General features: G+C 37.9%; 7 protein-coding genes across 25 annotated transcripts; 3 read left to right on the top strand and 4 right to left on the bottom strand.

Annotated features, from left to right (window-relative positions):
• The first annotated feature begins 11,889 nt into the window (after nt 1-11,889).
• Nucleotides 11,890-49,870, top strand: SPATA9 (spermatogenesis associated 9). Its single transcript, XM_007197463.2, is given in 5 exon segments — nt 11,890-11,950; nt 12,104-12,192; nt 32,195-32,422; nt 43,486-43,581; nt 49,238-49,870. Coding segments are annotated over 5 exon segments (771 nt in total). The 3' UTR covers nt 49,535-49,870.
• On the top strand, nt 22,925-23,580 carry LOC103009605 (ubiquinol-cytochrome-c reductase complex assembly factor 3-like). Its single transcript, XM_007197462.2, has 2 exons — nt 22,925-23,097; nt 23,188-23,580. The coding sequence occupies exons 1-2, from the start codon at nt 22,978-22,980 to the stop codon at nt 23,335-23,337; spliced, it is 270 nt and encodes an 89-aa protein (XP_007197524.1). The 5' UTR covers nt 22,925-22,977; the 3' UTR covers nt 23,338-23,580.
• On the bottom strand, nt 31,486-59,857 carry RFESD (Rieske Fe-S domain containing). Of its 11 annotated transcripts, XR_009007109.1 has the most exons (7): nt 59,721-59,857; nt 57,561-57,983; nt 53,959-54,068; nt 53,811-53,876; nt 51,036-51,110; nt 34,149-34,239; nt 31,486-33,265 (listed from the first exon to the last, which is right to left on the bottom strand). XR_009007109.1 is itself a non-coding variant. In XM_057540185.1 (6 exons), the coding sequence occupies exons 3-6, from the start codon at nt 56,471-56,473 to the stop codon at nt 51,808-51,810; spliced, it is 426 nt and encodes a 141-aa protein (XP_057396168.1). In that variant the 5' UTR covers nt 56,474-56,501; nt 57,561-57,983; nt 59,721-59,838; the 3' UTR covers nt 51,119-51,807. The 11 variants fall into 11 exon arrangements, 6 of the variants coding, with proteins under 6 accessions (XP_057396168.1, XP_057396165.1, XP_057396167.1 ...); XR_009007108.1 differs by having other exon boundaries at nt 31,486-34,239; XM_057540185.1 differs by lacking the exons at nt 31,486-33,265; nt 34,149-34,239; nt 51,036-51,110 and adding exons at nt 51,119-52,071; nt 56,457-56,501 and having other exon boundaries at nt 53,811-53,845; nt 59,721-59,838.
• Nucleotides 59,858-80,357: 20,500 nt separating this feature from the next.
• On the top strand, nt 80,358-225,209 carry SKIC3 (SKI3 subunit of superkiller complex). Of its 7 annotated transcripts, none has more exons than XM_007197454.2 (42): nt 80,358-80,471; nt 144,147-144,215; nt 148,637-148,727; nt 152,707-152,850; nt 153,936-154,027; nt 154,439-154,514; nt 155,040-155,180; nt 158,678-158,776; nt 158,884-158,992; nt 165,660-165,800; nt 166,625-166,726; nt 167,572-167,711; nt 169,860-169,946; nt 170,028-170,131; nt 170,568-170,694; nt 171,327-171,506; nt 172,164-172,288; nt 173,218-173,471; nt 174,653-174,755; nt 176,947-177,123; nt 177,212-177,356; nt 177,524-177,602; nt 177,692-177,753; nt 177,867-177,923; nt 179,335-179,403; nt 181,809-181,883; nt 183,121-183,262; nt 185,385-185,478; nt 188,085-188,162; nt 190,293-190,417; nt 191,238-191,361; nt 201,025-201,246; nt 202,311-202,383; nt 203,252-203,305; nt 203,542-203,653; nt 206,494-206,622; nt 209,924-210,039; nt 211,865-212,023; nt 215,583-215,735; nt 220,649-220,779; nt 222,558-222,681; nt 224,404-225,209. In XM_007197454.2, the coding sequence occupies exons 3-42, from the start codon at nt 148,638-148,640 to the stop codon at nt 224,476-224,478; spliced, it is 4,689 nt and encodes a 1,562-aa protein (XP_007197516.2). In that variant the 5' UTR covers nt 80,358-80,471; nt 144,147-144,215; nt 148,637; the 3' UTR covers nt 224,479-225,209. The 7 variants fall into 7 exon arrangements, with proteins under 7 accessions (XP_007197516.2, XP_007197519.2, XP_007197515.2 ...); XM_007197457.2 differs by lacking the exon at nt 80,358-80,471 and adding an exon at nt 136,464-136,485; XM_007197453.2 differs by lacking the exon at nt 80,358-80,471 and adding an exon at nt 139,265-139,334.
• Nucleotides 81,855-83,153, bottom strand: GPR150 (G protein-coupled receptor 150). Its single transcript, XM_057540181.1, has one exon. The coding sequence runs from the start codon at nt 83,151-83,153 to the stop codon at nt 81,855-81,857; it is 1,299 nt and encodes a 432-aa protein (XP_057396164.1).
• ARSK (arylsulfatase family member K) lies at nt 92,115-139,129 on the bottom strand. Of its 3 annotated transcripts, none has more exons than XM_057540179.1 (8): nt 138,873-139,129; nt 130,668-130,797; nt 124,327-124,486; nt 110,381-110,471; nt 106,570-106,741; nt 104,406-104,630; nt 95,800-96,021; nt 92,115-93,364 (listed from the first exon to the last, which is right to left on the bottom strand). In XM_057540179.1, exons 1-8 carry the CDS (start codon nt 139,008-139,010, stop codon nt 93,075-93,077), a joined length of 1,428 nt encoding a protein of 475 aa, XP_057396162.1. In that variant the 5' UTR covers nt 139,011-139,129; the 3' UTR covers nt 92,115-93,074. The 3 variants fall into 3 exon arrangements, with proteins under 3 accessions (XP_057396162.1, XP_007197514.2, XP_057396163.1); XM_007197452.2 differs by having other exon boundaries at nt 92,262-93,364; nt 110,189-110,471; XM_057540180.1 differs by lacking the exons at nt 92,115-93,364; nt 95,800-96,021 and adding an exon at nt 98,958-98,983 and having other exon boundaries at nt 110,189-110,471.
• A 12,953-nt stretch (nt 225,210-238,162) lies between the features above and the next one.
• Nucleotides 238,163-287,862, bottom strand: FAM81B (family with sequence similarity 81 member B). The gene is made up of 10 exons (XM_007197451.2): nt 287,832-287,862; nt 287,290-287,396; nt 284,309-284,373; nt 271,498-271,741; nt 265,393-265,511; nt 255,300-255,429; nt 249,574-249,680; nt 241,808-241,943; nt 240,002-240,197; nt 238,163-238,296 (listed from the first exon to the last, which is right to left on the bottom strand). The coding sequence occupies exons 1-10, from the start codon at nt 287,839-287,841 to the stop codon at nt 238,163-238,165; spliced, it is 1,248 nt and encodes a 415-aa protein (XP_007197513.2). The 5' UTR covers nt 287,842-287,862.
• Between the last annotated feature and the right edge of the window lie 496 nt (nt 287,863-288,358).

Below are 288,358 nucleotides of genomic sequence, written 5' to 3'. Positions count from 1 at the left end.
GTCATTTTCACAATATTGATCCAATCCAAGAACATGGAATATCTCTCCATCTGTTGGTATCATCTTTAATTTCTTTCATCAGTGTCTTACAGCTTTCTGCATACAGGTCTTCTGTCTCCCTAGGTAGGTTTATTCCTAGGTATTTTATTCTTTTTGTTGCAGTGGTAAATGGGAGTGTTTCCTTAATTTCTCTTTCAGATTTTTCATCATTATAGGAATGCAAGAGATTTCTGTGCATTAATTTTGTATCCTGCAGCTTTACCAAATTCATTGATTAGCTCTAGTAGTGTTCTGGTGGCTTCTTTAGGATTCTCTATGTATAGTATCATGTCATCTGCAAACAGTGACAGTTTTACTTCTTCTTTTCCAATTTGTATTCCTTTTATTTCTTTTTCTTCTCTGATTGCCATGGCTAGGACTTCCAAAACTATGTTGAATACTAGTGGCGGAAGTGGACATCCTTGTCTTGTTCCTGATCTTAGAGGAAATGCTTTCAGTTTTTCACCATTGAAAATGATGTTTGCTATGGGTTTGTTGTATATGGCCTTTATTATGTCGAGGTAGGTTCCCTCTATGCCCATTTCTGGAGAGCTTTTGTCATAAATCAGTGTTGAATTTTCAAAAGCTTTTTCTGCATCTATTGAGATGATCATATGGTTTTTATTCTTCAGTTTGTTAATATGGTGTATCACATCGATTGATTTGCATATATTGAAGATTCCTTGCATCGCTGGGATAAATCCCACTTGATCATGGCGTGTGATCCTTTTAATATGTTGTTGGATTCTGTTTGCTAGTAGTTTGCTGAGGATTTTTGCATCTATATTCACCAGTGATATTGATCTGTAATTTTCTTTTTTTTGTAGTATCTTTGTCGGGTTTTAGTATCAGGGTGATGGTGGCCTCATACAATGAGTTTGGAAGTGTTGCTTCCTCTGCAATTTTTTGGAAGAGTTTGAGAAGAATAGGTGTTAGCTCTTCTGTAAATGTTTGATAGAATTCATCTGTGAAGCCATCTGGTCCTGGACTTTTGTTTGTTGAGAGATTTTTTAATCAGTTTCAATTTCATTACTTGTGATTGGTCTGTTCATATTTTCTGCTTCTTCCTGGTTCAGTATTGGAAGGTTATACCTTTCTAAGAATTTGTCCATTTTTTCCAGGTTGTCCATTTTATTGGCATACAGTTGCTTGTAGTAGTCTCTTAGGATGCTTTTATTTCTGCGGTGTCTGTTGTAACTTCTCCTTTTTCATTTCTAATTTTATTGATTTGAGTCCTCTCCCTCTTTTTCTTGATGAGTCTAGCTAACGGTTTATCAATTTTGTTTATCTTCTCAAAGAACCAGGTTTTAGTTTTATTGATCTTTGCTATTGTTTTCTTTGTTTCTATTTCATTTATTTCTGCTCTGATCTTTATGATTTCTTTCCTTCTGCTAACTTTGGGTTTTGTTTGTTCTTCTTTCTCTAGTTCTTTTAGGTGTGAGCTTAGATTGTTTATTTGAGATGTTTCTTGTTTCTTTAGGTAGGCTTCTGTAGCTATAAACTTCCCTCTTAGAACTGCTTTTGCTGCATCCCATAGGTTGTGGATCGTCATGTTTTCATTGTCATTTGTCTCTAGGTATTTTTTGATTTCCTCTTTGATTTCTTCAGTGATCCCTTGGTTATTTAGTAACGTATTGTTTAGCCTCCATGTGTTTGTGTTTTTTACGTTATTTTCCCTGTAATTGATTTCTAATCTCATAGCGTTGTGGTCAGAAAAGATGCTTGATATGATTTCAATTTTCTTAAATTTACTGAGGCTTGATTTGTGACCCAAGATGTGATCAATCCTGGAGAATGTTCTGTGTGCATTTGAGAAGAAAGTGTAATCTGCTGTTTTTGGATGGAATGTCCTATAAATATCAATTAAATCTATCTGGTCTATTGTGTCATTTAAAGCTTGTGTTTCGTTATTAATTTTCTGTTTGGATGATCTGTCCATTGGTGTAAGTGAGGTGTTAAAGTCCCCCACTATTATTGTGTTACTGTCGATTTCCTCTTTTATAGCTCTTAGCAGTTGCCTTATGTATTGAGGTGCTCCTTTGTTTGGTGCATATATGTTTATAATTGTTATATCTTCTTCTCGAATTGACCTCTTGATCATTATGTAGTGTCCTTCCTTGTCTCTTGTAACATTCTTTATTTTAAAGTCTATTTTATCTGATACGAGTATTGCTACTCCGGCTTTCTTTTGATTTCCATTTGCATGGAATATCTTTTTGCATCCCCTCACTTCAGTCTATATGTGTCCCTAGGTCTGAAGTGGGTCTCTTGTAGAAAGCATATATATGGGTCTTGTTTTTGTATCCATTCAACAAGGCTGTGTCTTTTGGTTGGAGCATTTAATCCATTCACGTTTAAGGTAATTATCGATATGTATGTTCCTATGACCATTTTAATTGTTTTGGGTTTGTTTTGGTAGGTCCTTTTCTTCTCTTGTGTTTCCCACGTAGAGAAGTTCCTTTAGCATTTGTTGTAGAGCTGGTTTGGTGGTGCTGAATTCTCTTAGCTTTTGCTTGTCTGTAAAGCTTTTGATTTCTCCATCGAGTCTGAATGAGATCCTTGCCGGGTGGAGTAATCTTGGTTTTAGGTTCTTCCCTTTCATCACTTTAAGTATATCATGCCACTCCTTTTGGCTTGTAGCATTTCTGCTGAGAAATCAGCTGTTAACCTTAAGGGAGTTCCCTTGTATGTTATTTGTCGTTTTTTCCTTGCTGCTTTCAATAATTTTTCTTTGTCTTTAATTTTTGCCAGCTTGATTACTATGTGTCTCGGCGTGTTTCTCCTTGGGTTTATCCTGTATGGGACTCTCTGCACTTCCTGGACTTGGGTGGTTATTTCCTTTCCCGTTTTAGGTAAGTTTTTGACTATAATCTCCTCAAATATTTTCTTGGGTCCTTTCAATCTCTCTTCTCCTTCTGGGACCCCTATAATGCGAATGTTGTTGCATTTAATGTTGTCCCAGAGGTCTCTTAGGCTGTCTTCATTTCTTTTCGTTCTTTTTTCTTTATTCTGTTCCACAGCAGTGAATTCCACCATTCTGTCTTCCAGGTCACTTATCCGTTCTTCTGCCTCAGTTATTCTGCTATTGATTCCTTCTAGTGTAGTTTTTATTTCAGTTATTGTATTGTTCATCTCTGTTTGTTTGTTCTTTAATTCCTCTAGGTCTTTGTTAAACATTTCTTTCATCTTCTCGATCTTTGCCTCCATTCTTTTTCCGAGGTCCTGGATCATCTTCACTATCATTATTCTGAATTCTTTTTCTAGAAGGTTGCCTATCTCCACTTCATTTAGTTGTTTTTCTGGGGTTTTATCTTGTTCCTTCATCTGGTACATAGCCCTGTGTCTTTTCATCTTGTCTGTCTTTCTGTGAATGTGGTTTTTGTTCCACATGCTTCAGGATTGTAGTTCTTCTTGCTCCTGCTGTCTGCCCTCTGGTGGATGAGGCTATCTAAGCGGCTTGTGCAAGTTTCCTGATGGGAGGGACTGGTGGTGGGTAGAGCTGGCTGTTGCTCTGGTGGGCAGAGCTCAGTAAAACTCTAATCCACTTGACTGCTGATGGGTGTGACTGGGTTCCCTCCCTGTTGGTTGTTTGGCCTGAGGCAACCCAACAATGGAGCCTACCTGAGCTCTTTGATGGGGCTAATGGCAGACTCTGGGAGGGCTCACACCAAGGAGTACTTCCCAGAACTTCTGCTGCCAGTGTCCTTGTCCTCACAGTGAGACAGAGCCATTCTCCCACCTCTGCAGTAGATCCTCCTACAATAGCAGTTAGTTCTGGTTCAGTTTCCTATGGGGTCACTGCTCCTTCCCCTGGGTCCCGATGTGCACACTGCTCTGTGTGTGCCCTCCAAGAGTGGAGTCTCTGTTTCCCCCAGTCCTGTCAAAGTCCTGCAATCAAATCCCACTAGCCTTCAAGGTCTGATTCTGTAGGAATTCCTCCTCCCGTTGCCGGATTCCCAGGTTTGGAAGCCTGACATGGGGCTCAGAACCTTCGCTCCAGTAGGTGGACTTCTGTGGTATAAGTGTTCTCCAGTTTGTGAGTCACCTGCCCAGCAGTTATGGGATTTGATTTTATTGTGATTGCACCCCTCTTCCCGTCTCATAGTGGCTTCTCCTTTGTTGTTGGATGTGTGGTATCTTTTTTGGTGAGTTCCAGTGTCTTCCTGTCGATGATTGTTCAGCAGTTAGTTGTGATTCTGGTGTTCTCGCAAGAGGGAGTGAGAGCACGTCCTTCTACCAAAACCGTATGGGCAGGCAGATTCTTAACCACTGCGCCACAAGGGAAGTCCCAGTGCTGATTTTTTAAAAACTTAATGATTTTGCCCCAGAAGTTAAGTGATAACGATTGGAAGCGGCATACAACCCTGACTTCTCAGGTGTTTCTCATTGTCTCAAGTGTTCTTCCTTGACATTCCAACTGAAAGTGGTGGCCCAGTTGTCTCTATATGTTGCTCAGTTTAATTTCCATTATGGCATTTATTACTACATGGGATGACCTCATTTATTTGCTGTCTGTTCTCCTACTGTAATGCAAGCTGCATGAGAGCGGCAATACCATCTGTTTTATTTATCACTCTCCCCAGTTTCTTGCACAGTGTCTGACGTGTTTCTCAAATAAAATCTTTTCAGACTTTGGCCACCCAAAGTTGGCGCCCTTTCTCTTGCTTGTATAGAGCACTTTGTGTTACTGCTTTTATAATAGTTTATTGTAATTTTCTTTGAAAGTGTTTGTTTTATATTGCCTGGTCCTTTATTTAGATCAAGGACTTTTTCTGTTCATTTTTGTGTCCCAGGTCCCTGGTATACAGTGGACACTCAGATTTTGATTGAGAAGGTGAAAGCCTTCCATAATAGAATTTTTGATCATCTGAACCTTTTTCTAAATTTCTTAGACCATTTTAGAATATTTCGCCTATTGTTATTCTCTCATTTTTCTTTCTGCTCTTGAAAGTCACTCGCTCCATCTAAGAGAGGCCATATGCTGGTGAGGAGAATTCAAAATTTTGAAAGGGAATCTAGACAAGAGTCCTTGCTCTGCCACTTCCTGGTTTGGGGATACTTTCTAAATTCCTCAGAGCCTGGTTCGTCATTTGTAGAGAGATAGTAATACTTATGACCAGTCCACAAAACCATCCTGTTTTCTTAACGTAAGTAGAATCAGAAAAAATAATCTGGCTTTACTACACCCTTTAAAAGAAAAACAAAGCTTGATTTCCCAGTCTTCTAATTGCCTAGATAATGCATATTAGACATGTTTAGTTTTGGGCTTTATCGACTTGTTCATGTGAAAATTGAATAATAACTACAAATTAGGCAGATGCAATGTGAATCATTGGTCAAGAGGACTTCATTTGAACATAAAGGGCATTGTTATTATAATTGTATAATTTATCACACTTTTAACTTGTAAGAATATTTTTGTACAAATACCTCAGAAATACTTAAGAAGATTGGTTGGTACTGGCTGAACATAAATGTAGTCTCACGGTAAGTTTACATAAATATGCATATGGTGAATTATTTCTTGTCTGGGCTCAGCTTTAAAGACGTGTCATTAGCTTGCTGTCAAAGAAAGAGTGGACTGCATCCTTCAGTGTTTTTCATTTTTAGCTCCTTTGAGTGAACATAACAATTTTGTATTTTATAATTATATAGAATTATATGGAATTCACCGGTTTTCTTTTTCATTATGTTTGAATATTATTGGTTTGACCAGGGAGAGCTGCTTAAGTATCTAGGCAATTAAGCTATACATTCTATGTCTATAAGGGAAGGGACCAAAATACAAAATCCATATTTTTAGTCATGCCTGGCAGAGGTTACAGCCTAAAGCAGATAAGTCTGAGACTGTAACCAAAGGCCATAAAAATATGTGGACTATGGATACTTAAATGTGTTTAATATTGCTTTGCTTGAAAGGCTTCAATTTTAGATTGCCTGTTTCCAAAGTGGAGATGTCTATTAGAAGATACGTAGCTGCTCAAAAACTCTTATTTCTGGTTATGACTACAGATTTGAAGAGGGAGATGTAAGAAAAGAAAGATTTTCATCTAAAACATAGATTTGTAACATAAACTTTTCTAAGGCTAAAATAAGATCTTTTCAATCAGAAGAATATTTTATATCATATGTAGTTAGTTTTTTCACACGTTATATAGAATATAGTTGTGAAACATTCACCTCAAAATCTGAGCAAGTTACTAATGAAAGAAATGGCTTTTCTAGGTCCATAGAAAATAGCACATAGTTTGATTCTGTTCCACTGGATGTAAGTTCCAGTAGAGCAAGGGTTTTTGTCTTTTTTTTTTTTTTTTTAATTTATTTTTGGCTGTGTTGGGTCTTCGTTTCTGTGCATGGGCTTTCTCTAGTTGCGGCGAGCGGGGGCCACTCGTCATCGCGGTGCGCAGGCCTCTCACTGTCGCGGCCTCCCTTGTTGTGGAGCACAAGCTCCAGACGCGCAGGCTCAGTAGTTGTGGCTCATGGGCCTAGTTGCTCCGCGGCATGTGGGATCTTCCCAGACCAGGGCTCGAACCCGTGTCCCCTGCACTGGCAGGCAGATTCTCAACCACTGCGCCACCAGGGAAGCCCGGTTTTTGTCTATTTTATTCACTACCCTATTCCCAGTGCTGAACAGTGATGACACATAGTAGGTGCTCAGTAAATATCGAATGAATGAAAAAAGTCCCTTTACCATTATTACTGGAATAACTTTTAATAACTGTTTTTTACCAAAGTTGTTACAGCAATTTGTTCAACAGGTTATTTCCTTTCATTGTTTTTATTAAATATTGAGAAGATATATTTATATATCGTTGTAAGGGATAAAGATTATAGTCCTTCGATACCCGTACACATGATTAAGTTTTAGAAAAATTACACTACCATTACCTTCAAAATCCTTATGTGTCCTTGTCCAACCCCATCTCTTCATTCTTCTCTCAGAAGTAGTAACCACTATCCTGAATTTTATGTTTATGGTTCCCTTGGTTTTTTTCTCTATTTTGCCACATATATGTGTACTCCTAATATATTGCTTAGTTTTGAGTGTTTTTGAACTTCATATAAATGAAATCATGCTCTGCTTTTTTTTCTGTATCTTGCTTTTTCTCATTCAAAATTATTATATTACTGAGATTTATTCACGATGTTGCATGTAGCTGTAATTCGTTCATGTTTACTGCTGTAGAGTAACCATTATGGGTATATTATAATTGATTTATTAATTCTGTAGTTGAAGAATGGATGTTTGGGTTGCTTACAATTTCTTGATATTACAATTAGTGCAGCAGTGAACATTCACATGGCCTGAGTCTTCCATTGTAAAGGAGGCCTTTGTAGCTCCTTCCAGCTGCCTTCTGTGTCCTCCTAATAGGACCCCATTAATCTTCAAAAAGCTTTCTTCCTTTCTGGCCTGAGATCTCCTTTCTTCATCTTGTACTTCTGCTGCTGCAGACTGATGTCAGCTATTTCTTCAAGGAGTCCTGGCTCATGGTAGGGGGGAATTATATTAAAGCCCAAAGGGACTTCCCTGGTGGTGCAGTGGTTAAGAATCCACATGCCAATGCAGGGGACATGGGTTCGAGCCCTGGTCCAGGAAGATCCCACATGCCGTGGAGCAACTAAGCCCGTGTGCCACAACTACTGAGCCTGCGCTCTAGAGCCCACAACTACTGAAGCCCATGTGCCTAGAGCCCATGCTCCACAACAAGAGAAGCCACCGCAATGAGAAGCCTGCACACCACAACGAAGAGTAGCCCCTGCTCACCGCAACTAGAGAAAGCCTGCATGCAGCAACGAAGACCCAACACAGCCAAAAATAAATAAATAGATTGATTAATTAATTAATTAATTAATTTAAAAAAAGAGGCCCAGAATCTGGGTGCTAGGGGTGCTCTTTTCTACTGTGTTGGCAATGTTTCTAGTTATTTCATTCTGTGTAGCTAGAAAAAATGTATTTTTAAAAATCATGAGTTTATGATGATATAGTCAATTCTGCTTAACATTACAGTGTTTTACTTTGTTCTTTGATTTTATAATTAGGTTTTTTTTTCTCTTATCCTGAAATTCTTGATTCCTAACATTATTAACCCCAAAATGTGTTTATACTGCATTATGAGGAAAATAATTTCAAATAACAAAACCAGTATCAATACTTCCAAGGAAATGACTGAATGAAATCTAAAATGGCTTTTCTAGTTCTTTTTGTCCTTGGAATGTTCTGAACTGTGTTCTAAAGTCACTCAAAAAACTTCTAATTCGATAAGATACATGCACCCCAGTGTTCATAGCAGTACTATTTACAGTAGCCAAGACATGGAAACAACCTAAATGCCCATCGACAGATGACTAGATTAGGAAGATGTGGTATATACATACAATAGAATATTACTCAGCCATATGAACGAATGAGTATTGAGTAGAGTTCCCTGTGCCATACAGTAGGTCCTTATGAGTTATCTATTTTATATATAGTAGTGTGTATTACAGGTATATTCTTTTGATCTCTACTGCATCATATATTTTCATTTACTCATATATTTTTTTAAATATTTATTTATTTATTTATGGCTGTGTTGGGTCTTTGTTTCTGTGCGAGGGCTTTCTCTAGTTGTGGCAAGCGGGGGCCACTCTTCATCGCGGTGCGCGGGCCTCTCACTATCGCGGCCTCTCTTGTTGCGGAGCACAGGCTCCAGATGCGCAGGCTCAGTAATTGTGGCTCACGGGCCTAGTTGCTCCGCGGCATGTGGGATCCTCCCAGACCAGGGCTCGAACCCGTGTCCCCTGCATTGGCAGGCGGACTCTCAACCACTGCGCCACCCGGGAAGACCTACTCATATTTTTATCAGTACTAAATCCAAGAACTTGCTACACTTTTATTTTCTATCCTCAAATATATAGAATAATAGGCTGCAATTAATCTACTCTGTATTATCTAGCTAAAAAAGTGTAAAGAAAAATCAAAGACATATGTTCCCAGTGTATCTATTTTCTAGTTCTTACTGCGCTCATCTTGAATTAATTCAGTTAATTATTTAGGTTATGTCACTGTCATGGGTAAAATAAATTAAAATGTGCTTTGTGTGTGGGGAAAAAAAGTTTTCTTCCCATAGTGTTTGATAAACATTATGTGTGTGTATGTATATGTAATGTGTCTTGTTTTGCATTTACATATCAGTTAATTGACTCCATGATGAATTTGTTAATGATAAAAATTTTCATCCTGCCTAAGACGTAAGTAACAAATATGATTATATTCTTCCAGGAAATATTTTTGTAAAATTGTAAAAGCATTATCTACATATTGGGAATATAGCCTTGAGCCAACCAAAGACCCTGAGCTCATGAAGTTTATATTGTGATGCAGGAAACAGACAACAACAAATCTGCTTCCCAGCTTCCTACCATCTAATGAACCTCAGCAGTTCCCAAAGTTGGGTAGCAATGCCAATGTTGCTAATTCTGTTCCCTGTGTGGCCTGTCATTTTACTGTAACTATTTGAGGACTTCCATCGGTCTTTCCATCCATTAATATGGTTGGGTACCATACTAATGGTACCCAACTGGAATTGTAGAATATAGTTATTAAATAATTTTTAAGGAGAAACAAAATGTTATATCTATTTTGAAACATCTTTGAAAATCTGTATTTACAAGATACATAGCAGGTATTTATTTTTTGTGGGAAAAAGATGGTTATTTACCTTATAAAAGAATTTATCTAGGGTTAGTTACTTTTAAAGAATAAGTTCCCTTAGTACATTTCAAATGATTCAATTTTCAAACATCCTACATACAAACTGCCTCAGATTCTTATTAGAATTTATTTTATAAGTATGGAGCACTCAATTATGAGTTGTAAAGAATAACAACTAAAGATAACCATTGACATTATTTCAAATAACTTTATCTGTAATAATGTAAGATGTGTAAGGATATAGGTATAAGATATGATTAAATAAAAACCAAAACATTTTCAGATATGGTCACAAATGTTAAGTGTGGCAAGGTGGAATTTTTTTACTTATCACCCCCTGCCTTTTTCTACCACTCCCCATCCTGAGAGAGGGTCATTAAGAAAGAAAAGACAAAAAGAATTTTGTTAGAATAATTAACAAAGAGTCAGTTAAGCTTGAAGTGTGGGAAATATTAACATGATATGTTTTTCTTGTAGATTTGTTAGTTTTATAGGCTGCCTAGGAGGGTGAGAATGGATGAAAAGAAAACTGAGTGAAACAACTGGGAGCTAGGACATTGAGGGTGGGCAGATGGAAAAAAGAATTAGGGAGTTGATGGGAGTGGAGAACATAGAAGTAGACCAGAGAGAGCAGGTCCTAACAGATGTTACTCTGGTAGACTCTGATAGCCAAGTTATCTTAATAGGACAAATAAAGTTTTCATTTTCTTATAGACTCCCAGTTTGTGTGTTCATCATTGTCTAATAATTCTTTCTGGCAATAGATTTCACTTTCCAAATGTTAAGGGTATAATTTTCTTAAGCATTAGATTTATGATGGAGGAAAGCAGGTTCTGTTAAGGTTCAGAGAGGTGGTTGTGCTGTGATGGAGAGTATTCTCAGGCAGACAAGGACTAAGGACAAAGTGAAAGCTGGGGATCTGGCAGGCTTCACAATCTAGAGGAATCCTTTGATGAACATTTCTCTTTCCTGGACAGTTCCGCTAAATAGACCTCTAGCAGCCAGTTTTATGCTTGCTGAAGAAATCCATCTAGCTGCAGTTAAATATAAAGGCTTCAAATTAAAATGGGATTTTTGGGTGGCGCAGTGGTTAAGAATCTGCCTACCAATGCAGGGGACACGGGTTCGAGCCCTGGCCCGGGAAGATCCCACATGCCGCGGAGCAACTAAGCCCATGTGCCACAACTACTGAGCCTGCACTCTAGAGCCCGCGAGCCACAACTACTGAGCCCGTGTGCCACAACTACTGTAGCCCACGTGCCTAGAGCCTGTGCTCCCCAACAATAGAAGCCACCGCAACGAGAAGCCCGCGCACCACACCAAAGAATAGCCCCTGCTTGCCGCAACTAGAGAAAGCCACACACAGCAACGAAGACCCAACGCAGCCAAAAATAAATAAAATAAATAAATTTATTTTAAAAAAATAATAAAAAAATAAATAAAATGGGATTTGAGTTAACCAACTCAGCTCATCCACACTAAAATATAACCAGGTAGTCAATCAAGTCTGCATAATATGCAGTTCTTCCCATGTTTGATAAGGGGAAAATAATGATCATCTGAAATGGGAGAGTACTAGAAGAGACAAAGATGAAGAAGAAAAAAAGGTTGAGATTTTAAAGAAGGCAAACCAAAGACTTCACGATTTTGCCTGGGTCTGATCTAGTGATCCTCATTTGGGTGAAGGAAAAACAACCTGTTCAGAAGTCTTTCTGAGTTAACTGCTGGTGTTTCTCTTCCACGTGGCATCAAATGTGAAGCATTTCTTTTAAAGCGTATGCCAACTTTTTTCAAAGGGAGCTTTGTTCTCAGGTGATCCAGTAATTGAAGTATCACTGCAGAAATTGGGACAAAATTCAATTCATATTGCAGAACTCCTTAGTGTGCTTCATTTTTCAATCCCATTTCTCCTCCCCTTGTGCTTCCAAACACACTCTCCCTCCTCACTGCCAGAGTGATTTCAGAGGATTCTGTAACAAGTTCTCAGAGGCCCATTGTGAAGTAACAGAGAATCCCTGCAGTGAGCAGCAGGTTCTGTCCTTGCCTGCGTTCCTGAGTGGAGGGCTGCCATCATCCCTCACTAATGGTAGAGTAGGACAAGCAGTGCCCAGGCCTGTAAGCTTGCCACGAACTAGGAACCCACGCAAGAACTCAACATGCCAGTCAAACCTGTTGGGTGGATATGTGGGCAGGTGTTGAAGAACTTTTCTGGAAGAAGTATGCACAATCTTCTTGTAAAGGGGATATGGGTGTGGAAACTGGGAATGAAATCCCCAAGGTGGACCCAGTGTTCCATGATCTTTTAAATTATGTTTAGGGGATTTTTAGTTAAGCTTTTTTTTTTAACCCCCTAACTTCTTTTTGTCTTAGTCGAGGGAATCCAGAAAGTAATCATGGGCCTTATAGATGAGTTTAAAGATGAATTCCCTACCATCCTAAGATTATCACAGTCTAATCAGGTAATGTGATTTTATAACTTTGAAAGGATTATAAAAAGTATATTGTATTTTTAGTACCAATTATTTAATTTGTGATTTTGAGATCAGTATTTGAAGCTTAGGAAAACATTACTTTCACCTCAGAAAAACACCATTTCAACTCTTACTCATTGCGAGGGGTCTACGGAAAGCAGAAAGACCGTGGACAAGGAAGTGAGGTAGAAAGATAAATAAAGTTTAAGGACAGTCACACTACCATTAGATTGGAAATCCAGAACTTTCTCATAGATACAATTGCAATGTAGTTGACTTAAGATTTGCTTAATATAAAATCAGAAAAATACCTAGATGTACTTTAAAATCTGTGGCAATTAAGTCAGTGAAAAAACATAACTGATACAAGTTATAACAATGGAAAGATAAATATGGCATGGGTGTGTGTTTTAATGTGGAAAGAAAATAGTGGTATCAAATTAAACAAAGTATATATGCATATGTTTTAAACGTCTGTTGCAAAAAGGTTTTAGATATAATATTGGGAGTGGAAGGAGATAGGTAGAGAATCGTAAAGACATTTAGTTAGGAAAAAGTAACATCTTGTTTAGGGGACACATGTAACCTGATTTACTCAAAAGTACACAACTCGTTTTTAAAAAATACTTATTTATTTATTTGGCTGCACCGGGTCTTAGTTGGGGCATGTGGGATCTTCATTGTGGCATGCAGGATCTTTGTTGTGGCATGTGAGATCTTTGTTGTGGCACGCGGGATCTTTAGTTGCAGCATGTGAACTCTTAGTTGTGGCATGTGGGGTCTGGTTTCCTGACCAGGGATCGAACCTGGGCCCCCTTGCCTCCTTGTGCTCTGGAAGCACAGAGTCTTAGCCACTGGACCACAATGGAAGTCCCAAAAGTACACAACTCTTAATGGAAAAGTGTTGTTTTAGTCATTTTGGCCACAGTTGGAATAGAATATGTTGTAAAGTTATATGGTACAGTAACAACCTACTTATCCAGAAATCAGACTTTTGGCAATGTCAACATGAGGAACATAGCTAAAACCTGGAAGTAAACAAAAAAGCGCTGTGAGTAACATAGTAATCACAAAGTCTGTATATTTCATTCCAAAGGAGAGGTATTAGAGCTACCTTTAACCATTCATCCAGATAACCAGGCATTAGACACTTAATAAATACTTTGCCTGGAACTGGGAAGAAGGAATACAGAGATTAAACAAGGCAGGGTTCCTTCAGTCAGTGAGCTTAATCTCATGGAGACAGAGTTATAAACAATTGCAATGGAATATGGTAAGAGGCATATACAATTTAGAGGAAGGAATGACTCTACATAGGGTAGTCAGAGAAGACTTCATGGAGGAAAGATGCTTAGACTGGGTCTCAGAGGATGAATTGGAATTCTCAAGGTGAAGAAAGGGATCAGGTAAGTGGGTAGGAACAGGGAAAAATATTCCAAAGGAAGCAGTGTCATGCCAAAAATGTATGAAACATCATAGCATGTTTCCAGAATGTTAAGTAAATTTGAATAAATGGCGTCAGTCTTGGGTCTAGACTTTAGGAAGGGGTGATACTGAAATGTCAGAATCTGGATGCACAGTGGTAAGATGGCATCTAGGTGGTGGCTGGCTAAGTAGCAGAGGATAAGCCTTAAAAGCTCTAGAGGGCAAAATGGATTTTGTAATTCCATATCTTAATCTTGGTGTCTAGTTGCTTCCTCTTTTTGTATTCCCCTAGTCTTGGTATAAATTCTTTTGAAACATGAGAGACTTTTCTTGGCTATGCTCTGGAGTATTAAGGAAAGAGATGCTTGGTCTAGGATGTAAAATGGTTAAGGCCAGCACAGTAGTGTCAGTAATTATTGAGAAAACCTCAAGGTAAAGCCAAGGAAGCCTAGGCCTGGAAAGCCCTGTTGTCCTTCCAAGTTGTGATTCTCCCACCATTGCCAACATTAGAGAAACTGGGTTTTATTTAATCAAAGTTGCAACTTTCTTTACAATTCCCTTCCTCTCTTCCTACCCTCTGCATAGCCTCATTATCACTAGAGCCATAAGTATGCTTTATGTGAAATAGATTGATATTCTGATCCCCAAAGAACTCTAAGTTCCTATTTCCAAATCCCTGAAGTCGTTCACCTATAAGAGCTATACCCAACCCAAGAGAAGAATATAAACATAAAGTTACTTTATTTCTCATTTTCAAAACACTTACATTGTTCTTTTTCCACCATTTACTTTGAAGAAAGTGTTGCTGAGAGTGGCAGGAAACCTGAGTAGTTAGGGGATATTGTAACACATTGAAATTATTTGCTCTTCAAAAATAAATTATCCAGAAAACAATGCTAATACTCTGTTCTTAACTAGATTATTTTTAAAGGTCAGATTATATAAATGTTGCAGATTTTATTATTTCTAGTGTGGTCCATAGTTCCCAAACATACCGAAAAGAATGGTTTTAAGACTACTTAGAGGGCTTTATTAATTGGGTTGTATTTTAAATCTCTAAGTTTTGTGATTGGTATTTTTATTTATTTAGGAAAAAGCCATGTTGCTGGCCTGGAGTAAAAAAAAAAGATTTAGAGATTTGGTGGGGAGAGATGGTGGTGGAATTTTTATAGAGGAATACACAGAGAATAATGGCTATTAAATAGTTCTTCATGGCTAAAGATTTTGAAGGACATTTTTTTTCTGGGGCTGGGAAAAGTTAATGTTAGAATTTTGACTTGAGGTCCTGGCTTCTAAGTTCTTTTACTCTCCACTCCCTCCCTTCCAACCAGCCCAGACCCCAATACGCTCAGTATCCACATCTTTTAGTAAAAGTAACTTTTTAAGGTTTACACTTGCAAATTGCAAATGATTTCCATATGAGGACTTTAAAATACTAAACTTTTAAATTTGAACGAATGAAAAAATGCATGCTACAATTAGGGAATTAGAAATTTTTAATTCAGATAATCTTCACTTGAATGAGAGAAATCTTTTATGGGAAACAGGGTCAATTTTGTGGGTTTTAATTATGAAAGGTAGTTATGTATTTTCTGTAATTATCTTGCACTTAACTGTATACTACAAAATTGAGGATTGTAGACAGAGCATAATAGAATCCGTGCAAAATTTTGGCTTTTACATCTGTAGATACATTTTTCTGAATTCTCTATGCTTTCTTTTTTTTTTTTTTAAACATGTGGGACAAAAACTGCTGGTGTTACCAAACCAGGTTTCTTTGCCCGATATGCAGAAAGCCTAATGCTGAGACGCTGAGGTTTGCAGCAGAGAAAGGGTTTATTCAAGAGGCAGCCAAGTGAGGAAACAGGAGAGCAAATCTCTGATCCACCTCCCCAAAGGCAAGGGGCTTGGATTATTTGTGCATGACGAGTATAGGGTAGTCAGAGATGCTGGTGAAGGTGTTTGGAGGCAGGAAAAAGGTGAGGTAATGTCTGCTCTCTGCAGGCATATCTGAGTTACATGCTTCTTCACAGGATGTATGTTCAGAAAATGTGGGTGTTAGCATGATCTGAGGGTGGAACTTTCGGCCCTCAGATGTCAAAAGGTCACCCATTGCACACTTGAGCAGGCTCAGTTGAATGGTCAAGTGGTCTTGACCAGTTTGAACTGGGCAAGATTAGCTCCATGTTTCTGAAGCAGCTATTACTGTAATGACCCATATGTCAGAGGTGTTATCTGTATGGGGTGGTTAAAGGAGTCTGGTGATATACAGTATTTGTCTAAGCTACGTGAAGCTTGGAAGGTACACAATTTGCAGGAACAGTTAAGGCAAGCTTGATCAGTGAAGGCAGATTACAAGCATAGGGGTTTTTAACAAGACTCTCCCTTATCTGCTGTTCTGTAAGACAAGCTAAAGAATTGCTGTCAGTCACCAGTTTCTGTTAACCCTATGGGGCACAGTTTCAGAATGAGCTTTTTAACCTTGTGGGGCATGGTTTCACTGGGGATGCACCAGTGATGTCTGGAAATTACTTGTATTGGTATTGGGGTTTCTAAATATAATGAGAGTAGAATTGTAACTAGAGTGTTCGATAATTCAGTTGTATTTTTGTCTTTGGTGAGTTGTTTCTTGTGGGACACTATCATTATTGTGAAAATTTGCAGAGCACATTGTGCACTGAAATCTTTCTGGGTAGTTTCTAATTTAATATTTGTTATATTTTTCCAAAATTTTTCAATACTAACTTGTTATATTTTTCTGATATTTTTCATTCGTTCATTTAAATGAATATATTTGTAGAGCACCTACTATGTGCCAGACACTATTCTAGGCACTGGGGAAAGATCAGTGAGCCAGATGGATATAGAACACTGCTGCCGTAAAACTTATGTCCTAAAAAAACCCCGAAACTTATAACCTAGTCAAGTAGAAAACCAGTAAACAAGGAAAATAAACTACATATTATATTAACGGTAGGTCTTAAGGGAAAGAAAGCACATAGCAGAGAAAGGATATGAAGTAGGGGTAGGGATGGGGAGAACAATTGATGGGAAAGGTAGGGTGACCAAGAGGGTCTTAGTGAGAAAGTGATTCTTGAATTAAGACTTAAAGGAAGTATCTACCTCCTAGAGTAATGAAAATAAAAACAAAAATAAACAAATGGGATCTAATTAACAAATTATTGACCCAGGGGATTTTTGCAGAAACTAACGCCTGTGGCTGTAATACGTCTCCTGTCAAAAATGTGTTAAACTTGACGTTCACAGAAAGATAGACAAGATGAAAAGGCAGAGAGCTATGTACCAGATGAAGGAACAAGGTAAAACCCCAGAAAAACAACTAAATGAAGTGGAGATAGGCAACCTTCCAGAAAAAGACTTCAGAATAATCATAGTGAAGATGATCCAGGACCTCGGAAAAAGAATGGAGGCAAAGATCGAGACGATGCAAGAAATGTTTAACAAAGACCTAGAAGAATTAAAAAACAAACAAACCGAGATGAACAATACAATAACTGAGATGAAAAATACACTAGAAGGAATCAATAGCAGAATAACTGAGGCAGAAGAATGGATAAGTGACCTGGAAGACAGAATGGTGGAATTCACTGCTGTGGAACAGAATAAAGAAAAAAGAATGAAAAGAAATGAAGACAGCCTAAGAGACTTCTGGGACAAAATTAAACACAACAACATTCGCATTATAGGGGTCCCAGAAGGAGAAGAGAGAGAGAAAGGACCAGAGAAAATATTTGAAGAGATTATAGTCGAACACTTCCCTAACATGGGACAGGAAATAGCCACCCAAGTCCAGGAAGCGCAGCGAGTTCCATACAGGATAAACCCAAGGAGAAACACGCCGAGACACATTGTAATCAAAGTGGCAAAAATTAAAGACAAAGAAAAATTATTGAAAGCAGCAAGGGAAAAACGACAAATAACATACAAGGGAACTCCCATAAGGTTAACAGCTGATTTCTCAGCAGAAACTCTACAAGCCAGAAGGGAGTGGCATGATATACTTAAAGTGATGAAAGAGAAGAACCTACAACCAAGATTACTCTACCCAGCACGGATCTCATTCAGATTCCATGGAGAAATGAAGAGCTTTACAGATAAGCAAAAGCTAAGTGAATTCAGCACCACCAAACCAGCTCTACAACAAATGCTAAAGGAACTTCTCTACGTGGGAAACACAAGAGAAGAAAAGGACCTACAAAAACAAACCCAAAACAATTAAGAAAATGGTCATAGGAACATACATATCAATAATTACCTTAAGCGTGAATGGATTAAATGCTCCAACCAAAAGACACAGCCTTGTTGAATGGATACAAAAACAAGACCCATATATATGCTGTCTATAAGAGACCCACTTCAGACATAGGGACACATACAGAGTGCAAGTGAGGGGATGCAAAAAGATATTGCATGCAAATGGAAATCAAAAGAAAGCTGGAGTAGCAATACTCATATCAGATAAAATAGACTTTAAAATAAAGAATGTTACAAGAGACAAGGAAGGACACTACATAACGATCAAGGGATCAATCCAAGAAGAAGATATAACAATTATAAACATATATGCACCCAACATAGGAGCACCTCAATACATAAGGCAACTGCTAAGAGCTATAAAAGAGGAAATCGACAGTAACACAATAATAGTGGGGGACTTTAACACCTCACTTACACCAATGGACAGATCATCCAAACAGAAAATTAATAATGAAACACAAGCTTTAAATGACACAATAGACCAGATAGATTTAATTGATATTTATAGGACATTCCATCCAAAAACAGCAGATTACACTTTCTTCTCAAGTGCGCACAGAACATTCTCCAGGATTGATCACATCTTGGGTCACAAATCAAGCCTCAGTAAATTTAAGAAAACTGAAATCATATCAAACATCTTTTCTGACCACAATGCTATGAGATTAGAAATGAATTATGGAAAAAAACGTAAAAAACACAAATACATGGAAGCTAAACAATACGTTACTAATTAACCAAGAGATCACTGAAGAAATCAAAGAGGAATCAAAAAATACCTAGAAACAAATGACAATGAAAACACGATGATCCAAAACCTATGGGCTGTAGCAAAAGCAGTTCTAAGAGAGAGGTTTATAGCTATACAAGCCTAACTCAAGAAACAAGAAAAATCTCAAATAAACAATCTATCCTTACACCTAAAAGAACTTACACCTAAGAGAAAGAAGAACAAACAAAACCCAAAGTTAGCAGAAGAAAAGAAATCATAAAGATCAGATCAGAAATAAATGAAATAGAAACATAGAAAACAATAGCAAAGATCAATAAAACTAAAAGCTGGTTCTTTGAGAAGATAAACAAAATTGATAAACCATTAGCCAGACTCATTAAGAAAAAGAGGGAGGGGCTTCCCTGGTGGCGCAGTGGTTGAGAATCTGCCTGCTAATGCAGGGGACACGGGTTCGAGCCCTGGTCTGGGAAGATCCCACATGCCACGGAGCAGCTGGGCCCGTGAGCCACAATTGCTGAGCCTGCGCGTCTGGAGCCTGTGCCCCGCGACGGGAGGGGCCGCGATAGAGAAAGGCCCGCGCACCGCGATGAAGAGCGGTCCCCGCACCGCGATGAAGAGTGGCCCCCGCTTGCCGCAACTGGAGAAAAAAGCCCTCGCACGAACCGAAGACCCAACACAGCCAAAAATAAATAAATAAATAAATAAATAAATAAGAAAATCCTTTAAAAAAAAAAAAAAAAGAAAAAGAGGGAGAGGACTCAAATCAATAAAATTAGAAATGAAAAAGGAGAAGTTACAACAGACACCGCAGAAATACAAAGCATCCTAAGAGACTACTACAAGCAGCTCTATGCCAATAAAATAGACAACCTGGAAGAAATGGACAAATTCTTAGAAAGGTATAACCTTCCAAGACTGAACCAGGAAGAAATAGAAAATATGAACAGACCAATCACAAGTAATGAAATCGAAACTGTGATTAAAAAATCTCTCAACAAACAAAAGTCCAGGACTAGATGGCTTCACAGGTGAATTCTATCAAACATTTAGAGGAGAGCTAACACCCATCCTTCTCAAACTCTTCCAAAAAATTGCAGAGGAAGGAACACTCCCAAACTCATTCTATGAGGTGACCGTCACCCTGATACCAAAACCAGACAAAGCTCCTACAAAACAAGAAAATTACAGACCAATATCACTGATGAACATAGATACAAAAATCCTCAACAAAATACTAGCAAACAGAATCCAACAACACATTAAAAAGATCATACACCAAGGAGCTGTTACAGTGGAGGATTACTGGGCTGAATTTCAATATTATGACATAGTATGAGTGTGTTTCATGTTTGGTAATTGCAATCATTGTTGCTTTTGTTGTGGTCATCCATTTACAATGCTTGGTGTCAGTTTATTTATCTCTTGTAAAAATAAAATACAGTGTGTGTGTGTGAAAAAGAAAACTGTCAGAAAAAAAAAAGGATCATACACCAATATCAAGTGGGATTTATTCCAGGGATGCAAGGATTCTTCAATATATGCAAATGAATCAATGTGATACACCATACTAACAAATTGAATAATAAAAACCATATGATCATCTCAATAGATGCAGAAAAAGCTTTTCACAAAATTCAACACCCATTTATGATAAAAACTCTCCAGAAAGTGGGCATAGAGGGAACCTACCTCAACATAATAAAGGCCATATACGACAAACCCACAGGAAACATTATTCTCAATGGTGAAAATATGAAAGCATTTCCTCTAAGATCAGGAACAAGACAAGGATGTCCACTCTCATCACTATTATTCAACATAGTTTTGGAAGTCCTAGCCATGGCAATCAGAGAAGAAAAATAAATAAAAGGAATACAAATTGGAAAAGAAGAAATAAAACTCACTGTTTGTGGATGACATGATACCATACATAGAGAATCCTATAAATGCCACCAGAAAACTACTAGAGCTAATCAATGAATTTGGTAAAGTTGCAGGATACAAAATTAATGCACAGAAATCTCTTGCATTCCTATACACTAATGATGAAAAATCTGAAAGAGAAATTAAGGAAACACTCCCATTTACCATTGCAACAAAAAGAATAAAATACCTAGGAATAAACCTACCTAAAGAGACAAAAGACCTGTATGCAAAAAACTATAAGACAGTGATGAAAGAAATAAAAGATGATACCAACAGATGGAGAGATTATACCATGTTCTTGGATTGGATCAATATTGTGAAAATGACTATACTACCCAAAGCAATCTACAGATTCAATGCAATCCCTATCAAATTACCAATGGCATTTTTTATGCAACTAGAACAAAAAATCTTAAAATTTGGATGGAGATACAAAAGACCCCGAATAGCCAAAGCAGTCTTGAGGGAAAAAAACAGAGCTGGAGGAATCAGACTCCCTGACTTCAGACTATACTACAAAGCTACAGTAATCAAGACAATACGGTACTGGCACAGAAACAGAAACATAGATCAATGGAACAAGATAGAAAGTCCAGAGATAAACCCACGCACCTATGGTCAACTAATCTATGACAAAGGAGGCAAGGATATACAATGGAAAAAAGACAGTCTCTTCAATAAGTGGTGCTGGGAAAACTGGACAGCTACATGTAAAAGAATAAAGTTAGAACACTCCCTAACACCAAACACAAAAATAAACTCAAAATGGATTAGAGACCTTAATGTAAGACCAGTCACTATAAAACTCTTAGAGAAAAACATAGGAAGAACACTCTTTGACCTAAATCACAGCGAAATCTTTTTTGATCCACCTCCTAGAGTAATGGAAATAAAAACAAAAGTAAACAAATGGGACCTAATGAAACTTCAAAGCTTTTGCACACTAAAGGAAACCATAAACAAGACGAAAAGACAACCCTCAGAATGGGAGAAAATATTTGCAAGCGAATCAATGGACAAAGGATTAATCTCCAAAATATATAAACAGCTCATGCAGTTCAATATTAAAGAAACAAACAACCCAATCCGAAAATGGGAAGAAGACCTAAATAGACGTCTCTCCAAAGAAGACATACAGATGGCCAAGAAGCACATGAAAAGCTGCTCAGTGTCACTAATTATTAGAGAAATGCAAATCAAAACTACTGTGAGGTACCACCTCACACCAGTTAGAATGGGCATCATCAGAAAATCTACAAACAACAAATGCTGGAGAGGGTGTGGAGAAAGGGGAACCCTCTTGCACTGTTGGTGGGAATGTAAATTGATACAGCCACTATGGAGAACAGTATGGAGGTTCCTTAAAAAACTAAAAATAGAATTACCATATGATCCAGCAATCCCACTACTGGACATATACCCAGAGAAAACCGTAATTCAGAAAGACACATGCACCCCAATGTTCATTGCAGCACTATTTACAGTAGCCAGGTCATGGAAGCAACCTAAATGCCCATCGACAGACGGATGAATAAAGAAGTTGTGGTACATATATACAATGGAATATTAATCAGCCGTAAAAAGGAACGAAATTGGGTCATTTGTTAAGACGTGGATAGATCTAGAGACTGTCATACAGAGGGAAGTAAGTCAGAAAGAGAAAAACAAATATCGTATATTAACACATGTATGTGGAACCTAGAAAAATGGTACAGATGAACTGGTTTGCAGGGCAGAAGTTGAGACACAGATGTAGAGAACAAATGTATGGACACCAAGGGGGGAAAGCCACGGTGGGGTGGGGATGGTGGTGTGGGCCTTTGGGGGCATGATCTAGATAAGAACATATGGCATAATTTATTATTTCGTCAACTCTAGTTATGTGGTAAAGCATTGTTTAACTGTCAATGAGAAAATCTTAGATTGCTCTCCTTGGAAAAGTGATTCTTTGGATAATGTTCAATTAAATTTAATAAAGGAACATTTTATTTTCTTTAAAAAGATTGTGTTAAACCTAAAAGCTTTTGCACAGCAAAGGAAACCATTAACAAAACAAAACCCTTAGACTGGGAGAAAATATTTGCAAATGAAGCAACCGACAAGGTTAATCTCCAAAATATACAAATAGCTCATGCAGCTCAATATCAAAAAAACAAATAACCCTATCAAAAATGGGGGGAAGATCTAAATAGACATTTCTCCAAAGATGACATACAGATGGCCAAGAAGCACATGGAAAGATGTTCAACATTGCTAATTATTAGAGAAACGCAAGTCAAAACTGCAATGAGGTATCACCTCACACCAGTCAAAAAAATCTACAAACAATAAATGCGAGATCCAGACGTCGCGGCGGCCTTGCTAGGCTACCAGAGACTCCGGAAAGCGCCTCGCTGGTCGCGCGGTCGGCCATGGAGACCCTGCGCAAAGCGCTGATCGCGGGCGCAGTGCTGGGCACGGGGGCTGGCGTGGGCACCGCGCTCTTTGTCCTCGTGGCCCCGGGAGAACAGCAGAAGCAGGCGATGCTGAAGGTGTGAGCAGTTGGGAGGCCGAGGTGGGGTGAGCGGGCGGAGAACCGCAGGCTGGTAGCCCGGACTACCAACCTCCCTTCCTGCCCGCAGGAGATGCCGGAGCAGGACCCGCAGCGCAGGGACGAGGCGGCCAGGACCAAAGAGCTACTTCTGGCCTCTCTGCAGGAGGCAGCCGCCACGCAAGAGAACGTCGCCTGGAGAAAGAACTGGATGAGTGGCGGCGGCGGGAAGTCAGCCTGAGGTCAAACCTGCCCCCGTGCGCGCCGGGACCTCCGCTGCAGCGCAGGAACCCGAGCCGGCCTTACTCCTCTGTGGGCCGGCGGGGAGTCCAGACACGCGCAGACCTCTTCGGGACCTGGGGAGCTGCCGCCGGGTGAGCACGTTCCCCCCCAAACCCTGCATTGACTGCGTTTTAACGTCCACGTCTTGTGCCAGGTCATCGGATGTGGCTAACTGAAGGAACCAATAAATCATGTTCCTCCATCCAGAGAGTGAGCGCTGCGGCTGGACGCGCATAAGTGCCTAGAGTGTTATGGGGGTCAGTGCTGCGGGCGGGCTTGAGTGCAGCTCCTGCCTGCCCCACCCCTCATGTGACGCTGAAGCCCTATAGGCAGAGCGACCACGTTTTCAAAACACACGTCAGGTCACGTGGTTTGCGTGAGTGTACTTTCAGGGATAACCGACTGATGTTCTTGAAATCGTTAACTATCCTGGAAACTCTTGTGCAGTAAATACCCATAGAGGACACTCTGGGTGCCTGTCCTTCGAATGAGGTTGGAGAGGGGCTTCTAGCAATTAACATGTGCCATAATGCCTTCTGTGACCTTAATTTAACCTTCGGAGGCCACCGTGGCAGGAGCGGTAAAAGGAGTGTGCTTTGAGTCAGATCTTGTTTCAACTCCTGCATGTTAAAAAACCTATGAGCCTTAGTCCTGTTCCATAAAAGGTGATAATTGGGAATTTCCTGGTGGTCCAGTGGCTAAGACTCCGTGCTCCCAATGCAGGGGGCCCTGGTTCGATCCCTGGTCAGGGAACTAGATCCCAGGTGCTGCAACAAGAGTTCGCATGCCGCAACTAAGAGATCCCGCATGCTGCAATGAAGATCCCGAGTGCTGCAACTAAGACCTGGTGCAGATAAATAAATAAATAAATAAATAAATGGTGACGATTATCTTGAGAGTTGTAAAAAGGTGAACTTAGGAATGTAAAGTGCAGTGCCAGGCACAGGGCAGCCTCTCACTAAATGCACTGGGGTTTTCCTCCCACAAGGTTTTCACTGTAGTGGTTTTCAATTTCTGAATCCGTCGTAGGATCTATTGGCGATGCCACTGATGGGATGAGGTAAAGCTATCAGTGGGGCGGCCGCCCTACAGCGAAGTCAACCAATTCACTCCCCTTGTGTCTACTTTATGTCCTGTGGTTCCAAACAAGATTGCAATTGATGGGGGACGGGGGCGGGGCTGCTTGTATTAAATAAAGCCGGAACACACTAAATAAAGCTTGGTAACACTGAGGTGTAAACCGAAAAAAAAAAAAAAAAACAATAAATGCTGGAGAGGGTGTGGAGAAAAGGGAACCCTCCTGCAGTGTTGGTGGGAATGTAAATTGGTGCAGCCACTATGGAGAACAGTATGGAGGTTCCTTTAAAAACGTAAAATAGAACTACCATATGACCCAGCAATCCCACTCCTGGGCATATACCCGGAGAAAACCATAATACAAAAAGATACATGCACCCCAGTGTTCATTGCAGCACTATCTACAATAGCCAGGACATGAAAGCAACCTATGTCCATCAACAGAGGAATGGATAAAGAAGATGTGATACATACATACCACATGGAATATTACTTAGCAATAAAAAACGAACAAAATAATGCCATCTGCGGCAACATGGATGGACCTAGAGATTGTCATACTGAGTGAAGTAAGTCAGACGCAGAAAGACAAATATATAATATTGCTTATACGTGGAATCTAAAATAAAGGGGGGGGTACAAATGAACTTACTTACAAAAATAGAAGTAGAGTCACAGATGTAGAAAACAAACTTGCAGTTACCAGGGGATAAGGGGGGGAGGAGGGATAAATTGTGAGATTGAGACTGACATATACACACTACTAAATATAAAATAGATAACTAACAAGAACCTACTGTATAGCACAGGGAACTCTACTCAATACTCTGTAATGACCTATATGGAAAAAGAATCTAAAAAAAAAAAAGAGTGGATATGTGTATATGTATAACTGATTCACTTTGTACACCTGAAACTAATACATTATAAATCAACTATATTCCAATAAAAATTAAAAAAAGAAAAAACTTGAAGGAAGTGAGGGAGCAAACCTTGGTGTCCTTGAGAATCAAATGGCATAGTTAGTTCAAAGTCCCTGAGATGGGAGTATACCTAACAAGTTCAATAAATAATGAAGGAGGAAAAGGGAGAGAAAAAGACTGTGAGGCCAACGAGGTAAAGAAGAGGCAGTCTTTGTAGGACCTTGTAGACCATTGTATGTACTTTGGCTTTTACACTGAGTGCAACAGGAGGCCACTGAAGTGGTTGAGCAGAAAAGCAAGATCTGATGTGATCTAAGTTTTAATTGTGTCTCTTTGGCTGATGTGCTGAGGAACAGAATGAAAGGGAAGGGTGGAAGCAGGGAGGCCATTGAGGAGGCTAATTTTCAAGTCTGGAGACGAGATGACAGTGGTATATAAATAAAATGGACTGAGTGTTGGTACTGGGGCTAGTGAGGAGTGGTCAAATTCTGGGACTATTCAGACAAAGAACTGAATAAGATGTGCTGACAGACTGGTTTTATAGATGTAGGGTAGTAAAAAGCTGATGTTACTAGAAATTGGAGTTCAGCATTAAAACTGCTGATGATAGAAGAATGGGCATGGCTCTGGAAAAAAGAAAAGTAATGGGGAAAGCAGGATATATATTCAAAGAATGGAGCTCAAATAGAGAAATATGGAGCAGGATTCTTGAATCAATCTGATTAAATGATGCTAAGTTTCTTTTGGTAAATGGTCTTTAAGTATCTTTGTTTATCTCTGAGGTGTTGGTGGTGGTTGGGAGTTGGACTTTCTTTTCTGACATTTGCTGATATGCTCAGATGATGAGCGTATGACAAAAAATATCATCTGAATTTGCACACTTTGCCACTGATTCCAGGATGCTTAGGCCAAGGGTCAAAAAATTAAAAAGGGAAAAGAAGGAAATGAGGACTTCTTAATTTCAGTTCAACATTTAGATTTACACATATGGTTTGGTAGGAAAATACATAGCATAGATAGTAGACAAAAAGGAAAAGCTGGTACCTCAGAGGGGAAAACCTTTTATTTAAAAATTTTCTGTTAGAGCTAATTTAAAAAATAACTCACTGAAAGTAAGAGTGAATTGGAACCATCATCATAAACTGGTGACTGTTTTTTTTAAAAAGAAGAACGTCTCCTTCTGCATCTTAAGGAATGTAAGTAGCTCTTCCGTGCTGTCACCTTTGTATTCCCAGAGCCACGAAGAACCATTGACCATGCACCCCCGTGCCCAGATTTGGTTTCTAATATACTGTTCTTCTTAAAAGCAATAATGGTCTTCTTGGGAACAAATTGATTTCATGTTTTGGGGCAGGGAAAATAAAAGGGGTCAGAAACATACTTTGTTGTTAGAAATAATTCTTTCAGTTATGTAGGAAAGTATCAAAAAAGGAAGGCATTTTAAAAGGGAAGTGCAGTCATATTGTAACCATTTAAGCATTAAAGGGAAACAAAGATGATATTAATTAGGAACAAGTTGAGTCTGTTGGAAAAAGCCATAAACTCAGGAGGAGACTAAAATGAGAAAGATAACACAAAATGCACTAAAGCATTATTATAATGCACTCGAATTTTTAAAAATATTGTCTATAATAAATGCTGTATTTTGGTGAACACAGATTATATGAACCTTACAGGAGAGTTTTGATTAATAGATTATTTATTACAAATAAGCTTATTTTTCTACAGAGATAAAAATTTAGAATTTGTAAAAGAGAGGAGAGTTGAATGGATCAATCTAGTATAATGTTTGGGGGAATGCATCAAGACTGGTTAATAGAAATACATGTGTAAAGTCAGTGAATCCAGGCCAACACGTACAGATCACTAAGATTTTGTAAAGGAACTCACAAAATAAGGAGAGGGAAACTACAGAATGTTGTTTTGCAACTGAAGAAATGAAGGGTCCCTAAAACACTGAATGAATGACCATATAGACAAGGTTTCACTAAAGGTGGAACTGCACATATCCAACTCCTGTTTGCCCTGGCAATATGGTCCTCACCTTCTGGTTACAAATTATAATGAGAGAAAACACAGTACTGTCGGCCCTTGGTATCCAGGGATTCAAGCAACCTCTGATTGAAAATATTCGGAGGAAAAAAAAATTCCAGAAAGTTCCAAACAGCAAAACTTAAGTTTGTTGATTTACATAGCACTTACATTGTATGAGGGTTTATAAGTAATCTAGAGATGATTTAAAGTATAAAGGAGGATGTGCATAGGCTATACGCAAATACTATGCCATTTTATGTAAAGAACTTAAGCATCCACGATTTTGGTATCCTCAGGGGTTCTGGAACTAACTAATCCACATGGGATGCCTAGGGACAACTGTAAATTGTAATCAGAGGTAAAACCAAACTTATTCCAGCTGCTCCACCTTGAGGAGGAGTTGGGAGGAAGAGTCAGTGCAGCAAAGCATAACGTCACAAGAGAAATTGAATCTGTATGTGCAGGAACTTTGGTTACTGCAGACAATGTGGTTTCTCTTCAAGGTGTGCATGCAGCCAGCTTAGATAATATCAAGTGATTGCACCTGTGTGTTCTTTTCACTTGTTCTACCTACCATATAACTGCTTGTAAGAATTGCTGTGCTCTAAAGTGGCTTGGAATTATAGCAACTGTAGCAGCCCACAACTTAGCCCATCCTCTACTGTTCTACTGACGAGGAGGGTTGAGACCACAGGTGGGCTAATGGGACTTTTTTGCTAAAGTTAATAGATTAAGCCACAGTAGGACACCAGGTGTTGCAGAAATACATCTTCATTGACAGGCTAGAACAGCTTTTGGTTATCTCCAATGACAAATGCTGAAGAGTAAGAGAAGTACTGAATTTTGATGACAAAAACAGCACTAATAAAATTATGACTTCAGGATAGAAGTTGAGGCATTTAAAATAAATATACAGTATGTTAGCTCTTAAACAAATATATGATGCTTATTGTAGACCAAAAAATCCAAAAGATGTTTTGCACTTATATATTTGTACTCAATAATTAAATGAGATTCAAAGTTGCTTCTTTGTGTTATTAACCAACTCTTTCCCCCAAGTTATATACTGAAAAGCCAGAATAGCTCATAAAATTACTTAAATGAATAATGGAAATTATACTTGTCTGTTGCCTGGAATGCAGTCTAACCTGTGCTAGAACAGAGAAAGAACTACATGTCCTGTGTTTTAGAAATGCCAGAAATATTTTCTGTCAGAATGCTCATAGAAGATTTGAAGTTTTCAGAACTAAAAGTTTTGTAAGCTTGTGGATTAGTATATAAGGTTTTTGTTTCATTTTTCTTTAAACTGTACAATGCATTGTGTATGTATGCTATATTTTAACATTAAAAAATTTAAAGTAAATTGTACATTATGATTATGTATATATGCTATATTTTATATACAAGGATGTCCACTCTCACCACTTTTATTCAAAAGTAGTTTTCAAAAGTAGTTTTGGAAGTCCTAGCCACAGCTACCAGAGAAGGAAAAAAAAAATCAAAGGAATCCAAATTGGAAAGGAAGAACTAAAACTGTCACTGTTTGCAGATGACATGATACTATACATAGAAAATCCTAAAGACACCACCAGAAAACTACTAGAGCTCATCAATAAATTTGGTAAAGTTTCAGGATACAAAAGTAATATTTAAAAATCTGTTGCATTTCTGTACACTAACAACAGACTATCAGAAAGAGAAGTTAAGGAAATAATCCCATTTATCATTGCATCAAAAAGAATAAAAAAAAAAAAAAAAGAATAAAATACCTAGGAATAAACCTACCTGTGGAGGTAAAAGACCTGTACTTGGAAAAGTATAAGACACTAATGAAAGAAATTGAAGACACAAAAACAGATGGAGAGATATACCATATTCTTGGATTGGAAGAATTAATATTGTTAAAATGACCATACCACCCAAGGCAATCTACAGATTCAGTGAAATCCATATCAAAATATCAATGGCATTTTTCACAGAACTAGAACAAATAATTTTAAAATTTATATGGAAACACAGAAGACCCCAAATAGCCAAAGCAATCTTGAGAAAGAAGAACAGACTGGAGAAATCAGGCTCCTGGACTTCAGATTATACTACAAAGCTATACTAATCAAAACAGTATGGTACTGGCACAAAAACAGACACATCAATCAATGGAATGGAATAGAGAGCCCAGACATAAACCCACACACTTATGGTTAATTAATCTATGACAAAGGAGGCAAGAATATACAATGGAGAAAAGACAGTCTCTTCAATAAGCTGTGCTGGGAAAACTGGACAGCTACTTGTAAAAGAATTAAATTAGAATGTTCTCTAGCATCACGTACAAAAATAAACTCAGAATGGATTAAAGACCTAAATGTAAGACTGGATACTATAAAACTCCTGGAGGAAAACATAGGAAAAACACTCTTTGACATAAATAGCAGCAATATTTTTTTTTTGATCCATCTCCTAAAGCAAAGGAAACAAAAGCAAAAATAAACAAATGGGACCTAATTAAACTTAAAATCTTTTGCACAGCAAAGGAAACCATTGACTAAACAAAAAGACAACCTACTGAATGGGAGAAGATATTTGCAAATGATATGACTGGTAAGGGGTAATGTCCAACATATATAAACAGCTCATACAACTCAACATTTAAAAATCTAACAACCTGATTAAAAAATTGGCAGAAGAACTGAAAAGACATTTTTTCTAAAGAGGAAATGCAGATTGCCAACAGGCACATGAAAAGATGCTCAACGTTGCTAATCATCAGGGAAATGCAAATCAAAACCACAATGAGATATCTCCTCACACCTGTCAGAATGGCTGTCATCAAAAAGAACACAAATAAATGTTGGTGAGGATGTGGAGAAAAAGGAACCCTCCTACACTGTTGCTGGGAATGTAAATTGGTGTAGCCACTATGGAAAACAGTATGGAGATTTCTCAAAAAACTAAAAATAGAACTGTCATATGACCCAGCAATTAGACTCCTGGGTATATATCCAAAAAATCAAAAACACTAATTCGAAAAGATACATGCACCCCAATGTTCATAGCAACATTATTTACAATTGCCAAGGTATGGAAGCAACCTAAGTGTCCATCAACAGATGAATGGATAAAGAAGATGTGGTGTATGTATAGAATGGAATATTAGCCATAAAAAAGAATGAAATTTTGCAGTTTGCAGCAAAATGGATGGACTTGGAGGGCATTAAAGTGAAATACGTCAGACAGAGAAAGACAAATACTGTATGTTATCACTTATATGTGGAATCTAAAAAATACAACAAACTAGTGAATAAAACAAAAAAGAAGCAGACTCACAGATATAGAGAACGAACTAGTGGTTACCAGTGGGGAGAGGGAAGGGGGGGAACAACATAAGGTTAGGAGATTGGAAAAAAGGGTTATTATGGGATTATATGAAATCATGTATGTTAAACTTTTGAAAATTGTAAAGCACTGTAGGATTTAAAGAACTTTTCATTCAATTAAAAAAACCCAGATATCTCAAGTTGATGAATTTAGCACTTTTCTGTATATGGAAAGATGCAAGAGTCTGGGATCATTAAAATCATTCCTTTGATATGCACCTTAACTAATAAAAAAATTTTAAAGTAAATTGTACATTATGTATTATATATATATGCTATATTTTATCATTTAAAAATTTTAAAGTAAGCTGGGAAAATATTTGTAACAGTTTTGAATAAGAATTATTATTTGAACAATTCAAACACTGAATGATATTTGAATACGAATTGTTTACTTTTGGGACTTCCCTGGTGGTGCAGTGGTTAAGACTCTGCGCTCCCAATGCAGGGGCCCGGGGTTTGATCCCTGGTCAGGGAACTAGATCCCACATTCATGCTGCAACTAAGAGTTCACATGCCACAACTAAGGAGCCCATGTGCCGCAACTAAGGAGCTGGAGAGCTGCAACTAAGGAGCCTGTGAGCCACAACTAAGGAGCCTGCCTGCACAACTAAGATACAGTGCAACCAAATAAATAAATACATATTAAAAAAAAATTGTTTACTTTTTTTTTAAAACATCTTTATTGGAGTATAATTGCTTTACAATGGTGTGTTAGTTTCTGCTTTATAACAAAGTGAATCAGTTATACATATACATATGTTCCCAAGATTGTTTACTTTTGAAAGAGCTCTTTTTTAAAAAATCAATGCAAAAAACAGATAAATCCAGAGAGAAAAATGAAAAATTTATATTTTTAGGCTACTAACTTAATTCTGGATATTTATCCTAAGGAAAAAATCATATATTCATATAAAGATTTAAATACCTGGGGTGGGACCAATGAGTTGTAAGGAGGGTGGGAGATAATTATTGGACACTTAGTATCAGGCACAGTGTACAGTTATGTGGTACTTGTCTCTGCCTGAAGTAGATTTTAATAATGCACTGGAAACAAATGGGTGGTTGCTGGTAGGGTGAGGGGGGATGGAGGGAGGGAGCAGTGTGAGCGAAACAGGTGAAGGGGATTAAGAGGTACAAATCTCCAGTTCTATAATAAGTAATGGGAATACAATATACAGCATAAGGAAGATGATCAATAATATTGTAATAACTTTGTATGGGGACAGATGGTTACTAGACTTGTGGTATTCATTTCATACTGTTTGCAAATGTCAAATTATATAGTATACCTGAGACTAACAATATTGTACATCAACTATATTTTAAATTAAAAAATTTTTAGTAAATAAATACTGCACTGGAGAATCACACATCAGTCACTTTTCAAAGGCTTATTTTCCAGAAAAGAGAACCCGTGCAAAAAACATCCAAAATCAGAATGGCTGTCGCTTTAGCCAAGATCAACCGAGGAACATTAATTTGAGGATTGAACAGCATATCCAGATCCTCCAAATCAGTTGCCAAACTTCTGCAGCCTCAGCTTGCTTGCAGACTTTTAGAGTTAAGGGACATATCTCATCGTCTGCTCAAGGAAGTTAATACACAAAAGCAACCCCTATATAACCTGCAGGTAAATAAATACTGCATTTGCACAGGCTATGGATCTTTTTTTAGGAAGTATTTTGAAATTGTAAGATTTGGAAAATGAAAATGTAGCACATTTGGTTGTCCTAGATGTAAAACAAGAATAGTTGGATAAGAGAAATAAATAGATGGGCCTTTTTTCAGTATAGTATATTCTCTCGTTTAAATAAATGTGAAAAAGGAAGTAATGCAGACTTTTTTCTCCCTTGTTATTTGATTGAACTAAATGAAACTATCAATTTCAAATGGTTCAACCTAAATATAAGCATGCAAATTACCACTTATGTCAAATCTGAAAGAAATTCTACAACAAGCCTTAAAAATGATGTGCTTTGTGTCCTTTTCCCCATAACCTTGTTATGTTTCCAAGATAATCTTTGACATAACATATTGAGTATATTTAGCTATAAACTCATTTCGATAGACCTGTCAGTGTCCAGGTCTGTTTCAAATACGTGTTCTATGTTGTTTTATTGAGGCCCTATTATATTTTGTCAAAGTTTTTCAGGACCAGTTTCTTTTTTTCTGAACTTTATGGCACAGAACTCTGGGTTTTTCAATCTGGGCATTACTCAAAGCATCCCTTTGTTGAAGGGAGAGTTAAGCCAGAAAGGAGATGTATTAGTTCTTGTACTCAATCCAGAGTTGAGAAGGTTTCAGGCATAGCTGGATATAGGTACTCAAATGATACCTTCAGGATCCTGTTTCTCTCTTTTACTGATCTCCTGGCTCTGCTTTCTCTGTGTTGACTCCATTCGTAGACTGACTTTCCCCTCGTGGTCACAAGATGATTTGCAGTTGTTCCCAGGCTACATCCTTCCAGGTTCAACTACAGCAGAAAAGAATGAGTCCTTGACCCAGCATTCCTGGCCAAGTCCTGAGGTCCACTCTTAGAGAATGGCTTACCTCTTAACCAGGGAAATGGGGGTGCATTGATTGGCCTAGGACTTGATTACCTGCTTCATTTCTAGAGTAGGGGTTGGAGCCCCATCGAGACAACATGACTTAAGAATGGGGAAAGGATGAATCCTCAAACAAAAATCTGTGTTGTTTTAAGAAGATGAGAAAATAGATGATGGGTGGCTAAAATAAACAAAATATTCAATATATAGGAATCTCTTTTTAATAAAAGATTTTGACATTTCCAGAAATCATCAGATATTTCAATTATGAATTGCCTGAGACAACATTTATAAAAGGCTCCTTTATAATACCTGATGTTTGAGAAAGTAAAAAATGGTTTCTGTTTGTTAACCATTGGATTTCTGAGCACTATAAGGCTTATTCCTGTATCTTTAGATCATCAAAAAGAAACATAGCTGAACTGTATTATTTTAAATTCCCAGTGAAATGTCTTTCTGAATCTAATGTTTTGCCTTGCTGTTTCTTTCCTTGCATTGTTAGACCCATAGTTTTTATAGAGAGTTGATATAAGAAGTGTCCTTTGAAGAATATTTCTGTATTTATTATGAAATTATGTTTAAAGACACTGTCCATTATTGTTATTTACAGTCTTTCTTTTTTCTCCTCTTTGCTAAGTTAAAACTGTGAAGGAGCTGAGATTTTACACTATTTATGAGCTAACAAGTTAGCCTGCCAGTTATAGAAATACATAGGCACACACACTGCCAGAAGAGACAAGCAAAAGCAGCAGCCAGAGCAGTATCTTGTGTCAGTTCCCGCAGGGCAATGTGGTGACAGCCAGATGTTACCTATGCATGTAGTAAGTTACATTGCAGGAGAGGAACCTTGAAATCAGGAGACTCATCTTTTTATAGGGATCCTGGCACGTCTGCCCAGCATCTGAGAGAGAAAGGGGTGGGGGAGGGAGAGGGGGAGAGAGAGAGAGAGAGAGAGAGAGAAACAAATGTTTCTGGAGGGTAAGGAGAAGGTTTTATCTTTAGTGCCCTGTGACATATCTTGGGAAGTACATCTCTAGATCCCTCCAAAGGAATATACTTCCTCTAGCTTACAAAGCTGTTTGCTATTCAACCATATCCTTTGCTCAGAAGGCCCAATCTGCACGGCTGGGGGTCCCCAACCCAGTTAGGAACTGGGCTGCACAGCAGGAGGTGAGCGGAGGGTGAGCAAGCGAAGCCTCATCTGTATTTACAGCCACTCCCCATCGCTCGCATTACCGCCTGAGCTCTGCCTCCTGTCAGATCAGTGACGGCATTAGATTCTCATAGGAGCGTGAACCCTACTGTGAACGGCGCATGCGAGGGATTTAAGTTGCATGCTCCTTATGAGAATCCAATGCCTGATGATCTGAGGTGGAGCTGAGGTGGTGATGCTAGCGCTGGGGAGTGGCTGCAAATAACAGGTTATCATTAGCAGAGAGGTTTGACTGTGCAGAGACCATAATCAATTGCTTGTAGACTCATATCAAACCCTATCAGTGGGGCTTCCCTGGTGGCGCAGTGGTTAAGAATCTGCCTGCCAATGCAGGGGCACAGGTTCGACCCCTGGTCCGGGAAGATCCCACATGCCGCAGAGCAACTAAGCCCGCGAGCCACAACTACGGAAGCCTGCGCACCTAGAGCCTGTGCTCCGCAACAAGAGAAGCCACCACAATGAGAAGCCTGCACACTGCAATGAAGAGTAGCCCCCGCTCACCACAACTAGAGAAAGCCCGAGCACAACAATGAAGACCCAACACAGCCAAAAATAAAATAAATTAATTAAACAAACAAACAAAACCCTATCAGTGAGTGGCAAGTGAAAACAAGCTCAGGGCTCCCACTGATTCTGCATTGTGGTGAGTTGTATAATTATTTCATTATATATTACAATGTAATAATAATAGAAATAAAGTGCACAATAAATGTAATGTGCTTGAGTCATCCCGAAACCATCGGCCCCCACCCCTGGTCCATGGGAAAATTGTCTTCCATGAAACCAGTACCTGGCGCCAAAAAGGTTGGGGACTGCTGCTGTATGAGAGCAGGAATGAGAGAGATCTATGGAGAATTGTCTCACAATACTCATGACAATTCAGTGGCAGGAAAATAATCTCCCTTTCCAGTGGAATCTGTTTCCTTCTATCCAGTAATGAGAACTAAAAACAATGTGCTTGCCTTTTTTTTTTTTTTTTAAATTTTATAGCTACTTTATTTATTTATTTATTTATTTCTGGCTGTGTTGGGTCCTCAGTTCGTGCGAGGGCTTTCTCTAGTTGCGGCAAGCGGGGGCCACTCTTCATCGCAGTGCGCGGGCCTTTCACTATCGCGGCCCCTCCCGTTGCGGGGCACAGGCTCCAGACGTGCAAGCTTCAGTAGTTGTGGCTCACGGGCCCAGCTGCTCCGTGGCATGTGGGATCTTCCCAGACCAGGGCTCGAACCCGTGTTCCCTGCATTAGCAGGCAGATTCTCAACCACTGCGCCACCAGGGAAGCCCTGTGCTTGCCTTTTGCCTTGACTGACAGTGAGTTTCCACAGGTGAATTTAGAGCTCATTTGTGATAACTTATTCCAGGAAATGAGATGAAGGAACCAGGTTGAGGGACTAAGTGATTTGTCCAGGGTCCATATACTGTCTCTTTTGACATCAATACAGAATCAACACCTATGAAATATCTTCTCCTTTGCTCTTATTCTAATTGTCTTAGGAGCTAGCTTTAATTTTTAAAATTCTTATCAATAAAATATTTCAAAATATATAAAATATAGTTTATCAGAAGTCCCACCCAAATTTAAACTGGTAGTAATATTTTGCCATATTGCCTTTAGATGTCTGTTTTATAAAAAGAAATATAATTAACCATGCTCCGATCCCTTCCTTTTTTTTTCTACCAAAGGTAATCATTATCCTGAAGTTGATGTAAGCATTTCCATGCATATTTTATATTTTAACTACATTTGTATGCATCTGTCATCCTATGCATATTTAAAATTTATATAAATGATATGATACTATACTTACCCTTCTGAAACTTCCCTTTTCACTCAACATTTTTGATATATATAGCTATGGTTCTATGATTTATTACTTTAACTTCTTTGTGGTATTCCATTATCAGAAAAAATAATCCACAGTTTATCTGTTACTGAACAGATGGACAATTTAGTTTCCAAAATTTTTGTATTACAGACAGTGCTTCACTGAACACTCTTGTAAATGACTCCTTGTCCATATGTATGAGACATTTCTCCAGGTATATATCTACAAGGGGGATTGCTGGGTCATGAGGGATACACATCTTCAATTTTATTAGCTGTTGTCAAAATGCTTTTTAGAATGGGTACATATTCTTGGGAGCCTTTGTGATTTTTGAATTTGAGGATAATTTCAGTTCTGGAAAACTCTTAGCCATTATTTCTTCAAGTATTGCCTCTTTCTCATTTTATTTAATCTCATCTTCTGGAATGCCTACTAAACATACTTTGGACCTTCTCATTTTATTCTTTATGTCCACTTACCTTCTTCATATTTTCCTTTTCTTTATCTCTTTTTGATACATCCTGAATAACTTCCTCTGATCTGTCTTCCACTTAACCAGCTCTCTCCAGCTGTATCTAATATGCTCTTTTACTTATTAAATATATTTTAAATTTCAAACATTATATTATCTCTAGAAATTCTATTTGGTGTTTTCCCCCAAATTTCCACTTCTTTCAAAGTGTCCTTTTATAGGTTTCTTTCTTTTTTTTTTTTTTTTTTTAATAGGGAGCATTTTCTTTTTTCAAATTTTATTTATTTATTTTATTTATGGCTGTGTTGGGTCTTCGTTTCTGTGCGAGGGCTTTCTCTAGTTGTGGCAAGTGGGGGCCACTCTTCATCGCGATGCGCGGGCCTCTCACTATCGCGGCCTCTCTTGCTGCGGAGCACAGGCTTCAGACGCGCAGGCTCAGTAATTGTGGCTCACGGGACCAGTTGCTCCGCGGCATGTGGGATCTTCCCAGACCAGGACTCGAACCCGTGTGCCCTGCATTGGCAGGCAGATTCTCAACCACTGCGCCACCAGGGAAGCCCGGTTTATTTCTTTTTAAAAATCTATTTTTAAAATACTTATTTATGGTCTTTTAAAATATTATTCTTTGAGATTTTGGGGGGATGCTAATCTTTCTGATCATTGTGATCTATATTGTGTCTCCTCATTATTTCTTTGTTTTGTTTTGTTTTGTTTTAATTTAAAGTTTTTCTCCAATAAGGATTTTAAAAAAATAGAAATCCCTTCTGGCCTTGGTGGTAGAACTGTTCCTCTAGAGGATTTTGCTTGTGCTCTGGAGGTATCAGTCCCTGGTGGAGACCAGCTTCCTCACCTTCTTTTTGGACTGGTGGGTGCAGTTTTTCTAGTCCCCCTTTCACTGAGACTGCAGCTCTGCAAAGGCCTGATCCTCACCTCATACGCATCGAAGTCTCATCTCCAGGATTTTTATTAAAACTCAAGCCCCCAGCCATTATTTCAGGATCCAGTAGCAACCCCAGAGTTCCTGGGACATAATCTCACACACTTACTGCTTGGCTTTTAGTTCCCTCTTCTTTCCTGGCATAGGAGGACTTCTTCCTTCCTTCCTCTCCCCTCCCTCCCTCCCTTCCTTCTTTCTTTCCTTCCTTCCTTCCTTCTACTTTTTGTAAACTCAGTCTTGTATTAAATTTTTGGAGTTTGATTTTATATAGAATTTCTAGATTTTTTTGTGTGAGAGGTTCCCCACTAGCTAGTCTGCCACGTTACTGGAACTAGATGTCCTTCAGCTTTACTTCTTAATATCTTTTACAAGTTATAAGATGGTTAAATTTCTTTTTGGAAGTAAATGAGGTGTAATTCTACTTTTTCATTCACTTGGTAAACATTATTTTTATTGAAAACCTGACATATAAAATCAAGAGTTTAGGTACTAGGGATTCATAGATGTCCCATGGACTATAAGGATGATAGGCAAGTAAGCAATGTCAGTAGAGTGTACTGAGTGCATGATTAAACTGTGCAAAGTGTACTATGGAAGCATCAACAAGGAGCGTATAATTCCTAAGAGTGTAATCAGTGTAGGCTTTCTAGAAGATGATACTGGATCTGAGACTTGAAGGAAGGGAAATTAGCCCAGTGAAGAAGTAGGAGAATCATTCAAGGAAGCGAACAGTGTATGTTAAGAAGCTGAGGCAAGAGAGAGCATGACTTATGTAGGAAATGTAAGTAGTTCCATATGGCTGAAGTGCGATAAGTGGGAACAGTCCCAAGTCAGGGCTTCTGGGGTCCTTGAGGCTTAGGAGTGCGGAAGAAGCTTTTCTTGGGTAATATGTATTAGCTAAGGTGGAGATTCAGGATTGCCACCGAAAGGAACCTAAGTTGTAGCAAGGAAGAAAACAACATAGCTCAAATGTGAAAGTCTCAGTGAGGAAAGAAATAGAAGTATGAATAGTGAAGATAATGGCCTGGAGAATTAAAAGAACAACAGAGTAATATATGAGGTGTGGTGGAGGTCAGTGAATTGGTCTGTGAATGGAATGTATCCATGGTGCCAGAGTGTGCTGAGAGGTAAGTGGCATAGCACAGAGTTCAGCTGACCTGGAGTAGATTCCAGCATGAATTACTTCAAGAATTGTCAGGTTGGGGCTTCCCTGGTGGCGCAGTGGTTGGGAATCTGCCTGCCAATGCAGGGGACATGGGTTCATTCCCTGGTCCTGGAAGATCCCACATGCCGCGGAGCAACTAAGCCCCTGTGCCACAACTACTGAGCCTGCATGCCACAACTACTGAAGCTGTGCACCTAGAGTCCGTGCTCTGCAACAATAGAAGCCACCGTGATGAGAAGCCTGCGCACCGCAACGAAGAGTAGCCCCCACTCACTGTAACTAGAGAAAGCCTGCGCACAGCAACAAAGACCCAGCATAGCCAAAAATAAATAAATAAAATTTAAAAATTAAAAAAAAAAAGAATTGTCAGGCTGCCTGTGTCAAGATGGAACTTTGTGGTGTGTAGAAATATAAGAAGTGAAATATGGAATTACTATGCCAGGGGATATGCTTTGTGGATGCATGGAGGGCATCACTTTAGAAAGGTAAGCGGCCTAGTTAACCTATCAGAAGGTTAAGTGTCAAAGATCCTCTTCATGTGCTCTGTCTCATCACTGATCTGAGGATGATGAATGATGGAAAGATGCATTTCTACCTTAAATGGTTCTACCAAAACTCTGCTGGCTATCATGTAGCTTGGAATGCCAGTCAGGCAGATTACTTCCCTCAAGAACTCGAAATAGAGGAGCATTGTCATTAGGACACTGCCTGTAACTAGGTAGTGTTTCAGCTTTTTGGTGTGGTCTGAGATGAAGCATATAGTGATGGTCTTGTCAAGATAATTAAGAGTATAGACGCTGTCACAGGAGCTCTCTTGACAATCTATCCAGGCCTTTTTGGTTGCATGCTCAGCTGTAGAGTGTGTACTGTGTATCTTAGCGTATTTAATGATACTGTGCCAAATATGAACTACCCAAAGACCCAGCCAATATAAGTGGCCTGAAGAGATTCCAGTGGCCTGTGACATGAGCACAGAGAGTTGGGGTCAGGGCTGTCCAACTGGCCATCTTGTTGAAAGAGACTTCCTTTGCACCTGGCTCTATGGGTGCTGAGTCAGGTTGCTCCTCAAACCTTTCCCCATTCTGCAGGGCTGAGATTATAGTGGTATACCTGCTCCTTCTACAAGGGGCCTTAGAAACAGAAAACTGAGAAGTTCCTGGTGATTCTTAATATCCCCAGCAGCAGTACTTACAGAATGCTGCATCTGCTTAGCCTTGTAAGCTGCCTGGCTGAGTGAAGCTTGCAGCTTAGGCTTCAGTGACCTAGATAATTGGTTTGAATGCTGACTTCAGCCAAGACACGTCAGCTCCCAGACATAGTTGTTGACTTTGGCAGCCCAACGCAGGGCCACAGGACCAGGAGCTCTTTCTGTGATAGAATCTTCCTTATAGTGGCATTAGAGATGTCTATTTCTACTTTGTACAGACTCTGTGGAGTGGCATAGGCAAGAGATGGGCAAAGTAAAGAAAACTCTTAGCCTCAAAAGTGCGTGTGTCATAAGTGGATCCCAGTGAACTTGTGCTGCCTTTTTCAGGATGAAGGTCAGAGGCTTATTATCTAAGTAAAGTTTCTTCCTCACCCCCACCCTCCAAGGTAGACTCCAGTTTGGGGTTTAAACTGTAAACCTCACAAATATCAGGAACTTCTGTAGCTCCTTGATGGGCTTGCCATGAGGCTATCTTGGGTGGTATAGTTTAAGACCTGGGAAAAAAGGACAATTTCTAGAAAGTGTAAGTCTTGGAATCTTGAAGACATACTTTTGCAGGTTGCCCAAGAGGTTGGGACATCTGAGCTTTTATAGGACCACCTGATTAAGAGCTCATTCAAGAACAATGCTCCACAGGATGTTAATACTGGGATAAATAAAGTCAGATAGCTTTCTTTTCTGTGGACTGCTAGGAGTCTTTCCTGTCTTTACAAGTATTGTGGGTTGCTAAGCAAAGACATGATCATGTAGCTTTCCTAAACCTATAGGAAACACTATTTTCTGAACCTATAAAAGCAGTCAGTGCTTCTTCCAACACTTATTTGTGAATCACTGTTAGAGTTTTTTCCCCTATAACTCCCTTGATATCTCTCATCAAGATGGTTTTGGACAACATAAATTAAGTTGGACCTGGTAATTCTCCAACCTGCAGGTTATCTGTAAGTGGGTCTCTATTTTCTAAACAGCTTATAGTTTGCTTTTTTGTGATTTATCTCATTGTTAGTGAAAATAAGATGAATATAGATATTTCTTTTATGAGACAAGGCAGTCAGAATTATGTGGGAGAAGTGGAACATGAAATAATGTGGGAGAAACTTAGTTAAAGATTGAAATATCCATGTATCTTATATGTTAATATTACCAAATTCAAAAAAGAAATATATGGGTATAGTATTGATATCAAGATACTTTTAACTTAAAATGCAAATAAAATTCATGTAACAATGAGGTTAAGATAAAAATTTTTGAAATAGGCCAAGACAATCTAGACAAAGTCTTCCATTTTCCAAATTTCTCCTGTTTATCTCAGTTTTTACCATACACTATTCCTGCTCATAGCAAACCAAAATGAAACAGTGTGGTTTATAATATGAAAAACATGTATTGCAAGTGAGTCATAAAATGGAAAAATGGCTACTTAGCCAGTAGCCACATAAATTTTGGAGGAAATGTATTTTCTACAGGGCTGATTTATTACAGGAATAGCAAGTATTTATTAAAAGCATTAAAATGGTGAAACAGTGACCCTTAGGCAATATACAGATTCATCGTTGAGAAGCATAACATATATAAAATACATATTTATTTTGAAACTGATCAATTTTAATTACTTTTAGGTGAAGGACAAAAATCTGAAAAAGAAAGATGCAGTGAAACAGAAACAGAGAGTAATTTTCCCTGCATGCAGACACCACTTTTATTTTTATTGTATGTGGCCTACCAATTATTGACTATGGACCTTCCACTTAAACATTCATATATTCACAAACTCATGAACCTTTTACTCTACTAGGAGGCATTCTGTTGGAGTATATCTGATTTCCTTCCTAACCTCTGCGCCCTACTTATATGTTTGTCTCCTCATAGCCCAATAGTGGGATTCAATGTCATGCTATCGTTTTGATTCTTTCAGCAAGAGGGAAAGAGCAGCAGCTGCTTCATTTCATGGAAACTCTTTCCAGAAGCCAGGAACTCTGGGAAATTTTCCAGACTGACTTATGGAGAGAGTGGGCTAAAACTGCCCCCACCTATGCCTATGTGTAGGAGTTGGTATGGCCTGAAAGGTAGGGAATAAAAAGGGAAACTCCCCTTCCCCCTCCCTCCTTACCCCACCATCTCTTAGCTACTAGGCTAGATAGTATTCTTGGCTTCGGCATTCCATAAATCACTTGAGAGAAGAAGGGAAATTGTGATGGGCAGTTTTGTTCTTCATCAGTAGTGACAGCAGTAAGCAAAAACTGAGTATAGTACAACAACAAGCACTTAGAACAGGACCTGGTACACAGTGCCATGTAAATGTCTGTTCAATAAAATATTATCACATGTTCTTCAGAAGCACCTTTTAAAAGGCTGCAATATACCGTTGGGTGGATATAGCATAATTTACCGAGCCATTCTGCTATCATTGTTTCAGTTTTTCAATGTTATAAATAACTTTTTAATGAACACATACATACTCTTCTTTCTAATTGGTGTGCATTTTTACTGTGCATTTACATGATTTTAGGATACAGCCTGTACCTTTTGGGAGTTACTGAAGCCTCTGAGTGGCTTGGCTTTTACTTCAGAGGAGCATAGCTAACTGCCACTTCACTGCTGAATGGGAAGGGAATGTTTTTCCTAATGTCATCATTTCATATCCTTATAGCTCAAGGCAACAGAGGTAGCCTGTAAGAGAGTATGGGTCCCTTAATCTGAATATATTATACTGGTCCCTTAAACTGAATATATTATACTGTTATGTTGAGGCAGGGACACCTTCTAGAAGGTAGAAACATCTGAGAGACAAATTCTTTATTGGTGTAAACATCTACATTTCAAAAAGCATGCTGAATATGAGCACAGAGTATTTCCTGAAGCTTAATGATCATCTAAGGTTAATGCCTGGCCTTCAGCAGTCTCATGATTAAAATTTCCAAGCAGGTCATTAATCTCCAGGAAATGCTTGGTATTTTGATTGCTGTTTGCTTAATTGAAGAGGTGAAGAATTTAGTAAAGGATGACTACATTAATTTGGACAAAGACTGCTTTTCTAACAGGCACAGCGGCACCCCCTAGTGAGCACACTTGGTAAATGTAAGAAAGTTAAAGTAATTCAGATTTTGGAAATGCAAGAATTTTTATAGATTTGTCATAGATTTAAATTAGCAAAAGAAAGTATCGTTTTGTAAAGGAGAAAAACAATATATTTTCAGGATGTGAGAAAACTCAGATCTAAAGTAGATGACTTTATAAATATTTGAATTCTCATTTTACAATAACATTGTAAAATTTAACATTGTAACATTGAAAATCTTTTGTTTTAATAAGAAAACTCTTTCGTTTTTTCAGGTCAGAAAGGGATCTTTCTTTGAAATCATTTCTTTCCCAGCAAAGACTGCTTTAACTAGCATAATGTATGCTTCGTATGCAGCACTCATTTATTTGGTAAGTTAAAAAAATTATTAGAATCTAGAAATAAATATACTTATTTTATGTAAAGATGTACTTGTATAGTCCATTCATAAACCAAGGTATTTAAATTCTCTTGTTACACAGAATAATTTTACATTAAAAAATTACATTTCTAAGGAGCCAAGTCAATCCACCAAAAACTAAGTTGCTTAAATAACTAAAATTATTTTATTTTTATAAAACTTATTACTATTTGCTCAAAACATTTTGGTTTTGCTTTCATTTAGCTACAGTTGTTTTGTTTCAGCCACTGTGCCATGGTTGGTTAAAGTTCAGTATTCTGGGGGCTTCCCTGGTGGCGCAGTGGTTGAGAATCTGCCTGCCAATGCAGGGGACACGGGTTCGAGCCCTGGTCTGGGAGGATCCCACATGCCGCCGAGCAACTGGGCCCGTGAGCCACAATTACTGAGCCTGCGCGTCTGGAGCCTGTGCTCCGCAACAAGAGAGGCCGCGATAGTGAGAGGCCTGCGCACCGTGATGAAGAGTGGCCCCCACTTGCCACAACTAGAAGAAGGCCCTCGCACAGAAACGAAGACCCAACACAGCCATAAAAAAAAAAAAAAGAAAAAAAAAGTTCAGTATTCTGTCTTTTGAATTCCAGAAGTGTTCATTAAAAAGCATGACAAAAATATAAAGAATTTTATAAATTATAAGGGTTATTTTCTTTTAATCCACTGCCATTTATACTTATCTTTAATTTTTTAAAAAATGTACAACATACAAAGAGAAAAGTACACACCTTGATGAATTATCAGAAAATTTATTAATCTATGTATCACACAGGTCAAGAAACAAAACATTATACCATCATGTTAGAAGACTCTTTCTTGCCCCTCACAATCACTAACCTCTTTTTTTTTTTTAATTAATTAATTTTATTTATTTATTTTTGGCTGTGTTGGGTCTTTGTTGCTGCGTGCAGGCTTTCTCTAGTTGCGGTGAGCAGGGGCTACTCTTCGTTGTGGTGTGCAGGCTTCTCATTGTGGTGGCTTCTCTTGTTGTGAAGCACGGGCTCTAGGCACGCGGGCTTCAGTAGTTGCAGCACGCAGGCTCAGTAGTTGTGGCGCACGGGCTTAGTTGCTCCATGGCATGTGGGATCTTCCCGGACCAGGGCTCAAACCAGTGTCCCCTGCACTGGCAGGCGGATTTTCAACCACTGCACCACCAGGGAAGTCCCACTAGCCTCTTCTGTAAAGGCAACCATTATTTTGACTTCTAATACCATAGTCAGTTTTGTTTGAGTTGTATATAAATGAAATCGTATACTATATGTTCTTTTGTATTTGTCTTGTTTTGCTTAACATTATCATTGTGAGATTTGTTGCCTATAACAGTAGTTTGTTGATTGTCATTGCTGTGTAGTATTCCATTGATTGCATATATAGCTATTTATCCATTCTATTTTTGAATATTTAGGTTATTTACAACTTTGGCTATTGTGAATAAGGTTGCTATGAATATTCTTGTACATGTGTTTTGGTGAAATTGCTGGATTGTAGAATTTGCATATGTTCATCTCTAGTAGATATTGCCAAAGTTTTCCAAAATGGTTTTAACAATTCATCCTGGCAGATTATTAATCCTAGTTGCTCTGTATCATCACTGACACTTGGTATTGTCAATCTTTTCCAGTATAGCTGTACTTGGGGGTATGTAGTACTATCACCTTGTGGTTTTAATTTGCATTTTCTTGATTATTAATGAGATTGAATACTTTTATACATTAATTGGACATTTGGATATCCTCTTTTGTTAATTTCTGTTAGTCTCTTCTCATTTTCCTATTTGGAGTTGTCCATTGTTTTATTATCAAATTGTACTTTTAACTATATTACTAGAACAAGCCCTTTTTTGGTTGAATATGGGCAGATTTCTTTTATTTTATGACTAGCCTTTCACTTTCAGCAGTGTCTTTTAAAACAGAAGTTCTTAATTTTAATGTAGTCCAATTTATTAATCTTTACATTAAGTGCTTTTTATGTCTTAATTAGGGAATCTTGACATACATCCCAGGTCCTGAAACTACTCCCTCTGATATATCCTAGGAGCTTTGTTATTTTGCCTTTCACTTTTAGATTACATCTGGAATTGGTATGAGGTAAGGGTAAAATTTTTCCTCCATTGGTATCCAGTTGATCCAACTCAATTTATTGGGTAAGAAAAAACCCTTTTCCTATTGCCCCAGAACACCTCTTTTTTAATAAATCAAATGTTATTAGATATGTAGGTCTGTTTATATTCTCTCTGTTCTAGTCAGCTGATCTGTTTGTCTTCTTGCACCAATTCAACACTGTATTATTTACAGGAGCTTTACAATAAGTCTTGATAACTGGTAGAATTTCTCTTTCCAATCTATGAACATGGTATATTCCTCTGTTTATTTAGATCTTCTTTAATTTCTCTTAATAATTTTTATGGCTTTTTTTGTTAGAGGTCTTTTACATATTTGTTAATATTTTTGATCATATTGAAACACACAATAATAAAGGTTAAATTTTCCCCATAATCCATAGATTCAGTGCAGTCCCAATTAAAATCTGAGCAGGTGTATATGTGTACATTGACTAGTTTATTCTAAAATTTATAGGGAAATGCAAATGGTAAAGAATAGCCAAGACATCCTTGAAAAAAAACAAAGTAAAAGAACTTTTTAAACATATTTAGTTTCAAAAACTCTGAATTTATCAAATAAAAAATGTTTCAAGTCTTTTAAATGTTTGAGAAATGCTCAGTATCTTAAATGTGAATCTCTTACAGAATTGATGCAAATACACTACAGAAAATGGGTGGGATGAAACAGCTATGGTGAAACTAAAACAAACTAGATTAAAAACCAAAATTTCTCTAATTTTTCAAAGGCTTTTGAGATCATCCTACATGATTTTTCATGCTATAACCTTTCTAAGTAGGTAATAGAAACCGTTTTTTGGTGACCTCTGATAATTGGTCATATATGCATCCAAGACATAGGAAAGGTCAGGGCTAGAATTACGGTTTTGAAGGCAAAAAACATATATGTTGGAAGTTAATGCCCCATGAGTGGAACCATGCCAAGTGAAAAGAGTAGAAAGTCGACAGAAATGTGAAGAACAGCTTACATTTAAGGTGAGCTAAGAAGAAATCCATGAAGGAGACAAAGGACCAATAATTAGAAAAGTAGGAAGTGAATCAGGAGAAACACTGGCAAGGAAATAGAGACTCAGGAAGTTGTGAGTGGTTAAGTGTCATGTACAAGCAGAAAAAGTCAAGTAAAATGAAGATCTGAAAAGTGTCCATTAGATCTAGTAGTAAAGATGTTGGAATTAACCATCTTGAGAACTATTTCAGTGGTGTGATGGGATAAGGAAGACAGAAATAAGCAGGAAGAGTGAAGAGGAGATGATAAAATGGAAATCATGAATGTAGGCCCCGGTTTGATGAAGAAAAGAGTGTGTGTAGCAGTCAAGAGGGACACAGAGCCAGAATGATTTTTAATTTTTAAATTTTAAGATAGAAGATATTTCAGCATGTTACAGGTTGCAGGGGAGGAGCTAGTCAAGAATGAGAGGTTGAAGAAGCAGGGAATAATTGATAGACAAAATGGTAGAGTATAGGTTAAAAGCAAAGAGAGAGATGCTGACCTTGATCAAGACCCTTCATTTTCTGAGACTTGGACAGAATTGGTTAGAATGGGCACAGATAAAATGTTGTAAGTGAGGGAAGAAGAAATGTATCAAATAGGATAGGGCTTCCCAACCTTTTTTCACAGCATGGCATACATAGAAAATGATCATATTTGTGATAAATGGCTAAAGCTGTTTGCATCTGGAAGTGATGGACCTCAAGGTTTATAGCTCTAGATTTGGGTATACTCAGATACAAGTAACAAAAAATACCTGAGAATACCTTAATCAATACAGACATTTAAATCTCTCTCTTAATTAGAAGTCTGGAGTTAGGCAGTTCCCGGGTTTGTAGAGTGGATCTACAATGTCATCATGAACCCAGGGCCCTTCCATCTTTCTCTTTGGCTCTCCTGTTTGTTGTTTTTGGTCCTTAGGTTTGTTGCCTCATGCTCAGGCCTTACATCCATATCAGTGTCCAAAGCAAGAGAGAGGAGATAGTAGAGGCAAAAGACAGAGTCTTTTTTACATGAAAGGAGGAAAAACTCTTCCAAAAATCCTTCCTATCTTCCTCCACAGCAGACATTTTTTTTAGTTGGCCAGAACAGGGTCAGATTGCCATACAGTAACACAGGGAAGTGAAGGAAAGCATCTGGTGTCTGCCCATTCTATAGTGGGAGACAGGCAAGAAAAGAGGAGGCAGGAGGTCAGGAGAAAAGAGGCTGTTCAAGCCAAGGCCCTGAATTCTTTCTCTGTTACCCTCTTCAGAAAAACCTTCTAAGCATTTATAGCCTATTATGTCACCTGGGAGGCATCTCTTTGGTAAAATATTTTAGCTAGTTTAGGTGTTTTCATATTTTATAGATTTTATTATTCTTGTTGCTTGCCTTAAATACTTGGCATCATCATCTTCATCAGTAAACTTATAGGTTTAACAGACAGCTCTTAGTGACTCTCAATTTTTGAAGTTATTTTTCTCTATGTGCTTTGTTTTGACACACTAAGTACTGAATGGCATTTTTTGAGGGAAAGTGGATCACAAGTTTGCTTATAAATCACTGATCCATTAACTCACTAAATTCTTACCAAAATGTTTATGCCCTTCCAATTGCACACAATTGGTATAAGCAAAGTCTAGGGGAAAAAAAGTAAAAACAAAAACCTACTTTGAGGGCTTCCCTGGTGGCACAGTGGTTGATAATCTGCCTGCCAATGCAGGGGACACAGGTTCGAGCCCTGGTCTGGGAAGATCCCACATGCCGCGGAGCAACTGGGCCCGTGAGCCACAATTACTGAGCCTGTGCGTCTGGAGCCTGTGCTCCGCAACAAGAGAGGCCGCGATAGTGAGAGGCCCGCGCACCGCGATGAAGAGTGGCCCCCGCTCGCCGCAACTAGAGAAAGCCCTCACACAGAAACGAAGACCCAACACAGCCATGAATAAATAAATAAAATTTAAAAAAAAAAAACAAAAACCTACTTTGAGATATTAACATGTTTGAGGACAAATTCCATCTCTCAGAAAATGTTTCAGAAATGTTTCATTTAATTAAATCAGAGAATAAAGATGTAAAACATCTAATGAATTGGGGAAAATATAAAGCATGTCTTTATTAAAGCATACTATGTTTTAATTTTCTTTCTAGATTATGGTATATTTATAATAAGGAATCAATCTCCTCATGTTTATCATGTGCCAGTGGTACCTGGAAGAAAGTGCTTAGTTTTTTTTTTTTAATTTTTATTTATTTGGGTGTGCCAGGTTTTAGTTGCAGCATTCAGGATCTTCGTTGCATGTGGGATCTTTAGTTGCAGCATGCGGGATCTACTTCCTTGACTAGGAATGGAACCTGGGCCCCCTGCATTGGGAGCACAGAGTCTTAACCTCTGGACCACCAGGGAAGTCCCAAACGTGCTTCTTCCTTAGAATATACAGATTAATGACTTTATGTTAAATGTTTTATTGGATTTTTATCTGTAAGTTTAGTAGCTTAAAAAGAAACCTTACTTAACATTTTTTTTATTATTAGACAGTCTGTGTTAATGCTGTGCTGGAGAAGGTAATGAAAATTTTCCAAGAAGAAGAATCCATAAGGCAAAACAGAGAGGAGAGTGAAAATCTTAGAAAAGCCTTAAAAGCCTTTTCTGAGCCTGTGCTTTCTGAGCCTCTGTTTCCTGAAGGTGACGTCAAAGCAAAACCTTACAGGTCATTACAGGAGAAGCTGGAGAATATTTCAGATCGCCCCAAACTTCCTGCTAATAAGTTGAGTAATAAGATCCAGGTTTTACATTCTGTGTTTGACCAGTCAACTGAAATGAATGAATGAGCAAATCTGAACTTAAATATCACTGAACAGAGCTTAAGAGTTATCTAATGACATTTCATCTGACAAAATTAGGAAACTAGTTTTCATATTCTGACTGCTCTGCTTTGAAAAAAAAAGTCAGGGGACTACTGCTAAAATGTCATTCTCAAGTATTTATGTGGTAGAGAAAATAAAATGAATCGATGTAGTATATATGACTATGGATATTTTTTGATGAACCAGAAAATGTACCATTTGGTGTGTTAGACTCTATGCTATGGTTTATAATATGGGCACGTTTATAATACATTTATGTTTTTATTAAAGACTCATTTAGAGTATCTCTCCAATTACTTATCTGGGAGGGGAAAAAACCCTCCCTGTTAAAATGTTACATATCTTTTTCAGAGATAATAAAAGGATATATATATTTTCTATCTACAGGCTGTATAGTTGCAGTCTGCCTATTATCAGTTATTTTAAAACTCATCTGTAAAGTTATAAAGAACTTGTAATTCATAGATGTAAATTTATAAAACAAAATATTGTTTACAAATCTGATGAGGTCTGTATATGAGAGCAAGACATGACATGACATTTTTAATTTCCACAGCTAGAGGAACAAATTAAGAACCAGAAGCCAAGTCCATATTACTCATTGTTGCCACTGGATCCTGAGAAAAAATGGTTCTGTGATTGGCCCTGCAAACCAGGGTCATGGTTTTGCCTGCAGGAGGTACCTTGGTTTCCTCCATGCATTTTAAATTCTGGACACATGTAAGTCACTGGAGGATTAGCACCTGATATAATAGGCTGGGATGTACCCATCCCAGAGATGGTACATTTCCTGTACCTGATGAGTAGCTGCTGCCAAAAATAGTATTTATAAAAAGCCCAGCCCTGGCTCATTAGTAGTCTAATGAATAGCAAGTGTTGGAATATGGGTAGCATGTAGCAATACATCAGAAAAAAAATGTAATAATATGTAGCAAAGGGCTCTGTAAGCACAGCCTTAATGATACATACTTTATTCACTTATTTTAACAATAACCAAAGGAAGGGATCCAGGTGGGCCCCTTAGAATATTAAGCCTTAATTCAGTCCTGTGTCACTAAGAAGATTACTGTGGTTTGAAACTAAGCTCCAATTTTGACAAACAGCTTTTCGCACTCTGAATTAATAATCTGTTCATCCTAGTTCTTTCTGGTCCCACCTACTCTTATATTCTACTATGTGATGCTGAGTTTTAGATGATCAGTACCCAGGGTTTTATAGTACAGTGTGGGCACGACGCAACCAGAACAGCGTTGGCCATAAATAACTGGCATAGAAAAAGCAGGGTGAACCAACTTAGTATCAACCCTGCCTATAAACTCAGAAGACTCTGAGAAACAACACCCTATATCTCTTCTCTCTATAACATTTACATGAAACACTTAGTTGTACATACATGCACAAAATTCTATAAAAATAAAATTTAAAAAAACTTTATTTGAAAATTTCATATAGGCATTCAAAGTACCTTGGCTCGCAGAAACTTTCACATCTCGTATGGCTGGGGAGCAGCTGTATCTTCCTTACTTTGAAACTGCCTTGACTGGAGAGAAACGGAGCCAAAGTTTACTTGGTCTTGATGTCAGGCAAATTAAGTTTCTTGTTTTTAAATTCAGCATGTAAACTGATCCCATTTTGGGAGGTATTTTTTAAGTGTAAATGGTCTGCTATATATTTGGAAAAACTGAACAGTTAAGATTTAAGCATTTCAGTGTGTTTAAATTTTACCTAAAAAAAATTATAACGATCAGTAGGGGAGGTGATGAATACATGCATCAATGAAACAAGAATGGAAGAATGCTGGTAATTGTTGAAGGTGGGTGGTGGAGGTTTATTATTCTGTTTACTTTGTATACATTAAAATTTTTCCATGATAAAGTCTGCTATATCAAGTCGGGATTTTCCCCCTAAATTTTTCTTAGTAGATCTAATTTTTTTAACCTTTCTTCACTTTGGTTATTCTAAATTATTTTCATCCTTCTTAAAATGCATATTCTAAACCTATAACCTTCAGGTTTCAATCAATCCAGAGGATTGGCTGAAATGTATTCTGTAGATCCTGATGATGATCCTGACATCACACTAAGTACATGTGCTTTTGAACCTTTCATTTATATGATTGTTAAAGATAATAAATGTGCCTCTTTTGGAAAAAGTTAATCATCTTTGGTATTGAAGCAAGGTTATTCTAAAAATAGTTTCAAAACATACACAACATTTTTCATTGCCATAAAATTTTATCAGGAAGAACTCTGAATTACTTTGAAGACTCCAGTGGCATAAAAATCAGAGTCACACTTAAAAGGCTCATTAGAAAGAGTCACATAAATATTCCCATTGTCCACTGTCACTGTGTGAATCCTTTGCTTTATTCCTTTGGAGCACCACTTGGGTTTTGCTGATGGATCTTTAGGGTTTATAGACTGATACAGTCCTTCTCCTGTGGCCAAAGTAATTTTGTATTTATGCCAGGGGCAAACTATACATGGTCGTCCATCAAATTCCTGGGGAAAGAAATAATTGATTTTATAATATGACATTTCCAATGTTGACAATAAACCTCAGGCTCAGAACAGAATCTATTGCAGAAGAACCAGGTTAAAAAACAGGCTTCTCTTTTTTCCTGCCATTTACCAATTATTCAGCATAAGGCAGAATCTAATCTTAGCAGTCATCAAGTTCCTTTTGCAGTTGATAAGAAACCCAGTTTCTTAGAGCTCTATCAGAAGATAACTAGCTCAGGCAACTACACCATGTGACTGCAGTGTGTTGTTATCTGTTAGACATTAATGTCACTTTCTTGACAGAAATGGGGCAAGGGCTTCAAGTGCTTCTAAATGAATTTTCACTAGCTGGTGGAAGAATGGTAAGCTTCAGATATAATTTCAAGAGAGGTTACTAAAGGCGTAAGTGCATATGTTAACTGAAGAGCAATTTATGACCCAAAGTAGTTAATTCCCAACTTTTAACTGTCTTAAAGCAGTGCTTCTAAAATTTTAAAAAGCATGGGAATCACCTGGATCTTGTTTAAAGGCAGCTCTTGTTTAAGTTCCGTAGTCCAAGAGCAGGGCACAACATTCTGCATTTTTAAGACACTCCCAGGTGTCACCAGTGTTGCTGGTCTATGGACCACACTCTGAGTAGCAAGGTCTTACAGCTGTCATTATGGTCAGAAACTGAGGGAAATTCTTCCACACTATCATCCAGATGCTTACATTTTATCTCTACACCAGAAGTGCAGAAATGCTGTTTTGTACCACCTTCCCCTGCCAGAACCATCAGCAAACAACAGTTTCATAATTCATAAATTCATTCATAATTTAAACACACGTTTTAACATGAGGACAGGTGTGGAACTGGGTAGATATGAAGTGTAGAGAGAGTGGAACACTAAATTTAAGCATGTACTTTGTACCAGTCAGAGAGGTAGGGATAGTGAGGGGAGAGGGAGAAGGAGAGAGAGAGAAGTTTCATGAAGTAGAAAACAAGAAATTAGGCAGCTGGTTTGAGAATGCAAGGAAGTAAGTGTCCCCATTCCTTCCTCAGTTAAGCCTTCACAGTGTTACTTCTTTCTTAAAATATATATTTTTATATCTTTATTAAATTATAAAAGTAATATATACACATTGGAAAAATTCAAACTATGTAGAAGTGTATAAAGTAAAAAGTGAATGTTATTTTTTATTTTTAAAAAATGGGATCTCATTAGACCTATTATTCTACGACTTGCTTTTTTCACTCAAAAATATAGTTGACAATCCATGCCTCATTAATTTAATGGTTGTATGCTATTCCATAGCATGGCTATTCATAATTTAAACTGTTTCCTATTGTTAAGACATTTAGATTTCCTTCAACTTTTCGCTACACTGAACCTCTCCTATATATGTGTGTGTGTGTGTATATATATATATACTTTAGTGTATATATATATATATATACTTTAGTATATATATAGGTAAGTGTATATATACTTAAACATTTGTGCAATAATATGCAGGGTAGATCTCTTAGAGTATATTTGCTAGGTCAGAAGACAGGCATATTTTTCATATTTACCTGTAAAATGGTTTTCTTTACATTGTAGTGTTGTGAATTCCTAGAATATTGGTAATTGTACTCAAAGCATTAAAATATAGTTCAAACCCAAATATAAATTATTTTTGAATAGAGACTGTAAATATAGTAAGAATATAAATAGGAAACATGTGAGTTTGTTGAGAATAGATATAATTTTACATACCTCTATTTCTCCTAAATGTAAAGGTCCTCCTGAGTCTGCAAAGGAATTGAATATTACATCTAGTCACTAAAAAAAAAAAAAATGAAATTTTGAAGTTTCGTGGATAGTAAACAAATACAAGGTTTACAAATGAAAACTAAAATCTTACGGTAACAGCGAATATCCATAGCATGATACTCTCCTCTGTGGTAGAAGATGACCACTTCTCTATCATGGACAACAGCTGTCATTCGTTCAGATTTTTTAATATCTTCTTCTCTGCCAACACAGACAGAAGAATATTTCTTCGTTTCAGGATCTTGCTCAGAGCCATCAGGATCCATGCTAGTTGAACAACAACAAACCACAAACAAAAAAAGAAAGAAAAAAAATGACAGGTGGTCTTCACTAGTTCCACTACACTTAACTCACAGAGATAATCATATCATAAGAGAAGACTTATGGAGGTACTTTTTTGTAGCTATATAAAATAAAAAAAAAAATACTGGATAATAGTCAGTCATGATTGTCAGCTAGAGCTCTTAAAACTTGCCAAAATTAGGGAGGACTGCCTACTTTGAGGCTGGACTAGTACTTGATTCACTTCATTGCATTAGACAGATATTTCAGAACTCCTAAGATACAGACACTAAAGTATCACTATCCTTTTATTCCCTCTCAAATTCAGTGGTAAACAACATCTGCCTATTATCCATGTTGTTTTCAGCTTCTGTTGAAGGTAGGGTTTTTCAATAGTCTGAATAGTCTTGGACCCCTTGGTTGACGTGGCTCACTTGGTTTTGCCTGGAGTGGGCAAGCCAGCTCTTATAGATCAACCAGATAACTGTATTCTAGTGGGAGGGGATAAGTGTGAATGGATGTCTTCCATTTTCTTAACTCACACAAAATGTCATTACTTTCTTCTGTCTTCTTTGGGCATTCAAAAATATGACTTTCTCCTCAATTAATTTATAGAAGTATATAAATTTTAGAGAATTTGTAGGTATTCTAAATATATTTTTTTCTTAGCACAGAGATCCAGCCTATTTCTTTGAAAGCAACCGTTCAAAGAGACTTCTGTGTACTTTAAGAATACAGCCATAGTCTGTTAATTCCATAAGAAAGAAACATCAAGATATATCATTGTCAGGCATTTAAGGCCCCATGTAGAGGATTTTCCCAAGGGCCTCCCGTATGAGGGTATTTAAGGTTTTTTCCTATGATAGTTTCTAAATAAAACTATATATCATGTTTTGCCAAGAATTTCTATATTTGTTCTTTCTCCACTTCTAATTCTAAATCTGGCCTATTATTCCTATCCTCTTTTCATTAGGGTTGCTATCCCAAAGTTTCTGGAAACATTCCTGCTTTTTCTCCCTATCTCAGGAGAGAGATTGTAGTGGTCCATAACTTTCAAAAAGTGTAAAGAACCATGTAGCTTAGGATTGACAAAGAACTTTCTCCCCTAGGCAAGAGTATATTTTGAATCTTTGCATGTAATGCAATAAAAATCACAAAAATTGAGGCCACTCAAAGGGTTGTGCTTTTTCCTTTATCTCCGAATAACTGGAGCAAGGGTTAACAATGCAAACTTCAGTGTACAAATTTGACATCTCTGTTATTTCCTAAACCTGATTTGTGTAATGCTTTCCTTTATACATTGAATTCAAAGCTCCTTCCCCTCCCCAGTAAGAAAATTGAGTGAGGCACAAGAGGCTGGGCTCATGAACTAGAGTGAAGGAGCAACAGAAAAGAAATAAAGGGTAGCTCCCAGGTTTTAGGTTTGTGCAACTACATGGTCTGTGACTGTGAATGGGAAGACTGAGAAAGGAATGATATTTTGCAGGAATGGAAAAATCAGGAACTAGTTACATACTGCACATAGTGAGTTTGAGGTACTTAAAAGACATCCAGGGAGATATCAAGTCCAAAGTCAGATATATGAGACTAGCATTGAGAATCACTAAAGATATAAATTTGGGAGTTTTCAAATTACAGAATTCAACAGAATAACTTGGAGTGGGAGTGTCAATAGGGAATAAGATCTAATACAATTCTTGAAGTACATCCAACATTTCGATTTTCTGGGTTAGCCATGGCTGACCAGAGGCTGTATTACAACATCTCTAAATGGTTACCTGGTTTTACTTGATTTTGGCAGGTACCCAAAGTACACAAATTACTCAGGTGGTAACATTTACTCCACACTGTTGGATGTGCAGCCTTTATCACATTTTGTGACAGAACAGACAGGGGGCAACAATGATAAGAAAAATGGGAACAGAGAGATGAAAAGAGGAGAGGGGGAAATTGGCTAAAGAAAAAGAAAAATATGGAATATGAAACACATATAACTGACCAAGGACTAAGATTCAGAATATATGAAGAACTCCTATAAACAAGAAAATAACAAATAGCCATTACAAAAATAGGCAAAAGACAAGAAAAAATATTTCACAGATGAGGAAATTTGAATGGCTAGTAATCACATGTAAAGATGCTCAACCTCATTTGTAGGAAAATGCAAAAGAAATGTAAAGCAAAGTCAAAATTGGATACTATTTTCTATCCAACAGACTGGCAAAAAAATATAACAAGTATTGGTGAGGATATGGAGCAACTGATATAGTGATGACATAAATTAGAGTTAAGACAGTCTGGCGTTACCTAGTAAAGCTGAACATATTCACGACCCAGTATATTCACGACCCACTTCAGGTATATTCCAGAGAAGTGTGCACAGGTACACCAGGAGACATGAACAAGAATGGTTATAACAGCAAAAGACAGGAAACAACTCAAAATTCATCAACAGTAGAATGGATAATTTTTATACTCATTCAATGCAATGCTGTTTAGCAGTGAAAAATGTATGGCTACATCAAGTTGGATTAATTTCAAAAATGTAACTTTAAATGAAAAAAATTTTAAGAATTCAGAGTATGCTTCCATTTTTATCAAACGGAAAAAGGGGCAAAACTAAATATATTATTCATGGATAAATGTATATAGGGAAAATTTACAAAGAAAAGCAAGGGGATAATAAACACAAATTTTCTTAAATGTCTGTCAATATATTACATTTAGTCTTATATTTAAAATTACTTTTTTTCAATATTTAAGTTGTATCCTACTTTATATTTATGTAGCAAATGGTCCAAAATCCAAGAAAAGGGATAAAATGGTACTTTCTATCCTCAGAGAATGTGCCTGTACATAGATCATGAATGGACTATTTGAAAGTTTTGTACAGCTTATTTCAAGACTTGCCACTACAGGAGGAAATAAATGAATAGTTCTCTTACTTTTTTTTTTCCAGGCAAAAACTAGAAAAGAAATACTAGTATCAAGCAAGCAACAAAACACATGAGATGTGGAGTAGCCTCAGAAGTTAAGTTCTACCCAACTCCCAAATACATGAGAACCAAACATTATCCTTCTTCGTTTAAGTCTCTTAGAACATAAAGTCTTTGCAGGGTTTTCCCCCAACCGAGGAAAACTGTAGGCAACTTTGCAGGGGCTGATAAGAAATGAGCAGAGAAAGCTGGGGCTAAACGATAAAGATTTCAGAGAAATATGATTAGTTTTGCATTTGCATTTTGCTTAGGAAAGTATTATCTCATCCTTCAAATAATTGTTCCCTCTAAGCATCATAAGTGGTTCTATTTATTTATGATATCTGGTGACTATAATTAACACCCATATTATTCTTAATTAAATATTGTGAATATCACAGTCCATTCATACAACAACACAAGTCAGTGTGTTCACCTTAATTACTGTTAGTCTGATGCACTATTCATATGCTCCCACACATTTCCTCTGTTTTGAGTCAACTTTAAGAGAGTAGAATCTTTTTTTTATTTTTATTTTTTATAAATTTATTTATTTATTTATGGCTGTGTTGGGTCTTTGTTGCTGCGCACAGGCTTTCTCTAGTTGCGGCGAGCGGGGGCTACTCTTTGTTGTGGTGCACGGGCTTCTCATTGCGGTGGCTTCTCTTGTGTAGCACAGGCTCTAGGCGCGCGGGCTTCACTAGCTGTGGTGCGCGGGCTCAGTAGTTGTGGCACATGGGCTTAGTTGCTCCACGGCATGTGGGATGTTCCTGGACCAGGGCTCCAACCCGTGTCCCCTGCATTGGCAGGCGGATTCTTAACCACTGTGCTACCAGGGAAGTCCCCAAGATAGTAGAATCTTAACAGAATAAAAAGAAAGTGAAAAATTAAACGGCTTACCCAGTATGGGAGCCAGAGGAAGAAAACTGCCTTCTGAAATGTTGAGCCATTTTATTCCACAGTTCTCTTCAAGAAATATTTTTTGGCCTGTGCCTAAAATTAGGTTTCTAAAGGTGCTAACACCACATAAAATTACAAATTAGCTAAATGGATCCTCTGTCTCTATTAGATACCTTTCCAGCATAGGGAATCTATTCAGGTTGAATTTTTAAAAAGCATAACTTAAGTTTCTAGAAGGCAGTGGGACAAAAGAAACATGAAATTAAAGGAATTTGTTATTCTTCTTGAGCACAAAAGCACAAAGTTGCTTTTACTGAGTCTGGGGACTTGGCCTACACATTATCAGAATGCATAGCTCCAGGGTGACACCCTTGCTTTTAGGTTCAGAGAAGAGAAATGCCTTAGTTTTATATTGCTTTGGATGGCAGAATAATAACAGATAAAACTAGCTATCCTTCAGTGAGTGCCAAGTGCTTGGACTCTTTGCATATACGAATTCATTAATTCTCAGAAAAATGCCTATCTTCCAGATGAGGAAACTAAGGGTAAAGGTCCTTCTTTAACAAAAGCTTGCCCAAACTCACAAAACAGCAGTGAAGATTCAAACCGAGATATTATGAGTCTAAACTTTGTGCACACTGATATATAAATCTTAACATTTTATCTAAGTAGCATCCACAGACTTATAAAAATAGGTGGCCTGCGGGTAAACTATCTTGAAGGTACAAAACCTTTTAGTAAAGATATGTGTGTGTATACACCATATATATATCCGAAGACGATGGTCCTGAATTTTTTTAAATTTAGGAACGCCAATGTGCAAGAGTCGTGTCAACAAATGTTTAAAACAGAATATTTCCCTAATAATTTAATCAAGTTGAGCAGCCGCCCTGGAGCTACCGTCGTCTGTGATATTAGAGATCTTTGAGCACCAGGTGCGCTCACCTGGGTTTAAATCCCAGCTCTGCGTGACTTGGGAGAAGTCGCCTAATTTCGCTGCGCTGCAGGTGCGCGGCTGTAAGAAAGCCCTGCACATAGGGCGGTGGTGAGGGATAAATGCCTCTCCATAGTCGTGTCTAGAGTACGGCCGGAGCGTGGGAAACGCTGCGATCACGGTAGCGGCCATCTCTAAGGCCTGCCCTCTCTGACAGCTTATGAGCGAGGACTTCAAGCTGTGTTTAACGTTTGAGTAAAGACGGCCTGCAGTTTTCAGACCGACCGGCGCTCAAAAACCGCAGAGACAGCCCGAGCGTGGCTGTCCAGATGTGGCTGATCGCTCCGCCTGCAGACCTCAGGAGACGGATAACTAGGACGGCTGGCTGCAGAAACCCTGGAGCGGTTTTTAGGCGTGAGAGCGCACAAATGCCAGGAAAGCTTGTTGAAAAACGCCCACTGAGGCGGCAGGTCCGGGGTGCGGCCCAGACTCGACGGTGAACAAGCTCGGTGACCCTGCAGTGCCCGGGCGGAAGCCTGCGCTGGGGGTTAACGGTTAAGGAACGCGGCATCGAGGCCGGCAGAGCTGCAGCGCTCAGAAGGGCCGGGAGCAAGAGCCACACAACACCCGCCCTCGCCTGCTCCAACTCGCCACCGCCGCCGGAAGCCCGAGCCCTGGCCCGCTGTCCGGCCGGAAGCAGCGAGCCTCGTGAGCCCCGCCCGGCGCCCGGCCGCCCAACCCCGCGGCAAGAACAGAACTTACCTGCCTCAAGTCCCCTGCTCGACCTCCGCGAGACCTGGCTGCAGCGCCCCCGCGTGAGGCTACTGAGCCAGCCAGGGCTCCGGCCACCGCGTGGAGCTCCGCGGGGCGGGGCGGGGCGAAGCTGCCCACGTGACCCGAGCGCACCTGACCCCGCCCCCGGGACGGCATCTGGGGCTCAGCTGGCTGACGACCCCACCTGACAGCGACCGACAACCACCCGCGGTCCGCCGGGACCTCCGAACTGACAGTCTTAATCGTGTTTGACAAACGTAGGTGCCATCAGTTTATTTTTAAATGTTTGTTGAGCTCACCACGTTTATCCAGATTTTAAACTCACTCAGGGGTCTTATGGGAATTTAGCTCTATAAAAATATTTACCAAAGTTCGTCACGATGTATATAATCTATGTATAAAGATGTTTACTGCAAGGAAAGAGTGACAGTAGCTCAAATGGGCATCAACAGGGAAGTGGTTAAATAAAATACAGTGTAGACATGTGAATTACTTTGTAGCCACATACTCAAGAGCACATTGGAATGTGCTTTCTTTGGTATAAATAAAAATTATTTCTCGAGATACAAATATGTAGATATATACATATGCTTTTTAAAAAATTAAGAGTGATTACTTGGGGGAAATGGGTTTCACTTTCATTTTTTGAACTTTGCAACTTTTTTTCTGTTTATACTTCCCTGAGAAAAAAACAAAAACAAAACAAAACAAAACCCACACACCTCATACTTGTGTTCAAAGTTGGAAGCTAGATGAGTCTCGTAGGTTTTTTAAGTTTCCTTGGCTATCTCCTAATGCAGTGGTTTTTAACTTTGGTCACAGTTTAGTCACCTGGGACTCGTGATGCCCAAACCAATGAAATAAATCTCCACGGGTCATGGGAAGAGGGGGAATCGACATATTTTTTCTAACCTCCCAAGTGATTCCAGTGTGACCTTAAGGTTGAAACCCACAATCTATATTTAATATGCTGACATACTGATCTCAGGTCCTTGAGAGGCCCAATGGGCCAGGGGCAGCTGAAGCCCCAGAGCCTTATTCATTTACCCCAGTATGCCATATAAATGCCATTTTTTTTCTATGAGCCAAAACTTATAAAAGATTGAGAAGCTCAGAATAATGGATTTGTCTCCAGTGCTATTTCTCTTCCTTTCAGTATAGTTTCAGGGTGACAGTAATATTTTATGGGATAATTTCCTTTTTTGACCATTTGTTTCAATGAGCCAAGTACAAATTAACCATCTAGTTTTGTTGAATCGCTTTACCAAAGTGATAATAAAATATGTTTGGATTTATTATAATTTACATTATCTGTTAGCTGTCCCAAATTATTTTATTGGCACATGGAGCATGTTAGCAATCCTCGGCTTGTGTCATTGAAGGACTAAATAAGTTTGCCATTTTTAATGAAAAGTACTTCTTTTTTTCTTTGGCATAATTCGGGCATTAAAATAGGACACCTCTTAGATCCACTGACCTCTAAATATGATTTTGAATCAATTGGAGACCTCAGTAGATAAGCACTCTTAGGTACACAAGAAGAATGAGAGAGAAATGCAAAACTTTCTTTTATCTCTACCTAAAGTATTAACGTGGTTGGCCACATGAAAATATGAAATGCTTAGAAAGCTGTAGTGGGAGGCAGAATAAACTACTTCTCTCCACTTCTGAGACTCACATACACAAAGGTATGTGCCCAGCCTAGCTGGCACAGGCATGTGAGTTAACAGCGGGAACCCATAAAGTCCATTTGAAAGTCATTACAGTTCAGAATAAAATTTATGATTCCTACTGTCATTTTCCTTTTCTTTCCTTTCCTCCCTCCCTCCTTTCCTTCCTTCCTTCCTTTCTCCCTCTCTCCCTCCCTCTCCCCTTCCCTCCCCCCCACCCCTGTCTTTCTTTTCTTGGCAGTAGAACAGTTCCAGCCAGTGTGAGCAACACTTCCACAAAGTTCTACCTGAGGACATTTGGGGGCAGTTTCTACTTCTCTCCTTGGAACCAATTTTTGTGTCAGTTCCTTCCATTAGTTCTTTCAGGCTTCCCTTTCCTACTAGTGACACCTAGTGGTAGCCCTGGCAGGAGTTCTGTTCCCAGTCACCAAAAACAGCTTTCCCTCTATGATGTTGCCCCTCAATATCTTTGTCTATAAATAGTTTCAGATGTCCCTTCCCACCTTTGTGGGCCCCCTGCTCTGCTCTTAGCAGCAAGCTGTTTCTAGGCGAGCTTTTCTGAGACCAAACGTTTCCTTCAGAGAGGTTCAAAAACTGCCTTCAGTCCTAAGCCAAAGTCCGTCTTGTGAGCTAGTGAAAACCTTTGTATGTTGCTAGTTTCACTACAGGGAGTCTTGAAGAGTATCAGTTAATCTGGATTTCCTACTCCTTCAAACCAGAAAAGGGTGATAACATTGCCTGTATTCGGCCATTGGGATTACGATCATGAGAAAGTGATGGTGGCTTTATATACCACCTATCTGCTTACAACTCCAAAATGAAAGTCTGAACAACATTGATTTGTGTGGATGCCTGCATAATATTCCCACCTGGATATTACAACAGAAACAGTGGTGTTCATCAAATATCCCATCTACTAGCCCACATTTCCCAGCCCCACCTATAGTCAGTTGAGGCTGTCACTCCCAGACTGAAGCATAGAAGGACAGATATAAGACCTCATCAGCTGTGTCTTTTTCTGTCACAGTTGACTTTCTAGATGGTGGAGCCTCCATCAGCACCCCCAACTCACCAACCTCTGTCAAGCCATAAAAGACACGTAACTAATGTGAGAAATAAACTTTTGTGGTGTTAAGCCACTGAAATTTTAAGGTTGTTTACAATTGCAACAGCATAGTTTAACCTGATGTCTCATACACAGGTGTCTCCAATTTTATATGTTCAAAATTGAAATGCTAAATTTCTCCCATAAACCTGTTCTTCCTTTGTCTTCTCCATCTCCATAAGTGACAACACTGTCTATTCACATGGTTAAGGTAGAAACCTAAATGCCATACTTGAGATCTCCCTTTTCTTCACTCGTCCTATGCAGAACAGTTAACACATCTGACCTGAGACTACTGTCCTTAAAAAGCTCTGCTGGCAAGGTTGGCCCTTAGCTGGCATCTGGGAACTCGGTTGGTAAACGTTTCCTACACTGATATAAAAATTTCCCTGAGCAATAAGGGTGACTCACTGTGCCTAAACTGTACAAACAGTATGGTTTATGCTAACCACAACCTGCTTTCCTTCTGGGAGGTTGGAACTTTGGTATATGCTGGGCAGAGGTGCCTATGTGACCAGCCCCCAGTAAGAACCTTGGGTGCTGAGTCTCTAATGGGCTTCCCTGGGCAGAAACATTGCATACATGTTTCTGCATTTTCATTGCTGGAGGAAGGGGGAGCTAGCTGTGTGTGACCCCTCATGAGAGGGAGCACGTATAAGGAAGCCTGCACGTGGATCCTTCCATATTCCACCTGTGTTCTTTTTCCTTTGATCCAGCAGTGTATCCTTACAACATCATCGTAATTGTAATAATCTTAGCGTGAGAAGAACTATATCATGAGTCCCATGAGTCCTTTTAGTGAATCCCTGAACATGAGGTGGTTTTAGGGACACCCGTAAAACCACCTGTATCTAATCCAGCACTGAGTTCTGTCAGTTCTATTTCCTAAAATGTATTTCAAATGACTCTGCTTCTTTTATCTGCTGTCATCACTCTGGAAGGTGATTTTATTTGTGTTGGACTTTGAGAGGACCCAATAAATAGCACCTTTCTTTCCTGCCTGAGTTTGGAACCAACTGAGATACAGAAAGTGATCAAAGTGTAAGCTGTATTTATAATGGAAATCTAGATTGGAGTGGGTTAAATGTGCAAGCAAATGGACTTGCTAACAGTCTCCTGAATTAAACTGCTGCTTTCTGCCTTAGAGCTGTCCTCTTGAGAAGACAGGTGAGGTTGTACTCTGCAGGCACACAGATCTGTAGAAATGAGAAGGAAGGGGCTGAGCTGAGCATACCAAAAAGGGAGTGAAGGTTGGAGATTTTAAGAAAAAATTATAAGGCTTCTTGCTCACTCCTGATTTCTGTCTTCCAGGTGGAACTCCAAGTCCTGGGCATGAAGCAAATGAAACACAAGCTGGCCATAAGTGGGGGGTGGAGAAAGGAGTGTAGTCAGTGAACACCAGGGTAGTCTGCCCTGAGCCTCAAGCAAAACACGGGCCATTAGTACCAAGCCAGGCTTAGCAAATATGCACAGAGCTACGTGGGCCCAGCAAAGGCACAGCCCAGAGAGTCTTAGGTGATGTGGGCCTTAGGGTGCAGACTGCTGCTCCTTGACCTTGAACCATGTTCAGAACATATTTATTCTACCACACTGGGACTCAGCAGAGGTAGGGAGGCCACAAAGACCTCTGAAATCAGGCATAACTAAGGCAAGGACTATATTATAGGAAAAATGTCTTTTGCTACATTGGCCTTTCAGACAATACTGGGTAGAATAATATTTGCTACAGTTAGAGGCAGTGAAGTTATGCCTCAGGTCCCCTCGCTTTTGTAGGCCCTTTCCAAGGTCATAAGGGACCCTAATAATGTGTTCACATGGTCGTCCTTTATATCCTTTTAATGTAATTTGGAAACATACAAAATTACAGAAAAGTAATACAGGGAACTCTATCCCCCAAACAGCCATTTGAGAATATGTTGTCCATCTGATGCCCCATCAGCCCCTAATGCTTTAGTGTGTGTTTCCTCCAACAAAAAAAGGGTATTCTTCTATAGAACCACAATACAACCCTCAAAATCAGGAATTTAACACTGACATATTTCCACTATCTAATCCTCACATCTAGTTCAGAATCAAGTTGGCTTTAGTTGTCATATCTCTTTAGCTTCCTTGGCTGGGGCAGTTCCTCAGTCTCTCCTTAACATTCATGACACTGACATTTATTTTGTGGAATATCTGTCAATTGAGGTTCGTCTGACATTTCCTCATGATTAGATTCAGGTCATGCGTTTTTGGCAGGAACATCACAGAGACTGGACTCTGCGCCCCTGTAGGGTTGCCACTCCACTCCCTTCTCGCTCAGCACAAGCTAGACTTACTCCACCACCATGTTGACATCTACCCCACTCGTGCTTTCACCCCACTCTGAGCCACTGTGCGTCACCCCACTCCCCCAGCCAGCCAGCATGGGTCTCTACTCTGTCCCACCTGCTGGCTTTAGGACTGAATTGTTCAGGAAGGAAAGAGAAGAGGGAAAAGAATAGTGGTCATATATTTCTGTAAAATGTACAGAAGTGAGATGATTTAAATGGATTAAGGCCTTTGTCTCTTTTCCTTCTGTCACTCAGGCATTTTAGGAATTTGGCTAAGAGGTAGTTGAGTTGGCAATACACAGGTTTAATGGGATCATTTATATGATTTGCATCCAATTCTGTGTATAGTTATGTTTTTGCTGGCTGTCCTAGTGTAGAAATGGCTTCCAAAGATACTCCCACTGTCCACTGTAATGACTCTCCTCATTTGCTGACATGGAGGTGAGGGCTAGGGTTCTATTAACATGTGAGTATGTGCTGTGATGTCTGGCTCAGGAAGTATGGGAGTGCTGGAGGAAAAACAGAGTTTGAAATGGTAAAGCCAGAAACTGCTCTATGGAAAATTCTGTCATCAGATTTTTTGTAAAATTGTAAGCATAAGATTCTGTTCTCATAGACATAGTACACATGGGATATGCTCAATAATACAGCATTTAAACTATAAATCCACCATACACCTTTCTTGATGGGAATCATATGAAACAGAATTTATCAGGATTCCTATGAGCACACAAACCTGTACTAGGACTACAAGCTGTTTTATGCTTCTTGTCAATTAAAAATGTTTAATGCAAATCAAACCCACAATGAGATGTCACCTCATACCTGTCAGAATGGTTATCATCAAAAAGTCTACAAATAGGGGCTTCCCTGGTGGTGCAGTGGTTGAGAATCTGCCTGCCAATGCAGGAGACACGGGTTCGAGCCCTGGTCTGGGAAGATCCCACATGCCGCGGAGCAACTAGGCCCGTGAGCCACAACTACTGAGCCTGCGCGTCTGGAGCCTGTGCTCCGCAACAAGAGAGGCCACGATAGTGAGAGGCCCGCGCACCGCGATGAAGAGTGGCCCCCGCTTGTCACAACTAGAGAAAGCCCTCGCACAGAAACGAAGACCCAACACAGCCAAAAATAAATAAATAAATTAATTAAATTAAAAAAAAAAAAAAAGAAAAGTCTACAAATAGCAAATGTTGGAGAGGGTGTGGAGAAAAGGGAACCCTCTTGCACTGTTGGTGGGAATGTAAATTGGTGCAGCCACTACGGAGAACAGTATGGAGGTTCCTAAGGAAGGTAAAAATAGAATTACCATATGATCTAGCAATTCTACTCCTGGGTATATGTCTGAAGGAAACGAAAACACTATAATTTGAAAAGATACATGCATCCCAATGTTCATAGCAGTGTTATTTACAATAGGCAAAATATGGAAGCAACCTAAGTGTCCATCGACAGATGAATGGATAAAGAAGATGTGATACATATATGCAATGGAATATTACTCAGCCATAAAAAAGAATGAATGTCTGCCATTTGCAACAACATGGATGGACCTAGAGGGTATTATGCTTAGTGAAATGAAACAGAGGAAGACAAATACTGTTATCACTTATATGTGGAATCTAAAAAAATAAAACGAATGAATATAACAAAACAGAAACAGACTCACAAATGTAGAGAAAAAACTAGTGGTTACTAGTGGGGAGATGGAAGGGGAGAGAGCCAAGTTAGGGGTAGGGGATTAAAAAGCACAAACTACTATGTATAAAATAAATAAGCTACAAGAATATATTGTACACCACAGGGAATACAGCCAATATTTTGTAATAACTTTAAATGGAATATAATCTATAAAAATTTTGAATCATTATGTTGTACACCTGAAACTTATATAATATTGTAAATCAAGTATACTTCAACTAAAAAAATTTTTTTAAAGATTATGCTGTAAGAAAGATTGAGTTATCTTTTTTTTTTAAATAGAAAATATTATCATAAAACATGAAGCAGGACTTCCCTGGTGGCACAGTGGTTAAGAATCCACCTGCCAATGCAGGGGACATGGGTTCGAGCCCTGGTCCGGGAAGATCCCACATGCCGTGGAGCAACTAAACCCGTGCACCACAACTACTGAGCCTGTGCTCTAGAGCCCGCGAGCCACAACTACTGAAGCCTGTGCGCCTAGAGCCTGTGCTCTGCAACAAGAGAAGCCACCACAGTGAGAAGCCCACGCACCGCAACAAAGAGCAGGCCCCGCTGGCCGCAACTAGGGAAAGCCCCTGTGCAACGAAGACCCAACGCAGCCAAAAATAATAAATAAATAAATTTATTTTAAAAAACACAAAAAAACCGTGAAACAATGGCTCAAGCGTAGGAAGACAAAAATTGTAGGAAAAAAGTATTATAGCGGTGTGTCTGGCAATTGATTAACAAATGTTTGCTATTTTCATTTTTTAATTTTATATTTTTGTGATTATTTGCCCATTCTAAATAAATATTCACTTTCATACCTAATTTTTAATTTATTATTTTGTATTCTTTTTCTGAATGAGATCCTGCCCCACCTCCCAACCCCACCCAATTGTGACCTGGATTTACCCTCAGCTGCATTTAATCTACAAGGCAGCTGGCCCTGTGCCTGCTGCAGAGCACCAATGAGTTTCTAACAGGAAATTGTTCATGACAGGCATGAGTAAGGTGCGCTGCTTGGGCCGCTCCAAATTCCATTTTGCATTCTGGTCCAGAGAGGGAAGCATAGAGGGATTCCTTGGATTCCTGTAGGATGTCACATGTTCAGTCACTCTGCACCATGCAGAGTCAAGATGGCTCTGGAGAAAGTATACCTAGAGGCAGATTGCTTAGCCAAAGTCACTGAAAACAGCCACTGAGGCACAGGACTGAAAACATATGCTCCAAGAGAGCTCCATGATGTGATAGAGGCCCTGCTCGATCCAGTAGGAGGGCTCAGAGTGGAAAAGAGATTTTTAATTGGTAAGAGAAAGACTGAGGCCTCCACTTTTGTAAATTTGTAAACTTGCAAGAAGGCAGGAATGATTCAGTTGTCTCTGTCTCAGATAAATGCACAGATGGATCTTCCCCCACCCCAGATTTTTAAACATGATGCCAAATTAATCCCTTATGAAAAGATTTTTCCCAATTGAGTTTACCTTCACGGTTGGACCACCTGCATTGACCAACTGACAGCCAGCCTGGGAAGCTGAGACCAAGCTCTTTCCTTCTTTCAGATCCTAAGTCTATGCTAGAATCTTTGATGACACCAAGTGCAATACTTGGTTCTGGGAATACCGCTTTGTTTGGCTATTGTTCTCCGGGTGGGGAGTGGTTTGTTTCCTAACTTTGATAGGTAGGTTTAGGGCCATGCTGCAGTAATATTCTGCTTCCTATTAACACTTCAAACTCTTTAAAAGAGTGTGACTCTTCATTTGTTCAAATGGGATTTGAATGAATAGAACCAAAGAGGTCCTAAAGAACTGACTTATTCCAGGGCGAGGGAGGCTGCAGCTGCCTCTGCTGAAGGACCCACAACTCACGGGGCCTCAAGAACACCCCCAGCAGAGACTACACAGAATTGCCAGTCGAGGAGGTCTTTATTTTTTTTCAAACAAGGGCAGGAAATTTTGATATTTGAACTTTAATTCTTTCGATTTTGTTACCTTTGGGCTTTACCTTGCAAGAGGGTTTAATCTCTGAACCTTGATTTCTCCCAAGATATTGGTTTAGAGCACAGATATGGAAAAGGTCTGTTTGTTTGTTTGTTGTTTGTTTTGTTTTTAATTGGGCCCCTCTAACCCCAACAGGGGAGAGAGTCCAAGAGTGTTAGTCTAACTGAAATCCCTTCACATGAGACCCACAGGGTAGGGGCCTGGGGTTCCTGGCATGGATGGGGTCTGTATAGTGTCAAGGTCTCCACATCACTTGTGAGCAGCATTTTAAGTCTTGAACACAGTGGCTTTCACCCCCTCTTGTTAGGGAATGGATTGGGTTCAAGCCACTTGCTTACAGGATTGATGCCCCAGTATTCCTCACCGTCACTCCACCTGGGGTATCACCTGTGCACATTTCTATTTTCTTTTCTCTTCTTTTTGGCCACACCACACGCCATGTGGGATCTTAGTTCCCTGACCAGGGATTGAACCTGTACCCCCTGCAGTGGAAGTACAGAGTCTTAGCCACTGGACAGCCAGGGAGGTCCCTCACTTGTGCACATTTCTGACTCTGCTGTCGATGTTTCTGCATCTGGTTTCTTCAGGTTGTAGGGAGCAAGAATACTCCTGCCACATGTTTTTCAAGACACTGCCATTCCTCAGGTCTGGAATGTCCCAGGCTTTGCATAGTGGAACATACCTTCAGTGCTTCAGTCCCCTCTGCTGTGCTGTGTTCCTTCTGGGAACGCTTGGCTGAGCTTCTGACAGATTAACTTGCTTCTTATGTTGATCTCTTTCTTTCTCTGCCACATGCAGTGTGCCAAGCTGAGTGCCTTCCTTGCTTCCTTTTACTTTCTCCTGTTTTCTAGCCTAGACTATTTTTTTTTTTTGCTGGGTCTGCACAAATAATGCTTTGTGCAAAACCAAACTGTCCTTTAGTTGGCTGATCCCAACAGGAAATAACTTTCCATCAGATCAACATCTAAGCCAGACCTGTACTTGCTCTACTGTTGTCCAGCCTAGCTTTACTTTTGTTTGTGTTGTCTTGGCTGTGTCTTCTCTAGGGCTCTAACTCAACACATTTCTCTTACCTGTTCCCTTAAGGTGTGGGCATTACCAATATCTATAGCTACAATAACTGTGTCACTGTCAAACTCACCCTTAATGCACTGAATATTTTATCCTAATTTTCCTAGTCTTCCCCTCCTTAAATCTGTCCAAATTTCTGTAACCAGTTGTCATATCTGCCTGAGTCTTCATGGCGATGGTTCTACTGGACTGGCCCTGAAGATGGGGTTACAAAGTCCATATATGACTGCTAGAGGCATGAGAGAGAGAGAGAGAGAGAGAGTGTGTGTGTTGGAGGTGCGGACAGTTCCCAGAGAAAGGGATATTATGAAGAGGGCAGAGGCTTAGAAAAGGTGTCCACTAAGGGAGTCGTTTTGCACATTTACATGTTGAAGACTCAGAGACGTACTGCTGTAAAGACACCTGGTTGGGAAGAGAAGAATAAGTTAGAAGATATTATGAGGACATACTCAGAAAAATTCAGATGTGGGATATCTTGCAAAGCAACTGGCTTGGTCTCCTCAGAAACACAGTATCTTTTAAGGTCGGTGAAGATGTTTTAGAATAAAAGAGATGAAAGAGACATAACATCAAATGTAATTAGATTTTGGTTCAAAAGAAAAGAATCTAGGACTCCCCTGGTGGTGCAGTGGTTAAGAATTCACCTGCCAATGCAGGGGACACAGGTTCGAGCCCTGGTCTGGGAAGATCCTACATGCCGCGGAGCAACTAAGCCCATGCGCCACAACTACTGAGCCTGCACTCTAGAGCCCGTGAGCCACAACTACTGAGCCCACGTGCCACAACTACTGAAGCCCACGCACCTAGAGCCTGCACTCTGCAACAAGAGAAGCCACCGCAATGAGAAGGCCGTGCACCACAACAAAGAGTAGCCCCCACTCGCCGCAACTAGAGAAAGCCTGTGCGCAGCAACGAAGACCCAATGCAGCCAAAAATAAAATAAATAAAAATTTAAAATATATATATAGTTATAAAAAAATCTATTCAAGTATATTGAGGACAAGAGGGAATTTTTGAATCTGGACTGGATATTAGTTGATATTAGGGAATTATTGTTAATTTTTTGATAATGCTTTTGTGGTTATGCAAGAATGTCTTAGGAGATGCACGTTCAAGTATTCAGAGGTGAGGTGTAATGATATCATGATGTCTGCAACTAATTTTCAAGTTATTCAGAATCAACAACAAAAAATATGGATGAAAGCAAAGATGGCAAAATGTTAACAACTGTTGAATCTCAGTGGTGAATATGTGGGTGTTCTTTTGTATTATTCTTCAAGTTTTCTGTATATTTTATAATAAAAAGTAAAAAAAAAAAAAAAAAAAAGAGGGAAACCTATTTAACCTAGTATTCCAAACATGTAACTATGAAACTCTTTTTTTCTTTAGAATATGTTAATATGGAAGCATCTGCTGCTTCACAAAGTATGCTTGGACATGCTGGCCTAGGGCAGACTCTCAGTGGCTACCTTTTAAAAATATACTGTAATGATAAATGCTCAGTGAAGAGTAAAAATCTTAAAGAAAAATTCAAAATATACTTAAAAAATTTTATCCAGCTGGCTGAGGAAATGTTCTCCATATCATTTACAATGGGACCATTCTAATGCTCTTAACAGTGGTGTGACTTTATTGGCCAGAGGAATGAAGGTCACAGCTTGCATTGTGATTCTTGAATGTCCAGTATGTGTTACCCAAATCCTTTCTCTTAGTATAACCTCATGGATGATGGTACAGGCTGAATTTTCAATCATCTATATCCTTCTGTGCTTAAAGAATTAGATGAAGTGATAGACCATTTAGAGCACTGTAAGGAAGAGAAACATTTGCAAGCATAATTGACGATTCTTACTAGGGACGAAGTTATGAGACCTCATAGTTTTTTTTTGTGTGTGTGTGTGTGTGGGATCTTCCCGGAACAGGGCTCGAACCCGTGTCCCCTGCATTGGCAGGCGGATTCTTAACCACTGAGCCACCAGGGAAGCCCCTATTATTTATTTATTTATTTTTGGCTGCGTTGGGTCTTCGTTGCTGCGTGCAGGTTTTCTCTAGTTGCGGCGAGCGGGGGCTACTCTTTGTTGCGGTGAGCGGGCTTCTCATTGCAGTGGCTTCTCTTGCAGAGCACAGGCTCTAGACATGTGGGCTTCGGTAGTTGTGGCATGTGGACTCAGTAGTTGTGGCTCACAGGCTTAGTTGCTCCGCGGCATGTGGGATCTTCTTGGACCAGAGATTGAACCCATGTCCCCTGCACTGGCAGATGGATTCTTAACCACTGTGCCATGATGGAAGTCCCCTCATAGTTTCTTGTGATGGCTGATTTTATGTCAACTTGACTGGGCCATGGACTGCCCAGATGTCTGGTTAAACATTATTCCTGCCTGTGCCTGTGTGGGTGTTTCTGGATGAGATTAGCATTTGAATTTGTAAATTGAGTAAAGCAGATTGTCTTCCCTAATGTGGGTGGGCATCATGCAATCCACTGAGGGCCTGAATAGAACAAAACAGTGGAGGAAGGGAGAATTCGGAGAATTCACTCTGTCTGCCTGAGTGCTCAGCTGGGACATCCGTCTTCTACTCTTGATCTTGAACTACACCACCAACTCTCCTGGGTCTCCAACCTGCAGACAGAAGATTGTAGGACTTCTCAGCTTCTGTAATCACTTGGGCCAGCCAGTTACTTATAATGAATCAATCTCCCTCTCTCTCTCTTTCTCTTTCTCTCTCTCTCTGTCTCTCTGTCTCTCTCTGTCTCTCTCTCTCTCTCTGTATATATTACTGTTTCTCTGGAGAACCCGGAAGAATGCATTCCTTATATCCATTTGGATGCCTTTAGAGAAAACAGCAATTCAAACTGATTAAACAAAAAGGAAATTTATTATTTCACATAACAAGATCTGAGATCTCAAACTTTGGTTAAATCAGGCGCTCAGCTACATAATCAAAGACTTGGGTTTTTTACCTTTCCACTATTCTAGGATTAAGGTGTTGGCCTTCTCTTAGGGTTATCTTCCCTTTCTGGTTGCAAGATGGCTGTTCGAGCTTTAGGTCAAATCCATAAACTATAATATCCAGAGAAAGAGGAGGAATTGCCTCTACTGGTATCTACTATTTAAGGTTACAAAACCTTTTCCAGTAGCCTCCAGAAGGTCTTACCTCTAGTTTCATTGCCCCAAACCAGTCAACTAGCAGGAGGAGTGGTATTACCATGGCTGTCTTAGATATATATCCCAGAGCAGGGGATAGGGTTATCTTCCTTGGTGGATGGTGTGGCAGTTTTAAAATATGACTGCAAATTCTTTGACACCTCTTCCCTTAGAGGGTAGGGTTTATGTTCTCTGCCTTTGAATCTGGACAGGTTTGGAACTGCTTCCACCAGTAGAAACAGAGGATATGCTTCTGTGAGACTTTTGAGGCAAGGCCATACAGAGCCATGTGGCTTGTTCACTAGAACACTTGCTCTTGGAAGCTTGAGCTGCCTTAGGAGAAGTTTGACTACTCTATGGCCGTCATGCAGTGAGAAAGCCAAAGCCACATGGAGGGCGATATGTAGGCACTTTGGTTGATGTTCCTGTTGAGTCCAGCTTTGAATATCCCAGCCAAGGCATCAGACATATGAGTAAAGAAGAAGCTCCCAGGTGATTTCTAGCCCTCTGAACACAATCAGGATTCTTCTAGCAAGGCAAGAAAACAAGAAATGTTAATGTGGACAACCAGAGTGCCTGCCACAATTTGGATGCCTGCTTCTGTATTGATGTCCATGGACATGAGGTTTCTCTAACGCACTCAACTTTTAGATTAAAATTTTTTAAAAAAGTATTTCCTGAGGTTAAGGACTTCCTTTGGGGACAATAAAAGATGTGTCTCACAGGTATGATTTGGCTCAGACATCTTGGACCTCTGAGCAGTTTCATATTCTAGACTTGGCTCCACCTAAATTCACACCAAGCTCCCCTGGAAACACAGAGGGCCTCTGGAACTGATGAGCTCTTAGACCATCTCCTAGTCTAATTTAGTACAACCTCAAAATATTAGTCGAGGTAAAGACTAATCTACTGTAATAAACAGACTCCCGAAGTTCACGGCTTAAAGAAGACAGAAATTTATTTCTCTCACATAATCTTCTGAACAGTTTAGGCTGTCTGTGCTCCCACAAGATCCTGAAGGAACCTCTAGGATGTTGTCCTCATCTGCATGGCTGAACCTGATCATTGTCACATAATGTGACTGTCACATCGTGTCTTCCAGCCAATAGGAAGGGGAAAGAGAGCTTGGAGGAGCCCAAGCCCTATGTCTTAAGGCCCAAGTCTGGAAGCCACACATGTCACGTTTGCTCACATTCCATCGCTGAGAACAGGTCACATAGCTGTAACTAGCTGCAAGAGACACTGGGGAATACAGTCTGTGGCAGGGCAGCCGCATAAGAAGGGGAGAATGAATTCTGGTGAACTGTCTCCTCCATTCCCAGCAAGTGAGTTCTTTATTTGGATCGTTTGGAGGCTGAAATGATGAAACTCTCTGACATAATTAGGTACTGTTTTTCTAAAATGCATTTCACCCTTCTGGTAAACATTTTTATCCAACATCCCCCCTCTCCCACCCCTGTCCCCCACTTGTGTATGTCTAGGCTGTGTCTCTAACAGACACGTAAGTCTGTAAAGCAAGACCTGTATCTGAGGCTCAGCTAAACTTCTTGGCTATTACCTGTTCAGATGATGAAAAAAAAACCCAAAACGAACAAACAAAAAACCCCACAGCTCTGTCACTTACGAGCTGTTTGATCCTGGGCAAGTTATCCGTAGACCCAATTTCCTTATCTATAAACTGAAGGTGGTTATGATATATTCCTTTTAGTCGTTATGAGGATTAAATGAATTAATGCTTGTAAAGTGCCAAACTTCATAGAAATTATTTAATAAATTTTAGCTGTTATTATTGTTGTGGTTCCCATTATTTTTCTCATGGGTATTTTGTAAGGCAGACAATAGTACCTTGCTTAATAAAACGATACCCAGAACGATACCCAGGGTTTGGCCATAGAAGGAGATTTCACCTTGTGGAAATGGGATTAGAGTTGGGGCTCTAACTCTATCCCCTGAGCTTGGGGTTCTCTCATTTCAAGTTAGCATGAGGCCTCATCACATTACATGGTAAGCAGTTAAATCTCCCAATTTGACATGTGGTTGGAGACTAGAACCCAGGTTTCTGATATCTGGGTCTTTTGACTCCCATTTTTAATGCATCCAACGCCACTTCACTACTCCACCCATGATTTAGTTATCTGTTGCTGCGAAACAAACCACCCTAACACTTAATGGCTATGGTTGTTATTCCTCACAAGTCTGTGGGTTAGCATGGTAGTTCTTCCTTTGGTTTCCCCTGGGCTCACTCATGTGGGTACATTTAGTTGGAGGGTCATCTGGGAACTGCGCCCAGATAGAATGGCTGAGTAGCTGGGCCTCTGCTTGGCTTTTTCATGGCATGGTCATCTCAGGGCAGCTTTTCTGAGAGAGCAGTTCCTATGCATAAATGCTTATCAAGACCCTGCTTGTGAGGGACTTCCCTGGTGGCACAGTGGTTAAGAATCCACCTGCCAATGCAGGGAAAATGGGTTCGATCCCTGGTCCAGGAAGATCCCACATGCTGCAGAGCAACTAAGCCCGTGTGCCACAACTACTGAGCCTGCGCTCTGGAGCCCACGAGCCACAAACTACTGATACTGATGCCCGAGCGCTCTAGGGCCCGTGCTCTGCAACAAGAGAAGCCACTGCAATGAGAAGCCCGCATACCGCAACGGAGAGTAGCCCCTGCTCGCCACAACTAGAGAAAGCCCGCGCGCAGCAACGAAGACCCAGCGCAGCCAAAAAAAAACCCCCAAAAACAAAAAACCCTGCTTGTGAAAGATCTGCTGATGTCCATTGCCAAAGCAAGTCACATGGCCAAACCCAGACTCTGTGGGAAAAGATTACACAAGGGATGGATATCAAGAAGAGTGATTCACTGGGGGCCATCATATAGTAGTCTATCCCAGCACATTTTAGGGTTGTTACTTCCAGATCTGGCCATAGAAAATACAGTAATGGTTGGCCTAAGTTCCCACCCCAAAACCTAAACTTTAAATGTAATATATGTCTATGATAAGTGCCATTGTACTTTGCACATGATAGATCTTTAATAAATAAATATTGAAATAAATGAATTAATAAGTCAATAATATTACCAATGGTAAGAATTTGCAAATAATGTCAAATAACAGTAATAATTACAGGTTGAAATTTCTCAACAAAGTCTTTACCACAAAAATTATAGTTCTTCATAGAGTATAAATTTTTAAAAATGAATAGTTACATCTTTGATTTTCTTCCATCTGCCCCACTAAGCCCAATACAGTCCCTCAATACCTACTGGCTGATGGACTAAATAAAATTACACTTGGATTGTTCCTATTTTTTTGATAAAGAACATGCAGTAAGCTAAAATGAGACACTTTTTCTTGCCAAACTTCTTCAATTAGAGGTTGTTTGCTGCTATAAATAACAGAAAATCCAGTTTAACTGCCTTAAGCAGTGAGAAAATATATCAGCTTATTTAACAGGACATCCAGTAGGTCGGCCTCAGTGGTGTTTAATGTTACAGCTCAGTGAGGTCATTAAGGATCTTAGTTCTTTTCATCTCTCCAGTGTGCTGTATCCAGTGTTGGCTTCATCTTGTGGCTGGTGCCCCTCATGGTGAGAGGTGGGCTGCCAGCAGCCAGCAGCACTACATGCTCCCTCATTTACCTTTGGTGGGAGAGAGATGGAGAGAGCATGCTGGCTCCCGTGGCTCTCTCAGAAGAGTTAAGGACTTCCTTCCTAGATGCCCCAATAACCCTACCCCCAATCTCATTGGTTTTAACTGGATCACATGACCATTTCTGAGTGGGACATGGTGGTAAGGGGGGTGGAATGACTTTGATGTGCTTAGACTAATTAAGGCCCAGTCTTAGAGTGGGAGAGGGGTCAGCTTCCCTCTAAGCATTTGACTGTTCATAAGAGACATAGATAACCTAATAATGAAACCATATACAAGCCCCTGTGTCCTTGTCTTTTGGAGTAAAATGCTGACTCAAGAGTTAATGATTGTCGCCTGCCCATGCAGGGGACACAGGTTCGAGCCCTGGTCCAGGGAGATCCCACATGCCGTGGTACAGCTAAGCCCGTGTGCCACAACTACTGAGCCTACACTCTAGAGCCCGGGAATCACAACTACTGAGCCCAAGTGCCACAACTACTGAAGCCCATGCGCCTAGAGCCCATGCTCTGCAACAAGAGAAGCCACTGCAATGAGAAGCCCACACACTGCAACGAAGAGTAACCCCCACTCGCCACAACTAGAGAAAGCCCGCACGCAGCAACGAAGACCCAATGCAACCAAAATAAGTAAATAAATATATATATTTTTTTAATTTAAAAAAAAGAGTAAATGATTGGGAAATGTGAAGATGTGGAAACAAAGAATAGCTGGTTGGGGAACTAGTAACAATTTAGACTATGATTCTGTCACATTGCAGAATCACCAAACTCCCAATTCCCTGAAAGATATAGATACAGGCCTGACACACATTCCTAAGTTGTTGTTACAGGCAGGAGATCCCCTCCAGATGAAAAGCGCTGACCACAAGAACATGGACCCTAGACTGGTTGAAACCAGAAGGTTGATCATGCTTAAAATTTCACCTTGATGCCAACCAATCCGAGAATTGTCCATGAGCTGATCATGCCCTGCTCCTTGAACACTGTAAAACACCTCACTACCCTCTCCAGGGTGGGCACGGTCCTTGAGGTGCTAGCCTGCTGTGTTCCCTCTTTGCCTGGCAAAGAAATAAAGCTACTCCTTCTCTTTCCTCCAAACTCCATCTCCATATTTCTATTCGACATCGGTGCACAGAGAGCCAAGATTTTGGCAGCAATAAGAACCTGAGAACTGCTAGAAAAGAGAAAGTGGATTCAAGGAGGGTAGTTGACAATTATTGTGAGCATTCTACCTTCAGTAAGGCCTAACTTCCCTATTACTATGTAGCACCATTGAGTACATTAATCTTTCATAGATTCTCCAATATCCCTTCCTTTGTTTCATGTGATATTACTCAGCTGGATTTTATTCCTCATAGCCCAGTGTTAGAGAATAACAATAGCCATCATATATTGAATACTAGGGTGAACCTGAAGAGACAAGCTGACAGGACCCCCCTCCCCAGCAATCAAGTATTTTACATACATGAATCCTATGAAGCAAGGTAATAGAAACCTCATTTTATTGATGAGAAAACCAAGACTCAAAAAGATTCAGCAAACAGCGTAAAGTCACACAGCCACTAAGTTGTAGAGATGAAACAAGTCCAAGACTTTAGGCTCCATAGACTCTGCTCTTTTCATTATATTACACTGCCTCTCAACTCAGCAAAACATGTTTAATTTAATTAGACTATTCATTTGTATTAGTATTTTATTAATGTTTTCCCTTTGATCGAGTCAGAACATTTCAGGAATGGGAGAGAAACTGCTCAAATTTTCTACTTCCTTTCGTGTTTCCTAGGAAGTGGCTTAGCAAAAAATATTTTAAATCTATCTCCTCTTCCACAAATGAGCTAGACTATTCTATTTTTAGTAAATGATTTATAGCTAGTTGTGGTTTAATTACACTCCTGGCTGTTTTCTACGTACCTTCTCCTTCAAATTATGTAATAGGTCATGTTTACTTATTTTAGCTGTATGTTACTGTGTGGCTAGTTCTTTATAAAAAATACAGAATTATTTGAATTTAGTCTTTTAAGTTCTGGTGGTGACATTTGCATTGTTGTCTATGTGAATAGTGCTCTCTGGAGTCCTGAAGTCCAGACCTGTTTGCAGCAGCTTAGTTAAAATCTAACTCCAAGGGGAATGTACAGTGGGTGAGGGGATGTTATTTGCTTCCTCCCAAACTCCAAGTATGTGGTCTTGATGGTCTTCTAGTCATTTCCTGTTTGGGTGATACCTAGAAAAGAGATCAAGTTCAGGGTCACCCGCTCATTTCCCTTTGCTGTGCAGTTTGAGTGGTATGTCCTACTCTAGGAAGAGTCTAAATTTAGAATAACCTTTGGGGGCTTCCTTGATTGGGACAGAGCTGAAATTCTGAGTTGTCTATAGCAATATAGATTCCTAGGATCAGTGGTCATGATTCTGAGGTGGTGCTTTAAGTTTCTTAACTTAGAAATGCCACCAGGGATGGGAACGAAGTCACCTAGATCTATCTTCAAGTTTCAAATATAGTTAAAATTAGAGAAAGTTTCTTAGTTATAGAAGAGAAGCGTTTTAGTATGAAGTGGGCTTAACCAAGTCTTCCACAAAATCTAGGGAAATGTAGTTTAATTGTATTTTAAATTAACTACTTGAATTGGAATTCTGTATTTTTGACCCAGGTGGAAATTTCTCATAATTTCTAGATGGCAATCAGCTGAAAATCTTTAATAGATTTAAAAAATCAATCTTTTTAACAATCTTGCAATTGTGTAAAAGTTTAGTCTGGCCTCCCAATAAGCATTTCCCCTTCTTTCTTTCCTAAAAGAAAGAATGAGATTTTTCACCCCTTCTCTATGCAACTCATATCTTCAGTTCCAGGTCCAAGTCAGTCATGGTGGCCCCGTTTCCCTTGCAATGATATGTCTAGATATGGACTGGCCAATGAACCGTGTGGGAAAGTCTATCCAGGACATCCAAGAAATGTTTCTTCATTCTTATAAAGAGTGAAAAGAAGAGAGAGTCTCCTTCTGCACATTGTCATGTTTGAATGTGATGCCTGGAACTGCAGCAGCCATTTTGTGACCTCAAGGGAAACTGACTTTAATGTCAAGCCAACCAGCTCAGGATGGCAGAATAGAAAGACGAAAAGGATTTAGGTCCTTGGTTATAAAGTTATGAAGCTACTCAATTAACCAATTCTGGAGCAGGCCTACCACTGGACTTCTTGTTATGTGAGATAATAAATTTAAGCCAGCTGTATCTGTTTTTCTGTTAGTGTGTTCTCAACTGCAGAAAACAGAAAATCTGACTCAATTGGCTTCAGTTACCTTGTTGAGAGCATTCTAAGTGATAAAACATTATAGATCATATTTTAAGGTTCTGAGCTTCTTCCTTGATCCCTGCCTCTAGGTATTCCCCCCTTCCAATTAGTTGATCCTTCACACCATCATTGGAATGACTTTGCAGAATTCAAATCTGATCATATTGCAACTCTGGTTAAATCTTTCAAAGGCTATTTTTGGCTTTCTTGGTGTGGCAAACAGACTTTTCTTCACTGGGTCTGGGCTGGATCTCTGTGGCCGCATATCCCATCAGGTCAGACCCCACAGGCACCCTAATGCTAGATATTTCAACTATTGCCATTCCTTGACCATGCTATGTTCTCTCTCACTTATGCTTTACAAATGCTAGTCCCAACTGCATAGAATACCTTCTCCTATCTGATGGGTCACCCCCACCATCCCCCAGGCTCCCAAGGTTATTAGATGTTCTTCTTCAGTGTCCTGACACCCCGACTGGAACCCCTGTTAAAGCGCATCTGACTGTTTTTGTTCCTTATTTGTCAGATTGTCTCCTGCATATGATTATAAGGTCTTTGAGGGAAAATGTGTCTTATTCATTTTAGCATCTCCAGTGCCTAGCACATTGCTTGGCACAAAATAAACGAGTAATAAATGTTTATTAATGAATAAAAATAATGCTATAACCCAGATTTATGTTCATTAAGACAATTGTGTTCTTTTCTCTTTAGGTGGCTTATTCTTGGTATATTGCATGCTATACCTTCCTCAGCAGGGTAGGGAGGATGAAAGAGAGGAAGGAAAACCTCTAACTATATAACATTTTTGGACAAGATTTTGGAGGAAGGTAAGCCAAGTTTAATGAAGATTTCTTTTTTGTAAATCTTTTATCCATTCTATCTATGCCTGATTCATATGATGAATTAATCAACAAATGTGTGTTGTATGCCTACTATGTATCAAACATTGTTTAAGAGTTTGGGATTCATCAATGAACAAAACAAGGAAGTCCTCAGAGAGCATTGGCTTCACAAGTGAACTTTACCAGTCATTTCCCCTTTCTGGATCTTAGTCCTGCGTTTGTGCATGAACAGGAAACACTGTAATGGAAAGCTTGCAGATTCTCAGATGAAACATTGGTAAACACATGGATATTTGTTCATAAGCGCCGCCACTTCTCTCTAGAACTAAGGACAGTTAGGAGGAGGAGGTCACTGACTAAATCTGCTCCTTGACCTTGTTCTCAGCAATCCACACCAATAGGCATTGCCCTTGTTTGTAAAAAGAGAGTTTTATATATCCATGCAGCGTTGGGAGGTTGCAGCTTTCTTCCTAGCTGCGAATATCCCTAAGGCTCCACTTGGGACAGTGAGCCTCACCCCTATGCACCACCCAGGTGCTTCCCTTCTCTAGTCTGCTGGCGATTCTGTGCTTAGAGGCTCCACCTGTGCACAGCATCGCAGCTGTAGAGGCTGCTCTGGGCACAGGAACAATTTCCTACAGAAACTGGGCATATTTGAAAGGTTGGAAGGGAAGCTTTTATGTCTCCCTCCTACAATTCCAGCTTCTCCTTAAGTGGAAGCTAGACCAGAAATAAAGGCCACACTGATTTTCTTCTGAGAAAACACATTACCAAGTTAAAAAAAAAAAAAAGTCCTAATTGCTCTGGGGGAAATGTTTTTATTTTACAAATACTCTGTGGCTCTGAAGTGACAGCAAGATTACATTTCTGACAGTATCACTGGTACAATTTCCAGGCTCCTCAGGCAGAGCAATGTGAGGATATTCCTCCCGGAAAGAGAGGCACATTCTCTGGTCCCCAAGCTACAGTTAAACAACGACCCTAAATAAGTAAAAACAGATGATAACACAGCAAATAATGAAAGCTTGGCAATTTAACTAAAGCAAATGGTCTTAGCCAGAACGCTATGGGAGTGAAAAAGAACTACAAAAATAACTCTGTAACTTTGCTTTTACAAACAAATGGCTCACTCTCTGTCTCCAGATGGGGAAATGTGAGAACTGGAAAGGAGAAAAGAACCTGGAAGAGTGTAGAAAAATGTAAACATTAGAAAGAAATGTAATAGGGGAGTGGAGGACGGGGACAGCTTCAGTGTAGCGCTCTGGGAGACCGTCCTGACGGTTGTGATCTAGATAGAGCCCGGCCGGCCTCGTGTTCCGTGGAGGCGGTGCCGCAGCGACAGATGACCTGTCTCTGGCCATCGAACACCTAGAAGACGCTTTCGCAGGAGCAGGGCAGCGACCGGGGACGCGGCGGGGGTGGGCGCAAGTAACCCTCCTCCGGCTGCTCCCGCCGAGCGTGGTGATAATGTGGGTGGGGCCAGCGGTGGCGGTGGAGCGCCTGGTGGCCCCGGGCGCCCTCGTCGTCCTCCGCGACTCCCTCCCGCGGGCAGCACACTGCACCCAGGCACCTCCGCCAGCGCCGCCGGAGTTGACAGTCGCCCGCCTGGAAGAACAGGTAGACGAAGGGATTGAGAGCGCTGTTGGCCACCCCCAGGAGGCGCAGCGCCACCGCTAGGTCCTCGGCCTCCCAGTCTCCCACCGGCCCAGACGACCACGTGGCCGCCAGCCGGGCAGCGAAGTAGGGCAGCTCGCACCCCACGAACAGCAGCGCCAGCACCAGGCTCATCTTCAGGCTCTGGACCTTGGCGCGGGGCAGCGCGTTGGGCGCGGGGGCTTGGCCGGGACTGGCCGACCTGGGCGCCGCGGCCGATGGGGCCTGGGGCGGGCGCTGCCGCCAGGCGCAGAGCAGGCGGCTGCCAGCGATGCCCATGACCGCGACCGGCGCCACGAAGCCCGCGACGGCCTCATAGAGCGCGTAGACCATCAGGTGCCAGCGCGGTAGCGGCGCGAAGATGTCGCGGCAGCGACGCTCCCCGGGCCAGGCGCGGGCGGCCGGAGGCGCGGCGGGCGGCTGCGAGGGGGCGCCCCCGCGCACCACGAAGGCCGGGGGCAGCGCCAGCAGCAGCGCCAGCAGCCAGCCCAGGGCGGCGAGGGCGCGCGCGGGCAGCGGCGGGCCCTGTGGACGGCGCACGGCGCGCTGGCGTTCGAGGGCAATGAGCGCCACGAGGTGGGCCGACGCGCTGTGGCCGGATGCCCGTAGCAGATGCACGAAGCGGCACGCCAGGTCGCTCGCGGCCCGGCGCGGCTCGCCCAGCAGCTCCCAGGCCAGCTGCGACAGCGCGGTGCCCCCGCACGCATACAGGTCGGCCAAGGCCAGCTGCACCAGCAGGAAGTCCATCTTGCGACGCTTGGGACCGGCCCAGGGCCCGCCGCCCCCGCACAGGCGGCACAGTACCGTAGCGTTGCCGGCCACCATCACCACCAGGATGACCCCCAGGAAGACCAGGCGGACGCGGCGGCTGGGAGGCCCGGACGGCGGCGTTGGCGGCGGCCCCGGGACTGGGGCTCCCTGTCCGGAAGTCAGGTTGAGACCCCAGTCCAGCGAGATGGGTACGGAGAGGTTGGGCGCCGGCGCCGGAGTTGAGGGGCTGAAGGGGTCCTCCATCCTTAGCCTGGAGGAAGAGGAGGTACCGAACAGGGCAGGCAGGGCGCGGGAAACCAAGGTGGAGGCGAGACTCCGCTGGGCGCGATGCCGGGTCTTACGAGTTCCCAAAGTTAGTTGAAAACGCACACGCACGGAGAGGGAGATGGATGCAGGTAGCTTTGCGCTTAGTTGTTTTTATAGGTTGGCCTCGTCATTTGTCACTCAAATGGGGGGTGTACGCTCGAGGAACACACATGATTCCTCTTCTCCACCTTCCTCTCCGCGTCTCCCCTCCCAATCCGGGTAGATCCCCTTCCAGTCTCTGCCGCAGCCCCCATGCTGCCCTCGCGGGAGCCGCGAACCGCTGGGCTCTAGAAACCTCTCCCGTTGGGTGTTTACATACAGCACAGCCAGACAGAAGGTCGCTTTGCCTGGCCATCGTTAACCCGGGACCAGCACACTGGAGAGGAAAGTCCTGACTGAGACTATACCCCTCAAAATGGTTTCAGATTGCCAGTACGAAAAAAAAAAAAAAGAAAGAAAAGGCACTAGTTTTGATTAAAAAACAAAAGAGAAAGATTTGAAATGCCATGGTTCTGCACTAGCTTGAGAAAAACAGGAACCCAAGAAACCTAACAGCGTTTTGAGCAAAGAGGAGCCCAACAGATAAATCTTCCTCTGGCCAACGGGAGTATTTTACTTGGAGAGAACTAAAGTCAAAGGTGTTGCGTGGCAATTAGGAGCAGCAGTGGTTTGCAGATTGTTTCAAATACTCCTCATTACTAGAAACAGCAGATCACAGCTGCTCTCCGTCATGTAAAATTCATTTCATTAGTCTGAAGAGGGCATTAACAGGTTTTATGCAAATGGGTAGTACATTTATTGCTTTTCTCCTAATATTTTCACTCAGTGACAGATGTATCATCACGGCTCTTCATTCTCTTGATTCTGTTTTCTAGCAGATGGGAGGTTGCTAGGAGGGACTACGCCTCCAATAAGCCTGGAGAAAAGGTGACTAAGAAGATGATAAGGCGGCCAAGTTTTAAAAAAGAAATCCAACTCACAGGAAATGGTTTCGATTAAATGCTATCTCTTTTATTTTAGCCCTATCTCCTCACAAACAAATTTTAGTTTTCCTGTTGGAAGCATCAATTTGGTTTTTTATGCACCCACCACATTAATTATGGTGAAAGTAGAGTTCCTTTACTTCCTGGTCTGGGCGTCTGCTGGGGTTCCCAGGCTGAGGAAATATTTAGCACTTTAAGATGTGCGTGATAGGAGGGTTTGGTGGGTGCAGCGGACAGTCCTGCCAGGTGGAGTGGGAATCTCATTTCCCAAGCTGTTGCCCTTTGGCCAGAGAACTGTGTCATTTTTATTATATCCCCAGTGCCTATCACTGGACCTGACACATGGTAGGTATCAGTAAATATGTTTTGAGTTGATGAATTAATGGATATGTGATGCATTTCAGATAATTTTGAGCAAATGTTTCTACCTTGATTATAAATCCATCAACCTAAGAGAAAAATGCCTGTTATACCTGTGCCAGTATCATCCAGAAGAGCTAAAGGAAGCTCTGGGGAGATGTAGGAATAGCCATTCTTGGTGGAACATTTAAGAGGTAGAGTGATAGCCTTGGGAAATCAAACTCCTGGTTTAATTTTTTTTTTAACTTTTTTAAAAATTAATTTTATTTATTATTCTTGGCTGCGTTGGGTCTTCATTGCTGCACGTGGGCTTTCTCTAGTTGCGGCGAGCGGGGGCTACTCTTCGTCGCAGGCTTCTCGCTGCAGTGGCTTCTCTTGTTGCGGAGCACCGGCTCTAGGCGCGTGGGCTTCAGTAGTTGTGGCACGTGGGCTCAGTAGTTGTGGCCCGCGGGCTCTAGAGCTCAGGCTCAGCAGTTGTGACACAGGGGCTTAGTTGCTCCGCAGCATGTGGGATCTTCCCGGATCAGGGCTTGAACCCATGTCCCCTGCATTGGCAGGCGGATTCTTAACCACTGCGCCACCTGGGAAGTCCCTATGTGCGTTTTTCTTTGTATTCTGCTTGGGCTTCTCTAAACGTTTAGGTTGGTGATTTGTTGTCTTTCATTAATTTTGGAAAATTCTCAGCAATTGCCTTTTCAGATATTTCTTCTGACATTTTGCCTCTATTCTTCTATTATTTCAGTTGCATATATATTATATCTTTTCATATTGTCCCACAGTTCTTGGATGCTCTGCTCTTTTTTTCTCTACCTTTCACTTTTTCTTTTTTTCCTTCTTTTTTTCCCTATCCCATCTCTCCTCAGAGGAAGTTGTTACCCTTTGAAATTCAGGATTTTATCTTGAAAAATTTCGCTTGGCCTATATTCAAGTTCACTAATTCTTTTTCTCTCAAGTTCACTAATTTTTTGTGTGTGTCTAGTCTGCTGATAAGCCATTTGAAGGACTTCTTCATCCACGATAGCATGTTGTTTCTAGTGAATCAATTTTATTCCTTTTTAAAAAAATAGTTTCCATCTCTCTGCTGAAATCCCAATTTGTTCATGCATGTTAACCACATTTCCCCCTAGATCCTTCCATAGATTAATCATAGTATTTTCAAGTCACTTTCTCATGGTTTCAACTTCTGGGCCATCTCTCAGTCTGGTTCTGTTTACTGCCTTCTTTCTTCAAAGTGGGTCTTTCTTGCTTCTTTGCCATGTAAGTTTGACCAAATGCCAGACATTATATGTAAGTGAAAAACAGTGACTGATGTAAATAGTATTTACTCCTGAAAATGGGCATGCTTCTTCATCTGTCAGGCTAGTAGGGTGGAGGGGTTGACCTAATGTAGGCAGTAGTTGAGCTAAGTTTGGGTTTTGATGTTGGTATAGTTATCATTATTCTACTACAGACTTCAGACTCCTGCATACTGCTGCTGTCTTGCTTTCGTGAGAGGCTTGGAACACTGGAGGGTTTTTCTCAGTGTTCCTGCTCCACCCCTACCTTTCGGCACACCTGGCCATGGGGAGTGTGGTGGGAGGTTTCTTTCTCCATGCTTCTTACCTTTCTCCCAGAAGTAGTGTGCTGTTGTTCATGGTGGGGGCAGGCTAATTTTTTTTTTTTTTTTAAAGAAACTCACTCCAGCTTCAGTCTTATGTAGGCCCTGGGGGCCTGAGCCTTAAGGGTGGCACTTTATCAACATTTGTCACTTTCCCCTATGGCAGCTGAACTTGACCTTATAACTTGCAGAAGAGCAAGTTTCTTGTCTGTACCGCTGTTGCAAGAGATCTTTGCTTTCTCTCAGTGCAGGATTGTGAGCATGGCTGGGGTTCTGCCTCTCCTCAGCAGCAGAGAGCTTTTGCTATAATCTACCCCTTCCCAGTGATAGCTGACCTTCTGCTGAGGACTGGGGGTGAGAGGGTTTTCTGCTCCTGCCCCAGTGGCAGATGAGTTTCGCTTTGTATGAGAGAAGGTTCTGGGTTTTATGCTTCTCCTCCAGAGGCAGCCCCTCCCCATCTGTTCGTCTGTCCCACTGTAGAGGCTCTGTCAGGTCCCCTGCCCTGCTCCCCATCTTTCTCATGAATGCTGGTTGAGGTCCATGAGAAAAAGCTCATTGCTGGAAGTGGTCTCCCGTGTGTGTGTGGCTCCTAGTTTCTGCTGCTTTTTTCACACACATTTGGCTTTTATGAATTTGTCAAAATATCAGTTGTTTTCTTACCTCCTCTTTTGGCTTCTAGTCTTTCTTCCCATGTACTGCCAAAGGTGGGACAGTTTGGGTGTCTCAGCTGTCCTCAGAAGGGGTTGCCACCCTTTTCAATTCAGTTCACCTGTCCTATGAGAGGCTCAAAAAAGTTTTAATTTTGCAGATTATCTAGCTTTTTTCCTTTTCCTTTTGATTTCTTTTACTGTGGGAGCAATATTCCCTATCCTATGTGGAAGCAGAGCTCTCAAGACATTAAGGATACCAATCCTTTACCATCAGTGTTACAACATTTATGATTATTTTGTTTTCTAACTTCTTGAACAGTTTATTTTTCATTCCCCTTAATAATAAAAAGCTTAAGGCTGAGTATAGCTTTGGTTGTGTCATATGTTCTTCTAAGTTTTCTCATTTTCATTATTTAAAAAATAGCCTATCCGTTTAATTTTTTGACCCAAGAATTTAAGATTCTGCTTTGTAACTTTAAGAGAAGAAAGGGAGCTAAAAATCTTATCTGAGAGTTTAGTATACATAATTGTAAACATCACATACACATACCCAGAATATCTGACCAGTGTAGAAGGGATCTAGATCTTTTCTGTTTTCCACATTGAGCTTCTTTCACCTAGTTGGTGTTGAGACCTCTCTTTTTTGCTCATGGCCCCTCATCACCAAGTTCTAGTTTGATTCAGTGATTTACAGTATGCTTTAATAGCCAGTAAGAATTGTCCCACCTCAATATTCATTTTCCATAATTTTTATTAGTTATTTCAGACATTCAGTTTTTTTTGAAAACTTTCAGTTCATTTAGTCCAATTAAAAAAAAAATACCCTTACTGGGACTAAGATCAGGGTTGCATGAAATGTGTGCATTAATTCTGGAGAAGTGGCATTTTAATATTAGAGCCTCCTATCCCAGAACATGCTGTCATTCCATGTTCATATCTTGTTTGTAAACTTAATAGAATTTTATAATTTTTTTCATCTAGGTTTGTGCTTCTTGTTAAACTTTCAACTATTTTTATAGAATGTCATACTGTGAGTGGAATATTTTCCCTAATTTCTATTTTTAATTAGTGATTATTCTTACAAATAGGTATTGATTTATGTATATGCAGCCATTTAACAAATTTCATCAATTATAATAGTTCTTACTAGGATCTCCTGGGTTTTATGAAATGGAAAACCACAAACAGTAGAAAGAATACAGAATCCACTTTCTTTTTCTTTCTACAAAGACAAATAAAAACATATAAAGCTTCCAGATGATGTGGATGCTTCTGGTTCAAGGACCATAGTTTGAATAACAAGGTTCCAGACCCATGGTTCCCACATTTTGCTGCACATTAGAATCACCTGGGGAGTTTTAAAAAATCTTAATGCTTGGAGGTGGGAGCTAGGCATAATAGTTTTTAAACATCCTCAGGTGATTCCAGTTTGCAGCAAGTTTTGAACCATTGTTCTAGGCTAGCAGTTAGCAGTCTATGGCCCCCCCGGTCAAATCCTGTGTTTTTGTAAACAAAGCTTCATTGGAACATAGCCACTCTCATTTGTTCACATAGTGCCTGTTGCTGCTTTCTTGCTACTACGGCAGGATTGAGCAGTTGTGAAAGAGACCATATGGCTCACAAAGCCTAAAATATTTAGTATCTGGCTTTTTCATAGAAAAAGAAAAAACAGAGGGATAGAGTCCCTTTATCAATTCTCCTGTGCAGGATTTTCTAGAATTCACTGTTTCTAGAAGGCTCTGTTTTATGAGAAGGCTACTCCTTTTCACCCCCTGCCCTGCCATGGACAAATGTGTTGGTTTTCCAATACCATGTGATATCTGAGAAACTCGAATTCCTCGCATATTAATTCAACAAATATTTACTGAGCTTCTACTATGTGTCAGGCCCTTGGGATACTTTAGGAAACAAAAAGGACAAAAGGCCATTCCTGTATGGAGCTTCCATCCTACTGGGTAGGAGGGGTGGGAGACAGTATCAGCAAATTAAGTATGTAAAACATACACTAAGTTGGACGGTAATGATTTATATGCAGAAAAATAAAGCAGGGAAGCCCTTGTGATTAGGTAACATTTGAGCAATGACCGGAAGGAGATAACAAAGAGAGCCATGTGGAAATCTGAGGGAAGAACCGCATTCCAGGACAAGAGTTGATAAGCACAAAGGTCTTGAGGTGGTGCTTGCCTAGTGTGCCTGGAAAAGGATAGGGAGGCCGATGTGGCTGGAGCAGAGTGAACCAAGTAGAGTTCAGGAGATGTACAATATGCCGCCGGATCATTTAGAGCCCTGAAGGCCACTGTAATGATTTGGGCTTGTGACCAAGAATGTCACAATAAACAAAGGATCAAGCCATCAGTCACTGCAGCCACCCCCAACTGTGCACTCTGAAGGGATTCAGGATGTAGAAAATAGGATACTGGCCCTAGATAGTTCAGGTGCACATCAAAGGAATGTTTTCATTGAGCCCAGACTCTTGCATCTTCCCATACATAGAAAAGCGCTCAATTCATTAACTTGAGATGTCTGGTTTTCCTTAATTAACAGTAATCTTTTGATATTCCGACTACCTGGTTTTTGTTGCAAAAGCTATATATCCTGGATCCTCCCTTACCTCTTCAGAGCCGCCTCTCCCTCAGAGTTATCTGAGAGGCTGCCTGCTGGGCTCAAGTCCTCAGCAAGTTTGCGGAATAAAACACAATTCTCAACTTTTAGGTGGTGCTTTTTTTTTTTTTTTTCATTTGACAGGCTTTCACAGAGTAAGGTGAGAAACCAGTGGAGGGTTTGAGTATCCAGTGATGTGATCTGATCACTCTGGCGGCTGTGTTGAGAAGAGACTGAGGAAAGCCAAGGGCAGACTCAGGGAGACCTCCTAGGAGGCTATTGCAAAATTCCAAACAACAGATTATGGTAGTTTGGGACAGGGTGGTAATGGTGGAGATTGGGAAAGATGAAGCCCAAAGACTGTCCTCAATCCAGTTTATAATTAGTGTCAGTTCCTCTCCTATTCTGGCATTAGATAATTTGTCTTGTTTTCCAAGTTTTTCTTCTTTTTCTGTTTTCATGGTTGTTAGATACCATTTTGAATTAGATATTCTCCTAAAAACCTCAATTTTACCTAATTATGATCCTATATTGAATATGCTTAAAACATTGCAGATGCTTGGTAAATTCTAACAATGAATGCATCTTAAAGAGTTTGAATAGAATGATGTGGATTATATTTATCTTCACATGCTTATGTTTTCAAAATCACATTTCTATTATTATTGCTTTATTTTTCTCTATGTTTAGCATATACATCACACATTAGCTATTTTTTATTCCTTAGGTTTAATTAGGAGATGAGAGGTAGATTTGTATATTTTAATTTTAAACTCAATAGTTTAAATATTGAGATCTTTCTCTTAAGGGTTTTACTTCAGAATATATCTGAAGTGAAAATTATTTCTCAGAAATTCATACATAACTACAAAGATAAGCTCATACCAATTCACTGAAGAATAAAGAAAGTAAAGGTGATGAGGTGTCTAATGAAGAAAACTTCCAAGACAGTTTGAAAAAGGAGGTTAGGTTAAAAGGAAATTGAGTAAAATTATTATTTGCAGGTAAACTTTTTACCAGAGAAATACAAGATACCAGCTGGAAAACTATTAGTACCAAAAAAATTGTATTATTGGTACAAAGTAAATATATAGAAATAAAATTTGTGTATACAAATAACCAATTAGAAGATATAATGGAAGAAACATCCACTTAAAATAGCACAACACCAACAAATGATAGAACACCTAGGAATAAACTCACCTCTGGCTGCACATTGGGATCATCCACTGGAGGGCTTAACAAACAAAACAGCAATAAGAACAAAACTGCCCAGGTGCCATCCCTAGAATTCTAATTCCACTGGTGTGGGATGGGCCCTAGGTGGTATTTTTTAAAGGTCCCTACTTTCCAAAAATCTCTAAGAAGAAACTGATCTATATGAAGAAAACTTAGAATGCTACTGAGCAATATAAAGAAGACTTGAAGAAAGGGAAAAGTGTACTATATTCTTTAGAATAACCGAATATCAGAAAGAATTCAATTTGCCCTAAATTAGGCTATAAATTTAATATATCATAAAAAGACTAACAAGATTTTTCATTTTTGGAACTACACAAACTTATTCTAAATTTGTATGGGAAAAATAAGTTAGCAAGAATAGCCAAGGACAATTCCGACAAAGAAAACTGTTGCAAAGAAAATAGTATCACCAGATATTGCTTACCCTATTAATAAACAAAATAGAATGGTCCACTGCAAAGTAAAAAAAGTTTTGAAAGGACCCAAATGTCAATATGACTTGTATATAATAAAAACGGCATTTCAGATCAATAGAGGAAAAGATAATTTGTTCAATAAAAGATGTTATAAAGTGGCATTTTCTAACTAATGGGACAAATATTAGCTTACTCAATAAAAGGTCAATTGGGGTGGCCATCTTAAAAAAACAAACGAAAGTTAGATCTCTAGTATGTAATACATTCCCATGGGTCAAAGATCTAAGGGTAAAAAATAAAACTCTGAAAGAAGATAAGTGGGGAAGGCCATTCTAAATATGACACAAAATCCCCAAGCCACAAAAGCAAAGATTCATAAATTTGATTGCATGAAAATACCAATTTCTACATGTCAACAAAGACCAGGGCAAAGTCAAAAGACAAATTATGAAAAGGAAAAAAATATTTGTAACTTCTCTAACAGAGAGCTAATATCTAAAGTATGCCTGTAATAAAAAAGACAAACAACCAACAGAAAAATAGGCAAAGAACAGAAATAAGAAAGGTCATGTAAAGGAAATTCCAGTGGCTATTAAATATATGAAAATATGATCTACCTTACTCAGTAACAAAAAGAAGAAAAACAATAATAAAGTATTTTTTATCTACCCAGTTGGCAACAAATGTGAGGCCATGCATTGCTGGTAAGAGTATAAATTGGTATAACTTTTTTAGGGGTAATTTGGTGGTATCTAGAGTAATTTTGCTAGATATAGTCTTGCCCCAGTAATTTCACTTCTAGGTGTCTTTTTTTTTTCATTTTTAAAGTTATTTATTTGTTTATTTATTTGGCTGTGCTGCACGGCATGTGGGGATCTTAGTTCCTGGACCAGGGATCCGTGCCTGCCACAGTGGAAGTGCGGAGTCTTAACCACTGGGTCACCAGGGAAGTCCTAGGTGTCTTTGTTAAATGGAAAAAAAGAGAGCAAGCTGTAGAACATTTTTTATAGTATGCTACCATTTGTGTGTGTGTGTCAGGGGTGGGTGCTGGGGAAGAATATAAAGTTTGTAGAAGCCTATCTGTCTCTCAAAGGATACATAGGTGGTTACAGTAGTTGCCACGAGGAAGGGGTACTGGGTGGCTGGGGGACTGGGAAAGGAGGAGACTTCATGCTCACTGTTAACCGTTTAGTACCTTTTTTTAAAAAAAATAAATTTATTTATTTATTTTTTTATGGCTGTGTTGGGTCTTCGTTTCTGCGCGAGGGCTTTCTCCAGTTGCGGCGAGCGGGGGCCACTCTTCATCGCGGTGCGCGGGCCTCTCACTATCGCAGCTTCTCTTGTTGCGGAGCACAGGCCCCAGACGCGCAGGCTCAGTAATTGTGGCTCACGGGCCTAGTTGCTCCGCGGCATGTGGGATCCTCCCAGACCATGGCTCGAACCCATGTCCCCTGCATTGGCAGGCAGATTCTTAACCACTGCGCCACCATGGAAGCCCCATTTAGTACCTTTTTGAAGCTTGTACCTTGTGCATGTATTACCTATTTTAAAAAAGAATAATTTCTGCCATATCCATGGTCTGTGTACCATTAAATACTCCAAATACTCCCATCAAATACATCCAAATGATCTGTATCCCATCAAATAAAAATAACTCATCAGACACCATCAAATACTCAAAAATAACTATTTTATGGGTCATAAGTAATAAAAATTGTTAAACTATTTTATATTCCATAATATTCAGAGGAACACAACTTTACATTATAGTATTTGATTCTACCCTTTTAATATTTCGGTTAAGTTGTCAGAAGTTTATAAGAATAAGGTCTTAAGAGTAATGAGTTTGAAAATATGTAATGCTATAATGATTGATATTTTATTTTAGAAGAGTACATTCTTTAACTGAAAATCAGTAATTATTAAAACTACTGTTTAAAATGCATAATTAATCATGATCTTTTAACATATTTCTATATAGCTCTAGAACATTATTTTCTTATTTTTGTTCAAATATTTTCTGGATCAGAGTGGATTTTAAGCCACTGATCAATGGCATTTTCATACTTCCTTGGTTCTTTCAGCCAGTCCTGATGCCACCTAAGATTTGCTATGACATCTGAATAGTTTTGCCCTATACTTTGTTTCCACTTGATAAACTGCTCTTTATTGTACTGGTGGACAGAAGCAGAAACCTGAGGGTAGTTTATAATGGAACGAAGCTTCTGATCCAAAGAAGAAGTAACTTCTGGAAATTTTGTAGCAATATTTGTTAGTTCATCTGGATCTGAGGAAAGATCTGAAAGAAAAAAAAAAAATGGAATACCTCTCAAAATAGTTATGTAACCGAGCAGGACCCTGTGGGTACCTCTGTCAAGTTTATGATTAACCTCCTTATCTGAACCTTTAGTCCTTTTCTTGTTCAAAACTTGTTCTCCTCAAGATTGAGGAGTATCAAAGAAAAGGGGGGGAGTTGTAACCGAGCAGGACCCTATGGGGCCTTCCTGGGACGCAAGTTCGTGTGCCTGATGCACAGTGGGACCAAACACACTGAAACGTCGCAGTTCGGAGCAGAGAAAGGTTTATTGGGTGGCTCGTGCCCTAAAAACCCCCTGAGCTCCCCGAAGAGTTTCCGCAAAGCATTTTTAAAAGCCAGGTTGAGGGAGGGGGCTCGCAGGGTACGTGATCGGATCATGCACAATTTTCTGATTGGCTGATGAGGGAACAGGATGGTGTCACAGGGGTTAACTTTATCAGTCCTTAGGCTCCAGGAGGCCTGGGGCTATGTGCTCGTGGTCATCAAGTAGTTACAACATTTTCCATTTGGTGGGGTGTTTTCACATCTGTAAAACAACTCAGGAAATGTGCATCAAATACTGTTATTTAAGTACTTCAGAGAGGAGCTAAAGCAGAGGATATGGGGGAAGGCCTGTCCCAGGAAGGACCCATAGGGTCCTGCTCTGTTACAATTATCTGCTTAAAAACCATTTCTTAGAATGTCATTACTCTGTGACGAATAATGTATTAGAATTTATTTTTATTCTCAGTTCTTCTTAGTATAGTAAGCTAAAGGACAGTATAAGTGGAAAAATAATATACCGAACGTTAAACACCTCTCTAAATGTATGCCCAAGTTATCTTCCTTCTTACCATCATCCTGCTATCCCTTTTTTTTTTCTTATCTATTCTTAGATGGCTTAGCCACAATTCTTCCTATTTGTGATGCCTTGCTTACTTTGACATGCAAAAAAAATATGTATTTTTATATATATATATATATATATATATATATATATATATATATAGTAGTGCTTATATTGTCCCATTTCAACAGCCCCAGATGTTCCAGCTGTCAGAATTTTTTATATAGTGGAGTCAAGTTCTTGCAACTTCACTTACTCCTAGTTTTTTTTGTTTTTGTTTTTGATTTAAACATACGTTAGCATCCTACGCTTGAATTTTTGAAAATTACATTCATTGATTGTGTCTATTTGAGCAAATAGCCATGGCAATAAAAACTCTCAATCACTATCATCAAGAAAATGATAAATATTTCAGATAACATAAACACCCCTTTTACCTACAATGTAGGAAGACAGAGGATATAACTAGGATGCCAGTCTAATTGGAAAAATGGCAAATCAAAGATCTTATGACAAGTTACTTAAGACAGTAAATGAACAATGCGCAGTGAGGGAGAAACCCCTACAGGCCTATTTGAGTGCATTAGCCAGAAGATCCTGAAGACGTTTATGGTTTTGCTAGGTGATTTCAGATGGCACCTCTGTGGGAAAGGGAAGTCAGTGAATAAACCCCAGAGAATACAGGAAAGGCAGGCTCCCCCACTGATTCTTTGACAGTCACACCTCCGTTTTGCAGAACGTAACCAATGAATGAACAAGAGATGCCCATTACTCAACAGAATGAAAACTTAAGGACTTTTTTTGAAGCCAAGAATCTCCTCCTTTTAGAGTTAAAGGGGGCGGTCAATCAGTTTGCCCTCTAAAGAATTATTTTGAGTTAATAATTTTGACATTTGTAACTCGGAAAAAAACTTAGGGAGAAAGGAATATTAAAAATAGCTTTAGCACATATTTTATGTGCAAAAGGAGGGCAAAGGATGAGTAAAACCATATATCTAATAATGCTGCTTAAAAACAAATTCAGAGTAGTGAATCTAGCAGGCTTTTGTAGGGTGGAAGGAGCATGGATTTTGGAGTCAAACCTGGGTTGAAATCCCAGTTCTGCCACTTCTGAGCTGTGAGACCTTGCGCAGGTGTCTGAACGCTAGTCTCTGAACTCTAGTCTTCTCTATAAAATAAAGATGATAGTACCATCTTGTAGGGATGGGGTGAAAATTAAATAATAAATGTAGGATGTCAGGCTCCATAAGAGAGCAGTTAATTTTCCAGAACAACTGAATCCAAGGTACAAAAAGAGGGTGTTGACTACTGATTGGGAAAGACAACCACGAGTATTAGAAGACACCTTGATCAGAGAAAACAATGGTGGCAATCTTGAGACCCAGATGAAAAGCCTTAGGGCACTTGCTTTGGAATTCAGATGCTGATTTGCAAAGAAGCTGCTCCTCACAAGGGCAACCTTTTGTAAACTGGCCTAGTATGAGAAACTGCAGATATTTATTTAGATGATTACTGGCTCCCTTGAGCAAATGCTGTGTAGGTCAACTCATTACACATAATCTATACTTAAAAAATATATCAACAAATTTACCAAAGAGTTGAGGCAATACTGAAGCACCATCAGAGTAGGCTATATACTTCCATTGGTTAGTTCGAAGCATGTAGGTGGAAGCGTTTACATTGCATCCATGGAATTCACTCAGAATCCAGGGCGGATGTAGGTTTTTGAATTTTTGTTTATTCTTAAACATTGATGATAATGGCAGCAGAGAGTATCCACTCAGGTTCTGAGGCAGAGGAATTCCAGCAATATCTAAATAACACAGTATTTTAAAATAACTCATTCTTTCATTAGTTGAACATTCATAAATGACATCATTAAAGGTCGCAGAGACTAGAGGCTGTATGTGGGTTTTTGTAAACAGACTGCCTAGATCCAAATGCTTATTACTCCACTAGCCTTGTGACCTTGGGCATGTTATTAACCATTCTGAACCTCAGTTTCGTCATCTGTAAAAGGGGAATAATAATAATGCCTGTATTTCATAGGTTTATTTTAGGTTTAAATATGAAAATTTATGTAAAATTCTGAGAACAGTGTCTGACACATAGGAAACCCTCAACAAATATTAGTTAATATCATAAGTACTTTATTTCCAAATGATGGAATGATCACAGGTGTTTTTCAAATTGGTCCCACAGGATATTAACAAGACCTATATGAGAAAGGAGTCTAGTAGTTACATATGTTTGCAAACAGTGGTTAAAATTAAATAAATTTATTGCTGATGTGTATCATAAACCTTCAAGGGTGGTATGTAGTACGCCATCTGTCCCAAAGTTATTTGATGACAGAACATCTTTTTACCCCGAAGTAGCATCTTGAGGAACTAGTATTTTGCAGAACATATGTTGGGAAATCCTGGATTATACTGATTTAGAGAAAAATAATCTATTTTTTCCTTATCAAATATAGACATAGAAAACAATAGCATGAGAAATGTTTAACTTCAAAAGTTGTATTTTAAAAAATTGCTTTTAAGGTATTTGTTTGGAACTCAAACTATCTTTTTCCTATAGAAAAATTATCATTGGGAATTCCCTAGTGGTCCAGTGGTTAGGACTCTGTGCTTTCACTGCCAAGGGCCCAGTTCAATCCCTGGTCAGGGAACTAAGATCCCGCAAGCTGCGAAAAAAAATTACCATTAATTATGGCTGGGTCCTTGCGATAGTTCCAAAAGGAATCTGTAGTTGCCTCCCCTGCAGCTTTTCTAGTTTCAATGTTCCATGTTTTTAGAAACATTAATTTAGAAATAATTAAATATTTCCAATGAAAAATAGAATGTAATATATCTGCAATGCTAGAAATTAAAATTGAATAAGAAAATTAATTTAACTTGACTGTACATATTTGAGGAAAAACAAGTGAATTAAAAGAGAATAAGGAAGTAGACAAAGACCTCTATAAATCTTCTGAAGGTACTTGTTTTACATATAACTTAATTAAAAAATTTGTATCTTCCATTTCCTTGGAAGGGGCATATTACAAGTACTAATCTTCTGCCAACCAATCATCATCAGGGACTTTTTTGAGAAAGAGTGAAAGAACAAGTGAAGGAAGGAAAGAAAGAAAGAAATATTTCAGAGATAACTGGTTAAAAACAAAAGAAGAAGAAGAAGGAGCAAAGATGTTAAAGAGGATGTGCACGAGAGAAAAAGATGGCCCAAGACGAAACTAATTGAGCTACAAGACAGTAGGCTACTTACTGTAAGGAGAGAAAGTAGCCAGGGAATAGGCTGGGTCGGGCTGGTCTGTGTGTCAGCCGTCAGGGGGCACCACTGCGAGGCAGAGGAAGGGAGAGAAGAGGGCTTTGAAGATGGCTGGGAAGCAGGGACCAACTGGCAGATACCCATGACTGGGAAGTTCCTGTATTCAGCAGTTTAATCACCTTTAATACTTAGAAATACTTTATTTCAGATCTGTTCTTAGCCTAATTTTCCTAAAGAAGCTTGTTAGACTAAGAAAATTTAAATAATTCTGCTGTGTTTGTTTATATGAGAAGTCAGTATTAAACTAGGATGAGTCCATCTAAGTATTAATTTTTTTTTACTCAAAAAAAAAACCAAAAACCCAGCATCTAACAAACTAGGTGCTGTTCCAGATGTAGGGCAACAACAGTGAACGAAGCAGATAAGCTCTCTCAGACTCTTGGAGCTTACCTTCTAATGTGGGGAGACAGACAAATATGTCAGATGGTGATAAGTGCAGTGAAGAAAAATAAAGCAGGATCAGGGGAATAGAGAACGATGGCAGGTATGTGTTTATGTGCTGTGTTATATAGTGTGGTCAAGGAAGGCCTCTCTGATGAGGTGACATAAACAGAGACCTGAGAAAGGGCTAGATGAGCTCAATAGATATCTGGACATGGGGAGGAAGGGCATTCTCCCAGGAATAGCAAATGTAAACACCCTGAGGCAGGAAGCTGCTTCATTCCATTCCCCAAACACAAAGGAGTCCAGCATGGCTGGAGCAGAGTAAGTGAGGGGTAAAATTCTACAAGATGTGTTGGATAAGGGAGGAGATCATGTTGGACTCCCAGGCCCAATTAGAGAGTCTCAATTTTACTCTAAGTGATTTTGAGCAGAATTGTGACATGGTTTGACAGTAACTACTGTATGGTGAATTGACTAAAAGTGAGTACGGGCAGAAGGAAAGAATTAGGAAGCTATTGCAGGAGTTCAGGCAAGTGATAATGTGACTTGTTTCCTGTCTAGGATCAGTAGAATAATGTACCTTTGTAAATTGATGTTGAAGAATAAAATCCTTGTCCAATATCCACAGTATTTAATAAATATGTATATAATATTTATTAAATTTTCTGCGCTTTGGGAAACTGTGTATTCATTTTTCATATGTTTATCAATTATTTCCTTAAAAGCACTTCAGCTTAAACTGCTTTTCAGAAAGCTCTTTGATCTTTGTTTAAAACCATTTTTCATGTTTTTTTCTTCTGGAAAATCTATCGTTCGAATTCCATGTTAAGCAAGTTTCATCATTCTTGGCAGTAGAAGCAAATATTAGTAGTAACTGCATGATTCTTAATAAAGTGACTTAAATTTAAAACAGTAATCAAATGGGTAAAAATGCAGACCTGGATATTTGTGATGGTCTCCTGAAGAAAGATAAGCTTATATTTCTTCCCGAGTGTATGGGTAGATAAGGGATTAGCCTGGTATGGCAATGATGCAAGCTATGTACATTTTTTAGGGCATACCTAAGAAGAATAAAAAATATTAATGATAATAATATCTAACATTTAATTGTTTACCATGTTCCAGTCATTGTTCTAAGTTATGGAATAGCCACTATTATTTCTATTTTATTGATAAAAAAACTGAAGACCAGAGATGTTAAGTTACTGGCCCAAGGGTATACAGTTGGTAAATACTGAAGGAGGGATTTGAATTTAGGCAGTCTTGACTCCAGGATATCTGTACTCTTCAATACTGCTCCACAAGTCTTGCTTTACTGTAGTTATTCAACTTCACAATATTTTTCAGCCAATAAAAACAAAATAGTCTATGTAGAATGACCCTCGCAACCCTCCACTAAGATCCTGTGATAAGGAGGGTTTTGCAATTTAAATCACTAGCAATGAAGCATTCTTTTAAACACAACTGCATTTTTATACAATTACATTTTCACAATTCAAAAAAATTCTGGATTCATCCTTTATGTGAAAAGAAGTTAGGTGTTTTACAAAAAAGGCCAACTATTAAATGAAAACAATTCACCTGAAAATAAGAAGTTTAAAAGAGAAAGTCCAAACAATTTTAATTTAAAAATGAGATTACCTTTATTTCTAACTGAGCTAAAGGATGTTGATACTAGATTATTAGAGAAGAAAATATTTTGGGGAGTAATTTTTTTTAAATTTATTTTATTGAAGTATAGTTGATTTATAGTGTTGTGCTAATTTCTGCTGTACGGCAAAGTGATTCATATATATATATAATATATATATACACACACACATTCTTTTTTCATATTCTTTCCCATTATGGTTTATCACAGGTTGGGGAGCAATTTTTAAAGAATAATCTATGCAATAATGATATCAACTTTAATAGTATAAAGAATTCCTATTCATAAAATGGCACTCTTCTGCCAGTACTAGAAAATGATAATGTGATAGGACCTACAAAGATACATAGACTAAGAATACTCTTCCTACTTTATCATAAAATATCATTTTATAGAAAATAATCACTCTTCTAAAATACCTTTAAAAACTATTTGTAAATTCAGACCATCTTAAATTTCAACAAGCTCTTTATAGTAAGGTAGGTTTATTAAAACAGGAATCCCAGTTGGTTTTTCCTATTTAATATCTTTCTATTTAAGGTTTTTTGAATCACCATGTTTTATACATTTATAAGGTCCACAGAATGGAAGGGAAGAGGAAGTCTGGCTTGAGGCTTTGATCTGAGAAATTTAATCCCATACTCTTGTGTATATATTGGATTCATACAAAACCATACAGCTGTGGCTAAGGTAATAAAGAAAGGACCTTTGGAATTCTAAGAATAGATTATATTTTATATCTATTTTAAGCTCCTAGTTGGTTAGAAGAATCACAAAATAAGAAGTCCTTCATAGATACTTTATCAAAATCTGTTTATTAAGCTTAGGAAAAATAGAATACACTGCCACACAGGTCAAATTTTAGAGTTATTAATCACTACTAAAAGTATTGATAGCTTTAAACCCTTCTAGCACTAAGTAATTTCATTTTACAAGGTTGAATTAAACATCAGATTTAGCATAGACCATCAGAATTATCTTTGCCTTATTGACTGGTAAGGCTGTTCAACAAGGCAACAAACTCAGTTTATGCTAATCCTGGTATAATTGTTTTTTTTTTTTTAAAAGAAATATCTGGGAGTTTTTTGTTTGTTTACGTTTATTTATTTATTTATTTTTGGCCGTGTTGGGTCTTTGTTGCTACGCGCGGGCTACTCTTTGTTGCAGTGCGCATGCTTCTCATTGTGGTGGCTTCTCTTGCTGCGGAGCACGGGCTCTAGACGCACGGGCTTCAGTAGTTGTGGCACGCGGGCTCAGTAGTTGTGGTTCGAGGGCTTAGTTGCTCCACGGCATGTGGGATCTTCCCAGACCAGGGCTCGAACCCGTGTCCCCTGCATTGGCAGGTGGATTCTTAACCCCTGAGCCACCAGGGAAGTCCTTGGTGTAATTGTTAATAGTATCCTTTTACTCTAAAAAATGTGCTGATCTGGACAATAAATTAGATAGATACCCTATCTCAATAAACAACAAACCAAACCAAAACAAAAAAATTTTATACGGTTTTAGAGCCTACATTTTCTTTTCAATAATACATGGGAGCCATTTCCATGTATCATTTGACGTTTTAAAACAAAATTGACTTTTACCCAGTTCACTACTAGATATTCATACTGTTTCTAATTCTTTAATATAACATAATAATACAATAATATCCATGGAGATAAATCTTTTTGTATATCTATAGGTTAATTTCTAAAATTGGAATTTTCTAGGTCAAAATGTATGCATATTTCTAAGTAATTTGGACTGTAATGCCACATTTGCCTCCAGGAAATCTGTGCCAGTTTATACTCCCAGCAACAGAATATGAGAAGGCCTATTTCCAATATAAGCTTTTCTGCTGTTTAAAAATCTTTGCAAACTCTATGTGTGAAAGAAAAATGGTATCTTCTTATTTTAATATTTTTCTGACTACTGAGTTTGAAGCTCTGAAAATATCTTGGCCATTTGTGTGTCTTCTGTTGTGAATTGCTTATTTATATATTTTGGTCAATTTGTTAATAGGGTATGTCTCTTTCTCTTATAGATTTGTGAGAGTTCTATTAATATTAACCCTTTATCACTTGTAAAAGGTTAATTTTAGATAAATAATGTTACAGTGCTGTTTCCTGGCTCCAGCATAAGGTTCTTGTTGAATCCCCCTTGCATCATTCTCTTTCTACCTTATCTCTGGTTAACATCTGGTTAATAGGATGTTTCAGTGTTTTATATAAAGATCCATGCATAGATATTCTCTTTACTCTCCTCCGCCAATCATATAAATGTAACTTTTCCCTTTTCATAATAAAAATGTTCGTTATGAAACACATTACGCCTTGAAATGTTAATTTCCAGTTTAGAACTGGAGAGACAATGATTTTTGGCTTTACTTACTTTAGTTGGGCAGGTCTAATCAACACATGATCAAAATGCTGTTAATAAAACATGTTCTGCTGGGAAATGTGACTCAGAAGGACTCTACTACCAAACAGTCAAAGATAAAAACAAAACAAAAAAATCTATGTAGAACTATGAGTTTTTAAAAATTGTAATAATTGACAAATTATAGGAAAAAAACTACAATTTCAGAGAACCTACATAATTTCCAGAAGAGTGGGGAAGGAATGCAAAGGGGTTTCTGGGAATGCTTTGTTTGGCTAAAGAAGTGCTAATTGTCAAGTAACATAAACTAGGCAGGGACAGGCAGGTGTCCCTCTATGTGGATAAATGAAAATTCCCTCATTCCAAACAACTTTATTTAGTATTTTCTTATATAATCTGTTAAGATATATACATTGTGAAATCTTCCAGTTTGCAGATGACTTTTAACTTTTATGATGTGTGAAATGGCAAGTAATGATAATGGTGTATCAAGACTGTAGAGAAGAAAATTTGCATTATAGGCAAATATAAAACAATATTCAAAGAAAAATGATTTAAACAGTGCATATTAATCAACTAACATATAAAGTGACAGAATGACTAGGAATAGACTAGAACTCACTGCAGACAGATACTGGACTATTTAGCTGCTAGAGTCAAAAAGACAAAGAAAATGCCAAATATCACTATGAAATATATTGAGGGAAAACTGAGATCATCCCAACCTTTAATAATCTTTTGCAGTTCTGATCAGTGTACCTCAAGAACGCAGAACAAGGATAAAAAGTTATGCAAATTTGGAAATGGGGTAGGGGAAGTGCTATATGAGGAAAAACTAAGGGAGGAAACTGTAGAGAAATGCCACTGTAAAAGAAGCATATACTGATAAAGCTACAAAGATGATAATAAGAGAGACACTTAAAGTATACATAATTGCACATACATTTCTTATAAAAACAGAAATGAGGGGAGGGATAGTTAGGGAGTTTGGGATCAAAACGTATACACTGCTATATTTAAAATGGATAACCAACAAGGACTTACTGTATAGCACAGGGAACTCTGCTCAATATTTATTCTATAATAACCTAAATGGGAAAAGAATTTGAAAAAGAATAGATACATGTATATGTATAACTGAATCACTTTGTTGTACACCGGAAACTAACACAACATTATTAATCAACTATACTCCAATGTAAAATAAAAAGTTTAAAAAAAAAGAAAAAAAAAACCAGAAATGAGGAAAAGTAATAGGGATTGCCTGGAAATTGATAGACCCAGAAAGTGGCAGAGACATGGCTGTGTGATAATTGCTTTGGGACAAAGGGTAACCAGCAAATGATGAGTAAGAAACTGAAGAGATTAAAAATATACATCAGGCAAAAGAACAACAAAGAAGTGTGCTCAAATATACAAGAGATGTGAAATAAAGACAAATGGAGGGCACTGATTTTTTTTTTTTTGGCCGCGCAGCTTGTGGGATCTTAGTTCCCCAACCAGGGATTGAACCTAGGTCCTCGGCAGTGAGAGCTCGGAGTCCTAACCACTGGACTGCCGGGGAATTCCAGGCACTGATTTAAATTAACTGTAAAGAAATTTAAGACCCTGTAATAGTCTTTAGTTAAATGAAAGGAAAGACTTTGTAGCAGAAAAAAGGAGATAAAAGGACTTTCTTATTTCTTTAATTTCCAGATACATATTTGTTTCGCATTTTGATATATACATATTAAACACATATGACTTATGCTGTGTTAGCTTTTTCTTTCACCAAAATCTATTTATAAATTGATGGTACTTTTTGCAATTTATGGTGCCTTAAAACAGAGTATTTAGATGTTATTGAATTTAAATGTTACTGAACTTAAAGTACTCTGCTAAATTAGATAGAAACAGTTCTATATAACTTCTGAATTTACGATGGCTTTATTCTTGTATCTTTAACAAAAACTGCTAACTACCCATTTCCAAATATTGCTGTTCTAGACCTATGGTTATGCTAATAGACATTAGAAGCTAGTAAAATAAATAGTATAGAACAATCTAAATATTCTGGGGAGAAATATGTTCATAGCATCAACATTAAGGGACATTTGTAACATTGTAAAAAAATTAGTAGTTTCAGAGTGGATGAAATAATCCAGAAGGGAAATGCTTATATTTTAGGTAGGTGGTGGTAGAGAATCAAATGATACAGAAATCATATCTATAAAGTTATAGACCTGAATATCATATGTGGCTTACTTTATTGTCATATCCTGGTTGTGAATCTTTTGAAGGAAAAATGACTAGAGTAAGTGAAGGCCAAAGGAACCTGAGAAATATTATCCTCATTTTTCAGATATGGATTTGACTCACAGTTAAATGAGCTGGTCAAGGTTTATGAACAAGTCAGCAGGGCCTCTGACTATTTTGCTTATTCATTTTCCAGCATTATTACAAATAAATATTTACAGAGTTGCATTACTTACCAAGCATAGTAGGGTAAATATCCACAAGAGAAACCACATTTGATACTTGTAGGTTGGTCTTAATTCCCGGTCCCATGATCAAGAGTGGGACATGGGCGCTAGCTTCGTACATACTCATTTTATAAAACTGACGATGTTCCATGGCCAGCTCACCGTGGTCTGAGGTGTATATGACAATAGTTTTCTGAAGAAGATCTAACTGGTGAAGAGCCAAAATAATTTCACCTGTAATATAAATTAAGGTAAATCTTAATTAGCTTTTAGCTCATGTTTTATTCTATCACAATAAGTTCATAACAACTCTACCCTCTAAGAGTTTGTCAGGATGCTTCTTAACATCTGAATGTTATCTACTGTTCTTTTTTTTTTTTTTAATAAATTTATGTATTTATTTAGGCTGCGTTGGGTCTTCGTTGCTGTGCGTGGGCTTTCTCAAGTTGCGGCGACTGGGGGCTACTCTTTGTTGCGGTGCGCGGGCTTCTTATTGTGGAGGCTTATCTTCTTGCAGAGCACTGGCTGTAGGTACGCAGGCTCAGTAGCTGTGGCTCGGGGCTCTAGAGCGCAGGCTCAGTAGGTGTGGTGCCCGAGCTTAGTTGCCCCATGGCATGTGGGATCTTCCTGGATCAGGGCTCGAACTGTGTCCCCTGCATTGCCAGGCGGATTCTTAACCACCGAGCCACCAGGGAAGCCCTATCTACTGTTCTTGAGTAACTTATGCCAGAATTCATGTGCCTGCTTCTCAGTGGATGGACTAGAGAGAGGAAGGAGAAAATACAATACCCATAGGATAAGTTTCTTTATTTGGAGATCTCGCTGGCTGGCTTTCTATGTTTCTATCAGACAATGAGGGAAAATGTTACCCCCAGTGACTCAAATGAGAAAGGAAAGACAAGCCTGGATGTCAGCACTGTGCATGTCTCATGAAAGGACTGCTATCACCATCGACCCACAATTCCTGCCCAGCGGGAGGTGATAAAAGGGGTCAGAACTACTCCTCCTGCTACCCTTTCTCTCAAATTCCCAGTCACCAGATCATGCCCATGAAGTTGGCTGAGTGTTACGGAAATCCTACCTTTGAAAAAGAGCTGGAAGCAGTACAGATGGTATATGAATGTGATTTGGCATATTCTTGAGCAGTAAAATTTCTCTGACCACTTCCTCTCTCTAAGTGACCTGGAACTTCCTCCTCATTGCAATTAAGAGAACACAGTAAGGCACAGTCCAGAGAGAAGCATCATCTCTACTTTGGCAGTTTCTGAATCTGGCCTACAAGAGTCTGTATTATTAAAAAACAAAAAAACAAAAAACCCACAAAACCCACAGGTGATTCTGAGGTCCAGTCAGATTTGAGACCCACAGCTCAGGAGTTATTTACGGAGTTCAGACCATCAGGGCATCAGGGTCTTTCAGCTGGACAACTGCAATTGCTTCCTAATTAGTTTTCTTGCCTCCACTCCTCTTTCCCCTTCATAATATCCCTTGTACCACTCTGGTGGCTATCTTTCTAAAATATCTGATCATGTCACACCCCAGCTTAAAACTTTCCCACAGCTTCCCATTGTCTAATCCTTGAGGAAGTTCAGCACCTTCAGCTACCCCCTAGACCTTTACCTTTCACAATCCTAACTCCCTAGTTCAATATAATTCTGGATCAATGTACACGGGGAAACTGATTTCAGCTTTAGTTAAGCCTTGCTCTAAATGGCCTACGGAGAATGGATTTGTTTTACACTTATTACATGTCTGGGAGAAGTCACAAGGTTCTACATCTCATCTGTTTCATCTCCTAGAACCCAAGTTGCCTTATAATTAACTGTGTTTGGCTGAATACTGATTCCTGATTAAATCCAGCAAAACGTTTTGTTTCCAACAGATGATAGTTTTCTATGACCTTTTTTTTATATATATATGAACAAATCTAAGTATCTGTTAATTTATGAGTAATTAAGATAGAAAAGACTTTTATTCTACTATTAATAATGCAAATTATCCAATTTTTGTATGTGTCAGAAATCTTATAATTTTAAGTCTGAAGTATCTCAGCAACTGTTGCAAGAAATTTTCTGAGGATGTTTATACAAGTCACCAACCAGCATAATCACAGTTTGTTGGAAAAATATTATACTTTTTCCTCATGTGATTGCTTTTTAATTATACCACTTACCAAGCATAGCATCTGTCTCAGCACACATAGCGTAATAAAATGCTCTAATATCCTTAATTTCTTTTTCTGTAAACTTCCCAGTGCAGTTTTTGGTATAAGAAGAGTAATAATCTATAGGGTGCATTTCTGACAGAGGTGACCACTTTGGGATTTTGATGGCATCATAGGACACCTAAAAAGGAGAAAAACAAAGTTGTAATATTCCTCCCTTCCAACAAGAATATATGGTAAACTAGACAAAGTTTAATTACTTAGGCTAGTAGAAAAGCATGGTTGTGAATTATGTAAAGAAAATAGTAAATCAAATACATAAATTAGGAACAGATTGTTAGTATTCCCAGTAACAACAAAAGGTATATATCAATATCTGTATATATAGTAAGACAGTTGTGAAATTATTTTAAAGATTATATATGTCAATGAAAAGCATGAGCTATATTAGACAGTATTCTAATCCATAAGTGTCTAAGCACTTTAATATAGTTGTGTGATCAATTCAAAACTTCAGAATCAATAACCTAAGAATCTAGACTCCTTTTTCCCAGTAGTTCACTAGTAAAAATGCCAATATCTAGTGAGATAGCCAAATGTTTGTTAAGAACAAATACAACTTTTTAATACATATAAATGCTTACAGTTTTGGTGAAAACCATTAAGACTAGACTTAAGTCATACATATCTTCTAGTCATGTAGCTTTAATAAACTCAAATATCTACTTAAATTATTCGACTCATTTCGTTAGGCTAGTACTGACTCCTGACAAGTTTTTTAAGATAGAGTCAGTTGGAACTTTTAATTTAGTTTATTTATATTTTAAAATTTTTATTGGAGTATAGTTGATTTACAATGTTGTTAGTTTCTGCTGTACAGCAAAGTGAATCAGTTATACATATACATATATACACTCTTTTTTTAGATTCTTTTTCCATATAGGCCATCACAGAGTATTGAGTAGAGTTCCCTATGCTATACAGTAGGTCCTTATTAGTTATCTATTTTATATACAGTAGTGTGTATATGTCAATCCCAATCTCCCAATTTATCCCTCCCCCACTTACCCCCTGGTAACCATAAGTTTGTTTTCTATATCTGCGACTCTACTTCTGTTTTGTAAATAAGGAACTTTTTAAGAAGACATGAAGTATCTAAAACTTTGACATTGTTTCCTTTAAAATAGGGTACACTACACAGTGTTTCTGGATAGAGGTTTTAAAGTAACTTAAATTTGATTTAAGGTGACACATTTCAAAACACAGGCAGTCCTCGCTTTGCATGGTTCAGGTATGCACAGATATCAGTTACCACAGCTTATTTAAATAGCACCAGTTCCCCAACAGCAGGGTTCAAATTTTAATTACTGTTAACCAAAATTTCAGAAATGGAGACCTGATTGAAATAAAAATGTGTTTATATGGGGTTTGTTAGGACCGAAGCCCAAGAGACATGGATTCAAGAAGCACTTTGCAGTGTTCCATAGGACTACACAATGGGAGAGGCTTATAAAGGCAAAAAGCTGCAAGGCCACAGTTAGTTACATGAGTTGTTTATCAAGAATTATAATTGGGAGTTGATGAGAAGTAAGGATGCTTAGGTTGTTTGGGGTCTGAAATGTTTGCATAGTTACAAGGGGAGACCTTGAGACCGTAAGGCTGCAGCTGGCAGGTGTTGTTCTGAATACAGCTGGTGGTGTCCCTGGGCCTGGTACAGTTCAACGAAAGTTCGGGTTTTCAGTGGTGCAGACGCGTGTCTGAGACCAGATCCTCAATGGCTGCTCGACTCCAGTTTGTATGCCTGACTCTGACTGCTCTATTATCATATAAATTTGTCATCATTACCCAGGTATATTAACTGTGAGTTATTGCATAAAGTACAAACTTTCACATTCATATGCTTCTAGTTCTTTAGTCTATACATCACGATGTAGATTACATATGTGTATCACAGTGATTAATTATGTCATTTCTTTCAAAGTTTGTCTGTGTTTGATCACTGCACATCTTTTATTTAGTACATAAACAGACTGCAAAGTGTGTAGGTATGCTGCCTCCTTGTCTCCCAGTGATAAATCCGTGTGATATAAAAATGGATACTCAAAAGAGGAAATTGATCAACAAAGATGAACATACAGTTAAGAAATAAAAAGCGATAACACTGGAAGTAAAATTTGAATCAAAAAATTTTTTAAGGATTTTTTTGATATGGACCATTTTAAAAGTCTTTATTGAATTTGTTATTATATTGCTTCTGTTTTATGTTTTGGTTTCTTGGCCGCAAGGCATGTGGGATCTTAGCTCCCTGACAGCCAGGGATCAAACCCTCACACCCTGCATTGGAATGCAAAGTCTTGACCACTGGACCACCAGGGAAGTCCCTGAATCAAATGTTAACTGGAGTTATAGAAGAAATAGCTGACCTGGGAATGCTGACACTGCCACCATTTGATACACTCAAGATATACAGCCAGAGGAACTTAGTGAAAACATTGATATAAGTGAGGAAGGTCGTTATGAAGAAAAGGATGAACATGTCCTAGAGAAAGTGACACTAGCAAAAATCTTCACACTATAGGAACTCTCAGAAATATTATGACATTGAAAGTGCAAAGGGTAAAATGTTGGAAGGTGATCCAAACTTAGAAAGGAATATGACAATTTCTTGAGACATAGAGAAGATGCTTGCTCTGTATCTTAAGTTACACAATGAGAAGGCAAGCACTGTTCAAACTATTCTTGATTCTTTTTTTTTTAGAAAAAAATCAAAACACTTTAATTCTTAATGTTTCTAGTGTTTTCAATTACAGTGCATTAAATAAACATTAGTTTTACTATTTTGTCATTTCCCTATACATTTATAACCCAAAAGAAGAGTTTTTAATGTTTTGACAAATGTTTTTAGAGTTCTAGAAAAACGGTCATTTTCCCAATTGATGATTAAGATCTCTTTATACAGTTTCAGCTTGCACAGTCATTTTTATGCTCCTGAAGCATGCAAAGTGAGGACTGCCTGGACTCCTAAGAGAGTATCTTTTAGTTTAGTTTTTTTTTTTTTTTTTTTTTTAATTAATTAATTAATTTATTTATTTATTTATTTTTGGCTGTGTTGGGTCTTCATTTCTGTGTGAAGGCTTTCTCCAGTTGCGGCAAGCGGGGGCCACTCTTCATCGCGGTGCGCGGGCCTCTCACTGTCGCGGCCTCTCTTGTCGTACAGCACAGGCTCCAGACGCGCAGGCTCAGTAATTGTGGCTCACGGGCCTAGTTGCTCCGCGGCATGTGGGACCTTCCCAGACCAGGGCTCGAACCCGCGTCTCCTGCATTGGCAGGCGGATTCTCAACCACTGCGCCACCAGGGAAGCCCCTAGTTTTTTTTTTTTTAATAGACATATTATATGCAAATGTATTCAACTTAGAAGTAGGTTCTGAGTTTTAACACATTATATTTTTGTAAAATTGTCCCTTTAGTTTCTGTCATCAACCAGTTATTGGTCAAGTTTGATTTAATGTGACTATGCAATTTTCAAATTTTTCTTTAAAAATGATAATAAAAGAAACAGTGAGCAACCACCAATAATATACAGATAAAATGTTAGCTTTTACTTCTGAGCCCACACAGTATACCTACTTTTTTAAGCCAATAAAGAGATGTGTGAAATGTTGAAGATCCAAAATTTTCTCCTGAAGATGGTGAAGGATATGGGTGTGGCAAATTTAATCCCAAGTACAGAAAAAATGGTTGAGTGTAATTAACTGCTTCCTTTCTTAACCAATTTACTGCTCTATCTGTATTCTTCCAGTCCCCTTCCATCACTCTTACTTTAGTCTTTTTAGGGACAAGGTTAACCATAGGCCGGCCTTCTTGTCTGAGTAAGAAAGCAACGTCTCTTGTCCAGGCTTCCACACGATTGCTGAGGGGGCAAAAAGACAGGTATACTGTAAGGTATTTAAAAAGTTTTAAAAACTGACTAAGCATAAATATAAGAGAGCAATATGGAAAACAATTTTTAGACCCGGTCATGTAAATGTTCAGACTGACTATACTAGATTTCATTAAGGTACTGAGCATTGCAAATTCAAAAACCAAGAAAAAAAATAACAATCAAATATTCACCTGTGTTCTTTAAAACTAAGACAGATTATTTACAAAGGTTACTTTTTTCTCATAATAAAATATTTAGTAAAATAAATATTTCAAATTCCTAGTATTTCTTTTGAATTTTTTTTAGCATTTTGTCTTTTTTTCTGTCAGAATAAGAGAGACAGTATTTCTAACCAAAGCTACAATTACTTCCTCCTATCACTGTCCTTATATTTAGAAAAATCTTACCTCCTGTGTGTACCTTACGTGTTTCTGAAGTCTCAGGTTTTACATTGTTTCCAGCTATATCTTTTCTCATTATAAGAACAATTTTGACTATGATTTAAGCTAAGCTAATGGTGATGCAAATTTCTAGATATATTTTCTTAGCTGGTAATTTAAAAGCTAAATGATTTGATCAATTAAATTTCTCTAAATATTTTATCTAACTGCTTCATAAGTATGTAGTAGTACTACTAGTTTTTCTCAATGAATGTATGTATTTTTTTTAACATCTTTATTGGAGTATAATTGCTTTACAATGTTGTGTTAGTTTCTGATGTATAACAAAGTGAATCAGCTATACATATACATATATCCCCATATTATGTAAGTATTTTCAGTTGGCATAATTGTTTAGGAAGAACCCTTGGACATTTCTAAGAAGCCTGTTTTTGTGTTTTGGTTGAGGCAAACACCTCTGAAGTGCCCTATCAATTAAGAAAAGAGCTTTAAAAGTTCAGATACCGGGCTTCCCTGGTGGCGCAGTGGTTGAGAGTCTGCCTGCCGATGCAGGGGACACGGGTTCGAGCCCTGGTCTGGGAAGATCCCACATGCCGTGGAGCAACTAGGCCCGTGAGCCACAACTACTGAGCCTGCGCATCTGGAGCCTGTGCTCCACAACAAGAGAGGCCGCGATAGTGAGAGGCCCGCGCACCGCGATGAAGAGTGGCCCCCGCTTGCCGCAACTGGAGAAAGCCCTCGCACAGAAACGAAGACCCAACACAGCCAAAAATAAATAAATAAATAAATAAATTTATTTAAAAAAAAAAAAAAAAAAAAAAAAGTTCAGATACCCACGTGAAAATAAAGACTATTTTATATTAAAACATAATACTCCATATAAGGGAAGTTTCAAACCACACAAAATGACTAATGGCTTATAGATGAACTAAGTAGAACTTTTATCTGCCTTTTGAAAACAGGTAAATAAATTTAAGCAACCATAATAAAAATATAATTTTTCATAGTAGATATTCAATATATTTTGATAAAAACAATGAAAACTAGAATCTCAGCAGAATTGCATCTAACAGATTTTAATTAATTCTATCTAGCAAATAGAAAATCCTAAAATCGTAAGTTTTGTAAAATTTATCATACTACCAAACAATGTAAATTTTGCTTAAGTCACTGCTGAATGAGAGAACTACATGTGGCTATTATCGGAGCTACTGCAGAGGAGTGAGATGCTAGGGGTTTATCACACCAGCAGTACTTGCGGTAGAGCTCTAGGATTTTGTGATAAGCAGAAATAGAGATTCACACAGGATGTTTAGGAACCAAAATGCTTTCTTTTCAACAAAGAAGTGTTACGTGGGAAAATATGGCTGAGAAATTATTGCAGGAAGCAAGAAAATTACAAGAAAGCTTGTAATACAACCTAACTAGTTGTCCGGTGTGATATTCTGATTTATAATAAAAAATATACATTTGGTCTTCTTCCCTGATTCTGGTCCAGAGTTCCTAATATCCTCAGATTTTCTAAGTGAAAGACACAAAGGTGTCTTTTGTTATGTTAATGAGGTTACTTTTGGGCTAGTTGCCAGAACCAAAGGGGAGATTAGAGGGCTGAAACTTTTAGTCCCACCCCACTGGTCTCCGGGGAGGGAGGAGGCTGGAGAGGGAATGGAAATTGAGTTCAATCACCAGTGGTCAATGATTTAATCAATTATGCCTGCGTTGAAGCCTCTATAAAACCCAGAAAAGGAGCTGACTGGGGAGGGGTGGGAGAGTGGTACCACCTTAGGTGAGGGTATGGAAGCATCATGCCCTTTCCCCATGCATCTCTTCCATTTGGCTGTTCCTGAGTTATAGCCTTTTATAATAAACTGGTAGTCTAGTAAGTGAAATGTTTCACTGAGTTCCGTGAGCCACTCTAGCAAATTAATTGAACCCAAGGAAGAGGTCATGGGACCCTCTGATTTTATAGCTGGTCGGTCAGAATCATTAGGTGACAACCTAGACTTGTGATTTGCGTCTGAAGTGGGGGAGTGAGGGCAGTCTTGTAGGACTGAGCCCTTAACCTGTGGAGTTGAGTTGAATTGTAGGACATCCGGTTGGTGTCCAGAGAGTTGGTAGTGTGTGGAAACCACCCCACACAATGGAATTGGGTGCAGAAACCCTAATTGGTGATCAGAGCCTTTACCAGGCTTTGGATTAACTCAGGTATAGACTATTGTTCTGACTGTGCTAACCAAACTACTCAGTTGACCTTACAGTGTAGTCATGAGTGAGTCTAGAACATCTCAAGGAAAGATCTTGCCTTGAAAGATGGCTCTATTGAACCCAGATTACCATCTTTTGCCACAGCAATGAGTAAGTGTGATTGCATTTAATCTTTCCGGCAAGGTTATGCCCCTTTCCTTTTTTTTTTTTTTTTTTTAATTCTTTGTTTCGGAGATTCTTTTAGCCCAGGTTGGTTCCCTTAAGGATAAAAAGGCTCAAATCAACTTAATTTTGGCCTGGTCTTACCATTATGGCTAATTTCAAACTTAGTTTCACTTTTGCCGTCTTACTAAATAACATGTGATTTACCCTTCTTTCTTAGTGGCATCTTCTTTTGTCTATTCCTGAGTGTGTGGGCTTTTGGCATGATTCCTATAACTGCTGGTAGTAAAGTAGAGTATAACAAATGCTTTCAGCATTACTAGGGCAGCAGAGACAGGATTATGGTTGAAGGTAAAGGTCCCTCTCATAATTTTCCCTTTTAACTCTTTCTGGCTATCCCAAGAATCTTGAGTTAGCTAGCTGATCAAGAGGGTAATACTTTGGTTAGCTGACCCATGTTCAAGCATTGTGCCTAAGTGTAAAATAACAATTTACTTCTTTATAACTTAAAAACATTTAGCACTTTTTAGATATTCAATACATATTAATAGTTATAATCAATGATGATTCTCTGTTCTACTCTCACTACGCCCTGGGCCAACCCAATCCTCCTGGGCTATCGTTAAGTGTATGCAGTATAAGCAGTAAGTGCTCCAGGAGCTGCAATTCTCGGCTCAAAGTCCCTTTTCCCAGCCCAAATTTCTCCTGGCCAGTAACACTAATGAGGAAAATAGGGAAAGAGAATGTGAATATGCAACCTCATAGTCAATGACAATTACTGTGACAGAAAGATAACTTAAAATTATAATTCTCTCTACTAAACAACCAATGTCTCCATCCCTTTTTAACCGGCACCAGGAAACATTATCTTTTGACCATGTGCTTAGACCTACTATGTATTACTATTCAGTGTTGTCTCCCCCTATCCCCTACCCACCATTACTTGCTATATAAACTCCTCCAAATATAAACTTTCTAATTAGTTGGTCACAGGAGTATTTTGAATAAATTTCTTTCCATTCCATTTCTACGTACTTTGCCTGAAATATTAAGAGTACGGTTTCAATCAGGACAATAAACAAGGGCTTGTATTAATGGGGAGGAACCAAAACTACCTGTGGTTTAGATACTTTGATTCATTGGCTCCTCTCATTATAAATTTACCCTGTTACTTGCAAATAGACACAAACATACACTGTATAGTTTCCTATATGCCAGCATTTCTCAAAGTGTGGCTCAGGGATCTCTGGGAGGTCCCCAAGAGGCTTTCAGGAGGTCCATAAGGTCAAAACTATTGTCATAAAGATAGTAAGACATCATTTTTTGCCTTTTTCACTCTCATGCTCTCATGAGTGTACAGTGGCGGAGACCACTGTAACGAAGCCTCAGGTGGGAGCTTGGATGTGGAGTACACCTATCTCAAAGGAAATTGTTCTCTATAAACTTAGGCTTCAATGTGTCATTTTGTGCATATATACTAAGTGCCCCTCCTAAGTGGTCCAAGGTTTACTTTACCTCTTTGTAGAAACGTAAGAGAGGCTTCTCTTCTCAAAGGGACACAGAAGTAACCACATGTTTCTGATAAAGGCATTCACAATTGGCTATACCTTGTCTTACCTCCCTCTGAGGTCCAGTTCCTTATATCTTTGCTATTTCAAGCAGCATCAGCATCACCTGAGAGCTTGTTAAATATGCAGAATCTAGAGACCCATCCCAGACCCACTGAATTGGAAAGGGCATTTAATAAGACGCCCAGGTGATCTGCATGCATATTACATTTTGAGATGCACCGCTCCACATAACAGTGTAAGAATTTTTATGCAAAAAAGCCTCAGTTTTTAGAGATCATTAAAATAGCTTCCACAGTAGCCCATGAAGAGGAGAATTATTCTACCTTGGATCGATTCCAGAAAACAAGGTGATGGCTAAATGCACTATCCAGCAATCAGCAATTTTATTCTTTTTAAAAGCAAAATCTCCTCCTAATATGAATGGCATATAAAACTAACATATTAGCAACTAATTATTGCATAAATTTGTATCTATGCCATTGCTGTGTGGGTTTTCGGTGCCAATGTGCCAAACTCCACTGCTGCAGTATTGGAGACAGTCAGCTTACAGGTAGCACCAGGTGAATTTACATAGGGACAATAACATTTGAAAAAGTATCACACATTAAAATTGATGAGAACATAACAGTTTTCTTTCAAAATGAATTAGGAGCCTCAACTTAAACCTTCAGCTTCCTAACATTACTAAATAATTCAACTATCTCAGACTTTAAGAGTTATGTGCAGATGGATCCCTTTCTCTCACACAAAGAATCATTGTTCTCAATGGGACTTTAACAGCTAATGTGTCTCAGATGAGTCTCTTGCATGGAAAAATTACAGTTCTGAATCATGCCCTTGCAAATTTCACTATCAGCCTGATAAATTCAGTAAGAGAAAATGGAATCCATATTCATTCCCATTAAATGTTCTTCTCTCAAAGCTGAGAAACACACTGTGTTTTAAGGGACTCACAAGGCTGTCATCTATCTTTACATATATGATCACTCACAAAAAGTCTGTTTTAATTGAATGAATAACAATAGTTATTCATTCTGTGTCTTATATTTTATTATATATTTATTGTAAATATATTTATGCAATTATATATTATAAAATTATATAATAGTAAATAAATTTCAAACAAAAGGTTTGTTTTGCATGAGTGTGTGTGGGGGTACTCAGGGGTTTCATGGACTTCAGGTTATGAACTCCCATTTAGCCATTTCCTAGCCTGCTAGTGAATTCATCACTGTTGGAACATCAATATTTAAAACTTTGAGTTCTAGGTGACAGTGACTGTAGCCCTTAACAGAGTATTTGCTGCAGTTTGGTTTTAAATAAAGGCAGGCTCTTTGATTTAATTCAAGAGAGAGTTATTGAATGTCTGCCATGAACAAGGCATTGTGCTAGGCTGAACTTGAGGTGACTCCCTTAGCTACCAAAATGATACTACCTCCTCATATGCACTCAGGCATAAACTTCTTCTACTACTATACTTTAAAAAGTAAAGGCCCATTTGCTACCTTGCGGAAAAAGCAATTGTGATGGAATAGTTTGGTTATGATTATAACTCTAATGGTTTAGATCACATTGACTTCTTTTACATCACATAAGGGGAAGATTCTTCTTAAACTTTTAAAGTAATTAATATATCAACTTAAGCAACTCTAACATTTAAAATTTTTTGTAAGCTTTTGCTTTTCAGTATTATACAGAAAATACAACCTGGACAAAATGTCATTATATCTGAAAGATAAAGTGGGTGGATTATCCCCCAGTAAATCTTTCATTAGTAATTAACCAAATAGTCACTGCATTGAATATGTTACCATGTCCACAGCCCTTGCCGAAGAGGTGACCCGGATGACCACACTGTGTAGGATTTAACTCTTCTCCTATCCTGTCCACTGGCCACGGGTGGGCACCCGACCTAAGGACCAGATCCTTGGGTCCTTAACCTGGTCAGTGATTATGATGGAGTCTGGGATGAAATATGTGTTGGGCCTATCATCCTTGTTTACAGAATTTGAATTTGGAAAGGAAAAACAGGTAACTGGCAATTACCTAGAATGCAGCTATGAGGTAGAGAAAGTCACTAAAAGGAGATGGAGCGTGAGTCAAAAAGAGTCATGCAGGTCAAAGTTCTAGTTGGAAATGATGTAGCTGAGAAAAGACCCAGAGAGGAGACAAACAAGTCATAAATTATGTTAATGACAGAGAACCAGGATAAAGTTCTCCTAACTCCTGCAAGTGAGGTCCTTAAAGTTGTATTAGAATCAGAATTATTGGGCTTCCCTACTGGGGCAGTGGTTGGGAATCCACCTGCCAATGCAGGGGACATGGGTTCGAACCCTGGTCCGGGAAGATCACACATGCCGCAGAGCAACTAGGCTTGCGAGCCACAACTACTGAGCCTGCGCTCTAGAGCCCGCGAGCCACAACTACTGAAGCCCGTGCTCCGCAACAAGAGAAGCCACCGCAGTGAGAGGCCCGTGCACCGCAACAAAGAGTAGCCCCCGCTCGCCGCAATTACAGAAAGCCCACGCACAGCAACAAAGACCCAACACAGCCAAAAATAAATAAAATAATAAAAAAATAAATAAATAAAAGAATCAGAATTATTCCCAGTTCCATCTCCTGAGATTAGTATAAGTACAGCCTCTGTTCTTAGACGGATAATCCAAATTCCTTTTCACTGCATAATTAATCTTTTGATAAATCTGCAAATTGTTCCTTTACCTGCTAATAGATATTAAGTATTCAATGTATGTTTCTGAATATATGACTTTACCAAGCCTACGAAGATACATAGTGACTTTTTGGAAATATTTTATCTTAAACCTAATGCAGTGCCTAGTAGGAGTAAGAGCCTAATAATGATAGATATCATTATTCTCTAGGTCACTTTGATCAAAGAAATTCATTTAAACTGGTTAACTTTCATGGTAATGGGGGTATGAATGACATGTGTGAATTATTTAAAATCTCTTAGGTAACTAAAACTTGGCAAGTTAGCTCAGTGAGTTACTGGACATGGTGCAACTAAGACAGCCAAATTGTGGATATGACATGTTTTCCAAACCACTTGCCCTTGGTGGGGGGAGCGGGGAGAGGAGGCGGAATTTCCCTTTGTGCCTTTTTTTTTTTTAATCTTTATTGGAGTATAATTGCTTCACAATACTGTGTTAGTTTCTGTTGCACAACAAAGTGAAACAGCTATATGCGTACACATGTCCCCATATCCCCTCCCTCTTGAGCCTCCCTCCCAACCTCCCTATCCCACCCCTCTAGGTCATTGCAAAGCACCAAGTGGATCTCCCTGTGCTATGCTGCTGCTTCCCACCAGCCAACTATTTTACATTCGGTAGTGTATATATGTCGATGCTACTGTCACTTCGCCCCAGCTTCGCCCTCCCACCCCACATCCTCAAGTCCATTCTCTATGTCTACCTCTTTATTCCTGCTCTGCAACTAGGTTCATCAGTACTATTTTTTTTTTTTTTAGATTCCATATATATGTGTTAGCATACGGTATTTGTTTTTCTCTTGCTGACTTACTTCACTCTGTATGACAGACTCTAGGTCCATCCACCTCACTACAAATAACTCAATTTCGTTTCTTTTTATGGCTGAGTAATATTCCATTGTATATATATGCCAGATCTTCCTTATCCATTCTTCTGTTGATGGACATTTAGGTTGGTTCCATGTCCTGGCTATTGTAAATAGTGCTGCAATGCTTTGTGTGGGTTTTAATGAGAGGGGAAATGCCATCGCCCACTACAGAAGCTGAAGCATGAGTGTTAAGCCCTCTCCCTATGACCTCAGGCAGCTGGGGAGTAGGCTACTGACCTAGGCTTCCCATTTGATACTTAGGTCCTGGGATTCTGAATCTTGAGGGAGTGACACAAAGACATAGGATCACCTGGAGATGAATGAGGCAGCAGTGCCACCAGCAGCAGTGTCCTGGCCAGCCTGTTTCTATAGCGTAACTTTGGTGTTCTCTCAGACCTGGAGCCTTACTCCATTCCTGTTTTCTGAATCTAGGTCTCCAGCCTTGTTGACTCTATGAGTTATCTAAGGTGTCTTTGTTTTTGTGTTTTTCATTTCTTGCTCAGGACTCAGTAGAGTGTAACCCGGTAACCCAGGATCTTAGTGGGTAGTTTCTAACACTAATGCTACCTTAGAAATCTTGTCATTTTGGTTAAAGGTATGGTAAAGTGTCGGCACAAAACTATCTCTCATTCAAAAAAGGCAAAAAAGTTCATAGTTTTATGCTTTTATGTGGATCAGTATCTTTATCTTTGCATCTACCAAAAAATATATCCAAAACTGCTAAAAAAACCCCCAATTCATAGAAACAACAGTCAAGCTAAAAATAGAAATAGGTGCTAAACTTTGGGGGATCCAGCAACTTTGTGTAGATATTCTGAGACAGTTTTGCTGTCATAATCCTCCACTTCTTCTGATGCTTGATACCTACAGGTAACTTTACAATACTATCACAAAATAGGATCGACATTTTCTCTAGTGCAAAAGGTACTTTTAAGAGTCTGTAAGAGGTGTCAGGGGAAGGATTTGGACTTACAAAGGCATACTTTCAGAGCTTGAAAAGACTGGATTCTAATAGGAGCTTTCGTATACAAAAAAGAAAGTACTGGGTATAACAATGAGAATTCTGAGGAAAAAACATTTTAGTCAAATGAGGCTATAAACGATCTCAGACTAAAACATACATTACAGGAATTTCAGTTTGAAGATTTTTTTTGCAAGTAAAGAGTTTATCAAATCTAAAATGCTATTAATGTAAAATGTACTTTTTTGAAAAATATACACTATTAAGAAAAAATATTGCCAAGAAGACTATAACAGAATTTTGTGATTGTCAATTTTAAGAGGCATTACAATTACAGAGATGTTAAATTGTGAAAAAAAAAATGTGCACCTTAGAATAGATAAAATATAGTACTTTACAGCCTTTTCTCCCACCCCTTGAAAAAAAAATCTGGATGTGTTTGCTTCCTCCTTTAAACAGAACTCACTATATTTTTCCCTATACTGTAATTTTTCTAGACTTTTTTTTTTTTAATTATATACATGGCTTTAAAAAAATTTTTATTTATTTATTTATTTTTGGCTGTGTTGGGTCTTCGTTTCTGTGCGAGGGCTTTCTCTAGTTGTGGCGAGCAGGGGCCACTCTTCTTCGCGGTGCGCGGGCCTCTCATTATCGCGGCCTCTCTTGTTGCGGAGCACAGGCTCCAGACGCGCAGGCTCAGCAATTGTGGCTCACGGGCCCAGTCGCTCCGCGGCATGTGGGATCCTCCCAGACCAGGGCTCGAACCCGTGTCCCCTGCATCGACAGGCAGATTCTCAACCACTGCGCCACCAGGGAAGCCCTAGACTTTTTTTTAAACCTCCTCTTTTGAACCATAAGTCACTTTAGCTAGGTCACATCTGGCTAATGCTAATGTTAAATTAAATTAAAAAGTGAAATCTCCACATTATTAGATATCTTTAGGCTCTTCTCAAAGTAGATTTGAATAAACTTCCACGAATGGCTAGCACTGGCAAGAGGAGGAGATACACTTCATTATGGGCAGCTAAACATAGTACCTTAAACTTTAGTAATTGAATGGAAAAAAAATCCAAGAATTGTAATGAGATTGTAGAGTCAGAGCTATCACTGGCGTTTCAAGAAATTGATGTAGGAGTTATGGTAGACAGCATTCTGAAGATAGCCCCAGTGGCTGCTTCAGCCAAGAATTTGCTAATCATCAGAAACAAGGGTTCTGGAATAATAAAAATAAAACAAAAACAACAGCAGGCTTTTTCACTCTCAGAAGTCATTCTGAGAATGTACTCAGAATAATGCAAGCTGTTTTAGATACTGAATTTCATTAAAAATAATAAGGTATGTATGTGTGGGGTTCTAAAAAAGCTTCTAAAATGACCAAAGGAATGGATGTCTTTCTCCATTACAAGGAAAAGAATAAAATAAACTCCTCCTTAGTATGGAGAAAACTGATCCAAAGGCACACATGGTCTTAGATTATAAAATAATAGTAGATATGGATGAGATAAACACAGACTTATTCATTAGGCTGCAGAACTGGAAGGGACCCCACGGTTGCTGTTCTAGCTCTGTTGCTCCCTCTTGGTCACTTTGGTTCTAGTTAGGAAGCCCGTGCTTCTGGTCTGGAGGCCAAGGGGACAAGAAGAGTGGTAAGAGCAGCCCATGATTTGCTGCCCTTTGCTGCTTGCCAAGAAGCTCAAGCTTAAGAGTTTGCCACAGCAATTCTCTCATTTTGGAAGCAGGCTTTTATTTTTCATTTCTTTCAGAGAATTAAATATTGCCTGTTGTGACGGGGCTTCAGAAAAACATTAAGCTACACGAATTGAGAACATTTATGACTATAATAGTAGTAAGATGAAACGACAGGGGATTTGATTTTAGGTTTTAAACTTTTATCTAGGGAAGATAAGACAGCAGCTTGCTTAAATTCGCTCCTGATGTCATTAGAATGTAAGTTCCATGAGGCTAGAGATTTTTGTGTTTTGATCACTACTGTATTCCCATCATCTAAAAATAGTGTTTGGTACACTGTAGGTGGCTCAATAAGTATTTTCTGAATGGGTGTTCCATACATATGATTCTACCTTTGTAACTTTAGTAAGGATCATCTTGGTCTTAGTATTTTAAGGAATGTTACTTAATGTTTATCTTCTTTAATGTCCTGACCTTAGAAATCTAGTTTTTAAAATGTCTATAAAAAATCAATTACCTCCTAATTCTACACACTTCCAAATTAACATTTTCTTTGATTTTGTTGATTCTAAAAAAATTGACATACTAGTGTTAAGTGGATCTGATCCCTTAGAATATGGGAGAGTAAACTTAAGATTCAAAATGTCGGCAATGACTTTCAGTGTGACAGTCCTAAGGCCATGCTGATGAGTATAAAGTTTTCAGCTTGAGATCATGGTGTCTCAACCTCTGCATTATTGACATTTTCAGCTTGATAATTCTTTGTTTGGGGAAGGGGGTGCTGTCCTGTGCATTGTGGATTGTTTAGCAGCAACCCTGGCCTCTACCGTCTAGATGGCAGCAGTATTCCCCCTGTGGTGTCAACCAAAAATGTCTCCAGACATTGTCAAAAGTCTTGTGGGGGTCAAAATTGCCCTTGATAGAGAACCACTGTTTGAGATATTGGAGATATGATGACAAAAGTTTTACCCCATAGGGAAAATGATGAAAACACCATATGGATTAAGTACACGTTTCCTTTCAATTGCTAAGAAGATACAGCAAATTTGAACCTAATCAGACCTATTATGAGCACAATACCTATAATGTGAGGGGGTAGATGAATATCAGGACTTTATAAACCACATAACTGTACTCCACTGAAGTCAGAGAACTGCAGATAGGAAGAATCTTTAGAGTCATCCAGAGTAAGCTCATTTGATGAAACTGGGATCCTGAGTAGATAAATAACTTGCCCTGTTCTTATAGTTGTTAGTAAGTGGCATTTTTTTAAAAAATAAATTTATTTTTATTTATTTATTATTTTTGGCTGTGTTGGGTCTTCGTTGCTGTGTGCGGGCTTTCTCTAGTTGCAGCGAGTGGGGGCTACTCTTCGTTGTGGTGTGCAGGCTTATTGCGGTGGCTTCTCTTGTTGTGGAGCACAGGCTCTAGAGTGTGCGGGCTTCAGTAGATGTGGCACGTGGGCTCAATAGTTGTGGCTCGTGGGCTCTAGAGCACAGGCTCAGTAGTTGTGGCTCATGGGCTTAGTTGCTCCACAGCATGTGGGATCTTCCTGGATGAGGGCTTGAACCCATGTCCCCTGCATTGGCAGGTGGATTCTTAACCACTGCGCCACCAGGGAAGCCGGTAAGTGGCATCTTAATGAGTAGTACCACCAGCACTTGTTTAACAGTTGTCTGGAAGAAACAAGCATGTAGCCCTTAAAGTTCCCAGTCTGGTGTAGTATAGTATATATGGGAAGGGACACACAGCTGGACTAGTGTCCTTAAACTGGTAAAAGAAGAAAGCATCACTTGATGTTGAAAAAAATACAGATGGAGAATTGTAGTAGTAAACTAAAGGGACTTGTAATTCTGGCTGAAAATATAAACAGGTTCAAAAATGGCTAATTTCAGTGGTAAAGGTAGCTCAAAGTTATAAAAACGTGTTTTGAGAGTCAGTCTATCAAAAACATTGAATGCATCTATTTGATATTGAGAGACCTTTTTTTTTTCTGAGACCCATCTTTAAACTTGCACAGAAAAATCTGAAAGATAACGTGCTGTAATTCATATAACCTTTGCAGACATGCTATTAACAGCAGCCTTGACCTATCTGTCAGTCAAATGACTATGTGGGTACATATAGCACTAATACAAATAGTCTTGATAGCTTATTTAAGCTTCCTAAGCTCAGGTGAGACAGTAAGTAAAGTGAAAATATGCTACAGCAATTATTATACTGAAAACCATCTTTGATTTCTCAAATATCAATGTTTAAGTGGCTCTTTTCCTTTTAACCCAGGTGAGATAGAATATCAATGTTTACCAAATAATAAGTTATAACTTTTTATTCCATTCATTCATTCATTAAACAAATATTTAATTGTGTACCTACAATGTACAGGCACTACGTTGGAAGTGGGAATAAAGTAGTGAGAAAGAGAAACAGGGTCTGTGCCCTCCAAGAATTATTATCCCACTGAGGAATAAAACTCAGATCATATTTTAACCATCTCACACAGAGAGTGATAGTGATATGGAATACAAGGCATTCAACCTTAGATTCTTTTTATTATTGGACTGACTGAGAAAACAAAGAAAGAAAACAATTTCAAATAGGATAATATGAATAGTTGTATCTTACTTTGGATTAGCCTTACTTTCCAAAAAAGTAGAAGGATTTTAAAGAGAAACTGGTGAAACTTTGTGAAATGAGCACATATTATTTCATTTAATGCTCACAACAAAGAAATTAAACTTCAGTTAGCTTAGATAATATTCCCAAGATTATACTTCAAGTTAGTAGTAAACAGAGAAACTAGGATTCAAAAGTAGGCAATCTGATTCTAGATCTCTACTCTTATCCTCTATGCTTAGTTGCCTAATTTTTGAGGACTGAGTAAAATGAAAGAAAAAAAAGTTACAATAGAATAAATTTGGGGAGAACTGAAAAAAGCAAGTAGCAAGAAGATTATGGTCTTCAGAACAAATTGTAAAGTGAGTAATAAAGTAGCCATTGTATAACTAAATCAAAATAAATCATGGACTAAACAATTTTATAGACCTTTAATGTTTAAGAAAAATAAAATTACTAGCATATAATTTCAATATTTTAAGAAGATTAAAGAAAGCTAAAGATTTAGCCAAATTAACACAATCTAGGGATTAAGAGATTTACATTCACCTTTGTGGAGAAATAAAAGAAGTCAAAAAGGGTACATGTATGTATTATAGCAGTGGGCTGCCTGTTAGAATCATTTTTATTTTATTTTTTACCTGATGGAGTGATGTCCTGAAGTATAGTCCAGTTTTCCAAATTTTTGTGTTCGGTAGCCATGCTTCTCCATGACATCCATCCATGTTGTATAATTTGGATCTAAGCCCTTAAAGTTATTCCAAGATTCTGTTAAGTGAGTGAAGAGGCCACTCCACATTGCTGGGGGAAAAAAATGGGATCAGTGTAAATAAAGCTTAACAATTCATTTTAATGATTAAGACAATTATACCAAGAGAAAAGAGACTGACTACTAGTTTAGAGCTTGTGCTCTGCAACAAGATATATCTGCATTTAGTGTTTTACCTAACATTTTTGATTGTTACCTCGTTTTATCAAGGGGAAAACTGAAATGAATTACTATTTCCATTTTACAGGTGAGTCTCTAAGGCTTACAGCAGTGGTCCCCAACCTTTTTGGCAACAGGGACCAGTTTCATGGAAGACAATTTTTCCACAGACTGTGGAGGGGGGATGGTTTAGGGATGATTCAAATGCATTACATTTATTGTGCACTTTATTTCTATTATTACATTGTAATATATAATGAAATAATTATACAACTCACCATAATGCAGAATCAGTGGGAACCCTGAGCTTGTTTTCACTTGCCATTCACTGATAGGGTTTTGATATGTCTTCAAGCAATTGATTTATTATGGTCTCTGTGCAGTCAAACCTCCCTGCTAATGATAATCTGCATTTGCAGCCGCTCCCCAGTGCTAGCATCACCACCTCAGCTCCACCTCAGATCATCAGGCATTGGATTCTCATAAGGAGCGCGCAACATAGATCCCTTTCATTCGCAGTTTATAGTAGGGTTTGTGCTCCTATGAGAATCTAATGCTGCCACTGATCTGACAGGAGGTGGAGCTCAGGTGGTAATGCAAGCGATGGGGAGTGGCTGTAAATACAGATGAAGCTTCGCTTGCTCGTCCACCACTCACCTGCTCTGCAGCCCAATTCCTAACAGGCCACGGACCGGTACCGGTCTGTGGCCCGGGGGTTGGGGACCCCTGGCTTACAGGTTAAGTTGTTTAAGGTAAATAAATGGAATTAAATATAAAGCTTGTCTGACTTGAGTCATAAAAATAATCACTAAGTATTTGTTGGTTAATTTTCCAAGTTGGTCAAATGAAGTACAGATCTCATTTCCCAAAAATCCTCAAGGCTTTTCCCTATTTCTTGTCTATATACTGGCTTGCCACAAAAAACTTATGTGTACTATGTCTTTTCTCTCATTTTCTACAGCTATCATTGTTTAGTCAATAATTTTTTTTTCAAATATTAACAGACCTAAAGGGAGAAATAGATAGCAATACAATAATACTAGGGGACTTCAACAGCAGATAGGTCTTCCAGACAGAAAACCAATAAGGAAACACTGGACTTAACCTACATGTTAGAACAGATGGAATTAAGATTTTCAGTACATTCCATCCAAAAGCAAAAGAAAGTACATTCTTCTCAAGTGCACATGGAACATTCTCCAGGAAGATCATATGTTAGGACACAAAACAAGTCTTCATAAATTTAAAAAGACTGAAGTCATATCAAGCATCTTTTCTGACCACAATTATATGAAACTAGAATCAGTTATAAGAAGAAAACTGGAAAATTGACAAATATATGGAGTTTAAACAACATGCTCCTGAACAACCAATGGGCCAAAGAAGAAATCAAAAGAGAAGTCAAAAAATATCTTGAGACAAATGAAAATAGAAATACAACATAGCAAAACAAATGGCATGCAGAAAAAGCAGTTCTAAGAGGGAAGTTCACAACTTTAAGTGCCTACATTATAAAAAAGAAATAGCTCAAATAAACAACCTAACTTTATACCTCAAGGATCTAGGAAAAGAAGAACAAACTAAGCCCAAAGTTAGTAGAAGAAAGGAAATAACAAAGATCAGAGTGGAAATAAATAAGAGACTAAAAAGACAATAGAAAAGATCAATAAAACTAAGAGTTGTTGGGGCTTCCCTTGTGGTAAAGAATCAGCCTTACAATGCAGGGGATGCAGTTTTGATACCTGGTCAGGGAACTAAGATCCCACATGCTGCGGGGCAACTAAGCCCATGCACCACAACTACTGAGCTTGTGCACCTCAATGAGAGAGCCTGCATGCCACAAACTATAGAGCCCATGCACCCTGGACCCCGCACGCCACAACCAGAGAGAGAAAATCCTGCACACCACAACTAGAGAGAAGCCCGTGTGCCATGACAAAGAGCTCGTGCCACAACGAAAGATCCCACACGCCTCCAATGAAGACACCACATGCCACAACTAAGATGCAGCCAAACAAACAAACAAAAAAACTAAGAGTTGTTTTTTTCTTAAATAAAATGGACAAATCCTTAGCTAGACTTTCCAAGAAAAAAACAAGGGGACTCAAATAAAATTAGGAATTAAAGAGGAGACATTACAACTGATAACCACAGAAAGACAAAGGATCATAAGAGACTAACTACCATGAACAATTATACCAACAAATTGGAAGAATTGGATACGTTCCTAGAAATGTAAAACCTACCAAGATTGAATCATGAAGAAATAGAAAAGCTGAACAGACCAATTATGAGTAAGGAGATTGAATTGGTAATCAAAAACCTCCCAATGAAGAAATGTCCAAGACCAGATGGCTTCACTGGTGCATTCTATCAAACATTTAAAGCAGAATTAAAACTAATCCTTCTGGGGCTTCCCTGGTGGCGCAGTCGTTAAGAATCCGCCTGCCAATGCAGGGGACGCGGGTTCGATCCCTGGTCCGGGAAGATCCCACATGCTGCGGAGCAACTAAGCCTGTGCGCCACAACTACTGAGCCTGCGCTCTAGAGCCCACGAGCCACAACTACTGAAGCCTGCGTGCCTAGAGCCCGTGTCCTCAACAAGAGAAGCCACCACAATGAGAAGCCTGTGCACCTCAACGAAGTGTAGCCCCCGCTGGATGCAACTAGAGAAAGCTCATGTGCAGCAACGAAGACCCAACACAGCCAAAATAAATAAATTAAATAAATAAATAAAGAATAAGCCAATGAGGTACATTTTAAAAAAAACAAAAACAAAAAGACAATCCTTCTCAAACTCTTCCAGAAAAGAGAAGATGAGGAAACATTTCCAAACTCATGAGGCCAGCAATACCATGATAGCAAAACAAGACAAGGACACTACAAGAAAAGGAAATTATAGGCCAAGATCTCTGATGAACATAGATGCAAAAATTCTCAACAGAATATTAGCAAACCTAATTTAACAATACTTTGAAAGAATCGTACATCATGATCAATTGGGATTTACTCCAGGAAGGCAAAGATGGTTCAACATCTGCAAATCAATCAATGTGATATACTACATTAGCAAAATGAGGGATAAAAAAAAAATATGATCATCTCAATAGATGCAGAAAAAGCCTTTGACAAATTTCAGCATTCATTCATGTGGGATGAATTGAGAGATTAGGATTGACATATATACACTACCATGTGTAAAATAGATAGCTAGTGGGAACATGCTGTATAGCACAGGGAGCTCAGCTCAGTGCTCTGTGATGATGTAGATGGGTGGGATGGGGGAGGAGTGGGAGGGAGGTCCAAGAGGGAGGGGATATATGTATACATATAGCTGATTCACTTCCTTGTACAGCAGAAACTAACACAACATTGTAAAGCAACTATACTCCAATTAAAAAAAACCTCTTGACAAACTGGGTATAGAAGGAATATATAGAAGCCCACAGCTAACATCATATTCAATGGTAAAAAGCTAAAAGTTTTTCCTCTAAGATCAGGAATGAGACAAGGGTGCCCACTCTCAGCACTCTTATTCAACACAGTTCTAGAAATCCTAGCCTGAGCAGTTAAGCAAGAAAAAGAAATAAAAGGCATCCAAATCAGAAAAGAATAAGTAAAATTGTCCCTATTTGCAGAAACATGATATTATATATAGAAAACCATAAAGACTTTACCAAAAAACTGTTAGAACTAATCAATACGTTCAGTAAAGTTGCAGGATATAAAATCAATATGCAAAAATCAGTTGCATTTCTATATACTAATGATGAACTATCAGAAAAAAATTACCCAAAAAATCCATTTACAATTGTATATATAAAAAAGAATAAAATACTAACAAATAAATTTAACCAAGGAGATGAAAGATCTGTACACTAAAAACTTTAAGACACTGATGACAGAAACTGAAGAAGATACAAGTAAATGAAAAAATAGAAAGCAAAGATGAGGAACTAGTCAGTAGCAAATGTGTGATTACTTATGTGTACTAACCTAGATTGCTGATTGAGACTAAATGAAATATTTAGTGAAGAGATGTTGCATCTTAGTGTATTTGCTGTGTCTTGTCTGATTTATCACCTTGTCTACCTGTGTGCCTTTATAATTCAGTATAAGCATCCCTTCAGTACTTTAGCCTCCTCTGCTTTGTGCAGATAGAGTGTGGAGTCTTTCTTTATGTTATCTCATTCCACTTGCTCAATAAAGAATAAAAAATTAACAGAACTTCATACCTGCTTTCATTAATTGTTATAATTATTTCCTTAAAAGTCTGTTTCAGATTCTAAAAACCTGGTGATCAGGCAGATAGTAGGTCCTTACTGATTGCGGGTTGACTATGGCATTTATCATGTGTTCAGCAGTTATGTTGCTGTTGGGGACACAAATGTTAATAAGGCCCCAGTGTTTGGAGCTTAGCTTTGGTGGTACCTCATTGTTGGTTTTTTGGGAGGTAGCATTATGGCTATATATTGGGGACAGATTGCCAGAAGTGTTATGTGGATGCACATAAGCCTAATCTGACTGGTTCAACTCATGGAAATGTTCTTATTTTCTCTAGAATACGGTGTATACCTTAAACTAATACAGTGTTATATGTCAATTACATCTCAGTAAAACTGGAAAGAAATCCCTTTCCTTTTCCCTTTTCTGTGTACACACATGGCAGGGTTGAATCCTTTTCTCATCTAACAAAATGCTTTCTTTTTGAGGAGTGGAATGGGGCATTACCCAGCTTTGAATCCCAATGATGCTAGTTACTGAGTGACCTTTGATAAGTTATTTAACCTTTCAGTACTTTAGTTGTCATCTGCAAAATGGGGATAATAACAATATCTACTTTGTGAAAATGTGGCGAATTATATAAATTAAGACATGTAAGGCAGTTATATTGCCAGGCACATAGTAAGAATGCAATAAATGTTAGTTTTTATTACTATTATTCCTTCTCTTTGTTCAAACTCTCCAAAATATACTTCTTCCAGGAAAAGCATCACCTAACATTTTTGTAGAGTTCATTGAGCACTTTTTAAAATCCGTTATCTCATTTGATGCTGGGAACAACCCTGTGAGGGACACAGCACATACAGCGTTCTGTAGATAAAGAAACTGAGGGACTTGCTTGACGTGGTCCATTGAGGATTGGAATCCAGACATCACCCCACCCTGGTCCATTGCTCATTCCACTTGCTCAATAAAGAATAAAAAAATTAACAAACGTGTTTTTAATATACCTGGTCCTTCATCATTGAAATATCATTTATAATAGAGTTTAGGTTTCCTTTAATCATTGGTGATTATATAGTTGATGGTGCTGAAAATGTAGGTGAAAGAACTTGTGACTCAAATCACAGAGAATATGATGTCAGGAACTTATGGACAAAAGAAAATTGTTGGGTGCTATTTATGAGTTCCAAAGCAAACAATCATAAATTAGAGGAGAAAGAAAACAACTCTATCAGACAATAGAATTTATAAAAATGTCAATTTTCCCCGATTTTTCAGTTAGTCATGGCTTAATATCACTGTTATTTTGCCATTAAAACTATGCTTATTTGTTAAATTACTATAATAAAAGTGAACAATTAGATCTGGGATAGAAGTGAATTGAAACTGAAGAGAAAAAATATGTAATCTGAAATAATACAGAAAAATCCAGATATATCTGAAAAGTCCTAACTACTCTGTGGTATACTTTGACGTGTCCTCCCAACTCCCTATCTCTTACTAAAAAATTTCCTTGGAAATAGAACTCTTCAAGGAAATATGAGCATTTCCTAATTTGCCTGGATAGTCAAAAGATTTTTTTGTCACCAATCCTAAGGGAAATGAAACAATAATACTTGAACTAAATACCACTTTAGGTGATAAAATTCCTATTCTTAAAAAACCCCAATACCCAATACATACCTTAAAACACACATCACATATATTAAAATTCTCTTATTAGATGCCAAATATGACTTACTATCCTATTTTGGGGTATAATTTTTTAAATTGTGAAAACATTTTCAGCGTGGGACCACTTCCAGTAATATTAAAGCATGCTCATACCTGCACGCGATGGGCAGCAGATCGGAGAGTTTGTGTAGGCATTCAGAAAGGAAGTGCCATGTGCTTTCATGAAGTTGATAAAAGGAAGTTTCACTACCTGACTTCCTGGATAAAATGTTAGCCTTCCATCCTGGAATAAAGAAATTTAATTACCATTGATTACATCACAAAAGAAAATAATTTCCTTTAAGTTTAACCATAAAATTCACAAGTAGCAAAAGACTTCAATATGATCCTAAGAATCCTCAAAAGATAAAAACAGGTAGGGAAACCGTTATCATTCTCTGGTTCATAATATTGAGAATTCAATGTAGTGTGACATTTGGATCCATTTGAATATAGTAAATAAATTAAAGGAACTTCCTGGAAAGTTTCTTTTTGGGGGATGATGGACGGAGTGAACCAATGTTTATTGAGTATTTAGTATGTGCCAGGCACTGTGAAAGATCTGGAGATACAATGGTGAATAAAAACAGAGTCCCTGGCCTCATGAAGCTTACAGTCTAGTAGGGGAGGCAAAAACATACTCGTAAATAAGCTAAGAATAATTACAAGTTACTGTGATATGTGCTTTGGGAAAAGCCTAAGATACAGAATAACAAGGGAGACCTACTTTGATACAGGGAAGGCTTCTCTGGGAAGTGAGACCTAAACAATGAGAAGGATCAGCCATTCAAATAACTTAAGGGACATGTAAAGTTAGAGATACCTGCAGGACTTAAGTGGAGATAACAACTAAGCAGCTAGAGAAATGAGCCTGAAGATTGGAAGAGATGTTTGGGTTGGAGATACGCATTTTGGAATCGAATTGGGAATTGAAGAACTCTTCTTGGTAAGGAGCAAAAAGGGAAAAAAGGGTGTTCCAGTCCTGGAGTTATATCTACTGTATGTTTTCAATGTAATTGTAAATAAACAGTTTAAAAGTGAACCAATCCAAAATACGGGATATACATAAATCTTTGAGATGTCTGAGATTTCCAAATGGATATATAAATTAGGCTGTAGGGTACAGACAGGAACCTGGAGCTCAGAGAATTCTATCCTGGTGAAATAAGTCTTTAACATATTCATGGTATTGAAAAGTGTGAGACTGAATGAAACCTTTAAGGGAGAGAGTGAAAAGAGAGGAAAGAAAGGAACCCTGAGGAGTCCCGAATAAGAGGAGAAGGCAGCATGGGAAACCGAGAAAGAACGGCCAGTGAGGGAGGAAGATATCAGTAAACTGAGTCTCATGAGAGCTGAGAGAAGACAGTGTGTCAAGAAAGGGTAATATTGTATATGTATAACTGATTCACTTTGTTATAAAGCAGAAACTAACACAACATTGTAAAGCAATTATACTCCAATAAAGATGTTTAAAAAAAAAAAAAAAGAAAGGGTAATAATAGCTGTGTTGAGAGAGTGTGTAAAAGAAGGCCAGAAAATGCACACTGGAATTAGGAGGATGGAGATAGTTGGTGATGCTGACAAGAGCACTTCCAATGGAGTTGTAGGGATGGACACCTAAAGCAGACAGGGAAAAGAGAATGGGAGGTGGCATGGTGAAAAAAACCTCTTCTAAGTAGTTGTTTTGCAAAGCAAAACAGAAAAATGGGATGGATGTTAGAGAGAGTTAGCTGGAGGATAAATGTGGGATTAAGGTCAGGTTTTTTTAAAGATGGGGAATATTAGAGCATGCTTGTATGTTGAAATAAATACCACTTCTAGCAGGAGTAATCACTGAATGCTAAGCAAACAACTCCTGACTTCCTGAATAATGAGCTAGGAAGCCCAAGACAAAAGTGCATAAGAATTTTGTTAAATTCATAAATTCAAACCCTCAGAAACTTATCCTCGTAAATCCCAAATGCCTAGATGTATTATTCCTACAATCTTTTGGATATGGGGGATAATAACCATTTGTGGCCACTGGTTGTAATCTAGACAACCCAGCCACCCAGGTTCATCTAGCTGGAGGGATGCAGCAGGTAGTCATGTGGCAGAAGCACTGCAATGATTCAAATAGTGAGGCTTGGACTCCCAAGTCCTGCAGGCTAGGTTCAAATGGGTGTAACGACCACTGCAAACGGCTACAGCAGCATATCTATAACTCACGTTAGCAATTTCTTGACTCATTTCTATGACTGGTACAAGGACTTCATCTGCATCGAAAGCAGGCTAGAAAGCAGGGATCTTTAAAGTGCAGAGCAGCAGGGAAAGCAAACGGTGGAGGAGGATAACTGCCTCACTTGGGGAAGTTTCTAACGTGGAATGTGTGAAAGGTGGTCCATGTAAAGATTACTGCCTAAGGGGCTTCCCTGGTGGCGCAGTGGTTGAGAATCTGCCTGCTAATGCAGGGGACACGGGTTCGAGCCCTGGTCTGGGAAGATCCCACATGCCGCGGAGCAACTAGGCCCGTGAGCCACAACTACTGAGCCTGCGCGTCTGGAGCCTGTGCTCCGCAACAAGAGAGGCCGCGATAGTGAGAGGCCCGCGCACCGCGATGAACAGTGGCCCCCGCTTGCCACAGCTAGAGAAAGCCCTCGCACAGAAACGAAGACCCAACACAGCCAAAAATAAAAATAAAAATAAATAAATTAAAAAAAAAGATTACTGCCTAAAATATATAAGGCATTCCACAAATATTCAGTGAATTAAATGAAACGAGTCTTTAATTCAGAGCTGTTCAATTTACAAAAGGCAAATTTAATATGTTCAAAATTCAACAGTGTATTTTTGCAAAGCTTAATAAACCTGGATTAAGTACATCAGTGGAAAGATTTGTATTTGATTAGGTTCTTAGAAAATATTTAAATTATGCTACACATTCTCAACGTCAAAAGCATACCAATACTCTAAACAAAGATCAAAATTACTATATTATTAGAGAAAATATTAAACATTTCTAGAAGTTTTGGTGTTTTTAACTTCATGTAGTTTTTATACACTAGCAAATACTTTAAAAAACAGACTAAAACTGGTACCACTGCTCATGGTATCAATGGGAGGTGGTCCACATAATAATTAATTCTGAACTGAAATGGATCTTAACATGGTTAGCTGATAAAAACACAGAGAAAGTTAAGTTTTCCATAGTGTGGTACTGTGGTTCACAATGGATAGTCAGTCATAGGTCAAACTATAGTTCTATCACATTTAGTTGGGAGAGAAAATCTTACAGAATGGCTTTCAGAATAACTTCCATAATTTAATAATAGCCCATTTCAATTTTCTCAAGGTCATTCCTACAGTTCAAACAAATACAGTACTCTAACAGTGGGCATTTAAAAAAGAAAAAGAGGCCCACTAATTGGCTTTCTGCATAAAAGTGACAAAAATGATACCAATTGCCTTAATTTCTGTATTTTGCTTTTATTCTGGACTCTTGTGGGTCCAGGCATTTTCCCCCTTGGGATGGATGAGCTTTTTGTGTAGATATGATTTTGTGATCTGGATTGCTCCTTCTAGAACCATAACTTGGTTCTCAGTTCCTCATCATTCTGGGCCAGGGAAAACCAGTGAAGTTTAGATTTCAAGACATCATTCTAATTGAAGAATGTAACAGTAACTTTAACTGTCTAGATGTATTATCAAGCACGACTGTTAAGAGCATTCTTTTCAGATCTGTTCACCAGACTGAATGAGATCCTCACTAGACTCTGGTATACAGTCCTGTGCCCACCTCCCACTCCTGAAACCTCACCCAAACTAAAAACAATGCAGGTGCAGGGGTGGAAGGAGGGAGGCAGAGAGGATGCTTGTGCCCTTTAAGACCCAGGCAGAGGTGCTTATTTTCTCTTTTTAAAAAAAGGGTTTAAGATGTAATTCACACATCATAAAACCCATTTAATGTGTACAATTCAATGGTTTTTAGTATATTCAGAGAGCTGTGCAACCATCACCACAATCGATTTTAGAACATTTCCATCATGTATTCCTTGTATCCCTTAGCCATCACCCGCTAATCCTCCCATTTTCCCAAACCCTAGGTAATTGCTGACCTGTCTCTACTTTCTGTCTCTGTAGATTTGCTTTCTCTGGACAAACGAAATCATACAATATGTGGCCCTTTGTGAGTAGCTTCTTTCTCTTAGTGTAACAATTTCTAGGTTCATCCACACTGCAGCATGTTATCAGTACTGCATTTATTTTTTTATTGTTGAATAATATTACTAAATTTTATTTATCCATTTACCAGCTGATGTATATTTGGGTTGTTTTCAATTTTTGGCAGTATTAACATTCATGTACAAGTTTTTGTGTAGAGATATGTTTTTATTTCTCTTGGATATATACCTCAAAGTGGATTGCTGGATCATATGGTAACTCATGTTTAGCATTTTAGGAATTGCTAAACTGTTTTCCAAAGTGGCTGCACCATTTACATTCCCACCAGTAGTGTATAAGGGTCGCAATCCTCCCATATTCTCATGACTCTAGTTATTGTCTCCTTTTATTTTTCTTAATAAATTTATTTATTTTTGGCTGCGTTGGGTTTTCGTTGCTGAGCTTGGGCTTCCTCTAGTTGCAGCGAGTGGGGGCTACTCTTCGTTGTGGTGCGTGGGCTTCTCATTGTGGTGGCTTCTCTTGCTGCAGAGCATGGGCTCTAGGCACGCAGGCTTCGGTAGTTGTGGTGCGTGGGCTCAGTAGTTGTCGCGCGTGGGCTCAGTAATTGTGGCTCGTGGGCTCTAGAGCGCAGGCTCAGTAGTTGTGGCGCACAGGCTTAGTTGCTCCGTGGCATGTGGGATCTTCCCAGACCAGGGCTCGAACCCGTGTCCCCTGCATTGGCAGGCAGACTCTCAACCACTGCGCCACCAGGGAAGCCCTATTATCTCTTTTTGATTATAGTCATCTTAGTGGGTGTGAATTGGTGTCTCATTGTGGTTTTGATTTGCATTTCCCTAATGACTAATGATGTTGACTATCTTTTCATGTGCTTATTGACCATTTGCATATCTTCTTTGGAGAACTGTCTTTTCAGATCCTTTGCCCATTTTTTAATTGCGTAATCCAAAGTCACAAAGATTTGCCCCTATGTTTTCTTCTAAGGGTTTTATGATTTTAGCTTTTTTCATTCATCAATTCATTTTGAGTTACTTTTTGAAAATGGTGTGAGGCATTTTGCATGTGGATAGTCAGTTTTCCCAGCATTATCTGTTGAAAAGACTATTCTTTCCCCATTAAATGGTCTTTGCACCCTTACTGAAAAACCAACTGACTATAAACCTAAGAGTTTATTTCTCTACTTTCAATTCTATTCTATTGATTTATATGTCTATCTATTGTTATGCCAGTAACACACTATCTTGATTACTGTAGTTTGTGGTAAGTTCTGAAAGTAGAAAGTTTAAGTCCTCCAATTTTGTTCTTGGGTATTCTGGGTCCCTTGAATATCCATATGAATTTTAAGATGGGTTTCTCTGTTTCTGCAAAAACGTCATAGGGATTTTTATAGAGATTGCATTGAATCTGTAGATCAATTTGGTGATTATTACTATATTAACAATATTAAATCTGATTTCATAAACATAACATGTTTATATAGGTGTTCTTTAATTTCTTTCAACAATGTTTTGTAGTTTTTCAGAGTATAAGAATTGAACTTCTTTGGTTAGATTTAATCCTAAGTATTTCATTTTTTGGATGCTATTTTATTTTTACTTTTAAAAAATATTTATTTATTTATTTGGCTGCGCCAGGTCTTAGTTGCAGCATGTGGGATCCTCGTTGCCACATGCAGGATCTTTAGTTGCAGCATGTGGGATCTAGTTCCCTGACCAGGGATTGAACCCGGGCCCCCTGCATTGGGAGCACGGAGTCTCAGCCACTGGACCACCAGGTAAGTCCCTGGATGCTATTTTAAATAGAATTGTTTTCTTAATTTTATTTTCAGTTTGTTCATCAATCAAGTGTATAAAAATACAACTGATTTTTGTATATTGATCTTACATCCTACAGCCTTGCTAGACTATCTTATTAGTTCTAAAAGTTTTGTAGTAGATTCCCTAGGATTTTCTTTATACAAGATTATGTTAGGTGCAAATAGAGATACTTTTAATTTTTCCTTTCCAATCTAGATGACTTTTATTTCATTTTCTTGTCTAATTCCCTGTCTACAGGCTCCAGCTTAATTGCAATAAACATAGTGAGAACAGATAGCCTTGTCTTGTTCCTGATCTTTGGAAGAAAACATTGTCTTTTATAGTTAAGTATAACATTAGCTGTGGATTTTTTGCAGATGTTCTTTTTTTAAAAAATAAATTTTATTGATTTATTTATTTATGGCTGTGTTGGGTCCTTGTTGCTGCGCACGGGCTTTCTCTAGTTGCAGTGAGTGGGGGCTACTCTTCATTGCAGTGTGCCGGCTTCTCACTGTGGTGGCTTCTCTTGTTGTGGAGCACAGACTCTAGGCGTGTGGGCTTCAGTAGTTGCGGCATGCAGGCTCAGTAGTTGTGGCTCGTGGGCTCTAGAGCGCAGGCTCAGCAGCTGTGGTGCACGGGCTTAGTTGCTCCGTGGCATGTGGGATCTTCCCGGACCAGGGCTCGAACCTGTGTCCCCTGCATTGGCAGGCGGATTCTTAACCACTGCGCCACCAGGGAAGCCCTGTAGATGTTCTTAATCAGATTGAAAAAATTCTCTTCTATTTCTACTTGGTTGAGTGCTTTTATCATGAAGCGTTATTGAATTTTGTCAAATGCTGTTTCTGCATCTATTGATATGATCACGTGTTTTTTGCCCTTCATTCAATTAACGTGGTCTACTACACTGACTGATTTTCAGATATTAAACCCACCTTACATTTCAGGGATAAATCACACTTAGTCATGGTGTATAACCCTTTCTATATATTGCTGAATTTGATTTGCTTGTATTTTTTCAGGATCCCTTCTTTTATATTCATAAGGTATTAGTCTGCATACAATATTTATAAACACAAATATATAAAAATCTATGTGCTTATACTATACTAAAAAATAAACCAAATATTTCAGTCATCTTCAGAAGTTTCTAGGATGTTTTGATGCACCACCCAGGTTCCCTTTTAGAGTGAAAGATTGCATCTGCTGAAGAGAGTTGTCTTGCCCAAAATGGTGCCTCATTCTGGGAGCATTCCACAAGTAATGGCCATCCAACATGAGGGTACAAAAGCCTGGTCTCCTCACCACAAATGGAAACAGTTCTGAATCATCATACTAGTTTGAGAACTACCCATAAGATCAGCTGAGGCCACCAGTGAGACAGTGACAAAACTCAACTTCTCTCTGCACAATCCTGCTTTCTTCCTTTCCCTTTGATCTCATGAGTACTCCCTAATAAACCTCTTTCATGTTACTCTCCAATATTGCCTGTTTCCTAAGTTTAGATAATCATAAAGATTACTTTAATATTCTCAGCAAACCCTATGGGTATATCCAGATTATGTAACTTTAATCATCACGGGTTAATCTATGAGGAAAGGCAATACAACATAATGATTAAAAGCACTCTTTGGTGCCAGACATGCTTAACACCAATAATCTATGTGACCACAGTAACACCCAATCATAAAAAACTAATATTATAGTTAGTAACCAAACATTTGTCCAAGCATTAGGTTTAATATCATGGATAATACTAAAAGTATCAGGTAATGTTGACAGTAGTATTCTTTTTAGCTGATGGCTTGGGAGAGTTACAAAAACTGTTTTAAGTTTGGGATTAAACAGCAACAACAACAACACACATACACACACATACACAATTAATCTGGAATAGGGGCGAGTGTCAAATTATGTCAGCTAATGAATATAAATCAGTACTAACAGGATTATCAGACACCTGAGTAATAAAAATAACGTTGACCGCTGGAAAGCTAACAGGCTTTTATGTTGAGATAGAATGTTATTTTTCCCCACAATTGAATCAAGCGAGGGTATGGATTGAAAATTGATTAGTAGTGGTAAGATAATTTAGTGGGTCGAGGTCAGCAATTAAAAAAAATTTGCAAAGATGCTAATTGGAGTGCATCTTACTAAAGTATGTTTTATTTGTTTTACATGCATATCTATGTGGTGCACGTATGTGTGTACGGGGCCTCAAGGTAAAATGCATTTCTTACTTTGCATCAGGGTAAAACACGTTTGAAAGTCTCAGATTCTGCTCTCCAAAGCCAGCAGCACAGGAAGGGCTGTGGGCCGGTCGCGGGTGTGTAGCGGGGCGCCCCCTCCCCTGCCTTTCCATACTTACGAAGGAGTCGCTCACGACTAGCACCACGTTAGGCGCATCTGGCCAAGCCTGAACTGCTCCCCGCCTCTGCCCACCTGCCCCAGGAGCTGGTGTTGCCAGCGCCGAGACTGCGACCACCGCCACCCACAGCAGCAGCATCACGGGGAGCTGTTCTGGGAGCCCGGCCTCTGGGCGCTGGCCCCTGCCCCTCCCCCTAGGAAGTTCCACACGAGTAGAGGAGGGCGGGGATCGCAGAGATCGCAGTTCGGGTTCCTTCACCCGTAGAACTACAACTCCCATCAGGCTCGGGGTGGGCACATGCGCAAAGGAGGAATTCCCCATTCTCGACCCACGTTAAGACCTTTTAATCAAATACCGAGCGAACTAAAACCCAGCCATTTCCAGTCACGTGAGTGATGCCTGGCAAATGCGCATGCGCTCTGACTTCAGATTTGTCGTCTGTAGGAGAAGCATCTGTCCCAGGTTGGTGCCTGTCGCTTTTGCAGAAGTTGGAGCCGGTAGGCAGTTGAAATGTTACCTAGAGAGAGAAGGGATCAGGGGCCGAGGTTGCTTGTTTTGCGCCGAGCAAGCGTGGCTGAGTGTTAGGTGAGACCGTGAACTGGGAGATGATGAGGTGGCAGCGCGTCTGTCACTTAAGTTGGATTGGGCGGTTCTTTGTGGGGCCTCTGTCTGGACCGCCTAAGGTGCGATATGGATACCGGGTGGCCCCTCGAATACCTTCCTCCCAAGGATATTTCTAGCCTGCCTCATCCTATTCGCCGCTTTGCCGGTGCAGTCAGGCTTTATTGTGCTCTGGTGGGGTGAGGAGCGGGACCTGGTAAGAAAAGTTTCATCTTCTAGGTGGGGATAAGCTTAGGTGGACTTTACCTTCAGAGTGCAAGGGAGAGAAGCTGGACGGGTTCTCAGAGGGAGAAATGTTGGGCTGTGTGACGTGTTCGATTAACTGATGTAGATTCAGAATACCATTGTTTTGTTGCAGTGGTTTTGAAAAATCACTGGTCCTCTTGACTGTTGAACTCCTTTGGAGAAATCTGGAAGAAGCAGGTTTCTGTCCCAGAGCCAGATTCCTGATTTCATTATTATAGTTTCAGGTATATAATTTGTGTATCACATTAGTCGTTTTAGTATTTTGACAGGAAAAGGAGGAGTTGTAGCATTTATTTACATAAAATCAACCTTTAATACTAATATTTGACAGTATTTTTTGCATACAGTAATTGTAAAAAGGACAGACCTTATTTATTTAACACTCATATGGTGCTTCTTATGTGCTGGGTATTATACTACACATTTATTGAGCCCCTATTTTGTGCCAGGTACTTTTACATGGAGTATTTTCTGTAATCCTCACTTTCATCATTTTTCAGATAGGAAAGCTGAGACTTGGACAGGTTAAATGACTTGCCTAAGGTTACGCAGGGAGCCAGTCTGAGTAGGACTTGAATTTGAGTAGTCTCTGCCCTAACTCATTGCCATGCTGTCTCTAATTAACTGCAAAATGTTATGCCATTCTAGTGAACTTAATCTCTGTTACTGAAGGAGCATTATTAATCAAGCAGCATGCTAAAGATCTATGGGAGCAGACAAATATATAAACAATAGTACCTGACCATAAGGAACTTACACTCTAGGGAAAAAAATAAAATAATACAGTATGAAAGGTAATACACATAGGCTCCCTCATTAACAGGATATGCTTCAAATATTTGTTTTGAGTTAATTTGGAATGTGGAACACATTTTACCATAGAAACAATGTTGACTGACATTTAGGTTCATAAAAAATATATTTAACTTTATCTGTGGCATAGTATTGATTTTTGTAAACTATTTACTCTCTATGGCCTTGTTTTCACAGGACGTGTATTCTGAGTTCCCGGTCAGGATGACAGGAACACATCTTTTTCTTTCTCTCTCTCCCCTTGGCGGTGTCAGTGGGAGCAGGTGCTGTACTGGGTTGGAGTGAGATAGATATTTTAGGGTCCCAGACATATAGCGCTGGAAAAATCTAAGAGACTTCTAGTCTTATTCTCATCTCACATTCAATTTGTTGTACAATCTTTCTCCCAAGTGGATTGTGCAGTCTGTGCCTTTTCATCTCCAGTGATGGGAAACACTTCCTTCGAGGAGCCCGTGCCATATTTGTACAGGTTTAATTATTAAAAGTTCATATTTTGAGCTGCAGTCAGTCTCCCTCTACTTTTGCCCATTCGTTAGTCCATTTACCTTCACTTTTACATGAATAATCTCTCCCTTTCAACAGCCCTTTTCACCTTCCCCACCAATTTTTTTCCCCCAGGTCTCCCCCAGTTCCTTCGGGTAATTATCATGTAATTTCAGGTTTGTTTGTTATTTGATGACTCTTTTCTGGACATAAAGCGTGTTTGCTTATCAGTAACTTACCCTGTCAGAAAAGGTACTTTTGAGTTGTTTGTGCACATCTTTCTGTGTGTACATGTGTGTATATAGTGTATTGTAGTGAGGAAGAGCTCCATTATGTGTATGTTTAGGTCATCAGTTAAAGATATCTACGTTACGGGTTACTTGCTTTAGTGAAATACTTTGTGGTTCAGCGAAGTCTTCAGTTAAAAGTCTTGGTCTAGGTTTTGGTTCTTCATAGTTTTTTAACGTCCATAATATCAGCAGCACTGTATTCTGCTCTAAGAAAAGGAGACTAAGTGTGCAGTTAGTGACTATATGGAACAAATTCAGTATCATCTGCACCTGCTGTGATTCTATGACTATTTGTTGAATATCCACAATATACCAGACACTAGGAAATAAAAGAGAGTAATAGGAATAGTTTTTTTTCCGAACGAACCTCCAGTCTAGTTGTGGGAAACAAACACTCACAGACCTGTAAATTTAATAACAGTATAAAAGATAACAAAAAGTACAGTTAACTGCCAAACAAAAAACCCCAAACCAGAATATACCAAATGGTACTTTGAAGAATGCTAGTGTGCTTCACAATGTTAATTGCTGTTCATTGAAATAAATGTTCCATAGTGGGGATTCCCTGGTGGTCCAGTGATTGGGACTCCACGCTTTCACTGCCAAGGTCGTGGGTTCAGTCTCTGGTTGTAGAACTAAGATCTCGCAAGTTGTGCCACGCGGCCAAAAACAAAAAAAAGTTCCATAGTAATATAAGTTTCAGAGTTGCTGGGTTAAACTATATTTGGTTCTTTACTATAGGGTTTCTCAGAGCCTTTAAAATGCTAACATGCACTATGACTTTAAAAGAGTGATACATATAGTGTGTAGTATTCACAAAATTACGAGGTCATATTGTTAACACCTTTAAGCATGTTAATATTCCTTTGAATACATTTTTGGAAATGTTAGTAGAGACAGTAAGTGTTGTAAGTTCAGACTCTAGTGTAAGATTTATCTGAGATGGCTTTATGCTTGACACTTGAATTTGGCTTTGAATTACATGTAGCATTTGAGTAGACAGAAGCAAGTATGGACAGGCTGAATGGGAGAAGTAAAGACGGAGATGTGGAAAGCATTGGGGAGTGGTGAAAAAAGTAATATGAGCTAATATTGAAAAGGGGATTCTTCCTTTCTCACTTTAGCAAATTGCGAATTACTGCTTTTTGACAGTGGGGAAACTAAATGTTTTTGAGTAGGCTTTGGAAGCTGGAGGTCATAGTGTTTGGTAGGTGTTGGATACGTAAGGAACTCCAAAAATATATCACCTTTATTTAGGGATTTTTTTGACCTGAGAGAGAATACATCTGTATAGAACATAAAGCATCTGTTAAGTTGCAGGCTTTACTCTATTATTTGTGTAATGACTAATTTGAAGGAGATACTTGCGTTTGATGATAGCCGTCTTTTGAAGAACATAGGCAAGAAGGTTGCTTCTTGAGAGATCAAGGAAGGAAGGATTGGGGATTTTAAATGTGTAGAGAAAGTATATAATAACCACTGTTGGTTAGGAATGGGAAAAAAGTGGTGAAGTTGATTGAGAGGGTGGTAGGAGATATGGACAACAGAACTAATAGCTATTGTGTTCAGGTACTCTGTCTATGTACATATCAGGTAAGTGATCTCGTTCTCACTTTAGCAATGAGGAAATAGGCTTGGAGGTGAAGTAAGGTGCCCAAGATCTGCGGAGACTTGAATCCAGATCCATCTTTCTTGACTTGGTGGGTGGATATGGCAGAATGAAGGGGCTGACAAAATCTGGGGAATTTTGTAAGAACAGAGTTGAAACAACTGAGTAAATCAGTAAAATTAGGTTGAGTGAGGAGGGTAATCATTTGTAGCTGGATGGAGGCTTAAAGAAGTTAGTGAAATGGGGAGTCAGGCTTTAACTTTTATTTTACCTCCTCACCCCGTGTTTAACTTTTATTTTACTTTCCTAAACATTATTAGGATCACAGTACTTTCTCTTCTTACCAGTAAGACCCTTTTCTGTGGAACTAACCCTTCTATTTAAGTACATATATCACTAGTACATGTTTTAGTAAACTCACTTTCTATTTCTTCTTCATCCCTACCAGGTTCACCTAAATTTTGTTCATTTCCTAGTTCTAAAGTAGCATTTTTTCCATTTTTACTTTATTCAGTTTTTCAGAACTACCTCCATGCTCTCCAGGAAGCATTCTAGATTAATTTTGTTTGACAGAATCCATTCCAGAGATACCATCAAAAGATACTTAGAATTTGTAGTCGTGTAAAGGTTGTGTTAGTATTTCAGATGGCTATTTAGATGGATTTTTAATATTTTTTTAAAAGTCTGCTCTATTTTATTAAATTACAAACTAGTCTAGTTGCATAGACTAGTTGCCCTCATACGGACAACTTTTTTTCATGTTTATAATTCCTTATGTGGCTTAGAACAAGATTCACTTTAGTGTAGTCAGCTTGCAGATTGTGAGTAAATAGTGCCCTTAATTGTCCTAGATTCAAAGCAAAGTAGCATAGAAATAGGTGATAGTCTCTTCTGGCTCAGTTTTTTATGTTGAAGTCAGTGTATTTTGAGTTTCTGTAATTTTTTTCTGAGTCTTTCTGATTTTTTATGATGTTCCTTTTACACCTTGTGCCTATGGCAACACAGTTCAGACTGATTCAGAAATTTGGAGATTACAATTAGTGTCTCTTTGGGAAAGAAAAAAGATGGAAAATTGTACATAATTATTTCTCATGTTTTAAATTCTGAATTATGAAAATTGAACCTGAATCCGATGTTTTAAAAAATTCAATATGTTTTGGGTTGTGCATGTCATCTTTTTTATGTGCCTGTCTTATATTTTACTTAATTTAGATGGATAAACATTTAAGGAACAGTCCGAAATTCAATTCAAAGAGAAGATAAAGTGATAATAGGTAAAAGGTAAGTGTCTAGAATGCTAAATAATAGGTAATTGGAGTCTGCTTTTACTTAATGATTGTTTTTACTGATTCTTTTCAGAAGGAAGGTTTAATGGTGTAGGTTGTTATGCCAGATTGTAGGTCATCACAAAGTACCTTTAGACTTTTGTAATTAGATTTAAAGGTATCATTTTTTGCTTTTCTGTAATTAACTTCCAGTGTCATTATTGTTACTGTTTTTTAAATTATTCGTCTTATTTTTGCTTTGTGTATATCATTGTCTTTTGGCATGGTTGTCACTTTCTTTTTTTTAGATATAGTTATTGCTCTTTATGCTTGATTTGTTGAATAAAAACCCTTTTAGGTTGGTAGTAAAAAAAAACCTTCATTGAGTGAAAATGTGCTACATGAACACTCTTATTTAAAAAAGTCATTGAGATTGAGGAGAAAAAATGGGAGGAGAGGTATAAGGGAAAAATGTGTGGGGCTGTGGAAGAATATTAAAGACACTTGTAAGAGAGCCAGAGTTTTCTCTGAAGTGTTGGAAATGCTTGAAATAGAGGGAAGTATCCCAAATAGAGGAATATGAGGTTACGTAGAATCATTTTGGGTATTAGCTTTCCACTTTATGAAAGGAAGTGGGTTTGATGGTACCTAGTAGATGGTTAGTGTTCCGTAAAGCTTTGTCTAGAACATGAGTGGATGAGCCTCTTCCTTCTCCACACCACTTCCCAAAAAAGAGGAAGAAATTTGCAGGGCTAGAAAGCGGCAGATTATTTTGTCTTTAAAAAAAATAATCTCCTGAAACTAATATTTATGTATATATATGTATTTTAGGTGCAGAGAGAAGGCCTGAGTGCTAGCTTATTATGCTAAATGCCAAATCAGATAAATAAGGAACAGGAGGAGAAGAATAGAGGCTTCTACTGCAGCAAGTGTAGGTGTAATTATATGTGGAGACATACAGGGATGTAGAAGGGTACTGCACATTAGAACTGCTTACCAAGAGAAGAATGGAGTTTGTCTCATATGGTCTTTAGAAGTAACCTACTTAGAAGCATTTGACAGCTCCATGTTTGCTGCTCCATTTAAATCCAAATTTGTCTGTCTCATTTTCAAGGTCTTCTGTAATCTGGTGCTCTACTTTACCTACCCAGCCTAATTTTCCTGTTCTTCAGCAAGTCCCTTCTGTTCCATTCAGCCTGGTTTCCTTATTGTTTCCTCCACGTGCCATGCTCATTCCTGTCTCTCCAACTTTGCTCGTGCAATCAATGTCTCTGGCTGGAGTAACTTTCCTTCTTCCCTCCATTCTCAAATCCTTTCTCCATCTAGTTGCTGTTAATTACTTCACCCCACACTTCTCTTCTCTGAACTCCTATTGCACTTGCCCTCGTTATCCTTAATTTAGCATTTGATTCTTTAATGACTCATATGTCTTAGGTCTTTCTCTTGATTGAGATTGTATTCTTCAGAGCAGAGGCCTTCCTTTCTGTTTCTTTTGTGTCATATACAGCATATAGCTTGAGAGCTGCGTAGCTGCATGTTGTGTTAGTGCTAGTTGGTTCTACTTTGTTCAGATGTGCTTTTACTCGTATGTTGGGTGATAGAAAAGATGGTGATCTTTATCCTGGAAAAGTTGCATTCTTCTGTTTGTTTTTGCTTGGTCTTGTCTTAAAACTGCCTTTGTTCTTTTTTTTTTTATAACTTAAAAAATTTATTTATTTATTTATTTTTGGCTGCATTGGGTCTTTGTTGCCACGTGCGGGCTTTCTCTGGTTGCGGTGAGCGGGGGCTACTCTTCCTTGCGGTGCATGGGCTTCTCATTGCCATGGCTTCTCTTGTTGCGGAGCACCGGCTCTAGGCGCACGGGCTTCAGTAGTTGTGGCTCATGGGCTCTAGAGCGCAGGCTCAGTAGTTGTGGTGCACAGGCTTAGTTGCTCTGCAACATGTGGGATCTTCCCGGACCAGGGCTTGAACCTGTGTCCCCTGCATTGGCAGGCAGATTCTCAACCACTGCGCCACCAGGGAAGTCCCTGTTTTTGTTCTTTTTTTTTTTTTTTTAAATTATTATTTATTTATTTATTTATTTTTTTGGCTGTGTTGGGTCTTCGTTTCTGTGCGAGGGCTTCCTCTAGTTGCGGCAAGCGGGGGCCACTCCTCATTGCGGTGCGCGGGCCTCTCACCATCGCGGCCTCTTTTGTTGCGGAGCACAGGCTCCAGACGCGCAGGCTCAGTAGTTGTGGCTCACGGGCCCAGTTGCTCCGCGGCATGTGGGATCCTCCCAAACCAGGGCTCGAACCCGTGTCCCCTGCATTAGCAGGCAGATTCTCAACCACTGCGCCACCAGGGAAGCCCTTTTTTTTTTTTAAATAATTAATTTATTTTTGGCTGTGTTGGGTCTTCATTTCTGTGCGAGGGCTTTCTCTAGTTGCGGCAAGCGGGGGCCACTCTTCATCGCGGTGCGCGGGCCTCTCACTATCGTGGCCTCTCTTGTTGTGGAGCACAGGCTCCAGACGCGCAGGCTCAGAAATTGTGGCTCACGGGCCCAGTTGCTCCACGGCATGTGGGATCTTCCCAGACCAGGGCTCGAACCCATGTCCCCTGCATTAGCAGGCAGATTCTCAACCACTGCGCCACCAGGGAAGCCCCTTGTTCTTTTTTAACTTAGACATCTCTTGATTTTTTTTTTTTCCCTTGGATGCCTCTTTTTATCCCTTTCAGTTGGTCCAGATTAGTTGTCATCATCATTGATGTTCTCTGCTTTTTAGTCTGCAGGTTTATCTACCAAAGATAACTTTGGTGTGAGAAATTTAAAGTGAAGTCAGCATAGAAATTTGTTGCCTGCTCCAAACAGGATTTGTAGACTATAAAAAAAATCCTTCTGAAGTTTGCCTCTATAAATTTATGCCAAGATAATTTCAGGTAACAGAGCAATTTCTAAAATACGAGCGTATGAAATATGTTGCTTTAATTATCTAATTATTGTAACTACGGAAAAAGTCACTTTTCTGCCTCTTTAGGGAATCTCGTTTTGGCAGTAGATAAATTGATATTATGATATCTTAATTTTTATATTATTTGAATCTAAAATTCCTTAAGTCAAAAGGATTGTTTTTTAAAAAAAATTCCCTAGCTTCTTAAATTTCTTTGATCTTGTACTTCTGCCTCAGCCTCTTTGGACATAAAGGACTGTCTGTGTACCATGTCAGCAAGTCATCTTCTTGGTTCATTTTGCTGCCTTGAACATCAGTGGTCTATAATGACCTAATGTTTACCTAGCTTTGTTTTGCCTTCTTGAGATTAGAGTTCAGTGGAGTGGGCAAAAAAATGTTTCTTTTTTCAACATCAAGTTGTAGTTGAATTTGACTGGTTTATTGGTAAACCAGAATAAGCTGTGAAATCTTAAGATACATTAGTTTATTTAAAATTATATTAGTGTATCTTATATTTTAAGATTAAGTGAAGAAATACTTTGTCTACCAATTAAAATATCTATTTATTTATTTATTTATATTGGAGTTGAAATATCTTTTTATGGCTGAAATTAGTATATAGTCCTCTTGCATATTAATTGCCTTCATTTAAGTGTGAACATTACATTTATTTCTCTTCAAAGAATACCATATTACAAAGAATACTATATTACTGTAACCCTAAAGTAGTTCTTACTGTGAAGAAAGTTAATATCCTGATTTATATTTTATAGAAACTAACATTAAAACAGAATGCTTTCTTAAACTCTTACATCATAGTTACTGAAATTTATATGTGTTTGTGTTTTCACTCTGTGACTTGGACTGATTCTTCTTGCTTTGTGTAGAATTGGATTGAGCTTGGCATGTGTTTTCCATCCTGGCCCATAAGATCATCTGTGTTTTAACCTACTATATGGGGAGTGGTTATAATTCAAATAACAATTCAATTCAACAAATGTTTATTAATGTATACAATTTGTCAGATACTGGGTACTGAGGATGCAGCAGTTAAACAACAACACCCCAACAACAACAGATAAAAATCCCTGCCTGCGTGGAACTTACATTTTGGTGGGGTTGGGGAACAGATAATAAATAAGATAAAGAAGTAAAATATATGCTGACGTATTAGATGGTGATAGGTGCTTTGAAGAAAAATAAATGCAGTGTTAAGGAGGAGATTAGGGACTGTTGAGTGGTTGGGAGTTGGGGGAAGGAAGTGTTGACATTTTAAATAGTGTGGCAAGGGAAGGTTTCATTGAGGAAGTGACATTTGAATAAAAATCTGAAGAGATGATCTGGTTTTATGTTTTTTAAACATAAGATATATTTATTTTAGGGGAAAGAATGTTCCACGTAGAAGGAATTACATGTGCCTTTTTCAGAGGTTAAGTTTGTTAAATTTGTTGGAACTGTTGCAGTTAGGCAGGTCTCACTGTAGATTCATTCAGGCTTTTTATTTTGACAGCATGTCCAGCAAGGAAGTAAAGACTGCTCTAAAAAGTGCTAGAGATGCAATCAGAAACAAAGACTACAAAGAAGCTTTGAAACATTGTAAGGTAACCAGTATTTTTTTCTTCCACAATAAAAATGTTACCCGATTATGAGCATCACTGATTTGTAATATGTGAATCCCTTACTGTCTAAATACAACAAAAGTAGTCAGGCTTTTTGAGTAGGACCGCCCCAGTGGCTGTGCCAGGACAAGCCGCTTCTGCCACTTAATTTCATCTCCCTCTGTTTTGGTAACTTACCAAAGCCAAGTTTTCAAAACCTGAATGTCTCTTAGGTGTCTTTTGCTGGGTTGTACTGCGGAACACTATTGTATCTTAAAGTTTTCGTTCTTTAATGGTCTGTGGACATTTCAATTCTGTTTGGTTTGTGGATGGGAGAATCAAGATTCCAAAGTTCCTTTCTAGGCTGATGGGGATGTTCCAGTCCAGAGGGAGAACTTGAAGGTGCAGGAGAGATGCAGAGTAGTGCAAGGAGTGAAGTCCCTGGGAAGGTGGGTGAAGATGGGATCCAGGGCGTGAGAGGAGGGCCTTTGATACTTCTTCCATCTTAATAGAAGGGAAGATTGATGTAGATCCATAGCTGCCGGGTTTGTAGATCTGGGAGTGGGAAGATAAATGTTCCCCCCTGATGGCTTCTATTTTCTTAGTGAAGTGTAACCTGAGGATGGAGGAGGAGTTGTATAGGAGGTTTGAGACAAAAGAAGGTATGAAATAGTTGTCATTTATAGTGAGAAAAGAAACTTACTAGTAAGGATTAGAAAGCTTACCAGGCCCTGACGTCCATTTGAAATTTCATGTTATTAAAATGAAATCGGTAAATTCAGCTGTGTAGTTTCTTCCTTCGTGTTAAACTTCTCAGGCTTGGAGATGGGCACGATGGAATTCAACTGTGGGTAGTAAGAAAATTGAGGGGAAAGAGAGGCCAAGGAGTTGAGGATGTTTTGCAAGGGAGTGATAACAGTGATTGGTCATGGAGTCAAAGATGGGAAAGGCGAGGTAAGAATTGAGCAGTGGGGTGACAATGCAAAGGGGGTGAGGTAAAAAAAAATTGGGCATAACAGAGGTTAAAGAATTGTTACCATTACAGTAATTGAACTGGGAGGATAGGAGAGGTGCATGCTGGAAACCCAGGTTTTGGATGGCTGAGTAATGCTGAGGATAAATAACTGGGAGGCCATGGCATTCATTGGGTCGTCTGCATGAATGTTAGAATGATTACAGGAATTGAAGTGGAGAGGAAGAATACAGTATTTTCACTGAAGGAAAGGGGAGTTCCTAGGAGGCTGGTAGATGGTAGCAACAAGAAGGATATTTTTTGTAGTATAGCCAGATGGCTTGACCTTCAAAAGTACTGGGGTTTTTGAAGGAGGGAGGAGTAGAGGAAGAATGTAGGTATCAGTGTGAGCAAGGAGAACCCTTTCCTCACCTGCTGGTTGGTGGTATGTGGGATGTTCAAGAAAAGAAATCAGCTGCAGCATGTAAGATCTGTAGGGGAATAGCCGAGTTTCGTTGAGGCAGAACTTGGTACAGTTAAAAGAAAGGTTGAAAATAGAGAGGGCCCTTGGCTGTCCAGATTGGGAGTTCCAGAGGTTACAATAAAGAGTTTAGACAGTGGGAGGGAGAGAATTGGGTAAGATTGGGGGAAATAAATACATAACAGTATAGGATGAGAGTCTTAAGGGGTGAAGGATGCCCTTGTGAGGTTAGGTTTCTAGTGGTGACTGAGCCCAGCAGGGATGGAGACCACGACAGGACTAATCCTGATATAGAAGAAGGTGGGCAGTCTGTTTAAACTGGGGGAGAGAAGAAGGAGGTGTGGGAGGGGAGGGACTGTTTCCTTCAGCACTAGGCTGATCTAACTAATGCACATATGAATCTGCTTCTTTTATTGTATTCAGCAGTGCCATAGCACTCTTCTTTCTTTTTTTTTTTTTTTTTTTTAGAGAAAGAGGGTCTTTTTTTTTTTTTAATTTTTATTTATTTATTTATTTATGGCTGTGTTGGGTCTTCGTTTCTGTGCGAGGGCTTCCTCCAGTTGCGGCGAGCGGGGTCCACTCTTCATCGCGGTGCACGGGCCTCTCACTGTCGCGGCCTCTCTTGTTGCGGAGCACAGGCTCCAGACGCGCAGGCTCAGTAATTGTGGCTCACGGGCCCAGTTGCTCCGCGGCATGTGGGATCTTCCCGGACCAGGGCTCGAACCCGTGTCCCCTGCATTGGCAGGCAGATTCTCAACCACTGCGCCACCTGGGAAGCCCAGCACTCTTCTTTCTGATTCAGATATGAATTCCTATAATTTATGCCAGAGAGACTCAAATGGAAAGCAAAGATGGGGAACTAGTCAGTGGCAAATGTATGATTACTTATGTGTGGTAACCAGAATGTTGATTGAGACTCAAGGACATTTTTAGTGAAGAGATGTTGCACCTTAGTGTATTTGCTGTGTCTTGTCTGGTTGATCACCTTGTCTGCCTGTGCGCCTCTGTAACCCAGTATAATAAGCATCCCTTCAGGGGGCCTCCTCTGACTTGTGTGGATGGAGTTTGGAGTCAGATACTTTTTTCTTCACATTATTTCAGAACTCCATACTTGCTTTCACTACATTGTTATAATTATTTCCTTAAAAGTCTGTTTCAGATTCTGGAAACCTGGTCATCAGGCAGATAGCCGGTCCTTACTGATTGCAGGTTGACTATGGCATTTATCGTTTGCTCAGAAGTTATGTGCCAGTCATTGCTCTTGGTGTTGGGGACACAAATGTTAATAAGGCCCCAGTATTTGGAGCTTAACTTTGGTGGTTACCTCATTGTTGCTGGTTTTTTGGGAGGTAGTGTTATGGGATAGAATGGAGCTTGTGCTGCATATCGGTGACAGATTGCTAGAAGTGTTATGTGGATGCACATAAGCCTAGTAATCTGACTGCTTCAACTCCTGGAAATGTTCTTATTTTCTCTAGAATATGTAAAACCGTAAGAGCTAATTTCATTTTAGCTACTAGTTTTATTTTTCTTTCACTAGAACATCTTTGCTCTCTGTTTCAAACTATTTTACCTTAGCAAGTAGTTGTTACTTCTGAAAGCAGTAGCTCTGCATATAATTTTTATTCTAGTTGATAGGTGTTGTTTAAACATTCATTGCCACTATTTATTTATTTATTTACTTACTTATTTATTTTTGGCTGCTTTGTGTCTTTGTTGCTGCGTGCGGGCTTTCTCTAGTTGCGGCGAGCGGGGGCTACTCTTCGTTGCGGTGCGTGGGCTTCTCATTGCGGTGGCTTCTCTTGTTGCGGAGCACGGGCTCCAGGCGCACAAGCTTCAGTATTTGTGGCACGTGGGCTCAGTAGTTGTGGCTCGCGGGCTCTAGAGCGCAGGCTCAGTAGTTGTGGCACACAGGCTTAGCTGCTCCACGGCATGTGGGATCTTTCTGGACCAGGGCTCGAAACCGTGTCCTCTGCATTGGCAGGCGGATTCTTAACCACTGTGCCACCAGGGAAGTCCCGCCACTATTTATTTTGAACATATTTGGTACAGTCACACTGGAGTCAGCCTACTTTCCTAGCGTATAATTTCAATGAAAAAAATCTGTTAAATATGGGGAGATGTTATCATAGTGAAGGAAAATGTGGGAACTGGATAAGGTGAAATGATATGGAAAACAGTTTTGTGAGGGACTAGCAGCAGTGGGCGTGGAGGCAGGCAGGATCGTTGGGTGGTAAGAATGGTCTTATTGTTCTTTTTATGCTCAGTATTCTCAAGGGACAGAGGGAGGCATTTGGTAGAGGCATCAGGAGAACTTGGGCAGCTTTTAAAAAATATACCTCATACTTCATACCCCTTACAGTCACCGATCCAGTCCAACTCCCTCTCCCTGAGGAAACTGAAAACCACAGGGGTTAAGTGATATTCTTAAGATCGTCCATTTAGTGGTAGATCCAGATTTCCTGACTCTTAGGTAGACTGTCTTTTGATTGTTGTTTGTCCATGAGCTTCCAAAATTTAATTACCTTCTCTTTTAATTTTTTAATCAGACAGTGTTAAAACAAGAGAAAAATAACTATAATGCCTGGGTTTTTATTGGTGTTGCTGCAGCCGAGCTAGAACAACCTGATCAGGCCCAGGGTGCCTATAAGAAAGCTGCTGAGCTAGAGCCAGACCAATTACTAGCTTGGCAGGTACGTAGACATTTTTATTTACTATGTAATAGGAAAGAACTTTTTCCCATTTTTCAAAATACAGCTAACAGCTTTACAGTTTAGCATTTAAACCTCCATTTACTCAGTATAAGAAAAAAAATTAAATGTATTGAACTTCTAAACCTGAAAATTCGTTGAAAAAAAAAATGGTGCCAAGAATGCTGTTTACCACTATTTAATCTCCAATCTAATGGATTATTTCCAAATGTTAGTACAGAAATTGAAACATGATTATATAAATCTCCAACTTAATTATATGTGCATATTAGAGACTTATGAAGAATATTCTTTATGCTTACCTGAGGGAAAAGAAATGTATATTATGTTTTTAAAATATGTTTTTAAAAATGAAATACTATAAAAAATTTGAAATTCTATATCTCTGAGTACTAGTTAAATTCCTTTTTCTCATTTAATGGTCTTCGTGTTTTTTACTTGGCTTCTCCACCTTTTTCATATTTAATAACTGTTTCATATCTCAATCACATCTTGGAAACTATGATTAATAGGGGTAGTAGGCTCTGGAGAATATGAACCTGTTTGTCTCAGGTTCACGTGAACAACAACATGAATAGGGTTATCTAGTAACATCTCCCTGATGCCAGCTTTTATTATGTACTGATTGGTTTAGGATATCTGATCTTTATTTGAAGCAAAAATGGCAATTTCCAAAGACTACTTGGATTTTTCTTGTTTGACCACGTGAAAGTAGTGTCACATGGTAACGTCTTAGGCGTTAAGACTGCATAATAATTATTAAAAGGTATTTTTTTTTATTGTGAAACACTTCAAGTATATTTTCAAAAGTGAAGAGAATGGTAAAATGCACCCCTGTATACCCACCATCCAGCTTCAGTAAGAACTCACTCATGGCCAGTATCTTTTCACCTACTCCCTCCTACCCCCACTTACTTGGAAGCACATCCCAGGCATTTTATTTCATCTGTAAATTATAATAATCTCTGTCATAAATACTCTTCATAGATTGTCAGTTTATTTAGCAAAATAAACATGAGCACACTAGATGTCTTTGGAAGAATAATCTCTATTGTTTCCTCTTTTAGGGGTTAGCAAGCTTGTATGAGAAATGTAATCACATAAATGCTAAGGATGACTTACCTGGTGTTTACCAAAAGCTCCTGGATCTTTATGAAAGGTAAGCAATATGTGAGGAAAGGCTAGTTTCTTTAATGGCTTGAATTAGAATAAACTGATTCAAAATTATATAGAAGTACTCCAGACATTTACTGGGAATTGTGAATCATTTTTCTTTCAAACTGTTGTTACAGAATCTCTTGATTGTGGTTGAAACGCTAATCGTAAGGGGATTGACTCATTTGAGAACTCTGATATTATTTTTAGTCAATATAATAGAAGATAATATTTCTTAAACCTTTTCTTTTTTATGAGATGCTCATTTTATAAAATTTTTACTGTAGTGTGATAGAGGATATGTTCTAATTTAAAATAGTGCCTAACATTATTTTGGGGATATTTTAATTTTTGTGTCTTAAGTCCTCAGTTGTTTTCATTAATCAGATTCAAAATCCTTTTCTTCTATTCTAAGTGTTGACAAACAGAAGTGGTGTGATGTCTGTAAGAAACTTGTGGATCTGTATTACCAAGAAAAGAAACACGTAGAGGTTGGTTAATGATTTGCTGGGGTAGTAGATTTCTTTTAATAAAACCATTATTAAAAGAAAGCTTTCCTTTAGCTTAAGGAAAAATTTAGAAAATTAATTGTAGTGTGGTATCAAAACAAATCACAGTGCTTTGAAAACTGTAACTTGGAATTCAAATTTCAGGTGTCATTATTTCCAAACTTTTTTGAAACTGGGCAGGGATAAATAAAATAAGTAAAAATATCATCTGTAGAATTTATTGTCCTGTTTGTGGTGTCCGACTGCTGATGCTGTAGGTTATGAAGATTGGGGCATGTAGTCATTATTCCTGTATGTACTCTGGTATCTCAGTCATACTTCTAATATAAGCACCATGTGGATTTGCCCAATCATCTTATTTTTTATGGAATTCATAATAGATGGAGTTCTGTGCTTTTGCTATTTTTATGTATTAGCAGATAAAAATATTTTTACGTATAGATTTAAAATTTTTTAATAGCATTTTAGTATTTTAGATAAAGTAACCATTTTAAATCTCCCTGATAGGTGGCCCGAACATGGCACAAATTGATAAAGACACGGCAGGAAGAAGGTGCAGACAAACAAGAACTTCATCAGCTATGGAAGAAATTGACTCAGTTGCTGGCTGAGAGTACTGAGGATCAGAATAATGAGACCCAGCAATTGGTACTACCCATTTATTCCCCACAGTTTGTGTCGTGAAAGTTGATCATTTAGCTGAATTTAGAAATTGGAAACATAATGATATGATATAGAAAAATACTGTATGTCAGACTAGATATTTTATAAATGTTCAATTTTAAATTCATAGAGGCTCTTCCTGATAAAGTCAGAATTACAGGTCTACAGTTGCATACTAAGTCTGGACAGACTGGAAATAATATTCAGGGTATCAGAATTTTACTTCCTTGTATTCATAAGAATTCACAATAAATCAGTTACTTAATCACTGTAAAAAAAGATACTATGAAATTGGCTTTTGCAGAACTGCTATAATTTCTATAAAGTTGTACCTTAAAGGTGTGTTTCTTTGTATTTATGAACTAAGAGTACTAAATTACTTTCAGGTTTAGCAGTTCAACTAGAGTATTTAATTTATTTATTTATTTAACTTTTTATTGGAATATAGTTGATTTACAATGTTGTGTTAATTTCAGGTGTACAGCAAAGTGAGTCAGTTATACATATACATATAGCCACTCTTTATTAGATTCTTTTCCCCTATAGTTCCTTACAGAGTATTGAACAGAGTTCCCTGTGCTATACAGTAGGTCCTTATTAGTTATCTATTTTATATATAGTAGTGTGTATATGTCAATCCCAATCTCCCAGTGTATCTCTCCCCTGCCCTTTCCCCCCTGGTAACCATAAATTTGTGACATACATCTGTGACTCTGTTTCTGTTTTGTAAACAAGTTCATTTGTACCATTTTTTTAAAATTCCACATGTAAATGATACCATATGGTATTTGTCTTTCTCTGTCTGACTTACTTCACTCAGTTTGACAGTCTCTGGGTCCATCCATGTTGCTGCAAATGGCATTGTTTCATTCTTTTTTTATGGCTGAGTAATGTTCCATTGTATATATATACCACATCTTCTTTATCCGTTCCTCTGTTGATGGACATTTAGGTTGCTTCCATGTCTTGGCTATTGTAAATAGTGCTGCAATGAACATTGGGGTACATGTATCTTTTCGGTTTTCTCTGAGTATATGCCCAGGAGTGGGATTGCTGGGTGATATGGTAATTTTATTTTTAGTTTTTAAGGAACCTCCATACTGTTCTCCATAGTGGCTGCACCAATTTACATTCCCACCAACAGTGCAAGAGGGTTCCCTTTTCTCCACACCCTCTCCAGCATTTATTGTTTGTAGATTTTTTGATGATGGCCATTCTGATCCCTGTGAGGTGATACCTCATTGTAGTTTTGATTTGCATTTCTCTAATAATTAGTGGTGTTTAGCATATTTTCATGTGGTTTTTGGCCATCTGTATGTCTTCTTTGAAGAAATGTCTATTTAGGGCTTCTGCCCATTTTTGGATTGGGTTGTTTGTTTTTTTGATATTGAGTTGTATGAGCTGTTTGTATATTTTAGAGCTTAATCCCTTGTTGGTTGTAGAGTATTTTATTTAGAGTATTTATATTTAGTATTTAGAGTACTTATACCTAGAAATATTCCTTTTTAATGTACACATTTTCAAGTAATTGAAAAGAATTTTTAAAAGACTTAAAAAAACCTATTGGTTTTGAACCATAATTGGAAAATATTTTCATCATTCTATTTTTTATATTTGTAAGTTTAAAAGTAAACTTAATTTCATATTATAGTAAATAAACACTCAATGTACACTTGCTAAATTTAATAGAATTTTTGAATGTGAACAATTATAGACTCCACATAGGATTCGAAGCTCATTTCTTTATACGTTCGTTCATTTGTTCACTCATTAATTTGTTCCTTTAATTAGAAAATATTTATGGAGAACCTATTACTATATGTCAGGCAATGTCCTAAGTGGTAGGAATAAAAACGTGAGAATAAGATTTGCATTTGTTTGTGTATTGGTTTATCTGTGTATAGATTCAGTTGTGGAAAAAATTGAACGTTGACAAAATTAAGTGATTTATTAACTTCTTTTAAACCATGTCTTCATATTATGACTTATTTCCTTAAAATAGTATCGGTTACCAGGATATCAAACACATGCCAAAATAAGTAAAAATATTTTGAATTATCTACACTATACTCCTCCATGAAAGAGAACTAAGTATACTTATCATTTTAAGAATTGATTTCTAATTGTTAAATAGGATAAAAGGATTTTTTTTGGGGGGAGGGTTATTTTCACCTTGAATGCTAGTGATACTCTGCCTTATTTAAGTCTGTTCAGAAAAAAATGTATCATATATTTACCGCGTGGATTAATTTCATTACTATTTTTTTAAACCTGTTGTGCTAGACTGTTAGCATTCTTTTTTTTTTTTCTTTTTTTGCAAGATCATTAAACTTTATCAGCACAGTAAAATTTTACTTATTTATACAAACTTTATACCATACGTTAAAATGAAAATTTGAGGTGGTGAACTGTATTACGAATTTTTATTATAAAGTCATGGAAATTCATTTTGAAAAATGTAGAACTTATGTAACCAAATGAATGGTATTCTTTATTTTTATTATTTTTTTAAAAAAATATTTATTTTTGGCTGCATTGGGTCTTTGTTGCTGTGCGTGGGCTTTCTCTAGTTGCGGTGAGCAGGGGCTACTCTTCGTTGCGGTGCGCAGGCTTCTCATTGCAGTGGCTTCTCTTGTTACAGAGCACGGGCTCTAGGCATGTGGGCTTCAGTAGTTGTGGCTCGCGGGCTCTAGAACGCTGGCTCAGTAGTTGTGGCTCACGGGCTCTAGAGCACAGGCTCAGTAGTTGTGGCACACGGGCTTAGTTGCTCCGCGGCATGTGGGATCTTCCTGGACCAGGGCTTGAACCCCTCGTGTCCTCTGCATTGGCAGGCGGATTCTTAACCTCTGCCCCACCAGGGAAGTCCCATGAATGGTATTCTTTAAAGTGCTTGCCTTGGATTCTGGTATTGCTGTCCTTGCTGAGGAAATATTTAGGAGGCTTCTTTTGGAATTTTCTTCAAAGTCAGTTAATAATACTATGTAAGAAGAATGATTTCATGATAGTTCAGTCATACCTCTGGTTTTTTACCAAAAGTATAACTTAATAAAAAATTTTTTTTTGAGATTGAAGATTTGCTATCCTGAAGGTGTTCCAAAGACTGTGCTGGTGATTTCAGAAGAGATGTTTTAAAAGTGATCTGAGCAGTAGCAGCTACACTGACATACGAGGCTGTACCTCTCAACTACTTAGTAGGGAGCAGCAAGCACTTAGACAAGAATGTTTTGTTAAATTAATGTCGCTAATTTATAGTTATCCCTTATTGGTTCAGTGCAGTCTGCTGGCCAGTTGGAGTTAGATGTATTCCAAACTTAATTATACATGTTTTTCCTCATTGAAATTGTAAGGCCAGACAATAAAACACATTTGCAGTTACTAGTTAAGGGTATGGTTTGTATAAGTAAGTCTTTTGTGTTCAACTATTTATTGTACTTGTCATTTAAGTATGCTACAGATAATAGCTTTTTGTCTCTTTGTTTCAGCTCTTAACTGCTTTTGAGAATGCACTGGACTTATCAGATAAGATTCCTAGTGAAGATCACCAGGTGCTTTATAGACATTTCATTCAGTGTTTATCCAAAGTAAGTTGATTTTTAAAATCTCTAACGTGACTTTCTATTCTAATTAGGAAAGTGCTCACAAGTATATTTTACTGCTACTCACTTTATTTTACTTTTATATTTTCAAGTTTCCTCATGAGACTGCTAGGTTGAAGAAGGCTTGTGAAGGAATGATAAACATCTATCCTACTGTACAGTATCCATTAGAAGTGCTTTGTTTGCATTTAATTGAAACAGGTAATTTATTCTTTGTTATATTGTGTGTCCCAGAGGTGTGAGAGTGATGTTGCTATGAATCAAAAATTGTTTTAGTGCCCGTTGTGTGTAAGGCATTGTTTCAGTATTTCTGGACATGAGAGGAAGTACAATATGTATTCTTTGTGCACATGACAAGGCTAAGAAATACAGGAAAGTATAGTGACACCGAGGAATTATGAGCTACTGAGTTCATTGTTGATCAGGGAAGTATTTTTGAAGGTAGGAATTGAAGAAGGTCTTGAATTTTCCGCAGAAATTAGATGAACAGGAGAAGGTGAAAGATACGCCACATGGCATGAGCAGAGGAATGGGACTAGGTGTGGTTTTGGGGAATAGTAAAATAGTTTTATTTGCTGTAGTAGAAAGAATAACTAAGATATATTTTGATTAAGTAAGTTAGACTGTATTACACAGGGATATGAATGTCATGCAAAAGATTTTGTGAAAGATTAACATTCTCAGTGTTGATGTTACATGGTATGTCAATGTCACAACGACATTGTTACAAATACTATAGTATGATAAAGTAATGAAGTTTGTGAATGATCTACTTTTTTAATTAAACAGAGCAGATTCAAGTCAGAGAGTGTGTCTTAGTGTATGCTTCATGCTGTTGCTTCTTTGTGTACTTTTGTTGGGGGAAGAGAGAGGAGTGATGGCAGCTAGCCTTCTGGGAGTTGCCAGAACTTGTAGCTGTGGATATCTTGTGCTTGTAAGTTTACAGGATGTTGACCATATTGGTTTTCACAATAGCTGCTGTCCGTTTTGCCAGTGTCTGTGCTGAATAGGTGTTTTAAAAAGAATTTGAATATCATTCCTGTCCATTCCTGTATTCACCTGATAGGAATATAGTTCATAGAAGTCAGTCATTGGAATGGAAATAACAGTACCAGCACCAGTGTGGTAGTGATTGTAAATTATTGCAGAGCTTTCCTAATCCATTTAAGTTTTTTCACTTTGTTGCTAAATGAGTATAGACGTGGGAATGCTTTGTATGTTAATGACCATCGCATGTTTCATAATTGAAAAATGGTTGAAAACTACTGCTTGAGGTAAATGAGGGAAAATTCCTGTTACAAAAGTCTCATTGCACTCATCTTGGCTCTCCCCACTCTAACTTTCCCTTGTAAGTCCAGCTTGTACTTTGTTTCCCCCTGGTGTCTGAATTAAAGTCCAGAACTCTTCAATCTTGGATTTTTTTTATGGTGAGAAGTAAGCAGACCCCCTTTTCCTTACTTTAACTGAGTCAAAGATAGACGTGCAAGAGCAGTTTTCACTAACATGAGAAAAGAAAACATTGAAAGTGTTGTAGTGAGTAGATTTATGAAGTATAAAATCTTAAACTAATATGGTGTGCAGGATTGTACAGAAGATAGACTAGATTGGGTAGAATAAGTGATGCTTAGGAATGAATGAATTATAGGAATGAATGAACTGGGAATATGATAGCAGCAATTGAAAGTAACAGGTGAAGGCAAAAATGGAAGAGATTTCTTAGAGGTGAAGGGAGGGAGAAATCAATTTTAACTTTCAACTCTCCTGAAAAGTTGCACTAATATAGAATGATGGTTTGTACGAAAGGTAAGTTGCTGAGAGGAGCTGTTAATGGGCATTCGGAGGAAAATGCTCATCAGGGTTTGCCCATGAGAGGTCAGCAAGGGTTAGAAGCCAGTTGTGCTTAGGTGAAAGTGAATGGAGTGGATGACTTCAGAGGATGCCTGAGGGGCAGAAAGGTGAAAACTGTACCTTGGGCATTGTTGGCTGCCCTGAAGGGAAAGGGAGGAAGAGGGGGAAGAGGGGATGGAGGACAGAAGCGAAGAGGGTCAGAGAGGAAGGTGGGGGACCCGATGCAAAGCAACACGGGAGGCAAGGAAAGAGCATTTCAGAAAGGAGGTCTGTCTTGAGAGATTGAGCAACTAATTTTATGATTAGGAGGCCTTTAGTAGGGCTGTCTTTTTCAATCAAAGTGATTGAATTGGAACTTAGAATACAACAATGGGAAAAGAGGAGGAAGAAATGGTTAGCAGGTATAAAAAGAAGCAATCCAGGGACGGACTGACTTCATTTAAGGGAGAAGAGGAGGAAGTGTGAGAAGGGGATAGTAGGCTTTCAGAGAAGGAGAATTGCAGTAACTCTCCTGGCAGGAGAGTTTCAAGAAGAAAGGGCTAGTTAATGTTATGGATGTTGCCTTGAGGTCAAGGAGGAAGAGGCATGCTAAGAGACTTTCAGTACAGGAAGCGTCCTTATGATTTTTTGTGTGTGTGGTTTTTTTGTTTGTTAGTTTTCCTCCAATAGGAAGCATAGTTCTAAGTCACCCAGTTTCTTCAACTTTTAGCATGAGACCCAGTGTGTTCCCAAGATAAGTGGACTGATTTTCTTTATTGTGTGGCCTCTGGTACTCATCCCTCCACCCCTTTTTCTGCTATTGAGAAATTCATGGCTGTTCACCCTTTTCTCTCTGTTCCTGTTCAGCTATTCATGGTTTGTGCCATTCCCTCATTATTGACGTGCTTACATGTTAATTGGCACAAGAAGATACACTGACGTTTCTTTTTGAGGACTGATCAAATGCTTTCTTAATAGGCACATATAATCCTATAATGTAGATTTGTTGAGTAAATATGCCCTAGTATATCAAAAAGCCTACAAAATTATAGAAGAAATAGGATCAACAAATAGTCTGCAGAGTTTTGCCTGTAAATTCAATACTTGACAAAATGTTTTAGTAAAGAGATAACAAAGGGATTATCTGATTGATTAGAGAGAATGTTGATTTTTTGTTTGTTTGTTTGTTTTGTTTTTTTTTGTTTTTTGTTTTTTTAAATTTACTTATGGCTGTGCTGGGTCTTCGTTTCTGTGCAAGGGCTTTCTCTAGTTGCAGCAAGTGGGGGCCACTCTTCATCGCAGTGCGCGGGCCTCTCACTATCGCGGCCTCTCTTGTTGCGGAGCACAGGCTCCAGACGCGCAGGCTCAGCAATTGTGGTTCACGGGCCTAGTCGCTCCGCGGCATGTGGGATCTTCCCAGACCAGGGCTCGAACTCATGTCCCCTGCACTGGCAGGCAGATTCTCAACCACTGCGCCACCAGGGAAGTCCTGAGAATGTTGATTTTTGTGAAAAAAAAAATACCATTCTCAAAGAGGGTTTGGGGATGAGTATTTTGCAGAATTGAAAGAGAGATCTATATCCTGGCAAAGGGGAGTGGGTAGGTGGATATTTACGTGTATGGTACACCAAGGAAGACTTCTTTCTCTACTGAAATGTTGGTTGTAAGGATTTGTGGAATGGAGCAGTTCAGGCTTAGGTACATTCTGAGGTGAAGCATTATTTTGGGGTGGAAGTTTAATAGTTAATGTAGGAGAGTAGGAAGCTGTGCTTAATGATTTCTTTCTTTCTTTTTTTTTTTTTTTTCTTCTTTTCATTGCTCCTTTAAGCCAGACTTTCTATGTATTAAAAACTTCTGAAAATCTGTGAGGGCTCTTAAAGGCTGATCTATCCTCCCCCAGAGTACTTTAGTGCCTGCAGAATTTGCTGCCTCACAGCAGTTAATCACTGGGTTCTTTTCCACTGGGGACAAATATATTTCATTCTCTTTTGTCCTCCTTTGCATGTTGAGGCTTGAAAACTCATTTGCAAAATGACTCAGTTTATAAAGCTTCACATAACAAGTAGTGAATAGCTTTCACAGTTGTCATCTGATGAAATGTTATTTCATGCTAAATGACCTTTTTGATTGATTTTATTTTGCTTTATTGCTGAAATGCAAGAGGATAAGAAAGCTTGTTTCTTCGAGTCCAAACAGAAAAGAGTTTAAGATTTTCTGTTTCAGAAATATTAGAAAATCCAGGTGGAAATAAAGAAATGAGTACATGTTGTTTTTCTCCCGCCAAGCTAGGTTAATTTAAAAGAAAAATTCTGCAGCACTGATGGATTTCTTTGGGATGTCAGAAATAAATTAGTTATTAAAAAAACCTCTTGCCTTTTTTTGTGATAAACTTTAGGAAACAATTCTTATAGGTATTACTGAGCATCTACTCTGAACCTTTTCAGAACATCTTTTATCAGCTCCAAGTCTACCTTGCCTTATTGACAAATAAAAAAAATATTGCCAAACTGTTTTAAAGTCACTAAATCTGGAATCTTAGAATCTTTTAAATGTTAAAAAGAGCAGATAAGTTAAATAAACAATCTTCTATTCAAAAGCAATGAAGTCTATTTCCTTTCTGGTTTTATCCTCCACATTTATTTAGGTAGTATTTTCAACAAGAATTAGTATGGAGAAGAAGTGGATTGAGAGTTGAAGCTGGAATATTCCTGTCTCTTTACACAGGATCACTCATGTTGTTATTACTGTTGATGGTTTTTGTGAACACTGTAGAGAAATCCTCTAAGTGCCACTTGGTCATATGTAGAGAATATGTTATCCAGGGCTAGACGTGAATATAGTCTCCCCGAATCTCTTTTTGCTTTTATAATTGTGCTCCCAGATGTTAGCAAAGGGGAATATGTTAGGAAAATTTACCTTGTTTAAATGATTTTTGTGTGAATCCTAGACCTTTTGGAAACTATTTTCATCTGCCTATTCACACTTTGCTCACCTGTGTGCAGTTTTTAGTTAACCTAAATATGGATGATTTTTTTGGAAAGATGCATGATTGGCTTTTCTTCTTTTCATCCCAGGTGTGTTTTCTGTAATAAGGGCCGTTTTTATAGCCAAGATAGACTATCATGAATTGTGTTTCTGTGGAGTAAGAGAGAGTTTTGACTCAGTTGGATAGAAATCGAAGGTAAAAGTTTAGTAGCCATTTTATTTTCTTTTTTAGAGTGGTGAATGTTTTTAATTTTCCATAGTAATTCTCAGCCTTTACCTATTAATAGACTAAGCGTTTTGGGACATCAATTCATAACGGTATTTTTAAAGGATCATTACAATATTTAATGAATGGCTACATGTACAAGATACTATACTAGTCCCTACCCTTCAGAAATTACTGTTTAGCTACAGAGGCAACAAAGGCAGGGTATATATGTTATAAAGCTAGTAATACAGTTGGTATATGGTATTGGTAAATACTGTAGACCGGTGATTCTTAAAGTATGATCTCTGGACCAGTAGCATCAGTATCGCCTAACAACTTGTTAGAAATGCAAATTCTCAGGTCTAATATCAGACCTACTGAATCAGAAACTTTGAGAGTAGGGTTCAGCATTTTTTGTTTTAACAAGTCCTCGAGGTTATTTTGATATCTAGTTTAGACAGTATCGCTGGATAAAAAAGGGGGGGGGAAGCCCCAGTGGTTTGCTTTTGGAGGATATAGGGTGTATGGAACTAGGCATGTCTATTCTTGGAATTCATATTTATGGAAGCGATAGTGAGAACATATTGATGGAAGGGAAATTCTTGTCTAGAAGCAGGCTTGTATCTTTTTTACTGGTTTATTAACCAAGATAGTATTTCTTCCAGTTTATTCTCATATTTCACCAAACAGTATTGAAGTTTTAATTCGTTAGCCATTATGAATTCTTTGAATTTTTGGTGCTAACTTGGACTTCTAAATTAATATATAAAATATTACTTAGGAATTATATACATTGTTATATATCTGGTTTTGAAAATTTTGAAATATATAAGCTAAATGGTATCATGCAAAGAATTCACCTTTGACATCTGTTCCTGAAACAGTTGTTCCATATGTGGTTTGGGGCTGTTTTATAGAGATATTAAAGCATCAGGTCTCTTTTTCAGATAAATTATTTTTATTTGTTCCCCTTATTTATTGCTTCAAGTTGTAAATTACTGTCTCAATTACTTTTTAAGAATTTCCGTATGTGATTAAACAATTTATTAAAGTGGTGAATGGTAGTCCCAGTTTATTCTCAAAACAGAAATCATATTTTCCACCTGTTTTTGTGCTTTTCTGGGAACAGGAATTCTGAGAATGATTGAGGTTGGAGAAAATGGACATATAATATAACAGAACCTACAATGTTTTCTAAACTAATTTTTTTTACCAAAATAAATTCAAAACGTAGGCATTGGATGATTACTACATAAGCCTAACTGTTAACTTATATAGGAAAAAAAAGTTTTGAAGGTAAACTTATGAAGAATGTGACTACGTCTTTGTACAGTTTCCTGCTGAGTGGCCTGTCTTTTGATCCTGGGCTGCTGGAAGAGTCCCCTGCATCTGGCATCTTGGCTGCCGCATCTCTAGCAGCACGTTGTTGTCCAGGGAGAGAGGCTGGCAGAGATACTGTCCTTTGACAGGGGTTTCTTCATCTAACAACCAAAGTTCTTGTTGCTGAATAGCAAAGGGAGACCCGGTGGCATGCAGCGGGCCGAGTCTTAGCCTCGTGGCAAGTAGCAGTAGATTTCTTGCTCGAAACCCTTGAGTACGACAGCAAGTTCGGTTTACCCATACTGCTGTGTGTAAAGTGGTTTCTACTTCTGGCATTTAGGAAGAAGAAGGAACATCATTTTCTTTATGAAATATTAATATTTTCTACATTTGTTGGTCTGTTTAAGTTTCGAATTCCTGGAATCAAGATATGGAAGTGTATGCGTAAGACAGCTCTTGGGGTTTAAGTGTACAGGTTTTGGCACATATTGGTATATGTATGCTAATAACTTTTTCTTTTAATTCCAGGAAGCCTTACTGATGAGGGAGAACAGTATTGTTGTAGATTAGTGGAAATGGATTCAAAAAGTGGTCCAGGTCTCATTGGTTTAGGCATTAAAGCTTTACAAGACAAAAAGTATGAAGATGCTGTTAGGAACTTAACAGAAGGTGAGTGTTCAGTGTGCAACATATAACATGAGGTATAGTTGTTAGCAGGCATTTATCTTTGGGCCTTTCTTTAAGGAATATATATATTTAGGATAGAAGCAAAAAAATGTACTTACATACTCTGGAGTCTGCTTAAGTTTGAATTCCAACTCTGCCACTCACTAATTTCAAGACCTTATGAAAGTTAATTAAACTTTGTGTCTCAGTGTTTTCGTTTGTAAAATAAGGATACTATCTCCATGCTTAGGAGGCTTTAATTTAGTCTTATCAGGTATGACAATTCTGGATGAACTTTCTTTCATATTGAGGTCTGAATGACAAATACAAGCCTGGCAGCGGGAGGAGCATTTTAGGCCAAGAGTTGAAATAGCCTGAGGTGAGAGAAAAGCTAGTGTTCAGGGAACTGCTGATCGTTCAGCAAGATTTGAAAATAAAGTATGGGAGCAGGAGGGGACAAGAATTGAGGCTGGAAAGGGGCCTTGCAAACCTTGTTAAGAGGTTTGCATGTTATCCAAAGGGCAGCTGGGAACCAGCGGAAAGTCTTAAGTAGGGGAATTTCATAATCCCATTTGTATTTTTAGAAATATTCTGGCTACAGTATAGAGAATGAATTGGAGTAGATGGCAAGCACTTGCATTGATGTGGGATAGATGATGGAGGACTGAACTGAAGTGGTGGGGCGTGGAATCAATGTGACTTTGTGACTGATTAGATATGGACTACAAGGGAGAGGGGGGGAGTCTGATTTGGGGAGCGGATTGTGGTGCCATTCATCTCAGTCGTAACGGAAACCTTGGATTTTGTGATTACTGTTATCCTTTTAGGGTTAAAGGAAAGCCCTCTCTGCACAGCTGGATGGTATCATCTGGCAGAAGCCCAAGTCAGAATGCATAAACCTAAGGAAGCTCTTCTTTCATGCAATCAAGGTATTCTTTGACATCTTCCAGGGTGGCCAACCCTGTTTCTTTTCATCTTAAAGGAGACTGATAATGGTGCTTTATTTTGTATTTTAAGTTACCAACTAATTTAAATTTCATTGAGGAGGTTAAAAAAAAAACACACCAAGTCTGTGTGCATGTCTACTACTATATTTTTAAACCAACAATGAGTATTTATCAAAGGTTTCCTACACTTGGAATTTTGGCAAAGTCAGTTTAGGCTTGTGTGGTGACGCTCTGTCTTTGTAACAGGGAAGCTTCTTGTGTGACCTGCGACCTTCACTCTAACGTAGATTCTTGATTCCTTCAATGTAGGTAATAGACAAGGAGAGGTATCTTAGAGACTATCTGCGTGTGCTCACGTAGGTCAGGTGTGGGGTAAGAAATCAGAGAAGTGATGCACTGCTCTTGGCCTGGCTGGTGACCTTGCCTCTGCAGTTGGGAAACAGTTTACCTTGGTTCATCCTAATTCAACTTCTTTTCCCTTCCATTATCCTTAGTGTGCTATTTTTGTGACAGATGCTTTGGCTAAGGGTTAACCTCTGTTATGTAGCAGATATAGACAGCCATTGTTGTGTTTCAGGATGTTCAGTTTTATTATATGTTACGTGAAGATGGAGGTTTTAAATTTAGATCTATTCTGTTTCAAATTCAGATATTTTCATAAAGAGTTCAGGGAAGAATTTATAGTTAGCTTTGAATTATTCTTCATGTACATTGTTTTGACAGTTTATTCTTACTATATCTACAATTTGTTATATGTTACCCTTAAAAAGAAAAAAAAAAGTGAAGTGATACGATTGTCTTCATTCAGATGTCCTTAATTTTGTCAGCTCTGAAGAACATAGATAATCTTGGTGTGTCTGGTGGCAGTCTTCATCAGAAGAATCTTTGTCTTCATTTGAAAGCAGAGGCTTTGATTAAACTCTCAGATTATGAATCTTCAGAGGAAGCAATTCGTACTCTTGATCAGGTAGTCTTATCATTGCATTTTTCCCTTCGCCTTATTTAGTTTTCGGTCAACCAGGCATCAACCACTCTCTCCTTACCACAAATATTTACTTACAAACATTTTGTGTTAGAGGTATGAATTCACCACCTCTGCACTTTTTGGAAACTCCTAAAGTTATTTGTTTGCCTCTTGGTTAAGTACTTACAATGTTCTTCATATGATGCAATTTCTTTCTTTAGTTCTTGCTCTTATTCTCCTTTTCTCTTTTTGCCCTCTTGGGTTATCAATACTTGATTATTAATTTGGTATTCTAAATTTTTCCCTCTAGAAAATATTTCATAGATTATTGACAAGAATTATTAAGGACATTTGTAGCTTCATGGTAGAGAATTTTGCGTGTTTTATTCAACTTAAAAAACACTCTGAGGAAGATTGCTATTTAAGAAGGAAACTGATTTCTTACTGTTTTTGATTCAAGCAGTTTGAAATTCCCTAGCAAAAACTAGTAAATTATGAATTATAACAACGTGGTGCCTTTAACAATATAAAGATATTTTTCAGATAAAGGCTATTTTTGGTATAAAATTAAAATTATATCACTCAGTATATTGCAGAGTTCTGAATTTTTATAAAAAATCATTGTTTTTTATATTTCAAAAGGCTTTGCATTTCATAGTTTTTCTTTAAAATTAGAACAGTTGTCAGGATCCTTCAAGAACAAATATCTTATTTTCTTGTTTTCTCTCAATACTTGCCTTACACCAAATAGTGTGTTTTGGGTGAATGCTTTGGAGAGGTCTTTCCGTACTCTTTTTTTTTTTTTTTTACAAAAAACAAAAACCAAATGAAAAGTTCCTTGAAGAACTGGTAGAATCCAAGTCTGAGACGGAAAATGTACAAGATGAGCCCAGGACATCTTATAATGCTAGAAACCAAAGAAACCATAAAAGGCTATTAGAATTATGTCAGAAGTGCTCAGGAACTAGCATGAATTGATTTTTACTGGCTAAAGAGGGGATGGTTTGAGCAGTAGTAACTGCAGTAGATTAAAACACATCATTTAAGTTTAAATCCATGTGTTAATGATGATACCAAAAAAAATCAACAAATCATCCTCAGTAAAGTGAATCTTTGAAGGATGCTAAGGAACCAATTGGAAAAAATCGAAGTATTTATCCTATGTTTCCTTTATGAACTGTTCCTCAGAATGATCAAATAGATAATGAGAGGAGGGGAAATTTCTCTTTGTTGAAGTATGCCATCGAATAAGGAAAGACGGAATGATAGAATTGGAAAATCACCATTTTGCAGTCCATAATGAATTAATAGATCTAGGCATTGAGGATCAATGGCTGCTTAACATCACAAGAAAAAAAGACAACTAGACATAACCAGGTGCAAGAACACATGAGGTATTCTTGCCAGAACATCAAACCTGAATCAGATCAAAGTTCTAGACCTACTAATTTATAGAAGATACAGGGGACCAGGGAACATGTCAATACCATGACAATACGATCATCAAGAACCAGACTCTGAGAAACTGTGAAAGTGGCCCATATTTTTCAACAGTTAAATTTTAAGGGAGAAAAAAAGAGATGGAAGGAAACCCTATAGATTAAAAGAGACTTAAGAGACATATCAGCCAGTTGAAATGTATGTACCTTATTTGGATTTTGATTAAAACAAATTCTTTAAATATTTTATGAGACAACTGATAAATTTGAACACTGGTTAATTATTTGATGATGTTAAGGATGTATTGTTGGTTTTGTTTATGTGTTTATAATGGTAGTATGATTGTTATTAAAAATAAACATATTTTTTAGATACAGATACTAAACTATCAGATGAAAAGCTATGATTTCTGGGGTAATCTAAGCCGGAGTGTGGTGAAATAGGTGGAGGTACAGATGAGAAAAGATTGGCTTTGAGCTAATAATTTTGAAACTAGATGATAAGTACATGTGGGTTCATTATGCTATTCTCTAATTTTTTAATGTATTTGAAATTTTCTTTAATAAAAAGATTGCAAAGAATGAAAGTGTTAATAGTGATAGAAATCAGGACCTCTAAGTCTTTATACCATGGTCATTCTTTAGTTAATGCAAAACATTGCTGCATTGTGTTGTAGGAGATTTATAGCAATTCTTTACAATTATTTTCTAGGTTTCTGATGCAAATAATATCCCAGGACTTTTGGTTCTCAAAGGCTTGGCCTATCTGAACAAAGGCTCATTAGATGAAGCTTCAAAGGTTGGTGTTTTCATTTAAACTGAGGTTTTTTTTTAAGTTATTTTTATCTGGATATGGAATTGATAGATATATACTTTATAGATTATGGAAGACCTTCTCTCTTCTTACCCTGACCTAGCTGAAGCTCATGCCCTGGAGGCTTTGATTCATTTTACCAAAAAGGACTATCTACAAGCAGAAAAATGGTAAGGATGTATTTAGGTTGCTCATAAACCTAGTCCTATCTTAATTTAATATTTCTTGAAAAATTCAAAATGAATGGGTTTGATAAAGATCTAGTGTTGCATTAATTTGATCTTTGTAAGCCTTAGTATTTTTAAGAAATGTATTTAGCATGTAGCACAGTAACTGTAGAAAATTTCACGATGGGTTTGAAATCTCATTAGCTGATCATAATGTTCAGTAAGCACATACAATGTTTGGTTTTAAGTTTGGTTTCCTCTTCTAATCATTTTTTTTTTCTCATGATCTATATCCTAAAGTAATGACTTGCTTCTAATTTACCATCCTTGAATAAGTCAAACTTTGATTGTTCCAACTAGGTGTCTCCTATTTTTTTTTAATCTATCTATCTATCTGTCTATCTATCTGAATATTCCTTTCTTCCCTTTTGTGACTTAGTTTTCAGCTAGCTCTTGAGAGAGATGCTGAAGTTGCTGAGTATCATTATCAACTTGGGTTAACATATTGGTTCATGGGTGAAGAAACAAGAAAAGATAAAACAAAGGCTCTTACCCATTTTCTAAAGGTAACATATGCTATTATTTAGTTCTTAGTTGAAATGGATTCATTATGAAATCCAAATATAATAATCACATAAGTTAGGTACTTAAAATTACTCTTTACTGAATTTTTTTTTGTGTTTCATCTCTCACACATAAGGTTTTGTGAGAATGTTGTATGGGTTTTCAAGGAGAAAATTAAACCATAAAAATGTAAAAGTTACTAATTTAAGAAACATATTATAGAAAATGAGACATAAGTACCTTTGGAAAACAATACTGTTTTTAGGTAATTTCCACTGTACTTTTATTGGCATGTGAGTCTTACATACTTCTACGTGTTTAGCTTCTTATATTTTAGATGTGTAACAACTAGAAGTTTTACATTCCTATCTTGACTCATAAAAACAGACTGATGAAATAATAACTCTAATTTCGCATTTCTTTTAGCAGAGAAATAGTTATTTTTATACTTGTTTGTTTTCTATAACTGGTGATGGCCAGTTTTCACGTCTGCTTTAAATCTTACGTTAAAGGATGTTTTGGCATATTTTTGTATATTTAATTTTTTTCTTTAATCTGTGTATCTTTTGTGTTTTTAAAGGGACCCCTCCAAACAAACTTTAATATTCTGTTATTATCAATTTTTATTTCACAGGCTGCCAAACTGGATACATACATGGGCAAAGTTTTCTGCTATTTAGGTCATTATTACAGGGATGTAGTAGGAGATAGAAACAGAGCCCGTGGATGTTATAGGAAAGCTTTTGAATTAGATGACACTGATGCTGAATCTGGAGCTGCAGCAGTTGACTTAAGTGTAGAGCTTGAAGAGATGGTATGTCTAATAATTTAAACACTTTTGTCTTTTTTTTTTTATCCTGAGTATAGAAATAGAAATATTTTTATATGTGTACTTGAAAGTTATTATTTTTTAATTTTAATTTGTAGATGCTATAGAAATATTTCTGCCACTGCTTATAAATAGAGTAAATTTTCTTTTTATTGGCAGATATTAAATTACTTAATGTTGAAAGTGTGGTTCTGTATATACCAGTGTAAGTTTAAAAAATCAGAAGTGGTAAATGAGGGCTTCCCTGGTGGCGCAGCGGTTGAGAATCTGCCTGCCAATGCAGGGGGCGCGGGTTCGAGCCCTGGTCTGGGAGGATCCCACGTGCCGCGGAGCAACTGGGCCCGTGGGCCACAATTGCTGAGCCTGCGCGTCTGGAGCTTGTGCTCCGCAACGGGAGAGGCCGCGACGGTGAGAGGCCTGCGCACCGCGATGAAGAGTGGCCCCCGCTTGCCGCAACTAGAGAAAGCCCTCGCACAGAAACGAAGACCCAACACAGCCAAAAATAAATATAAATAAATAAAAATTAAAAAAAAAAAAAAGCTTTAAAAAGTGGTAAATGAAAATATATCTGTTTATTTACATAAGTGTTCAGTATTTTTATAATATTTAATATCTCTAATACTAGTCTTTTCTTTTTATTAGGAAACTGCCTTAGCTATCCTAACAACAGTCACTCAAAAGGCAAGTGCTGGAGCGGCAAAATGGGCCTGGCTTAGGCGAGGACTATACTATTTAAAAGCTGGTCAACATTCTCAAGCAGTGGCTGAGTAAGGCACCTTTCTATATTTAACCTCTGATAGACAGCCTAATGGTTCCTTAAATTAAACTCCATTTATATCCAAAATGAACTTATGAGTTGCCTCCTACCAGGTTGTATTTTGAGGGAAGAAATAGCAAAATTTATTTATGGTTGATTGGTTCTTATTATCTGCACGGCACTGGAATTACAAAATTGGATTAACTGATGTCCTTGTGTTAAGGAGAGAGCCGTCCAGGGAAGTGAAGCCTTAATAGTATCATGTATATAACAGGTTCTCAATAGAAATTTAAGGAATGATAAAAAACCAAGGTTAATATCTTTGTTGTTCTCCCACTGACAAGCATTGTTTTGGGGAAGGGGAGACACTGGCAGCTTGAAGGGCATTTGGAGCAGCTCAGTTTTAGTAATTTGGTTTGAACCATGTAAAGAAAATACGTTTGAGTCAAAGTTGTTCTGATTTATGTTAATACCTAGAATATAGGCATTTAAAATTTTTTCATGGCTATGGAATCTGATCAGAAATTTAAAGCATGCCTGTTGTTCCTATTTTTCAACTCTCATATTTTTGTTTTGGTAGGAGGCTTGGTGGGGGCTTATAGACTGTGATGAGGCATATTGAGATATATACCTATTCTGGTAGGATAGGAAACTGGAGTTCTCCTACATAGTCCAGGGAAAGAAATTTTGGTGAGCATTTCTTCAAAAATTTATTTCGTTTTTATTCATTCTAAAATTACAATAAAATTTCTTAGTATTAAAAAACCCATGTCATAAAAGGAACAGGTATACTTGCTTTAAATAAATATGGTTTTCCACTTTTATCCATAGGAGGAACCATGGATATGTGTGATTCAGTTAAATTACTTTGTATTTTTCTTTCAGATATGGAAGTAGTTCTATTACTTTTAGTTCTCTTACTCTTTCTTGAAATTTCAGTTTACAGGCAGCATTGAGGGCAGACCCAAAGGACTTCAATTGTTGGGAGTCATTAGGAGAGGCATATTTAAGCAGAGGTGGCTATACAACAGCCTTGAAATCCTTCACAAAAGCCAGTGAGCTGAACCCCGAATCCACATACAGTGTGTTTAAGGTTGCAGCAATACAGCAAATCCTAGGCAAATATAAAGAGGCGGTAGCTCAATACCAGCTGATCATTAAAAAGAAAGAAGATTATGTGCCTGCTTTGAAAGGTAATTTCTCTTTAATAGCTCCTTTGTCTTTTGTGATACTGAAGTATAAAATCCTTGAATAAATTTCTAAATGTATCGAGTAACTTGAAAAGGACTTCTTTAGTCAACAGCAAGTGTCCGGTATGAACCGCTTATAGTATAGCTTGTTATATAGATTTGAATATAGAAAGCTGAAATTTTGTTTCATAACGGTTAATAAATAGTAATAAGATAGAGATTTAGCTTTTAGATAAATAGCATGATAGCTGTGGGATCTAAAAACGGATCTCTAAAACAAGAATTTCCCTGCTCTTATATTTTGATAATTAATTCACTATATTCTCAGAATATCTTAATACCTTTTAGTTACTTTGTAAATTATAGAATCTCATTTTTAAACTTTTTGAACTTTAGAGGCAACTTGCATTGTTTTGTAATTATCTAAATTAATTTTAGTTCCTTTATAGATACCTGTTCCTTCTTAACAAATTATTTTTGGTAATTTAAAGTAAAACACCACCATCCATATTTAATTAATTTTTTAATGATTACTTCTAACCATTAAAAAAAACCTGGAGCTCATTGTATTTGCTCCCCTCCTTTTCCTTTTCCTTTTTAAAGAAGCAGTGGGGGGTTTAATTCAGAAATAGTGTATGTTTTAAGTGACATGTAACTTAGGCCTTGAAACCCTTTTTAAAAAAATTTTTTTTAAAACTCCTTAACAGAAGGAGAACTCACATTTATTACACGTTTACTGGCCACTTTAGGAAATTGCTGTTTCATCTAATTTTGATAGTATAGTTTGCTACATAGTTTTGAATATAAAGAGGTCAAATCTTGTTTCACAACACCTAATAAATAGTAATATGATAGCAAGTAGCATCATATTAGATATTATTAGGTAATATCCCCATTTTCAAAGCTAAGATTTTAAGAGGTAAGTAATTTGCCCAAAATCAAGGAAATTCTTAGGTTCCATAGATAGTTTTTATCTTTTAGTTCCTGTTTACTCCAGTAGAACCCTGCCATTTGAATTCTTTAATAAATGCATCAAGGCCATGCTTAAAGATAACTTTTATAAAATACCATTAAGTTTTGTTTTCTGGAAAGTGGCTGTAATATAACACCAATGAATTTATTTGATGTTCATTCTCAGTGTTTCTTTTACATATTTTAACAACTACAAACTTCCCTGATTTTAGGTTTGGGTGAATGCCATCTCATGATGGCAAAAGCAGCTCTAGTCGATTATCTTGATGGGAAAGCTGTAGACTACATAGAGAAAGCACTGGAATATTTTACTCGGTTAGTATCATTATTTATGAGTTTATTTTCTTAGTATTATATAATAAAGCCAATTTTAGGAAATCATGCTTTGTTTATCCTGTTAGCTATAGCAATCATTATTCAGAATCTCAAACATAAAAGAGTAACAGACTAGTCAGTTAATTCTGTAACATACGTATTGTATTAATTTTGCACTGGGGAACAGATACAATTTCTTGCTTTTAGCAGCTGACATGCTGGAGGCATAGAGAAGGATGGGAAGGAAGAAGCAGTTGGCTAGTGGAGCAACAGCTTGGGTACCACGTGTTATTGTTCTCTTTCAGGAGACCTAGAGATGCAAGTATCTCTAACTGGAACTGATTGGAAAATGGGGCTTCAGGTGCACAATAGGCTTTACATTCAGTGATCAGGGCCCGTTTTAGACTAATTGGTAGGGCTGAAGGTGAAGGGAGATGAGCAATCTGATTGCTCTCGGAGAGAATCTGTGAAGGAAAAGAAGTGATGTCTAATAACAAGAAATAAATCAGAAAAATTTCAGTAAATCTGGTTATTTTATAGAACTAAATTCGTTAGTTAGGTAGAAGTGTTATTTGTGATAGATGACGAAAAAGTACTCAAGTTAGACATATAATTAAATTTTTTTGCTCTTAAACATCTTTCTTGTGCTTCACTTCCTTTCTTTCCCTACTTGCCCTCTCCTGTGTGTCGTGTTGATTTGCTTGCTCTAGAATTGCTTTGCTTTGAACATGAACCAAATCTGAAATGAAAACTTCATTCTTTTCTCCCACTGATTTTTATTGCTACTTTTCAAGTCTTATGTAATACATATGGCTCTTTCCAAAGAGGAAGGTATTGTGAAGAGGGGTGTAATTTGTTTGAACTAGTATTTAAGGGTAAATGTGAACCTTTGAGTGATGATACTTCAGCTACAAATACTGCCTTTCTGAGTCTGGGGAATTTTGTTCTGGATAACACTCACAACTAATTATGAGGAGGTATACGAAACTTTTAAAGTGATATCCTCACATTTATATTTACTTCTAGACTTAAAGTTCACACTACCACAGTTCTTGTGTAAGGGTGATAGAAGTTATTTCACTTTACAGATATTTTATTTTTTATTGAACTTAAAAGGAGATAAGAGTTTAGGTTGCTAAAACTGCCAGTGTTTTCTTTTCTGTTTTCCCCTCTGTTTTCTTCTTTCATGCTGTCAAGTTTAGAAATTACACTAAGATATTTAGGCAAAAGAGCTACAAATAGTGTTGTCCTTCCTCCTGATCCTCACAGTGGGCTTTCAGTGATGACTGCAGTAATTAATCTTGTTTCTCAGGGAGACATTGAAAAATGATTTTTGGCTGGACTCCATGAGTAGAAAAGGCTATGAAAAATGTTCCATCTGCTTGCCCATCTGCCAGTAACATAGCTGTTTGTGATAGCTGATTATCGAGACTTGGCTTAATTGTGAAATTGCTGTGTTTTATTTGTAAGATTTTGAGAAGAGAAAAGTGAAGAGAAATGAATAACTGAGATTTTCTCATTCTAAAAAGAAGTGCCCTTTATCACCATAATTAATATTTTTATTTACTTTTTGAGCTTGTCCACTGAGTCTTTCTTGCTTCAATAAATACGGTTTTTCACATTCTCTTATTTAGATTTTTTGGTATTCTTGATCTCAGAGAGTAAAAATCCTTTGGACTACTAAATATATTTTACATTTACTAGTCCTTTTTTTTTTTAATATCTGAGGGAAGATCTGCCAGCAAAACCTAAGTTTATAATAATCAACTATGAGACAGTTACCAACTTTACTGCTTTGGTTTTTGTTTAAATAGACAAACACAAAAAGCATAGTTTAAAAAATTCAGTATTAAAGGTAAATTGGTCCTGGAAAATTTATTGATTTATTTATGTGATTTCTGCTGCTTCTAAGAAAAATGATAAAGAGTACCAAAGAAATGTTTGCAAAGTTTCTGTCACTTAAAACAGTCCATTCCTTCTCCTTCCCCTCTTCCTTTCTTCATAATAAGGAGGTGATAAGATATAAGATGGCTAGAAGGAATTCAGTAAAGCATTTACTGCATTTAACTAAGGAACTAAATCAAAATTGTATGTATACTTTTTCTGTTTTAATTGTATGTAGTAGTGAGGGAGATAAACGCCATACTTTTTGGAAATAATTTGTAAGAATCACACTGTTTCTTTTTTTTAGGGCTCTGCAGCATCGAGCTGATGTGTCTTGCCTTTGGAAGCTACTTGGGGATGCTTGTACCAGTCTGTATGCTGTCTCACCATCTAAAGTGAATGTTAGTGTCTTAGGAGGCCTCCTAGGTCAGAAAGAAAGAAAACAAGTATTAAAGAAAAATGAGCTCCTCCATCTTGGAGGAAGGTAACTTACAAAGATTGCCAGTGGATGACATTCAAATTGAATTAGAACATCATAACACAATATAACATTCACTTTTATATTTCCATAGGTGTTATGGTCGTGCATTAAAACTGATGTCTACATCTAATACGTGGTGTGATCTTGGAATTAATTATTATCGCCAAGCACAACATCTAGCAGAAACAGGCAGCAACTCAAATGATCTTCAGGAGCTGTTGGAGAAATCTTTGCATGTATGGTTTTGAGAAATTTTTCATAATCTTTTAAAAAAACTAAGGGCTTTTCTGAAAGATGCTTTTGATAAAGTAAATTCTGTAGTGTTTTCACATAAAACCACATTTATCTTGATATAAATGCTGATATTCTGAGAAATAAAAATTTATCTACTTTTACTTTTCAGTGTCTGAAAAAGGCTGTGAGACTTGACAGTAATAATCATTTATACTGGAATGCTCTTGGTGTAGCTTCATGTTACAGTGGTAAGAATTGAGTAACACTTCAATATTTTTAGAAGATTGCTTGTTTTCAGGCAGTAAAGTTCAGTTTTATTGAAGTCTGTATTTTTCAGGTATTGGAAATTATGCCCTTGCTCAGCACTGTTTCATCAAATCAATCCAATCAGAACAAATTGTGAGTGTTAGATGTCTCTGTCTATGCAAAATAACTTCAAAATTTAGTGTTAATGATTTTCTGAGACTGCTATGTAGACAAGGGACCTAATTTTGTATATGTGTGTTTTTTAGAATGCTGTTGCATGGACCAACTTGGGAGTGTTATACCTTGCAAATGAAAAGATTGAGGTACATATATTATCTGTTTTGTCCTATTAAAAGTAAAGAACATTTTCTATATATGTCCTCTTCATAATAGCTTAACTTCTTGTGGAGAAATACTTTGCACATTGTTATCTATCTAGCATGCTCTCTAATGTGCTAGACCATTGATAGCATTCACTTTATTATATTGAATAATGAATGTGTAAGATTTATTTCCCTTTCCATGTCACAAGAAATTTCTGGTTTTATAATTATGTTGTTTTTTTCATTTGGAGATTAAAATAATTCTGTTACGAATTATTTGGGTGTTTTTCTTTTTATCTTTTACACATTAGGAGGAGTCCCATGTAGGCTGTGTTGGGGGTGGGGTGATGAAGTAAGGGCGTTTATTAGTACTCTCTAGAAACTTAAATTTAACCTTTGCTTGGTAATTTAGATTTGGCTTTAGCAGGTATTAATCCCTTTACATGCCACGGTGTAAATTGTCATACTTGAAGAGTTGTACATAGAGAGTTGAAACTACAGTAATGGGGAGCATGTTTATAGGTCATGTTTAGAAGTTTCCACAAATCTATATATAATAGCACATCTGTACTGTTTTGTGTTTCAGCCAGTATATTGAATATCATCCTTTTAAAATAGCTTCAGTGGTATTCTCAGGGATACATGAAGTCACTGCAGAGATTGCTTTAGAAGATTGTAAATAGAATGAAGAAAAATATTAATTTGGATCTTAAAATATGTGAAAATATTTTTTAAAAATTTAAACAAAGCCAAGTCTTAGTTAATAAGCTACTAATGTGGTTTTATGGTAGTGTGGTGCAGTTGTTGCCCATGAGCTTACTTTCTTATGAGAAAAAAAGACTGTTTCCTGCCACACACAGATAATTGGGAAAACAATATAAAGCAGCGTATAATAAGTTATTCTTTGTAGCAGAAAAAAAAGCATACGATTTAAAGTGTCCAAGTGGGGTAACTTGAAAGTTTCCTAATTGTTTAGCTCAGATTTATGTTGACCACTCCTTTCACCCAGTAGCAGGTCTCAGACCTCACTGGTTGTTAGTTTTTATCTTCCCAGTTGAGCTCCAAGAGAGGGGAATAGATACAGCCTTCTCTAATTATTTCCATCAGACCTGTGGCTTAGCAAATAGATGGGTGATTGGTTCAAAGTTCTGCAGACTATGAGGTAGACACCAACAGTGCCCTTTCATTGAGGACCAGAATCCCTAAGCCTGCAGAGAAATCTGTTGAATCCGGGACTATATTTAAGACATAGTTTTAAGCATTGCCAGTTGTGCTTAAACAGTGAAGTTTTAGGTTCATTTGTATTTATGTTTACAAGTCTGACTTTTCTTATTCTCTTATGCTTTTTACATATAAGTGCTTTAATATAAAGTTTATTAAATGGCTTGTTATTTTTTGCCTTTTTTCCTAGCAAGCTCATGAAGCTTTCAAAATGGCTCAATCCCTTGATCCATCTTATTTAATGTGCTGGATTGGACAAGTAAGATATATAACATATAGTTATTAATAATCTGTTTTATAACTAACATGTTAATAGAAAGTGGTATAAATAACGTGTTAATATAAACAACACTGAAATAATGATAGCATTTGAGGGCTTACTTTGTGCCAGTTGCTGTGCTAGGCTCTTTGTGTGTGGAAATTGAAGCTAAGAGATCCTGAGTATCATGCCCAAGGTCATACAGCTTGTAATGATTAAGCTTTGATTTGAGGGGCTTTGAACACCATCATTCTGCCATTATTATTCTTAAAAAATAAACCTAGAACTCTGTTAACATACATTTATCAAAAAAATGAACATTTACAAAGATCATTTTGATTATGTTTTCTCATTTTCTGTAAAATCTTCATATTTGATTTGGTACTTGTTTATGAGTGCCCCCCCCCCCCCCGACAAAGTTTAGATTTTTGTACTGCCAAATAGGAATCAGGTTACTAGTCTGAGTCTGTCACTTACTAATTGTTTCACCTTAACATATCACTTCTGGATTTCATTTTTCTTACCTGAAAAAGAAGGGGATTGGCCTGAGTGGCCTCCAAGGTCTTGTCTAGTTGAGAAGTTGTAATAAGTTAGTAAGTGGTTGATTGTTTCAGTTCAGAGACTAGTGGGAGCATCACCCCTATTAGAAAATCATTAATCAGGGATTAGATACCTTCTATTGTGCTTTGGCTCTTGGGTCTGATTCTAGTTAATCGGTGAAACAAGCAGAGTTAGAAAAGGCAGACTCCTGTTGCCATTAGCTGTGGTAGCATCTGGGAGCAGTGGCATTACTACACTAATCTCTATGTAAGGTTTTGGACCCAGGGAACCTGAGAATTTGCATTTCTAACTGCTCCCAACTGAGGACGATGCTGGTGGTCCAGGGCCTTCACTTTGAGTAACACTGCTGTAGGTCAATAGGTCTGAGATGCTCATCAGAGTCACTTAAGTACTTTTTTTCTTATTTTTATTTATTTATTTTTTAAATTTTATTTATGTTTGGCTGCATTGGGTCTTCATTGCTGCACGTGGGCTTTCTCTAGTTGCGGCGAGTGGGAGCTACTCTTCGTTGCGGTGCGTGGGCTTCTTATTGCGGTGGCTTCTCTTGTTGCAGAGCGTGGGCTTCAGTAGTTGTGGCATGCGGGCTCAGTAGTTGTGGCTCGCGGGCTCTGGAGCACAGGCTCAGTATTTGTGGTGCGTGGGCTTAGTTGCTCCATGGCTTGTGGGATCTTCCCGGACCAGGGCTTGAACCCGTGTCCCCTGCATTGGCAGGCAGATTCTTAACCACTGTGCCACCAGGGAAGTCCCTTTTCTTATTTTTAAATTATTTCTGTTCTTAAAAATAATTTATTTCAGGAGGTAATTAGTAGATTTAATTAAAATGGTAACAATAGAGAGGCTTAATATTAATTTCTTAATTAGTAATGTATGATAACTAAAAAAAAAACCCTGCTTTCTTATAAAAGATAGATGAGCTTGAAAGTAATTTTAACTATCACATCATCTATGAAGTCAGTGGCATAGATATAATATTTAAAATCCTGAGGCAGTTTTAAAAAATAAACATGTTGAGACTCTACCCAGATGTATGGAAGCTAGATTTCTAAGGGAGAGGATCTCCTTTTTAAAAAGCTTTCCAGGGCTTCCCTGGTGGCGCAGTGGTTGAGAATCTGCCTGCCAATGCAGGGGACACCGGTTCGAGCCCTGGTCTGGGAGGATCCCACATGCCGCGGAGCAACTAGGCCCGTAAGCCACAACTACTGAGCCTGCGCGTCTGGAGCCTGTGCTCTGCAACAAGACAGGCCGCGATAGTGAGAGGCCCGCGCACCGCGATGAAGAGTGGCCCCCGCTCGCTGCAACTAAGAAAGCCCTCGCACAGAAACGAAGACCCAACACAGCCAAAAATTAAATAAATAAATAAATAAATAAATAAATAATAAAATTTAAAAAAATAAAAAAATAAAAAAAAAATAAAAAAATAAAAAGCTTTCTAGTTGAATCTGAGGTGACCCTGTGATTAACAACTCTAATCCAGACAAATACCAGTGTGAATAGATTGGGGGGAGGGAAGGGAGAAGGTAGCATAGCTTTATCAGTGTTCTGAGGAGTTTTATGTGGATTATTTCACTAACTCGCTGGTTGCAAATGGAGTTCTGCAAGCATCTGTTAGCTTCAGGGCTAATTTAACAAGTCATTCTGGTCCTCTGAGCCATGGGAATACGGTAGCCAAGATTGAAAAAGAAATTACCTTTGCTTTTAAGCACAGCTAGTAAACCTTTGGTTCCTCCAAAGAGTTTCATTTATTATTATTATTAGTAGTAGTAGTAGTAGTAGTAGTAGTAGTAGTAATAGTAGTAGTAGTAGTCCTTTTAAACACATTAAGAGCCTCCTTTTTCCTTTTATAGGCTCTAATTGCAGAGACAGTTGGAAGTTATGACACCATGGATCTCTTCAGGCACACTACGGAACTCAGTATGCATGTAAGAATTTGAGCATTCTTCAGGATTCATTAATGAATAAAGTACTGTCCTTCTTGAGAAAATGAATACATAGTTGTATCAGATGTTAATGACAGCAGTTGTCTCTACTCTTCATTCTTTCTTAAAAAACAGATTAAACTGTCATTAAAGAGCTGATGAAGAAATGACATTGGGATTCAATAGATGAAGTAGTCATGTAGAATAGAAACTGAGACTCTAAAAAGAAAACCACCATTGACAGATGAATGGATAAAGAAGTGGCACATATATACAATGGAATAGTACTCAGCCATAAAAAGAAACAAAATTGAGTTATTTGTAGTGAGGTGGATGGACCTAGAGTCTGTCATACAGAGTGAAGTAAGTCAGAAAGAGAAAAACAAATACCATATGCCAATACATACATATGGAATCTAAAAAAAAAAAAAAAGGTTCTGAAGAACCTAGGGGCAAGACAGGAATAAAGACACAGACCACAGATGTAGAGAATGGACTTGAGGACATGGGGAGGGGGAATGGTAAGCTGAGACAAAGTGAGAAAGTAGCATTGACATATATACACTACCAAATGTAAAATAGATAGCTAGTGGGAAGCAGCCGCATAACACAGGGAGATCAGCTCTTGCTTTGTGACCACCTAGAGGGGTGGGATAGGGAGGGTGGGAGGGAGACGCAAGAAGGAGGGGATATGGGGATATATGTGTACTCATAGCTGATTCACTTTGTTATACAGCAGCAACTAACACAACAATGTAAAGCAATTATACTCCAATAAAGATGTTAAAAAGAAACCAAACTGGTACGTCCATACCTATGGAATGCTAAGCAATAAAAAGGAGTTAACTATTAATACAAAAAAAAAATGAGATAAATACTAGACTTGGTTGACATTTCTAGATTATTTATGAAAGTGTTTTAGAATTCTTTTGATGGGTAACTATTTGTTTGACCTATGGAAATGATGCTGAGAAGAAGCAAACCAACCCATCAGGAGGGGCTCTGTTTTTTCCCCTTTATTTATCCTGCTTGACTCTTCTACTTAGGTTTGAAGCAAGTGATTTAAATATGTTCTTAGCTGTGTTGTATCATAGTGACCCTTTATTTAAAGGCACTTACCAGTTGACTTAGAAGACTAAGATGTGATATTTACTGTATTGAAGTACTTTGTTTCATTTCTTAATTTTTCTTGGCGGATTTATTACCCTGTGTCTACTTGTTAACTTTGGCTTTTTTACAGACGGAGGGAGCAATAGGTTACGCGTATTGGGTCTGTACAACATTGCAAGATAAAAGCAACAGAGACACGGAGCTGTACCAGTACAACATCCTCCAGATGAATGCAATTCCAGCAGCACAAGTGGTTTTGAGTAAATACACAGGTAAGGCACCTGTTATACAATGGCAAGATATGTGAATAATTGTTGAGATAATTTAAAGAATTTAAATTAATTAAATTTAAAATTAATTCCAAATTAAATATTAGCTCCTTAAGACATGAATTTGCCCTTTCCCCCCCACGGCCAAGTATTCTGCTTTTTAAACTTTACTAAAGATTTTTGAAGAGTGCTGAAAATTGTTATTACCTAATGATTCAAGGTAGAAGTGATTTCCATGATGTAGTAGGAAGCATTTTGGAGCCTAATGGTCGTGAGTTGCTGCTGTTCTAGCTCTGCTCTTTACTTTCTCTGCAGTCTTAGGCCAAGTATTTTACTTCCCTTACCTTCTGTTAATCTTGGGAAGTAGAGATAATAATACTGAGGTTGCAGAGATGTGAGAATTCAATGAGGTAATATGCTTTAAGTTCCAAACCCAGTGCCTTTAACCTCCCACTTTAACACCTGACCTTTCTTCAACATACAGGAAAAATATGTTTAGGCTTAGGAAAAGGACAGAATGATGAAATTTAATTAACCATCTATTGTAATAACTTTCTTCCTTAATAAAACTCACATTGGGTTTAGTCTCAGCTCCACCACTTAGTAGCCATGAGGAAACCTTGGGCTTATTACCAAATTGAATTTTAGTTTTCCTACCTATAATACAAGAGTGAAAGTATCTATTGCTTAGGGTTTAATGAGATGATATATACAAAATGTTATGCAGAGTACCTGGCATATCCTAGATGCTCAAGAAATGTTAGTTTCACTAGCATCTTATTTATCCCTTGACAGAATTCTAGTAAAGAAGCAAGAAGTTTACGCAGTAATATTGACAGTTGAATAATATGAAGAATCAGATAAACTGAAAAGCAGAAGAGAAAATGCCTCATCATTGTAATATGCAGGATGGTAATACTCTTCCTGAATTGAGCCTGGGGCACTTGAGTAGAAGGCAGTTCATTTATAAACATCAGCACTTCGGGACATTAAAACGTTATGCAGTGTGCCCAAATGAATGACTCTAATGAATACCTAGAGCCTCTGAGAAAGTGTATGATCAGAAATTTTATTGATAGGTTTCCTTACAGAATGGGAAACATCTGTGAAGGGTTTACATAAAGAGGTAAATTTTTAGCTTTCTGCAAAATTCAGATACCTAGCACAGCAGTCTCTGACGGTTATAAATAGCTAGGCTTTTGAGTCTGCAGTGGAGCCCTATCATATATTCATTTAACAAATTCAATTATATGTGCCTGGCCAAAAAAATATTAATTTAGAAGCAGAAAGGAGACAGGGGAGGACAAGAGAAAATGCAGATAAATCATTTGTCCTGCTGACCGTTGGCCTCAGGGTGAGAGTGGATGAAGGTTATGGGTCTCCTCTTAATTTGACTCAGTTTGGTGACCTTCTCCTTGTGTGATGACCTAAGAATTTTGCAAGAATCACTTTAACCGTGTGATTTTTACCTTATGCTTTGACAGTTAGAACCTAACCATCACATAAGATGTGATTATACTCTGCTCTGTTAAACAGTTTAAGAGATTTGAAGGCTTGCTTCCCAACACAACTTAAGTTGATCAGATGTGTTTCTTTCTCCTTTGCTCATTAGTAGATATATGATGTTTTTTGACATTAGAATTCAAAATACTACACTGAAAGTGCCCAAATCATCTTCTGTTTCTAGAGTACAATAATGCATTTTTTAAAAAATACATAGAAATTGGAACAGAACCACCAAGAGAAATTGTTGCTAAATTTAATCACAGGAAGGTTTAAGTGACTAGCCAAAGAACTGGATTTCCTTACAGTTCAAATGACTAGTTTTAACATGAGCTATGATTTCAAATTGTTATACCTTCGGGAATAAAAAAGTGTTTAAACTTTAACACATAAGTAGAAGCCATATGTAACTATAGATATTATTCAATAATTTAAAAGAGTTCTGAAATGATTACTGATATTTTATAGTCAGGGTAAAATCAGACTACTATTCTTAGCAATGCCCATGACCTCAGGAAATAATCTAGTGTTTAAAATATTGAAAAAAATTGAAAATAAAACTCATATTTTACAAACACAACCATTATGCACATGCAAAGAAAAGATATTTTTGGATTTCCAGAAAGAATTCAGAATTATGCTCCAGCTTTCACAATGTTGGGTTACTTAAATGAACATCTACAACTGAAGAAGGAAGCAGCAGATGCATACCAAAGGTAAAGGCTCCCTTTAATTGAAGTGTGGTCCTTATTTGTCAGTTGGCCTTTTTAAGATATAGTCTCATTTTCATGAAGAAGGTACTAATAAAATGTTCTGATTCTTTTCCTGATCTTTATTTATTATTATTACATTTTGTATATGAAAAGATACAGTTCTGAATTTTCAGCTATATTTTCGTTTCTATTGCTCAACCTGAGAGAAAGAGAGAAAGACAGAGACAGAGACAGAGAGAAGAAAAAATAAAAACCAAACCAAAAAACCTCTCAGGTTTTAGAAAAATCTGTCCCTTTACAGTTTGTCTCACTTTATTATTAAAGACATGTATTTATTCAGAGAAGAAATGAGATTTAAGACATGAGAAAAAATTACATGTTATTTTGAATCACTTTAATGTCTACTATATCGTATTTATTCATTCCGTAAATATTTGTTAAACTGCTATGTGTCAAGCAGTGTCCTTGGCAGTAGCAATTTAGCAGTGAATTAAAACAAACACAGGCTCAGTTCTCATGGAGCTCATGTTCTGGTGGAGGGGAGGCGCATTGTAAGCTAATAAACATCTGTGACGTTAACAATTGCTAGGAAAGAAAATCAAAGTAGAGTAAAGGGCCAGACACTAGAGAGGCAAGCAGCAAATTTGAGATAGGTTTAAGAGGTAGGTTTCCTAAGGAGGCAATTAAGGCCTGACCTGAATGAAGCGAGGCCACAAGCCATTTGGTTATCAAGGAAAGAGCATTCCAGGCAGAAGGAACAGCAAGAACAAGTGCTCTGAAGCAGGAGTGGACTTGGTATGTTGAAGAAACAAGGACAGCGTGCTTGAGTGAGATGACCAGCTGGGAGAGTGAGAGGAAATGACATCAACTTGAAGTTTTATTCTCTACAAATTAATTGATGTGTGGGGCTTCCCTGGTGGCACAGTGGTTAAGAATCCACCTGCCAATGCAGGGAACACAGGTTCGAGCCCTGGTCCGGGAAGATCCCACATGCCGTAGAGCAGCTAAGCCCGTGCGCCACAACTACTGAGCCTGCGCTCTAGAGCCCACGAGCCACAACTACTGAGCCCGCGTGCCACAACTACAGAAGCCCATGCGCCTAGAGCCTGTGCTCCGCAACAAGAGAAGCCACTGCAATGAGAAGCCCGTGCAACGCAACGAAGAGTAGCCCCCGTTCGCCACAACTAGAGAAAGCCCGCGTGCACCAACAAAGACCCAACGCAGCCAAAAAAAAAAATAATAATAATAATAATTGATCTGTGAATAAGAAAATCACTGTTGATCTCGTGAGTACTAGACGGAAAGTTAAAAGACCTGATTGCCTAACCTCTGAGGCACGTCACTGCCCTAAATCTAAGTAAACAGGTGTTTAGAAGAAGCCTTGTCAGATAATAAATAATCGAGGTGTCCCAAATGCTTTGCCATCCTTGTATGGATCTCTCTGTAGTTAAAGAAGTAATCACTAGATGGTACTGGAGGCTGTATAATCAAGAAGTTATTTTGCCAGGTGTATGTGGAGAGAGGTTTATGAAAACCCACAACTCTATTTCTTTCAACGTTACAATAAAGTTACCAATAAAGAAACTGTAGAAATTTGACAGTATACAACAGTGAGCAGGATTTTTAAACAGAGAAAACTAGGCAGCTATAGAATGCTTGCTACTTTTTTTGGTATACATTATAATCACAAATATTGTGAGTCTAACACTGGTTATACCTTTGCTTAAAATGGCAACTCCATAGTCACTTGGATATACACCACTCTTTCTTGACTGATCACCACTGTTGTTTTCTCCTTAAACAAGTATTTGAGACTTGAAATTACAAATTAGGTATAAATCTAACCACAGGTACAGTCTTTAATATGATACTGTTTCTATAATACTGTCTTTTAGACTTGTCTGGCAAATTTTTGTTTTTCATGTAACATCAGGGGCATTAAAAGCTTTTCTTGGCTATTTCTCCCTGGCTAATCTTTAACAGAAAAAAAAGAAGTCATTAAATATCCAACTCCTTTAGTTGTTGAGACATTTCCCTGCTTGCCCAAAGGGGACTGAGCATGAGAAGGTAAAAATATGGGCTGTCAGCATGTTGTTGTATTTATTCTAAGCCTCTTGGGACTCCTGATGACTCATTCCCATCTCTGAATTCATTATTGTCTAAATATCTTTCTGTATGTAGTAGGTAAAGGCACATGAAAGCACTCAATTTCCTGGCTTCCTACCTCAAACTTCTAGTATATAAATAATTTTAAGAGTGTACTATGTACTTCAAATTCTATATACTTCAAATATGTCAAAACTTTAAAACATCAACCCAGTTGTTCCCCATGTTTAGATTAAAATCTTTGGAATATTTAAAGCTCAAGTATGGTAAGTGATTTCTCTTATTAAGAGGTCACTTTTTATTATTTTCCTGACAATCTAAAATCTATTAAGTGCTTTTGCGGTACCAGTTTAATAAAATATAAATAAGCTGTTATGGAACTAGTTAAATAATTAGTAGAATTAAATGAAGAAAACAAAAATCTGTAGATTCAGTTAAGGAGGAAGAGTAAAAGAATGCTATTGCACGTAGATAATTTAAAATACCTTGTCCTTTTTTTAAAGGGCAATTTTGTTGTTACAGACTGCAGAAGACAGAGATGCTTATAATGTTACAATAAGGAATTATGGCAGATTGTTATGGTAAGCATATTTTTTCCCATTAATTCCATGAACCTAACAGGTTTTTCTGGTGAAAGCTATGGGGCTAGTGAGGTGATGACCAGTTTCCAGAGTAGTGGGTTGTGTATGAATGAGTACGATGATGACATTCCCCCAGGATACATCATTCCCACCGTACCAAGCTGTGTTAACAGTTTCCTGTCCCTGTAATGACCCCTAGCCCCAGTGTCCTTTGTGAGGACCAGGTGTAGAACTGATGGTTGTGAACTAGACAGGAGAGATAGTTACTGTTTCTAATAGTAGAAGCCTAGTTAATTGGAAGAGGATTAGATTTATTCTGATTTGACGTATATTCTTAAACTGGGGGTGGGATTAAGGGTCCAGAAACCCTTTTGAGATAGTACACAAAAATTTTTGTATGTGTGCATTTTGGGGGTGGGGAGGGAGCAATAACACTTTCTTCAGAGTCTCAAAGACTTCCGACTTCAAGAAAAAGATTGAAAAAAAAAAAATAGGTTGCAAACCAATTGTTTCAGAGGATAGAACTTGGTTCGGACAGTAGGAGTGTTAATGGGAGGAAGACTTTTGGCTCAAGTTAAGGAGGCATTCCTCAAATTGAGAGCTGCCCCAAAATTGAATGTTCCAGTTTGAAACACATTATTAGAACTATAGTTTGATATTTTGGGATTAGTACCTACATCTTTTAAGGAGCTACATAGTAGAAATTGGAGGTAGCCAGTTCGTTTCTTTTATAACCGTGTAACTGAATCATATCTATAGACAGAAAATTGTCCCTGTTTTGATTGCTTCTCCTTTTAATTCTTTTAAATTGTTGTGTTTAGGAGTTGATAGAGCTCTGTTAGTTCCAAGATTTTGTTGTAAGAAACTGTATGGAGCAAAGTATCTGTTCTCTTTAGTTAGATGTTTCATATAGTGTAACTGTTTTAGAAGAAAATTTATACCTCCCATTGAAAATAGGTCATCTGATTTCTTTTTAATTTGTTTTTATTATAAAATATGTTAAACATGCAAAACACAGCAGTAGAGTATGGAGCATAATTTAATGAATAGTCACCATTCAGATATAACAGATCTTAAAATTCTGTTATAGGTTTCAGGTTTCTTTTTCAAAAAAAAAGTTACAAATAAAGTTGAAGCCCCTTGTGCCCTTCTCTAGTTCAATTCTTTTTCTCTACAAAAGTTATCAAATGTTTGAAGATAGTGTTCATTAAAAAAATACTTTAAAAATACATGTATGTATCCATAAACAATCTAAGGTAGTCCTCTTCCCTTCATTAAATATTTATCAAAATTTGAGTTAATAGATTTTTAAATTCTTTCACCTTCATAAAATTAATTTTAGAAGCAAATATTGCCTGTATTTTTAGCTCCCACCCACACCTCCAAGATTAAAAAGATTTTATGAAAAGATTTCTAATAACACATTAAAAATAGAAGCAGTTTCTGATTATAGTGATAGATACCAGAAATCAGAGTCTCAAAGGTACAGTGAGTCTGTTCCAGGTGGTGGCAGCTTCTCTTCATTTTTAAGTAAACAAGACACGTTTTTTTATTTTGTTGTTATTAAAAAGCATTCTACTTTAGTATCATGTATAACAATTTTTACTTTTATTCCTATTAAATACAGAAAAGATAATGTATAGTTTTGTCTGTGGGATTTTAGTGTATCTATATGCCCTCCAAAAAAAATGGATGTGCACATAAACAGTTTACACAAAGGCTGGGTTTGGTTATGAGTTGCTAAGCTTGTCAAAGATGCTCATAGGGTAATATTTAACTAATATATTAAGCTTAAAAAATTAGAGTTCTGTATCAAAGTCAACTTGAAATTATTTTTATAACAGTTTAATTCAAGTTTGTTAAAAAAAAAAAGACTGTAATTCAGCAGAACTGTTCATTTTCACACATAATTTAAAAGAAAAGTGTGAAGTTAAATCCCCCTAGTGCATCCTGTTGGAAATAAGTGATATGCCTTCTATTTTAATAAAAGGCTTTTCTACAGCTTTAACACTGATAGATGAAGTAGGTTAAGTTGTTAAAAGAGCTTTAGTATAATAATATTTCTGAATTTTCATGATATAAGCCAAAATGATTTTTGATATTAAAAGTAAGTTATGTTTTGCTTCTTAGCTCTATTGGTGAATATGATAAAGCTATCCAGGCTTTTAAGTCAACACCCCTTGAGGAGTTAGAAGACATCATAGGTTTTGGATTGGCTTTATTTATGAAGGGTCTGTATAAAGAGAGCAGCAAAGGTAAGTGCATTGCTTAAAGCTAAAGGATACTTTCTACTTTTCCAGAGCTGAGAAGAATTTAATCATGATGAGCTTACATACAGAAAGATGTAATATTAAGATGGGGGTAGGGGTTGTAGTGTTTATTAAAAATCTGACTAAAAGTCAGGAACGTTAAGAGGTACTTTTTCACTGTTCCTTCCTTTAGTACATTATTATGGTGAATAGTCCTTTTAGCAGTGTTACGAACTGAATGTTATCTTTATTATTTAGATGAGGAAACAGACCCAAGATCACTTAGGGTACATGTATAAGGTAGCATTTGAAAGCAAGTATTTACTACTACACCGTGTTTCAATGTATATTTCTGATAAATGAAGGCCTCAACCATTGTTAGTAATAATAAATTTTGGTTTCTCCAAAAATGCTTATTGAGTGCATTTTCACATATATGGCCCAGCCTATGTGTGTGCAGCTCATTTTAAGTACTGCTTAATGGAGTTGCTGGTCTGTACATGGGAATGTGGGTGATACCTCAGTGGCTGTAGACCTCCACTTCTTTTGAAGATACTGATTCAAACCTGTCTATAGATTCTAAAGAAGAAAATTGAGAAATATCACATAATAACCCGAATGATATTCCTAGAATCACCTTGGAACAGCTAAACCAAGTTAGATATTCTGTATTTTTATTCCATTCACTTGAGAGCAAGGGAACAATAAGATGTAATTTTAGTTAGACCCTTCTAAAAAATAGGATTAGGAAAGGAAAAATCCCACCATTTGTCAGTCAGGATTGCTTTTATATTGTTTTGTTTTTGTTTCCAACTCTATGTAACAGCCTATGAGAGAGCCTTGTCTACTGTTGAATCAGAGCAAGACAAAGCTCATGTCTTGACAGCTCTGGCAATAGCAGAGTATAAACAAGGAAAAATGGACGTAGCCAAGGCATTGTTATTTAAATGGTATGTATAGTTGACATCAACACTCGACATGACCAGATACTTAAATATTGGGTTAAAATTTGGAGGAACGTAAAATGAAGTTCTTAATGTTTCAGGAACATTTTTGTGAACAACAGGGATTGGGCCCACCTGGTTTTGAACTGATAGTCACAGGTGGAGCTAGAGATCATGGCTTAATTCTTAATTCTGGATTCATCCAATCCTTCAAAACCATCCTATACTCTGTGTGTATTATTTATTTTTTTAAAACAGTAATTGATCATCTCATCTCTTAGGATCATAAAATTTTAATGAAGGCAGTCATTAACTGGCTTGTTTTTGGCCCCGTAAGTTTCCAAAGAGACTTTTTTTCCTCTTTCCTATTCAGGTTAACCTGATAAAGTTCATTTAAAGTTGAGTCTTTAAAAATGTGTATATACACCAATATAAATTGTAACTGTTTCTTTATTTTTGGGATAATTTAATAAAATAACAGTCTCTGATATCTGTGATTACTTATATGGTTTTTTTTTTAATAATTTATTTTATTTTATTTTTGGCTGCGTTGGGTCTTGGTTGTTGCGTGTGGGCTTTTCTCTGGTTGCAGTGAGCAGGGGGCTACTCTTCATTGCGGTGTGCAGGCTTCTTTTTCTTTTTTTTAATTTTTGAATTTTATTGTATTTATTTTTTTATACAGCAGGTTCTTATTAGTCATCAGTTTTATACACATCAGTGTATACATGTCAATCCCAATTGCCCAATTCATCACACCACCATCCCCACACCCCTGCTGCTTCCCCCGCTTGCTGTCCATACGTTTGTTCTCTACATCTGTGTCTCAGTTTCTGCCCTGCAAACCGGTTCATCTGTACCATTTTTCTAGGTTCCACATATGTGCGTTAATATACGTTATTTGTTTTTCTCTTTCTGACTTACTTCACTCTGTATGACAGTCTCTAGATCCATCCACGTCTTAACAAATGACCCAATTTCGTTCCTTTTTATGGCTGAGTACTATTCCATTCTATATATGTACCACATCTTCTTTATCAATTCGTCTGTTGCTGGACATTTAGGTTGCTTCCATGACCTGGCTATAAATAGTAAATAGTAAATAGTGCTGCAGTAAATAGTGCTGCAGTGAACATTGGGGCACATGTGTCTTTTTGAATTATGGTTTTCTCTGGGTATATGCCCAGTAGTGGGATTGCTGGATCATATGGTAATTCTATTTTTAGTTTTTTAAGGAACCTCCATACTGTTCTCCATAGTGGTTGTATCAATTTACATTCCCACCAGCAGTGCAAGAGGGTTCCCTTTTCTCCACACTCTCTCCAGCATTTGTTGTTTGTAGATTTTCTGATGATACCCATTCTAACTGGTGTGAGGTGATACCTCATTGTAGTTTTGATTTGCATTTCTCTAATAATTAGTGATGTTGAGCAGCTTTTCATGTGCTTCTTGGCCATCTGTATGTCTTCTTTGGAGAAATGTCTATTTAGGTCTTCTGTCCATTTTTGGATTGGGTTGTTTGTTTCTTTAATATTGAGCTGCATGAGCTGTTTATATATTTTGAAGATTAAGCCTTTGTCTGTTGATTCGTTTGCAAATATTTTCTCCCATTCTGAGGGTTGTCTTTTTGTCTTGTTTATGGTTTCCTTTGCTGTGCAAAAGCTTTGAAGTTTCATTAGGTCCCATTTGTTTATTTTTGTTTTTATTTCCATTACTCTAGGAGGTGGATCAAAAAAGATCTTGCTGTGATTTATGTTAAAGAGTGTTCTTCCTCTGTTTTCCTCTAAGAGTTTTATAGTGTCCGGTCTTACATTTAGGTCTCTAATCCATTTTGAGTTTATTTTTGTGTGTGGTGTTAGGGAGTGTTCTAATTTCATTCTTTTACATGTAGCTGTCCAGTTTTCCCAGCACCACTTATTGAAGAGACTGTCTTTTCTCCATTGTATATCCTGGCTCCTTTGTCATAGATTAGTTGACCATAGGTGTGTGGGTTTATCTCTGGGCTTTCTATCTTGTTCCATTGATCTGTGTTTCTGTTTTTGTGCTAGTACCATATTGTCTTGATTACTGTAGCTTTATAGTAAAGTCTGAAGTCAGGGAGTCTGATTCCTCCAGCTCCGTTTTTTCCCCTCAAGACTGGCTATTCGGGATCTTTTGTGTCTCCATACAAATTTTAAGATTTTTTGTTCTAGTTCCGTAAAAAATGCCATTAGTAATTTGATAGGGATTGCGTTGAATCTGTAGATTGCTTTGGTTAGTATAGTCATTTTCACAATATTGAATCTTCCAATCCAAGAACATGGTATATCTCTCCATCTGTTGGTATCATCTTTCATTTCTTTCATCAGTGTCTTATAGTTTTCTGCATACAGGTCTTCTGTCTCCCTAGGTAGGTTTATTCCTAGGTATTTTATTCTTTTTGTTGCAATGGTAAATGGGAGTGTTTCCTTAATTTCTCTTTCAGATTTTTCATCCTTAGTGTATAGGAATGCAAGAGATTTCTGTGCATTAATTTTGTATCCTGCAATTTTACTAGATTCACTGATTAGCTCTAGTAGTTTTCTGGTGGCATCTTTAGGATTCTCTACGTATAGTATCATGTCATCTGCAAACAGTGACAGTTTTACTTCTTTTCTGATTTGGATTCCTTTTATTTCTTTTTCTTCTCTGATTGCTGTGGCTAGGACTTCCAAAACTATTTTGGATAATAGTGGCGAGAGTGGACATCCTTGTCTTGTTCCAGATCTTAGAGGAAATGCTTTCAGTTTTTCACCGTTGAGAATGATGTTTGCTGTGGGTTTGTCATATATGGCCTTTATTATGTTGAGGTAGGTTCCCTCTATGCCCACTTTCTGGAGAGTATTTATCATAAATGGGTGTTGAATTTTGTCAAAAGCTCTTTCTGCATCTATGGAGATGATCATATGGTTTTTATTCTTCAGTTGTTAATATGGTGTATCACATTGATTGATTTGCCTATATTGAAGAATCCTTGCATCCCTGGGATAAATCCCACTTGATCATGGTGTATGATCCTTTTAATGTGTTGTTGGATTCTGTTTGCTAGTATTTTGTTGAAGATTTTTGCATCTATATTCATCAGTGATATTGGTCTGTAATTTTCTTTTTTTGTAGCATCTTTGTCTGGTTTTGGTATCAGGATGATGGTGGCCTCATAGAATGAGTTTGGGAGTGTTCCTTCCTTTGCAATTTTTTGGAAGAGTTTGAGAAGGATGGGTGTTAGCTCTTCTCTAAATGTTTGATAGAATTCACCTGTGAAGCCATCTGGTCCTGGACTTTTGTTTGTTGGAAGATTTTTAATCACAGTTTCAATTTCATTACTTGTGATTGGTCTGTTCATATTTTCTGTTTCTTCCTGGTTCAGTCTTGGAAGGTTATACCTTTCTAAGAATTTGTCCATTTCTTCCAGGTTGTCCATTTTATTGGCATAGAGTTGCTTGTAGTAGTCTCTTAGGATGCTTTGTATTTCTGCGGTGTCTGTTGTAACTTCTCCTTTTTCATTTCTGATTTTATTGATTTGAGTCCTCTCCCTCTTTTTCTTGATGAGTCTGGCTAATGGCTTATCAATTTTGTTTATCTTCTCAAAGAACCAGGTTTTAGTTTTATTGATCTTTGCTATTGTTTTCTTTGTTTCTATTTCATTTATTTCTGCTCTGATCTTTATGATTTCTTTCCTTCTGCTAACTTTGGGTTTTGTTTGTTCTTCTTTCTCTAGTTCCTTTAGGTGTAAGGTTAGATTGTTTATTTGAGATTTTTCTTGTTTCTTGAGGTAGGCTTGTATAGCTAAAAATGTCCCTCTTAGAACTGCTTCTGCTGCATCCCATAGGTTTTGGATCGTTGTGTTTTCATTGTCATTTGTCTCTAGGTATTTTTTGATTTCCTCTTCGATTTCTTCAGTGATCTCTTGGTTATTTAGTAACGTATTGTTCAGCCTCCATGTGTTTGTGTTTTTTATGTTTTTTTTCCCTGTAATTGATTTCTAATCTCATAGCGTTGTGGTCAGAAAAGATGCTTGATATGGTTTCAATTTTCTTAAATTTACTGAGGCTTGATTTGTGACCCAAGGTGTGATCTGTCCTGGAAAATGTTCCGTGCGCACTTGAGAAGAAAGTGTAATCTGCTGTTTTTGGATAGAATGTCCTATAAATACCAATTAAATCTATCTGGTCTACTGTGTCATTTAAAGCTTGTGTTTCCTTATTTATTTTCATTTTGGATGATTTGTCCATTGGTGTAAGTGCGGTGTTAAAGTCCCCCACTACTCTTGTGTTACTGTCGATTTCCTCTTTTATAGCTGTTAGCAGTTGCCTTATGTATTCAGATGCTCCTATGTTGGGTGCATATATATTTATAATTGTTACATCTTCTTCTTGGATTGATCCCTTGATCATTATGTAGTGTCCTTCCTTGTCTCTTGTAACATTCTTTAGTTTAAAGTCTATTTTATCTGATATGAATATTGCTACTCCAGCTTTCTTTTGATTTCCATTTGCATGGAATATCTTTTTCCATCCCCTCACTTTAGTCTGAATGTGTCCCTAGGTCTGAAGTGGTTCTCTTGTAGACAGCATATATATGGGTCTTGTTTTTTTATCCATTCAGCAAGCCTGTGTCTTTTGGTTGGAGCATTCAATCCATTCACGTTTAAGGTAATTATTGATATGTATGTTCCTATGACCATTTTCTTAATGGTTTTGTGTTTGTTTTTGTAGGTCCTTTTCTTCTCTTGTGTTTCCCACGTAGAGAAGTTCCTTTAGCATTTGTTGTAGAGCTGGTTTGGTGGTGCTGAATTCTCTTAGCTTTTGCTTGTCTGTAAAGCTTTTGATTTCTCCATCGAGTCTGAATGAGATCCTTACCAGGTAGAGTAATCTTGGTTGTAGGTTCTTCCCTTTCATCACTTTAAGTATATCATGCCACTCCGTTTGGCTTGTAGAGTTTCTGCTGAGAAATCAGCTGTTAACATTATGGGAGTTCCCTTGTATGTCATTTTTCCCTTGTTGCTTTCAATAATTTTTCTTTGTCTTTAATTTTTGCCAATTTGATTACTCTGTCTTGGCGTGTTTCTCCTTGGGTTTATCCTGTATGGGACTCTCTGCGCTTCTTGAACCTGGGTGGCTATTTCCTTTCCCACGTTAGGGAAGTTTTCGACTATAATCTCTTCAAATATTTTCTCTGGTCCTTCCTCTCTCTCTTCTCCTTCTGGGACCCCTATAATGCGAATGTTGTTGCGTTTAATGTTGTCCCAGAGATCTCTTAGGCTGTGTTCATTTCTTTTCATTCTTTTTTCTTTAGTCTGTTCCACAGCAGTGAATTCAACCATTCTGTCTTCCAGGTCACTTATCTGTTCTTCTGCCTCAGTTATTCTGCTATTGATTCCTTCTAGTGTACTTTTCATTTCAGTTATTGTATTGTTCATCTCTGTTTGTTTGTTCTTTAATTCTTCTAGGTCTTTGTTAAACATTTCTTGCATCTTCTCAATCTTTGCCTCCATTCTTTTTCCGAGGTCCTGGATCATCTTCACTATGATTATTCTGAATTCTTTTCCTGTAAGGTTGCCTATCTTCACTTCATTTAGTTGTTTTTCTGGGGTTTTATCTTGTTCCTTCATCTGGTACATAGCTCTCTGCCTTTTCATCCTGTCTATCTTTCTGTGAATGTGGTTTTTGTTCCACAGGCTGCAGGATTGTAGTTCTTCTTGCTTCTGCTGTCTGCCCTCTGGTGGATGAGGCTATCTAAGAGGCTTATGCAGGTTTCCTGATGGGAGGGACCGGTGGTGGGTAGAACTGACTGTTGCTCTGGTGGGCAGAGCTCAGTAAAATTTTAATGCACTTGACTGCTGATGGGTGTAGCTGGCTTCCCTCCCTGTTGGTTGTTTGGCCTGAGGCAACCCAACACTGGAGCCTATCCGGGCTCTTTGGTGGGGCTAATGGCAGACTCTGGGAGGGCTCATGCCAAGGAGTACTTCCCAGAACTTATGCTGCCAGTGTCTTTGTCCCCTCGGTGAGCCACAGCCACCCCCCGTCTCTGCAGGAGACCCCCCAACACTAGCAGGTAGGTCTGGTTCAGTCTCCCCTGTGGTCACTGCTCCTTCCCCTGGGTCCCGATGCGCACACTACTTTGTGTGTGTCCTCCAAGAGTGGAGTCTCTGTTTCCCCCAGTTCTGTTGAAGTCCTGCAATTAAATCCCAGTAGCCTTCAAAGTCTGATTTTCTAGGAATTCTTCCTCCCGTTGCCGGACCCCCAGGTTGGGAAGCCTGACGTGGGGCTCAGAACCTTCACTCCAGTGGGTGGACTTCTGTGGTATAAGTGTTCTCCAGTCTGTGAGTCACCCACCCAGCAGTTATGGGATTTGATTTTACTGTGATTGTGTCCCTCCTCCTGTCTCATTGTGGCTTCTCCTTTGTCTTTGGATGTGGGGTATCTTTTTTGGTGAGTTCCAGTGTCTTCCTGTAGATGATTGTCCAGCAGCTAGGTGTGATTCTGGTGTTCTCGCAAGAGGGAGTGAGAGTACGTCCTTCTACTCCGCCATCTTTGTTCCGATCTCTGCAGGCTTCTTATTGGAGTGACTTCTCTAGTTGTGCAGCATAGGCTCTAGGCACATGGGCTTCATAGTCGTGGCACGCGGGCTCTAGAGCACAGGCTCAGTTGTTATGGCACACGGGCTTAGTTGCTCTGCAGCATGTGGGATCTTCCCGGACCAGGGCTCGAACCCATGACCGCTGCATTGGCAGGTAGTTTCCTAACCACTGCGCCACCAGGGAGGCCATATATGGTATTTTTTGACTTTTCGAAATTTTTTGTGTGGGGGGAAAGTTGACCTTAATTCCTTAAAAAGCAGGAGGTGATTAATGGTTGCTATTGGACAGTAGTTATCAATTAGTGCTCTGTTGGCATTTTCAGTGGTACTGATCTTCATAGTACAGAATTGTTTCCCCCATTGCAGGAAGATCTTATCCCTGTCCCCCATCTGTTAGATGCTAACAGCCCTCCTCAATCATTGTGAAAACCAAAGAAGTGCCTCCACATCTCCAAATTATGCTCCCGTGCCAAAGGTTAGGGGGATGGAGTTGACTAGATGGTACTAGTTGAGAATGACTTCCATAGGATAAGCTTTGGTTTTGTTTATTTGTGGTGATACTTTTGTTCCATCCTGATTAAGGTAATTTTCTTGTATAATAAGTAAGCAGTTCTTTCTCCTCCTCTTAGCTATTTTGAGAAAACCAATCAGGATTTTAAAAATCTTGTCACTTTACATGGATATACTCATGTAATGTGAATATATGTTCAGAAAATCCAAATTTGCAAATAGCTTGAGAAAAAGAATCATAGATGCTAATATGTTGCTTCAGTAATCAAGAGCAAATGTAACACCAAATTAGTTATGATTAGATTAATCTTGGGTTACTGTTTAAAACAGTAAATGAAACTGTTTTGAACATTAGTAGAAGTGGGGGAAAATAGAAGAATATTTTCTTATTCTTTTCTCCGCTTATGAGGGAAAACCTTTACCTCCTTTTCTGCGTTGTTGGATCCAGGGCTAGGTATTTTATCTGATCTATGTTTTTTTCTTTGTTTTTGGTTCTCTGCATGTCATCTTTCAAACTGAACACTGCAAACTGCTCCCTTTCCTGCCCCTTTGCATTCTTTTCTTTGACCTCCTTTCTATGAATAATTCAGTTACCCGTTCTTTATTGATCTTGTTTGGCATTCTTATGTTGGGGACAAAGCAGTGTCCTCGGTGCTTAGGGGGAGTGTGAATAAGTTCAATACATAAGGGGAAAAAATCTGGTTACCAGCATCGTAGAATTTATGATATAAATAACTACATGTAAAATTCTAGCACATGGTACAGGACAACATGCAGGTACCGTGCATTCAGCATGTGTTAGCTTAATGGGATGTAGTCATTTCAGTAATAATTTAGATTTTGTATTTTTTTTTTTTTTGGGCTGCATTGGGTCTTCGTTGCTGTGCGCGGGCTTTCTCTAGTTGTGGTGAGCAGGGGCTACTCTTTGTTGCGGTGCATGGGCTTCTCATTTGTGGTGGCTTCTCTTATTGCAGAGCACAGGCTCTAGGTGTGTGGGCTTCAGTAGTTGCAGCATGCGGGCTCAGTAGTTGTGGCTCGTGGGCTCTAGAGTGCAGGCTCAGTAGTTGTGGTGCACGGGCTTAGTTGCTCTGCAGCATGTGGGATCTTCCCGGACCAGGGCTCAAACCCGTGTCCCCTGCATTAGCACGCGGATTCTTAACCACTGTTCCACCAGGGAAGTCCCTAGATTTTGTATATTAATACATATTAGAGTATATAGGTTTGTTCTCTTTTGAACCAAGGCACAAATTAGAATTTCTTCTTTTGTTGTTAGTATTGGAATTTATATTTTACTATTTGCTTTTTTTTTTTAGTTACAACTTACGGTGTGGTTTATTTGTATTGATGGAAATGACTATAACTAATTGATATTCTTCCATATTTGGATGCCTCCATCTATTAACCCTTATCGTAAAAAGAGTTACTATGGATGCTTTAAGTTTACTTCAGAGCTGCCCATGAAAATTCATGACTTTGTAGCTGTTTGTCAAAATCAAATTCTAAACAGCTTGTTGTCCCCTCCCCCAAAATAATAGAAAGACATAGTGGTAGGTATGGGATATTTTATAATGTTACAGCTATTTATATTATATTTTAATGAACTTTGTTTAACAAAATCTTCAAAGTTCCTATGTTTTGTTACAGTACAACATTCATAATTATTATTAGAAGTACTGTTAAGTTTATAAAGAACTAAGGTTTTCTTCATTTTAATTAATAAGGATTCCTAAACATTATTGACTTTTACCTCCATAAGGCTATATCAGATTTCACGGGTGAAGAAGGAAAAGAAAAAAGCTGGATGTTTACATACAAAATTTAAATTCTCCTTCAATTATAAACGTGCTCACTTGGAATATGGTGGATAAAGATAGTTTTTGTAATTATTATATATTGCTCTTGTTTCAAATACCACAGAACAATAAAACAAAACCTTTTTGGGAATGATAAAAATCAGATCTTAGGTTAAGGATTTTTCTTTATTATTCATACCTTTTAGGATTTTATTGAAACTAAAGATTTTAGCGAAATTATTCTAATTATTTACCTAGAACTGTGACCCAAAGATACTGTGCTGTATATTTGTTTCTAAATGTAGATAGAATGACCAGAAAGGAAATTTGGCTATTGATGCGCTGCAAAGGCCATTGGTACTTTAAACTGCTTCAGAAATTCAGGGAAATGGGACTTCCCTGGTGGTCCAGTGGTAAAGAATCCATCCGGCAATGCAGGTGACGTGGGTTTGATCCCTGGTTGGGGAACTAAGATCCCACATGCCATGGGGCAACTAAGCCGCGCGCCACAGCTACTGAGCCTGCGTGCCACAAACTACAGAGCCCGCGCGCCACAACTAAAGACCCAACACAGCCAAAAAAAAAAAAAAGAAATTCAGGGAAATTACTGTTCCTAGAAACCATGGAACTAAGTTTTATAGTTATCTTAAAGCTGGACTGTAGTTTGGTGAATCTATAAGTAAATTGTTTTTTCTACCAACTGTTAAGTGTGTTTTAATAGTTACAGACTATTGTACTCATGGCTAATAGGCAATTAAAAATATATTTACAGCTCTATCTTAAAAGAACCAACCACGGAAAGCCTTCAAGCCCTGTGTGCTCTAGGATTGGCAATGAAGGATGCGACACTGTCAAAAGCTGCACTTAATGAGTTACTGAAACACTGCAAACAGAAAGACAATGATTATCAGAGGTGCCTTCTTACTTCAGCGATCTATGCACTGCAAGGTCGCACTGTAGCAGTGCAGAGACAAGCATCTAAAGCTGTTCACAGGTAAATTCTGTACTTGTGAACTTGGGGTCTAGTTATACTTGGTGAAGTTGTCTTTGATGTTTGGACCTTATTAAGACTATACAATGAGGTAAGCATATATATTTGGAAACCAAGTTGTGGTTTTTTGAAACTGTACATAGGATCAGGTAACTGACTACACGTTATTTCACCTCTAACAATTTAAATTAAAAATTCATTTGGTAAAGAGAGAACAGAAAATCTTTCAGATTAAGGCCCAAATCTTGTTGTTTTTTTTTTTTTAAGAACTTGAAAAGTTTATTCACAAATGAAGGAATAAAAATGGTTAATATACAAGAAAATATCTGAAACTTCATTAATAATACAATAAATGCAAATTTTAAGAACAAAGATATAATTTTTGACAAATTGACAAAGATTTTTAAGCTTTTTAAAAAAATTAGACATACTGAGTAAAGGCAATTTATACAAGGAGGACTCATACAGGACCTGTAACTGGCCACAAAACATTTTCCCCAAATTCTCCTGTACCAAACCTTGTTTTAATATGAAAGCCCTTACAAATTCTCAAGTTTGTGATGTTGTCAGTTTGTTATCTGATACCGTCCAGTTTGATGGTTTTAGGAATTTTTTGGCCACTCAAACATTCATTAATATTCAAAATTTGGAAAATAGAAAGCTGTTATCACTAGCAACAGTGGTTATTTATTAGATTTATTTTTAGCAGTAAAGTGTTATATCTGTAGTTTATTTTCCTTCCACAGTTCTCATCTCTGTGTTTTCTTCGAACACAACGTATTAAATTTCCTTAACCTTTCTGAATTGGATCTCATGGCTCTGTAATCATCACACTGCTGATTCTTTTTTCTTATTTTAATAAAAACTGTAGGTGTATATAGGAGATGTAAAGTATGTTTCTAAAAATTCAGTCACTTTTAACCACACGTAGAGAATTAATTTGAACTTGTTTTAGATGTCTAAAAGATGTTTAACTTAGATACTAAATAAAATGTTGATTTTGGGGGTACTTTTTTGATTAAAGTAACCACCGTCTCTAAGCCCTCTGCTTTTGATGGTCACTATAGTAACCCAGCTGATCCTGCTCTGTGGTCTTTGTTGTCCCGAGTGGTTGCTCAGTACACTCAACGAAATGCAAAGGTGAGTAATGTTCTAAATTCTGGCAAAAAGATAAAATAACTTATGATGTGGTATATAATATAATTTTAAAGTATCAATATTAACATTATCACTCTGGAAAATAATTAACTAATAGAGCAAGGGAGTTCTGTTATTTAGTGAAGTTTTTCATTAGTCATTCAACAAGTAGTACACAGAGTTTCTTCCATGTACTGTTGTACTGCTCTGGGTGTTATGGAAGATACAAAGAAGGAGGTGGACTTTTTTGAACATGTATAGATTGTTACGTTATTCTTATAATTCACTTTCTTTTCCAGGTAAAATGTCTAATTGAATTTTTAAAAATTAAGGATTTCAGATCGACTTTATGAAAACTATCGTGCTGCGTATATTTTCCTTACTTTTAGTACTGAGTTGAATATTGAGGTGGTGGTGGTGAGGTTCATGATGCTCTGAACTTTAGTTACTTATTTTACTGGGGACTGTGGACATTTTAAAAATACTAAATTTTCATGGAGTAAAAACTATGTTTATCTTAAAATAAGTTTTGTGGTCTCTCCTTTTTTTTTTTCAGTCTTCGTTTCACAATCTTGTATATTGTTAGAAAATTGTATATTTGTTTGTTACTACTGTAAAGTCATGTAACTTTTGGACCTTTAATGAATATTTTAAAAGAGCAGAGTTGAACTGATCATAGTAGAAAAGATTTTCTTTTATAAAAATATTAAACTGCTTTTTTAAAGTTGGTACTTAAGGAGTTTAAAAGTTACAAATGTGATAAAGCTGAACCTTTCAAATGACTTAATGTAAAGATTTTATCAGTCTTAATTTTTACTTTTTTGTGAAAGTTTATGCATTTATATAAGTAATAATTTGTTTACTATTATAGGGAGGTGCGGTAGCAGGAAATGTGGCTCATATTCTGGACTCAAATCATGGAAAGGTTAGTTTGCCCCAATTCAAAGGAAATGTTAAATAATATTATTATTATTTAACATTGGAAATGTTAAATAATATTATTTACTGTTAAATAATATTGTTAAATAATATTATTGATGAATAATTTTTCTTCTTAGGCTTAGGGATCACATCATATCCAATATAGTACTACTTTTAGTCACTTTGAAAGTCAGGGAGCTATAAAGAGAATTGGTTAACACCCTTCCTTTCTCTTTGTAGAAGGCATTACTATACACTGCAGTAAATCAGTTGGCTATGGGAAGCAGTTCAGCAGATGGTGAGAAAAATACTGCACTAAAGGCCATTCAGAAGGCAGCTCTCCTTTCTCCAGGTGAATATAATGTGATCCATTTCATTATTTAGGATTCCGTCCATCTTGCATTTGTGTTAAAGAAGCAAAGTTTGTGTTTTTATGAAATAAGGGAATTTTAAAATATTTTAAGATCTTGCATATTATTTGATTACTGCATTCAGCTACTGATATTTAAGAGATAATCAGTTATTGAAGCAGGCTCAAAGGAATATCTGTTTAAAGATACTTCATTAACCATTATTGAAACTCTGAATTATATATTTTCAAAAAGTGGTTTTATTTCTGTTTTCCATCAGTCTGGTTTAATGAGGTTTATTTATAGCTACTAAATTATTTAATAAACATGTTTAGTTATTTTTATGTGTAGTTAACTTCTTGAAGAGTGGAGATATGTCTTCTATGGTAACTGTTAGAACTGCCAAGGTGCTGGCCTCACCTGAACTAATTTCTTAGTTCTAACCAGAGTCGTATGTATGCCATTGGTCAGAAAAGGCACTGGGGAACTGCATATAACCTGCATCAGCATGCTTCCATTACCACTGCTGGAGAAATGCTGTAGAGGATTGGAATGTCTAACAAAGTAGGGTTATGGGATATATTTTTACATAATATTATTTTTAACATGAAATATAGCTTTAAACAGTATATTCCCCCAGAGCACTTCAAACATTTGCTGGATCAGAATGCTATTGCTTTTGGCCAGGGACTGTGGGGAAACATACAAAGAACAGGTTCAGTACTATCTTCACAATAAATGATAAGGATCCTAACTAAACTTCAGAGATTATTTTATAAAACAAGTAAACAAACCAATGTCCTGTTGTTTATTCTTTCTTTCATTTTTGAAATAGAACAAAAAGAAATCCTAAACATTTGGTTTTATCTATGTTCTATGTTAGGTAAGTTTCTGATTTTTAAAGGTGTTACCAAACAAGTATTAGATATAGAATTACTCTCAAGAATTCTTACTGTGGATCTAGAATGATAGATGTTAGCCTTTGATTGTGTATGTGGCATACACTTTAGAAAGGTGAGATTGCCCAGCTAAGATCTTCTCTAATCATTTTCTCTGATTTTCCCATATTATCTGGAGAAATTCATAAACAAGGAAGCAGAGTCATATAGGAAGCTTAAAACAGGGACTGACTGATGAAGCCGAGTGCTTATTTGAGACTTGTTTGGAGTCCAGTGAAAGTGAATGTAATTGTAGTTATGTGTAGTAGGTGTACATCTAACCTTTGTAGATCTTTAGTTAGACAAAGTACAGTTTTGATAGATGGTACTCCAAGGAATCTTTTCAGAAATTTAAATATAATCCCAGGAATTTAGAATTGAATGGAAAGAAATCCAATGTCTGTTAGATTAGTGCTTCTGTGATATTAAAAGGTATTTTTAGCAAACCATATTAAAAATTTTTTTAGTTTTCTAGTATATATATATGTATAAATTATATATATGTGTATATACATATATATGTATAAATTATATATGTGTGTATATACCTATATATGTATAATATTTATATTATCACTTTGTTTCATAGGGAATTTGAGTTGCTGGTTATCTGTAGAAGAGTTCATGAAGACAGCAATTCTTTTGAATTGTGACAAAAGAAATTGCTGCCAGCTAATGTCCATCCCCCTCCCCAAATCTAAACTATAGAATACCCTAAGATCCTTTCATTATATAGTATTCAGATCTCACCATAAGTTCTAGGAAATGGTCCCCATTTTCTTATTCTGGATTTGATTATGTCTTATGATATTTAAAATAAGGTAGGCATTATCTGGGCAGAAATTATTTTATAATATCAAGGTATGTATTTAATTTTTTACAAACATTTTTGGTCTACATAAGATTTCTAATGATTCTTGTACAATTAGCAGTAATACTGGCTGTCTATAAATGAAATACATGTATTTCAGCCATTTGATAGGAGATATATATTGGATGGGGCAGTTAGGTAAGAAAAAAATTAAAAACTAGAGCTAAGAAGTATGTTTAAATGACTGTATTATTAACTGGACCCCCTTGTAGGATTTAAAATTATCCATTTGTGTTTTCAAGGGTAATAGGACTGAAAATATTAACCATGTAAATATTAACCTGCAAAATATGATTTGTGAAACAAAAGACCAAACAAATTAAAAAGCCTAAGTTCCAAATCCCAATCCAGCTTTCTGTTTTCACAATTAACTTTCTTGAAAAGAGGAGTCTATACTCATAATCTCTTTTATTACCTTCTCAACCCACTGCTATTGGGCTTTCCCTCTTCCCCTGAAGCTACTATCAAGGTGTGAAGGAAGGAAGGAAAGATCAAATGGATGAAGGGATACATCAGTGTAATCATAATTGCTTCCTTGGAATGATAAAGTGACTTTTATGCTTGGCTGTTAAAACATAGGTAAAATGGCGTTGTCCTGAGCTTTTCCTTTGTCTCAGACTTTTCTTAAGAGCTGAGAATTGTGTTATCTTGCTTTTCCTATGACTGAGCCTTTAATATAGGGACAGTGATGAACACAAGTGTCTCTGTGAGACTTGCCCTTGGTATTCAGTGAAAGTGAATATAATTGACCTTTCCACAACAGTGTAGTACTCTAGGCAACTCACGTAACCAGCCATGGAAGAAGAGTTAAATAGGATATTTCTTATCCTCTGATGTGTTTGGAAAAAATGGCAAATCTTAAAGGATGAATATAGTAATGTGCCTTATGAACTAGTTTTTCTTTAAGAAAATGGAATTTTTCTGGAGATAATACTTCATTTGTTGGTATTTGTAAACTCTTACTTTCATTTTTGGTAGTTTTTCAGCAACATGTTGATATTGACAGCCTCCTAACTGTATTTCCTGTGTTTAGGTGATCCTGCTGTCTGGGCTGGGCTAATGGCAGCTTGTCATGCTGATGATAAACTGGCCCTAGTGAAGAACACTCAGCCAAAGAGGATGGATTTACACTTGGCACTGTTATCTGCTGTTTCTGCTTCAAGTAAGTTTAAAAAAGCATTTCATACATGATATATTCAAGATAAACTATTCAGAAGGATATTGCCACAAGGTAGTAGGCAGAATTAGCCCTACATGAAAGGCTATTATATTCTCATCTAACAAAGCTTAAAAACAAGTCTTAAGGAGTTTACCTGCATACAGAACAAAGCTCAAGAACATTACAGGAATACAGAAATATTCATCAAGGTAAAATTCACAATGTCTGGTATCCAGTTAAAACTTAATAGGCATGCAAATAAGCAGGAAAATACCACCCATAATGAGGAGAAAAATCAATCCATAGAAACAGATCCCCAAATGACACATGATAGAAATCTCTTTAACATGTAATTAACTGTTTAACGCACATATGACAATAGCACAGAGGCCAGGAGGGGAAAATGGAAGTATTTTGTTGTAAAGTTTTTATACTGTAAGTGAAGTGGTATAATATTACAGTCATCCGTAAGGATTTGGGATTTGTTTCATGACCCTCCTCAGATACCAAAATCCACCGATGCACAACTCCTTTATATAAAATGATGTAGTAATAGTTGACTCTGCATATCCATGGGTTCCACATCCATAGATACAGAGGATCACCTGTACTTAAAGGTAGACTGTGACAGGTTAAAGATGAATACTCTAAACCTTAAAGTAGACACTAAAAAAATAGAGTTTAATTAATAAGCCACCAAAGTAGAAAAAATGGAATTATATAATACAAAAAGGAGGAAAGGGGAACATAGATAGAATAAAGAGAAAACAACACAATAGAGTTAAACCCAACCATATCAATAATCAAGTTAAGTATAGTGGTCTAAATACCCCAGTTAAAAGGCACAGATTGACAGATTGGATAAAAAAGCAAGAGCTAACTATATACTGCTTAAAAGAAACATAAACAAATATAAATCTACATTTAAAGACCGAAGTAACCTCACAGTACTATATATAAAATAGAAGAACAGCAAGGGCCTACTTTATAGCCCAGGGAACTATATTCAATATCTTGTAATAACGTATAATGGAAAAGAATCTGAAAAAGAATATATATGTATATATTTATATATATGTATAACTGAATCACTTTGCTGTACACCTGAAGCATTGTAAATCAGCTATACATCAATTTTAAAAAGATGCAAATAAAAAGACAAAAATGACCTAAAAAGTAAATGGAAAAAGATATACCATGCCAACACTAATCAAATGAAAGCTGGAGTGGCCACGTTAATTTCCTACAAATTAAGATTTCAGAGCAAAGAATGTTTCCAGTGATAAGGAGGGTCATTTCACATTGGAATCAATTCATCAAGAGGACAATTTAGGCACCCAGTAGCAAAGCTTCAAAACACATAAAATCTGTGTTGTATTTCCCAATAAAATAGGTAGAAAAAATGAAAAATTATGGAAAAATACATGAAACAAACTTATAGAACTGAAAGGAGAGATAGATAAATTCATAATTATAGAGATTCAACACTCTTCTTTTGATAATTGATAGAACAATTGGACAGAAAATTAGTAAAGATATAATTAAAAACTTGAAAAACACTATCAACTAACTTGACCTAGTTAGAACTTACAGTTCTCCTAACAACAACAGAATGCATATTTCTGTCAAGTGTACACAGACTATTTACCCATATATGTCATATTGTGAGCCATAAAACAGGTCTAAGTAAATTTAAAAGGATTCAAATCATACAAAGTATGTTACCTTAATACAATGGAATTAATTTAAAAATCAATAACCAAAAAATCTGGAAAATTCTCAAATATTTGAAAACTTAATAACATACTTCTGAATAATCCAGGTCAAAGAATAAGGCAGAAGGGAAATTAGAAGATATTTTGAACTGCATGAAAATGAAAAAACAACATATAAAATTCTATAATACTCCTAAAACACCTGCTTATATGAAAATATTAGCATTACATGTCCACATTAGAAAATAAGAAGGGCCTCAAATCGATGATCTCACCTTCTGCCTTGAGAAATTAGAAAAAGGAAGGGGAAATTAAATCCAAAGTAAGCAGAAGAAAAGAAAATAGAGTAGAGATCAATGAAATAGAAAACAGAAAATCAACAAAAGCAAAATCTAGTTCTTTGAGAAGATCAATGAAATTGATAAACCTAGCCAGGCATCAGATAAAAAACAGAGAGTACCATTGTCAGGATTGAAAGAGGGTACAACACTGTAGCTATTAAAAGGCTCATAAGAGAATCTCATGAACAACTTTATGCCATTAAATTTGGCAATGTAGATAAAATGGATAAATTCCTTAAAAGATACAGAGCTCACTTAAGAAATAAACTGAATAGCTTTATATCTATTAAAGACACGGAATTTATAGTTAAAAATCTTCTTACAAAGAAAACTCCAGGACCAGATGGATTCTACCAACATTTAAGTAAGAAATAATACCAGTTCTATACAAACTCTTCCAGAAAATTGAAAAGGTGGTAACACTTCTTGACTTCTTCTATGAGATCAGCATTATGCAGATACCAAAACCAGACAAAGACATTACAAGAAAACTACAGAACTACAGATGTAGAAATTTATAACAAAACTTTAGCAATTCAAATCCAGTAACACACAAAAAAGATAATAATACTTAATGATCAAGTGAGGTTTACTGTAGGAATGCAAGGTTGCTTTAATATTTGAAAATGAATGTAATTTACCATGTTAACTGCTATGAAAGATGCCAAAGAGTTTATATTTTATGATTTCATTTATATGAAATTTTAGGTAATTCAAACTGATCTATCGTGAGTGAAAATGATTAGTGATTGGGGACAGAGGAAAGGAGGAGAGATGGGTTGGAGACAGAAGTGATTACAAAGTAGTAGGAGGAAACTTTTCATGATGATGGATATGTTTATTATCTTGATAGTAGTGATGGTTCACAGATGTATTCTTATGTCAAAAGTCATCAGATTTACAGCTTGAATATGTGCGTATGTGCAGTTTATCATATGTCAATTATATTGCAATAAATCTTTACTTTTTATCAATGAAGTATTTTCAGTTTTACTGAAGATAGTGATTTTTTTTTAATGTAAGTCACAAGTATGTAAAGTCTTAAGTTATTCAGCTGTAAATATTCCTGCTATGAAACTTTGCAGAAACCTGTCTCATGTTGAGATAGTCTATGGTATTCCAGTGGTATGTGTAAAAGTTATATATGCATGGTAATTTAATTGTAATACTTCTTAACAACTGATTACTTCTCTGAGAACACATTATAAATTGCAGAAAAAAGTAACATTGACTTTTTTTTTAATAAAGACAAAGAATTCTTTGAAAATTACAACCAATCTCTTGAAAAGTGGTCTCTCTCCCAAGCTGTCACTGGTCTAATAGACACAAGAAGAATAGCTGAAGCTGAAGCCCTCTGCACGAAGGTATTGTTATGGAATTGAGATTCATGGATTCTTATCCTACTTGGAAAATAACTTCAAAAATAGAATGCACGTTATTTAAAGAGCATTTGGTGGTGGTGGTGGTGGTGGTGGTGGTGATGATGATACCCAATATTAACTGAGTGCTTACTGTAAGCTAGTTAATACATTTAGTACTTTGTATTTGACCTTCACAACAATCCTATGACATAGGTATTTATTATTACCCCATTTTTACAAGTGAGAAAACTAAGGCTTAAAGAGGGTAAGTAATTTGCACAGGAGTTCACAGGTAGAAATTGATGGAGTTGCTGTTTGAGCTCACATTTGTCTGACTCTTAAGACTCAAGGTTTTAATCTTTTTTTTTTTTTGGTACCATTATGGAAGCAGTATTTTCCTTTGATTTCTAGTTACACTCTTCAGAATGCTATGTTTTCCAGTATCCCTACATTTTTCCAAAGTTCTGAACAATGTAGAATGACTGTGGGGATTGTTAAGTGGGTGACGGGAATTATTGAGTAGTCAGTTTTTACCTACCTGGATTGTAGGCTGTGTGAATAAATTCTTAGACCTTGCCTAACCCATAGTAGGGTCTCAGTAAATATTTATTGAATGAACAAATCAGTTTCGTAAACCTACTCAAAAATAATTTAATGAATAAGGGGAGTTTTAAACATCATTTTTCCTGAAAACATCTGTTTTCATAAATGCTTACCAGGGAGAAGGTGTTGTCTTTCTAGAAATGTTTTTTGAAAGATCAATATAAATTTTACAGAGAGAGAAGAATGGATCTTTGAAGATCCCTTTGGTCCTTGAATTCTCTGAAAATCAGAATAATACATTTTCTCTTTTATTTAAGAAATTCTATCTAGGTTCAGGACAGTTTAGTATAATACAATGAATGTTTAGTAAGCATAAATTGGCAGTTGCTTCGTGCTCTCTCTGACAGAATAAGGGATACTTTTATGAACCTTCCCTTGTCATTTTAATGTCCCAGTCTCTTACTTAGAAGAAAGCAATCACATTTCAGAAATAAGGACATTTAGGACTATGACCTAATAATAGAAAATAAAGAATTATGTCATTGAGAGACAAGCAATAAAGAAAGAAATGTTTAAAACAGTAGTGGAAGGACTTGTTTAGAGAATCTCCTTAACTTCTTCTTGTATGTGTATATTGTATGTATATATGTATATACATATATAATATATACACACACATACACATATGCAACATACACATATTTTATATATATATATACACACACACATACAATACATTTATATGTGTGTGTGTGTGTTTTAAGGCATAAATAAATGGCCTGGGTAAATGGGTCATTTCTCTTACTCCCAGTGTGTAAGAAGTCTGTGCCTGGAGGAAGGACAATGAGTATCTTTGTTAAGAGGCTGAGAAAGGAAAAAATTTATAGCTCTTTCCCTCTTAAAAAGTTAAGTTTCTTCCAATAAGGATTAGTTTTAGCCTTCACTGTTAATTTTATATTTTCTTAGTTCAGCTGTTTATATGTAGTACCTAAATTTTTCAAGATATCACCTAAGAATAAACCAAGTCAAAGGGACATACTAAATCTAAGATTAACAACTTGTAAACTACAGTAATAGCATTACTGATTTTAGAGCTTATTTAAGTGTAAAGTTTGGTATTCCCAAGATGTTCAGTGTTCTGTTGACTTTTGCTGTTGTTTATTTTTTAATAAGAAAAGGTTAAAGTCAGGGGTTTTTTTTCAATATGGAGAATAGATTATTTGCCTTTTACATTTAACATTTAAGAACCTGTTTGATGTATTTCTGTTTGGGGTTTGATTTTTAGAATTTAAAAAGTAACCCTGACCAGCCAGCTGTTATCTTACTTTTGAGACAAGTTCAATGTAAACCACTCCTAGAGTCAAAAAAACCTCTCCCAGATGCTGTACTTGAAGAGCTGCAAAAAACAGTCATGTCCAACTCAACCTCTGTTCCAGCTTGGCAGGTAAATTCTCTCTTTTCTTATGTGAGTCCTGAATTAAAATGCTCTGTGATATTAAATGAGGTCAGGGGTATGCTCCATTTTTGTCTTGCCTTTAGATTCACTGTATATCTCTCATTTTCAGGGTTTAAAGGGTACCGTGGTTAGAGAAACTAAAGAAGTTGAATATTCATTTAGGATCTGCTGCTGCAGGGCTTCGAAGCTTTTAACATTGTTGATTGTAAATTTTCTCCATTTAAAATAGTGTTGAAAATACTGTCTTTTACATGAGATTGGTGTAAGAGAGCTAAGTGTTACAAACATTTTATAATAAAGTTACCGTAATGGTGTTTACCTCTGTCTTTAGAGGGGATGTGTGTAGTTTTTCCTTAGCTACTTTACAGGTAACCTATATCCAAGATTTTAATGGGTTTTTAGTGCCTTTAGAAATAGTTCTTTTCAGGACTGATGCCTGAATCAATAGACTGTCTGCCCTTTTAGCTGGCTCTGCTTACCACAAGGACAAATACATAATGATCACTGTGTACTTTATTCTTATTGATAGCAAAATACAGAAAGCATATAATTACTTTACTCAATTTGTTATAGTTCTTTCTGTACCACAAGATAGTATCAAGGGACTTTTTAATATAGGTTTTACAGAAGCTTATTTTACTACAGTTTGTTCTTCATTTTGATCTTTTGTTATGTCAACAGTTTTGATGTCCTGCTTAAAAAGATTATCTAATGGTGTAAAATAGTTGGATTATGCAAGTTAAGCCACTTTGTTTACTCTAATCCTTGAAGAAATATGGTGCTTTTTTCCCTCTCAGAGTAAATTTGCCATATGAGAGTTAAGATACTTTAATTCTAAGGTCAACTGGATATTGATGATCTCATGTTCTTTATCAAGGGGAAAAACACCTTGTCAAACTAAAAGGGAAAAATTAAAGGATAAATTATACAGTAAGTAAAGTCTTAGAGATAGTATATGTGTTTTCTTTTATACTGTGATATAATTCACAAAAAATAGAGTGTAAAAATCTTGTACTCATTACATATGTATATACCTTTTTAACCACGACCTGTATCAAGATATAGAACATTTTCTGCAGCCTAGCTGCCTTCCCCATGCTCTCCCTTTGTGATCGCCCCCTACGTCCAGAAGAAAAGGGGAAACACTATTCTGACTTCTATCACTTCTATCTAATTTTGCCTGTTTTTGAACTTGATATAAATGGAGTATCACTTTGTATCTGGTTTCACTCAACATCATGTCAGTGAAATTCATTTAGTTGTTTCATTTAGTTGAAATTCATGTAGCCATAGTTTTTTTTCATTTATTTTTATGAATATACTGTAAATTATCCCTTTTACTGTTTGGATTACAGTTGACCCTTGAACATAATGGGTTTGAACTGCACGACTGCATGGGTCAACTTATAAATTGATAGTTTTCAATAGTCCATGGTTGATTCAATCCTCGGAACCATGGATACGGAGGTTGACTATAAGTTACATCCGTGTTGTTCAAGGGTCAACTGTGTTTCCAGGTTTTGGCTATTATGATTAATGGTGCTGTGTCCATTCTGGGATATGCCTTTTGTTGGGTGATAGAGTTTGTGTATATTGACTTTAGTAGATCCTGTCAAATGGTTTTTTTAAATGGTTGTCCAGTTTATGTTCCCACCAGCAAATTATGAGCATTCCAATTGCTGATATTGCTAGATGGTGGTTATTGTTTTCCCTTTCCAAAGGATATGTAGGTAATAGTGTCTTGTGGTGGTTTTAACTTGAACTTACCTGATGACAAATGCTGTTGAGCCACTTTTCATATGCTTATCGGATCTTTGGATTTCCTCTTTTTAAAGTACCTTTTCTTTACTGTAGTTTTTCATATGCTGTTTTCTTACTGAATTGTTGGAATCATATTTTCTGGATACAGGCACATTTTTGTATATCTGTATTGCAAATATTTTCTCACATCTGCACCTTGGCTTAACATTTTCTTAATATTATTTTTTGATGAGTAGTTCTTAATCTTAATGAAGTCTAATTTATCATTTTAATGGCTAATGCATTATTGAGGTGTTCTACTCAAGAACTCTTACTCCAAGTTCATGAAGATATTTTTCTGTTTTCCTTTAGAAACTGTTGTTTTACCTTTCACATGTAGGTCTATGATCCATCCTGGATTAATTTTTGTGAGTGTTGCAGGGTCAAGGTTCATTTTTTTCCATATGGATGTGTAATTGTCCCAGTACCATCCTTTGAAAAGACCATTATGTCCCCACTAAATTGTAGTGATGCTTTTGTCATAAATCAGGTGCCTGGGTCTTTTAGGGCTCCCTATTCTTTTCCTTCTTTTTCATTGTTCTATTTGTTTATTCTTGCTTATAGCTTTATAATTAGTTTTGATATGTGGAGGTAATATTAAGACCTCCAACTTTCTTGTTTTCCTTCAAGTGTGTCTCAATCACTTTAGGTGTTTTGCAGTTACATGTAAATTGTCAATTACCCTTACTCTCCCTGCCAAACAAAAGTCCTACAGAGATCTTAATTGGAATTACATGAATCTATAGTTTAGTTTGGGGAGAATTGACAAAGTATTACTATTGAGTTTCTCTATCCATAAATGTGTTATAGTCCTCCTTGTTTAAGCTCTGAATTTCTCTCAGCAGTGTTTTAAAATTTTTGCAATAGAGGTCTTTTACATTTTTGTGTTAAATTTATTTACAGGTAGTTGATTTTTTTTGTTGTTCCATTGCAAGTGGTATTTTTTTCTGTATGTTGGTGTCAAACATTTAGAAATACTGTTGATTTTTATATACTGACCTTCCAGAAACCTTGCTAAATTCACTTATTCTTTTGAAATGGTTTTGGGTTTTCTGTATACACAATTACGTCCTTTGCAAATAATGAAGTTTTACTTTTTCTTTCTAATATTTTTATGTTAAATTTTTTTCTTGCCTTATTGCACTATTTATAGAGCCTCGATTACAGTGTTAAGCAGAGTGGTGATAAGGGAACATTCTTGTCTTATTCTCTACCTCAGATAGAAAACATTTGTAATTTCATAATTATAATTTTTGCTTTATGTTTTTGTAGGTATTTATCAGATTCTAAAATGGCTGTCCAATTTTTGTTTCAGATTAAGGAAATCCTTTTCTCTTCTGAGTTTGTCAAGAGAGATTTGTTTTTTATCATGAATGAGTGGATTTGGGGTGGGGCCATCTATGAGAATGCTTCTTTTTCTTTATTCTGTTAATGCGGTAGATTGCGTTGATTTTCATATGTTAAATGTTACATCTGTAATGTATAAAAAATCATATTGCATTTTGATTTTGTTCCTGACTTGCCATCTTGGGAGACTTTTTAAGGCTTTAGACTGGATGTGGCTGTTCCTAATAGAATGGGCAAGATGGCTACCCCTTTTTTGACCTGTGATTTTTGTTTTGGAGGCACAAAATTGATCAATAATTAAGTTAAAAATTTAGCTTCATCAAAGTTTATTGAACTTGTTGGAAGTAGACTGTGTACAAAACTAAAATCTTTTGGGTTCTTTTCTCTTGCTCTTCCTTAGTGGCTGGCACACATATATCAGTCCCAAGGAATGATGGGTGCTGCAGAGATGTGTTATAGGAAGAGTCTACAAGTAGCATCCCAACAGGGCAGCTGGAGTGGGAAACTCTCAAGCCTGTTGAGACTAGCACTGCTTGCATTAGAAGTCTGCATGGTAAGATCATGTTATAATTATGATGTGAAAAATTGATTCTTTTATTTTTCTTTAAGATAAAAGCTTTTTACATAGTGATATTCCATTGAGTTCCTATAGTTTCATCACCTTCTAGTGTGGTCTCCTCATAGACTTTGTATTTGGGCTTTTTGATGGACATAAGAGTAACATAACATAAACCTGTAGACTCTAGCAGGACACTGTCAGTGTTTAGGGGGAAAAAACAAAGATTGCAATTTTAAAAGTTGAATTATGGCAGAATATACATTTTTGTTTCTTGGTGATTTAGGTTAGAATTAACCCAGCTACTCATCAGTGACAAAGATACCAATAATTAACATTTTAGTCATTTCTTAGTTCAATTTGACATTCTGTAAGAGGGATTTCCAGTAATTTTTGACTTGATATGTTTTCTGATACCAAGGTAGGTATATTAATCTAGAAGTCTTATATACTTGTGTGGAAAACTTTTCAAGATAAATATTTAAATGGATGCATGGAGGAGCAAACTCCAGAACAGTGTGTATGATATGCTATTTGAGTGTATATATGTGTGGTATGTATTTTTAAGAATATTTATCTCTACATCGTGTGTGTGTGTGTGTGTGTGTGTGTGTGTGTGTGTGTGTACATGTGTGCACGCTAATAGGCACATGGAAAAATACAAAAAGATACAAAGGAAATTTAATGGCAGTTATTTTGGAGGATAGTACTAGGGGTCTTTAAGGGATAGTGGAGGAGAATTTTTCATTTTATATCCTTTGATAGTGTTGGAATTTTTTATCATATGCATGTTATTTCTGTAATTAAAAGATAAAATGTCATTTTTTGTTTTGAAAGAAATTTCCTAGACAGGCCTGAATTAACTCATGCTTTTGCCATAGTAGTCCATTGCCAATGTTATTTACTTGCTTTAACTAGACATTTTGCCAAAGAAATATAAGAATTAGGAAATTTATTCCTCTTTGGTGCTATTACTGTGGAGCACGTTTCAGAGCTCCTTAGGTTGGGGCTATGTTTTGTTCATCTTTGCGTCTTTGCTTTACCACTCTGCCTTATATATAGGAGCTCCTCCACCAATGGTTTTTGAATGACTGGACTAATAGTAATGGTAGTCAAATTTGAGGTGATTTGGCTGGAAAGAAATGGTGGTTAATGGTAATTCTAGATCACCAAACATTTTGTTTTGTTTGTCCCATACTTACAGTTAACAAAAGTCTTTGTGACATTGGCAGTCGGTGGGCTATGGAAGCCACATGTAGCACCTATAAATGCTCTTGAATATGTGAACTGGAGAAGTCAATACCCTTTTAGTCTAACTTATTATTTGTTAGTTAATAAATATTATTAGTGATGTGGTTTTTTGTTTGTTTGTTCTTCATGCTGGGAAATTAAATCTGCCCTGAAATAAAATAAAAATAGCAATAATAATAGCAAACATACAGAACACTTAGCCTGTGCTAGGTTCTGTTACAGTGCTTTATACATATTAACTTCATTAATATTCATAAGAACCCTATTTTACAGATGGGGAAATTAGCTTACAATTTAGTAATACCCAGGTATACCTGCCCCCATTGCCCCACCACTACTACCACCACAAAAGTGTTTTCTATAGGAGCCTTGGTTCTGGTTCTACCAGTTACAACCTGTGAAAACTTCAGCCAATTAAGCTGTCTAGAGCTCCCCCAACCTTTTTTGGTAATAGTGGAGGTAGTAATACCTACTTTGCCTAGGTATTAGGAATATCAAATGAAGTTAACATTTACAAATGCCTTTGTAAACTTTAAAGCACCATCCACATCTAATTTGCTTGCTATAAGATTTGATACCCAGCAATTATTATAAGGAGATGTCATTTCTCTGGTAAAGAGCTGGCAGTGTGCAGAGGATGGGTATATTAAAATTAGACTGTTTTAAGAGAAGCTATTGTATGTGTAATAATATATGAAAAGGCTATTAAACTTAAAGTTTCCCCTGAGATATTAAATATCAGATGCCAAAGAGAAATATCAGACCAAGATACAGATTTCTGAAGTGGGTAGAAGAGTAACCTATAAGGAAGCTATAAAAGGATTAGAAGAGCAGAGTTGGAGGATTGTGAAGAAATCTCTCTGGAGAAAGCTGTTGCCTCCCCCGTCGTCCCCCTGGCACTTTTCCACACACAGGTGCCCACAGACAAGGAAGGGAGTCTCGCTGCCAGAGAGAGCGAGGCTTTGATGTGTGACCTCTGAGGTCCTGGAGGCACACGTCTAGAAGCACATGGACAGGTATCTGACACATGCCTCGGAAGCTGTGGCTCTCCACCTGCTGGGAAGAGAGTTGCTCATGTTTTGGAAAGTGACTGCATGCTTCTGGGAGAGAGTGGTCAGCAGTGGGTGGATCCCAAAAGTAGGTAGGAATGTACGCTTGGGTACAAGATGCCCTCCATCTTGTGAAGGAGAGTTGCTGCAGCGTGGGGTCAGCAGTGCTCCTAGAGCTTGTTAGGGCCAGGAATGAGTGATGCCAGCTGAGATAGTGGACTGCCATGGGAATTATCTTAGATCCTGACATGTAGAGCCACCTAGAGTGATGGGATCTAGCAGAAAGGAAGCTAAAGGTTTCCAGATTGCCACAGCATGTGAGGAGAGTAAGTGGAATAGTTCATTCACCCAGGTTAGTGGGACTGCAGCTGAGCAGGACTGCAGCTGAGCAGGACTGCTTCGTCGGTGTGCATCCTATCCTGTGCACCTGCATAGGCCTCCACACTGGGTTTAACGCTCTGCAGCCGCCATCTTGAAATTCTTAATCATTTTGTAACAAAGGGCCCTGCATGTTTTTGTTTTTGTTCTTGTTTTTTGGCATTGAGCCCCACAGATTTCATAGCTGGTCCTGCAGTAAGAGACTATGCATAAAGTTGAGAGTCTCTGATAAATCTAGCGAAGTCTGGATGAGAAAAAGATCTTTAAATATCTGTCAGGCCTAAAGAGCATCGTCTTATGATGGTACCAGTCAAACTTCTGATATTTCAGTTGGTTCCTGAAACTACAGTTAGTAAGAAAAGGTGGGAGTGTTGGGCGGAGGAACAAGCCATGTGCTGCTCCCTGTAAGCATACCCTAGCTGGGAGCTGAGGAGATGGGAGTGGGGTGCAAATATTACCTTTGAATGAAGATTGAAGTATTGAAAAGAGAACATTCTAATTAAGACCGTGTTTGTGAATGGATGTCAGAGTCATGGGACCTACTGTAACTTACATCCTTATTATATGAGGAAAATATAATATATTAAATTAAATAATAATATATTAAATATAATAAATTTTAAAAACAATGGGAGACAAAAGTGTATTTTGTATACACTTTTAAGTGTATTCTAATAAGTGTATTCTAATCACATTGTTTAGTATACCAGTTACATATAGAAACTATTATAATATATGTGGGCTAACTTTACAGAATACTTTATATGAATTCTTGGAATTTAAAGAGTGCATTATAAAAGCAACCAGTGAGAGTTTTGTGTTATTGGTTTTTAAAAATATATTAGGAGTAATTTTATTAGTATGGGCTTTACCTTACATTCTTTTCCAGATGTACCCAAGGTGCCATTGCTCCCGTCTTTATGAAGGGTGCCTCATAATCTCTGGTCTCTGTTTTCATATTCATTATCCCTATGGCTTCCTCTTCCTTGATTACACAAATTACTATTGCCTGTGCTGAACTCAGAGTTTATTGCTCTAACATTTAAAAAAATAATTTAGTGTTTGAAAGGGACTGTGTATTCACTCATTATATTGACTTTATTAAAATGTGTATTCTAGATACCTGTAATTATGAATTCTTGGTTACAATTTGAGGTTTTCAATGAAAGATTTTAAATACATTTTTTTCCTTATGTAATTCACTAGAGTGTTAACCATTTTATTTGCAGTTACTGTTTCTTTGGAACTACTTATCTATGTTATTTCTGAGTCAGTACATACTATAACAAACTGAAGTTTGCAACCTAAGTGATGTATAGATACCTTAACATTTTCCCCATAAAGTGAAATTCTTAAAAAGTTTTTCAGAATTGATGACTTTGATTTAATTTATCTCTGATCTGCTTTGCACCTTTTTTCCTGTATTGGGATTTTATTAACATATTTCATTTCAGTCTTTCTTCTCTCCTTAGATAATTTTTGAAATGTGGAACTTATACACTACCAGTTAAAGAATCATGTTAAATTGAGTTTTGTATATTTGGTAGACCAGAGGCTTAGTAATTGATAGATTTCATTCACCCATGTAATAGAATAGTGCATTTTCTTTTAGCAAATATTTTAGTGTTTTTAAAGTAATATCTCCTTTTTGAAACCTTCCTTAATCCCTGTCAGCCTTGTTTTGTAGTTCCATAAGGGCAGGAATCAGATTTTAATCATTTTGTAGAATTTTGCTCCCTGTAGCATTTACATGGCAACTTAGACAAGTAGGCACTCAACAAATAAGAGCTGATTACATTTTTTAAAGTAAACATGTCAGAACTTCCCTGGTGGCACAGTGGTTAAGAATCCACCTGCCAATGCAGGGGACATGGGTTCGATCCCTGCTTCGGAAAGATCCCACATGCTGAGGAGCAACTAAGCCTGTGCGCCACAACTACTGAGCCTGCGAGCCACAACTACTGAGCCTGCGAGCCACAACTACTGAGTCTGTGTGCCACAACTACTGAAGCCCGTGCACCTAGAGCCTGTGCTCTGCAACAAGAGAAGTCACCGCAATGAGAAGCCCACGCACCACAACAAAGAGTAGCCCCTGCTTGCTGCAACTAGAGAAAACCCGCATGCAGCAATAAAGACCAAATGCAGCCAAAAATAAATAAATAAATTTATTAAAAAAATAAAATAAACGTGTCAAATGTTTAATGATTTAATATTTGTCTTTTATTTTTATAGGCTAATATTTCCAGTGATCACTGGCCATCCTTGGTTCAAGAAGCTACAACTGAGGCCTTGAAACTTTGCTTTTGTCCACTGGCTGTCCTTATACAAGCTTTGCTACAATTCAAACGCAAAATGGGAGCAAGGTATGAAGAATCTTCGTTCATTTTTTTCTTCAAAGTGTTTCTTCACTTTTAATCCTTCTACGAAACAAAGGTTTAGAATTAGTTTAACAAACTTTGATGTTATTCATATATATGTTTCTACTTTGGAAAGGCTGGTTCTAGTAACCCAGTAAGGAAGAAAATAAAGTCTTACTTAAAAAAAGTAATTTGGTACCCAGATACAGAATATGAGAGATTTGCATGACAGCATTTTGATTGAAGAAGGCCTTGGAATTTTTGCTCTTCACTGTTTTAGGATGAGCCAACAATGTAAATGTGGATTCTAGAAACAAACAAAACCCAAAAGGCTCAAGTTGAAGGCTAGATTGACATAAATTCCTGCAAGGCAATAAGCTATGAAAAAAAGTAATAAATATTAAAAAGGCAGAGATATTATAAATAATGTGGTTTTTATATCTAGAAAATCTTTAAGCTTCACAGATTTAAATATAAAAATTTAAAGTTATAAAATTTAAGTTTAAATTTTAGCAGTCTTTATTGGAAGCGGAGATGAGGTCAGAAATAAATTTGAAGAAAATTACTTAAAGGTTATATGGATGAAAAAACAGGCAAGAATATTTTTAAATTCTGAGAATATTTAGCTCTAATGGATATCACACATAATACAAAGCATAAGTGAAACAATGGTTTAGGAGCATATATCACTGGAACAGAATAAGAATTGTAGACATAGAGCTTAACACATATAAATGTGTGGCAAAGGTCACATCAATACCACGAAATAGGAGTGAAGGAAGAGATAAGACCTATGACTAATTAGCAATTCCAGCATCATTTACTGATATTTATTTATTTTTGCCACTTCTTATATGACTAATTTCACCAAGAAATGTTTTAGGCTATAATGTGAACTTCCTAATGAACTCTTTCTGCCGAAGCTCAGTATACATGACTTAGAGAGCCTTAACCCCCATTTGCCTGTAATCTCTGTTAGCACCTCCCATAATTTTTATCACCACCCAAAATCAGCTCAAATAAACATGCCACCTAAGAAAAAGCAGTGTGCTTTACCATGTGATTGCTATGTAAAAGCATCTTCAGGGCATGTTCTTCTTTAGCTCCTACTTCAAACCAGTTGCTACTTACAAAGTCTTCCTATTCAGCAGTTCTGAAGTTACCACAATTTGTGTTGTTTCCACCCATACAGAAGTCTTTGGAGCCATAGATGTTAGTAAATTTGGAAAGAAAAAATTAGAACATAACTGTAAATCAGCCTGTTATTACATAGGTTCATATATTGTACACGTTCTTAAAAATATATACTAAAAGCCTGAAACTATACACTTAGCCTCTAGTGTAGATGTTAAATATTTCTTCTTGTTCCACTCTATATTATCTTTGCATTATTTATTTTCTGTCTACCTTCAAGAGGGATTAGAAGTAGAGCAGTCAGAAGTGCTCATGAAATAGGGGTCATTTTCCCATTCTATTTGGAAAGAACCTTAATTTACTTATCTGCAAAATGAGAATAATAGCAGCAACCTACCTTATAAGGTTGTGAATGTTAAATGTGACCATATGAGTAAAACACTTGGCATACTACGTAGCACATAATAAATACTTAGTAAATGTTAACCATTATTACTACCTTTTTCATTACATGGATGAAAAAATTCATGAAGTAATCAGCACGTTGTCTGCAAAAGAATGAGAAAGATAATGTGTGTTTGAGACTAGTATATGAAATATCATATATTAATTTATATGCTTTGGACTGAAAGTAAATATCTTTTTCCCAGAGAGACGCGGCGACTTTTAGAGAGAGTGGTGTATCAGCCTGGGTATCCCAAATCTATTGTTTCAACAGCACGTTGGTACCTTCTGAGACACTTACATGCCAAAAATGACTACGAGCTCATCGATGTAAGGCATTGATTTTATTAAAGATATTCATCTTGGACCTTTGTTGGATGAGGGCTGAGGGTTGCTATCCTGTGCATTGTAGGATGTCTAATAGCATCCCTAACCACTCTAACCACTAGATGCCAGTAGCATTGTCCTCCTCCCTCCACCCAGCTTATAACAACTGAAAATGTCTTCTAGACATTGCCAAATAATATCTGAGGTGTAATCACCCCTGGTTGAGAACCACCGATTTAACCTGTAGGAAGTATATTCTCCTGATGTGCTATGTAGCATAAGAAAAGACAGATGAAGGCTCTGGGTTCTGGTTGTAGTATTTCTTATGACCATTGCAGTGGAGGCAAATAGGTCGATAGGATAGGTTTAGAAGTAGCAGAAATTAATGGGATGTTCATATTATCTTTGGAAAAATTATTTTACTTCTTATTGTCTTTTCTGTAAAATTCATATGACAATTTCTACTCCACTTCTCATGGGATGGCTCTGGTTTCTAAACATATAAACATGTACAGTTGACTCTTGAAGAATGCAGGTTTAAATAAATGGTGTGGGTCCCCTTACACTTGGATTTTTTTTTATAGTAAATACTACAGTACTACACGATCTTTGATTAGTTGAATCCATGGATACCAAGGAACTGCCTATATGGGTGGCTGACTATAAGTTATATGTGGATTTTTAAGCATATAGAGGGTCTTCATCCCTAATCCACACGTTGTTCAAGGGTCAAATGTATGTGTGTGTGTGTATTCTTTTTAAAAAGGTAGAGTCTGTATGACATGTACTGGGTTAAAATTCTTATAACTTCAGCCAAGAGTTTTAAAAACACAATGAAAATTAATGAGAATCCTTTTTTAAACACCCCCAGCCTTGGGAGATGGAGATAAGTGTCTCCCTCCAGAGCAAGGAATAGGCATGTTTAGTGCCAATTATAAAAGATTCAAGTCTCCTAGGCACCTAGGCTTAAATCTAAGATTCCCCTCTTGTCAACCAACTGTGTATGTGGGAAACCATATGCATCTATCCATGTCACCCCTTTGAGACTTAGATAGGAGGGGAACAGATGCAAATATGTTGATATTCATGTCGTTTGCTACACCATGAATGATAAAGACATTTGTCTCTGACCCAGGTGTCCCATCATGAAACTGTGACAGGCTAACTTGTTAGCTTGCAGATAGAGCAACATCTCGGACCCTTCACAGTGTTTGAAAATGAACAACCAAAAAATGTTTCAGTAGTCAAATGATCAACTAAAATTAAAGCTTCTAGTTTGTGGAATTGATGAAAATTACAGAAAGGTTCTTAATAGAGCTTAGAACCCAAGCCTTGATCCTAAGCTGTGGTTTTAAAGGAGAGCAATGTCATTTGAACAATTCTATGCATAAAATGGTCTTTTGGGGTAAGGGTTTAGAGGTGACAGTATTGTAAACAAAGCCTCCAAACAAAACCTTTAACTTTATGCAGTGCTGGCAGTGGTCACAATCAAAATGTTGACATCCGTACTGTTGAGCATTTGAGTAAATTGTGCTTATCTCTGATGTTAGCTTTGTTTGAACAGTTTATTTCAGCAAAAATGACAGAAAGTTTGCACATAGTCACTTTTTCTTGTGTAGTTTGATATTGCCTGCTGCCCTTTGGCTTACTCGGCTTCTATGACTCTAAATACAGGTATTGTTAGTAAAGAAAATACTAACATTTCCTGTATGTAATTTCCCACAGGTGCTGGTAAACAATGCCAAAACTCATGGAGATACAAGAGCACTGGAACTGAATCAGAAATTGTCCTCACAATAACAATGCTTTATTTTATAGTAAGCAAGCAAAGAAAAAGCTATTAGAGAGAATGAAACAAAGAATCAAGACTTTTCCCCAAAGCAACATTTAAAAAAACTATAGTTGTAATCATCCATTCCTTTTTTAAATCTGAAGATGTTTAAGTTCTTAAGCTAGGGGTATAATTTTCCATAAACTCTTAATATAACTTTAATTTGAAAAATATCTTTGATTTTGAGAAGTCTATAATGAAAGGAAAAACCATGGTTCCCTTAGTTGTTCATTAGTTATTTGTAAATCATTATTTTCTCTATCTTGCATGGTTCACCATTGGACTGTTTTTTGGTAATCCCTTACAATAAAGCCTTAATAGCCATTTGCTAAATAATATGCAAAAGGAGATTAGCACAATGCAGAATTTTATTTATTAAACAACAAATTCAAAGATTTAATTCCTTCTGTGAATTCCTGAGTTCAGCAGACCAACTCATCTAAAATCCAGATAATCTTACAATCTGTTTTACTAGTGGTTCATCTTGGATTCTGTTGAAGAAGCGTAATATAAATGTTAGGTGAATCTTAGACTGCTAATGGATATGTTTATATAAATCAAAACACTCAGGTGTAAAGCTGCATTTAAAACGTTAATGAAAAATTTTGGAAAATAATGCTGACAATATTTAACTGATCATGCATTTCCTTCAATCATGATGAAAAGATGAACTTCCTTAAATAAAAAAAAAAGAAATGGCTGTCTTGTTTTCTTTATAGTATCGATATCAGATATAATTTCAGAATTTCAGATTTTAAGACATGAAAGCACATTTTCCTATTTTATTTTATTTTTTCAAAAAGCCCTTTATGGAGTGTTTTAATTTCATTCTTTTACATGTAGCTGTGCAGTTTTCCCAGCACCACTTATTGAAGAGGCTGTCTTTTCTCCATTGTATATTCTTGCCTTCTTTATCAAAGATAAGGTGACCATATGTGTATGGGTTTATCTCTGGGCTTTCTATCCTGTTCCACTGATCTATATTTGTTTTCGTGGCAGTACCATACTGTCTTGATTACTGTAGCTTTGTAGTATAGTCTGAAGTCAGGGAGCCTGATTCTTCCAGCTCCGTTTTTCTTTCTCAAGATTGCTTTGTCTATTCGGGGTCGTTTGTGTTTCTATACAAATTGTGAAATTTTTTGTTCTAGTTCTGTGAAAAATGCCATTGGTAGTTTGATAGGGATTGCACTGAATCTGTAGATTGCTTTGGGTAGTAGAGTCATTTTCACAATGTTGATTCTTCCAATCCAAGAACATGGTATATCTCTCCATCTGTTTGTATCATCTTTAATTTCTTTCATCAGTGTCTTATAATTTTCTGCATACATGTCTTTTGTCTCCTTAGGTAGGTTTATTCCTAGGTATTTTATTATTTTTGTTGCAGTGGTAAATGGGAGTGTTTTCTTAATTTCACTTTCAGATTTTTCATCATTAGTGTATAGGAATGCAAGGGATTTCTGTGCATTAATTTTGTATCCTGCTATTTTACCAAATTCATTGATTAGCTCTAGGAGTTTTCTGGTAGCATCTTTAGGTTTCTCTATGTATAGTATCATGTCATCTGGAAACAGTGACAGCTTTACTTCTTTTCTGATTTCGATTCCTTTTATTTCTTTTTCTTCTCTGACTGCTGTGGCTAAGACTTCCAAAACTATGTTGAATAATAGTGGTGAGAGTGGGCAACCTTGTCTTGTTCCTGATCTTAGTGGAAATGGTTTCAGTTTTTCACCATTGAGGACGATGTTGGCTGGGGGTTTGTCATATATGGCCTTTATCATGTTGAGGTGAGTTCCCTCTATGCCTACTTTCTGGAGGGTTTTTTTATCATAAATGGGTGTTGAATTTTGTCAAAAGCTTTCTCTGCATCTATTGAGATGATCATATGGTTTTTCTCCTTCAATTTGTTAATATGGTGTATCACATTGACTGATTTGCGTATATTGAAGAATCCTTGCATTCCTGGGGTAAACCCCACTTGATCATGGTGTATGACCCTTTTAATGTGCTGTTGAATTCTGTTTGCTAGTATTTTGTTGAGGATTTTTGCATCTATGTTCATCAGTGATATTGGCCTGTAGTTTTCTTTCTTTGTGACATCTTGGTCTGGTTTTGGTATCAGGGTGATGGTGGCCTCATAGAATGAGTTTGGGAGTGTTCTGCCCTCTGCTATATTTTGGAAGAGTTTGAGAAGGATAGGTGTTAGCTCTTCTCTAAATGTTTGAGAGAATTCACCTGTGAAACCATCTGGTCCTGGGCTTTTGTTTGTTGGAAGATTTTTAATCACAGTTTCAATTTCAGTGCTTGTGATTGGTCTGTTCATATTTTCTATTTCTTCCTGGTTCAGTCTTGGCAGGTTGTGCATTTCTAAGAATCTGTCCATTTCTTCCAGGTTGTCCATTTTATTGGCATATAGTTGCATGTAGTAATCTCTCATTATCCTTTGTATTTCTGCAGTGTCAGTTGTTACTTCTCCTTTTTCATTTCTAATTCTATTGATTTGAGTCTTCTCCCTTTTTTTCTGATGAGTCTGGCTAATGGTTTATGAATTTTGTTTATCTTCTCAAAGAACCAGCTTTTAGTTCTATTGATCTTTGCTATTGTTTCCTTCATTTCTTTTTCATTTATTTCTGATCTGATCTTTATGATTTCTTTCCTTCTGCTAACTTTGGGGTTTTTTTGTTCTTTCTCTAATTGCTTTAGGTGTAAGGTTAGGTTGTTTATTTGAGATGTTTCTTGTTTCTTAAGGTAGGATTGTATTGCTATAAACTTCCCTCTTAGGACTGCTTTTGCTGCATCCCATAGGTTTTGGGTCGTGTTTTCATTGTCATTTGTTTCTAGGTATTTTTTGATTTCCTCTTTGATTTCTTCAGTGATCTCTTGGTTATTAAGTAGTGTATTGTTTAGGCTCCATGTGTTTTTATTTTTTACAGATTTTTTCCTGTAATTGATATCTAGTCTCATAGCATTGTGGTCAGAAAAGATACTGGATACGATTTCAATTTTCTTAAATTTACCAAGGCTTTATTTGTGACCCAAGATATGATCTGTCCTGGAGAATGTTCCATGAGCACTTGAGACGAAAGTGTATTCTGTTGTTTTTGGATGGAATGTCCTATAAATATCAATTAAGTCCATCTTGTTTAGTGTATCATTTAAAGCTTGTGTTTCCTTATTTATTTTCATTTTGGATGATGTGTCCACTCCCTAACACCATACACAAAAGTAAACTCAAAATGGATTAAAGACCTAAATGTAAGGCCTGACACTATAAAACTCTTAGAGGAAAACATAGAACACCCTATGACATAAATCACAGCAAGATCCTTTTTGACCCAACTCCTAGAGAAATGGAAATAAAAACAAAAATAAACGGGACCTAGTGAAACGTAAAAGCTTTTGCACAGCAAAGGAAACCATAAACAAGACGAAAAGACAACCCTCAGAATGGGAGACAATATTTGCAAATGAAGCAACTGACAAAGGATTAATTTCCAAAATATACAAGCAGCTTATGCAGCTCAATATCAAGAAAACAAACAACCCAATCCAAAAATGGGCAGAAGACCTAAACAGTTCTCCAAAGAAGATATACAGATTGCCAACAAACACATGAAAGAATGCTCAACATCACTAATCATTAGAGAAATGCAAAACAAAAACCGCAATGAGGTATCATCTCACACTGGTCAGAATGGCCATCATCAAAAAATCTACAAGCAATAAATGCTGGAGATGGTGTGGAGAAAAGGGAACCCTCTTGCGCTGTTGGTGGGAATGTAAATTGATACAGCCACTATGGAGAACAGTATGGAAGTTCCTAAAAAAACTAAAAATAGAACTACCATACGACCCAGCAATACCACTATTGGGCATATACCTGAGAAAACCATAATTCAAAAAGAGTCATGTACCACAATGTTCATTGCAGCTCTATTTACAATAGCCAGGACATGGAAGCAACCTAAGTGTCCATCAACAGATGAATGGATAAGGAATATGTGACACATATATACAATGGAATATTACTCAGCCATAAAAAGAAACAAAATTGAGTTATTTGTAGTGAGGTGGGTGGACCTACAGTCTGTCATACAGAGTGAAGTAAGTCAGAAAGAGAAAAACAAATACCGTATGCTAACACATATATATGGAATCTTAAAAAAAAGAAAATAATAGGTCATGAAAAACCTAGGGGCAGGACAGGAATAAAGACGCAGATGTAGAGAATGGGCTTGAGGACACGGGGAGGGGGAAGGGTAAGCTGGGACGAAGTGAGAGAGTGGCATGGACTTATATATACTATCAAATGTAAAATAGCTAGTGGGAAGCAACCGCATAGCACAGGGAGATCAGCTCGGTGCTCTGTGACCACCTAGAGGGGTGGGATAGGGAAGGTGGGAGGGAGACGCAAGAGGAGGAGATATGGGGATATATGTATATGTATAACCGATTCACTGTTATAAAGCAGAAACTAACACACCATTGTAAAGCAATTATACTCCAATAAAGATGTAAAAAAAAAAAACCCTTTATGTTAATTTGAGGAAACTATATGTCACTTTGGATTTGTGTTTTTAAAATGTTTCAGACATTTGCATATTTATTGTATGAAAATGGGTGGTATAATTTATGTAGTTTTTCTAAACCAGCAGCTTCACAGTGTTACTTTGTGAGATGATACAAATTGATAATATTCTGTAATTAAATTTTACTCCACAGGTTAATCTATTGAACTGTTATTGAACTAAATGTGGTGAATTGAATCCCACTTCACCACATTTGGCTGAATATTATCATTTGGCTGAATATTATCATCATTGAGACCTATACATTCTGAATCTTTAAGGTTGGGGGCTAGGACTCTGCATTTTAAAGGCATGCCTGAGAAATTCTAATATTGGGCCATTCACGTTTGTGAACCACTGGATTAATCCAATGATGATTCTGCCCTTTACTTCTTTCTTTAATAAGATCAAGCACTTGCCGTTCTCTGCCCGTTTCTTGCTGTCCTCACAACTGTCAACCTGATTCAGTGCTTTTAACAGCCTAGTCCACAGACTTAGCAGAGCTGCCGTAAAAAGGCTGCCTGTGCAGTCCTGGGGCCCTTGCCCTCCTGCTTCCTCAAGAGGGCACGTCAGCCTTTACCTCCAGAATGGGCTGCATCCGTCTGCTTACACGTTTAGGAGTCAGTTCTTGTTCCCCATTTGCTTTCTGGGCTGTCACCTTGCTTCACAAGGTCACTTTCACCTACAGTGTGGACTTGGCTAGCCTTTGCTCCAAGCCTATAATCAAGGAGTAACCTTTTGACTCCATTGCCTAGTTCTGGCCTCCAGGAACCTCAGATCCAGGTTTTCTAGAAAGGAAGATTGGAAAATACCTTAGTTAATACTATCTCAGGAACTTCTTTTTTGCATAGATGTACATACATCCTCTCTTTTGTTTGTTGCCTTCTCTTCAAATTGCTCCCTAATTACTGTGATCCTCAAATCATTCCTAACCATGTAATTTATACAGAGCTGACTTTGTGCCAGACCTGTGCTAAGTGTTTTAAACGTTGTCATTTAATTGCAGTTAGTAAAGGAGAGTGGTGCTAAACAGCATGCTTAAAGCAGAGAAAATTTGAGGTGAATCAGTGTTACCAGATTCTAAGAACTTTAAAAGAGGCTGAAATTTCAGAGTTTATACATAAGTTTAATTAGATTACATTAAAAATTATTTCCTGACATGCCAATATTTAGCATTCATATTAAGTATTTCATTATTTTCATTATTTCTTTGAGAATTATAGTGCATTTTCTGCCAATTTTTATTTACCTTTGCTATTATTGATTATTGTTAATTGATTAATTATTATTGATTAGATGTTTATAGGCTAGCTTGGCATCTGATGGTCATTTCCTATGGGAGGAATACATTTTAGCTTATGAGTAAACATTTGGAACGCGGTCTGTTTGTTTGGGATCACTTGTCATATTTCTTGAAGTGTCCCTTGCATTAATTTCTGGTCAGGATTTTAAAAATAACCTTAGTTTAAAGGCTATGCTCTTTTTTCACTTTACGAAATGAGTTGACAAACTTCTTTTAATTTGGGACTCTACACAAAACAGGATTGGACAGAAATACTCAGCTTGTACATTAAGGGAATTAAAAGATGTGGTTATTTAAACCAGTATGAAACATTAGTTAGGTAAATGTTGAATGTTAAGTAATATATGAATATGAAAAGATACGTATTTGGTTGCTCCACAGAAAATTTGATATCTGCTTTGGGGAAATTTTATAGGAACACAAAAATGAAGCATATTTTTTGTACGAGTCAGTGTGTCTTGCAGATTCATTTCAATTTTTTGCATTAAAAAATGTGGAAACTTTGTTTTGGCCAAGTTGACCCTTGTCTCTGGACAGGTCTTCCTTTTTCCCACTTTAGTCTTAACGGATAGAAAACTTCTCAGGCTCCCATACTGCTTGTTATAAGGCATAGCACTCATCTGCTGGTTATAAACTGACCTTCAATTTGCAGTAGAGGTTTTTTGTTTTGCCTTTGTTTTTTTTTTTTTTACTTCAGAAAGATACATTTATGTATCAGATACAAGTATAGTGATCTTTCCATGTATATGTTTATATATATTTATTTTAAGACTTTTTCTACAGATAATGTAAAAAGTCAGAAATTTTACCTTGTTTAGAGTATATCATTTTTGGTTTAGAAAATATAGTCACTTAAGATCTATTGCACCTAAAGACCACTCACAGTGTCTAGCTGTCCCCGTACTATCTAATAAAGGGTTTTTCCTTTCTTTGGCTGATTCGGAACTTTTTGAATAGCAGTATGTATTTTAAATTCTGATTTACCTAAACAAATACCTTACACAACTATAATTTTTTAAATAAATGCTAAATTATCTTTAGATCTCACAATGTTTTGAAGTAAGAAATTTAAGAATAGTATCTCTTTAACAAACAGTGTTATGAAATATTTGAAATATTTTTTTCTTGTATTTTGAACTTAGAATTCAAATACCTATTTGTTTTAGTGAAGGGAAATGATGCCAGGAGAAGGATAATTAAAATTGGAGTATCCATTGAAAAAAGCATTGGGTTGCATATAACATGACTGGACTGTTGAAATAATTGGTATGTCATGATCTTGCATGAGTTTGAATCAGTAAAAAAGTTCATTTGGGCTTCATGCTTTACCACATGCTTTCCCTGTATATAATACCTATGATAAAAACATATTTAAGTTATATTTATTCTGGAAAGAAGATGGGTATTGAAAAAATACTTATCTTGTTATTTCTGCTTGTGGTAGGCAGAATAATTGTCCCCTAAGGTGTCCATGTTCCAACCCCTGGAATTTGTGAATACGTGGCAAAAGGGACTATGCAGATGTGATTTAGGGTTTGGACCTTGAGATGGGGAGATTATCCTGGATTATCTGGGTGAACCCAGTTTAATCACAAGAGTTCTTAAAAGTGGAGAGCCTGTCAGAGAGAGCGACATGACAGCGGGAGGTTGGAGAGATTCTACCTTGCTGGCTGTGAAGATGGAGGAAGGGGGCCACCAACCATGTTAATAAGAGCAGCCTCTAGAAATTGGAAAAAGCAAGAGACTTTCTCCTTTGGAGTTCCCAGAAAGGAATGCAGCCGGGCTGATGCTGTGATTGTAGCCTGGTGAGAATCATATTGGACCTCTGACTTGCAGAACTGTGAGATAATAAATTTATGTTGTTTTTAAGCCACTAGGTTTGTGGTAATTTATTAGGGCAGCAGTAGAAAATTAGTACATTGCTCATTGTGTAAACTGTTAAAAGGAATACACATACTTTGAATTTCAATTTCACCAGATAACTGGAATTGAGGATCATCATCTAAATTGTTGCCAAAAAAGGGGTCATCAGATAAAGATAATGAGTTATTAAAAACGGTTACTGTGACAATATAAGTGTCAAAAGTACTTGACTGTTAGGAATATGTGGCTGTTCATTTCTGTAATAGTGTCTGAAATATTCTCACTCGACATTCTACTTAACAGCACAGTGTCACCAAATTAGCTGATTAAGTATTATACTTCTAATTCTCTTTAAAAGAAAATGCACTGGATTACACTCACAAAACCTAAGTGATGTATTTCAAACTGAGTTTCAATATTGAATGGGGATGTGACTGGATAAGTCTTATCTCTTGGCGTTTAGTTTTTAATGTGAATGTGTAAAATCAGGGCCTTGAGCTAGATTTCTAATGGATTTCTATTGCTCTAAGGCCACCAAAGTTTTCCAAGTCCAAAGTGAGCTAAAGCAAAACACTGAAATAAACTTGGTGCAGCACCTGCAAAGCATCAACTCTGATTTTCAGTGAACAGCGGTGCACACCCCCTTCTCTCACCAGTGCTTATAAACCTGCTTAGGGTAGAAACCCTTTTCAAAGAGACCTCACTGTAGAAAGGTGGGTAATCAGTTCTAGGTACTAAGACCTTGAGAAGGAAAATAGGCCTATGCTTTGAGAGTAATTTAATGGAATTAAATTCTGAATCATCCTATGAATGATTGAATGGAATTACGTGTGCCTGCTACCTGCGAAATAGGTTATACTTCATTCAGAAGGCCCACCCATGAAGTAGAATATGCATGCTGTTGGATTATCTGACTCCCAGATGGCTTAAATAACTTGAGTTTCTAAGACTCTGCCTTTTTAATGCCATTTCCTTCCCTTTGATAGTATAAAGTACGGTCATTGCTTAATCTCTATGGAGAAAAAAATGCTGTAAAGTTTAGTATCAGGCGATCAGGAGTTATTTTGGAAAACCACCATATTCTGGTTTAAAAGTTCTAATCTTAATTGTTCTGTCCAATTTAATAGCTCAAGAAAGGGAAAATAGTGTACAAATAGTTTTTATGTAAAGAATATTTGCTGGCTTCAGAAGTTTGGAAATTAGCCTAGAAAGAAATCAGGTGGTGTGGAAAAAAGACAACTGCAGGTTCTATCTTGGCTGACTGAGTTATATGGGGGTCTTTTTGCCTATGTGCATTCCTGGCAGTGTTAATTTCTCTTATGTTTGAGACACAAGTGTCTTTGGGCATAAGAGAAAAGCCAAATGGAACAGAAGTTTGTGTGGAAAGAAGGAGATTAGAGAGAAAAAGCACTGCTGAGAAGGCAAATTTATATTGTCATAAGCAGCTTCAGTAAGGTAGAAATAAACATATTTTAAAATTGCCTGAGGTCAGCCCTAGAGTGCCTCAGAACAAGTGCTCTGTATATTGTTGGATGGCTTTTCTGTCAAAGAACTAGGTTCAGAATAAATTATTAACTCACTAGACCCAAATTTAGACAGTGGTGAATACCTAAGAACACTGGGAAATATGTAGGCAGCATTAAGCTTTTGTGCACATCAAGTAGCATCTAAGAAAGCCCAAGTAAGATCTAGCATTGCGGAAGATCTGGTACTGTACCAACTGCTTCAGCAGAGGAGCTTCTTATGCTTATGAGGTAGTAGTCTCTACCGCCCAGGGCCTCAGCAGCCAGGGACTTAGAGGCAGGAGTAGAGTGAATGCCTACTATGTGCCAAGCTCTTTACCTGTCACCTCATTTTATTCTCACATAATGTTTTACAGTAGATATTATCCCCGTTTTACAGAGAGAGAGCACAGGCGAACTCAGATTCACTCTTCTAAAATTGTCTGTTTTCTTAGGCAAACAGTTTGGCCCCCAAGATCATTTTCAATATTATTGTCAAATTTTGTTAATTGCTGTCACCTCAAAGAAATGTAAATGAGTCAAGGTATGTGTCTTTGTGACTGACTCAGTTATCCTTCCAAGGTGTATTCTGATGCTACCATTTACCTGGTACCACTATCTTCCACAATTCTAGGAAGAACCTTAGGAGGAAGGGAACCTCTTCCAAAGGACTAACTGCAAATTTATTTTTTCTCCAGCTTTACATGCAAATTTAAACCTATCCAGTCATAAGGAATACTCCACTCTTGTTAGATTTTGAACTTCATAGAAATTGAGGCCCACAGTGAACTAATTGTTTCAATTAGTCTTTGATAACATCACAAGTGCCAGCTTTTGGTTTTCTTTGACTTTTCTAACCTCTCTTCCATCAACTTTCTTTTGGCCCTCCTATGTCTTAGGTACCTAGCACTTTCTTGGCTTTGAAAAACCTTGCTCTCCGTAGTTATCAACCAATCCTTGCAGAGGAGGTATCCATAAAATCTCATGGGTGTGTGTTTGTTCTTTTTAGGGTTTTTTGTTGCTGTTGTGAATATGTAAAAGCCTTTAAGTGCTAAGCAATGGAATTTGAGCATAAAGACTATGTAGGTTCCTTGGTTTGGGAGTGGTTTGGGGTTGCAGGAGTAGGTTTTATCCAGCATCATTCCCATGCTTCCATGTAGGCCCTGTGCACTTGAAGTCCATCCCTGAATGTTTCCCTTGTGAATGTAATACATAACTTTTTTTGGAGAAGCATCTGGTAGTTGGATACTAATGACTTTGACCTGACAGTTATAGCTCTTGGGTTTGCTTTTTTTTTTTTTTTTTTTAATTTTATTTTATTTTATTTATTTATTTATGGCTGTGTTGGGTCTTTGTTTCTGTGCAAGGGCTTTGTCTAGTTGCGGCAAGTGGGGGGGTCACTCTTCATCGCGGTGCGCGGGCCTCTCACTATCGCGGCCTCTCTTGTTGCGGAGCACAGGCTCCAGATGCGCAGGCTCAGTAATTGTGGCTCACGGGCCCAGTTGCTCCGCGGCATGTGGGATCTTCCCAGACCAGGGCTCGAACCCGTGTCCCCTGCATTGGCAGGCAGATTCTCAACCACTGCGCCACCAGGGAAGCCCTTGGGTTTGCTTTTGATGGCCAGAACTTATGGAGGAGTTATGCTTCACTGCACATTGGCACCAGCACCTTGCCCACCTCCAGTCAAAGTCCATAATGTTTATGTAGCTGTTAGCCTCCCTCCCCGGAGACAATAAGAAGTGCTTTTAAAGTAGAAGAACTGGCTTTTTTCTGGGGCAACCTTCAAGATGGCGGAGGAGTAAGACGTGGAGACCAACTTCCTCCCCACAAATACATCAGAAATACATCTACATGTGGAACAGCTCCTACAGAACACCTACTGAACGCTGGCAGAAGACCTCAGACCTCCCAAAAGGCAAGAAAGTCCCCACGTACCTGGGTAGGGCAAAAGAGAAAAGAAAAAACAGAGACAAAGAATAGGGACCGGACCCACACCAGTGGGAGGGAGTTGTGAAGGAGAAAAGGTTTCCACACACTAGGAAGCCCCTTCGCGGGCGGAGACTGCGGGTGGCGGAGGGGGTAGCTTCGGAGCCATGGAGGAGAGCACAGCAACAGGGGTGCGGAGGGCAAAGTGGAGAGATTCCCGCACAGAGGATCGGTGCCGACCAGCACTCACCAGCCCCAGAGGCTTGTCTGCTCACCCGCCGGGGCGGGCGGGGCTGGGAGCTGAGGCTTGGGCTTCGGTCGGATCGCAGGGAGAGGACTGGGGTTGGCGGCGTGAACACAGCCTGAAGGGGGCTAGTGCGCCACAGCTAGCCGGGAGGGAGTCCAGGGAAAAAGTCTGCAGCTGCCGAAGAGGCAAGAGACTTTTTCTTGCCTCTTTGTTTCCTGGTGCGCGAGGAGAGGGGATTAAGAGCCGCCGCTTAAACAAGCTCCAGAGAAGGGCGCGAGCCGCGGCTATCAGCGCAGACCCCAGAGACGGGCATGAGACGCTAAGGCTGCTGCTGCCGCCACCAAGAAGCCTGTGTGCGAGCACAGGTCACTCTCCACACCTCCCCTCCTGGGAGCCTGTGCAGCCCGCCACTGCCAGGGTCCCGTGATCCAGGGACAACTTCCCTGGGAGAACGCACAGCGCGCCTCAGGCTGCTGCAACATCACGCTGACCTCTGCCACTGCCCAGGACCAGATGGCTTCACAGCCGAATTCTATCAAACACTTACAGAAGAGCTAACACCTATCCTTCTCAAACTCTTCCAAAATATAGCAGAGGGAGGAACACCCCCAAACTCATTCTATGAGGCCACCATCACCCTGATACCAAAACCAGACAAAGATGTCACAAAGAAAGAAAACTACAGGCCAATATCACTGATGAACATAGATGCAAAAATTCTCAGCAAAATACTAGCAAACAGAATCCAATAGCACATTAAAAGGATCATAGTATATTTGTTGTTGTGGTTGTTTTTTAAAACATATTTTTACTGGAAACATTTTATATTGTAATAATATAAAAGCATTAATAATTGCTTAATGTAGAAAACAAAATTCTTCATAATTCAGTCACTGCTAGTCTGTTGTAAAGTCTTACTTTTTCTTTTTGCATACTGTAGTAAGTGTATTTTAACTTATTTTAAAATATTTTTGACACAGGTGGGATCACATCCATTTAGTTTTACAACTTGCTTTATTCACCTAACAGCGTATCTTGGATATCTTTCTGTGTTATTTTTAAGTGCTGGATAGCATTTTTTGTTGGTGATATCATTAATTTAGTCAATCAGTTCCTTTTAATTCAGTAGTTTTCAGTTTTTTTACTATAAGAAATGGTGTTATAATGAGCGTCCTTGTTCATATATCTTTCCACAATTTGGGATTTTCTCCCCCCCTGCAATATATATTTCTAGCAGTAGAATTCCAGGGTCAAAGGTTATATATATTTTAAAATGTTAATAGATGTTTCCAAATTGCCCTTTAAATTATTGTACCAATTTGTAGACTCCCTAATAATGTAAGACAGTACACATTTCTCTACAAAGTGCAAGACATGAATAGTTTGTTTTTATTTTTCATGATTTTACCGCCCAATACCAGGCTCTCCACTTAACATTTGTATCTACAAAAGTTAGAAATATTTTAATTTTATGGGAAACTAATTAGTGTTTTTGAAGTACTTCTGAATTTAGCACCAAGATAAAATTATGTTGGATGTTTTTCATGGAAACTGTTGTATTCTTTTATTTTACATCGTTAACTCTTACTTGCTCATAATTCTGATACATATTAAGTACAATGAATTAATATTTTAAATGTGCATAAGTTAGACTTGCTATAAATATTGGGATTGTTAGAAAACTAAAACCTCTGGATCAGAAGTTGCAGTCTGACAGTTCATTTGACTGTATCTGCCCTACAGACATTCCCTCACAGTTTAAGAACTATTTTGCACTAGTTGCTAATGCTTGTAAATGGTTTTATATAAAATCAGATTTCTGGTTTCTTTTGAAAAATAAAATTTTTGGCAATAATGGATTTTGTGCATGTAAATAATGGACTGGAACTCCATAGTTGCTATTATTTTTAGACAGGTAAGTGGTCTCCAATTTTCCACAGTTTCCGCCATTCTTTAATATATTATACTAGGCCTACTTCACTCGTTTATGTACAACATTCAGATTTGTGGGCAAATAAAAATACAAAACGCATGTATGGAAAGAAATTCCTTAATTTTTTCACTAATAAATTAATGAAGACATAATAAAGCTTCTTTGCTTTATTGGGTTTCCTGGTACATTCATCTGCTTAAAAAGGTGGTAAGAAATAGAAGCAGTAAACATCCCAGAGATATTAGCTTTCTTCTTCCCAACTTTTGCCAACAAACCACTCCACTGGCTGGTGAAAAGGAAGATGGCTGGAAAGTTTATACTTCCTGGAGTTCCACTATCTTACGCTGCAATTTCTTTAGGTCTTTCTGTACTTTATATTTCTCTAAATCCATCTTTGTTTTCTGTATTTGTTGGAGGGAGTTGAGAGAGTCATGAATCGATTTAAATCCTAGAAGAGGATATGAAAATAGGTATACTGAGACTAAACAATGCATTGGAACTTTTAAACATTTTAACAAAAGTTGCTAATCAGCAGTCCTGCCATAACTGATCATTGTTTAATTCAAAGCATATTAAATTCCATTAAGACCAGTCTAAACATGTACAATAATTTATTTCTTGTATGTCATGAAGATGCATTAGCAACAGTGTTTCAACTTATATCTGGCTTCATTGTGAAAATTCAAGTCCTTCCCCTCCATCCCAATATATTGCATAATGAAATAATTCTATATTTCAAGAGAGAGATTTAAAATATCTTCTTTCTATACACTTTGACAAGAAATTTGGATGATCTCTTTTTTAATTCTTGTTACCAAATTGAAGGTAAAGGCCACAGATGAGATTTTAAACCTTCTCTGAAAGCAACCTGTTTGAAGGACCTAAGGAATGGTCCCTCGCTGGCTGTTCCCCTGCCCCTGGCCCCAGCACTTTCTATCTCTCTTATGCAAGTCTAGCCACTCATGACCACAGCCTACCAGACCTCAAGTTTCATAGGGTACAGCCCATATCTTATTCACTGGAGGCTTTCACATAGTCATTTCTCAACACATTTTTATTAAAGGCATAAAAGAGCAAACCATTAGTTGGGAGTCCTCATTTGCTAAACTCACACTCAGTAAAACGCAGAAACATGTAGATTGCTAATTGATCTTCAGTTCATCCTGGGGTTGTACTAGAATGAGTAAATTCAACTTCTGGTAGCTAAGTAGCAAGCAGGGCCCTGAAAGAATGGCCAGTTCAGTTTCGGGCAGGATTCCTGGCCAGATAATTCATTCTTTTGATTTGGTGGTGGAAGTTGGTGGGCAAGGGTGGTGAGGGTCTGATTTCTAGGCAGGAAATGTTCCTTATATGCTTGGAACATCTGGCAGATTGAGACCATATCTTTCTAAGACACCTCCAAGGCATCTCCATACAGGACCATTTCCATGAATTTTTCTGAGATCTAGAGGACAGAGAGTGAGTTGGGGCTGTCTCTCATAAAGGAACCTTCCGATTCCTGGTAATTCTCTCCGAACTGTGGCTGGGGACAGATGGTTGCTCCTCAGCACCTGTCCCCCACCCTCTCCGACCCCCGTCCTTCCCTTTGACAAATTACATGAGCCTTTCAAATTAATCCTCTTTGATGTTAGCTCAGCTTGACACTGCTGCCATTAGCCTCTTTAAGAAGAAAAGCAGTCATTATACTGGCCTTTGTTCATTCATCTCCCTTTCTTACTTCTAAAGGTCAGGTCTCCAGTTTGACAGCTATCCAGGCTCATTACCTGCAGTTCAATGAGGGACATTTGATTTAGGCTCCTAATTTCATGACATACCCACAAATCAGGTCTTGATGATCTCCAAGGACTTTCCAAGTCTAACAGTTTTATGATTCTATGATCTTGGTTAAAAAAAAAAAAAAAAAGAAATCTCACAGCAATGGCAAGCCTGTGACACTGCCAAGTGTGAATGAGAAAGGGAATCTACATATTTACCCACCTTCTGGTGGTATGCTGACATTCTATGGGATATTTAGGAAAGCTGGATTAAATACAAAGGATGTCACTTCGCTAATGACAAGATTGCTCTCTGGCCATTAGCTCAAAGTAGAAAACCCTGAGGGACTGGATAGGAAAGGACTGATGTTCTTTACTTAATCAAAGGTATCTGCTCACCTGATTGATATTCATTCTGCATTTTCTCTAATTCTCCCCAGACGTGCTTTTCCAGTTGGTTCATCTTTTTGGACAGTTTATTTTCTATGTGCTTTACTTTGTTTAGATCTGCTTCCTGTGTCTGCATGTTAATGAAATTCTCTAATTTGCTTGAAAGCTTCAGTAATTTTTCTTCCATTATTTTTTCAGACATATCCTACGAAAGATATCATGTGATAAAGCTTCAGAACACCTTTGTGGATTTGACTTTCAGCTTAGAGAATGCTTTTTAACAAGTTTGCATTTCTGTGCTAAACATGAGAATTCAAACCAAGTTCCCTTGTATTTAAAGCTATTCACAAGCAGAAGTTTGGCCTTCGTTTGGCCTTGTTCATTTGTAGTTTCTGGAATTCTACATGCTATGGGAGAAAAGAAAAGGCTGTGGTCTTTATGAAATGCCTGAGGATTTGGAATTTTAGCATTTAGAGAAGTGTAGCCAAGGAAGGCGTTTTAGATACTGCTTGACCAGAGCTCCTTGGACATGCTTGTGTGTTAGACGTCCTTTTTCCCTCAAGCTGCCTAGCTCTATGTGGACAGGCTTCAGGTAGAAGTGCTTGTCTTAACCCTGCTGTCTATTAGAATCACCTGACCCATAACTCCCCTACCGGCACCTCCCCACCTCCACAATTCTGATTTAATTGGTCTGTGATGGAGCCCCGGAATTGATGGCGTTTAAAAGCTCCCCAGGTGATTCTAATGGGCAGCAGGTTGGGGGCTGCAGAGGCAGCCTGAAGCTAATTAGCTTCTTTGTTCCTCCCGGCTCCTGTGCAGGCAATTTACCAGCAGACTGACTTGGCCCCTTTCATCCTCTTTGGTCCCACCTGCCTGAAGAAAGGTGGATTCCAGTGTCTCTCTCCCTTGTGATGGGCGGCTTCTGCCTGCAGATGACCCCGTGGTCACCCAGGGCTGCCTAGAACTGGTGGAGGACTCTGCCCAAATCCGGAGCAGGCCCAGCAGGCCCACTTGGCCGCAGCTCTGACCACACATGCTTCAACAGCCTGTCAGTGAGAAAGCTGTAACGTTTACCTCCCTCTCTTGGACTCCTGCTTCTATCAGTTTTAACGAACTCAGGTGGGGTAACTGGAGCATCGTTTACTGGCTGCCTAAAGCCCTTCTACTGAAGTTCCAGAAACATCTTATCTGAATCATCTGCAAGACAGGCAGCGACTGGTGACACTCACGGCCCTGTGCTGCCCCCAGGGCTCAGCAGCGTGCTGGCTGTGCTGGCTGGCGTGGGAGAAGGGAGCCTGCGATAGGTTTCCTATGTGTCCTGGTCACCTCACCCCAAAGCTTGAGGGTGTCTCTACAAGGTCTGACCTGGAAAAGGAGTTTTGATAAACTTCTGATCTACCAACGGATCTCCGGAGAGGTAAAACGACTTGTTTAAGGCAGTTTTCAGGCTTTATTGTATCTAAGCATCACCCGGGGAGCTTGTCTGGGAGCGCAGGTTCCCAGGGAAGGCCCTGGAGGGTCTGATGCTTCAGCTCTGGGTTGGGACCAAGAATCTGTACTTTTAAAAACTCTCTTTGGGTTATTCTGGTACAGGTAGAGCCCGTTCTGAGAAGTGTGGGTTCACAGAGCTGGGGAGTAGCAAACAGGACCAGAAGGCAGGCCTCTGCATTATTCTATTCCAGCACTAAGCAATCAGCGACTGGCGCAGGGAGGGTCACTGTGAATTTGTAAGTGTGGCTTTCGAGACTGACGCGTGGCTCCCATCTAGACAGTGGCCGTGCGGCTGTTAACTTCATGAGCAACACAACCCCTTACCAGTTTCTCCTGCAGCAGCTTCAGACGCTGATTTACATGGCTGAGGTGGTCTTGTTCACCTCTGATGGACCGGTTTTCTGTCCATTTTTGATGGTTCTCCATTTCCTCATATAGCCTCGTTGAAAGGGAATTAAATCTAGGGGGAAAGGTAGTTTGCTCTATTTTAATAAGTAAATTTAAACCTAAAACCAAAATTTATTGAAAAGTCTGCAGTTTTTTCGGATGATGAGGGTCCATGTGCCCAGCAAGCACTTACGGGGTGATGGGGGGGGGAGGTGAGGGAGCAGCACATACTGGGTCCCTGCCCCAAGCTGGCGTTCAGCCCACCTGCTGACGACACCCATCTGCACAGCCTGAAATGCAAGTCTACACAGTGGCAGGAGCACGCGGGCGCAGAAAGGCCCGTGTCACCCACGCAGGCTTCCTCTCGGGGCCCAGGGCGCAGTGAGTGTGTGCGGAAAAATTACTTCGACGAGTCACTTGGCATGGTGTCACTGTATGGTAGAAGATAGCATGCTTTTTCTGTAAGGGTTAGATAGTAAATAGTTCGGGCTTTTCAGGCCATGTGGTCTCTTTTGCAACCCCTCCACTGCCAGTGCCGCGGGAAAGCAGCCACAGGTGACACTAATTAGCCTGGCTTGTTTATAAAGAAACAATGAGCATGGCTGTGGTCTAATCAAACTTTATGTACACTGAAATTTAAATTTCATATAATATTCACATGTCATGAGTATAATTCTCTTTTCTTTAAAAAGTGATTAGAAAGTGTAAAAACCACTCTTAGCTACGCGCAGACTGGCTAAGGGCGGTAGTTTGCCGAATCTTTGCTCTACAAGGGCCACTATGAGGCTGGGGTGGAGCTGAGCCAGAGAGGACTTGCATTGTCTGCTAAAGGAGAGAACAGTCAGAGGGAGGAGCGGGGAGGGGAGAAAGAAGAGAGCCCCAAAAGGAATTTGGGGAAGCAGAGTGTCCAAGGGAGACACTTCTTGGCTGTCATCTCTGCTTTAGGCAAAATCTTCAGTAAAGTCCCCATGGTCACCAATGGATCTCTGTGAGTAGATTCTTTTGGGGGTGTTGGGGGGACTTAAAGAGATGCTGAATTACTCACGTGGGGCAAAATCAGAAACAACAAGAGGTGTGCAGGAAGGGATCGCTGGCATCAAGTTGATGCACCCTAGGAGTGTTAAATAACAGAGAACGAAGGATTTTCAACAACAGAGGTAGATTACAGAGATTAAAATGATTGGAATCATGTATCAGCAATTTGAAAATTCACTGTGGAGTGGTTGAGAGTTTGAGAGGGGAACCCTCATCTGAAATGACTGAGAAATACGGGACTGAGAAGAGGTGGATAGGTACTGGCAAGTAGTTTCTGTATATGTTTTCTGCTTGTGACTTGCTCTTGGTAAGAAGTTAATTTCAGACTCCCTTTTAGACTAGGCTAAATATTAGATTGGCACGAACAATGCATGTTGTTTGTTGTTGAAAATATTCAGGACTCCCTTACAATGTGGGGTGATTTGAAATAATTTACTCTAATGATCAGGAAAAGTTACATGCAGCTAATTTAGCCTGTGATATTTATCACTGGAAATTGCCTAAGGCATGCTGGACATATACTGCATGTATTCGCTTCTTTAGCTCTCCTGGAAGAGTGTTTGGACTAATAGCTGGAAAAGACAAGTTATGTGAGGCCACTTCCATTTTTATTTAGACTCTGGCTCACTCTGCAATGTCTGCAGACATTTTTGGTTGTCACAGATAGGAGGTGCTACTGACCTGTGGTGGGTAGAGGCCAGGATGCTGCTAAACATCCTACAGGGCACAGGGCAGCTCCACAGCTAAGAATTATCCAGCCGAAATGCTAATAGTGCCAAGGTTGAGAAACTCGGATTTGGATGGTGAAATCAAGGAATGGAAAGGTAGTTACTTTTCCAATACTTATATTTGTTGTAGTATGATAGTTAAATTCCGATCTTCATTTTTCACCTAGAAAGCGTACCTGATGCAGATGAGTATCTCAACATTGAAGAAGGTGAGGTTGGTTACTCTTCCTGTTCTTAGTCTAATCATGATTTTTAGACACTTGTGCTGCTGGCTAACAACAGGTGTTGGTTCTCAGACAAATAAGTCCCCAGCTGATAGGTGGACAACCTCTTTTTAGCCAACTGTTACCTCTATCTGGAACATTCTTCTTTAGAATATACAATGGCTCCTGCCCTAATTTCATTCAGATTTATATGCAAGCACCACCTTATCACAGAAGCTTTTCTTGTTTTTGACAACATTAAAAAAAAAAAACTTTGTCCAACCTGACACTCCCTATTCCTTTACCCTTCTTTATTTTTCTCCAAAATGCTCATCATCATGTGATATATATATATATATATATATATATATATATATATATATATATATATATATCTCTTCTCCACTAGCACATGAAAGCAAGGATTTTGCTTTGTTCATGGCTGTGACTAATGCCTGGAATATAGAAAGTGCTCAATTAAGTAGAGGTTGAATAAATGATTTATTATTTTTCATTGAATACCTTTTATTAGGGCCGTTCACAAATAACAAATCATAGACTTGTCAAGCAATTTGGAGACCTAATCTTTGATTTTCATCTTCCCTGGTCTCTGGTGGAAGAATTAATTAATAGTGATGGTTAAGGGGGCAGTAAATCTCCAGATAACTAAGAGGTGGCTTTACAATCAAGAATCCGTCCTTCAGTGCTCACCTTCACTGTGTAAATAAATGAGAGCATTTACTCTCATCACTGATAAAATATTAAAATCCCTCTGAAAATCAAGGAACCATTAAATGTACCCAGGTAATGTCTCTAGAAGGACATGGCAGTAATTGAAACTCTGAAATTAAAATAAACCATAAAGACTGAATTACTTCTTATGATCCTCTTATTACAAGGTTTTGCCTGCAATTGGAGACTCACCTTCCTGATAACAATCAGAAGTCAGATTCTGTCTGCTGGTAGTTTATTAAAATATGAAAGCATTATTTAAAAAGCATTCTCCTTGAAAGGTATAAAGGATAAACATAGAGGTTTATGTAAATCTTTGTCTCTCTTTAGACTTTTTCCTAACATAGTGGACATGATTTGCCATGTAAGAATTATTTTTCTGTTAATTATAACATACAGTTATTATGTCAACTGTATGTTAATTTTAACATACAGTTAAAATCTCAATAGGATGAACTTATCTAGTATGACGCTCACATTTTAGTTCCCAAATCTCCTATACCAGTGGTTATGGGAGCACTTCAGTCAGATATAGTCAGATACAGATAGGTAGCTAGGTAGATAGATGGATAGATAGATAGATTGATAGATAGCTTTTTCTTTCCTTTTTCCTCAAAACACAAGTCAGACTTTTAAATTATAACCAGCGACCTCACTAGGATAAATGTGAGATAAAGGCTGGTTTTTTAGAAAATTTTTCATACTAATGGAATCAGGTTAAAATGTACACCAAGTTCAATTATAAGGGAGAACGTTACAGAAAACTAAAAGAAAATTTAACGGGGCTCTATAGACATAACCGGAGCCCAGGGTAGAGAGCTGTGGCGAGAGTGAATGGTGAGGGCAGAGTATGGGGCTTGGAACAAATATCCCAGTGACCTCCCTGGTTCTGGACGACATACATAAATGAGGACATAGCTCCATCCTGGGCTAGTTCTACCAGTTCACTTATGTCTCAAACCCAGTTGTCTTGCATTCAACAATCTGTTGCATGAACTTTTTTAGAAGATGTGAACATTTTGAATTCTTGGAAACTGTTACTATTACCAGGCTCTCAGGAATTCAGATGGTGGCTCTAACCAAATGGGAATACAAAAAGATTTAGTGCTCTTTGATGGGCTGTAAACACAGAAGATGCTTTCATTTCTTGTAATCATATCTGAATAAGGGCTTTAGACTTGGTACTATTGCTTCTTTAGAGAGTGAGTCTAAGAATCTTAGTTTCATGTCAGAAGCAAGAAATAAATTTCAAGAAACTTTTTTTTTCTGCTAAGTTTATACCAATGTATCTTAAATTAATTTCTTCTCAATGTTCTGTGATTTCTAATTAGTGAGACTAATTAAAAAGCAATTCCGACTCCACTCTGATACGAAGACTTTTGTTAATTGTTCATTCTAAATTGTACTTGAGTTTAAATATCAGTACCTTTATAGCCTCCTACCATCATAGTTTTGAGCACATGTGATTTTTCCCTTCCCTAAATTTCTGTGACACAGTTAGTTTACTACAGTAGGTGGAATTATGAGATGGAGACATCACAAACTGACAAAAATAACCTGAGATTTGGAGTCAGAGACTTTCTAGCTGTGTGACTTTGGGTAAATTGTTTAATTTCCATGACTATAAGTTTCCTTGTTTTTAAAGATAAGACCCAGACTGCAGAGCTGGGTGTACCTGCACATCTTGAGCACTTAGGGATTGGTAGGCATTTAAAAATGGCAATGAATATTTATTATTTCTGCCTACTGATATATCTCATTTAACACCATCTCAACTTTTACTTTACCTGCTATGAACTTGTCACTTATTTATGTGTTTTCTCCCCCACTGTATATGGCCATGATTATGTCTTTGTATATTCCAAAACACAACTTACATATTATAGGTGCTCAAAACATACATTCATTCACTGGCTTCTATTTGTGTCTGAATGTGCTGGGTGTGGAGGATACAAAGATAAATGAGACAGGTCCTTGCTCTGGTCCACTGTCTACTGTGGTAGCATTTTCAAAGCTGTGTGGTAAGGTTTGACTCTGTGCATTTGCTTCATTGACCAAATGTTTTTTCTTATAAATCACTATCAACTGAACAGCGTCAGCAGCAAGAGCTATCCAGGGAGTGGCTGCTAAGTGCTGCCCTGCGCACCCCTTGCTGAAAGACAGCCATAGTTCACGATGGCTGAGACTCTTGCTCTATAAGCACTCAGTTGTCAGCTTAGGACATTACTTAGCTGAACATCTGACTAAGGCCCTTCTGGAAAGAGAAGGCTCAGTGCAGGGGTCCAGATGCACAGCCTGTGCATTTCCTTTGTCAGGTCTAGTGATCAGTGCCAAAGTCCCAAAGATTCACTAGAAAACCCCAAGACAGTATTGTGGCTTTTAAGTTCAATATAAAATGTGTTCAGTTGACCATTAAACTTGAATTTGTTAAAGTTTCTAAATGGGAAAATTGCTCAGTTAAACTTACACTTTAATGTTATTAAAAGCTTTCAATCCCTTTGTTCAGAAACAGTTGTTTCTTAAAAAAGTAAAGCAAATTCTATACCCCATCCACTTTGCTTTGAGAAGTGCTCTGATTGAAAAGAAGAAAACAAACAAACAAAAAGAGCCCTACCTGCCTTACTTTCTCTTTGAGCAAAATACTTTGAAATACATAGCACAGTCAAAGGGTTAATATCCCTAATGTGAAGGAATCCTACCAATTGATAAGAAAGTGATGAAGATAAATGGTAAGAATGGGCAATTCACAGAAAAGGAAGTTCAAAGGGTGAAGGAATGCAAATGAAAACAAGAGATGCTATTTTTTAATCCTTTAATTGGCAGATATTAAGAAGAATATCCATTGTGGATGAGAATGTCCAGAAAGGTCTTCTCATGCATTGCTGGTGTGAGTAAGTTGCTACAACATTTTTAGAAAGAAATTTATAAAAATTAATAAAAATATAAACTCTGACCTAAGAATCTTGCCTGTAGAAATAAAAGCACCTATATTTAAGGAAATTTAAGAATATGCACACAATAATTTTTGTTTGTGGTAGCTATAAACTGGAAAGAATCTATTCATCAGTAAGTTAAGTGGGTGAATTAATTGACATATCTGTAAGTTAAAATATTATGCAGCTGTGAAAAATAATGCTAGAAAAATATTCACTGATCTAGAGAGAGATATCCAAGATGTCCTGGAAAAAAACAAATTATTGAGTAATGTGTATAGGATTTATTTTAAAAACCCATGCTCTCTCTTTGTATATAATGTATGTTATATACATTATATATGTATATACATAAAATCTCCGTTTTGTGTTACATATTTATATTAATGAGGGGGAAAGTGAGGAAGGATACACCCCTGGTGTTAGCATTGGTTACATTATGAAGCTTGAATGGTGACCTCTATTTTCATCTTTGCCTTATTTTATTTGTTACGATGAATGCATATTACTTTTTAATTTAAAAAATCGGTGGAGAAATTTTAAATAAAAAAAGAGTCAATTGTGTAATTGAATTACTAGAGCTTATAAGTATTTGCCTGGGGAAAAAAATCTCATTTATAAATTCACTATTACCTACTGTAATACTAATGAAATTTTAAGACTTCATTATTTCAAGTGAGAGAACGATTCCAGTTTATACTGTTACAAAAGTGTCCAGATTCAGATTTAACTATTTAGATGATTCATCTATAAGCCGATTTCCCACAGGACTGCAGGTGGAAAAAGTATGCAGCACCTGCAGTGAAGCAGTCAGCCCTAGATATCAAACATTTCCTTTTCCCCTCTTTCCTATTTGTTAATATTCTTGATCCCTTTAAGCCAGTCTTCCACTCCAGATTATAAGTCCCTCTCCTCGCCCAATAAAATCCCTTCTTAAATTGTACTTCTAGAAACAGTTTACTTTTCTATTTCTCCTTTGGATACTTTTCTCTATCTTAATTCTAAGCTAAAGGGATTAGATCAATCATGACACAGATATATACTGAGCACCCTCATTGTGCTAGAATTTAAGAACCTAGGCCTGCTTTTTTAGAGTATGAAGAAAGTAGGTATTTTCTGTTTACCCAAGACACCTACTTCTCTGAGTTTTAGTGATGACTACTGTTGTTCATCAATTTCTAAGACACATGTTTTTCCTGACTTAACATCTCTGAAATTGGGAGGTGTCATAAAATGATAGCATGCTACGGTTTAATTGTTAGCTTCATGTCTTAGAGGTACAAGACTGTAATGGTATATCTTATAGTTAATGGCATTTAGATTTAATGAAATATGGTCGAGATGGGGAAAAATGGAGAAAGAGTATACTCAGAATACGATTTGACCAAGGCATTAAACTCTCAAGTGATGTGGACAGAGAGGAGAAAGAACAAGAATAGAAGGGGCAGTAAAGGTGGTATCATCTAAGTGCCTAGAATTTCCCTTTGCCTGAACCATGGTGTCAGGAAATGGTGGTCATTTAAATAAGAAAGGAGGATTTGAGGATAAGGAGGCCAGTAATCTGAATGTTTGTGGCATCTTGTCTCCTTTGTTAATCTCTCCATTGTACAGGGGAAAACTCAGTGTAATGTCAGATAGAGACCAGTATAAAAATAGGGATACTGTAAAGAACCAAGGAGAGGATCTTAGAAGAAATCATAAAAGAAAAGCTTGTGAATCAAAGTTTTTAAAAAATTACTTGATAATCTTGTGGAATCAGTGTATGTTCAATAGTGTTTTACATTAAGGCATTTTAATGTACAATTGATAAGTTAAAATTATACTCTATCAGAAAGTATCATTTTAGTTCGGATATTATACAAAAAAAGAGAATGACAAATTAATATATATATTTTAAAATTAAGAATACTGTATAGATTACTTTAGTGTAAAATATTCTCTGCATCAGTTTGTTGCTTTAATGCTTGGACAGGTTCAAATTCCTGGGATAGGATTTTATTTAATGCCAATGCTTTCATTAAGCAAAACCCTTTGGAATGCATTAAACAATTAAAAATCTTCCATTCACTTACTTGAACTCCAAAAGGTTCATTTCTTGGTGATAATCCCCCTGGACCATCTTTAAATTTGAGATTTGCTCAGAACTGGAAGCCTCTATCTTTCCTAAGAGCTGCATTACCTAATGAAAGTACAAAAGGGAGTTTTTTTGGTGTGTGAACAAAACCACTAGCACTTACGTTAATTATACTTTATTCCTAAAGGAGCCCAGAATAAAAGCCCAGCTTTGAGCCTAAAGCATGTCTGCATTTGAAAATGATTTTTTTCAAAGGAGTGATTCAACAGTTATAGCACTATCTTCAGGGAAAGAACAATAGGGGAGTGTTCCATTCTGCTGTCTATAATATTCTTTCTGATAATAGACTACCTGATGATGTGACAAAAACATGCTATTGACATTAGTTTATCAATTTGTTAATTTGATTATTTCTTTACTTTCTGTCTCCCCAGTTACAATGTAAGCCACTCTATCCTATATCACCACTGTATCCTCAGTGCACATTAGATGACCAATGGTCGATGCTCACCAAATGCTATTGAATAAATGTTTAAATGCACGATTGGGCTCTGCAAAGGAAACACCTGAGTGGCCTAAGATCAGGCCTCAGGAATTTCCAGGTAGGATTCTGACATGAGCACAAGTAAATCCCAAGTGAAATGACTTAACGGCATTTTAAACATAGGAAAAAAACAAACTCATGTTTGGAAGTTAGGGTAAAAGCGCCTTCCACATTGCTGGAAGCATTGAAGAAGTTCTTTAGGTAAAAGGACTGGATTGGGAAATAGATGCAGAATTGCAGCCCATAATCATGTCAAAACTAATCGCTGTCAAGGGGAATGAAACTACATGATTGCTTTTGGCCAAACTCAACTGCTGAAAGAGATGGTCATGTGGAGGTGAGTGGGTACTTAAAATCCAAGTTCTCTTAGAAAAGAAAGAGGTGAATAATGGAAGGATTTGAATAGGTAAATGTTGGGTGGGCAACCAATAGCACACGATTGGTTATTTATACGAGATACACGTAAAACAGGCTACTTATAGAAAGTACACTCAAAAGCAGAATTGTGAACAATGAAGCATGGGCAAATTAAGCATGGCCAAAGCAAAGGAAAAGAAAGCAGGCAGAGCAACATCATTAGATAAAATGTTATTAAAGGCAAAATACGTAAAAGGGAACAAAGATGATTATTTTATAGGTAAAAATCATTCTTTTTAAAATACACAGTGAAAAATAGCTTTGAAACTTTACCTTATATATTAAGCAGTTGTAGAATTACAAGGATAAACTAACAGAGACAATATATTAGAGATCTTAAATGACTTCTCTTGACTTACTGGTCAAATAAGTGAAATATAAATAAGTATATAAAAAGATAGGACAAATATAGTTTATTTATAGATTTACATGCCAAACAATCAAACTTGCAAACAGAAAACACTCATTCTTTCCCAGTGCCCACTGAGCATTTACAACTAAGTACACATGTGACTACAAAGAAACTCTCAAATTATTCCAAAAAGCAGGAAAAGCAACTAACTATACTGCATTTAAACTAGAAATTAATAAGAAAAGTATAAAGAAACAAGAATCTAATCATTTGAGTAAAAAAACCTTTTAAAATTCTGTTGTTTAATTCCCCAGTGTTTCACATGAAAATGTGCCTCTCAGATCACCTACAATAAAGAGCATATTATGGCCAAAGGCCTTGACTGCTGTGCTCAAAACCCATCACCATCCCTTTCCCACCAAATCATCAGGCCCTGACACTTTCAGAAGTAAAGCTACCAAATCCTTAATGAATAGATAATTATAATGCTCTTTAAACTATTACAGAGCATAGAAAAAGGAGAGAAATTTCCAAATTATCTTAAATCAGTGCAACATTGATTCCAAAATCTGAAAAAGATTGCACAAAAAATGCCCCTGGAGACTAACCTCATTTGTAAATACTGATGCAAAATTCTTAAATAAAATATCAGCAAATAGTGTCCAGCAGCCCAATAGAAAAACACATCATAATCAAGTGCAACTGATTCTTTTTTTAAAGTAAGGATGGATTAATAATAGGAAATTTATTAATACAAATAATTATGCTAGTATAGGAGAAAACTGACATTATTTGCACAAATGCTAAAAAGTTATTTAACATAATTCATAATTACTTTTTAAAATTGAGATATGATTGACATTTAACCTTGTGTTAACTTTAGTTGTAGAGCATGATTTGATATATGTATATACTATAAAATGAGCACCGCAATAACTTAACATCCATCACCTTACAATTTTTTTTCTTGTGATGAGAACTTTGAAGATCCACTCTCTTAGCAACTTTCAAATGCACAATACAGTATTGTTAACTATAGTCATTATGCTGTACATTATATCTACAGGACTAATTTATTTTTATAATCTTTCTTGATTTTCAAAACCTTAGTAAAATAGGAACAATTGCGTATTAAACAGACTTATTGAGAAAACTTACTTCCTCCATCATAGGAGAGACACTGGGAACGTTTCTGTTAAAGTCAGGAACAAGACCAGGATGCCCACTATCGCTGCATTACTATTTAATATTGCACCAGAGTTATTATTCAAAACAATTAGAAAAAAGAGAAATTATGAGTATAAAATGGAAAAAGATGAGGTCAAATTATTATTGTTTAAAAAATCATATGATTGTTTGCCTGGAAAAACCAAAACCAACTGAAAAATTATTATAATCAAGAGAATTCACTGAAGTATAAAATTAATACAGCCTTTATAACACACAACTAACAACTAGTTAGAAGATATAATGAAACCCCCATTACAGTAAACTAAAAAAAAAGATGACGAAATCTCAAAATACATTTAAGGTGTTGCCTAACCTACATGAGGAGAATTTGAAACAACTCCTGAAGGATATAAAGTGAACCTGAACAAACATGAAGTATGCTGTGTTCTTGGATAAAACACTCAGCATTATGACTATATCAGTTCTAAAATTATAAATTTAACATGATTTTAATAAAAATTAAGGCAGAGTTATTTGTCGATTTATTTGCTGGAACTAGACAGGCTGATTTTAAAATCATATGCAAAAACAAATAAACAATTATCACCAGGAAAAGGGAAAAAGGAAAGCAGTGGAAGGGACTAGCCCTACCGGGTAGTAAAAATACCACAAGGTCTCAATAATTAAAATAATAATTAAGACACATCCTATTCTAGGGAAAACTCCAAATGGATCAAGAATTTAAATATAAACAATAAGGCCATGAAAGTGCTTGAAGAAAATATGAGCAATTCTTTCAAGCCTTTGTGTGGGGAAGCTCTGTCTAAATGTGACTTAAAATTCCAGAAGCCACATACACAAAAAAAGACTGATAAATTTGGCTACAAATAGAGAACATATGCATATCAAAAGTCAAAAGACAACACACTGGAAAAAGGTATTTGCAGCTCATATCATCTCCCTAACATATAAAGAGCTCCCAGAAATTGAAAAGAAAAATAACCCAATAGAGAAATGGATAAAAGGTATGAACAGACAGCTCACTGGAAAAGAAATACAATTAGTTCTTGAATATACGAAAAGATGTAATAAGAAAGGCTAATTAAAATACAGAGATGCTATCTTTTTCCTTTAAAAAAAGGCAAAATTCAAAAGTCAAACACTCATTGGTGAGGCAATGGGGATATAGGACATTTTATATATTGTCGGTGGGTAAGCAATATGGTAAAAGCCCTGCAGAGAGCAAGATCTTTCAAAATAACAAACACAGGTACCTTTGGCCCAGCTATCCCACTTCTGGGTATTTATTCTACAGACATACCTACAGACACACTAAATAACATAAGTGCAAGATTATACATTGCAGCAATGTTTGAAAGAGCAAATTAGTGAAAAGAACCCAAATGTTCGTCTATGAGAGACTGGTTAAATGAGCCATTATACACAGAGGAAGAGTACACAGTTGTGAAAAAGAATGAGGAAACTATGTATTGATAGGGTGGATCTGTAGGGTATGTTTGTTTAGTTAAAAAAACAACAGGCGCATAGTAATACACATATGTTTTGTGTAAAAAGGAAAAAAATATATATTTGTATTTGCTTCTATCTTTTTAAAGGCATACTGAAAGGATTCACAACAGACTGATAAAAATTGTTACCTGTGAGGGGCATGAATGGTTGTGATAACTGGTGACAGAAGTGGGAGTGAAAATTCTTGGGCTGTATTTTCTCGTATAGTTTTGATTTTGATCATATGTATGTATTATCTTAAAAAAACTAAGGAGAGAGAAACTAGAGTCTAATATCACCTTTGAAGTTAGATGCAAAATTAAATACTGAATTATTACAAAGACTGTATAGCTTTCATTATAGAAATTCCAGAATGTTTCAGCATTGGGAAATGCTTTGACATAGCACATTAGAAGGCCAAAGAAATAAATAAGCTAACAAACAGAAACCCAAAGCAAAACACAACCATGCTGAGTTAGGCATTTGTTAACGTCCAAAAGGCGTTTTATAAAATTAAATGTTCAGTTCTAATAAAAGCTAAGTAAAGTAGGATTGATGGATACTTCCTTAATTGATGGATACTTACTCAATACTTCCTTAATAAGTCTGATAAAAATATATCAAACCAATAGCCAACAGCAAACAACAAAGACATTTCCAGTGTAATCAGGAACAAGATAAGCTGCCTTCTTTGACCTCTTTTATGTAACAGTGTTCCGGAAGTTCTGGTCAAGGCCTTAAGAAAAAAGTCATGAAGTTTTACCAGAAAACTAGAGATAAAACTGTTATGATTTGTTGTTGATATGATTATCTTGAAAAACTGAGAGAATCAACCCAAAAACTATTAGGACTAATGAGATGGGTTTGTAGGAAGACGGACAAGCCTGGTGGGACTGGAGTAAACTGTGTGCCCCTGTGCACCTTCCACTCTTGATAAACTGGCTCCATGAACAAACAAACAGCAAGATTTCATCTCCCCCAATTCCCAAAGGATTTCCACTTTGTTCTGCCCAAATGACTTCGGAGGAGATGTGTTTGTCTCACGTAAAGTACATGACAAAGTGGGGCATGGAAGAGTTGGCATTGGCTCCTTTCAATAAACCATTGCCTGGGAAGGTGAAAAGGGGGAGAGACATTTCAGGCAAAAAGAGCACAGAGAACATGGATGCAGTGCAGTATCTTGGAGTGAGTGGGACCTACCTACAGGTAGCTCAGTGTCACCGGGTCTAAAGGGTGAGCCAGGAAGCATGAGGGTGAGCTGTAGAGAAAAGCAGGGGCCAGTGTAGAGATGGCCTTTAAAATCCAGGCCAAAGGACTTGTGTATTATTTTGTAAGAGACATAACCCATTGCAGGGATGTAACGTGATCAACTGACATTAATGCTGAACCTTTAATAGTATTATAATAGCTTCCATGGGAAATTCCTTTGCTTATTCTCTCTAGTTACACAGCCTTTGAGAAGGACCCAGAGAGTAAGGAAATAATGGCAACAGTAGAATCAAGTAGCATACGCTTACAAGGGGTGGCTGTTTTGGAACATCGGAGGCACTCATTAAATATTTGTTGATTACCCTGGCAGTACTCATGGTGTATATACATGAGCTGTCGTATTTAAACCTTTTGGAGGAAAAGAGTTCTTTTGAACTATTACCGCTTGACTGAGCATTTTGATAAGCTATAATGATCTTACTTCTGGCAGTAACACGTAAGAGTTCCAAATATTTTCAGTTACCTTCATATCCAAGTTTTTAGAAACAGTTTCTAGGGCGGACATGAGCTCTTGAATTGTTTTTTCGAGTTGCCGGTGCTCGTGCCTGATGAAGTGAATGTCTCCAGAAAGCTTCATGATGCTGGAATCACATCTACTGGCAAGATGAAAATTGGTTGTGAGATTGATAGGCTTATACCATTTTTAATACTATAGTAGAATCCGTGCATTCATTTGATGGCAAAAGTTCTAAAGTTCTTTGAATAGTGAGTTGGCAGATGTAGGAGCATATACAGAAATCTCCCTCATCTTCCTCTTTTTTTCCTGAGGGAGAGAAACCAGGTTGGATAATGATACATTGGCCCAAATCAAAGCACTGAGTTGGAGTAGATGAAGACTTTGGGGGAAATTGGGTAAAATATTAGATTTTTGGCCTGATATGTTAATTCAGTCATAGGAGTTCCAACAGATTTTGATGTTTTGGGCATACTCCCTGCTGCCTACGGTTAGGCAAAATTGAAACTTTTTCCTCTTCTACATTGTGTTCTGAATCCTCTTTCCTCCCTTTAGCCTCTTTCCTTGGCTCCCAGACTGTCAATTCCCCTTTGGCTAAAAGAAGTGTCCCAACACACCAAAGTCTTCCATCCCATCTTCAAAGGGCAACGTCCTTTCTCTTAGCCCCAGTGAAAACTCCCGCTCCTTGAGTGGTGTCAATCAAGTGTTGTCTTAGGTTAGGACAAAAATAATCCACACTAACATGTGTATTGAGCTTTGGCCCATTAGGTGGCATTTGGTATTTCCAGGAAGGAACCCTAGTGAAATGGGGTTGGAGTTCAGATTAACAATCTTCCCAGCATGTCAGGAAACCTGACCCACTATCCCAACTCACGGCCTCCCTTGGGAGAGAACAGGTTACATACTGTATTACCAGTTTCAATACACTCATATTTGCATGAAGGATAGGGCGGAGAGCGCTGTAGTGTTGTGTCTTTTGTATATGAGTCACCAGAGATCACTTTGACGTTTGTCATTCTATAAAATAACTGTTTTGACTGTCATCGAGTAATATTTATTAGGAACTATATTTTCATATTGTCATGCTAAGTGCTATAAATATTGTTTTATGACTGTCAACATTTTTTAGGCTCTAGAAGTGAATTTCTTTTTCTTAAGATTTTTGGTGCCAAAGTTGAGCCAAAGGTGAGCTAAGGATGGTAATTTTCCTGAGAAACCTCTTGAAAGGGATACCAGATAACTGGTGAGGGGTGGGGAGACTGCTGGGAGGAAAAATTCGGAATTATTCTGATAAAAAATGGGAGCACCAAAGTCATGGGCGAAAGCCATTTCACACGTTTGTATATATAAACTGTTATTGTCAGAACAACCTCTACTGTTGGTTAGAATATTCTTACATGAGTTCACATTAAGACACCCAAAGGCTACACGGGAGTAGTTGCTGCTGCCCCCCTCCCTGCCGCCTCTCACCCAGCACCACCTGCTCCCACCCTCAGGGACCGCTAGTCTGGGTGTTGTAGGCTAGTGGTTGAGGATTTAGTCAGATAGACGCGTCTTTGAGTCTGGCTTCTACTACTTCCTAGGTTTGTGATCTGGGACAATTTTCTTAACATCTGTAAGTTTCAGTTTTTCCTTATCTGAGAAAAGGGGGGTAACGATGCTGAGGTCACTGCATGTAGCTGCACAATTTGTCCCCTGCACAACTCCAGGGCGTGCCAGACATATGGTGAGGGGAACAATGTGAACAATGTCTCCTGGGGTGCTGTGTGCTCAGCTTTCCAAACCATAAGCGGCTGTCTTGAAGAGTGGCCCTGCCTAGGGTTATTGAAGGATGAAGGAGGTAATGAATGCAAAATGTTTAGCCAGTGCCTGGCACAGAGGAAGCACCCACACAGGATCAGCAGCTACTGTTTATTTCCTCAAATAAATAAACAGTTGAGAGTTGCCACCTTTTCATTTTCACCCCACCTCACCAGCTGAACCCCACACGTTGAAGTCAAGGATTAGTGGTTTTTCAAAGCTGCACTCCATATTTCAAAAGGAAGTTTCTCTTTCTCTCCTTTGAAGTGATTTTATTGTTTCTTTTAAAATAACGCATGCTCGTTATAAAAAATTACACATAATACAAAAAGAAAAGAACAAAGAAGAGAGCTAACATCATCCCAAATTCCACTTTTCAGAAATAGTCATTGCTAATATTTGGTTATTATTTCATTCACCATTATACTAAATACACATATTATATAGATATGATGTGTGGTTATATGTGTGTGTATATATATATATATATATATATATATATATATATATATATATATATATATATATTACACATGGAGAGAGGAAGAAAGAAATATAATAAATTAATTTTAGAATATTAGGATTATAGGTACCAGTTTTAGTTAAAAACCTTGCATTGAATTTTAATTTAACCTAAGGAAAGGAAACTGTAGTGAAAAATGAAGAAATTGCTGAACTTCAAATATATATATATATATCTCCTCACTACAAGAGATATTTCTAAAAAATGAAGTTATAAAAAGCTATCATAGGTTGGAATCATTATACTTTTTACAACTACCATTTCAACTTTAGACATTATCTATTTGGCCATATGCCCAAAAGTGAGCAACTAAATGTTTATATCCTTGCTCTTTCAACAGTTTTTGTTAATATTTTTCTATTTTAAAAATATCAGTTTTTTGGACATTTACAGTGCATTCTGCAACTAAATTTCCCACTCTTATTGAATCTTCATTCTATATTTAGATTCTATGTTCAATGACAGTCCTTTAAAACTATGATTTCTTATCTGAAATCCTTATTTTGATTTTTTTGTTTTTGTTTTTGGCTGCGTTGGTTCTTTGTTGCTGCCTGCGGGCTTTCTCTAGTTGCAGAGAGTGGGGGCTACTCTTCCTTGAGGTGCTCAGGCTTCTCATTGCAGTGGCTTCTCTTGTTGCAGAGCATGGGCTCTAGGCTCATGGGTGTCAGTAGTTGTGGCATGTGAGCTCAGTAGTTCTGGCACACAGGCTCAGTAGTTGTAGCGCAGGGGCTTAGTTGCTCCACAGCATGTGGGACCTTCCCAGACCAGGGCTCGAACCCGTGTCCCGTGCATTGGCAGGCAGATTCTTAACCACTGCGCCACCAGGGAAGTCCCCCTTTATTTTGATTTATTCCTTGGTTGGCCAGATTTTGTCATCCAGATTTCAAAAGAAGGATCCAGGAAGCATTGGAATCTTTACATTCTTGAATGCTTGAGAATGTCTGTCTGTTCTCTTATACTTGAAAGGTAATTTGGTTAAGAAGACATTATTGGGTCACTTTTTCTTTTGTTCAGAACATGATAGACATTGCTCCATTCTTATCTGGCACGGTTTGAGGTGGAGAAGTCTGAGATGACTGTTTTTTCATTCTTTCATGTAATCTGTTTTGTCTACCTGGATGTCTAATGATTCTTTTTTGTTTTTCTTTTTTCTTCTATTGATTCTTTATCCTTGATATTCAGTAACTTCAACCAGGATATCTTGGTTTAATTGTTCTTATGTAAATTTTTCTGGGGTTGCAGTTTTCCTTTTGATCTACAGATTCAAATCTCTTGTTTCAAGAAAGCTTTCTCTCTTATATCCATAAATATTTTTTTCTTCTGAAGAATTTGTTCTTTTTCTTCTTTAGGAGCTCCTCTTATGTCTCTGTTGAATGAGGTCTATGTTGTCTTCCCTATACGTCATTTCTCTAACCATTTTTATATTGAAAAGCATTTTCTTTTTGTTTTGTACAGTTTGCTCATGCTTTTTTAAAGGAATAACTTATTTTCACTTGTATGTAATCTCTTTTGGAGACTTCTAAAGTAGATTGAATCCCTGTAATATTTTAATGTTTTCTTTCACCTACCCCTGAGCAATTCCAGTTTATCTCCTCTTGTTATTTGATAATCTCTTTTGGGGAGGGAAACCCTTTTATCTCTTATTTTTATCAAAGTAAAACATGTTTATAGTTTAAAAGTCAATAATAACAAGAAGGCTAATAACACACTGCAGTGGTTCTTGGCTCTGCCTCTCCCTACTTCTCTCAGTTCCTCTCCCAGGAGGCAAGAGCCCACCTTCACCCACACTCTCAGAGGTGCCTGGCCCAGCCCTCCTAAGCCTGTGAGAGTTCTGTGGTGTAAAACCAGGTCATTCTCGGCTTATCCCACAGCTTTAAAACTGGTCTCATTACATCTGCTCAGTTTCCACCTGTCTGTCTGTCTTCTAGGTTCCAACGTTTCTAGGCTGATATACCCTGTCTTTGTGGGTTTATGTTTTAAAGAGAAAACTCTTTTTTACTGTAGACTTAGTGGGGCTTTTGGAAGGAGCAAAATGACATGCAACAGTTCAATCAGCAATCTTCTTTTATCTCTTTTGTTTGCTCTTAATTTCTTTGAAACCAGGAGAACTTTGATTTGAACTCTTCCTCTGTTTTTCTGGGTAATTCCTGTCATGAGATATATTCATCAGTCTTACACTTTTATCTACCTACCTACCTATCTATTGATCTATCGATCAATCAACGGTGGTGGTGGTTTTCACGCACAGGCCAGATTCTTCCTAAGTCCCACTTTCACATCTTCCTGTGATTCTGGCCACCGGCCTATGAGTGAGCGTATATATATATATTTAAAATAATTTTTATTGGAGTAGAGTTGATTTACACTGTTGTGTTAGTTTCAGGTGTACAGCAAAGTGAGTCAGTTATACATATACATATCTCCACTCTTTTATAGATTCTTTTTCCATAAAGGTCATTACAGAGTATTGATTAGAGTTCCCTGTGCTATACTGTAGGTCCTTATTAGTTATCTATTTTATATACAGTAGTGTGTATATGTCAGTCCCAATCTCCGAGTTTATCCCTCCCTGCCCCCCTTACCACCAGGTAACCATGAGTTTGTTTTCTACATCTGTAACTCTATTTCTGTTTTGTAGATAAGTTCATTTGTAACCTTTTTTTAGATTCCACATATAAGCAATATCATATGATATTTGTTTTTCTCTGTCTGACTTACTTCACTCAGCCATGACAATCCCTAGGTCCATACATGTTGCTGCAAATGACCTTGTTTCATTCCTTTTTTTTTTTTTTTTTTTAAATTTATTTATTTATTTATTTATTTATGGCTGTGTTGGGTCCTCGTTTCTGTGTGAGGGCTTTCTCTAGTTGCGGCAAGTGGGGACCACTCTTCATCGCGGTGCGCGGGCCTCTCGCTATCGCGGCCCCTCCCGTTGCGGAGCACAGGCTCCAGACGCGCAGGCTCAGCAATTGTGGCTCACGGGCTTAGTCGCTCCGCGGCATGTGGGAATCTTCCCAGACCAGAGCTCGAACCCGTGTCCCCTGCACTGGCAGGCAGACTCTCAACCACTGCGCCACCAGGGAAGCCCCATTCCTTTTTTATGGCCGAATAATATTCCATTGTATACGAGTTAGTGTGTGTTTGGTGGAGAGTAGATCACTTCCTCTGCTCAGCCTTATCGTTATCAAATCTGCTGTTTCTTTAGGCCCAGGGAAGAGGGCACATCTCCCCATTTTCTCCTCAAAAGCCAGATTGGTGTATCTCACAGCAAATCATCATGATAGATTCTTTCATGTGATGTTATCACCTCCTCTCCTTCCTCAGCCTGTTGCACCCCAGCTGGTTTCTCTCAGGCATGAAGTGGCAAGAAGGAAGGCCCCAGATGATAAATAACACGATTGCATCTTCAGCTCTACCCCCTCTGCTCTTCTGTGCTGCTGACCTGAGTCTCTCAGGGGACCTTTCCTATCTCTCCTGTGACTCACCCCATCCCCTAGGTAATATTGCTATATTCAAAGTATTTGGTCTATGCCTTTCTGAATTATGCCTCTTGATTTGGAGGAAATCATTGTGTTTAAGGTCTAAGGAGAACACTATCAGTCCAAACATCTCAGTATTTGATAAGTGTGCTCTGTTTGTGGTTAGTGGTTATGGCAACTTCCATGTTCTAGTAAAGATGAAGTTTTTCATTTTCTTCCTTTTATTTTTACTGGCATTGAGATGTCTCAAGTGAGAGGAGTGGAGTAAAAATATCTTTAACGAGAAGTCCCCACTCTTTTCAAAAGTTGACAGTATCCAAATAATATCGTTACTGTTTCTTCAAAGGACATGACTTAATGCTTTTAATCCCACATCAACACAACTTTTTTTTTTCATCTGCACATCTGCCTTGGGGTCCCAAATAGTCAAGTATGGATAGCGGGTTGACCTCCTCTGGCTGCTTCTACAGGCTGTAAGCCGTCTGTACGGCTGCCTTTTACATACCTGCCTTTTTCTTTTTTGCACATGAGACTAATCTATCAAATACAGTACAGAGTGTCAAAAGCAGGCCGGACAACTTCGAGAACCTCATCTCATTGGAAGTATTTGCTTTTAAACTAACACTATATTGGAGTGGAAAATAAGATATAAAATTCAAAGCACATTGTTGTTATCAAATATTGAGTTTGATTTGTGAAGCAGTAAAAGGTTTGCTAGGAATCATGTTAAAATAATCAACTTAGTTTCACTTATGCCAAAATGCTAACTGGCATTAAGGTCAATATATGTGGGAGAAAAGTAATTAATCTGCCTCAGCTGGTCCATGGGTTGCTTGCCTGCAAAAATACGGAAAAGAAAAAGTGGAAGTGTGAATTTAAATCTCATAGCTTTTAGCCAGAATCTGTCTCAAATCACTAGAGTTAAGAAAGTTTCATAAAAGGGAGACATTTCAAGGAAAAAATAAGACCTTGTCCTAAAATCACTGCTTCATATTAAAGGGGAAGGTAAGTAAGCAGTCAGAGAGCAAGTTGGAGGAATAGGGGGCTCTTGATTTTTCCCTCCTCCCTCAGGTGCACCAAATAAGCAGCAAAATGTGGATCAAGTCCCACTGAGAAAAATTCAGAAACTGGTTTAGAGACTTCTACACATCAGGCAACTAATACCCACATCAAACTGGGTGGAAAAAGTTGAGACACACACATGCCATAAGCCCCATCCCTGGTGCAACACCTTACTGTTGGGAGGGAACCCCCAAATCCCAGATTCTCCATGGGGAGCAAAGGGTGTGGACCATACATCTAGCTGCCACCCAAGAGACTGGCTCCCAAATCACCTAGCTCTGAGACCCGATGGGGCGCACCTGTGAGTCCCTTGGGACCACAGAAAACAAAGAGGGGGTTTTAAATGGTCACATGATTTTAAAAAATGGGCAAAAACCTGAACAGATATTTGTCCAAAGATGATGTACAAATGGCCAACAGGTACATGAAAAAGAGCTCTATATTACTAATCATCAGGGAAATGCAAATCAAAACCATATCACCTCATACCTGTTAAGATGAGAATTATCAAAAAAATAAAAGATAACAAGTATTGGTGCAGATGTGGAGAAAAGGGAATCCTTCTACACTATTAACAGGAATGTAAATTGGTATAGCCATTATACAAAACAGTATGGAGGTTCTTTTAAAAATTAAAAATAGAACTGTCATATCATCCAGAAATCCCCCCTCTGGATACATATCCAAAGGAAATGAGATGAATACCTGGAAGAAATATGTACTTTCATGTTCATTGCAGCAATGTTCATAATAACCAGGATATGGAAACAACCTAAGTGTCTTTGGATGAATAGATAAAGAAATTGTGATACACAAACACTCTGAAATTTTCAGCCTCAGGAAAGGAGACATTGCCATTTGCAATGACATGGATGAGCCTGGAGGACATTATGCTCAGTGAAAATAGCCAGACACAGGAGGAAAAAACTGCATCATCTCACTTATATGTGGAATCTAAAAAAGTCAAATACATAGAAGCAGAGAGGAGAACGGTGGTTATTAGGGGTGAGGAGGTGGGGGAAATGGGGAGACGTCAGTCAAGGGCACAAAGTGGCCGTTCTGTAGGCTGCGTAAGTCTAGAGACCTAATGCACCGTGTGATGACTACAGTGAATAATGCTGTATTGAAGAATGGAAATATGCTGAGAGTAGATTTCAGGTGCTCTCATCACACACACGAAAAGTAACTCTGTGAGGAGAAGATATGCTAATTAGCTTGACTATAGTAATCATGTTAGTATGTATATGTATATCAAATCATCGTGTACACCTTAAATATATATAACATTTTTTAAAAAGGAAACAAAAAAAGAAACTGGAGCAGAACAAAAATAGTTGCACATCTTTTCCTTGATATTATTCCATTCATCTCTTGGCTTCATTTAAATCTGTTTGTGACTTTGTCTTGTACGTAAGAGAGGATTTACAAGAATGAAATAGTAGGGTCTTAAGTGGTTTGCAGAAAAAAAAATAAATAGTTGAAGTGTCATCAGCACCAAATTGAACCAAATTCCAAATTCCATTCAAGAGATTTTTGGTGTTTATCTTCTTTGTAAAATCATGGCATATCTAAGTAGGGTGATGGGTTTGCTGGGGTTTGTTTTATTATCTTGCTTCATAACTTACCCGAATATTATAAAGATTCTTTTCCATGTACCAAATATTATAGAATAAAGTATACAATTTTATATATTTAAAAACATGTATACATATAATATATAATTATATATGTATATATATATATGTATGTATGTTTATGTTTATGTATACATACATACACACAGACATATGTACTAATCCTGTAGATTCTGTTTTCTGAATGTCTGTTACCTGCTCTGGACTTGCATGGCCAGTGCTTTAGTTTAGGCCCCTGACATTTCTCACCTTGATTGCTGCAATAGCTTCCTTTCATCTTCATGCCTTCTTTCTGTACCCCACCAATTTGGCTACTACTAGAAGGTCACTAAATGTCATCCCCTTAGTTAAAATCTTCCCACGGCTATTTATAACTTTCTACATAAAGTTTAAACTTTTTACCTTGGCCAAAGATCCTCATCACCCAACTCTGGACCATTTCTCTAGCTTCATCTCCCAATCTCCCATCTCTCCCTAAGTGCAAATCCAAAATAACATAACTAAAATACTCTTCTCACAGGTAGCCCCTGAACATGTCACAGTAATTTACCCCTCAGTTCTTTTGCACATATCTTACCTCCTATGTGAAGTGCCTTTCCTTTCCTTCCCTGTCTAGTTAACTGCTACAAACCTTTCAAAATTCATGCCAAGTGTCACCTCCTCCAGGAAGCCATCTTTATGCCCCCATCTGATTTGGATATTCCCATAGCACCCCAGGCTTTCATTATAGTGCTCACCTCATTGCTTTATGTTTTCCCAGGTAGACTGTGAATTTACAGGAAAGGGACCATGTTGATGAATCTCTGAATACTAGCACACTGCCTGGCATATAGAAGTGTTTAATACCTTTTTTTGTCATTGTTGTTGAATTGAATGGATGGATATCCTAGAAGAGGTTTGTCTTAGGTGTTAATCACCTAATTATTATCGGTCAATAATAATAATTATTGGTCATTAACACTTGAGAGCAGATTAATGAGATGAAGGTGGGGGTATTTCAGGAGAGAGGAGAGAGGTGCTGGCAGAAGATGTAAAGATGGAAAGGTATCCACGCTCAGCCACTCACAAGTCATCTTTCATGTGTCAACCAGAGCGGTCCTGCCATTGTCAATGCCTACAAATTTTTGCTGAACTGTACACCATGAATTCTTCCAACTTACAAGTCTCATACAAAAGATATCATTCAAAATTTTATTCACTTGACCATTAAATCCCTTTTGCTAGACTTCTATATGTAATTATTATATATTTTAAATGTTTTAATCATTAGATTTGATACATCTGGGGATTTTGTGTGTGGTTTCAAGGGTATGTCTTTGTATAGATGTTGGCATTTGGACAGCTGAGGGCTGTAAAGACAAGACTTGTCATTTGCAGATGAAACCAAACTCGGCATCCTGTATGAGAGGTCCTTTATAGAACCCTTGGATCTCACAGGGAGCATAAGGCTTTCAAATTTCATGATACACTTTCTCAGTTACTATCTCATCATTTCGCTTAAAGGCAGTATCTTGTTTTCTGCAATATGGAACTTGTTTAGGGATGAGAACTCAGTGGCCAGCAACTGACCACGAAGCATTAGTTAACACGCTTCTTCTCACCTGGCTACTCTTCCTCGAAGATCTCCAACTCCTTGAAGGTGTTTGGTGTTTAGGTCCTGTACTGCAAAATTAGTTCCTGTGGCTGCCACGTCTCGAGCTTTTATTTGTTCTTCCAACATCTGCAATATTTGAGTTAAAATTTCCATTAATTTCCCATCAGACATGATAAGAAAATATCATTTAGAGTAGAGGTTACAAAATCGGGTGCATTTCCTAGTTAGGCTGATAGTGTAAGTGAGTGAGAGGGTTCTGTATCAGAGAAAAGCCATCTTTGCTTTATTTGAGGGAGACAGTGATGGTGTGAGTCCTGCCGATTGTTGTCAAGTGGGCATGATAGTTCAACGATGTTTCGACAGAAGCTGGAAATCCAGGTTTTATGTTAAATTTCTCAATTTTAAAATATTGACATCTTATTCAAATTCTTGTATAAACACCATATGGGCCAAACAAGACATATTTACTGTGCTATTATGGCCATGGCCATCATCGACATAAAAGCTTTTCACAAAAACCTCTTTCAGAATTGGTGGTAAAGTTTAGAAAAAGGAACCTTTCATATGGCATCAAGCAAGGCCCTTTACAGATTGAATCAGAACCACAATGAAGCTAATACAATTAACACAAGCAAATCTGAATCAAACTGTTTCACATACATGGAGTGAAAACCGTTTATTGTTTTAGATTTTTTAGAGAACATGAGAAATTTATGGCTTGAGTGTGTTCAGATTTTGCCGAGTATCCTTTGTCATGCCTTCATTATGTCTTGGTGTTCTGAAATGAAGCTGACTGTCCTATACCACCAGGTTGGTGGTCCCCCAAACAGTGGGTTTTAATTTTTGACACTCATACATAAAAACTAAAAAATTTTGCTTGTCCATAGAAAAAATTTATATCTTGCTTGACATTCAAACAAATTCCAAAGTAAAGACATAAAAAATAATTTATGTTTACTCAGAAAAGCATTTAGAGGATAGGAAAACACAAACAACTTTGTGATTTGGGGAAACATTAAAGGTTAATTGCTATATTTTACCAAGGCCTGAACCATGTTAAATTCGTGATTATGAATTTTTGGAGGAAAATAAGGAATTTTATAGGAAATGAATTATAGAAATTTCCAAGACTATATACAGCATCTTGCCCATTTGTAAACTGGCAGATTGAGACAATCCAAGAGCAAATATAGCTTTAACTGGAGACATAAAAGTGTCAAGAACACTAGCTAGAGGTTTTTTTTGCTTTTTGTTTTGGCTTGTTTGTTTGCTTTTGCATGCCTCTACGTGTTTTAGTTCATTCGGGCCACTGTGACAAAATACCACAGACTGAGCGGCTTATAAACAACAGAGATTTACTTCTCACTATTCTGGAGGCTGGAAGTGCAAGATCGGGGTGCCCGCGTGGTTGGGTTCCGGGGAGAGCCCTCTTCTGAGGTGCAGACTGCTCACGTCTTGCTGCATCTTCACATAGTGGAAGGAGCCAGGGACCTCTGTGAGACCTCTTTTAGGAAGGCACTAATCCCATTCATGAGGACTCCACTCTCATGACCCAAGTACCTCCCAGAGCCCTCCTGATACTATCACATTGGGCAGTAGGATTTCACATATGAATTTTGATGGGGACACAAACGTTCAGACCATAACAGTAGGTGTTGTTTTGCTTTGTTTCGTAAGGAATAGTGATAAAAAGGAACTTGCCCTATTAAATAGCAAAGCATTTTGTAAAAACAAGGATAAGTAAATGAGTATAGCTAAATAGCTGTGTGTAGCTAAATAGCTGTGTATAGCTAAATCGATCACTGTAATTTAATGAAGATCTTGGTACATGTAAGAAAGAAATATGCTATATATGAGACTCAAAATCACTGGGGAAGGAATTTCACAAATGCTGTTGAGATTTTTGGTTACTTATTCAGAAAACAATCAGTGTAGATCCTTACCTTACACCATACATGAATATAGATTTTAGAAAAAAATAGATTTAGAATATTAAAAAAGTTAAGCCATAAAACTAACAGATAATAGAGGAGATTATTTCATCTTTGAAATTTCTATAGGAAATTTCTATTCTTGAAAGTAATGAGGGAAGTCACAAACCAAAATATTGGGACATTTAACTTTATCTAAAACTTGTAAAAAAACAATATAAATATAATTAAGATATAAACAACCAACTGGAAAAACATTTATAACAAATGTTATTGCCAAGGGTCTCAATGGTATGTTGCAATCAGTATACACCTGTTCTTGAGAGCCGATTGTGCATATATATCTCTTCCCATCTTTGTGTTTAGTAACATCAGTTGGTTTTCTAAATCAATCATAGTGAGAGTATTTACACCATGGAAATAGGCAAACACTATAAACCAGGTATTTTATCCCTCAGAAAAAAACTGCTGATTGTTAAACATTTACCAAAGCATCACTGCTTATTATTCTTTTTTTAAAATAAATTTATTTATTTATTTATTTATTTTTGGCTGTATTGGGTCTTTGCTGCTGCCCACGGGCTTTCTGTAGTTGTGGCGAGCGGGGGCTACTATTCGTTGCGGTGTGTGGCCTTCTCATTGCGGTGGCTTCTCTTGTTTCAGAGCAAGGGCTCTAGAGCGCAGGCTCAGTAGTTGTGGTGCACAGGCTTAGCTGCTCCGCGGCATGTGGGATCTTCCCAGACCAGGGCTTGATCGCATGTCCCCTGTATTGGCAGGCGGATTCTTAACAACTGTGCCTCCAGGGAAGTCCCACTGCTTATTTTTCTTAATAAAAAAACTCATAGGACTTCCCTGGTGGCGCAGTGGTTGAGAATCTGCCTGCTAATGCAGGGGACACGGGTTCGAGCCCTGGTCTGGGAAGATCTCACATGCCGCGGAGTAACTAGGCCTGTGAGCCACAACTACTGAGCCTGCGCGTCTGGAGCCTGTGCTCCGCAACAAGAGAGGCCGCGACAGTGAGAGGCCCGCGCACCACGATGAAGAGTGGCCCCTGCTCGCCGCAACTAGAGAAAGCCCTCGCACAGAAACGAAGACCCAACACAGCCAAAAATAAATAAATAAATAAATATTAAAAAAAAAAACAACTCATAAATAAAAACCAAAAAGCACTAAAATCCAAAAAAACAAATTGGCAAAAGACATTAACAGATTATTGACAGAGAAAATGTAAATTGTTATAGTCACTTTTAAAAAGTGAAAAGAAGGGAAAGATCTCATTTCTATTCCATCAAATTAGCAATAATTAAAACAATAAATCTCAATGCTGGGATAGGCGCAGTGAAAAAAGCACTCTCATGTAAGGCTAATGGAAGTGTAAATAGACCAATTTGGCAATATGTGTAAAGAGCTTTTATAGTGTTCTTACCCTGGTAATTCCATTTCCAAGAACGTATACAATACGTATACATATACAATAGGAATAATCCAAATGTGGACACAAAGATATATTTATGCACAAAGATATTTCAATATTAGGAAAATAATTAAGCAAACCATGATGTATGCACCATTCAAAGAGCTTTTAATGACATACAAAAGAGTTTATGATATAATTTTTTATTAAAAATTGTGCTTACAAACATAGTCTCAGCTTCCTAAAGGGAATGCCTGGAAAGACCAGAGGGAGATGCATCTAGGTATTTGTAGAGATGGCCGTTTGGTGGTGAAATTGTGAGAATTTTTTCCTAGGTTTTAAAATTGTTTCCTAAACTTCCAAATAATTACAGTGAACAAGCATTGCTTTTATCAGTTGGAGGAAAAAAATGCAATAAAGCAATGTTGTACATGAAATGCTCTTTTCCTGAACTAAAAATAAATTAATTTTCAAACTTTAATTAGCTGCCAGCTTAAAAAAGAAATATTTTTATTCAAAAAGGAACAAGCAACTTAACACAACATTGTAAAGCAACTATACTCCAATAAAAATTAATTAAAAGAAATAATAATAAAAATAAAAACGAACAAGAAACTTAACTGCTACAATTATTGTTGATTAAACAAAAAAATTTTTTTTTCATTTCTTTTAAAAACCCAAGTCAAGCTTCTGCTCACACTTGGATCTAACTTGCTGGCCAATTTACAAATGGGCTGATCTGATTAAAGAGTTTAGGTTTTTAAAAAATACTTGGATAGTATCCATTTCTCTATAAATGCTTATTACTTTATAGTCTTAGTTATTTACTAATGGTAGTTTAATACTTCTTCATAATGTTTTAACTTCATATCTGTAGTCTTTAAATACTTCCTAATTCAGTTTTCTGCACAATCAGACCAGTCCTTGTCATTTTCCCTATATATGCCAAACCCTTAACAGGATTGCAAATATTTTGAGATTTTTATGGTATTTGGAAAATGTTTTGGCTTTGTCTTTTTGCAGAGCTAATTTAAGGTAATTATTATAGGAAAAGAAGCTCTTAGCAAGATTTCAGATATCTGGAAACTATTTTCCCCTTAAAGCTAATAGTATTTTATTGGGGTATAATTAATATGTATTAAAATATATAAATCAAAATATATCTCTGGATGGATTTTGACAAATATAATCAACTATGTAATAAACACTGAAATCAAAATATAGAACATTCTAGAAGCATTTTGATATTTCTGAGAATGCTGTTCCCTTTTCAATTACCAAGAAGTTTTGATTCCTAAATTAGGATCTTATTTTAGTCCTGGTGCTGTACTTGATTTTCTCATCATCTCAGAGGTACTGAGCCATGTGTCTCTTGTTACTTTCATGACAGTTCATTATGCCTGGAAACACCTTTGACCACTTTGAGAAGTAACATTGACTCTTTAGGTCCTGCTCTCAATTCAAGATGTGCTAAATACCAATAAAGTGCCTTTTAAAAGCTCACCAAGATTTTTTAACTTTCCACAGTCCCTCAAATGCAGTATGGCATTATGGGGTCTACAGATAGAAAATAAATTAACAAATATCCTTAGCCTTAAATATATAGTCATGAGTAAGTCATTGCTGGGTCAATCTCATGGTTTTTGTTTGTTTTTTGTCTAATCCACTATTCTATCTGATAGGAGAAAAGGACATTATTGTGTGAGGGCATTGTTGTCAATTCTCACAATTCCACACGTTTTGGGCCAGATTTTTAAAATGTATTCTCTGGAACTTTTGCCTGAAAGTTGCTACCCCAGATTCATAATGCTCATGAGCACTTTAAAAACTCTGAAAGACCTGTAATAAGAATCTACTTGTCTTGGTTTAACCCAAGCATTTCATTTTTTCATCAGAAACTCTATTTTTTCCTTTAGCACCTTAAACATCATTCGTTCATTCATTTATTTGTTCAAGAAATATTTACAGGTTGCTGACTGCCTCTCATACACTGTCATCAGTTTGATGTGGGATTTAGCAGTGAACAAAATGAAGTCCCTGTCCTCACAGAGATTATATTTTAGAAGGGAAACACAATAAACAAATAAAGACCATGGTCGTTTGCGATAAGTGCTATAGATAAAAATAATGTAGGGTTTAAGGGAGGTTGTGACTATTGGGGTGAGGAGGGGGTATTTTATGGCATGTCAAGGAACTGCCCTCTGATATGATGATTTTTGAGCAGGGACCTGAAGGAAATGAAGAATACTTTATAGAAGTATCTAGGGGAAGATAATCCACCCAGAATACACAGCAAGTGCAAAGGCCCTGAAGCCTGAGCATGTTTGGGGTGTTCTAGGAAGAGCTGGGAGCCCAGTGTGGCCAGAGTGAAGGAGAAAGGGGTAGGAGAGGGAGTCAGAGTGTGATGGGCCTATGAACTAGCATTCCCCCTGCCTAATGAAGACCTCTGTTTGAAATGATTATATTAATAGAATCTTGGAGATTAAGATGAAAATAAGTACCTTAGCACAATGTCTGACATTTAATGTTAGACAGTTGTCTTTTCTGTCACAGAAACATTCAACAAACATTTTCTGAAGGTAGAATTTCCTTCTACTTTTTGGCATAAATGAGAAGTTGAAATATTGACTATTTCCCTTGGAGGCAACTAAACTGAAATCATTTAAACTTAAGTAATAGTGACTCATTTCTCTAGCTGAAAAATGACACTGGTGCTTGATAATCTTTGTCAAGCAATGATGCCAACATATGAGAAATAAAGAACTACCTCAATGTTCTGGCTGAGTTTTTTGACGATGCTGGTGATGGTCTGGATGTGGTTTTCCAGAAGCTTCCTAGCAAGTGACTCCTCCTTTTGAAAGCCATGCGTCCCCTGAAGACAGGCAGAGATATCCTCCTTGATGCGGAAAGCTTGTTCAAGGAGGAAAGCTATGGTGCGACCCTGGTTGTTCAGTCTGTCTTCTAGCTGACTTCTCTGGATGTTTGGAATGGCAGGAAGAAAAGAATGACCCCTGGTCCGGAAAAGGAAACAACACCGCGGGTGTTACAAGGATGAGCTGGACAAGCCAGAACCAGAACTTGCATCCGCACTCCTACTCCTGTATTTTCTCCCCTGTGAGAAGTCTGTTAGGACTTTAAACCCTGTGTAGTTAGAATCTCGATTTACGTCTCATCTGAGAACTGGATCTGACTTATGGCCTGATCTTGTATCATGTATTTTTCCCGTTTCCCAAGCAGGAACTGTTCTACATTTTACCCGCTATTCTAACAAGCCAAGTTGGAGGCACATAAATTTCATGCCTGATGGTTCTGTACTGAGGAGTGAGCTGCTTTCTAATTGCTGGAAGAAATAATAGCTCAAAGGCAAAGATTAACAAAAGAGTCAGAAGGTCAACAAAAAGTAAAAAAAAAATAAATTAGAAAAGGAAAATACAAAGACTAGGGCTATTTAGTATTAGGGCAAAGAAACATGTAAAATCCCGATAGCTCCTATTGGCATTAGCAAATTACTCCTTCCCTTCACAGATGAACTTCCTGGAGAACAAGTTACTTTTGTTGTGTCTTTTTCTTTACTTAATTTACTTTGCTTATTTTTGTGACCTAATCTCGAAGTCATACCCCATAACTTTTGCTTTAGTCCATTCCCTACAAGCGAGTCACTGAGTTGTGCCTATACTCAAAGCAAGGGCAGTTAGGCTCCGCTTCTTGAAAAATGGAGTGTCAGAGAATTTGTGGTCATTTAAAAAGCACCACACTGTCACAGTCATCTAACTGGCTTCTCAGGAATATCAAAATGCTTCTAGAATGTTTTATATTTTGATTTGGGTGGTTGTTAATAATTGATTATATTTGTCAAAATCCATCCAGATACATACTTTGTATATTTTAAGACATATTAATTATACCCCAATAAAATACTCTTAGTATTAAGAGGAAAAAAGTTTCTGGATCTCTAGAAATCTTGCTAAGAGCTTCTTTTCCTATAATAATTGATTATCCTAGATTGGCTCTGAAAAAAACAACGCCAAAATATTTTCCAAATACTGTAAAATCTCACTACATCCACATGTTCCAGGGGTGGGAAAGCAACTGCTCTTCTAGTGTAGCTTCTTCCCGAGGAGCAAAAGGTGAAGACCTGACAGGAGAAGTTATTCTGTAGGATGGGGAGTGGCTGACTACGGTTTTACTGTGTCTGGGGCTTATCCACACCCCACCTCCCGAGCTCATTGGAGCTGACAAAACTTCATTGGCGACCAGGCTCTGACTGAAATCTTCAGGGAAAGATGAACTCACAGGCCAAAATATCAGGACATTTGAGGAGCACAGTCTTTTTAAAAACCAATTAGCCATCAGACAATCTATTGGATTATAGATTCCTACAAAAGAGAATTATTGAAATATATGCAATGAGAAATTTTTAAAAAAGCGAATAAAGGTATTAAAAGGGAAGATATGGGAAGATATTAGCAAAATGAAAACAACTAGAAAACATAAACAAGTAGAAATATTAGGCATGAAAAATATAATAGTTGAAATAAAGAAACATAAAAGATGGGATAGCTATGACACAAGAAATAGCTGAAGAATGAATTAGTGATTTAGGAGAGAAGATTGAGAAAATTTACCAGACAGAAGAAGGAGTAGTCACACAACTTGGAGATGCCAAGAGTCAGAAATCAAAACTCACGTCTGTCTGACTCCAAAATCAAATGTTAACCTTTACTCCCATATATTCCTGTCATTCTACGAGATAGTAAGCAGAAGCAGAAGACACACTTTGATTAATGCTACTGATGTGGCCTAATAGAGTGGCAGCAGAAATGACAAACAGAAGTGTCCTCAGGCTTCAAACCTTCTCTTTCCATAGTTCCTTCTTCTTTTCTCGGTCCTGGCCACCATTATCCCCTCCACTTTCGCCTCCTAACAAAGAGTGCATCTTCCACACAACAGCTAGAGTGATCTTTCTATAAGTGTGAGGATAGAACCTGCCTACTGAAAACCCTCTGATGGCTCATCCATTCTCTGGAAATAAAATCCTGGCTCTCCTTTCCAGCCTCGTCTCCTCCCACTCTTCCCTCCATTCACTCTCATTCAACTACACAGACCATCTTTCTGCTCCTCAAAGATGCCAAGCAGTTCCTAGCTCAGAGCCTTGGTACTTGCTCTTCCTTCTGCCTGGGGTGCTCTTCCCCGCAGTCTCTTCATGGCTGCCTGCTTCCCATTCTTTAAGTATCAGCTTCAATATCCCCTCCTCGGGCACACCTTCCACTCAGTCACTTTCTATCATAATACCCCATTTCATCTTCTCCGTAACATTTGTCATTACCTAAAATCATCATGTTTACTTGTTTGTGTTTATTTTCTGCCCTTCATCACTAGAATGAAAGTTCCCTGCAGGCAGGCACTTTATCTAACTTGTTCTCCACAGTTTCCCCAACACTGAGAAGAGCGCCTGACACATAGTAGGTGGTCAATAAATATTTGTTGACTGACTGATTGCTCTAGCTGGACTGCTTCCTTAAGTCTCAGTTGTTAGAAAATTGGAGGAAAAAAATGGTTCCACAAAGCTCCAAGTTGTTAGAGCCTCAAAGTTTTCAGTTTCCTTTCTCGAGCAGTATAAAATAGCTTCAGCCTGGGTGAGATTCATCTTTCCTATCACCTGCACATCTGAGGAACAGAGATGGCTTAGCTAAGTGTTTCGGTAGTAAGATTCCATCCGCCACTCGTTTGGCTCAAAAATGTTCTTCTGGAAAACTACCAAATGGAGCCTCATATATATAAAATCCATTCTTCTCAAACCCCAGCATGCTGACAGTGCTACCCTGGATGGGATGTATGAGTCACAGGCAGAAGGGAAGAGGATGTCAGGCCTTGCTGATGGTGACACATAGCCTAGCAGTGGATTGCAGATTTACTCATTGTTTTCCTTGAGCTGGTGCTTCTTTCTGGTCTCCAGACAATCTGCAGCCTGGATTTGCTGGTGAAAGAGTATTTGATCTCCATTTGTTCTGTACAGACCCTTGTGAATCATGCTGCATTCCTCTCAAAGTTTAGAATTTGTTCTCTCTTAGGTGTTCTCATTGTGGCAGACACGGTTGGTTAACTTCTTAATAGCCATCCCTGCTTCTGCCTGACTTGGTATGTCCTCCTGTCCCCCATGTCCTTCAGGGTGGGGTGGGGTGCAAGCTAACCACGGTGGTCCCATTCTTCTGGGCTGAGATGCAGTTGGTTTAGGTAGGAGCACGTGAAGCAATACTGGCCAATGAGATGCAAGGGGAAACCTACTGTGGGGCTTCTGGGTAAGGTTGCTTTGCCTTTAAGAAGACACACCCAAGAAGAAACGTCTCTCTTTTTTGCTGGATGTAGTCATGTCTGTGTGTGATGCCTGGAACTGCTGAAGCTACCTGTGATCATGAGGGGAAAGAGGATGGCTGGGAAGAAGGATAGAAAACACCTGGGTGCTTGATGATGTTGTTAAGCCTCCAAATTAACCAAATTCTAGATTTTTAATGTGAAATAATGAACGTCCTTACATTTAAGCCATTTTGGTTGGAGTTTTTATGGGTAGCTGAAAGCACTGTATCTGTATCTAGTAACTTACCAATAAATATGTCAGTTGAAATAGAAATGTATCAGTAAATATTTACTAAATGTCTACTCTAGTCCATGTACGATATATAAAGGTCCTGTCCCTCCAGGAACTTAGTCTGATTCAGTGTTTCTTGTGAAGAAACTTGCATTAGTATCATGCGGGTGGAGAAGGGAGGGAAGTCGCTAAAATGCAGATTCCGTGGCACCACTATAGACTTACTAAATCATAATTTTGGGGGTGAGGGGAAGAACAAGAATATGTATTTTAAATAAGCACTTAGATGAATCTAATATATTCTTAAGACTGAACATCACTGATTTATTTAAGACTGGTCAAATGAGTCATGACCAGTCTTGAAGGCATAAAGAACATATAATGAAGTGCTGAAGTGTGAAATGTGGACTATGAGATTTCAAATCATGCAGATACTCAGAGGCAGCTTGGCAAGTTGGAAGGCAAGGTAGACCGAGGGTAGAACACAGGTTCCACCACTTACCGACCAAATATTTCTGTTCATTCATTTTAGACAGAGGTAACGGCGCCACTTTGCCATATGGCTGTTAAGTTCTGAGATCACATGTAGAAGCAGGTGGTAGGGAGCAGTGAGACCAGTGCTTGCAACTGCACTGCCGTCCAGGCTCACAAGGGGCCTATGTGCACTCAGTCTTTGGCTGTGTTGTTGGCTGGTATCAGGATTGTACCCAGAAAGAGCATTGTATCCAGAAAGGTCTGAGGAAACAGACCTAAGCCAGTAGAGGGGCCAGTGGAACGGGGCTGCCACCTCTGCTCAGATGCCAGCCTGTGGTCCTGCGTTCAGAGCTGGCCTCAGTGTTGTTGCTCTTTGGCACATGGAAGGAAGCCTTGCAGGGCAGCACCTAGTGCTGTGTGAATGTATTTGCCTGCGACCATGGGACATTAAGTGGCACATAAATGATGGACTGTAGTTGCTTATTTTCTTCTGGTTCTTAACACTTATTTTTAAAAGTTATTTTATATTTAAGTGGAGAATGTTCCTTTTTGAAATGTCTTTTCATGTCTGAGATTTACTATTGGAGTATTATTATTGTTGTTTATTAATGATGCTTAATGAAGCACCAAATCATGCTCTGTTTAGTTCTATTTGCATGATTCCTACAGGATGAAGATAGAGCTTATATATATGTTTCCTATTTTTTTTTAATAAATTTATTTATTTTACTTGTTTTAATTTTTGGCTGCGTTGGGTCTTTGTTGCTGCTCGCAGGCTTTCTCTAGCTGTGGTGAGTGGGGGCTACTGTTCATTGCCGTGCGTGGGCTTCTCATTGCAGTGGCTTCTCTTGTTGCAGAACACGGGCTCTAGGTGTGCAGTCTTCAGTAGTTGTGGCACAAGGGGTCAGTAGTTGTGGCTCGCAGGCTCTAGAGCGCAGGCTCAGTAGTTGTGGCGCATGGGCTTAGTTGCTCTGTGGCATGTGGGATCTTCCTGGACCAGGGCTCGAACCCGTGTACCCTGCATTGGCAGGCGTATTCTTAACCACTGCGCCACCAGGGAAGCCCTGTTTCCTAATTTTTGCTGTAAGGAAAGAGAATATTATTTTCCAATTGACTTTTCTAAATCAATGACTGGAATAACATTCAACACACGAATATTCTCAGTCTTCTAAGAGAGATTCCTAGTAATACTGTTGTTCAAAACATCAGATCGTCCACAAGTTTAAAAACGGAGGCTTTTCATTAGTAGCAAGGTGTGGCTACCCTGAATTTAAAAAATTCACTGCTTTCTTAGTATATCATAGCAGTGGGACTTGTATATCTAAATTTAACTGTGAAAGAAAGATATAACGAATATTCCAGACTCGTGCAGGTGGAGTTACTAACCACAGGAGGAAGTATTCCTAGGGGGCCTTTTCAGAGGGATATTTGGACTTTCTATAAATCATTGATTATGTAGCTGACAACTGAATCTGAACAGATTTTCCACAAACTCTGAGTTCTATTTCTCTGCAACTCAATGTGACTTACACCAGCTGTGCTGTTGCTGGCAGATGCATTGGTACATAGTAACTCTCACTTCTCTGCCCGTTCTGTTCTTGCGACTAGAGCACTAAATTTACTTAGGAGATTTTAATAACCATTTCGGCAACCTGGAATGTTCAAGAGACAAAGATTTGAAAATTTAAACCCCTTTCTAGAACACAAAAGGGCATAACTGAAGAGAATTTTCATTTCCGTGAGATTTATTCTATGACTAGTTACATTCTCAGTGCATAGAGTTTTGCAAAAAAAAAAAAAAAAAAAAGTGAACAAAGTGGCATTTCAGAGAATATTTTGCTGCCTCACAAAAATAATCCATGAGTGTGTGCGTAGAGTGATGGAACTGAAAATGTCTTTTCTATGGTTTCTCCATTGCTTGTTCCTAACCATCACCCTGGCAGATGGTTTTGGAGGCTCTAGAAGCCTCCATTGCTGAGTTTTACACAGGGCTGAATGCTGTAGGTGGGTGAGGGAGGCATCTTCTGTTTTAAATAACACATAACAGGAAGAAGCAGCCCAGCGGGGCTGGGTCAGCATGGGGTCTGCGTGGAGGAGCTAGGAAAGGGAAGGACTCCAAATAGTTACCTGGCTGAGAAGAGACTGGAGAAAGAGACTGGCTGTGGATCTTTTCCAGAGGCAAGTTATGTAATATATGAGGCAAACTCCCCGTGTTCAGTAACATTTTCAATAAAATTACAGAATTAGTAATGTACCTGTTGTGATTGGCTTTCTGGTAGAGGCATTCAGGTTGGCAGGGGTTCCTGAGTCCCTGTGTGAATAGGGGCTCGGTGGACATCCGGGTGACACAGGGGCAACATGTAAATGGCAGCAGCAAGTTGTTTTGAGGGTGTTTGGAGTTCTTACAGCGTTTTCTAGGGCTCTTGAGATCCTTACCCATATTACCTTGCTAATGTTGGGCTCTGAGAGTTATTTATGTGAGTCTCCAGGGGAAAGAACACTCTACTTGGAGTTGGAAGACTGGGAGCTCGAGTTCTGCCTCTGCCACTTAGTACCCTTAACCCCTATTAAGCTGTCCAGAAGAGAGCTCCTTATTTGTCCTGTGGAGATGACTCCTGCCCTACTTATTTGGCTGAAGTTTTTCAATTTACGTAATGTATCTGAAGTGCTTTGTAATGTCTATAAGGGTCACATACGTGTGTTCTTGTTATAATTATTAGTAATGATTAGATGGTGCTATAGGCTGAATTGTGTCCCCACAAAAAGATATGTTGAAGTCCTAACCGCCCCCCACCCCAGTACCACAGAATGTAACCTTAGAGGTCACTGCGGATGTGATTAGTCATACCTACTGAGGTCTTACGGGGTTGGTGGGCCCCTAATCCAGTATGACTGATATCCTTGTAAGAAGATGGCTGTGTGATGGCAGAGACACAAGGAGGAGACCACGTGAAGGTGGAGGCAGAGACTGGAGCGAGGCAGTTACAAATCAAGGAACACCAGGACTGCTGGCTGTCACCAGAAGCTAAGAGAGACCAACGGGACATGTTCTCCCCAGAGCCCTCAGAAGGAATCAACCAGCAGACACCTTGATTTCAGACTTCTAACCTCCAGGACTGTGAGATAATAAACATCTACTGTTTGAAGCCACCCAGTTTGAGGTACTGTATTGTGGCAGCCCTAGGAAACTAATACAAATGGTAGATTATTTGCGGGGAGTTTCTAGCCCAAGAGAAATGTAAGGAATCTATTATTATTGCTGTTTTATTTCTCCATAATGCTTATAGTCAACATAGCACTTTCATAAACATGATTTCATTTCATCCCCACAACTTGTCCTTGGCATAAGTAAAATTTTTCTCAATTTAGGTGGAAACGAAAGCTTAAAGATGATCAGTAATCCAGCTGGGAAACATTTCAACCTGCCCCCTTGACTCTTTTTCCCTACACCACAGCACATTTGTTTAGACCAGTTAGTAGTTCTGCCTGTTATATTTGAATTTTTCTCAGAGAGATAAGGTATATTGATTCCTCTGCATATATTTATATAAATATGTATATTCAAGGTATATATAGTTATAGGTATAAAGTTATATACATATAACTGGCATATATATTTACACATGTATATTCCTCTGCATATATAAATATGTGTTCAAGATACATATGTTTATATATAATGTTATATATAACTTGTATATATAAATATACTCCTCTGCATTTATATATATATATTTATATATATATATATATAAATATATATATATAACTTGCTTCCAACATCATGCAATTTTTCACCCCAGCTACCTTTCCTTTGCTTGGCTCACATCTCTCCGTGGAGCCCTAAGGGTCCTCTTTGTGGCCCAGAGGTTGGAGGGGCTCCCTCTCTGCTCTAGTGAACTGAGACTATCCTTGGCCTGACCTCAGCACAGTTCTCACACTTGAGCAGAAACTCTCAGGTGTGGCAAGAATTCAGTCCCTCCTGGGGTGGGAGGAGCTGAGCTTCATGTGGGCAGCTCCTGCCTGGACTGATATGGGAGTGCTGTGGGTGATGCCCAATTCCTGTAGCTGTGTCCACCCCCAGCACAGTGAGATGATGCCAGAGAGAGAGAGTAAAAGACTGCACTGTGGCTGATGGTAGCGCCTCCCATGGAGGAAGATCAGATATGGCTGCCTTCACATCTTCCATGCTGCAAGGGATGGATGGGCTGGAGGTGACGATGTCCCAGGCTATATGTGTGTGTGTGTTGAGAAGATAGCTGGCAGGGGATGTGGATAGCGAGTGGTTAGGAAAATAGGCTTTGGAATAATGTAGACACAGATTTCTGTGTTAGAATCTTGGTCTAATCTTGGTATAGAATCTTCTGTTAGAATCTTGGTCTAATCTTGGTCTAGAATCTTCTGTGTGACCTTGGGCAAGTATTTGACTTCTCTGTGAACCCCACTGACTTCATCTTTAAAATAGTGACACTCTCCACCTCTTAGAGTTATTGTGAGGATTAAATGAGATGATTAACACGGAGTAGGAGCTGGAAACGTTAACGCTGAATGCGGTTAGTGGGGCTAGAGAACTGTGCAGGGTGGGAGGGGGTCTGCCAGGTAATAAGCAACTTGCTAACAACCCAGAGTGCCCCATGTATCTTTTTTTTATAAGCTATGCAGACTATTTTGAGCTTTCTCACCTGGGAGCTAGCTGCCCTTGAAGATGGATATGATACTGCAAAATAAAACCCAAGAGATCTCCAACCTAACATGACCTATCCCATAAAAAACTCAACCAACAGTGTTTTGTCTTCCTTTCCTGTGTACTCTAATGTGAAATATCTGTCTTCATGTAGCAACAAAAGCAATGCATCACAGTATAATAAAGTGGTTGCCACGGTCCTAAGAAAAAAACCTTGAAAATGAATACTTCCCAGACCCTGAATGCCCTATTCTACTTACAAGTAGAGATCATTAATAATTTATTATTTTGCCCATTTGACTCACTGATGGCTTTATATATCCAAATTTTACATACCATTCTTTGGCTGTCAGCCAGACCCCCATCTTCCCAAAATGTACTACTGAAGAGAATTCCTGAGATGTATATTGGCTATAGCCCAGCCTGGACAACTCTTCAGTACAAAACAATTTCATTTTCTTGGCCCAGATAGCATTACAGTTCGGGTTTATACTTCCCTCCTTTTTATTCCAGCCCTCTTTGCCCCTGTGCTGTTTCTGCCTCACCACAAGAGTGTTCCTGCCTTAGAAACTTAGCTTTCCCCTGTATGTCCCCATGGCCCACTTTCTCATCTCCTGGTTTTTGCTCAGATGCTAACTTCTCAATGAACTCTACCCTGGCCAGACCACCTAACAATGTGTATCTCTTCCTCTTACTAGAACAAAAGCTCCATGAGGACAGGGTCTTTGTTTTGTTCACTGAAAACCCTCCAAGTGCCTAGCATAGTGCCTGGCATGTAGTAGATTGTCAATAAATATTTGTTAACTGAATAAATGGTTATAACCAGTTTTTGAAGACCAAGGAATCTAAGGGAGGGAAGAGACCTTAGAAATTATTTGATTCGGTGGTGAGGAGCTTTTTTTTTTCAGGAGAGTCAACTGAAGGAAAATAAAAAGTAATTTACGGGCAGTATTTGTTTTCTACACCATATGAAATCCTGTGGGGGAATAACATATGTTCTTAAATCTTAACCACTTACTTTATTACATAAAAGAGTGTTTATGAGTTTAAACTGTGGGCAGAGTTGAGAAATAGAAAGTAGTGGTGGCTCTGATCTGCATTCTGGAAATGAATTCTGGATCTTACCTTGAACAGAGACAGCCCTTGGGACTCAGGCACCTAAAACCCCACCCCATTTTATAGAGGAGGCAGAATTTGCCTGGAGAAGCAATGACATTTTAGTTTTCTCAAGGTTACATAGCTGATTACAGGCAGGTTCAAGAGTAGACCTAGGTGCCTAGCCTCCCTCCATGCCATGCTCCTTCTACCAACAGAAGAAAAAGAAGAAAAAGAAAAAGCCTCTGGTGCTTTTCTGCTTAATTAAGCTTAAGTGAGCATTGACTACACCATCATGAACTAGTGGACATCTGTTCATTGTGAATCTATAAACACATGTGGAAATCAGAATTATTTACTGCCTTTAATATAATATCACCATAATTGTCCTAGAAATGATTGCAAGCATTCTGCCTGCCCCTGCTGCATGGATTATTAATAAGATCTAACATTTAGCAAGTGTGGGTGTTGCTCCAGCTGCCTGAGGCTGAGAAGGGCCCTGTACATGCTCAGTCTGCCTTTCTTTTTAATGTGCTCATCTCTAGCCAAACCTTGTTCACAGACTAGGCACCATCTCTTTTGTCGCTGAATTTTTACTCTTTTCCATTGTTTTTATTATTTGTTTTTAGTATTGCCTGTAAATATGCCCACATAGATTTATGAGGCAGAACCTCTGAGAATATGTAACATATATTCAGGCTTCTTAATGAATCGATAATGACTTTTACTTGTGTGAGTACTCTGCTTGCATATCAATACATTTGTTGCCACTCAATGCATACTATGACTGTGAGGAAGAAGTTATTTTAAAAATTATTGTTTTTTATGTTTATTTTGTTGGATTCGATATGTCAGTTCAAAATATCTGCACTGATGATTGAAATGCCCAAATGCCATTTTGCTTTTCCAGTTAATCAGCTACCCAGGAGTCTGCTGCTCTAAGCAGAGCCCTAAAGATTCAATTGCTCCCCCATTATTCTCCATTAAATCTGTCAACTACAGTTCCTTAGGAATTGATATTCAATGCATCATGATAGGCTACTGTAGGGGTATCAAAAAGCATTAAGGCCAGAGAGTCCCTGCGTTTAGGGAGTTTGCAGCCTGCTCTGGGAGATTAGAGGAGTGAGACCAAAAGAAAACCAGCCATCTTAGGCAGTACATAGAAAGTTCTTAGATATATGACTTGGACAAAAAGAGAAGGGATGTGGGAGGGATCACAGCGGAAATGAATGTTGGGGTCATCATGCTTTTGCTCTGAATTATAGAATACTTCTTTCCCTTTGTCTTAATTTTAGTTTCTGGAATCCAAGAAATGGCAAAAATTTCCTTGGATTTCGTTTTAAGTTTGTTGCCATCTTCCAGGAATTTTCTCTCATTTCCTATGATGTAAGTCACCAGCCTGAGCTAAATAAATCCACTTGGGTTCATACTGGAATTTGACAGATCAGAAGAAACATTTCTATTTTGTTTGTCATGTGGAGAGTCAGGTGGGAATAGGTCTTTGTGTTCTCCTTGGATGGCAAGGTTAGCCAATATATCTTTACAATAATTATTTTTGTGCATACCACATTCATTGTCCTTAACTAAGAAAAAATGCCATCGATCCAAATGTCTCATTTCTAAACATTAAAAAAACCTTTCCCCTTGTTTGGTTCCATTCGCTAAATTACAGCCTCATTGTCACATAAGCAAATACAAATCATGGGTAGCATGAAAAGAGGGGCTGAAATACTGTGGTTGAACTTTTTGGAATGGCTTAAATTGAGCTGGCTAAGGAACAGGGAAATTCTTAACTGTGAACATACTGTAATATTAGTGATTTTTAAAATTTTATCATCTTCATTGTTAAAAGTAATTAAATAAATGAAAATCCAGAATTTAGATTTTTCTTTTCATGTTGAATCATTTTATTTGTTTGGTCATTTTTTTTTTCCCTGTGGTCATGATGTATATTTTAGAATCAGAATTATTTTAAAGATACAGTGAGTGGGTCTTAGAGAGTTTCTAGTTCAGCCTCTTCATCTGGCAAATGAGAGAACAAGCCCAGAGACATATGGGACTGCATGAAGTCATGCAGAAAATTACTGGAAAGCCTGAGACTAAATCCCAAGTGCCCTGAGAACATTAATGTGCACATCAGACCAAATCCCCCTCTGACATACTCAAATAGAAACTCAAACTAATATGCCTTGCCCTGTATCCTTTCTTTACAAATTGGAATTCTAGGATCTTTTGGACAACGTGCATGTTATCAATTGTATGCTATATTTCCAAGTCCCTGGAGTTGTCCCTCTTTTGTAGACCTTCCCTGGATGAGCTCCAGGTGTGACACTGTAAATAGCAGAAACAAAAACATTCTGATGATTAGTTTAATATATTTCAAAATTTCCTGAGTTTTTATCATGAAATGTTAACATATTTATTTGGTTTATTTTGAAAGTCACAGTTAACTATATCTGATTTTGTCGTATGTCATTCATTGCCTATGTTGTGTTATTTTATTCATAAATCGACAGGAACCTATGGAGGTTATTTAAAGAGGAAACAGTAAAATTGGCTTGTTCTGTTAATCAGAGAGGAATAAGAGAGAGGTTCGTCTTCTTGAGATGGTTTAATGCAGTCCTTCTGAAAGCAGAGAACTAGTTTAGATGAACTCAAAGATCTCTTTCAGGCACTTTAATTTCTAACGTAATCATCAAGTATAGTAAATAGTTGAAACTTTTGTAATTCACGACTTACTTGTCAACATATTCAACTAGATCTGTAGAATTCTTGGTTGACATTTTGGCTGGAGATAATCTTACCTGAAACAAATGTCACGGGTTTAAAATGTATCATTAGCTACTTTACAGGGAAATCTTATCCATCTTATAATGTTTTAACTGAAAACAAAATATGTACTATAGATCATAGATCACCAGCCCAGTTAATCTTACACATGCCCCCATTTGTACTGCTCAAGACTAAAGTCAAAATCAAGATTTTGAAGATTTTGATTCTAGAGTGTTGCATTTCATAGATTTGGTACCATAGTTAAGAAAAACTTTCAGGAAAAGTCAAAGCCATAGATTATTCTTGGATAATTTTTTAATGAAATAGCAAATGATTATTGGCTGAGTTACTAAAGATGTCCTCATAGAGTGAATTATTCCTGACATGGTGAATTCTGAGGGGAATCAGCTAATTTTCAAAAACAAAGCCAAAACCTAGAAAACTAGCCTATTCCAATAATTTTGTTTTCTGAGAAATCTGGATGTCAGATTCTTATAGTCCATGAGAAATAAAAGTACAGGGCACAGTTACATACATAACTTCTAGTGTTAAACATAGTTGGCCGTATGAACACAACTAATTCAATAAAATGGTACTAGAAAGTTCTACTTGCATGAAAATTCATAATTTCGTAGCATTTCTAGGAGGAAAGAGGTTACCAAATGTACTCACTATTTTGCTTATGCTGAAAATGTTTTAAACTCTAATGTTCTCTTATTTTTTAAGTTTAAAAAACAAGACAGATTTACCTTCATTTTAATAGCCTCTCACTGAATTGGATTCAGTAGGGAGAGTACGAGTTGTATTCCACCTCAGTTAAAAACTTAAGCAAAATATGTTTCTAGGATATTTTTTCTTGGTTTATGTTATTATATACTAGAATGATGAGCAGAATATGTTAAGACTCACTACAGAAATCATTCCTTTTGCAAGTGCCTTAGGAACGACCACATTTTACTTCTTAATTTAGGGCCAAAGAAACTTAATTGGAACCCCTCACCTCCAATAAAAGTTAAAGAAAAAAAGTAACGCAAGTTTCTTAACGAAGAAGCTAATATAGGACACCTGACTATAATCAGGCTCTCCTGACCAGCCCACTCCGTGGTGGGAATCAGAAAAAGCTTGAGGTTGCTCAGATGGAGCCAGTGGGCTGCCGTGACTGTGCTTTAGATCCTCCCTCCCCAACTCTGAGTGGGGTTTGCAATGGGTCTGATGCTCCGAAGCCAGGTCTTTCCTTAGAGAATGGATTTACTAATACACTGGGCACCCCGGTGTCCACGTTATGGAAACCATCCTAACTCCCTAGAGAATGGGATGGGTCTTCTGCCCTGGTTCCTGCTTTCACTCTGGATTCCGGCTGAAACAGTACTGTGCCCTGGGCTCCTCACCTACTTAATGCCAGCCCTTTCCTTCTCATCTCTCTGCTGCTACAGCCTGGCCTGTGGGAGATTGTTTGTGGGCTGGTCCCTGGCCTTGTATGTTTGGTACCTAGTAGTCCTTTGTGAGTACTTGTGGAATGAAAGAGTGTGATGAATACTGTGTCCAAGGGCACTACGTTACTGGGCTATTGTCTTCCTTTCTCCTTCTGAGGTGAAGCAATTGGATATATCTGTTTTATTTATTTATTTATTTATTCATCTGTTTTATTTTTATTTTGTTCATTTTTAAGTCTTATTTGGAAGACTATAAATAGCATCCTCTTAAAAGCACACCTACAACTCACATACGTGTAAAGTAACAAATGCGAAACCTGACAATGCAGGGAAATTTGGAAAAATATAGAAAAAGGAAAAGGTACAGAAGAAAAAATTCTCTTTTAATTCTAGAGCAAAAGCTGTTAACATTGTGGCATATTTATTTACTCTTTGTGCAAGTTTTTGATGTATCTAAGACTAAATTTTTATATTTTTGCTGACTGAATATGTCAGCTGTTCCATGCCTATTCCTACAGTCTAAGCATAATTATATCAAATTTGTTTCACAAACAACTTTGTGATTATCATGGAACATTTTACATGTATTAGTTTTCATCTGTTTCATAATAATGCTTTATGGCTTAACGGACTATAAAATACTTTCACATATATGATGTGATTTCATTCTTGAAACAGCCCTTTAAGGTGGGAATCATTACCTTTAACTTATGGATAACAATAGTTACCTTAAGTAACTGAAATCTTTATTACAGAAAGAATTTAAGATAATTATTTTTATAGGTGAGGAATCTGAGGATCAGAGAAGGAACTTGCTCAAGATCATATAGATGATGATAATAATCAGACTATGTCCTTCCTACCTGCTAAGTCCTTTATCTTAGTGGCTCATTCAAACTCCACATCTTTATCTGATAGGCCTAATTAGCCCATTTCACCGAAGGAAACAAGAGAGTTTAAGTAATTGTCCAAGTCACATAGCCAATATGTGGTACAGCCAATAGATACCAAAAATCAGTCCTTGACATTGTGCTAGCTTTCCAGTCCTCTTCCCATCACAAGAGGCTGCATCCGCTGGTCAGGTGTTTGAGAATTACAATGCAAAGTCTAAAAACCCTGCTTATTTTAATGTTCTTTTTCATTCATGGGGAAGAAATGACAAGTCCATACCAATAAAAATTCTATTTAGCTATTCTCTGTTTTATGTTAGAGATAATGTCTCCACTTTGAGTTTATCATCTTTCCTTCTAAATCTTCACAAAAATAATTGTCAAATTTTTGTTAATTTTTATCTCCACATATTAAAAGTCAGTGCAATGAATGTATCGACAAATTTTTCTTTGCAGCTTGTGCTGGCATCAGTCACTTTTTCAAAGCAGGACAAACAGGAGATGTGGGAGAGTGAAAAGAAAAGCAACTCTTCCAGGACTCCTTAGATCTCTCTAAGCAACATTAAGCTTTAAAGAAGCTGAGCAAAATATTCTATTTTGAATATGAATATCTAAAAGTACTTGCTTTCTTTTCTTGGTCACTGGCTGAGCCAAGAAGGGGGCCATCAGGTTCATCTGGCTCTTCTGCGGCAGTCGTGGCGGTAGGGGAGGAACTTTTGTGTACATCCGTATCTAGGCAACCAGAATGCTGAGTCAGATTAGGAACTATGGCAAGTGAATTTTTGCAGTGGTGGCAATTTTCTACTTTTTAAAATTGAGGGCAGTTTCTATACATACAGTGAAATTTAAAGGGAGGCTTCCAATTTCTTTTACACTTCTTCCCTTCCCTCCTCCCCACCCCAGTTCTCTCCCAGGTCCCCATCACACCTACAGAAAGCGCTTATCACCTCAGGTACTGCCATGAGACACTCAGGAAACTGTTAAGATGCACTCATTTAGATCAAGCTCTTCTAAAATAATAGGAAATGATTCCTCACCCTATTGTGCCAAAGCCATCTGAGGATCTTCTTTGGGATTTGCTACCTTGTTTGTATGTAAGAAGAAATACAAGTAAGATAGCAAAGTACGAGAAATTTAGAGTCCTTGAGTAATCCATGAGATAAATACCTGAACTCATGATGCCTGATTTCCTGACTTTATTTTTTTGTTGATTGGATTTTTTTTGAAAGGGCACAGAGATTTTTAATTTTCTCTCTCAGAAAGCCAAAGTACTAAGGAATCTTGATCGCATCCAGACTAAAGTCTTCATGTTTCTGGGGCATCTTCCTGGGGTGGCCCAGCAACGTTGTGACCGCAGGAAGGATCTGTGATGTCAGCGGGGTTGGTTCTCACTCTTTAAGTCGTTGAGTCCCTGGATTTAGGAGCTTCAAGTGTTTTCCTTAACGCTCATTGTTGTAAAAATCACTGGGTCCTTCAACACCTCTTTGTCTCAATGGATAGGAAGTGGTTATTTTTAAACTGATATTTCACACCCTTTCCCTGATCTCACTTTCACAGTTTGGTAAGAGGCCAGTTTCCATCAACTTAAACAAAGAAAATGAGATGCTGCCATACTCTGGAATTTTCCTCCAAGTATACTAGTTAAGGCAGCTAACTTTTCTAGGCCACTAGGGAGAGCATCACAAAGAATGCAG

Source organism: Balaenoptera acutorostrata, chromosome 2 (assembly GCF_949987535.1).
Source record: "Balaenoptera acutorostrata chromosome 2, mBalAcu1.1, whole genome shotgun sequence".
Classification (NCBI taxonomy): Eukaryota; Metazoa; Chordata; class Mammalia; order Artiodactyla; family Balaenopteridae; genus Balaenoptera; species Balaenoptera acutorostrata.
This window is presented reverse-complemented; position numbering and strand designations above follow the sequence as displayed.

Bases quoted from the DNA above. Each gene is read 5' to 3' on its own strand.
- LOC103009605 (XM_007197462.2), top strand. From the start codon at position 22,978: ATGGAGACCCTGCGCAAAGCGCTGATCGCGGGCGCAGTGCTGGGCACG. The intron at 23,098-23,187 runs GTGTGAGCAGTT...TCCTGCCCGCAG, and splicing joins AGAAGCAGGCGATGCTGAAG to GAGATGCCGGAGCAGGACCC.
- RFESD (XM_057540182.1), bottom strand. The intron at 53,846-53,958 runs GTAAGATTTTAG...ATTCCTTTGCAG, and splicing joins TATGGATATTCGCTGTTACC to ACTCAGGAGGACCTTTACAT. The intron at 52,072-53,810 runs GTATGTAAAATT...TTCTTTCCCCAG, and splicing joins TACATTTAGGAGAAATAGAG to GAATTTGATGGACGACCATG.
- GPR150 (XM_057540181.1), bottom strand. From the start codon at position 83,153: ATGGAGGACCCCTTCAGCCCCTCAACTCCGGCGCCGGCGCCCAACCTC.
- ARSK (XM_007197452.2), bottom strand. From the start codon at position 139,010: ATGCTGCTGCTGTGGGTGGCGGTGGTCGCAGTCTCGGCGCTGGCAACA. The intron at 110,472-124,326 runs GTAAAAAATAAA...TTGCCCCCTCAG, and splicing joins TCAGGACATCACTCCATCAG to CAATCGTGTGGAAGCCTGGA. The intron at 106,742-110,188 runs GTAGGTATACTG...TCTCCTTTTTAG, and splicing joins CTCTTTATTGGCTTAAAAAA to GTGTCCTATGATGCCATCAA.
- SKIC3 (XM_007197454.2), top strand. From the start codon at position 148,638: ATGTCCAGCAAGGAAGTAAAGACTGCTCTAAAAAGTGCTAGAGATGCA. The intron at 158,993-165,659 runs GTAATTTATTCT...TTTTAATTCCAG, and splicing joins TTTGCATTTAATTGAAACAG to GAAGCCTTACTGATGAGGGA. The intron at 177,754-177,866 runs GTGAGTGTTAGA...TGTGTTTTTTAG, and splicing joins CAATCCAATCAGAACAAATT to AATGCTGTTGCATGGACCAA.
- FAM81B (XM_007197451.2), bottom strand. The intron at 265,512-271,497 runs GTAGTTCTTTAT...CAAATATTGCAG, and splicing joins AACTCAGCCAGAACATTGAG to ATGTTGGAAGAACAAATAAA. The intron at 249,681-255,299 runs GTAACTGAAAAT...TACTTTCATTAG, and splicing joins CTAAAAACTTGGATATGAAG to GTAATGCAGCTCTTAGGAAA.